This window comes from Macrotis lagotis, chromosome 6, assembly GCF_037893015.1.
Source record: "Macrotis lagotis isolate mMagLag1 chromosome 6, bilby.v1.9.chrom.fasta, whole genome shotgun sequence".
Classification (NCBI taxonomy): domain Eukaryota; kingdom Metazoa; phylum Chordata; class Mammalia; order Peramelemorphia; family Peramelidae; genus Macrotis; species Macrotis lagotis.
This window is the reverse complement of record NC_133663.1, coordinates 185,561,729-185,850,086: the sequence shown is the minus strand read 5'-3', so window position 1 is coordinate 185,850,086 and position 288,358 is coordinate 185,561,729. Positions and strand designations below refer to the sequence as shown.

The 288,358-nt window shown below is 36.5% G+C and overlaps 4 protein-coding genes and 1 pseudogene across 17 annotated transcripts in view; 4 read left to right on the top strand and 1 right to left on the bottom strand.

The window, feature by feature from the left end:
• Positions 1 to 17,016, top strand: part of DCUN1D2 (defective in cullin neddylation 1 domain containing 2) — a 25,151-nt gene extending 8,135 nt beyond the window's left edge. For 5 of the 9 annotated variants that reach the window (XM_074192096.1, XM_074192100.1, XM_074192104.1 and 2 more), the window contains exons 4-7: positions 1,130 to 1,260; positions 12,071 to 12,153; positions 13,588 to 13,684; positions 14,787 to 17,016. In XM_074192096.1, coding sequence (XP_074048197.1) covers positions 1,130 to 1,260; positions 12,071 to 12,153; positions 13,588 to 13,684; positions 14,787 to 14,866 — 391 coding nt within the window. In that variant the 3' untranslated portion in view covers positions 14,867 to 17,016. The other 4 variants (XR_012469556.1, XM_074192103.1, XM_074192102.1 and 1 more) reach the window with 4 other exon arrangements.
• Positions 17,017 to 21,430: 4,414 nt separating this feature from the next.
• Positions 21,431 to 103,011, top strand: ADPRHL1 (ADP-ribosylhydrolase like 1). Of its 4 annotated transcripts, none has more exons than XM_074192092.1 (8): positions 21,431 to 21,892; positions 40,955 to 41,119; positions 46,303 to 46,428; positions 55,148 to 55,288; positions 63,844 to 63,971; positions 65,633 to 65,765; positions 70,256 to 70,409; positions 92,446 to 103,007. In XM_074192092.1, the coding sequence occupies exons 1-8, from the start codon at positions 21,568 to 21,570 to the stop codon at positions 96,536 to 96,538; spliced, it is 5,265 nt and encodes a 1,754-aa protein (XP_074048193.1). In that variant the 5' UTR covers positions 21,431 to 21,567; the 3' UTR covers positions 96,539 to 103,007. The 4 variants fall into 4 exon arrangements, with proteins under 4 accessions (XP_074048193.1, XP_074048196.1, XP_074048194.1 ...); XM_074192093.1 differs by lacking the exon at positions 21,431 to 21,892 and adding an exon at positions 28,995 to 29,988 and having other exon boundaries at positions 92,446 to 103,011; XM_074192094.1 differs by lacking the exon at positions 21,431 to 21,892 and adding an exon at positions 28,995 to 30,038 and having other exon boundaries at positions 92,446 to 103,011.
• A 61,207-nt stretch (positions 103,012 to 164,218) lies between these two features.
• GRTP1 (growth hormone regulated TBC protein 1) lies at positions 164,219 to 244,522 on the top strand. 3 transcript variants are annotated; one of them, XM_074192089.1, is made up of 8 exons: positions 164,219 to 164,349; positions 167,252 to 167,403; positions 188,101 to 188,259; positions 192,212 to 192,336; positions 196,895 to 196,991; positions 230,987 to 231,159; positions 231,283 to 231,468; positions 244,103 to 244,522. In XM_074192089.1, exons 1-8 carry the CDS (start codon positions 164,330 to 164,332, stop codon positions 244,190 to 244,192), a joined length of 1,002 nt encoding a protein of 333 aa, XP_074048190.1. In that variant the 5' UTR covers positions 164,219 to 164,329; the 3' UTR covers positions 244,193 to 244,522. The 3 variants fall into 3 exon arrangements, with proteins under 3 accessions (XP_074048190.1, XP_074048192.1, XP_074048189.1); XM_074192091.1 differs by having other exon boundaries at positions 164,346 to 164,406; XM_074192088.1 differs by lacking the exon at positions 164,219 to 164,349 and adding an exon at positions 165,920 to 166,026.
• Positions 244,523 to 248,845: 4,323 nt separating this feature from the next.
• On the bottom strand, positions 248,846 to 285,708 carry LAMP1 (lysosomal associated membrane protein 1). The gene is made up of 9 exons (XM_074192087.1): positions 285,383 to 285,708; positions 276,484 to 276,602; positions 275,480 to 275,702; positions 275,226 to 275,381; positions 256,540 to 256,745; positions 255,246 to 255,368; positions 250,588 to 250,654; positions 250,318 to 250,488; positions 248,846 to 249,897 (listed from the first exon to the last, which is right to left on the bottom strand). Exons 1-9 carry the CDS (start codon positions 285,435 to 285,437, stop codon positions 249,758 to 249,760), a joined length of 1,260 nt encoding a protein of 419 aa, XP_074048188.1. The 5' UTR covers positions 285,438 to 285,708; the 3' UTR covers positions 248,846 to 249,757.
• On the top strand, positions 265,514 to 266,224 carry LOC141491298 (large ribosomal subunit protein eL6-like; annotated as a pseudogene).
• Positions 285,709 to 288,358: the final 2,650 nt, after the last annotated feature.

Here is a 288,358-nt window from a genome sequence, read left to right as displayed (position 1 = left end):
CTTTTGAAATAAGAGAATCCTCTTGAAATCTGACTGGTGAATGCTTCAGAAATATTGTTATACTGGGACACTTACCATACTTTTTCAAGTTTTTAAATCTCAAAAATATACAAATGAAAAATAAGAATGTCTAGAAACAGAACAAAAGAGACCTATTAGAAAACTATCCTATTATTAGTTTCTGATCTGTCCATTTTTTGGTTTATAATTATACACACACACACACACACACACACACACACACACATATATATATATATATATATGGTTTATATATACATTTATAATTTGGCTTATAATTATAATGATACTTTTTGGAAAGAATTTAGTTTGCTGTTGTGGAAAGCTCCCCCTGAGGCTACTGTTAGAAAAATAATTACTGAACCTTTTTCAGAAATGAAGTGTTTCATTTAAGATGATTTTTCAGATAATGGACTTTTAACCATTGAAGCATCCATACTTTTTGGTTGGAAATATTACTAAATTGTCTGACAAATCCTTTGGGAACCTCTTCTTGATAGTTTAGTTCAGTCATTAAGAATTTCAATTATTATGCTGTACTATCTGGCATTGATGCCCTTGAGTACCTAATGAATTGTGCAGGTATTATTTGTTTCCTTTCTTATATGCTGTTTCTGTTCTTTTATGGCCTAACAAAACAACTGATGAAAGTTTTTAGGATTGTTTATAATCCTGATTGAATTAGGCACTCAAGGAAAGCATAAGGTTCTGAATAAACTTGAGTGCATGCTTGTCACTAAGGAGTTGTTTAATGGAAAGTGCTTTTTCATTCATTTATGGATTTTGTAACAACAGTGCCATTTTTCAAAAACTTATTAAATAAAAGCTCTTTCTCATTTTAAAACTTTTCCAAGTAGTTGAGGTTGCTGATTAAAAAAAGTGAGATGTGATACTTACACTTATAAAACTTATACACTTACAAAACTCAAATTACATTGTATTTCACTATGATTTATGCTTAAAGGTCTTAAATATCTTATGGAGAAGATAAATTACATTGTATTAGTAATGTCATTGATTTTAACTTTTGGAGCCAAACTGAGTACTAATACTACAATGCTATTAATAAATATGTTTTATAAAACTTCTATTGACTTTTTTACAATAGGTGTGATACTACAGAAAAGTTAAAAGCTCTTTTACCAAGAATAGAACAAGAGCTAAAGGATGCAATAAAATTCAAAGATTTTTATCAGTTTACCTTTAACTTTGCTAAGAATCCTGGACAAAAAGGTTTAGGTGAGTATAATATATGCCAAGTATATAATGCTATGTCAGAGTTCCAGTGGTACTATAGTGGACTTGATCAATGTATCTTCAGCACTGATGATGGTAATGCTAAAACTTCACTGAGTTTTTATTTTTTTCTAAAATTTCTAATTGATAGACTAGGCTGGGATAGTATGAACTTTCACCAGTGTATCGATGATATCTTTTGACTTTTCATGTTTTCTGAGAGTTTTTGGAGAACTTTAAACAAATTTTATTGTGATATACATAAACTTAAGACATTTCAAAATCCTTGCATGGCAGTACCATAGTATATTAATATTTATTAGTCTTATGTTGATATTAACTATATCCAATGTATTAGGGAGGTCAGCTGGTAATGTTTAACATCTATCTAGTGATAAAAAATGATATTCCTCTTTTATAGTGTTAATTATATAACCAATACTTTTGACTGGTATTAAGATTAGCTCACCTTTATAACTTTAATATTGAAAATAGCAGCAATATATTAAAATTTTGTCCATTGTGAATGCAATGTATCAACCTAAATCTAAATCTGACTACATTTGATTACTTGCGTGTTATTATGAAATTGCCTTAGTAATCTAGATAGTTTTAATGATATAAATAGTATTATTTATTGAAGAATTGACATTTTTAAGATTTTACTTCTTTTCTAAGTAGAACTCCCCATTGATACACAATCTAAGCCAAAATTGCAGTGACTTTGCCTTACCTACAAACTTTAAAGCATTTTATGCTTTGCTAGAAAAGTGTTTTGAATTCATAAATATATCTAAACTTATAAGATGCTGATAAAACTTGAGGAAATAATATATATAGATTACCATGCAGACAGTCCTAGACTCCATCTCTCTTTCCTACAGCTTTCACATAAATACTATGTATGTTCCACTTTTGCATTGGAGTCATGTGAAACTATAAATAAGTAAGGGTAAAGAAGTGTGCCTGTTGCCTAATTACTACCTCAAAGATGATTTTCAGTTTTTTTTTCTTTTTTCCCCCCTCTTGTTTCTCACTCATATATTTTGGAATTGCTCTTTTGGTTTTTAATTGTTCGTGTTCTTGAACTGCAGTGAGTCTGTTGTCGGCGTTCCCGTTTCCTTTAGGCTGCTCTGCCACATCCCAAAGAGCTTTTTTTACCCTGCATGCCACTGCCTTGCAGATTTCGTGCCTGACAACCTCAGGAGCACAGCCAGGCCTCAGCAAGAGGGTCCTTTAAAGGAAACCACTTGAGTCGATCCACTTAAAACATGAAAAACTGGAAGTATCGTTGACTCCTGTGGGAGAACAATTGGGAAAGTATGGATATCTTTTTCCCTAACCAGGGAAAGCGGGTGAGCAAAGCTGAGAGTCATGTGAATTATGTTAAAGTACAGCAGCTACTTCTAAAAGCAAGGGGTCTTGCAGATTTCATATTTATTAAAATTTTAACAGCATAGTATTCTTCTTCATTAGAATTCTTGAAAGGCACCTGAGGTCACCTAAACAAATTCATGGAACTTATAAGGGAAGATGATTGTGACATTTTCTTTAAGAAGAAAATTATTACTATTTCACTTGACTTCAAGGATGACCTGATATTTTAACAAGAAACTACAGAAACAAAGAACAGCTCATGATCAATCAGTACTGGAAAGACTGCTGTTCTTTGGAAATAAGAAGCAAAAACTGGAGTCAAACTTCATTCCCCCTCTCTTCTTTTGTGTCTACCTCAGCTAAATCATAACTTAAATGAAGAAAGTACTTGAATGCTAGTCTTTCTGACCATGGATATATCTATAGGTGTCTCCGTAGCTTACTAACTAGATTTTATATATATACACACATATATATTTATGTACATAAGGAATGTCAGCATTTCACCCAAAGAGGAATAAAAAGATTTCAGTAAGTGCATATTTTGGAAAATGGTTAGAGGAAACAATAAAAGTGGCTGTAAAGAAGAAAGCTGCAAAAACTGATAACTAGACCCTTGTTGAAATGGGTTTTTGTAATGTCCATGCATGAGGAATAATTTGACTTAAAACAATTTTTCACTCCTGTGGAGACATTTCGAAACATTGAATAACACATCTAATATGTTGAATTGTTAGAAATTGGAATGTTGGGCAAAAGTCTAGAAAGGTAATTATCTGGAGGAAAGCAAGGAAAGCTTCATGAAGAATGTAGCATTTGAGTTTAGACTTCAGGGGATAGGCATGAATTAAGCTGGGTAAGAAATGAAAGAGGATATCATGTGATGGAATAAGCAGGACTTCTTTTAAACTAACTCATTTAAAAAACCGTACTTGGATTGTTGATACCAGCTATTGAAAATTTTAACATGGGTAGAGAAAGGATGGGACAACTAGCACGGACAAGTATCTGGAGATAGCTGTTTTGCTATCACTTACTCTTTTCCCCCTTACCAATTTATAACTTATTATTGCTACTGCCATCACTCGTTTTCACGCTGGTTCTCTTGTTGCTCACCTTGAGCTTTGCTTTTTTTTTTATTTTTTTTAACTTTTACTTTCTTCCCTGTTCAGTCTAAAAAGAACCCACGTTGGGAGGGAAGTTGAAAATAGAGGTTAAATTTAGAAGTGTATGGTGGTCTTAAGAGTTAATCTTGGTCCTTCATACCATGAAGAGAGAATTCTAGACTTTAGTCTTTTTTTAGACTTGTAATATTCATTGCTCCCTTTTCTTCCTGATGACCCTTTTCTGCCAAAAAATCATATTTTTAAGTTTCTGGATAGTAGATTTGCTTGGCAAGGCTGTTTTGGGAACTTAGTCTGTTGAAGTCTGCTTTCTAAAGCTTTATTTTTAGGTCTTAGGGAATAAGTGTTCCTGTCATTCTTTTCTATTATTCTTTTTATTTCTATTCTATTTTTTAATCATTCTATTATGTTTTTTAAATATCCTATATTTTATTTCTGTTCTATTATTGTTTCTCTATTGCCTCTTCTTCCACTCATCTTTCCACATGTTATGACCTTCCTGGATTACTCTACCTCACTAGACAAAAATCTTACCAAGATTTTCTGGCCATGGCCTTGGGGAATCAATGTTCCTGTCCTTTGACTTCCTTAAATAAGAGAGATTTTTCTCCAATGTGGCCCTCAAAGTTAACTACTTCTGGCCTCAATCAAACCTTTTATCTCCCACATCCTTCTCTGTAGATTTTTATGCTCTAGCTTGAAAACTCTGGTTCTCCTTTCCCTCTATCCTTTCCATTTGTCCTTCTCATCTTATATTTATCCTTTCTAACCTATCAGGATTGTAGCAGATGACTGTCCTCAGGAGAGAAGAGTGGAGTCTCTGTGAAATTAAACTCTTCTATTTCATGATTTTGACTTATATTGAACCCTGTGACTATAAGGATTGACTCCTGTCACTCTTTACCTGAGCCTAATTTCTTCCAAATTCCTCCTCAGTACAAAGTCTTGATTCTTACTTTACTACTGGATGACTTTTCCAATTCTTATTGACTGAACTGAAAGGACAGTCTCCTTTGGGTCAATATATACTCTACTGCAATCCAGCTTTCAGTTACTGGCTGTGATCCCTATCCTATCTTAAGTTACTGCTCATGTGTCATAGCCTTCCCTCACTTCTTCCTGTAAGACAATAGTTGAGTTCAGAATTATGATAAAATAATTTAAAAACTAAAATAATACAATAGCAACAGAATTGGGAAAAAGTTTAACAGGATAAGCCCTCATTTATATAGCTGAGAGAACAGCCTCAGAAAGGTTATAAATTGACAATATAACATGTGCATTAAATTGGACATTAGAACTCTGATTCTCAAAGTCCTACACCATTGTCCCTTACACTGCCCCACTGTCTCTCACTAGTTGTACTCCAGCCCTACAAAGATAATTTATTTCATTGAGGGTACTTCCTCAGCCAGTATATATCACAACTTTATGACTTCTTAGAATATTGTCTATTTCCTTCTCTGACTTCTGAAGGTCTTTCAAGACCTAAATCCATGATCCTTTGCTTTTATATATGGGGTAAAGATCTTCATCTGGTGGTCAACCTTTTGGTGAGGAATCTCTCAGATTTTAGCTAGGTTGTTGATGACAAATGCATAGTTTGTTATGAGATCTAACTTGACCTTTCTTGGGTAGAATTTTAACACATTTTGATCAGCCATATTCCAAAAATATGCCTTTGATGGAGGTTTAGGTTTCAGCCTTGCTTCCTACCTGCTAAGAAGCTGCTCTCAGAAAGTTTAGCTAAGGGAGCTGCAACCATCAATTATGGGACCTAAATTCTTAAATTCCTTCATCCAGTTGGGCTCCTCTTATCAATAGTAGGAAGCATAGGTTTAGAGCTGGAAAGGACTTTTAGTATCATAAACAGAATTGCATATCATTGAGTTCAAAATTTATATCTGTAGGAGAATTGCCATAATATATTTTATCAGAGCCTCTCTAAGGCCATAATTTGCATGCATATAACTGAAAAGCTCTAGTAAAACTATCAATTTCGTGGTCTTGTAAACTTTTAGAAATTTAAGATTAATGTGAAATATTAATTCAGTGTTTAATTTTACATTATGTTAAGTGTAAGTATATGCAAAACACTGTGCTTAGGAAAGGAGTGGGAAAAAATAGTCAATGCAATCTTTTTAAAAAATAAAGTTATTTTGGGGCGGCTAGGTGGTGCAGTAGATAAAGCACTGGCCCTGGAGTCAGGAGTGCCTGGGTTCAAATCCTGTCTCAGACACTTAATAATTACCTAGCTGTGTGGCCTTGGACAAGCCACTTAACCCCATTGCCTTGCAAAAACCTAATAAATAAATAAACAAATAAATAAATTTATTTTGCCAGTTCATTTTTGTAAAGGTTTCTCCCTCACACCCTTCCCTCCCTCACCCTAGGATAGCAAGTGATCTGATATAGGTTATACATGTATAATCATGTTGCACAGATTTTCATGTTAATCATAATATAAAAGAGGAATCAGAACAAAAGGGGGAAAAATCACATAAAGGATAAAACAAAAAAAATATTAAAAAGTGTAAGGAGAATGCTTTGATCTACATTCAGATTCCATAGCTCTTTTTCTGGATGTGGCATTTTCTATTGTATGGGGTTTTAGAATCTCTTTGATCACTGAGAAGAGCTAAGTCTATCATTGTTGATCATCTCACAATGTTGCTATTAAAGTGTATGATGTACTTCTGGTTCTCACTTCAGTCAAGCATCAATTCATGTAAATCTTTCCAGGTTTTTCTGAAATCTGTCTGCTCATCCTTTCTTATAGAACAATGATATTCTAGGCAATGCAATCTTGATGAGTACCTGAAAATATTAAGTTATTATTTTATGATTCTGGTATTGTCAGTAATCTTATTGTGTATACAAAGCACTGTTCTCATCATAATATAAAATCTTATCCCAAAGATAGACTCTACTTTAAAGCTTAGAATTTACTGATTACATAAATGAATCAGATTTGGATTGTGATATAAATTTTTTGTCTGTTTTGGTTTTGACGTGCTTTTGGAAAAAAGAAAATACAAGATCACTAAGTCTGCAACTTAAACTCAAACCTTTGAATGTCCTTAGGAAGCCTAAGTTTTAAAGGAAGGAAGAATGGGAGTAGGAAAATGGAAGAGAATGAAGAAGGCAAAATTAAAACTGCATATAGTGGAAAGTTGGTTGACATTTGTACTTGAACTAGGTGGAGAGAAGGGCAGTGGTATTGGGGAGGAGGTAAGGGAGGTTGGGAACCTTTTTATGCAGATGTGATCAATAATAACAGCACCAAGATTCAGAATTATGTGAATTAAAAGGCTATATTTTACCCTTGAACTTAATTATTCTTGTTGTTTTGTCAGACTTTTAGCAACAGTTCACTATGGTTTTGCTAGTTTGATTTTATGTGTTCCTTATTTAGCAAATTTCTGAATTTTATTTAAAGATAATTTTTTAGCATTTGATGCCTAGGATGTTGTGATATTAATAGTGTACCTTATTTTAGATTACAAAATTTTACATTCTTCATGAACATTCTTAAGAAATTTCTGTCTTAGGGGCAGCTAGGTAGTACAGTGGATAGAGCACCGGCCCTGGAGTCAGGAGTACCTGAGTTCAAATTCGGCCTCAGACACTTAATAATTACCTAGCTGTGTGGCCTTGGGCAAGCCACTTTAACCCCATTTGCCTTGCAAAAACCTTAAAAAATAAAAAAGAAATTTCTGTTTTAAAAATGATTTGTAAGTTGAAGTCTGTTGATAATTAAGTGAAATTGGGTTATTTTTTAATTAAAGGATATTGTGTTAAGTCTTCATTTTACAAGTGCCTTTTAAAACATTTTATAGAGCTAGTATACACAAAATTACATAAATTCAATGAAAAAACTAGTGTATTTAGTATCAAAGATTTCATTTAAAATATAATAAAATGATTTTTAAAAATCATTAGTTTAATGTAAATTCATGCAAAACACCATTTAATTGCAAAATGATCACAAAGTAAAGTTTGATTTTGAAATAGCTTTCTTTATGAAAAAGCTCATTTATGCACCTTAGAATTCTAACATAAATGTTTCCTGTCTTTTAAGTAATTTCTGTCAGTCATCTTTCATTGATTTAGTGCCTAACTTTATTTGAAATAGAAGAGTTCAACAAATTTGGTTTGTATTTTCTATTTTATTTCTTGACAATCTCAAATATTTGCAAAGTCCTGAACATTCTATTCTGTCCTGTGAGAGTCGTCAAATGGAAAAGTCATTTGGAGCCTTAATATTAAATGTTATTATTAAATTATACAATGAACTGATAAATGAGTACAAAACCTAGAATTCTATTGAAACTCTTCAAATGGGTATATAGATCCTCTACCTTTTCTTCTTTTTTTTTCCCCAAAAATTATTTTATTCCAATCTGATGAAAGTCAAACAAAAATCAGGAAATGAAATGAGCTCTACTGAGATTAGCCTACCATTGAAATCAATTTATTATTGATAAAACATCTGCCAGTTAAACTTTTGTTCTAGGTAAGAACATAGTTTAGACTATGAATGACCTTGAAATTCTTTTTTATCCTATATTTAAGCTATCATTTGATTGTTATGAATCTTTCTTTATATTACTACTTTCTAACATTCAAAATCCTATTTATAGCTTACTGCAAGACTTGAATTCATTCTGTCTTATTAGAAAGTATTTATGACTACTAATTAGATCATATCCAATCAGTTTGTCTTCACATTTATCATATGTAGATTTTATACAACCAACTTAAAAGTCATGATTTATGTGGAAAGGAGAAGGAAATTTTAAGGTCTACTTAAGCTTTGAAGGCATTGTTCAGAAAAAGAATTGACATTCTCTGGCAGTTAATAAAAGAATTAGATAACCTCAAATATATTTGAGGTATATTTGTTCAAATACATCCTCAAATATGTTTGATTTAATAAAAAAAAGCTATTAGTATGCCTAAGATACTTTCTTCATTAAAGAAAAACCTTGAACGTCTAGATGTGAACTAATTGCTAAAAAGAATTTCGTTTAATTCAGCAAATATTTATTAATTACTGTATGCCTGGCACTTAAGTAATTGATGATATTAAAAAAATCTTTATGAATTTTGTCCTTTGAAATAAGAGTGAAAAGGAAAATAAAAAACTAATAAAATCCAATATTCTTTTAAAATAATTGTTCTTTGGTATTTTTGAAGTTTTTTTTTAAATATCTAGGGTCATAGGCAGAACTGAACATAATTTAGAGATCAGAGTCCAGCTTTCTTATATTATAAATGAGGAAATTGAGATTCTCGGAAGTGACCTGAATTGCCTGCAGTCACACCTATCTCATCAAATTTGAATCTAGTTTCTTTTTTTCCTGAATTCTCCATTCTCTAGTTTGTCCATATAGAATGTTTTTTCCTTAAAATATTAGAAGAATGATTATTACTGTAGTGCCCAGAAATATTATTTAGAATACTGTCTTTTCAAAAATTAAGTAGAGGATTACTATCATGAATGTAAGAATATTATAATGGAAAAGTTCTTAACTTTGAGTCTGAACTTGTTTTATAGTTTTTGGGTAACTATATTTTGATATTATTGTTTTCCAATGTAATTCTATTTATTTTGTTTTATACATTTAAAAATTTTACTTTTAAGAAAGAAATCTCTGGATTTCACCAGACTGCCAAAGAGCCCATGACATTCATGAAAAAAGAATCTTTACTATCATTACTGATATTAAAAAAGACTTAATATCACTTTCTCAAAATGTGAGCAAAGTGTGTACAACCCTAGGGAAAAAAATGTTGTACTTTTATCACCTTCTTTATTTTCTTAAGTTTACCTTTGGTTCAATATTTTATATTCTTTTGTCTGTACATGATTGTATATGAACTGAATAAAATGATTTAAACAAGTTTACCTGTTTAATTTTTTAAGAACTTTAATGTGAAATCAATATATTTTGAGAAAACTGGTGGGGGGGAGGGACATTGGAATGTTGATCATACAACTGCTATTTTTTGCTGTGCTAAGATAATATTTCAAAGATGGGTACTTATCTTCTCTTTGCCTGAAATATAACATTGCTAACAAAGCTAATAAACAAGCAGAGTATTTTTAAAGGGACTTTTCCTATCTCATATTGGTTTAAGGCTCTCTGTAAAATTTTGATTGAACTGCTCCAAATTTCCATTTTATCCTATGAATCTCATGGTTTACTGAATAATATGATTTATTGCTCCTTCATTTTGCTTTAAGACAACTTTAACTTATTTATTGCCCCATGCAAGCTGCCTAGCCTACAAATATAATAATGGATTTTACATAAATCTACTTTTATATATTCTTGACTGTTATATAAATTAATACTGAAGATAAATTTGCTATTTACAAACCTCTGGTAATATAGACATTGGAAGCCAAGTTCCTTCTAAGGGTTTTTATACCAGTCAAGGGTTAAAAATGACCAGAAATTATCCAAATTAAGCATCATTTTTTCATGAAACTTTATTTTTTCTTTTTCCCCCCCAGGTAAACCTCCATTTCTCTCTATGTGTGCTTTATATCATTATGATCATTCCAGCTGGAAGAGTTGAATGTAGATTTCAATTAATGCTCTTCCCAAGTGATAAGCAATGTAGACTTAGGAGCAGGACAAGACTAAGCATCTACTTAGCATTGTACTACGGGTCCTATAGGTAAGGTTGAGAGAGCAGTTCTATCCTTCTCAGTTGGTTATAACTTTGATTTTAATTATTTCTTCCAGATGGAAACTCCAAGGCCTGGGAATGTAAGATCAAGGGATAATATAATGGACCCTTCTTCCTTTTAGTGATTAGACAGTTGAGATAATCAGAATTTCAAGGTTGTAGCAAATTATAAGTTTTTTAGTTCACAGCTCATTATAAGGACTGACCCTGGAAGTCTTCAATAATGTTAATTAAACTTCAAACTTATTCATTAATATTAATTAAGCTTCATACTAAGACTAAAAACCAAGATGAGAATCCTTTGAAAATTAATGCAGGTTGTTGCCTATTAGTGAGATATTCTATGCTATTTAAGTCTGTCTTTGGTCTGTATTTTGGATTATTGTTTAACTTATATACATTTATAGATCTATGACTAGGAAAATGCTCTTTAATAAAATTTTCATTTCTTGTGGTCAACTGATTTAGGATTTCCAGCTTGACAAAAATAAAAAGTTTCCTATAATCCTTTTCTACTTTTTCAGTTCCACTATGAGAAAAAGAGATTAGCTAGTTGAATATCAAATATTCTTCAGTGAGGTAAATCATTTCTGAATCTCATCATTTGGGAATAATCTAATCTCCCATGTAAAGATACATTTTTTTCTAAGATCTTGGTCCAATAGGCAATGTAGTAGGACAGCTTATAATTTTTGCTTACTGGAGAGTATCCAGGAGTTCAGAACTCTATTAATGAAGAGTCTGCTCGAAGTCTGACACCTGTGTAGTGAGCCCTTGGGAATGGGGGGGGGGGGGGCCATCAGGCTGCCTAATAAGGTGCAAACCAGAAGTGGAACAGGTCAAAGCTTCTATCTTAATCTACAATAGGATCAGGCCTCTTGAGTCACTGTTGCCCTTCTAGTCTTGAGTGAAATAGGAAAACCTAGTCTCAAATGGAAAAAAAAAAAATTCAATCTTAAAATTTATAAATTATGTAGTAATTATGTATTTCTATCTAGGGGGAAAATTTAGGGACTGTCTTGAATATTTCAATTTTGGGTTTTTTTTTTCTTTTAATAGCGAGGACTATTTCACATCCTAGCTCTTATTCTTTCCCTTTCTGATGTGAAATTGAAACTTCTTTCTACATTGTATTATTTATTATGACAATGTTTGTTACTCTGTATTGAACAGGAATTCTAGTATATCATAGTTGGTTTATCTAGAAAATAGCATGTAAATTTTTTTACTGAAATTATATTTACTTTAGAGAAAACTGACTTAGAAATTATGTACATACAAATGTTATCAAATGTCGATGTAAATCTGCCCAGCACAGAGAAAACTTTGCTATATGAAAATGAAACCTACAAACATTTTGTGTGATTGTATACATTTTGTAAAAAAAAAAAATTCATATCCTTTCAAAAATTTCTTGACATGAAAGTATTCATTTTATAGAAATTAATTATGACCAATTTTTAGTCACAAGCAAGGTTCATATATTTCTAGACCAGATAAATGAATATGAATGTTCATTAAAATTATTATATTTGCAAGGTAATTTAGTACTATACAACGAATTTTGAATTCAGAAGTTTGTATTGACTGATATTTTTTGACTTTTGCAGATTTAGAAATGGCTGTTGCTTACTGGAATTTAGTCTTATCTGGAAGGTTTAAATTCTTAGATCTTTGGAATAAGTTTTTATTGGTAAGTATGCCCTCCACTCCATTCATCACCACAATAGCTAATACCAAAGTTCAATCTCTAGATCATAAGGATGGTTCTTTCCTCTAAAAAAAAAATTGTCTAACCTTTTTGGAAGTTGCAAATAAGGTCATTGGGAACACTGGAATATTCCATTCTGCATCGGAGAATACATTGTCTAGGGAAATAAATATATACCTTAACCAGATATGGGGCATACCTGAGCTTGAACTGTTTATAAAAGAAGGAAGACATGGTACAGATTCATGGATCTTGATCTTGAAATTATTCTCTCTCTCTCTCTCTCTCTCTCTCTTTTTCTTTTTCTTTCCCCCCCTCCTCTCCATCCTTCCCCCTCCAACCCCCCCCCCCAAGCAAGAAAGCTCCTGTTAAAGTAAAACAAAAAGAAGAGACTTGAGAGTGAATTAGAAGGAAGGATTGTACAAGAAACATGCCTGTATATTGACAGTGTTTAATAAATCCTTAATTGAAATAAAACACATAACAATTTTACCACTGACTTCTGACACAAATTTTATTTTTTTAAAAAAGATAAATAATAAAATTGATTTGCTGTCTTAATATAGAAAAAGAAAAGCCAGAGTTATTTTTAGCCATTATAGTTAACAGTTGAAACTTAGGTAGCAGTTATAATTTGCCCATGGAATTTTTGTTTCTTGATCTCTTTTTTAAAAATCTGTCCTTACAAAATAAATGTAAAGATTAGTAATTGGAGATTCATTTGTAACTTAAGCTATTGAAATCCTTTTAATTTCTTATGTAAGAGTAAGCATAATGTGTTATCTGAATCATGCAATAATCTGTTCTTTATTTTACCCCCTAGAAAACCCAAGCCAGCCATATATCAACAAACAAGATATTTGTTCACCCCAAAGAAGCAACCTAAATTTACAAGCATAGTTCCCAGAGTAGAAATAACAGGTCCCTAGAGGGTTAATCTTTTTTAAAAAACCTAGAAAAATGATTGTAAACTTCTTCCTCTTGGTTTACTTTAAAAACTAAAGCATCTGTATGAATCATTTTACCTCACTGCCTTTCAGAAAATAAAATCTGCTATTATTGTTATGTAAAAACCCTTGAGAATACTATATAAAATGGCAAACCTAAATCAGCCATCCTTTTTTTTCAGGGCTTAGAATAGGTTTGGACGTAAACCTTTAGAGGATGAAGTAAAAAAATCATCCCCTTCTGATTTGGCAGGTTGTTAGTAGTATCCATACTTGAACAATAGATTCAATCCCTGCAAATTTTTCCTTTTTAATTAAATTTTTTTAACAAATATGTTCTATCAAGTTGTAAAAGTTATATTAAAACTTTTTCTGTGGGAAAGTGGTTATGACACAACCTATCATACTGTCTTTATATGGATAACAATGTAATTCATTTTAAATATAAACATTTGTTTTTATAAATTAGGAACATCACAAAAGATCAATCCCAAAGGATACTTGGAACCTCCTATTAGATTTTGGGAACATGATTGCAGATGATATGTCTAACTATGATGAAGAAGGTAAGGCAATTGAGATGTCATTATAAAATCAATTTTTTTCTTCAGATGTAGATTTGTTACCACCCTCACTCCCATCCTTAAATATGTCTAGATTTAATCTCTGAAATAGCAACAAAAATATTTTAACATAATTGTTCATCCTTGGAATGGTTTATTCTTTAAGATTTTTCTTGTACTCCATTTAACATGTTGTTTTCTGATTCACCTAATAAATAGAATTGTAAATGAAACAAAATTTGAATGCCTTACAGTGAACTAGGCACTATAGAAAAATACATAAAAGTATCTCTAGGATCTCTCAGAGTTTGCGGTCTTCTGAAGAATTAAAGATGTTCCGAAGAGCTGTCAGCCAGCATGTTTGAAGCACATGAAATTAGTTAAAAGATAGAAAGTGCTTTAGCAGTGCCAGAGGGGTTAGTGTTCTGGAAAGGCTCCATAGAGATACTGGACCTTGCTTGGTGTAGGGGGAGTGAGGAAAGTATTCCCACCATAAATGTACATGTGTGTGTGTGGAGGCAGAATGAGCTCAGGGTCTTGTGGCAGATCTCCAACCCAGATATAGTTTGGAGTCTGCAGTGTAATGGAAGAGGAAGTTGGGAAAGTAGGTTAGAGAGCTGGTATAGGTCTTGAATGCCAAACTAAGAATTTAGATTTAACTTGTAGGTAACAGTGAGGACAAATCTTTTTTTTTAACATCGATTTATTCTACAATATTCCATTTTATATTATGTGATACTAAATTATTTTCATTTTCATTTGTACCTCTCTCTGTGCCCAGGGTCTTTCAGAAAAATATAAGGGACAGGGGTTTGGTAGTGTGATTTTTATATATACATGGAACTACCAAGCCACCATCTCTGCAGTTTAGTTTTAAGGCTAAATGATTTCTTCAAAGTCATTAAGTTCAGTATGTGTCAGAGGCAGGACTTGAACCCGGTCTTGCTCCCTTCAAGATCACCTTTCTATGCTCACTACACTGCTTCTCTTAGTTATTTGATTGTGTGAATCATAAAATTCATTAATGCATGAGCTCTTAGATTCTTGACATTTGAACAGTAGGATTGTAAAACTTCTCAACTCTGGGTTTGTTTTTTTTTTTTAGGAGCATGGCCTGTTCTTATAGATGATTTTGTAGAATATGCACGACCAGTTGTCACCAAAGGAAAGCGCAGTACCTTTTAACCTTAAGTATAAAACTGGACTGAAAGTACAGTTTGAATGACATCAGGTAACGCAGACATTTTGGCCAATCACTGTCCATGGTTCCTGATTTCAGTAATTATGGTATGCCACTGACCCAACATCAATCATCCCTTCTACTCTTCAAGAAAATGATGCTGATTCATGGATGCTGTAAGAAGTTTCTCAGAAGATAGCCCAGGACGCTTTGGGATATATTGGGGATTGAGTATTGTATTGGTTCTGTCATTTGGTGAGAGATAATTGCATGATTTACACTTAGGAGAATTTAACTAGAGCCCATTTTAATTAAAACTGCACAGCATGTCATTCAGCTCAAGATCTAAGGTAAACAAACACCAGCAGTTACTTCCATAATTACAGATTATAGAGTACTTAATATATTTAAAAGCAGTATTTGTGGTATGAATTAAGTCCCTATATAAAATTTAAGTAGTAGGTTATATTTTTGTACAAGTCAACATTGTTAAAAGTATTTACCCTAATGATCATGATCTTGTAATGAACTCTTACTGACACTTTTATGCTTGGTGCCAGTACAGTAGATAATATTTTTTATATCAATTTGCCAGATCTATTTTTTGTTTTAATTTTTTTTAATGTTCACCTGAAAAATAATTTAATGGTTTTAATACCCCCAATTCAATTTGCATAGTAAGTTAAGGAAAATTGTCTTGTAGATGGCTTACAAATCAGCAGGCATCCTTTATTTTTTGAAAAGTATTTTTTATTTCTTGAACTTCCAAAAAAAGTACTTTTAGTCTGTTTTGTTCTTTACATTTTCTTTATATGAACATTTAAAATGGTATTTTTCCATTTGAAAGATACTTCTTTATTTGTTGTGAATTTTGAATTCCAAGATCAAGTAAGCTGATTTCTTGCAACCATCCATAATATGTATGATGTATTTCAACTGCAGTAATTTTTATAAATTGTATATATTTGAAAACTAAAATATTATAATAATCATCTGAAAAAATAGCCTGGGGGAGATCCCTCTGATTTGAGAGGACAGATTTATTTTTGCACTGTGTTATCCTTTCACTTTGTCTCAGCTACCATTGTAGTGTGGTACTAAGATGAATTGGGTATTTCCCCAAAGCATAAATAATGCCTGAGAGTTTCTCTTGGACTCCTGTTGATAAAGAGCCAGTGTGTAATTTTGTGGAATCCTGTGTGACAGTCCTACCTCAACTTTGAGAAGAGGATTCACATTTATACATGAGCTTCCCAGTTCTCATCTTGCTTTTCTAGTTATAGATGCTAGGGATTGAATTTTTTAAAAGATGGTCCTTTTTTAAAAGCATTTAATATGGTTTTCCTTTAGTTGGCTCACCTCTACTACATATAAAACACAGGTTGACTTATAAAAATTAGATCATTCCTGAAAAACTCTTTATCAATCTGAATTACAAAGCAAGGTACAGCTTCTTGTTGCTAAAGTGTGACCTGGAGCTGCTTTGGATTAGATTCTTCTAAGGAAGGCAGTTTGTTTCCATGGGGAAAGGACACTGAGCAGGACTCCCACACCCTAGATGGAAACTTGGTAACCCTTGGCAAATGACTTTACTTTTCTGACCTTTAGGCCTGAGGTCTGAGGAGGTGATCTGACTTTCAGCCCTGGCATTCTAGTCTCTTGGTTTGTTCTGCTCTGCAGTTCATGCAATTCGATACAATCACTCTTTTTGGCCTGAAACATTGCTGCCTTTTATTATTTTTTTTTTTTGCAAGGCAAATGGGGTTAAGTGGCTTGTCCAAGGCCACACAGCTAGGTAATTATTAAGTGTCTGAGACCAGATTTGAACCCAGGTACTCCTGACTTCATGGCTGGTGCTTTATCCAGTGTGCCACCTATCCACCCCCGATACAATCACTCTTAAGAGATTCTCTTCAATTGTAGCATTTTTGCCTAAAATAACTATCAGAATTTCAAAGATATTGAACAATGTTGAAAGAATTATACCCCTTATTTGCACTCTTCCACTGTATGAGTTTAAATCATGCATGCTGTTAAAGTGGTGACTTGGGGGAGGGGAAAGAGGGAAAAGCTTGTATTTATTTGTCTCATTTGTAACAGATTTCCTGTTCTGAGTCCTCAAGAAATATCTAAATAAATCATTGTGTGTATTTGTTTTTTGCAAGTTGTTTTGTTTTCAAACTATCAGGCAGAGAAGATTCATACTTTTTTTGTGGGATGGACTAGATAACCTCTCAGATATCTTCTGCTCTAGCATTTTTTTTTGCTCCTGGTTTAGTGTTTATATATTAATTCCTTATTTACCACTAGATGTCAGTATCTCTGTCATAACAGGAGTGAGGAGGCATTAAGAATACAATACATTTATAAGAACCAACAAATTTCCTTATACATTTTAATGTATCTAACTTAATGAGTCATGTAAAATACATTTTGAGGATTTGCTTTTAATATTAATACATTCATAGATACAGTATAAATATAAATAATTTGTATTAAAATAGTTGTTGATATTTGAGATTTATAGCCATCCTTAAATGCATTCAGTATTTTAATGCATTCCAAATTATCATTAATTTCAGGTACAAGTCTTCATTATCACTGGATTATTTGTTTCACAATTTTTTTTCCTACTACGTGAACTATTTTTAAAATATCAGGAAAATTATTTGGAAAGCATCTTTTTGATACGTTGGTTTTGCCAAACTTTTTTTAAATAAGGTATGACTCTCAGAGGGAGGAATAACAAGGGACAATGGGAAAGTGTTGGCAATATAAAAACAAAAGATACCAGTAAAATGTATTTTTTAAAGAAAAAACATTTAATTAGTAATAAAAATATTTGGCTGTAAGATTTTGTTTCGTGTTTGTTTCTGCCAACCAACAAACCACTCTTGCTTTAAATCCATTTCTCAGCTGATTTCAAGGTTTACCAACAGGGCAACAATCATGTACAATTTTGGGATATTTGCAATGGCGAATGTCATCTGTATCCTGAGAAAGAATTATGGAGTTTGAACAAAGACCAAAGACTATTAACCTTTAATTTTAAAAAAAAGTCTTATTATGCAATTCTGCTATATCTCATATTATATGTTTCTTCTTTAAGGATATGATTTCTCTGTCATCACATTCAGCTTAGATCAATGCATATTATGGGAATGATGTAAAGACTAGCAAACTGGGACAGCTAGGTTGTGTAGTGGATAGAGCACTGGATAGAGCACTGGCTGTGGAATCAGGAGTACCTGAGTTCAAATGCCACCTCAGACACTTAATAATTACCTAGCTGTGTGACCTTGGGCAAGCCACTTAACTCCATTTGCCTTGCAAAAATAAAAAAAGGCTAGCAAACTGCCTTCTGTGGGGGGTGGAGGGAGGGAAGCAAGATTGGGGGAAAAACTGTAAAACTCAAAACCTTTCTAAAATTAAAAAAAATGTTTAAGAGGACTTCCCATGGAAGCTACATATGTTTTTAAACCCAGATGAAAAGAATACAATTTTTCTATTTTGAATGAAATATCTCAAGAACAAGAATGAATTTGGGTCAGTATTTGAATAGGCCTAGTGTTCCTATTCAAAACCTAAAAAAAATTTTTTTATTATACCTTTGCTTATTATACAAAGGGGATAATGAACCATTTCCTTTATAAAATGGCTTTTGGCAAGTTTTAATTCTGGTCCCCAGAGTACCAGATAAATCCTCTATCTAGAATTCAAAGGAATAGAATTGCATATGATGAGTTTTCCCATCTTCCTCATCCCCAGATCTTACCTTCTTTTTTAAAGATTTTATTTTGAGTTTTACAATTTTCCCCCATTCTTTTTTTTTTTTTAGGTTTTTGCAAGACAATGGGGTTAAGTGGCTTGTCCAAGGCCACACAGCTAGGTAATTATTAAGTGTCTGAGGTCACATTTGAACTCAGGTACTCCTGACTCCAGGGTCGTTGCTCTATTCACTGCGCCTCCCCCTCAATTCTTGCTTCCCTCTCCCCACCCCCCCAGAGATACTACTTTTTAAGATTTGGTTTGGAATATTTTAATATTGATACTACTAAATTAGTCAGTTTTTGGAACTGTTTTTAGGAACATTAGAGGAGAGGGAAAGGGGGATGTATGTTTCTAAAAGCAAATATTAATATTTCCCTGTCCTTGAAATTAAAGTTAAGTAGAATCACGCTTCCTTTTCAGTGGAGGTCTTCCCGAAAGCTTGGATGGTCATTTGATGATCATGTCATACCTAGGGCAGTAGTATCAAACTCAAAAAATGCATCAAGGCTTGAAGTTTGGGAGGGGGATCAAAAAGAAATGAAAAACTAATCATATGTCCCACTTCTCTGAGCCCTGGGCTAGTAAGAGCCCTAAGAGAAGATAAAGACAGAAATTTGTAGTTGGAGGTCTTTTATTTAAAACAGTTGGAATTGTAATACTGAAGCAAACAAATGTATTATTTCCATTTGCAATTAGCTGTCTCTACATTTGTTTTATAATGATTCAAATTTTTAAAAATTTATTTTGAACATTCCTTGAAAAAAATTTGAATTTTAAATTCTCCTTCTTGCCCTTCTCCCACCTGTTGAAAAGGCAGACAATATATCAATTATACATGTAAGTCATGTGAAACATTTCCATATTAGCTAAATTGTAAAGAATAAAAAAAAGCAGGAAATATAAAGAAAATAAAACACATTTTCAATCTGTACTCAAAGCTCATCAGTTCCGTCTCTAGAGGTAGATAGCACTTTTCATCAAGGGTCCTTTGGAACTATTGTGGATTGGAGTAGCTAAGTCTTTTACAATTTCACAGTTCATTACAGTATGTTATGTTTTCTTGGTGCTGCTCACTTTACTTTCCATAAATCTATACAAATCTTCCTAGGTTTTTCTGAAAGCAAACTGCTCATTTTTCTTTTTTGCTTTTGCATGAACATCCCCTCAGTTTCTAATTCTTTGCCACTATAAAAACAACTGCTATAAATATTTTTGTACCTTTGGGTTTTTTTCCTTTTCTTTGATCTCTTTGGAAGTATGATATTGCTAGATCAAAGAGTATATGCAGTTTTACAGCCCTTTGGGCATAGTTGTAATTTTTACCTCCAAAATGGTTAGATCAGGGGCAGCCAGGTTGCGCAGTTGATAGAGCCTGGAGTCAGGAGTACCTGAGTTCAAATTAAGTGTCCTCAGACACTTAATTACCTAGCTGTGTGACCTTGGGCAAGTCACTTAACCCCATTGTCTTGCAAAAAACAAAACAAAATGGATCAGTTCACAACTTCACCAGTAGTGCAAGTGTCCCTATTTTCCCACATCCTCTCCATTACAATTTTTCTTTTTTGTCATGTTTGCCAGTTAATAGGTGTGAGGTGGAATGGCTCTTATTTTTTATAAATTTTGTTCAATTCCTGATGTATTTGAGAAATGAGACCTTTATCAGAAAAAGTTACTGTAAAAATCCACACACCCCCATTCCTTTGTTTCTAACTTTGGCTGCATTGGTTTTTGTGCAATATTTTTTTAATGTCATGAAATCTTAATTATCCATTTTACTTTGCACTATCTATTGTTGAACATAAACTCTTCCTTTATGCATATATCTGACAGGTAAACTTTTCCATGCTTCTTAAAATTTATGTTTAATTTATGCAACCCATTTTGACCTTATCTTGGCATACCTTGTGAGATGTTGGTCTATACCTAGTTTCTGCTAAACTGCTCTCCAGTGTTTTCAGCAATTTTTGTCAAATGCAATTTTTTTTTCCTCCAAAGCTTGAATCTTTGGATTTATCAAACACTAGATTACTATAGTCATTTACTGCTGTGTATTGTGTACTTAATCTCTTCCACCAATCAAATACTTTCTTAGGCAGTATCAGATCATTTTGTTGCTTATCACTTTGTAATATAGTTTGCAATCTGATGCTTCTAGGTTACCTTTCTTCACTTTTTTGATTCCCTTGATATTCTTGACCTTTTGTTCCTCCAGTTGAATTTTTTTTATTTTACTTCTAGCACTATAAAATAATTCTTTGGTAGTTTAATTGGCACTGAATAAGTGACAATCTAGTAGAATTGTCATTTTTATTATATTGGCTCAGCCAATGGGCAGCTAATATTTCTATAATTCAATTAAGTTTCTTAAAAGATCTGATAATAAATCCTGAAGTCTGGATTTAGGTAGGCGAAACAAATAAACCAACAAGCAAAAATGTTGCTGATCATTGTTTTGAGATGAATGCAGTCAATATTTTCAGACCAAAAAATCCTTTAGTACTGATGTTATTACTTTTGACTTAGATGCTCTAGCAAATGGCTATATATTCAATTACTGGTTTGAAAACTGGATTCATGAATGTTCAGTTTTCTCTTTGGAAACGGCCTTCTCTACAACAGCAGTTTCCAAAGAGGGAAACTACTCTAAATCTTTGTGGCTAAAGCAAATCAGAACTGTGAAAAAAGGCATTTTAAAAAAAAGACACTGGGATCTTTCTAGGTGTTAAATAACTGAGGATTCCTTAATAGAGTTCTTTAATATGGTTGAGATGGGATTGCTAGAAGAAATTTACATCATAAAGACCATTTAAAAGGAAAGTGAAAAGATGCTAGGATTTACAAACATTTTCTCATTGGCTGATGTGTAAGAGGTGGCACCTGCAAGGCCAGAAAAGGAGTGCCTTGCCATATAGAGTAAGCCCCTGACAGTGATACAATGACCAATATAAATGTCAGAAGAGCAGACAGAAACCAAAGGAAGCAACAAAGGCTTAGATTCAGCAGCTGTAAAAGCAAAAAAGAAAGTAGCCAGGACACAGACCTCAAGATGGACAAATTTAAGGCTGCTCTGCTCCTGGGAGGTGTGGGAGATGCTCTTGGTTACAGGAACATCAGCCGGGAAAACAGTGTTTTAGGCCCAAAGATCCAGGAGGAATTGAAAGAACTTGGAGGACTAGACAAACTAGTGCTTTCAGCCGAAAAATGGCCAGTGAGCGACAACACCTTCATGCATGTGGCAACAGCAGAGGCTCTCACCACAGGTAAAGTTGGAATTATCCAACCAAGGCTGGTAAGGAAAAAAAAAGGGGAGTGATATAGCCATTTTGATACTGAGTTTCTCAAAATAAGCCTTGAGAACAGAGTGCAGTTTAAAGCCTAAATTGCCTTTCATCTGGTGATGTTACCTGATGCCGCTGCTAAAAGTGGCAGTTTAATATACTCCAGTGCCCTGGACAAATTATATATATGGTATATCATATTTCTCATGCAGGGTCTCCTTGGATAGTGTGAGTCTTTTTTTTTTACTAGCCAGAAAGTTAGACTTGTGCATTGAGTTTTTTTAAAAAAACAATGTTTTTCCTGTCTTTTTTCCTTTTTATAACATTAACTAAACCAATAGACAGAAAATTGTCAAGGCTCCAACAAAGACTTTTTGTGTTATTTTTGCCTTCATTTTCCTCTGTAGAAAATTAACTTCTGGGTATGAATTTGTTTCAGAACATGAAAAAGAAATTCAAGAGTAGTTCTATTTAAAACAAGTTATTTAGGGGGTTATTTCTCATCCAAAGGATGTAGCACTACTCCCGTGGAATGGGATATAATTTGCTATATCAAAAATAAATACTAAAATGGTTATCAATCAACTTAGATAATTGCTTGTTACTCAAGAAAATGCCCTAAAATGTTAGGTGGATTTTTATTTATTGCATTCTTAGGCTGAATCTTAAGTTTCTTTTGACCATGAACATATGGTAGGCTGCACCAAAGATTCTTGAATCAGATTTTCTCAAATATACAGAGAAATATGTGTAAATATAAAGTACATTTCTCAAAAGGCATTTGTTTTAATAAAAATTTAAATAATTAAGATGGGAACATTAATAATTAAATTTAGAATATCATTAAAAATTTTGAACAAGTACTAAGTCAATGAAATCTCAATTAAGCAATTTACTTCATAGTTATAACTACTGCTGATATGCTAAATTTAGTCCTAATGATCATTGTATGGGAATGCTGATACATAGTTCTGAGCTTATTAAATGATGAAATGAACATGATTCCTGGTTCTTGAATATTCACCTATATTCCACTTGTGTGTAAGCCCTACATAATAAAACAGAATGACGGAACTATTAGTAGAACTTTTAAAATAAAGACCAAACAAATTCCCAGGGAATACCTGAGAAAATATTCCAAAACATGGGAAGAAATATTACTTTTAAGTCATGTATATTACTATAAACTTGTATTTCATTTGCACTGTTTATCATAGAGTTCTGTATGTATCAGCATCCTCATACATTTTTATCATTATTGATACTACTGTCACATTTTAAGTTTTCTTAGGGTATAGAAAGCATGACTAATTTTTCCTGGTGGTTGGAACAAACGTCTGGTTGCTTTTTATTAGTGATAACATTCCATCTGAAGTTGAATACACTAAACTCCTCTTTGCAACAATATACTTTCTTGAAAAAATTAAGTAGAAAATTGCAAAATTTCAGAAAATTTCTTAGTTCTTTAAAAATGAAGACTGTTTCCCAAATATGATACTGCTTTCTGATACGAAAAATTATATTTCCATTACTGTTCTTGTGATTATACCTTCCCCTTTAAGCCTCACATAGTATTTCATTTTATAGCTCTCTTGATTCACTGATCCTGAAGCTTTGAATATTTTAGATCTTTTTTCCCTATTCACTGTGGAAGTTTCTTGAGGAAACTTTGTTCTACTGTACTATATAGCTGACTCTCCCCCCAGAAACTAGCCCAGTTCTCTGACATAGAGTCATTTAATATTTGTTTCATTTTAAAATTTATTTTACTTTTTAACTTATGGAATAAAACAAATATTTCCATAATATAGTCTAAGCCCTGGATTACCTGGCTAGTAAGAGTCTAAGCTCTAAGTCTAAGATTTTAACTCAGGAAGATGAGTCTTTCTAATTTCAGGTTGGGTGCTATTCATTATACCACTCTAATATAGGATCTTCCAAATTCACATTCTAGTGGGGGATGGGGGGTTGTGCTTTCTATCCCTAGTGTTGATGAAGCTAACCCCAAAGTTCCAACAGAATTAGACTTGGACTTAAACTCTATGATTTTTCAACTATTGGTAAGGGTGCATTATAACTGATTTTACTGAGGAAATCACAGATTTTTTTTTCCTTGAAAACAGAAATACATATTCCTTGGATACACTGGACAAATCCAAACATTTACTCCTTCAATACTTTGATAGGTCTACACAATATGCTCTATTCTAGCCTTTTATTTTTCAATGGGAAATTCCAATGTCTTCTGGTTATTCCTCACTCTAGATTTCTCTGATGATATCCTTTGTACTGATGCAATTTCTTAGGACCTCGGTGGTAATATGTTATAACCTGCTCACTCCTACCAATCCACTTTCCTTTGGGTGACCTTCAATTTTAGTTTTTCCTTTTCTTTTTTGGTTACTTTTTAAATTTCAAATTTTCTCCGTACCCCTCACTACAGGAGATGATCTTCCATTTTAATTCTTTAGTTTCAGAAAATATATTCTCTTTCCCTCTTTGAAAAGGTTGGGAGTAATTTAGACTATGAGTATGGAAAACTGCTGTCAGATTCTATTAAGATGTAGGATGGTTTTAATGAATTGGTTTTTACTTTTATTTGTTGTTAAGTTTCTTATAAGGAGGGGATATATTTGGAAATAAAAGTGATTTAAAAACAAAGGAGGGGGCAGTTAGGTGAGCAGTGGATAGAGCACCCGCCCTAGTCAGGAGGACCTGAGTTCAAATCCAATCCCAGACACTTAATAATTACTTAGCTATGTGACCTTGGGCAAGTCACTTAACCCCATTGCCTTGCAAAAGATAAAAAAACAAAAGCAAAACAAAGGCGATTGACACATTCTATGATAACATTGGCTATCATTTATTAGAGAAAATTTTACTCAAAGCCAAATAAACCATTAACATATTTGCCTAGGGAATTTCTACTTTAAATAGAAAATTCTAGCACAATTCTTAGCTGTCTCACATCCAAGATTCTACCTTTCCTACATCCAAGCCCCTTAAAAACTTGTTCTTCACCCTCACTGTGACCTTCAGTCTTTTGATTACTCCTTATTTTCTTAACCTCTCAGTTATTCTAACCTTAGTCCCTTCCTTACTTAATTGACTCTTAATTACAATAGTATGTCTGACCCTTTCATCTACTCCTCCCTCCATTAAACTTCTACTACTTCCATGACTAAACAGATAACATCTGCCTTATCCAATCCTACAACTCAAACCTTGATGGAGAAAATTATGAAACCACACTGACTGGATCCCTTACAGATTAGATCCTGAACTGGGTCCTCAATACTGCACATTAAAGGAAAAATTACTTAAACATCAGGAGATTTAGGATTGGATCCCTCTGCCACTTACTAATTGATTTTAGACTAGTCTTTTGTCCCCTCCAAACCTCATTTTCCCCAAAAGTAGAGGAGAATAATAATAAGACCTCCATCAACTCCATTCAGGGATTCAGTGAATAAATACTTTGTAAATTTTAACCTCTGAGTATATACTGGTGCTTTACCCAGAGTTGCTGATTTGGGAAGGAAATCCTATCCAGGAGACCAAGGACCACTGCAGTATCCAGACATAATCATAGGTCATGTTTCTTATCAATCAGATGAAGAAGTAAAACAGTTCTCCAAAAGGCAATAAGGAAGCTGCCCTTGCACAACACTCCCCCTCAGAATAATAATGTGCAAGTAGCAATAAATATAATGTAAATAAATAAATAATAATAAATAAGATGAAATGTAAAGACAGCTAGATGGACAGAATACCAGCCCTGAATCAGGAGGACCCAAGTTCAAATGTGGTCTCAGACACTTGACTCTTATCTTTGACAAGTCACTTAACCCTGTTTGCCTTGCATCCAGGGCCATCTCCAGTCGTCCTGATTCATATCTGACTACTGGACCAAATGGTTCTGGAGGACAAAGTGAGGCTGGTGACTTAGCTCAGCATCCCCTCAAATCCAATTCATGTACTTATCAAGGCATCACCTCTCTGATGGCATGGTCTTCTTCAAGAAAGAAGGACACAACAACAATGTGCAAGTCATCATCATCTGGGTGTCAAAATAGAGTGCTGGGCCTGGAGTCAAGAAGAACAATCTTCCTGAGTTCAAATCTGGCCTCAGACACCCTGGACAAGTTACTTTACCCTGTTTGTCTCAGTTTCCTCAACTGTCAAATGAACTGAAGAAGGAAATGACAAACCACTCTATCTCTGCCAAGAAAGCCCCAAGGAGGGTCACAAAGAGTTGGACAGAACTGAACAGCAACAACAAAATTTAAAGTACCATATGAATGTGTATTATATATCTTTTATTTATTCCATCCTATTCTCCACAATGACTGTTCCACCACTTCTCAAGTCTGTAACTATTTCTATACTTACACTCTCAGGAGAGATGAGTTCACCCACTATTTTACTGAAAAGATTGAGGCTTGAATTCCATTAATTCTCCTCTTCCATTACTATAAACTATAGTGCTCTCAACTATTCTTTCCTCTTACAGCCTTCAAGGAAAGATCTTTGCTAAGATTAATTCCTCTACCCTTGATTCCAGCCCATCCTATTATCTCTATAACCTTGCTCTATCAATTATTCTTTTCTCTTAAACACCATTGAGCTTTCCCTCTCCATTGGCATCTTCTCCTTCATATGCAAACAGGGTCAGCTTCCTCCAAGTTTTAAAAATAAAAATCCATCACACAACACCACTACCCTGAAACTCTCATTCTTTTAATAATACTACCATTCTGTTATTCATCTAGTCTCAAAACCTTGTGGTCATCTTTGACTCCTTACTTTCACTCCATATAGTCAATTAGTTGACAACTGTCCATTCTAACTTGGCAGCCATCTCTCATCGATCCCTCTCATTTTTGTTTTCTTGATGATCACTTAAAGCTTTTATCTCTTCACACTTAGACTATTGTAGTCTAACTTCTAAATGGTAATTGTAGTCTAATTCTAAATGGGCTTGCCTCCTAGTCTGTGCCCTCAAATTTATTCTTTAAATCTTTGCTCTGATAATACTAAAAAAATTTTTTAGGTTTGTTTTTTATTTGCAGGACAAATGGGGTTAAGTGGCTTGCCCAAGGCCACACAGCTAGGTGATTATTAAGTGTCTGAGACCGGATTTGAACCCAGGTACTCCTGACTCCAGGGCCGGTGCTTTACCCACTGCACCACCTAGCCACTCCACAATACTAAAAATTTTAGTGACTCCCTCTTATTCTAGATAGTGGCATTTAATGCCAACCGCATTCTGGCTATAACCCACCTTTACAGACTAATTTTCACAGTTTCCCTTTAACCCACAGTATTCTTTGTCTTTCATTTTTTTTTCTTGCAATTGTTCATTTGCTTTAGTCATGTCCAGCTCTTTGTGTCCCCATTTGGAGTTCTCTTTTTTTCCTTTTTAGTTTTTGAAAGGCATTGGGGTTAAGTGACTTGTCCAGGGTCACACAGCTAGGTAATTATCAAGTGTCTGAGTCTGGATTTGAACTCAGGTTCTCCTGATTCCAGGGGCTGTGCTTTATCCACCGTGTCACTTAGCTACCCCTAGAGTTCTCTTGACAAAGGTACTGGGGCAGTTTGCCATTTCTTTCTCAAGTTCATTTGACCAAGGAAGGAACTGGCAAACAGGGTTAAGTAACTTGCATAGTCACTTAGCTAGTAAATGTTCAGGGCTGGATTTGAAGTCAGAAGATTTTCCCTGACTCCAGGCCCAACACCATCTACTACCCTCTCTTAGATCAATGCCTTTGTCCTTCCATACTTCATGGCTATTTCCATCTTTTGAAGTTACTTCCTGGCTCTCCTCAAGAGCCAACTCAGGTGAAACCTCCTCTTTTGAAACCTTCTTTTATACCCACTTCCCTCAGAAAATCATAATAGCTTCTTCCTCAGATTTCACCTTTTGCCCTTTTCTTTTTACTTATCAAAAGCTCCATTTTATCACCATTACTTATGAATATGTTGTTTCCACCTGGTAGATTATAAGCTTGAAAGTAAGATCTTTGTCATATGTATCTTTCTATTTCCAATGCCTTATAAGATTGTCTTCCATATAAAAAGTACTGAATCCATATTGAATTTGGTTTGTTAATAAAATATTTACATAAAACATTATTGAAGTGGGTTGTGCCCAGAAGCTATGAAGTTCTAGGATCTTAATGTAGAAAGGAGGCAGCCAACCCTTGAAAAGATCTGTCAAGCAACAGCAGAGTATGAAGCAGATATGGAGAGAAATGCAGAGAGATATGGAAGAAATATGGGTAGATTTTGCCCTTTGTTTATATTACTTCACCAGTCCTTTAGGTGCCAAAAATTCTTCCTTCCATAATATTTTCCTTCCTGATGTCCTTCAGCTCCTCTTTAAAGTTTCTGAGGGATTGGATTGGGGTTAGCAAGAGCTCCATGACAGGTCCTTGGATACGGCATTCCCTTATGTAACAAAGGCTGTAGAGACTGGAGAATGCTATTTTTAGGGTGTTTTTTTTTGCAAGGCAGTGAGGTTAAGTGGCTTGCCCAAGGCCACATAGCTAGGTAATTATTAAGTGTCTGAGGCTGGATTTGAACTCAGATACTCCTGACTCCAGGACTGGTGCTCTATCCACTGTGCTACCTAGCTGCCCCAAGAATGCTATTTTTAATCATTTTCCCAGTCCAGTCCCACTGCTGAGCATCCCTATGCTGAAAATTCTATTCCATTTTAATCTGTCTTTTAATGAGATCCCACTAATTATCTGTGAAGCACAAAACAGTGAATAAAACCATTTGACCAAGAACATCTGACTTCAAACCCCATCAGACACCCAGTTCCTGTGTAACTGACTTTTTAAAAAAATGTTTATTTAATTTTTAGTAAATAAATAAGCATTTCCATAGCACAGTATAATTAATAAAAAGATTGCACATAAAACTGCAAGTCTGCTATATACAACTTGCTATTCCTTTCAAATATATATATATATATATATATATATTAAACTTTTCATGTGAATATTTTTTTTCCTTTTTTTTTCTGCTACCACTCCCTAGAGAAGGCTACCATTAGACTTTTTGGAATTTCAATTAGTGATAACTGATAACTAAACCTCAGTTGATGTAAGAACCAAATGAAATAACATCTGTAAAGCTCTTTGCAAATTGTAAGGAACTATATACAGTCACCTATAATTATTCAAAAATGTTGTTTTATTGTTACTAGTTGCATGGCCACACTAACTATCTAGGTAAACTATTCTTAGTAACAATATATCTATCCATTGTGTTTTTGATTTGAATTTGATGGAAGTTCCCATAAGACTGACATGTATTTGTGATACCCAGCTTCAAGATAATCCCTTTGTCACAAAAGTGTGTTGTTTGTATAGGACACTTTGAGTTTATGTCCCCTAAAATGGAAATGACAGTAACTTTGGCCCCTCCAGTGGGAAGATCATGTGATGGGGGTATTATAGCAGGAGAGACTCTTGAAATTCTTGAAATAACTCTTGAAATGGGGGTTGGGGCTGAGGAGAAGCGCACTCTACAAACACAGGGGCTGCCAGGATTAGTTTAAGTGAGTGATGGCTGATTGCTCCCAAGCTTCTGCCAGGATATTTAGAGGAAGTAGATAATAGGAAGGGGGCTGTTGCATTTTAGATGAAACAAGTCTATCTATGGACCTTAAATTTATTAAATGTATTCTTAGAGGGCTAGCACAGAGGAGAATGCAAAAATAGAAGACTCTCTCCTTAAGAGATTATAATACAATTAGCCTACATACTTATAAGGGAATGGTTGGGTACAAGGCCCTAAGGTCATGCCATATATGGATTAGTACAAAAAACTGAGAAGTTTAACCTGGAGAAGGGAAGATTTGGAGAGGGTGAATTTATTCTGGTTCTGCCCAGAGGTCAGAATTGGAAGTTGGATAATAGTTATTGGAGTGGTAGGAGTAGGAGAAGGAAGAAAAAGAGGATGAAAAGAAATAGAAGAAAGAAGCAGAAGCAGAAGCAGAAGCAGAAGCAGCAGCAGCAGCAGAAGAAGAAGAAGAAGAAGAAGAAGAAGAAGAAGTAGTGATGGTGGTAGTTATAATAATAATAGTAGTGGCTGCAGTAAAGTTGTATTAGGAATGGTAATTAATTAGTAGTAGTTGTTGTTCTAATATTTATATAGCAATTTAAGATTTGCACTTTAGCTATTATCTCATTTAATCCTCACAACAACCCTATGATGTAGGTATTGTTGACCCTATTTTACATATGAGGAAATTGAGGCTGAAAGAGTTTAGTTGGTTTGCTCAGGGTCATACAACTTAAAAGTATCTGAGGCAGAATTTTAAGCTAAAATGACTTCAATAATTTATCCATGTTTTACATTGCATGGATGCAAATCTAGGCTTGATATAAAAGGAAAGCTTCCTAATAATTAGAACAGAAAGGAGATGACTGATTTCTTATCTATCATCAGTCATTTAGATAGCCCATATTTGGGCTGTCCTGTCCAACATATTTGGGGTTGGACAGGACCTTAGAGGTCATCAAGAATCACCTTCTCCTCACTGAAGGTCTTCAAACAACAACTTTCAAACCCTTTGGTATATTGAAGAGGAGTTTCTTTTTTCCTGGATCTGATTTATTTTTATATTAAAATTTATTCAATTATCAAGACTTTATTTTTCTCCTTCTCAATCTCCCTTCCACTGGGAAAAAAACAAAAACAAAAATGAAATCTTAGTAATAAATAAGAATTGTCAAGCAAAAGAAATTTTCACAGTGCTCAAGTTCCAAAAACATGCATCTCATTCTGATGATTAATCTATCATCTTTCTGAGGGAAGTAAGTAGCATTCTTACATCAGTACTCTGAAATCACAGTTGATTATTCCATTGTTCAGAGTTCTTAAATCTTTCAAAATAGTTTATTTTTATAGTTCTAATAATCTCAAATTGTTCTGTTTATTCTCTCTTCACTCTGCATCATTTCATACATTTCTTCCTAGATTTCTCTAAAAGTGTCTCTTCATTTCTTACATCATCTGTGTTTAATTCTTCATACTTTTCTTGGCAAAAATACTGGGGTGATATGCTTTTTGCTTTCTATCTACTGCACTACCTAATTGTCCATTACATCACCATAGTATTCTATTACATTCATATATCATATTTTGCTCAACCATTATCCATGATGGGCACCTCCTTGGTTTCTTTACCACTTCAAAAAGAGCTTCTATCAATCTATCAATCAATCTATCTGTCTGTCTATCTCTGTGTTTGCATATCAGACATTTCTTTGATCTCTTTAGGCTATAGGCTTGGTAGTCGTATTGCTGGATCAAAGGGCATTCACAGTTTGGTAACTTTGATGACATAGTTATAGAGGAGTTTGTTAGAGGTAAGTAATGAGGTGATATCAAACTCAAATAGAAATGAGAGGCTCCAAACCATACATAAGAATCACTGCAAGTTGCATACTGACTTAGTTGACAAGTGTAATGTTATCTGTTTTCTGGAAAACTAAGTGGCTCACTAGCTGAATTCAAATCCAGTCTCAGATACTTACTAGTTGTATGATACTGGGCAAGTTACTTAATCTCTGCTTGCCTCAGTTTTCTCATCTGTAAAATAAGTTGGAGAAGGACATAAGAAGGAGAAACCACTACAATCTCATCCCCAAGAAAACCTCCAAGAATAGTATTGATGTGCTATGGTCTAGAAGTTAAAAGGAGTTGGATATGACTGGACAGTAACATGTTATATTGCATTTTTATTTATTTTGTTAAATATTTTCCAATTATATTTTTAATCTCCAAACTCAGACATGTGCTTAGCCTACAGTATATTTAACTTCTCTGGAGTAGAGAATACTCACAGCTGAATAATGGAAGAGCAAGTTTGAATGCTGCTATAAATACTTAAGTTCTTGTTATGGCAAGTCACTTAGACTCTTTTCATTTTAGTATCTCTTGCTGTAAATCAGAACAGTAATAGCACTTACCTCACAAGGTTGATGAGAGTGGGGAAAAAACACACACACACAACTATCACATGTATACATGTGTACACATGCACAAATTGTACAAATGTGCATATGTATTTGTGTGTAGATATACATACTATATACCTGTATTGTATATATAAACACATACACTATATATATATATATATATATATGTTGTGTTTTCATATAAACACAAATATCTTAAAGTAATAGTCTTAAACATTATTATTGTTCAGGTATGTAATATGCAATGTATTAAATGATCTCTGAAGTCTCTTATGGGACTTATGAGACTTATGGACTCTTATGGGATACTCAGGATTAAACATGTATGATAAAAAAAATACAAAGATGAAATAAGGATAGTTTTGCTATAAAAGATAAAAGAATGTCCTTGAATTCATCTTCTCTACTGAAACTTCTTCTAAATAACTTTATAGGAGTTTTTATGTCAGCAGATCTCATTGGTACAGCTAAACAGGTTAACCATACTAGAGGAATGAAACAGTCTTCTTCCTGAATTATGGCACATGGACAACTAGGTGGTGTAGTGGATAGAGCCCCAGTCCTGGAGTCAGGAGGACTTCAATTCTGGTCTCAGACACTTAATAAATTACCTAGCTGTATGACCCTGAGCAAGTCACTTAACCCCATTGCCTTTTAAAAACCAACAGGAAAAAAAATTAAAAATGAATTATATTACAGTCCAGTTTGAAAGGAACTCATTAAAAAGCCAGTTTGTGTGCAAATAAAGCAGAGAATACAGCCCACAGGGAAAGAAAATAGCCTATCTGAATCTAGAGGTGCTTATTAAATTATGAGCAGAAGATCCCTGCTGAGATATGAAATAATTTGTCCCTGTTTGCTAGCCTGAGGGATTAATACTAGTCAGTGACAAAGGGGAATTGTTTGTTTTCTGAAAACTTAGGAAAGATTTTTATACTTTGATTACCAGGGGTGATACTTTGTTTATTGTGAGATTAGTAGAGAAATATCAAGTCTGATGCTTGCTTTGGCAAAGTTTCTTTTCAGCCATGTAGATGTCTAAGCAGAAGAAATAAAAAAGGTGAAAGGATTAAGATACAATATAAGTAAAGGGTTAGAGATAGGACTGGCTCCTGAAGCCTGTAACTTAGGCATTAGACATATAGAAAATGTCTAAAGTTGCTTCTTTAGATTATGATTTGCTAAAGAATTGTTTTCTCTTCAGTGCTGAGTTTTTCTTCAGCTAATCCAATTCTGAATAAAAATAAGTTTTAATGGGTATATCATTCTCAAGAATGAAATTAAGCCTGTGAGTTTAGAGGATGGAGAAGATAATAGAATCATAGAAATCCTGGGCATAGAATTCCAGATAACCTCTGAGTCATTCCAGGCTAGAGTCATCCAGTTTCTGTTTGAAGTTGCACTCTGATGAGGACCTGACTATATTCCATGGCACTCCATTCTACTTTTGGACAGTTCTTATCTTTGGGAAACTTTTTTTTTCATACACAGAACTTTCTATTCCTAGATTTGTCCTCTGGAGCCAAGCAGAGCAACTTAGGATCTTCTTTCATAGAGCAGCTTTTCAAATACTTGAAGATATTGGCCATGTCCCCCAACACAGCTTTCATTTTCCAAACTGAGCAGCCTGGAATGCTTATATTGGTTAAAGGCAACATGATGGATGAAGAGGTAGCCTTGGACCCAGGGCAACCTGGGGTCAAGTTGCATCTTTAAGATGCACTGACCATGTGACCTTGGTCCAGTCATTTAATGTCTCTCAAATTATTAGGCAATTCTCTAAGACTCTAAGTTGCAGAAAAGGTGTCATTGGTGGAGAGAGTGTCCTCATCAGGGAATCCCTTATGTAGCAATGAAACCACAGGTCCCTATCTCCTGTACTATGTTGGTTGCCCTCCTTTGCACAGTCTTCAATTTGTCAACATCTTTGATAAAATACTTGCAAGTAAATTCCTGATGTCATGGTCCTATTAGAGAACAAAGGACAAAGAATAGCCAAGAACTACAAACAATAATGTAAATATCATTTTACCAGTTATAAAATAAAGAACTAGACTGCTTTCATCTAGACACTTCTTTCAGTGTAGCCTAAGATCACATTTGTTATATAAACTTCTTTGGCTCACATGTTAACATTCTTATATTTATCCCTTTAAAATTTTATCTTCTTGGTTTGCCCCCTCATTTTAGTCTTCTGAGCTCTTCTTGGATCCCAAGTCATCCAATATAGTAACTACCCTCTCTCAGTTATGTGATATTGGCAAATTATATAAGCATAACACCTATTTCTTCAACCAAGTCTCTTATATTCCTGCTGGCTACTGCTGGCTACCCTTCTCCAGAGTCAGGAAATCAGGAGTAAACCCATCTAGTAAAATTCAAGCAAGCAGTTCTGGGAAGGATCTGACCACATGGATTTTATCACCATTGACTCAAATTTTTGTGGGCTCTTAAATGACACAGGCCATGATTACAGACCAATGAAGACATTTGTGAATAAATGGTCCCCATACCACAAGGTATGGGGGCTAGTGGAGAAATGCCCAAGAAAAAAGTCCCCTCTGGAACTCAGAATTGCACTCCTCTAACTGCCTCTCCCCTGTACAAAGCTTCATTCTCTTAAATCATTTTCTTTCTCACCTCCTTTCATAGAGTGGTTCAATCCAAGATACATCAGTCCACATTCCACATTGCCCTCATCAGCCATCCTTAATGTCAGCTATCCTTGGTAGCTTGGGGTAGGGGTTGGGGATATTCCATGCTATCTCTTCTCCACAAGAAAAAACACTATTCTGTCCTGACATGCTAACTTTCCTAGTGATACTGACAAAAATAGTTGATAAAAATATTTTCAAAGCATTGCCAAGGACAGAAACCAATTTTCTTTGAGTCTACTTATTCTTGCTACCATCCAACTCATCTCTATCTCATCTGCAAGGACAGAATAACAGTAATGATAATTCATATTTTCATCGCTTTATGACTTGCAAAACCTTAATTAATGAGGTAGTAGTTCCATTGTACTCTGTTCTAATTAGAGCACATGTAAAGCATTATGTTTGATTCTGGATACCACATGTTAAGAAGGATATCTATAAGCCACAGAGTTTGGAGAAAGGCAAACAGAATGATGAAGGATTTTGTGTTCTGATGTCAAAAGAAGTGAAGATGTTTATCCTTAAAAAAAGATATTTGGAACTGGGAATTTGGGGCCTATTTGGGGGATTGCTTTTTCACCATAAGTAGAAAGTTGAAATGAAGCAAAGTTGAGCCTTGATGCAAAGGAAAATTCCTTCCAATTAGAGTCTTCTAATTAGAGTCACACAAAAGAAAAATGAGTTGCTTTAGGAGGTAAGGGGTACCTTTTCACTAAAGTACTTCTGTTTAAGTCTGCAAGCCCTATTGTTAGGTCAAGTTAATAGAGAAAAGTTTTGTTCAAGAATGGTCTTGGGGGCAGTGGTGATGCAGTGGATAGAGCACCGGCCCTGGAATCAGGAGGACTTGGGCCCAAATCTGGTCTCAGACATTTAATAATTACCTGTGTGACCTTGGGCAAGTCACTTAACCCCATTGCCTTGCAAAAAATATCAACAACAACAAAAAGAATGGTCTTGAGTTGATGGCTGATGAGAACCTTTTACATCTCTGAAATTCTCTGATTCTATGACTTGCTTTCTTTCCAAAAACCCTTTAAGGTAGGAGTATGAATATATCAATCCCATTTTATAGATAAGGAAATTAAAAGTAAAAAAAATTAATAGGCCTATGACCATACAGCTAATTCACTAAGGTGGGATTTGAACTCATGTCTGCTGACTTCCAAGTTCAACATTCTTTGATTTTTGGACAATTAATCTCATTTAATCGCTATCTGCCTCAGTTTCCTCACCTGAAAAATGGAAATAATAACATCTATCTCCCAGAGTTGCTGTGAGAATCAAATGAGATAATGCTTGTAAACTATTTTGCAAACCTTAATGCCTATTATTATTATTATCTAACACTTGACAGTGGCTGACACATAGCAGTAGGTACTTAAGAATTACTTATTGAATTGATTTGAGTTATTGAATTCTTTCTACTCCTCCACATTGACTCTTGATATGGCTTTCCCCAATGCCTTGCTCAAATTTGGATATACTATTTATAATATTTGTAAAGTATCACTGACATAGAGAAAGTGCTACATACAACTTTATTCACTTTCCTTCTACTAGTCTATGTTCTAGTTACTAGTCTAGTAAGTTTAATAGGGGACAGCTAGGTGACTGCCCTGGAATCAGGTAGAACTGAGTTCAAATCTGGCCTGGGACATTTATTAGCTGTATGACCCTGGACAAGTCACTTAACCTCTGCTGTAATCCACTGGAGAAGGAAATAGGACACCAGACTAGTATCTTTCCCAAGAAAACCCCATGGACAATATTGGCATGCTATGGTTCATGGGATCATGGAGAGTCAGACATATTGAATAACAACTCATTTCACCTCCTACATTTGGTAGCAAAGGCCTTTGCAAATGAAGGATTATTTGATAATTTAACAATCACCCCAGAGGAGGGGAAAAGAGGAAACCCAGGTAAAGATTTACATGTTCAAATGGGATTTATTAAAGGATATTCTGAATAATCCACTGGAGCATCAGAATGAAGATTATAAACTAATAAATCTGCACATGATGATGTTTGTCCATCATTTTTGAAGAACATGACATCGGAGGGTAATACAATGGCATCTGTGTCTGGTGACCAGATATGAATCAGGACAATTAGAGATGGCCCTGAAAATGAAGCAGTCAGGGTTAAGTGATGACTTGCCCAAGGTCATACAGCAAGAGTAAGTGTCAAATGTCTGAGGTTAGATTTAAACTCAGGTCTTCCTGACTCAAGGGTTGGTACTGTACCTAGATGGGGCTTGGAGGGGATGGCAGCTGCAAAGTTGATTTCTTTCTCCTTTTATACACAAAAAATTTCATTTTTGATAAGTGTTGGAGATGCTCTCTTGTGAATGGTATTGTTTCATTCTTTGTATCCCTAGCAGCTGGGGATATATAGGTATTAAGAAATGCTTTTTTTTTTTATTGATTCCAGGTAATGGTTGCAAGGGAAATAAGATGCTACCTAGTACCTCTGCCTTGAGAATTATAATTGAGTGAGAGGAATAAGAGGCATAGGATGGGAATGTCCTCCCATCTACTTGAGGGCAACTTTTGGGGAATGCATGAAGGATCTCATTGTTCTTGGTGCTAATGGGATTCTTTTGTCCAATCGAACATTTAGCCATAAAAATTTAATAGAGAAGACAGAGGATGATCTTTACAGCTGGTTGCAAAAAAAGCAATTAAATATACATAAGTATATAGAATAATACATACCAATTAATATGGGCATGAACTTCTTAGGGAGTTCTGTCTCTATGTTGCCAGGAAGATGGCCTTGAGTTTCTCTCTCAGGTGGGGACTAAAGGTCTTTGATAGAAGCGCTTATAAATTTTTTTCCCCCTTGGAATTCTCTTTTTTTTTTTGCAAGGCAAATGGGGTTAAGTGGCTTGCCCAAGGCCACACAGATAGATAATTATTAAGTGTCTGAGGTCGGATTTGAACCCAGGTACTCCTGACTCCAGGGCTGGTGCTTTATCCACTGTGCCACCTAGCCACCCCAGGATTCTAGATATGAATGTCAACTCAGCTCCTCTAGAAAAGGAAAAATAAAGTCAACACACAAAGATCATAACACACAAAGTTTCAGTTATGAATATAGCTGAATATAAAGTTCATAAGCCTGTATATGTTCACTAGTAAATAAAATCAAGTCATTTTCATTCCTCAGGTAATGGCTGCCACATTCTTATATGCACATCATAAGAAAGGGCATAGAAACCACTCACCTGATGCCATAAAATAAATCATGGAAGTCAATTTAGGATTGTAGATTTAGAGTTAGAAGAGACATTACAGGCCTTCTTCCTCATCTTAACAATGGAGAAACTGAATCCCAAAAAAGTTAAATGACTTGACCAAGATCACACAGCTAGTACATGGCAGAGTCAAAATTTGAAACCAGGCCCTCTAACTCTGAATAGAGCACACTTTCCATTGTTCATGGCTCCACAATATCTCAGTAAGTCTCAGGTTACACTTTCTTTTCTATTATGTTTCTTTTTCATTTTAGTACATTAAGGAGGGTTCAAGCTTCTTAACTGGATTTGAGTTGTAAGTAGGATTTTTTTGGTCATATCTCTTTGGATGTGTGTGAGAGAAAGACCAAGCAAGTCCAAATGGGTCCCCCCTTGCCTTCCAAGAAAAAAATTTATACCCACATTTTATACTTGAAGGCTTAACAATGTGAAATTTACCCCATTCCTGTGTGTGTTAATCTCATTTAATTAACTGTGGTCTTTCCCCCCCTACATTAGAGATTTCAAAATGCAAAGTGAATTCATTGAAAATTAATTCAGGATAAAGTTTCACATAGACTAGATCAGGCTTCTCTCTCTCTCTCTCTCTCTCTCTCTCTCTCTCTCTCTCTCTCTCTCCTCCCCCTCTCCCTTTTTTCCAAGTCTCCTAGGACTCTCTGCAAAGATGTCTAATGAGGATGCTAGGCAAATACAAGTATACATATCTTGGTTACTTACCAATTAGCTTGCTTCTCTAAAAATGAATCATCCCCAGCAGCTGTTACTGAGTAAAAAGCTTGAGAGAGAACACCACCTACAGTAACAGCTGACAGGGCTAGTACTTTCCAATTTGGGAGTTAAAAAAAACATTAACCAGTGGATCCTTTTTAACTTCTAACATTCCCTCCATTTTAGAAATAGGTATGATCTATCATTTCCAAGTTCCATTTCATTTCCAGAAAAGAACTCTAAGATTTTCACTGAAAAGACATGTATATATGATTATATATGTATAAGCTATATCATATTTCTTATTATCACAGAGAAAGGAATAGGGAGGGAGTGAGAGAGGGAAAGAATCTAGAACTCAAAACTTAAAAAACAAACAATAAATGCTAAAAATTGTTTTTACATGTAATTGGGGGGAAATTTCCTTCTCCAGCTTATTTTACAGATGAAGAAACTGAGGCAAATAGAATTAAGTGGCCCACCCAGGGTCACAAAGACAATAAACATTGGAGGTAAGATTTGAACTCAGTTTTCCTGACTCAGAGTCTTACATTCTTCCTTTTACACCATCTATCTGCCTGGACGTTTTTAATAGCGAGGTGACTGGTTTATAAACAGAAGAGTGGCAAGCACAATTCGCCACTCTTAGCCCAGCTGTCTGAGATGTTACTTCTGTAATCAGGGCAGGGTTTTCTTGGCTTTGCTTGTGGTTGTCAGAGGAAGGCAATGCCTTAGCAAACTGCCTGGAACAATTGTACTCTTTGTCCTATTCTTCTTATGCCCTTGAGCTGGAAAAGAGCTTTGGAGATATTTGATGAATTCTTTGATGTGTTGCTTCCCTCTACAATATCTGGACAATGGGTCATTCAAATTATTAAGACCTCTTCAGAGGTTACATAAATTCAAGCTATTTAGAGGATTAGTCTGGGCAGTCAGATGGTGCAGTAGATAGAGTAATGGCTTGAAATCGGGAAGACTCCTCTTCTTGACTTCAGACACTTATTGTGTGATTCTAGGAAAGTCACTTAACCTTGTTTGCCTCAGTTTCCTCAATTGTAAAATGAACCGGGGAAGGAAATAATAGACTTCTCCAGTTTCTTTGCCAAGAAAATTCCAATTACAGTCAAGAAGAGTCAGACATGACTGAACTACAAACAGTATATTAAAGTTATAACTTATTGCATGGTCACCTAGAGAACTAGGTGTTTTCTCCTATACCTTGCCTCACAGTTATTCACTGGTCCATCAGGTGGCATAGTCACCACCCGGCCATCTCCCATAGGCCTTGTCAACATGGCACCTCTCTCTCTCTAATCCCTGAGGATACAAGGGTCAAATTCTCCCAGCTGGCACATTTCTAATTACTAAAGGGTTTTAGAAGGACCCCACTGTTTGCCAAAGTATTCCCTTTGTACCCAGAAAATAACTTGTAAAAATTTGACATTGCACTGAAAAGGGAAGAAAAGGGGTTTTTTTGCTTGTTGCTTGGCTGATGCTATTGAAAAATGAAAAGATAAGGAGGGTTTTTTTTAGGTTCTAAGGCATTAAACAATTTTCTCCTAAGCCAGTATTGGAACAACAAAAACAAAAAACAAACTAGCAACTACTCTAGTCAGACTCTGTGCTAAACATACTACAAATATGAACTTATTAGACTCTTACAACAACCCTGGGTAAATCTAATATACCTATGTTACAGATGAGGAAACTGAGGCAAGTAGAGATAAAGGAACTTGTCCAGGGTCCCAGAGGCAGTAAATAACTTATGCTGAATTTGAACTTGGGTCTTCTTGACTCTAGTCACACCATTATAATATGCCCAACATACAGATTCACAATGGAGATGTTCAAAAACTTTTTGATACACAGCAAAAGTCAAAAGAATTATCGATAGAAAACGGAAGCAATTAATTTTTTCAAATTTTCATTTTTTTCCTCAATCTAATTCAAAAAGTATTTCTTATGCATCTAATATGTACTAGGTACTGTGCTAAGCCCTGGAGATATAAAGACAAAGCTGAAGCAGTTCATTACCTTGAAGAAGCTTGCATTCTCCTGAAACACAGTAACAATAAGAAAAATGCCAGAATTTTTTTTTTTATAAAATCATTCAGTAAACATTTCGTAGTCCATTGTGAATAGTATTGGACTTGGAGTCAGGAAAACCTCTGTTTGAATCCTGCCTCAGATATTTACTATTTACCTTGGACAGGTAACTTCCCTGGGACAAAGTTTCTTCATGTGTAACAAGAAAGGATTGGATAAATGTCCTCAAACTTCTTTCCACCTCTGTCTATGGATCCATGGCTCCATACCTAATGTTCTGTGCCAATCACCCATACTTGCACCTATGCCTACATTCCCACCCATTCCTGCTCATTCTTTCTTGATACTTTATCTTTTTTCCCTCTTCTCTCCACAGATTACTGGTGCTTGGATGACCTGTACCGTGAGATGGTAAAGCATTATGTTGAAATTGTAGAGAAACTCCCCGGGCGGAGGCCGGATCCAGCCACTACTGAAGGTTGTTTACAGCTGAAGCCAGATAACTACCTACTTGCCTGGCACACTCCTTTTAATGAAAAGGGTGAGTAGGAACCATCCCTTCTCCCTTCAGGACTCCCTTGATGAGTAAAGTCTAGTTTTTCTTAATTTCAGGACTATAAACTCCAACCCATCTTTTCTATCGTCCCCTGCCCTATGAAACAGATCCAGGTTTGCCTGAAGGTGGTGAGAGACCTGCCAAACATTCTTTTCATAGGGCAATGTGTCCTTTTGTAAGTCAACCCTACCCACTTTGGCATCTATTTCAGGAAAGCCTTCTTGCTTGGCACTAGGTGACTCCAACAAGATTTTTGTCACTGGGTCCCCAGTTTATTTTAAGGAATGTTTTCCACTCTTTTCCACTGAGTTCCTATAGGTTCACTCTTTCATCTGGGTCATCATAAAGGCGGCTGCTTCATAAATCTCCCTCTGACCCTTACCATTTGTTGTAGAAGTTCATTCTAACATGGGGCCGACAGCAGATACCACTCATTGCTCAGGTGGTCAAGGATCCAAAGATCACAGTCCTGCTGCCCTCTGGGTTTTATATAAAAGGTTAAATAGCAGCAGTAATTCTTATGATGCCTGCAATTTTTCTTTTTAAAGTCAGCTGCAGTTGTCCTTCCCTTTCTCCATTTTTTCTACTACATCCCTAAAGGAATTCTCAACCTGGAGAACTTGAACTAGATTTTCCCAGGAGAAAAAAAAAGAAGAAAGAAAAGAAAACCCATATAGACTTAATGGAGATTATTTATGCCTCCTCCTGACCAGCTCTTCAATAGCAGCCTATGAGGGACACATATTAGCCAACATGGGATCCTGATGGGAGATAATAAAAAGACATAGTTAGACATTCTGAAGGGAACAGTTTGTGCCTGTGGATTGTGCCTGGAAGCTTGGGCTGGAGGCCTGGGCTGGACCACCAAACTCAATACTACCCCCATTCTAACTCCTCAAGAAACAAGGTGACCCAATAGAAGGAGCATTACATTAAAAGGCAGGGGATGGATTCTACTTCCAGCTGCCACTAATTAACTCTGGGACCATGAGCTAGTGATTTAATTTCTTTGAGCTCAGTTTCCTTATCTATAAAATAGTATAATTTATATATAGTATAAAATAGTATAATAATATATATATATATAATAATGTATGCATGCTCTATCTATCTCTGAGGGTTATTGTGAAGCTTTAATGAGATAATATGTTCAAAAAAGTTCTTTATAAATTATAGAAGAATAGTGAATAGAATGAAACCTAGAGTCTAGAAGGCCTAAGTTCAAATCTAGCTTCATTGATTTACTAGGTGTATGACCCTGGGCAAGCTAGTTAATACTGTTTGCTTCAGTTTCCTTATCTGTAAAAATAAACTAGAGAAGGAAATGGTAAATCATTATAGTATCTTTGTCTAGAAAAACCCCAAATTGGATGTCAAAGAATCAAACATGACTGAAAAAACAAACAAAATATAGATGAAAAATGAGTTCTCCAAGAGCCTGGATTATGTCTGCTCTTATCTTCCTATAAAGGAGGACATTGTCTATGAGGTAGCCATTTAGTAATACCCATTGAATTGATGTTAGTAGCTCTGATTTAGGTAAAATTTCTTAATTAACTCAGTTTCCCAGTTTCTAAAGTGACCAGAATTATGTTGGTCAAGTTTTATGTTACAAGAATATTATAACAACAGAAACAATAATAAATAATATTTAGATAGTACTAACTATGTGTTAGAGCAACTAAGTGGTGCAGTGGATAGAGCACTGACCTTAGAGTCAGGAGGACAGGAGTTCGAATATGACCTCAGACACTGTGTGTCCTTGGGTATGGCACTTAACCCTGATTGCCTTGCATCCAGAGTCATTTCCAGTTGGCCTGACTCATATCTGACTACTGGATTCAGATGGCTCTGGAGGAAAAAATGAGACTGGTGATTTAGCACAGCACCCCCTCAACTCAAATCCAATTCATATATATGTCATGGCATCACCTCCCTGATGTCATGATCTCTTTGAGAATGAAGGACAAACATCACCTCATTATGTACTAGCTACTCTGCTAAACATTTTTTAATAATTGTTTCATTTGGTATTTATAATAACCCTAGGAGATAGGTACTATTATTATCCTCATTTTACAGCTGAGAAAACGGAATCAAAATGAGATTACTGACTTGCTCAGGGTCACACATCTGGTAAATATCTGAGACTGAATTGAAATTCAGCTCTTCCTTACTTTGGACCAGGTATTTGTCCACTGTACCACTTAACTACCTCATTATCCATTTATAAGACAAGTTTCTATTTTAGGATCCTTTCTTGTCCCTCAGTACAAAAAATAACATTTTTTAAGTAATGCTACTTGGAAGATCTCACAGAAATTTTCACATATATAATAGTTATAATTGTAGATATCCTTGACAAGTTATAGTTTACCAAGTTGATTTCTCCCTATAATTATATTTGGATACTATTTTTTGAGTTTTGGATGAAAAAATGAATTCACAGTAGTTACAGTCTCTGTTTACCATGAACTGGACAGGTGTCCCTGAGCATATTAATATTGAAACATCACATCCCAATCTGTGAGGGAATAAAATCTATAGCTAAAAAGGAAATTCCAAGTTCTATATACATGCACCCTCAGAACATATCATAATTTCCACAATAAAGTATGACATGTGGATGTTCAAACCACATTTCCAGAATCCCTCTGACCCAAAAAGGAATCCTTTTAGAGATGCAGTTTGAAATGGCCAATAAGTAATTAGAGTAATGAAATTCAGAGGAGAAATTGGAGCTAGATTTTTGAATCATGGAATGATCAAAATGGAAATGATAGCTAAAGCCATGAGAACTGAGGAGAGAGAGAGAGAGAGAGAGAGAGAGAGAGAGAGAGAGAGAGAGAGAGAGAGAGAGAGAGAGAGAGAGAGACTGCATAGAGCTAGAGGGTGGGGAGAAACTCTCTCCTCTCTTTGTAACTCCCCCTTCCCTTGCCAAGTACAATTCTCTCTCAAGATACTTCATCATTAGATTTGAATATCATTCTACTGATTTATTACTGGACTACAAATTGGCTTGTTATGTTATACATTTTTTTCCAGAGGTGTATCTGATTTTTTTTCAAACAATCACAAGATATTTCCTCCTATGTGGGCCAACTCTCTTAAATCAATGATCAAAGCAAATTATTCTTCTCAAATAGGTTAATAATTTGTTCTCAGAATGTTTTTAAATGCATAAAATAAAATGCACATATTACAAATTATATTTAAATACAATTATGAAACATTTTAAAGTTCCTAGACACAGGAATGGGTCAGGGAGTTTGAGTAGGAGATTAGTGGGCCATAAAGCTAAAGAGGAAGGTAGAAGGCAAATTATGATAGACCTTAGATGTTAGGATAAGGAATTTGGATTTTATCGTATACATAAATAAGAACTATTTGTTTGTTTTTCTTTTCTTCATGAAGCTGTTTAATTCTGTATAATCTACATACCAGCTCTCTATTTCTTATTTACCCCATGTATTTTCTCAACTCTCAAATCTGAAATCCCTTAATTTAATTCATATTTTTAGTATTGTAGAAGTGCAGTGTCCACTGCCACCTTCAATTAATGACAGAAATCTCAGACTTCTTGATCACATCAACAAATCAAAAGTATAAACTAGATGAGAACACATTATTATTCCATTTGAGAAGAAAAAACAGGTCCTTTCCTCACAGGAAAAGGCTTCCTTTAGAATTTATGCAAAAAACACATATGAGTTGTGCATTAGGGGAATCTAGGAATTACATATGACAGAGATAAGGAGGAAATGTATTCTAGAGACAGAAAATGGAGCCTAAGAACCAGAACTTTCAGAAAATCCATGAAAAAAATATATATTATCTCATTTGCTCCTCAGTAAAACCTTAAGGTATTTTGTAAACCATATAATTATAGAACAATATGTTATTTTGTTGTCATTATTGTGTAGTTATAGTAGTCCCCTCTATATAGATAAGGGAACTGAATCTTCTAGAAATTAAATAATGTACTCTTAGCTTCAGAGTTGTTTGCAATGAGATTCCTAAATTCTTATGTTTTCCAAGTTCAGGATAAATATCTGAATTCTCATTCAGTTAACTTTAGCGGATATATGCTAAATCCTGGAATGTTCTGAGGCTCAAATGAAGTAATGGGTGAAAAACATTTTGCACACCCTAAAACTCTATATAGATGCCAGTTATCTTCTGCTTCCACCTCTTCATGTTTCTCCTCCAGTCACCAGTCCTTCAGTCTTGCGATGACTTCATTCCTTTTGCTCTTGCTGAGCTCAATTTATATTTATAGAACAGTACAGAATATGCTGGTGATGGTTGTTGCTCAGTTATATCCAATTCTTCATGACCCCATTTGGAGTTTTCTTGGCAAAATATTGATGTGGTTTGCCATTATCTTCTCCAGCTCATTACCCAAATGAGGAAACATGTAAATAGGTTGACTTGCCCAGGGTCATATAGCCAGATTTTAAGAAGAGAAGTCTTCTTGACTTCAGGTGTAACATTCTATCCACTGTGCCACCTAGATGACTTTAACCACTGGGCTCTGGGGGACAATGTATTTATTCACTCCTTTTTAAAGTTTAAGCTGCATTCTTAAATCTAGTCAATTAATAATACAACAAATCAAGCCCTAATTTGCAGCAATTGCTGATTTGTTTGGATTTTATTTTTGTGAGACAAAGGAATTAAATGACTTGCTCCAGGTCACACAGCTAGTAAGTATCAAGTCTAAAGCTAATTTTGACTCTTAACTCCAAGACCAATGCTTGATCCACTGTGCCCACCTAACTGTCTCCAATTGTTGATTTCTGATGTGTAATTGCTAACACTGAAAAATTAAAGTTAGAGTTTCCTACAAGCATACTCCTGGGCAAGACACTGTCCTAGGGACGATGGAGTCCTCAGGGAATTTAGAATTTAGCAGGGGGAAATAAGATCCAATTCAGCAAAGACATATAAATCAAAACAGATTATGAGAGCACAATGCATTGTAGACAATGAAAAAAGAAATGTCAGAGTTCAGAGAACAGAGGACAAGTTTCTTTTGGGAAAGGTCAGAAAGAACTAAGATAGACTTTTACCTGTGCTTTGAAATAAAAGTAGGATTTGAACCATCAGAACTGTAGAGGCAAAGACAACATGGATGCTTAAAACTTTTAAATGAAATTTTTATATAGGTTCAGGATTTGGAGCTGCCACCAAAGCCATGTGCATCGGTATGAGATATTGGAAACCTGAGAGGTTGGAGACACTCATTGAAGTGAGCATTGAGTGTGGGCGAATGACTCACAATCATCCAACAGGTAATGACTGCGTTACAATGAATTGCTAATCTGTTGGATGAGATGTTGCTAGGATTCTCTGATCCCAGGCTAACCAAGAACCCACTCTTTACTTCTTCCCCAGAATGAAATCAGAAATCCTGTGCCTCCACACATTACCTAATCTGGAGTCTAGATTATTCCACCTGGCAGAATGGCTTATCTTTATTGTCATTTTCTCTCCTGTTTGTCATTTTTCTCTCTCCTATTGGTACCTTTTAATTTACAGTTTGAATATACTCCCTGTAACAGAGTGTAAGAAGACACTTCATCCTCCCTCATCTCAAAGGATCAGAAAAAGTAACCAGAAGAAGTATCTTAGTTTGATCTAATTATAAACAAGAATGACACATTAACAAAACAATCTGCATTAATGGAGGGAATACCCGTGTTAATGAGACCTCAAATCTATTTAAATATCAATAATTTTAAGTACAGTATCCTCTTTTTGAAAAATCCATATAAATTTTTCATATGTATGTATACACATACATGTATAAATATAAACTCATATGCATAAAATATATGTGAATGTGTGGGCACTCAGAACAAGTATTATACAATACAGCAGATTGTCATTGGAGAAAAGACTGCAATAGCTGGAAACACAGTCATCTCAAGGATATGACAATTTACAGCTAAGACATCTCTTAGCTACCAGGAAATAACTAGGGAATTGATTTGCAGATGAGAGAAAGAGATAAATGTGATTTTTTTTTCTTTCTTTCTCAATTACATGTAAAGAAAGCTTCCATACTCATTTTTAAATAAGATTTTGAGTAGCACATTCTTCTCCCTCTTCCCTTCCCTCACCCCTCCCCTTGTCAGCAAGTAACCTGATATGGTAAACCATCTCATGATAAACACACTGACAGATAAACTCAGTAAATGCTTATTCATATAACCTGGCCCTTATATCAAAGCAAAGTATACTCTCTCAGGCCCCATGTTACTCTTTTCAGACTTCTTTTTCCTTCAAGACTGCCCTTGATATTCATATCTTATTGCTATCTTTTATTTCTAAAAAGTCTGAATTTCCCTCTGTATCTCCCCTCCCCAGTAAAGACAATCAATACATTTTTAAAAATATTCTGTCAATATATGCTCAATACTTGGTTTCCTCCTCCTCCTCCTCCTCCAACTCCTCCCCTCATGGAGAGTTATGTCTTCTTATAAATATCTTCTTTGGGTTTATTTGCCTTGACGCTAATTTTAATATCATCCACATAAAATAATGTTGTGAAGGGGTGTGACTAAAAATGCCAGCTCAACAGACTGAAATAGAAAGATTTGAAATGGCATTCAATAAAACTAGAGCAGACTTTTATTCATGGGGTGAACTATGAATTCCATAATATTAAATGTATCATTAATGTTCATGATAGCCTAAACAATAAACTGGCTTCTAAAATTCTCCAAATTAAAACATAAAAGTATATAATACAAACTCTTTTTTCATTTTTAGTATTTTATTCTAAGCACTACATCTTCAATTAAAAATCATTGGTGATTTTTGCCTTAATATCAATCATTTTCCATGTCTATCCACCATATTAAACCCTAAAAAAATTAAGCAAAAATATTCCATACAGAAACCTTATCTGAAAGTACTTACAGTATCTTATTCTAAAAACCCCACATTGCTCAGTTATGAAAGAAAAGGAATATTTTATTAAAATTTCTATAGGTCCTCACTGGTTTTTGCATTACTCAAAGTTCAGATTACTTTTAGTGACCTTTTCTTTTATATTTTGTACTCATTACATATATTATTCTCTTGGTTTAGGTTATTCACATATTTCTAAATTTTTCATATTCATCATTTTTAATCTCATGATACTATTCCATTGAACTTGTATATATTGTTTTTTTTCAGCATCAATTTTAATACTTCAATTGGTGGACACTCAAATTTTTCCTTTTCTGAAATTGAGCATCTTCTATGTGTTTCAATTGCTTAAAAATTAAATATTATTTTATATAAAATATAAATTATATTTCATGTGAAATCTAAATTATTATTTAATGTAAATTATTTTATCCTATATTTTATCTAGTATTTACATACCTTTTACAATCTAAAATTTATTATATAATATGATATGATCTTTTATATTATTTAATTAAAACTATTATAAAAAAGAAGGAAACTGGCAACATAAAAGTAGGATTCCTATAGCGCTTTGCTAATATATTATAAACTCTTCTTTTTCAAGAAGATTTGCATTTCAAAGTATTTTAACTGTAGCTACATATTTTTTTTTATGTTTTAGATTTTGCAAGGCAATGGGGTTAAGTGGCTTGCCCAAGGCCACATGACTAGATAATTATTAAGTGTCTGAGGTCGGATTTGAACTCAGGTACTCCTGACTCCAAGGCCAGTGCTCTATCCACTGCCCCACCTAGCTGCCCCTGTAGCTACATATCTTATATCAGCATTATGACTACATTCTAAAGTAATTTTATGGCTTGAAACTGGAGTAGTTGTGTATTTTTTCAAAACTTTGTTCTCTTTTTTTTAAACATGAACTTCAACAGCAAGCATCACTATTTTTATTGTGATGTGTTCTCAGAAGACTAGAACATTCCATGGGGGGAAGTAAAGTGACATTATGGGATTCAAAAGGACAATTAGGCACCATGAATTTACAGAGCCAATTAGAACATATTTGTTTCATCAACTCTAAACTCCATCTTTTGAAATGGTCCATAATCAATGCTTTTGAGACAGATAAAAATTCTGAGAAAGACTTTTAGCCAAGTATGTATTGGTTTTGGTAAGATGAAAAAAATTTATCTTCTACAGGAAGCCTTTACAAATCCCTCTTAATTCTATTGCTGTTCCTCTGTTGATTATTTCCTACATATCTTTATTTAGTTTATTTGTATGTAGTTCTTTGCATGTCATCTCCTCTCTAGATGATGAAGTCCTTGATTTTTTTTTTTTTTATATCCACAGGGCTTAGCACATAATAATGTTGTCCATTTGTTTCAGTTGTCTTTGTGACCCCATTTGGGGTTTTCTTGGCAATGATACTGGAATGGTTTACTATTTCCTCTTCAGTTGATTTTACAGGAAACTGTAACCCCATTTGCCTCAGTTTCCTTATCTGTAAGATGAGTGATATGACAAAATACTCCAGTGTCTTTGCCAAGAAAACCTCAAATGGCGTTACAAAGAATTGCATACAACTGAAAATGACTGAAGAGCAACAAAAAAGATCACAGTTCTGATCCCTACATGGGCATTTATTTCATAAATATTGCCAATTCCTAATACCCACCCATTCTCTTATAAATGTAGAAAGTGGGGAACAAGAGAACACAGATAAATTAAGACAGATTTGTTACCCCTTTGGACAAAACAATTCAAAATACTTGTCTTCCTGCTGAGAACCAACATCAGTAGGATCACCTACATGTATAGAATATTAGAATTTCATTGTGGGAAGTCTTATATTGTATTTTGTATTTAAGACTTGTATTTGAACATGAGTAGAAGTGCCCTCTTTCATATTGTTGCCATGTAATCATCCAGCCTCTGATAACCTCCAGTGATAGGGAACTCACTGTCTTCTAAAATAACTCATTCCATTTCTTGTTCCATTTCTGTAATTGTTGGAAAAAAGAAATTAGTAGAGAAGGAAATGGCAAACTACTTTAATATCTTTGCCAGGGAAACCCCAAATGGCATCACAAAAACTCAGACATGACTGAGCAACTGAACAACAACAATTATTAGAAAGTTTTTCCCCCCAATTAAAATCTATTCTTTGCTCCATTAGTCCCTTATAGGTGGACAGTTTTGTGGTACAATGGTTAGAGCACTTGACCTGGAATCAGAAAAAGACTTGGGTTCAAATCTGACCTCAGACACTTAAAAACTGTGTGATCCTGACAAGTCACTGAATTTGTCCTAGTGTCCTCATCTGCAAAATGGAGTTAATAATAGTACCTACCTTGCAGGATTATTGTGGGATCAAATGAGATGATAATCATCAAGGACTGTATAGTAAGCACTCCATAATTGTTACCTATTACTATTGTTATGTTTTTGTTATTGGGGCAAAATAAAACAAGTCAATCAATTTATCAATCAACAAAAGTTGATTAATCTTCAGTATGCTCCATGCTAGGAAACAAAAGTGAAACAGTCCTTGCCCTCAGAGAGCAAACAATCTAGCTAGATACTGTGTACAAAATAAGTACAAAATCATTCGAAAGCAATAACAGCTGGGGAGGGGGAGGGACAACATGAAAGACTTCATGTGGAAAGAGATGGCTAAGCAGAGCTAGGAAGGAAATTAGGAGTTTTAAGAAGTGCATGGGGTGCTGCTAGATGGCTCAATGGATAGAGCACCAGCCTTAGAGTCAGGAGTATCTGAGTTCAAATCCAGCTTCAGACACTTAATGATTGAGCAAGTCACTTAACCCCATTGCCTTGCCAAAAAAAAGAAGTACATGGAGAAAGCTATTACAAGCACATAGAGATGAAGTACCACAGAAGAAAGAACACTAAGAAGTCCAGTATGCTGAAAGGGAATTATATATAATTATATCTGTATATGATGATATATGAAAGGAATACTATATAATAAGGCTGGGAAGGTAGTTGAGGTCACAATGCCAAAAAGAGTTTATTTATATTTATTCTAAAAATATTCTGTTTCTTAAAAAAAGCAGCTAGATGACACAGTGGAGTCAGGAGAATGGGAGTTAGAATCTAGCCTCAGACACTTGACACTTACTAGCTGTGTGAGGTTAGGCAAGTCACTTAACCCTGATTGCCTTGCAACCAGGGCCATCTCCAGGTCATCCTGATTCATATCTGGTCACTGGACCCAGATGGCTCTGGAGGAGAAAGTGAGGCTGGTGACTTAGCACAGCACTTCTTCACTCAAATCCCATTCATGTGCTTGTCATGGCATATATTCCTGATGTAATGGTCTTCTTCGAGAACAAAGGACAATCATCATCATCATCATTTTGTTTCTTAGTCTCTGAGTTCTGAAATGTCCCTGAAATTTTATGCTCTGGCAAATAAATAAGATGAATCCACCTAAGTCTTTGTGACCCATTTTGAGGTTTTCTTGGTAAAGACATTAGAGTGATTTGCCATTTCCTTCCCCAGATCATTTTATGATGAGGAAACTGAAGCAAACAGAATTAAGTCACTTGCTTGGGGGTCATACAGCTAGTAAATGTCTAGTCTGGATTTGAACTCAGGTCTTCCTAACTCCAGACCTCGTGTTCTATCACTATGCCATCTAGTTGCCCTAAAATCCCTAAAATATTCTCTCTGATAGATTAAATGTTACTAGTTTTTTTTTTTAGGTTTTTGCAAGGCAAATGGGGTTAAGTGGCTTGCCCAAGGCCACACAGCTAGGTAATTATTAAGTGTCTGAGAACAGATTTGAACCCAGGTACTCCTGACTCCAGGGCCGGTGCTTTATCCACTGCGCCACCTAGCCACCCCGATACTAGTTTCTTTAACAGATATTCATGTGATGTTATTCTGAGTCATCTTAACATTTACTGATCACCTTCCTTTAGATGTTCTTTGGCTTGTCAAGATGGGGTTTGAGGTATTCAAGGAGGACTAGCATCTTTGATGTGAGAGTTTGCTGAACTCTTTTCAGGGATGTTCACCCACCTTTGGTGTTCATCTCAACTGTCACCTGTGACTCCAAGAAGCTATAATATAAACAGTAGTCACACCCTGGTAAAACTATCTCAGCAGATGTTTCTGCTAAAGCAAGCTGAGGGTCTTCAATCACATTGGCTAGGGAGATGTCTATCCCAAGAATGTGAAGACTTCCATTCTCAGAATGTGTGGATAAGAATAGTTTGCTCCAATAGCCATGAAAGTGACTGAAGCAGGCACTGTGGAATGCTTAGAGCCTGGTCAGACATGGAAATGCCAAGGTCATCCACTGCTTTGTGGGTCATTGTCTTGACTTTTGTCTTGCCACTGGACTTTGATGACTTTGGAAGAGAGAGTGTGATGACTTTGTGCAACTTTGTCTCACTGAAATCCAACTCACATGCTCGCTAAGACATCGCTCTGAGATAACATTGCTCCTCTTCCAAAATGAAGGATTAACAACAACTTATCAAGGTTCTTCCTAAGATGTGGTATCCAGAATTGAAGGAAGCCATAGGGTATTCTACTAGAGATTTCCTTCAAGGATTAGAAGGAGCTTATATCTCAATCAGAACTCTTTGGATCAAATCATTTGAGATTCTAGATTTCAGACTATATTTCCCTATCTCATCCACAAAGATACCAATAGAAACTTTTTTCAGTTGCCATTATGAAATCCTGATACCCTGTGCTGATAATATTTCTCTGATCTACTAATAAGCAGCCTAATAAAAAAGAAATAAAATTAGTCTAGCATACCACTTTCTTTCTAAACCCAGATAGGCTTGCAGAGATAACCACTTCTCTTTCAAAGTGCTCATGACATCCCTTCAATAATGTGCCATAAAAATTTGGAAGAGACAAAATAAAGTTAATCCATTTTAGTTTGAAGAATTCACTTTCCCTTCCCCCGCCCAAAAAATCAAAACAACACATCAAGAAAAACACTTTTAAAGAACATTTGCATGAATTCTGGTCTTCTTGCTATTTAGAGTCTGTGGATGATAAGATTTTTCTCTGTCCAAACTACTTGAATGCTGGGATTTTATTTTTATTTTTTCTTATTTATGCTTCATAAGTGTGCTTTGCTTAAGCACATATTCCCAGATTTATATGAATTTTAATCCCAACAGATTTAAGAAAAAAAGTTTATCCCACCAACTGTGATGTAACATTTAGCCAAAGAAAGTTAGAAGAAAAAAAAGTTTAGAGCACTGTTATCTAGGATAGAAAACCCTTTTAAACAAGAAAACATTTGGGAAGTTCCTGATTTGTGGCCAAGAACTAGTCCAAAAATATAACAGAACAAATCAAAGATGAAAAATTTAGTACATTGGTACATACAGGGTAAAATATTCAAAAAGATTTTAAATTATTTTTTTAAATTTATAAAAAATTAAAGCCTAATTTACCATCTCATATGTTGATGCCCATTAACTCAGAAACAGGCGGAAATATTTATAGCTATTGACTTTTCAGCATCATATTTATTTAATGGAATTTGAATAAAGGAATTATACATTGTGTATCTTATTAAACTAACCTGCAGAAAATATACAAGAAAAGGATTGGTTCTTGTCTTGCAGACTTATAAGCAACTAATGTATACAGAGCAATGTACTAGGCACCAGAGAAGAGACAGAGGTCAAATACTAATAATAACTAATAACTATAATAATAACTATGTCCAGGCATTGTGCTAAACACTTAGTTATTATTTCATTTGATTCTCAGAACAATTCTAGGAAAGAAGTTATTTTATAACTGAGGCAGAGAGGGATTAAGTGACTTGCCCAGAATCACACAGCTACTAAGTGTTTGAGACAGATTTGAACTCATGTCTTCCTGACTCCGGGGTCACTAATCTATCTACTGTGCAATCTAAGGCATGATGTCTGTCTTTACAGAGCTCATAACTTGGTAAGGGGTTATGCTAAATGCAAAGAACTAAAATATAGAGACTTGTAAGAGATGACAACCAAGTATAACACAAAGTCAAAGAGGGGAAGGATCCTTATGGGTGGGGTATGGGAAAAGGATCAAGGATAGTTCTATTACAGCAATGGAATTTGATATGAGCCCTGAGGGAAGGGCAGGGTTTCAAAGTATCATAGAATCTCAGTGTTTGAAGGGACTTTAAAGAGCATCAAATGTGATCTGTGTCTGGCCAAGAATCACCTCAACATTTAGAGCATTTCAAGGAAGAGATCAGCTGAAGCTTAGAGGGAAAGCATTTATGGGACAGCAAATAGGACAGTTGCCTGTAGTATGGTCATGTGGAGGGGAGTTCTGATAACAGTGCAATAGCAGAGTCTATTCTGAATTTATCTAAAGGTGCTGACACATAGAACATCCACTCACATGAAAAATCCTCTTGGCTCTTTGGAAATCTTCCATTTAGATGCTATTCTCGATTATTCTCTCTCCTCTCAGAATTTTTTACTTCAAGCACCACTTCTAAATGAAACCTTTTCTGATCCTCCCACTTGTATTGATGCCTTTCCTACCAAAACAATCTTGTCCTTTCTTTGTATATATATTTTGTTTATACTTTAGAGTATATATGTTATTTCCCCCAAGAGAACAGAAGCCCCTTGAGACCAGGGATTATTTCACTGTTGCTTTTATATTCCCAGCACCTATCACATCTTTTTTTTTTTTGATCAATTAGTCATATCCAACTCTTTGTGACCTTTTTAGGATTTTCTTGGTAAAGATACTAGAGTGATTTGCCATTTCCTTCTCATTTTATAGATGATGAAACTGAGGCAAACAGTGTAAAGGACTTTGTTCAGGGTTACACAGCTTGTAAGTATCTGAGACAGGATTTGTACTCAGGTCCTCCTGACACCAGAATCAACACTATATCCACTGCAACATCTAGATACTCTTATCATAATTAGGCATTTAATAAATGTTTGTTGGCTGACTTGATTAAATAAACTCAGAACTGTACAAAAGAGGATGCCAGTTAATAATTTCTTCCTGATTAGATGATAAAGTTGTCACCACCTTTTATTCTCTTTTTTCTTTTCTGCTATTTTTCCAAATATCTAGGTTTCCTGGGGTCCCTATGCACAGCTCTCTTTGTTTCTTATGCCATCCAAGGAAAACCGCTTGTGCAGTGGGGGAGAGATATGATGAGAGTGGTGCCAATGGCTGAAGAATTCTGTAAAAAGACTATTCGACATATGGCAGGTGAGAATGGTGTATTGTTGTTGGCAAGAAGGTAACAGCCTTAATTCATATTTTTCTAAGCTAGGCCAAACTTGGACCAATGTCCCAGTAGTTTATATTCCATATTGGATTGAAATGAGATACCTCTAAGTGATTTGGCTGTTAAAAGTAGATTTTACTTAGCAAAAAGCAGGGAAAGAATATTTAATGAGAATATGCATTGAGAATAACACAAATTGATTCACATCAACAAACTCATCGGCCTCTTTGTTGTCTAGCTTCAGCCAAGCATCAGAGAAAGCCTTAAACTACATTGTAAGTAGATGCTTAGGAAATAATGTCATTAACCAGAGTCATTAGTTCCCCTGATCCAATCAAATTTCAAGAATGATTTCAAAATATTTTATGGGTATGCTATATTTTCATATAGCTATAATATTGCCATGAGAGCTGTGGGTCAGTTCTTATTTAATAAATTGACTTGATTTCAAGATACTTAAGATGGAATATTAAGACTGATGTTTATTTTAAATTTTTTTCTGAGTGGTTAATTTTCCTCATATGACTCCAGTTCTATACTATCATGAAATAGGGGCATAGATAATTTACTGAGGTCCTTCTCAGGGATCATGTAATTCTTCCCCACCCCCCCCAGTAGTCATGCATAGATTTCATTCAAGTCCAATTTTAACATCTCATCATGTTATAGAGGTGATTCTGTGTTCTCTAATGCTATAGCAATAGTGGGTAAGATCTGGTCCTACAAACTGGAATGGCTTCAAGTACAGAGCCAGTGATGGAATGGACATCTGTATGGTATATCATAGTGCAAGGACTATGGTAGCTAAGAATGGAGGAGGGAATGAAAAAAGAGAGAAGGAAAGATGGAAGGAAAGAGACAGAAAAACAGAGAGAAAGGGAGAAGGAGAAGGAGAGATGGAGAAAAAGACTAAAAATAGAGGAAGAAGGGGAGGAGAGAGAAATAGAGAAAGAAGGAAAGAGAGGAAAAAAGTGATAGAAGAGAGGGAGAGAGAGAGAGAGAGAGAGAGAGAGAATTTGGAATTATAGATTCTTTTCTTAAATATCTATTTATGTATGTCAATGTTTGTAGAAAGAATGAACAATTAACAAATTTACTAATTGTTTTTGGTCCTGTACTTTCATTCTCAAAGTTAAGACAGAGGTTCTGTTAAAATTTTGGCCTTTGCTAAATAACACTATATTTTGGTTTCTTATCTTAGAACTAGTTTAAAGCAAAAAAAAAAAAAAACCCCTATAATTATTGCTATTGCTAAGGAAGCACCTCTTTGATCAATCAAAGCATCTCAACAAATATTCATTAAGTTCCTCCTCTTGCTCTCTAAAGTTTTTTTATGTTATTTTCCCATAATTCTCTGATCCAAATGACATTTTCTAAGAGGCTCTCAGATAGATTATTGACTGAATACAGAGAGAACAGATCTGACAGCTGAGCTCATTGGCATGATAAATTCTGTCACTTATGAATCAACTCTGCCTTATCCTTATTTTACTAAACCAGGATTCCCTTCTAAATGGCCTCTACTTTTTTTTTTTAGATTTTTCAAGGCAATGGGGTTAAGTGGCTTGCCTAAGGCCACACGGCTAGGTAATTATTAAGTGTCTGAGGCCAGATTTGAACCCAGGTACTCCTGACTCCAAGGCCGGTGCTCTATTCACTGCGCCACCTAGCTGCCCCTGGCCTCTACTTTTTAAAAAAAATCTAATCAGTTTTTCATTTCCGAGTTTTTGATATATACCACTTAATTCTGAAGAACCCATCTGTGACCTAACAATGGTTTATATTTTTTACTACTGTTTATCTCTTAAACTACCAGAAAGCACAGCTGCCAAGATACCTGACCTTATTTGTTAATAAGGATCTGGGACTGGTAGCTCCACCTCATAGTGGTTATTCATTCCACCCAACATCAAAGAGCATTCAGTTGAGAACACCTGTAGTTAATAACAGGTACTCATGTAGCTCTTTAAGGCTTATAAAAATTACTTTACATATGTTATTTCATTTGATCTTTGTACCAACTCTGTGAAGTAGATATTATTATCTTTATTTTATAGATGACACTGAGAGAGATTAAATGTCTTGTCAATGGTTACTTAGCTACAAAGTGTTTGAGACAATTCAAAATCAGGTCTTCCCATCTCTAAGGTTGAGATTTTATTCAGTATACCAACCTAGCTGCTCTGCTTCTCAGACTTACTACGTCTATCGCTTGGTAGTACCCCTTTTGTGGGTGACAGTTTTTTTTCTCATTGGACTTTGAATTAGTCTCCATTCACCAAGAAAACTCTTCTTACTTTGATACTGCATTTCATTTACTCAAACTAGCATAATATAATGGAGTTGATCACACTATCTAAATTTAATTGATTCAGTGCTCATGCTCATAGAAGCAAAAACAATTAAATATATCAAGACAATGACTTCTCTCAGACCCAGAAAGCCCTTAATTGATAATCTATTGGTATGTCCAAATGATTTTTTTTTGTTGTTGTTGTTGTTTTTTTGCAAGCCAATGGAATTAAACGACTTGCCCAAGGTCACACAGCTAGGTAATTTTTGTTTTTTAGATTTTTGCAAGGCAAATGGGGTTAAGTGGCTTGCCAAAGGCCACACAGCCAGGTAATTATTAAGTGTCTGAGGCTGGATTTGAAATCAGGTCCTCCTGACTCCAGGGCAGCTGCTCTATCCATGTCTCCACCAAGCTGTCCCATCAAGCCAATGATTTCTAAGAACATAGTAATCATTTCCACTAAGACCTTGAAAGCCTCTCAAAAGCTATTCTTTCAGTTGTGACAGCTCAAGACCTCTGGCACCAGTCCCTTCTCCTGCCACTTTTCCTTTCCTGCTATTCTGCTAAATGAGTGGCACCCAGGAGGAGGAGTATATGGGGCAAATGTATGGACTCTAGAGTTAGATGAACCTTATTTCAAATCTTTCCTCTGATACTACTTGTAATGATACTTTTCAGTTGCTTTTCAGTCTTGTCTGATTCTTTCTGACCCCATTTGGAATTTTCTTGACAAATATACTGGAGTGGTTTGCTATTTCTTTCTCCAGCTCATTTTACAGATGAGGAAACTGAGGCAAACAGGGTTAAGTGACTTGCCCAGGGACACATAACTTGCAAATGTCTGAGGCCAGATTTAAATTCAGGAAGATGCCATCCTGACTTTAAGCCTAGCACTCTATCCACTTTACCATCTTTTACTTGTATGACCTTGAGCAACAATAATAACAGCATTTACATAATGCTTTAAGATTTACAAAGTGTCTTTTGATATATGTTATACCAGGGCAGCTAGGTGGTACAGTGGATAGAGTACTGGCCCTGGGGTCAGTAGGACCCAGTTTAAATCGGGCCTCAGACACTTAATAATTATCTAGTGTGACCTTGGGCAAGTCACTTAACCCCATTGCTCTGCAAAAAAAACCCCAACAGCAACAACATAAACTGAGATATGTTATCTCAATTGATCCTCACAACAACTTTTGGCAATAGGTTCCACAATTTCCACATTTTACAGATGAAGGACCTGAGATTGTGACTTCAAAGTCTACATCTCCTATGAATTTTGGGGACAGTCTAGAACAAGTGGCTTAATATCTCTATTTCACTCTTTCCAACTAAAAAATGGGATCAGAAAGACTTGAGATATAATAAGGGATAATGGTAACAATGTTCTAAGAGAACTTATTGAACATTTGAAATGCTAAGAGCATTAGCAGATTGCAAAATCAATTTTGCTATGGGATTCTCTCTCTACACACACACACACACACACACACACACACACACACACACACACACACACACACACACAGCTACTTTTATTTTCTAAAGGAGATGGAATGTATTTATGGGCAGTACATGCTAGTAAATGTGCAATCTAAATCTCTTCTTGCTTGGTAGAGTGACCTTAGAATAGATACTTAAGCATTTCTGGAAATGTGTTTTAGTCTATTAACCAGACTAAATGAAACTTTCTATCTTTCTCAATTTGTAAGCATTCTATTAGTGGGATTCACAGCTAATCTGACATTTAATATCTTTTATATTGATGAAAACATGCTGCAAAATTTAAGCAAAGGTATGTTAATGCCTCCATTTTCAAAGTTCAATCAAGTAGTTCTGGAATAATGTTTTCTCTCTCCCTGCTTTCTCACTTTTTATTTTTTTAGTAGATGCTTATTGTTAATGATCACATCTTACAAATACAATACAAGCATATTAAAATATCCAAGCAGTTATGAATTTATGAAACCAGAATTTATATGTAGCTCTGGTATACAAATACTGCCCAGTTGAGTAGGGTCTAAGGCTCTCCAGTTCTCATAACTATAGATCTGAAAGAGACTTCACAAGGCATTTAGTTTAATCTCCTTATTTTATGTAAGAGAACCTGAGGCTTAGCAGGTAAATCAGTCTGGCCAAGGTCACACAGGAAGTATGAAATCAGAGGCAGGATTTCAATTTTTGTTCTCCCATTTTACAATTGATGCACTCCCCGGGATTTCAGAGTTGTCAGATTCTAGTTAGTGCCTATTTTATTGTAGCAGTAACCAGAAGCCTCTGTCAGCTCTGTCTCACCACAACTGGAACTGCCATTTTGGGTAAAACATGTGTTCTCACCCCACCTTCCCTGGAACACCAAGGTTGGGGTGGGAGTGGGGAGGAAAGAAAGAAGGATGTTTATTACTGTGCTACCTCACAATCTCCTTAAGCCTTCATCCCAATTCTTCACTCCCCAACCCCTCCCCACTCCAGATCTCCATTCCCATCCAGTTCCATATTCCATGACCACCTCACTCACTCCTTAATTGCTGCTCCTTACTTTCTTCAATTCCAAGTTAATTTTCAGTTTTTTTAACCTACTCTGAAATCTTTATTATCAATTCCTAAACCCCTATCCATTGTTAGCCCTCTCCTCCATCAAATAATAGCTCCTACTGACCTACAGGCAAATGTGGAAGTGATTAAGTAACACCTCAAGGGCAAGGATTGTTTTGTCTTTCTTTGCATTCTAGTGCTTGGACAGTGTCTAGCATATAGCAGGCAGTTAAAAAATGTTTAATGATTATTTCTGAAGTCTGGAACTCAGAATATACATTTCACAGAGAAAAAAGTCTATAGTACTATTAGTAAAATGTGTTTCCAGTTTATAATGGTTCAGTGTAGGTAATTCTCCACTGATGCGGTCACTTACCATTAGTAAAATATGTCTTTAAAACCTGTGGTCAAAATAATACTCAATTCAGTTCAGTCAATACATATTAAGCACACTCAGAGCCCTATGCCAGTTATCAGAATACAGGTTCAAAAATATTGACCCTCAAAGTGTTTACATTCTTTTGGGAGACTATCACTTGGACACTGATAAACAGAAGCAATTTGGAGAGGGAGAGAGCAATAACAACTCAAAGAGTAGATAGAGAAGGCTTCTAGCTAAAAGCTAGAAACAGAAACCAAATGAAGGTTGTTTCAATGATGATATTAATATTAAGAAAAATAATTTTTTAATATTTAAATTGAATAGTCCATTAAAGGTTACCATGATCACTTTGATGAGTTTCTGAAATTACTATTATCCCCATTTTACATGTGAGGAAACCGAGGTTCATAGAAGTGACTTGAGGGCAGGATTGTAATCCAGGTATCCTTGAATTCTATGACCAGATTTTCTTAATTCCACCTATTGATTCATCAAATACTAATCATTTCATGGACAATCTTATGAATATAAATCCCTCTGCAGTCAGCTAGACTGGTCCATGGACAACAGACCATGCCTTCCAGTTTGATAGACCCTGTCAGAGTTACAGAGTTAGAGTTCAAACTGTGCCAGAAGAGTAAGGTCATTATTGCTGTTGTTGTCATCATTGTTGTTGTTAGATTTTATTATTACCATTAATGATGGTGGTAATAATATTAAGAAGAAGAATGATAGTTATAATTACTTACAGAACATTTTAAACAACAGAGTTTTACATGTGTGATCTTTTTTAGGTCTCCCAATAACAGATGAACTGAATCTTGAATTAAGGATCTTATCCAAGGTCATATTCCCTGGTCAAGTAGCAGAGTTATGGGTGAAACCCCAGGTCTTGATTCAATTCCAATGGTTTTACTCTGGCTTTTTTTTCTCATTGCACCATGATGTCTGTTGGGAGCTGCCCTTAAAAAGCAGAATTATGACAACATTCCTATCAACAAACATCTATTAGGTGACCCAATGGATAAGCACTGACTTTGGAGTCAGGAGGACAGGAGTTCAAATCCAGCCTCATACATTTGACTCTTACTAGCTGTGCGACCTTGGCCAAGTCATTTAGCCCTGATTGCCTCACATTCAGGGCCATCTCCAGTCATCCTGATATAGGTCTGACCTAGATGGCTCTGGTGGAAAAAGTGAGACTGGTGGCTTAGCACAGCACCCCTCACTCAAATTGGATCCATGTGCTTGCCATGGTCCTGATGTTGTGATCCTCTTTGGGAATGAAAGACAAACATCTACTGAATACAGAGCGTTATGCATTAGATACCAGAAAGGCATCAGATAGAAATCTATTAAGTCCTTTGGTAGAGAAAAAGTTAGCCCTCTCCTCTACCAAATGACCTAATAAATTTCTTTCTAAAATTATTTCAGATTTTAGGGTCTGTTCTTATGAATAGCACTGGAATTTTGGCTTTTACAATCTCATAAATACAACCCATACACAAATAATTATAGTACAAAATGGAACATGAGTATGTGAGAGGCATAAACAAGGTTATATGAGGTCTAAAGAGAACAAGATCATTTTCAATTGGCAAGAATTGTAGAATGCTGCCTTTGAACTGAATCTTGAAAGATGGATAGAATTTCATGGGACAGAGAAGGGGGCAAGAGAGAGGATGAAGAAAGCATTCCAAGAATGAGGAGCAAAATGAGCAAAGACACACACACACACACACACACACACACACACACAGAGAGAGAGAAAAGAGAGTAGCAAATTAAGTAGGGGTTAGCATACTGTAATCCTCCCACAATATTACATTTCCCCAGCTAAGAATGATTTTTGTATTTTTAAATGGAACTTTATTGTGTTTTAAAAGGTAAATGCCATTCTTAGCTGGGGCTGTATAAAATTAGGAGGAGGTTAGACTTGGCCCTTGGGCAGTAGTTTGCTGACCCCTGGCAAAGTGTATTATAGATGGTCTTGTGTCCTGGAGCATAAATAAAGGGAAAATGACTTAAGGCCAGAAAGGTCTGGTAATACCAAATTGTAGTAGACCTTGAATGACAGATTAAGAAATTTAGAGAGTAGTCAGAAGGCAATAAGAAGCTATTAAAGGTTTTTAATACTGTAAGGAGATTTATTCTAGTGCAAAATTGAAGGTTAATCCAGCAGTAATATAAAATACCAAATTATAGGGGTCCCTTCCCTCTGTAGGAGGGAGAAGGCTAAAGTTGAAATTTGGGATAAGGAATTAGATAAGGAATGAGAGATTGAGACTGAAGAACTGAAACCAAGGAACTAGGAATGGGTTAAGTACATAACTTAATCAAAGTTTGGGTGGGAATGAGAAAGATGAATGGGGGAGATGGGAGAGATAGCTAATTGTTGGTGAAGGGATGGACTGAGGGCTGGGAGTGAGGAGAGTTGAGGGAATGAAGAGAGAAAGTGAGAAGACAGTATATAATTATGATCTATCTTAGATATTGAGAATAATTGAAAAAATGTACTTCTTCCTTTGCAGGGGTGGGAGACTTTGGGTATGAAATTTCACATTTCATATGATGTTAGTTGCAGTCTATATATATATATATTGGGTTTGTTAAATTTCTTTTTTTCTTTTAAATTTTTTGTTTGAAGCATGGGCTTGGCTTACTGAGGAAGAGAGGGAAGAGTATATATTTGAAAATGAATGTGATATTAAAACCAAAAAACCCCATTAATTTTTTAAAAATGAATAGGCAAAAAAAAAGGACTCAGCGTGAGTAGAGGCAATGAACTCTTCTCAGATGAGAAGTAGGTAAAAGGCACTCTAAGAGGTTGGAAGAAAACACAGCAAAAAGAGTTTTCACATCCCTCCTCACCCTCTTAATGTTGCTTAGCCAGAGTCTTAAAGCTAGAAGACAAGTAAGGAAGTTATAATAATTCAGTCAGGTAGTAAAGAACATCTGCACTAAGGTGTTCATGTAAAGTCTGGAGGGGAAGGGACTACAAGTCTGATAAGTGGTATTGCAGGCTGAATCAATGAGATTTGGCCAATGATTGCAGGAGAGGTATATAGCATTAATATTATATGATATGATATGTAATATATGATATTATATGATATAAGATAACCTAACATTATATCATATTATATATATATATATATACATATGTATATATACATATATATGTGTGTGTGTGTATATATATATATATATATGTACATACATACACACCAAAGATACCACCAAAAAGTTATTCTCGTGACCTCTTTATTCAGAATGATTGCTCTGTTAAGATTGAATATACTGTTGATTTTCTTTACATTTAGAATACCAGGAACACTGGTTTTACTTTGAAGCCAAGTGGCAGTTTTTTTTGGAGGAGAGAAAAATTGCTGAAGAGCAAGATAGTAAAGCCACTTTTCCTGATCATTATGATGCAGAGGAGAGAGACAAGGTAAACTTGATGATTTTCCTTCAGAAAAACTTAAGAATATTAACTGTCTGTATAGCATTCCATAAGGGATTCCTGAAGGTATACCTTCAGGGAATAGATTGCTAGCCTAGGTAAAAAGATTCAGGGATAAGAATACCTGCTAGTACTCTTATAAAAATGCTTTAGGAAATCAAATATTTTAAACACACAGCCTACTAAATGTTTCTGTTTGTGGTTTTCACATAATTTTATTCAATATGAATTATTTCCAAAACATAATTAGAATACTCCTGGATAAACAAATTGATTATACTATCCATGGTTACTCAAATACAAAACAGAATTCTCAGGGGTTCCTCTAAATTTCTTTCCTTCTTTCTTCCTTCTTTCTTCCTTCTTTCCTTCTTTCTTTCTTTCTTTCTTTCTTTCTTTCTTTCTTTCTTTCTTTCTTTCTTTCTTTCTTTCTTTCTTTCTTTCCTTCTTTCTTTCTTTCTTTCTTTCTTTCCTTCCTTCCTTCCTTGCTTCCTTTCATTCTTTCTTTTTCATTCTTTCATTCTTTTTAATCAAAACAATGACTATAGGCTTAGATTAGATATTAGATTAGATAGATCAATTAGATATCAGGAAAATGATAAATTGTCTGATGTGCATATTGTACCACCACACTGGTTAATCAGGAAGCTTGAATTTTAGTCCTAGCTTTTTTCAGTACCCTCATCTATTACCTTTTCTCTGCACTAGGGTTACTAAATTTACCCACAGTGCTATATTTAGCAAGTGTTGATAGAATTTGAAGTCTTTCAAATGTGTAGAGACAACAGAGCTTAGCACCTAGTTAGTAAGAATAATAAGGTAAAATAGGAAACTACTAGATGATGGGCTAATCACTTGCCCTAATCACCACTAACTACCTCTTAACTGAGGTCTTGTTTCCTAGTTACTTTTCTGAGGACACAATTATTGATTCTTGCCAAGTTGCAGAAATTCCCAAATATAGCTCTGCCCTTGAGGTTTCCATCTGTCTGTTGGAATGTTACTCCTGTATATCACATAAGAGATATCATGAAGATAAAAAGATGATATAGCTGAGTTGGAGAAGAATTAAGAATTCTTTGGAATAAAGGTATCAAATTAGGAGTGGCTATTAATGTGAAAGGCAGTATAGCACAGTGGTATAGAGGATAGAGAATTTGCATTAAATTCAGGATGACCTGGGTATAAATCCTGTCTCTGACATTTATTGGTTCTATGACCTTGGGAAAGTCATTTAACATTTCAATCTTCTGGGTATTGAAATCACAAAGAATGTTCTATCTTGCATTAATAGAAAGAATTTCTTTCCTAGGAATTCTTTATTGTCATGAAAATAATGATCTAATCTTCTCCCCTGTTAAAATCACAGTCAGGTTTAGGAGGTAAGATGACACTACTGTTTGGGCATTTCATGACTGCCACAATGAAATCAAATCAATTTTGTTATTATTAAAAAAATGATATTATTGTCAACTTTGTTTTTACCCAGTCTAGTTTTTCTCATCTATCCAAATGCAGATCATGACTTTTGAAGTACCCCCAAAATCAGTTTGGAGTTAAAACAACCACACAACAACCTAGAATAAAACTGCTAAACCTATTCAATGATTTTTTAAAGCTCAAATAACTGACGTTGGTCATTTCATCAGACTTACAGAAAATGGAGTTCAGAAGGTAGAGGTGGAAGAAGGGGCCATGATGCACCAATGATAGCATATGATGCTCTTCTGGGAGCAGGTGACAATTGGATAGAGCTCTGTAACCGGGCCATGTTTCATGGAGGTGAGTTTCTCCTTTATATTTGTGAGTTTTGGTGCCTTGTGGTTCTGAGCTTCAGGATGGCCTGTGCCTCTTGCCAAAATCTTTCTCCGGAAGGATTATACACACACACACACACACACACACACATCAAACACATACACACACACACTTCTTCATATATACATCTACACACATATACACACACATGTAAATGTATATAGTCAGCATACACATATATAGACATATGTATACATATACATGTATATAGAAAATATTTCTTTTTAAAATTAAAAAAATTTATTGATGTGACTTTTTCTCATCACACACTTTTATAGGTTACTCTCACCTCCTAAGAGGTCTCTTGTAGTAAAATAAAAGTTTATTTAAAACTAGCAATATGGTGAATGCATCTGAAAGTTCATATGAGATTTCACATCTATATCATCCATACTTCTCTTTTTCAAATAAAACATCCATTTTCTCTGCATCCCATCTCTCACTTTATTGAAAAAAAAAGAAAGAAAAGTAAAGTAAATTTCTTGTAACAAGTAGGCATAGTCAAGTAAAATAAATTTCCTGAATGGCTATACACCACACACACACACACACACACACACACACACACACACACACACATACACACATTCATGCATGCATATATGAGGGGCAAGGGGAGGGAGGGAAGGAGAGAGAGAGAGAGAGAGAGTTTGTGTCTTATTTTATAGACTTAATCTATCACCCTTGTTTAAAGGACAGCATATTTTATTGTTGGTTTTCTAGAATCATGATTGATCATTATTTTGCTCGTAATTCTTACATCTTTCAAAGTTGTTTGTTTCTTTGCTTTTTAAATGCTATAGTTAGTGTATAAATTAGCAGCTAGGTGGTATAGTAAATAGAGAACTAGGCCTAGAGTTGAGAAGATCTGAGTTCAAATTCAGCCTCAAACACTTATTAATCATAATAGCACTACTTCCTAAAGCTGTTGTGAGGATCAAATAAGAATATTTGTGAAAGTTCTTAGCACAATGCCATAAATGATTCCCTTCTTCCTAGTTCTGTTCGGTCCTCAAAATTGTCCATTTTTATGATGTTAATATTATAGTATCAAGTATACAAGATTATATATTATTATATCAACTGAATATATTATTTATTTTTGTTGTAGTCATTTCAGTTGTTTTCAATACTCTGTGACCTCATTTTGGGGTTCACTTGACAACTACTGGAGTAGGTTGCCATTTCCTTCTCCAGCTCATTTAACAGAGGAGAGACTGAGACTAACAGGATAGGGGACTTCCCAGAATCACACAGTTAGTAAGTGCCTGGGGTTAGATTTGAACTCAGGGAGATGAATTTGACTCAACCAAACCCAGTGCTCTAGCCACTATACAACATAGTTACCTAAGAATATTAAATACCCCCCCCCATTAAAACCTGATCCTCTTCATAACTTTGTTAACTTGCCCACATGGGTAAATATGAGAGCATTCAAGACTAATATTACCTCTGCTTAGAGAGGAACAGATGGTCTCTCCACATCTACAAAAGCCTCACAAAACATAGTTTGATAGCAGAAAACAACTACACAACTAAAATGCTCCCAAATAAGGGAATGTCAAAGTAAACCATGGTGTTTCAACATTCTAGGATACTAAGGAAATCTTTAAAAGAATTAGTATATGGTTGACATCTAAACATGGACATGAAATCATGCTAAAAGAAAAATTGAAAACATGCAAAAATATGAGCACATTGACTACAACTACATCAAATGTGTGTCTACCCAAAGCATCCCAAAAGTCTTAGTATGGTTTAAGCTACACATTTCCCAAAATAAGCAGACAGTTTGGAGCAAAGTTAATAATTATGTCCCACTCTTTATTCTTTCTTCTATGTTATTATTGGTTTCAAATACTCAGAGACACAAGTGGCAGGCATGTTTTCTTTTGCAACCCTATGCTGACCTCTTCTCCCCAATTCCAGTGAAAGAAAAATAATCAAATTGTATTGTGATGGAGCAGGTGGAAATTTTTCAATTTCTGATACTGGCCTAGAACTAAGGCAGCATTTATTCAGTTGAGTTGACTAGATCAATGTTATGGCTTCTGCAGTATCAACTATTATGTCATTAACTGATTTTTGTCTATACATTTGGTGGGCAAAGTTGGGAAAAGGTGATTTTATGACCTTTAAATTTCCTTCTATAATTCAAAGATACTCTGATTCTCTGAAGTTAGTTGAGTTTGTTTTTACTTAATGTTACAATCAACATAGGTGCAATCAATATTATGTCATGTTTCCTTTAGGGGAAGAGAGAAATTATGACAGGTCTCTCTCTTTTAACATTATGGTTTAGATATCCAAACTATTGCCAGATAACAAGGAAAAATTAGATAAAGAAATCTGTAGGACAAATGACAGGTTAAAAACAGAATTAAGTTATAGTATAGAGGATCTCTTGGACAGATAGGAAGCCCAGTGGATTGAATGCTGGGCTTAAGAGTCATCTTCTTGAGTTCAAGTCTGGCTTCAGACATTTGCTAGCTGTGTTTGCCTCAGTTCCTCATCTATCAAATGAACTGGAGAAGGAAACGATAAACAACTCCGGTATCTTTGCCAATAAAACTCCAAATGGGTCATGAAGAATTGGAGAGGACTAATCACGTAAACAACAACAACACAGAATGTCTGTCTGAGACTTAAATAAGAGTCCTAGCTGTAATGTGAAGTTACAAAATGCCTCAACATTAGAGTTTTTACAACTGTTTAATAGAGGCAGATTGTTAGGATTTTTTTTTGAAAGCAGGGATGAGAAAAGAGGATAGGAGAAAGGAAAAGAGAGAAGAAAGAGGAAAGGAGGAGTTTTATGAAGGTTGGAAGGGCTCAGTAGATCAAAATGACTGACATTTATATATATATCACTACAATAAGCAATGCGATTTGCATTTATTTCTCATCTAATATCACAACATTCCTGTGAATTATATACTAATATATAGTATATTTTAAAAATGAGGAAACTGAGGTTTAGTTAGGTTAAATGATTTGTTTAGGATCTCACAACTAGTGAGAAGAATTTAACACTTCTTCCTTCTGACTATAATTCTAGCACTCTCTCCATTATGACTAAAAATCAATGATCAGGCGGAGGGAGCTAAAGTGAGCAGAGTGAGGGCAGATGGATTAGATGTAGGAAGGAGGAAGGGGCAGGGGGGAAAATATGATCAGGACAAAAATAGTCGCAGAATTATCTCATAAGAAAATTGAAAGAGAGAAAGCTGAGGTGATGAAAGATTTTGAGATTAGGGGTATTTTTATAGGAATATAAAAGTTGGTTAATCTTAGTAGGTATGTCTTCCTAGTTATCCAGGAGAGTAATTTAGCTAGGGAACAGAAAGAGCCTACAGTGTTCAAATGCAAGACAATCAGAAGGAGGTGTTGACAGTAGCCAAAAGAAAGATGAAAAGGAAAAAGAGATATGGGAGTAAGAGGCTAAATTTGGCATGTTTCCAAATATGGCAAAAATAGCCAGACAGAATCTAAAGGAGTTTGGAAAGCCTGAAAGAATAGCTTATTCCCAAGAAGGAAACAAAATATAATCACTGGTTTAACTCAGCCTGATCCCACACCTCTAATATTACTCTTAGGGCAAAAGTGTTGAAGCACCATCACACACCTGCTGTAACAGGACCCACCCCACTTACAGTGATTCTTTAACAAGACACTCTAGAGCTAAGGGTCAAAATATAAATGAAACTTCCTTGGAAGAAAAAAAAAGTGTACTGCCTTAAAGATTCACTAAATTATCATAGATTTCTAGCAGTTTAAGGAATAGATATTGATAAAGTAAGAGCACTGGACATCTGAAAGCAAATAGGGTAGGGCTGGGAAAAGGATGGACAAACATTTTAGGATCCTGACTTGTGTTGTAATTCCATTTGGTAATCTATCAATATCAAAGGTTTCAAATTGAGAAGTCCTTCCCACTGATACCCACAGTGGCTAATTTGTTATTCAGATATTCTGACATGTTCTTCTCTCCATGACCCTATTGACCATACTCTTCATGGGTTGTTTGTTTGGTATTTTGGTGGGGGTTTTTTTTGGCAAGATACTGAAGTGGTTTGTTATAACCCTCTCCAATAGATTAAGGCAAACAGAGGTTAAGTGACTTGCCCAGGGTCACACAGTAAGTTTCTGAGGTTGAATTTGAACTCAGATTCTATCCACTGAGCCACCCAGCTACCCTCAAAATTTATATTTATTAATTTTACTTATCCCTATCTGTGTATACTTGCTCTTCCTTAAGGGCATTTTAATCTATGTAACTCTCTAATACAGTAACTGACATAATAGGCTTTTAATAAATATTTTTTGACTAATTGACAGATTTCTTTCCTTATCTATAAAAGAAAAATGGGGGAGGGGAAGGTAGGAAACAATAAGCTCTTATTTTCCTTTTAGTTTTTGAATTCTCTAAAACTAAACCCTCTCATTTCCTGTTGCAGGTGAGAGTGCAGCTACTGGTTCTATTGCTGGATGTTTATATGGCTTGCTCTATGGCCTGAACAATATTCCCAAAGGCTTGTACCAGGATCTGGAATACAAAGAGAAGCTTGAGAATTTGGGCGAAGCATTGTACCGCATATCCACAGAAGAAAAGTAAAGCAGTTTCTGCCACTTTCCCTTTCTGTAGAGACTCTTTCCAAGTCCTATGGGTAACCCCTTAGTTTTTCACTGTGCAGGCTAAATGAGCTTTAATAATATATGTGCGCAGTTTTCAGCTAGCAAAGAGATCCATGCATAATTGGTCACAGGCAAGCACCACCCCACAATGCAGTTTCAAGGATTTTTCAATATCCTAATTTCTGTGTGAAATACATTTTTGTCCTGTGAGAATATTCTTTTAAATTAGCTAATCCAAACCTGTTTTATTTTGGCGATTATATATAATTTGCCCAACTCAAACCTCCAAAGAAACCAATCATCTCCCGGACAACCGTGTATTTTATTTGTACTGCAAAACTAATGCGCTCTGCTCTGAACAAACCTAATGTCAATGGCTATCCTCAGAAATGTCTCCTATAAAAATTATAAATTTTGTCCATCACCACCATTGGACTCACTCACTTAGATTTGTATTTTATGAATTGCACACACGCAAATTGAATGCCCTCCAAAATTTTATGGATAAAACATCGATCCCTTCTTGGTGTGATCATGTTTTTGTATTATGCTGGAGATGTTTCTATGATGGGGAAAAAAAAGTCCATAATTTTGCAGACTCAAGATGTAGCAAATGACAATGTGTTTAACATTTCCTGTGTTTTTAATCACACTAGATCTTCTAGAACAAACTCTTTTTAAAGCAACTTCCTAAGCAAACTAGAAAATAAATTGCTCTTGTGTTGCTCATAAACATCATTCTCTTTTTCCTTGGTCTGGGCTTGTCACGTGTGATGAGGTCAGCATGAGAATCTGCAGTTTAGGTCTTCTGCAGCTTTTCCCCATTCAGGCTCACTGATCTGGAAGTGATGTCTTCCCTGTGACTGAGATTTCTCTTTCTGAGAGACCCAAAAAAGAAAGCAGTTGCTCCCATGCTAAAAATAACTACACTCTGGACAACTTAAAAGAAAAAAAAAAGCATCTGGTGTGAATAAAACAAGTAAAAGACAATTATGTGTTTAACACTACATATGCTTTGGCACCATTTCCCCTTTGCAGCTTGGCTGGATACTATTTGTTCCCTTTTATGTACTCTATATATCTGAAAGACCTTGCTCCATAGAATATGGTCCAAAAGACCTTCCAAAGAATGGAAACTGAAAGCTGTAAACTCTGTATAGAACTCAGATTGCTAGCATTTCTTTATAATTCCTACTTTCAGATGGCTTCCATATCACAAAGCAATGACACATATATACTAGATATCTTTGTGTATAAGATTGATTTCTTGGTAGAAGAAATCCCCTTTACTCATATTTTTTTGCATTTGGTTATTGCTTTGTGTCAGTAGTCACCTAAGAGAGGTGCTTGCTAATTATGATGGAGGGGGTTGAAATCTTCTTTGGAAATGGGATAATCAAAAGCATCCTGACATTTGAGTTCAAATAATCAATTGTCTTTTAAATCAGGCATTCTAAATTAATTTTGTGTTATGAATCTTTTGGCAACTTGGTGAAGCCGATGAATCTCCTTTTAGAATTGTTTTTAAATGCACAAATTATATAGGGTTACAAAATAAAACCAGTTCAAAATGCAGTTATAAAAATACTTTTAAGGCAATTTTACAGACCCCAGGTTACAAATCATTGCTTGAGATAATCCAAATTTGCTGCTTTTCTTTATCTTCCAAAATTTCTTCCTTCTTCATGTATAAATAACGAGAGCTTTTGAGGTGAATTTCATATGGGAAATCATAAATGGTTATGGAGAGTGGGAACAGGAATTTGTGGGTTATGCTACTTTTTTTTCTTTTTCGGGGGGAGAAAATAATGTTGGGAGTCATCAAATCATTGAAACAAAGGGATTTTGCATTTTATTTCTTTAAATATTTGGAGATAATGTTCCCAAAATACTGGCATGGCAATATAGTCAGAACTCAGGTGAAAAAGCTTTAATATTATGGCTAATGACAAAAGAAAAAAATAGAGTTAATGTATCATAATTATATTAAGTAAAAACAATCAAAAATAGGTTTTTTTTTACCAGGAGAATTATATATAAGTTGGGTTAAATAGGAATGTCTGAGAAGCAACATAGTATACTCAATAAAGATCTGGCCTCAGAGTCAAGAAGACTCAGAATGGAGGTTCTGACTCATATTAACTCTGTGACCCTAGAGAGGTCTCTCAGTCTCTAAATGTTCCAAACAGCTCTCTAAGACTAAAAGATCCAGATTGTTGCCTATCCTGGGAATTCCATACATTGAGGAAATCAAATGTCCTGACTATAAATTTCAGAGAGAGTGACAATTTGCACTGATAAAGGAAGTTCCTTACCCTATGAAATCACAAGTCTGGGTTTAAAAAAAATTAAAAAAGGAGAAACATTCTAGATTTATAAAATGTACTTTTACTCAGGATTTTGAAATGATATATTTGATCATATGGTGCTAAATAGTTTTTCTTTATAAAATTATGTGATGTAAAGATGCTTATCTTAAGCAAATGTTGAATTAAAATTATCATTAGCAATTTTTCAAATTTTAGGAAGCTGCTCCTGTTGAAGTCTTTTAATCTTGAATTTAATAGTTCTTGTAGACTAGAAAATTTCACTAATTCTAAATTGAAAGTAAAAGATGGGGGGCAGCTAGGTAGCGCAGTGGATAAAGCACTGGCCCTGGAGTCAGGAGTACCTGGGTTCAAATCCGGTCTCAAACACTTAATAATTACCTAGCTGTGTGGCCTTGGACAAGCCACTTAACCACATTTGCCTTGCAAAAACCTTAAAAAAAAAGATGCTTCCTCCATTTCTTTATCCTATTTGGGCAGAGTTGGGCAGCAGCTGAAGGACCTAGGTACTCAAATCTCAGCTCTTCTACTCACTAGTTTTGTGATGTTGGATAAACTACTTTGCTTCATTTTGACCTCCATGTCCTCTGTAAAATGATAGAGTCGGATGAAATCAGTGGTTCTTAATGTTTTGGGGTTCAGGATCCCTTTGTACTCCAAATTATTGAAGATCTCCTTCCCCAAAGAGCTTTTTCTTATGTGAATTATATCTACCAATATTTATCATATTTGAAATTAACACTGTTTAGTATGATTTTGACTTCACAGACCCTCTGAAAGGGGTCCTCAGGTCACACTTTGAGAACTACCACATGAGATGATCTCTAAGGGCCCTTCCAAATTCTGATCCTATGGAATACAGAACAATCAGCATAAACAGTGAAAGGGTATTTGAAAAAGGAAGACCAATCTCACTTTAATTTTCTAAAAGGATTGTAGTTATCCAAAGCATCATCAACATATTTATTAATATGTAGTATTTTAAAGTGCCTGATCTGTTATAGTCACTGTGCTAACAAGCATGTTACAAATACAATCTTAGGGCGGCTAGGTGGCATAGTGGATAGAGCACCAGCCCTGGAATCAGGAGTGCCTGGGTTCAAATCTGGTCTCAGACACTTAGTGATTGCCTAGCTGTGTGGCCCTGGGCAAGCCACTTAGCCCAGTTTGCCTTGCAAAAACCTAAAAAAAAAACCAGAAACAAAAAAAACCCAAATACAATCTTATTTGATCCTCACAACCATGGGAAGAAGGTGCTATTATCATCTTCATTTTACAGTTGAGGAAACTGAGGCAGAGAGGTTAAGTAGCTTGCCTAAAGTTACCCAGTTAGTAAGTCCAAGAGGTCGGATTTGAATTCAGGTCTTCATGACTCCTGGCTACCACTTCACTGTCTCAAGAAAATTTTTTTAAAATCAAAAAACTCTTATTTTTGTTTTAATATACTAATTTCTTTAGCTATTCTCTCCCCTCTCCTATGACAATTCCATCAATTGCATTGTCTCTCCACCAAGAATGTCAAAGTTATTAATGAACTCACAACTCCTGAATTCTTTCTGTTGCTGTGGTTTCTTATAATTGAGAAACGAGAGATTCATCGACAGGTCTAAGACTGAATGGTTTGCCATTGTAAAGACAAAGGAGAAACTTAAGGTACCTGGCCTCTCCTCCCACTTCCAATAACAAGAAATTTTGCATTGAGAGTTTAATTTTTTTACTGGAATAGGAAATAAGGCTGTGAATCCTGAAACAGACTAAGAAACAGCTAACTGAAATAACTGACAAGGTGGACATAGATAGGGGGAACTTTACAGTCCTATCGTGAGAGGATTAGGGTTCTAGTTTATGCTTCTGATTTTCCTGGACTAGTGCTTTCATGCTATCTTTGCTATGATCCATCTTTCTCCACATAAATATTACCTTGGAGGCAAAATTTCAAAGTCACTTCTATTTTATTTGTATAGTGTCATATTTTTACAGTATTATTTTCATATTATGATGTTCTTTGGAGATTTTGGATATCAGATTGCAAATTCATTAATTTCCCTATTTCTTGAGACATTTTAAATTTAAATCATATACTTTTAAAAATTTAATTCAAACTAGCAAATAGTTATTAAGTACCTTCTGTGTACAAAACATTATTTTAGTCATTAGTGAAGATGCAGTTTAGATCAGCCTTACTCCCTGCCTCTCATAGAGAGTTACAGTTTAGAAGAATGATAAGTTATGTGCAAATAATTATCATTCATACTAAAAATGCTAAATACAATAGAGGAATGTAAAGCAAAATGGTATGTGAGACTGGGGAGAGAAATGATCATTACAGCTGATGAAAGATAAGTCTTTGCTTTTGTTTTTTTGTTTTTTGCAAGGTAATGGAGTTAAATGACTTGCCCAAGGTCACACAGATAATTATTAAGTTTCTGAGGTCAAATTTGAACTCAGGTCCTCCTGACTCCAGGGTTGGTGCTCTATCCACTGAGCCATCTAGCTGCCCCTTTTTTTTGTTTTTGTTTTTGCTTTGTTTTGTTTTTTTTGGTAAGAGAAGTCTTTATTGAAAAAGTAACATTTGAAATAGTCTTTAAAAGATGGATAAGAATTTAACAGGTGAAAAGAATAACGAGAAATTCCAGGTTTTCATATTTGCAACCTTTCAATGAAGTATTTAAGGCTAAAATTATAATTCTTGCAATGCACAGCTAGGTTTATTGGATAGAGTTATGAGTCTTGGAGTCAGAAAACTGGAATTTAACCTAGGTAATGAGAGATACAAGTAGGCACAGGAAAGGAAAAAGTGCTTTTAAGTTTTTAAATAAAACAACAAAGATAGAGAGAATAGAACATTCCAAAATTAACTTTGAACCCAAATTTCTAATTTCAAGAAACTGTCAAAATTAAAACCTTTTATATATGTGCATCAAAGCTGGAAAAAAGCACAGTGCTATTTATACTATAGATTTTCAATAAATACTTGTTGAATAAATGAAAAAAATTATATGGTACAAGAATTGTAAATATTCTCTAATTTATAAACATTGATGTGCTTTTTGCAATCAAGAATGTAACAGAAAAATTAATGAATATAGGAAATATGACCTTAAAACTTAGAAAATATTTATTAATATATTCATAAAGGCCTAATAGCCAAACTCTTTCAACAGCTCTCAGGCTACCAAGTGAAGCAGGTGAGGCAAGGCAATAAATATTTAGTGAGTGTTTATTATGTGCCAACTCAATTGTCTCGTGAATTGAGGATACAAATAATAGAAATTAGAAAGACAGGAAGCTACATTCCAATGGGGAAAGTCAACACATGAAAGGGAAGAGGAAAAAAGAGGGACCTGGGTCCATCTCCAAAATGGAGAACCCATAAGGAATTTACTAATGAGAGAATGGGGGCTGACATGATAGAAGAATATTGCAGGTGAGAAAAGTTCCAGATTGAGAGAATTGCTGAATCATGATGAAAAAATTTAAGAGTCAGAAGCACAGCCATGCCCCATTGCTGTTGTTACTTCTCATGTCCATCCTTCCATTTAGCCTTGATGAAAAAAAGAGGCAGTCTATAAAGATTGCTGTGAGATCAAATGGGCCTAAAGGAGTACCTCATGGAGCAAAATCAAAATTATCCTTTAGGAATGTTATTTCACAACTAGCCAAAAGTATTGATTATTCATGATGGTGTAGAACACTGTGAGATTTCTGCCCAAATTATTCATCTGATTTACCTTCTTTTTTGTTGTTTTAGAAAGGTGACTAGAACACAAAGCTGCTGGTTGGGAGATAGAAACTATATTTTTCCTTCTGCTGATGTAAAAAGAGGTATTTATAGACTAGAAAGTACAGCAACCTAGAAAAACTTGATGTCAGCAGTGTATTTTTTTGGGGGGGAGTTACAAGGGAATGGGGTTAAGTGACCTGCCCAAGGTGGCCCAGCTAAGCAATTATTAAGTATCTGAGTCACATTTGAACTCAGGTCCTCCTGACTCCAGAGCTGGTGCTCTATCCATCACATCACCTAGCTGCCCCCTTATTATTTTTTAAATAATATTTTATTTTCCCCTCCAATTAAAAGTAAAAATATTTTTTTAATATTTGAGATTTTTAAATTTTGACTTCTAAAGTCTCTCCTTTTCTTCTCTTTCATGGCATCCCTTTTTGAGATGATAGCAAATAGTTATTAAGGATAATTAATTAGGAGATGGCTAGGTGGCACAGTGGATAGAGCACCTGCCCTGGAGTCAGGAATACCTGAGTTCAAATTTGACCTCAGACACTTAATAATTACCTAGCTGTGTGGCCTTGGGCAAGCCACTTAACCCCATGGCCTTGCAAAAACTAAAAAAAAAATTAATTAAAATCAAAAGCTACTAAATATCATCCTTTCTCCCTTGCTGTGAATTCCACCCCAGTTCATTTCAGCCTTGCTTTTAGTCACCCACTGATTTGATGTCTTGGTATTTTCCATCTCCCAAAACAAACACACACACACTCTCTCTCTCTCTCTCTCTCTCTCTCTCTCTCTCTCTCTCTCTCTCTCTCTCTCTCATTGCTCAATTGACTTTGACTTAAAAAGTAAACCTGATGATGTATTTTGTTACCTGAATGCAAAAATTTCTAGTTAATGACTCTGACTGCAAATTTTTTCATGCCTCAATTTCTCTATTAGTCAAGAAGGACACTTATAATGACCTCTTTCAGAGAGAGGTGGTGAAATGATTCACAAAGGGTAGGAAAACAGTTTCCAGGCATAGTCATGAAAACAAAATCTCTGCTACTCTATTAATATTCTAAAAATGCTGAATGAGATAGTGTTACTGCTTTTAAAGTCATCCGCCCAAAATAATCTAGCTACTCTTGAGATGACTTCTGCTCTTGTCTATAAAAGAAGAACACGTCTCTACCACTAATAAAGGACAAGAGCTTAGGAAGCCTCTGAACATATAATGTTCACTATAAAACACTAGACTTCTGAGGCTCATTTTTCAAAGTAAACACACAGAGCTTTAATCAGTTCATGTGTCATACTAGACTGTATGTTCTATCTGGAAACTACAGGCCATCCTTTTAATTACCCTGAACAACCATTTGTTCTTTTGCTGGTAAAGTGGTTTTTTTGTTTTTTTGTTTTAGGTTTTTGTAAGGCAGTGGGGTTAAGTGGCTTGCCCAAGGCCACACAGCCAGGTAATTATTGTCTGAGGTCGAATTTGAACTCAGGTACTCCTGACTCCAGGGTCAGTGCCCTATCCACTGCGCCACCTAGACGCCCCTGGTAAAGTGTTTTTAAGAGTACACGGTTACCGATTTGTCCTCAAAGCATCTAGGTGAAGTTACTGAACATAACACAAGTCCAATTAGACTGTTCATATCTGTTCATATTTCCCAATAGAATGATTTCTACCATTCCAACTCTTTTCCCTGAAGACTTTATATTCTGCAGAGTGAGGATCTTTTTTAATGGCATGGACCAGATTTGCAATCTGGTAAAGCACCTGGATCTCTTCTCAGAATAAAGTCTGTAAATGTATAAAATAAAATATGTAGGATTACAAAGGAAACTAATTATCTTGACATAGTTATCCAAAAAAACTTTTTCTTTAAGTTCATAAATTACAGGTTAAGAATCATTTGATAGGAGTAGTTAGCTGGCACACTAGTCCTAGAGTCAGGAGGACCTGAGTTCAAATTCAGTCTTAGACACTTAATATTTATTCAGCTGTGTGACCTTGGGCATGTTATTTAACCCCATTGCGTTGCAAACACCAAGGAAAAAACTCATTTGATATAAAGCCTAGGTCTAATTAATTGAACATCATCATCATCTTCATTTCTGAGCTGTATTTAGATCAAGAGAAGTAGCATTGAATCAAGGAGACCTAAGACACATATTTGTCTTGTGACCCTGAGCAAGTCACTTAACCTTTTACTGACAATTCTCTAAGACCATAAATTATAAAGAGGTTTCCACCTACATTGGTAGAGGGTTTTCCTCATTCAAGAAGTCCCTATAATCAATGAAATCACAGGTCCAATCCCTATCCCTAATTGACACTTAAATCTTTTTCTCAATTTTGAACCTAAGTATTTTTTTTTTAGTTTTTTTGCAAGGCACTAGGGTTAAGTGACTTGCCCAAGGTCGCACAGCTAGATAATTATTAAGTGTCTGAGGCTGGATTTGAACTCAGGTCCTCCTGACTCCGGAGCCATTGGTCTATCCACTGCGCCACCTAGCTGCCCCCATGCTAAGTATTTTTAAAAGAATTTTTGTTGTTATTTCAATCATTTCCAACATTTTATTACCCAATTTGGTAAAGATACTAGAGGGATTGTCTCATTTTCTTCTCTTTCTCATTTTACAACTGTAAAATGAGACAAGCAGGGATAGTGATTTGTCCAGGGTCACACAGTCAGTAAGTGTCTGATGCTGGATTTGAATAACTGTTTTCCAATTGAAAAGACTATAACTACCCCTCCTCCAAGGTATGCATAAATATGGTTAATAAGGACTACCTCTAGGTGGCAAGCAGTCTACATCTCCTCAATTTCATTTAAAATCTCTGCCAATGCAGCTCCCTGACAACGGTGCTCTGTTCACTAATGGGCTTTCAGCAATCCTCTGAGAGGTCACCACTTTCTGGAAAGTTTATATATTGGGCAATAGTCGCTCACTAAGGAGAATGTGTTCATTCTTAAGTCTCAGTCCCAGAGTTAATTTGGTTTTAAAATTCTCAGAAAGGGACCTTGAATTTGGCTGCATCCTTGGGTATAGATAGTCTCACAATAAATTAGAAGGCTCATGAAACAGCTGTGAAAGTTTGACTGTATGTTCAGTGGACCCCGCACTCCTTTTTTACTTCCTTTGATAAATCCTGATAAGTTCATTCAATCTTAAATATCTCTCTCTTTTGAGAATGGTGTGAAATGGAACATAATATAGACCCCAGAGGAAAAGAATATGAATTCAGAACTTTCCTCTGATGCTTACTTGGACAAGTCACTTGACTTCTAAAATGAAGTGATTGGACTAGAATAGCTCCTTCCAGGTCTAGACATGATCCTATAATATTTCAGAGACAGAGACTGACAGACAGACACACACACACAGAGTGATGCATAAAGAGGAGGAAAGGAGTAGGACAGAGAAAGAGAAAGAAATGTTTAAGTATTTTCCACTTGTCGAGGAATCATTCTGGTTTTTCCCCAACATAAAACTATATTGTATTTAGTCTTCCTCTCCTCATACTTAACAAGAGTGCCCTAGCAATAGTAGTAATAGCATACCGTTAATTATGCACCTACTACAATGTAACAGACATTGTGCCAGACACAAGGAGACAGAGATATGAAGACAACAATCACACATAATTACAAGATCACTGTGAAGATTAGAAAAAACATTCTTAGGTTTCCTCAGGATAAAAAAAAAATTCTTCTTTTGTTTCAAAATATCAGCATTTTATGTAGAATGAAAAGAGCCCTGGATTGAGTTCTAATCCTGCTCCTGACATCAACAAGTTGTTTGACCCCAGATAACTCATTTAATGATTCTCTGAACCTTAATTTCCTTAATATGTAAAATTATAAAACTATACTAGATTATTTCTAGCTGTCCTTCCAACTGTAAAATTTCATGAAAGAAGTGACAGTAGATAGTTTCAAACCAGAAATTGGAACTCTTAACCTCCTACTGATTTAAGGTAGTTATTTTGTTTTCTGCTTTCTAATTTTCCTCATATATAAAAAGGGAAGAAAATTCTATATATCAGGGGTTTTTTAAATAGTCTACATCTGTGATTTTACTAATGTAGGAATAAAAATAATAAAAAGCCTAATAAATAAGGAAGGATATGCCAGAGGCTTTCTAATGTTCTGAAACTCTCATAGGAAAGGTTTGATACATAGTTAATTACTGCTCACAAAGGGGAAAGACAAACAAGGAAACAAACATTTTAAATATAAATAGATCGTAATATTACTATATACTATAATAGTATAATATTATAATAGTTATTTTTAAAATATGGGATTGGGGGATCCTACCCTAAAAGTAGATGCTTTTAAAATGGAGCTTTGAGGTAGATTTGGTTGGGGTGGGGGTTTTTTGGTAATCAGGTTTCTTTCTTTAAAATGTTAGTAGAAACTTGCCAAGGAGTAACACTCCAATTGATCTGAGCCTGAGATATTTTAGCCCAAATCGAGTCCAGTAATCTTAGCTGAAGCCCAAGATGTGAATCTTGTCAATTAGACAGGTTCTGCCATATACAGAGATAGAGCAGAAGGTTGCCTCCAAGAAATAGTAAGGGTAAGATTCTCAGTTGAGAGATACCTTCTTTGTCTGTCTTAGTGGAGTTAATACCATCATTAGCCAGTCAATCATTTGGTCCTTGAAGGCTTTTTGATAGTCTCTCCTTCTTGTATCATTAAAATAACATTGGCAAAAAAAAAAAATCCTAAAGTTTTTAGGCATCAACTGAGAGCAAACATCTTCATGAAAAGAGTGGTTGGAGTGGGGAAAAGGCAGTGAAAGGGACTTTACCTTCCTATTAATTTTGTCTATAACCAGTTCCACAACTGGGACTTCCCATACACATACATAGTCTTTCCTCCTTCATACTTATCTGTTTGTGTTTTATCTCCTTGCATCCTGAGATAGTATTTTGGTGTCCCCAGGACAATTGGATAGGCTAATTCCTGGAAAATATTTGATTCCATCACATCTAGATTTTAGTGATGGAGAGTAAGTAGTGACTTCCTAAAAGATAATTCTCCTATTTCCTATTCCCCAACTCATTGGGCAGTGTCATTCTGCCCCATAGCCTTCTCATAGGAACTCAAGAATCTGAGGTGGGGACTTTTGGTGGGGAAGTTTGTATAAGAATCATTATATTTTGGATTCAATTACTTTTAAAAATTATTTTTAAAAAACAAATTTGAAAAATCTTATTTAGAAATTTAGAGTGAAATTATACCTCATGGATTAAAAAAGGAAACATCCCCAAAGGTTTATTATAGTTTATGATTCAGAACAAAATGAGAAACCTACATGTTTCTTATGGATAAGGAGACTGTTTTGTGGGTGAGGTCTCTGTTGGTGGAAAAGGAAGAGGAAAAGTACAATTTGCAGAACATATAAATTATTTATCAATTGCTGACAGTGGCAGACATATTTGTAGTCCCTACTACCTATGCTGTATTTTTTTTGTGTGTGTTTTCTGAGGCAATGGGGTTAAGTGACTTGCCCAAAGTCACATAGCTAGGTAATAATTAAGTGTCTGAGATCAGATTTGAATCCAGATCCTCCTGACTCCAGGACTGGTGCTCTATCCACTGCGCCACCTAGCTGTCCCTCTACTACCTGTGGGGATGGATTGATGGATCTCTTGTGTTCTAGATCTGAATTACAGTCGGTCTAGCCCATCTAGTCTACTCAGTAAGTCAAGCATCAATATGGTAAGTCCCTAGAAGTAGGGATGCCACCAGGCCATCTAAGGAGGAAAGAATTAGCTCAAGGTCAGAAAAAGAGCAGGTCAAAGCTTCTGTGACAATCCCCAGTTCAACAGTAGTATGGTGAATGGTGACTACACTTCTAGGCAAGATTGATGAGAGGCTTGGATGAAATCACCAGATTCAGTCTCCAAAAAATAAATTATTTACCAATTCATAGCATTTATTAAGATACTCATGGAAGTTGCATATTAACTTACCAATACTGGAAAAGATAGACATCAACATTTTAATGAATTATTTCAGAAAGTGTACATCAGCAGAAATCTATATAACTTCTCTTCAGTATAAATGACAAAAGAAAAAAAAGTGTATCTTTTCTTGCTTTATAATTTCTTCTCACCATGGCCTTTAGAAAGTGATAAAAATTTTAATAATGCAGATTAAATTGAAAGAACAACAACAAGCTGGTTGTTAAACATTTACCAGCACACCCAACTTCACTAACTTTTCTCTGGAGAAGAAACTTATAAATAGTTAAAAGCATAAAAGAGCTATAGAGACTGAGACTTTGATAGTCCACAAACTGTTTAAGTTTCTCCTACTGGACATTAATTAAATAACAAAAATTGCTCATATTTATGCAGCTCTATGTATTCTTTTTTTTTTTTAGGTTTTTGCAAGGCAAATGGGGTTAAGTGGCTTGCCCAAGGCCACACAGCTAGGTAATTATTAAGTGTCTGAGGTCGGATTTGAACCCAGGTACTCCTGACTCCAAGGCTGGGGCTTTCTCCACTACACCACCTAGCCACCCTGGCTCTATCTATTCTAAAGATAATTCTGTGAAAAAGGTAGCACATGTTTTTTCATTCCCATTTTATTGCTGAGAAAACTGAGTCTCTGAGAGGTCAAACCGGAACTGCAAGTCTAAATCAGGTCTTCAAGACAGATATCAAGAAGGATATATGTCAAATTCAATAAATAGTAAAGTGGCATCCCTCATCAATGCTAGAGATTTTATGGTTTTTCTTGGACATTGTTATAGTTTGACCAGAGAAAGGTCTGTGGTATTCATTTCTGTGATCTTATGTTTTCCATTGCCTTGACCTTACCTGCCAGTCAAACATATAGAAACAACTAAATTTGGAAAATTTAGTAGAGATGCTATTTATCTTGGTCATTCAAAAGAAATATATTCCATTCCTGTTCTCTGGAGAACAGACAGAACATATCTAGTGCAGGTGAATAGCAGCATTTCTTCCTGGTTCCTTAGAATTAGCATGAACAGACTCAAGTTAGGTTCTAAATTTCTACCCAGCCCTAAACCAGAATATTAGTGACCACAGAATGGGTTATAAAATATGGAGAAAGGGTTCAACAAGAAAGAAAAGCAAGAAAAATTTTTTTTAATTTAAAAAAAGAAATGGGGGTGGCTAGGTGGCACAGTGGATAGAGCACCGGTCCTAGAGTCAGGAGTACCTGAGTTCAAATCCGACCTCAGACACTTAATAATAACATCGCTTTGTGGCCTTGGGCAATCCACTTAATCTCATTTGCCTTGCAAAAAAAAAAAACCTAAAAAAAAGAAAGAGAAAGAAAAGCAGGGAATTCTTTAGATTTCTGACAATCAAGCCTTTAGGGAAAGATAATATGAACTAAAATGACACATGAAGAAGACTGAGCATCCAAGTATTAATCTATATTCCTTTTGACTTGGAAAATGGTGACTAGTTTTTTAAAAAAATGTTTTTCAATTACATGCATGTTTTTACAAAAACAATTTTGACATTCTTTTTTCAGATTTGAGTTCTAAATTCTTTCCCTCTCCTCCCCCATCCCTCCCCCAATGAGATGGCAAACAATTTGACAAAGGTTATGTATGTGGGTGTCTAGTTTTTTGGTAGCTTCATTGAACTGGTAAATGAATCCATTGAGCACCTTTGATGTTCTGAGCCCAGTATAGTATAATAGGCATAGGAAGGTGTAGAGGGTAAGGCAGAAGAGTAGAAGAGGGAACAAAAAAGAAAAGTTTGGAAAGTTGATTAGGATTGTTGTGCAGATCAAAATAAAAGAAAAACTTCCTCATTAAACACAGATGGTTTATTGGAACAGATGGAGAATTTCACTTCTTATATTGATACAGGGACTTTGTCCTACTTTTCTGCAAATACCTTTCTGCTGCTACTTGTTGGGTGAGATCACCTTGGCAAAACTTCAGCTCTCCTGAATGAACATCATAGCTCCAGTTTCATGTTCTTTTACTGTCCTGCGAATCTAGATTAAAAAGCATTTTGACTGACCTTCTCAGTGGGCAAAAAAGTTTTGTTAAAAGGAAAGGGTTAAAACAATATAATTCTAAAATTATTCCAAAATCATTTAAAGCCATGAGGTCCATGTACTATTGATATATCACCAAATTAAATTCAGCTAAAGTATTTATTTAGCACTTACTAGATAACATGGAGTTCAGGGTAAATGTTAATTTTTTTACTCACTTTCACCTTGTTGGAGTGATGAATACTAAATTCAATTCTTTATATTAAAGTTCTGCCTTGTTTCAATTATAACTTTCTTTTTTAAAATCTAAATATAATAGAAATACATTGTAACATTACCCAGTGTTATGTAAATTTGGAATTTTGTTTTTCAGTAACTTTCAGTTGTATCCAATCTTTGTGTTCCCATTTGGGATTTTGGGTTTTTTGCAAAGATATTGGAGTGTTTTTACCATTTCCTTCTATAGTTCATTTTACTGATGAGGAACTAAGGGTTAAGTGACTTGTCCAGGATAATACAACTTAGCAGTCATTTGAGGACAGATCTGAAATCAGTAAGATGAGTCTTCCTGACTCCAGGCCTGGCATTTTATTCACTGAGTATCTTAAATCTTACCTCATGAAACTATATGAAGGAAAAACCTGGATTCCTTCTAAGGTCCCTTCCAGCTTTATTATCCTATAATCCTATTATTTATAATCCCTAACCAGTATTATAAATATAATATACAACCTGAAATAAATTTTCAATATTAAACTTTAGTTGGAAACACTGAATATACTGCTATATTTTTAAAAATTTCTTTACAGTCAAATATGTACTTATTTCATCTCAGAAATTTCTTCTCTCCCAATTCCAAGCTTATGCTGCAAAATGAGAGGGCAATTATAATTTCATATCAATCTTATTTTTATATTTAAAGTGAATTTCAAGGTACAGCAAATTGACTATTGTGTCATAGTGCTTGCCCTTTCAAATCATTCTTGATGGTCATTCCAGAACCTTGCAACTTCCCATGTGGTCATCTGAGTATGTTCCAAAAGGGGGATGAAGAAGGACACTAATCATCCATTTGTTAAGACAACCAAAATACATCAATTTAGCTGACTGTTGGGCTGATTATTTCAGTCATCTTAATGACTCAACTTGAGAAGTCCTTACTTAAGATGCCTGAAATAAACTGGATCAGCAAATATGACTAGGCTCATAGTTCACAAAGAGAAAGGGCATATACCACTCAGCAGACAAAATTACAACTCGGGGGGATATTGAGTGTATTTTTCCTACACTGATACTCACATCTCAGGCCAAGGATATTCTCAGTTTTTCAGTCTGTAAAATGGAGAATACCTGCTATGTTATATTTTGCAAATGTAATCATTTTCCATAAAATGCACTGGATTGGAAGTTGGAAAGTATTGTCCTCTTTGTATCCATCGTCGGCTGGGTGATCTTGAGCAACTCTTTGAATTTCCAGTTTCCTCATTTAGGAAATGAGTAGTTTGAACCAGAACTAACTTCTAGCCCTAAACTTCTATGATATAAATTTTATGATTAGCCTGACATTCACTCATTTTATGATGGCTAATTCAGAATTCTATTCAACCAGCTTAACAGCTGGCCTTATTTATCATTTGGACATGTTCATAGGCAGATTGCAATTAAAATAGGATGAGCTGGAAAAGAAAAATATACTATAGGGAATTAAATTTTCTGAGGGAAATTTTTTTTTAAAGAAGGTTAGGCAGTTGGTGGTGATAATAACAATGTCACTATAATCTCTGGCGTGAAATGATTTACTGTCATATCATTCATGAAATTTTATAGTAATTTCAACACTTATTAAGCAGTTCTGAGAGTAGGTAGGGTAGTTAATTAGTCCTTAAAATCAAAATCGTCCCTAGAATAGGGAAAGTAGGGGACCCAAAAATGGGACCCAAACTTTCCTTCCTTTCCTTCAACTAATAGGATAGAAGGGTATGGATCAGCTAGCTGATGGTTTTAAAAATTACAAAGACAGGATATGCACATTGAATCAGACCATAAATCTTTCCTCCTTTTCCTTCCCCATCTTTATCACCAAGGCAAAGCTGGAAGAACTTTTTATATAGGGACTTTCATGATTAGATCTCAGGCTTTTATAATTTTCTTTCTCAAAGTCAACTTTGGATGTCCATTCTAACCTGACTTCTCTCATACAAAAATTGTAGGGGGTTAAAGGAAAGGAAGAAGTAGAATGTGATTTAATCCTTTTGATTTGAAGCAGGTGCTACAATGTGCTGGACCTGGAGTCAGAAAGATTTGAGGCCAAATTCTGACCTCAGAAACTTAATAATTATGTGACTCTGGTCAAGTCATTTAACCTTTGTTTTCCTTAGTTACCTCAACTGCAAAATAGGAATAAAAGTAGCATCTTCCTTCAGGCTTATGAAGAACAGAGTTCTTGGAACTTAGTTGGTGTTATTGTTCAGTTGTATTGAACTCTGTGATCTTATTTGGGATTTTCTTGTCAAAGATACAGAAATGGTTTGCCATTGAGGCAAAGTAAGGTTAAGTGACTTGCCCAGGGTCACACATCTATTAAGTATCTGAGATGGAATTTGAATTACTCTTCTTGACTTCAGGACCAGTGCTTTATCTACCTTTATCTACCTAGATGCCCTTAGTAGATGCTGTATAGATCCTTATTCCCTTCCCTTTCTCCTTCCCTCTCTTCCAGCTTCTTATCACCCTAGTAGAAAGCTATCTTATTCACAATTCTCCTTAAAATGGGGTTTATTTAAGTCAAAAAGGATCCTGTAGTACTCCATTCCAGCATTAGCATGCTACTTCACTTTGGGTTAGGGCTTCTAAAACAAAAGAAGTCTCTTATTAGACTTGTACTGCATTTACTTTTAAGCCCCCCTATTAAAAAAGAGACTGTTATACCATTCTTGGTTTAGCAATGATCTAGGAAGTGCAGGTTCCACAGCCTTGGAAAATATAGCCTATAACAAAGGGACCAATGTTGCACCAAAGGTAATTTTCCATAGAACATTATAGAATCTTTATTTAGAAGGGACATCAAAGGTCAAGTAGTCTCACCACTGTTTATCAATGAAGATCCTCTAAATTATTCCTATTTGAATACCTACAGTAACAGAGAACTCCTTTCTCAACCCAGTTCGGCCCTTTTCTGGAAAAACTCAAACCCATATAATGAACCAAAACCTTCCTTTCTGTAACTTCCATTCATTACTTTTACTTCAAGTTTCCTGAACCTAAGTAAAACAAATCTAATCACTCTCCTGCACAACAATCTTTTTAAAGGTTTGAAGACTGGGACTGTGTGCCATCCCCCAGACTTCTCTAAACTAGATTGTTGTTTTTCAGTCATTTTTCAGTCATGTCTGACTCTTTGTGACTCCATTTGAAATTTCTTGGCAAAGCTATTGGAATGACTTGCCATTTTCTTCTCCAACTGAATTTTACTGATGAGAAAACTGAGGCAAATAGGCTACTTGACAAACCCAGGACCACATGGCAATTAAATGTCTGAAACCAAATTCGAACTCAGAAAGATGACTTTTAGGGGCAGCTAAGTGACACAGTGGGTAGACTGCCAGCCCTGGAGTCAGGAGGACCTGAGTTCAAATCCAGCCTCAGACACTTAATAATTCCCTAGCTGTGTGATCTTGGGCAAATCACTTAAACCCTTCATTGCCTTGCAAAAACTAAAAAAAAAAAAAAGATGACTTTTCCTAACTCCAGAACCAGAACTTTATATGCTGCATTACTTGGTTGCCTCTTCTAAGCTAGATGTCTACAGTTAATATACCCTTTAAATTAAAAATCTGCTTTTTATCATAGGTCTTGTTAAAATGCCCATGTCAATTATCTGACCTGTCAGTATTGTTGCCAGTGTTGAATTCTTTGTAGATGATAAATCACACCAATGTAGTCTGATGTGGGAATGACTTCAAGCTCATTTTACAAGCTCTGAGGTCATTAAAGAGTAAGATGAAGGTTTCCCCAACATGTGACCCAGAGTCCATTCATTTCATTAGTATTGAGTACTGTAAAGTCATTTCCCCAATATACTGTGTGCTAGATAGGTGATCTCTCTTGATTTGAACCTCTGTCCTGCCTTCTTTGACTTTTAGACCCTAGCACACTCACTCCATTGTTATTCCATTTCTCTTTTAAGGCTTTTGCAGTGAGTTCACCATTTTATTTAGTAACTGATTCATACCAGTTTAAAGAGTTCTCTAAAGCTGCACCTGTTGGAGATTTTTAAAGCTCTGGATTCTATGGGGTTGAGTAAACTTCTCTTTGGGAGTAAACTCACTGCCAGGGGAATTTCATTGTATTCCTCAAGGCACCAAGAGAATGTTAATACACTAAAATGAATCAATGGATAAATTTTCAGTTTGCTGATTAAGCATTCATTCACTTCACTGGAGTAAAGGATGAAGCAAAATAAAATTTGCTCCCTCAAGGGGAGGCTCTATGATATAATGGTATATATTGAAATCTTGCTAGGTAGACCTACAAGTAGCTGTTATTTCCAATTTGATATCTAATCCCAGTTGGTATAGTGGATCTGGAGTCAGGAAGACTCATCTTCCTAAGTTCAAATCTATCCTCAAGACAATAATTAGCTGTGTCACCCGGGGGGGGGGGGGAGTCACTTAACTTTGTTCACTCAGTTTCCACACCTGTAAATGAATTGGAAAAGGAAATGGAAAACCACTCCAGTATCTTTGCCAAGAAAACCCCAAATGGGGTTATGGAGAGTCAGACAGGACTGAAAAACAGCAACAATATCTAATCCTATTCTTATTCTCTAAATTTTACTGGAAATTTCCAGGCTTCAAGTACTCCCCATTCACTGAAAGGATTCACTATCACTCACTTTTCCCCTTCCTAGACACAGACACAAACACATATGAACATGCACACATGCATGTGTGTGTGCACACACACAAACATATACACATATCCCTTACTCTTTTCCTCTCCCCTTACCCCCAAATACTCACAAAAATTATTCACATACCTACTTGACTGCCACATCTCCTCTTCTTCTGTACCAGGGAACTTGGAACTTCAAAATCATCAAAAGTAGCTCTTCCTCACAAAAAGTTTGGAGACTCCTACTTTAATATATGATTATATTGGTTAGTTTTTTTATATTATATACTTTAGATTTAGATCAACAACTCAATAACCCAAAAGAGATTATCATTTTTCTAACACCAGAAATATTACAGTCACGGTATTATAAAATGATGGAATTTAAGAGTTAGAATGGAACTTCAGCTGTCATTTTGACCAACCCATTAAAAAAGAAATCCCTATGATAATATATAGGATTGCTCATTCAATTAAGCCATTAATGTCCTTAGTTTTGTGTTTGAATAGCATTGCACAATTCCTTCTCATTTAATTTTATTTATATGTCCAAAGTTAGGGATTTTTGGTGCAAAACTTTCATGTAACTACCATTTTTCTTATATTTGTGTAGCACTTTTGATTTTTTTTAAAAAAAGCAATTTCACACTGATTTTTTATATAACCTTCACAATCATATTTTGTTTGGGCAGATGTTATTATCTTAATTTACTTGATAAAGAAATCAAGGCCCATAAAGGCTACAAGATTTGCTTAAAATCTCAAACTCTTGCTTCCTACTTCTGATTAACTGCCAAGTTAAAATCTCTCTCTTTATTCCTTCCTCTCTACTGCCACTATTTTTTACTCATATTCTATTCTTCTTTTTTTCTATTATCATAGGAATCATCTCCTATTCCTACTGCTCTAATAATAAGTCCTCAGTGCCACTGGCCTGTATTACTGATTTATCGTTTAATTAAGTCTTTTCACCTCCATTTAGATATTCTCTTTTTCAGTTTATCCCTGTCTCTTCTTCCAAATTTATCTTCTTAGTCACAGGGCAATCATCACACTCCTTTGCTCAAAATCCTTCCTAAGTTCCCTATTACCTATTCAAGGTTCTCCACCAAATGGTATCCACCTTTTTTTCCCAATCTTATCTTATACTATTCTGCTCTAAACTGTTTGTTGATGCTGGACAAGTTCAGGCTCTCCTACCTCTCTCTCTCTGGTCTGAACAATCAGGTGATTCCCTGCACCAGGCATGCCTCATCTTCCCACCCTCATCTCTGCCCAGTAAAATCCTTACTCATCCTTTCAAGATTAGTCCAAATATCATCTTCTCTATGAAATATTTCTTTATTCCTATGTTTGTTCTTCTCTTCGAAGGTCCTTTTTGTAATATAGTTATTTGTGTGTACTTCATGTTCCCTACTTATAGGAGGAAAGAGAGGAAAAGGGGAGGAAAAGCAAGGGCCAGGATAGGAAGGGAAGGTTGTATTTCTTATTTATTTCTTCAAAAATCCTTACTGCCAAACATAGTGTTATAGAGAGAGGGTACTTATTTGCTTGTGGGTTAAATTATAGTGATAAGTCTTGACTGTAATGCTAATAATAACATGTTTATAAATTTTTAATATGGATTAATATATAGATTAAGTATATATATACTTATAAATGTATATATTTATATACATATATCTTTGTATATATAAATAAGTATATATAGAATTTTTATATATGTTTTAGTATTTATATATAAATGTGTATTTTATGTAAACATTTATACATATATAGATGTGCAAATATACAAATGTTATCTAAAGTGCTTATGTATATTGTGTATAACATATGTGTGTGATGTATGAATATATAAAATAGCACTTTAAAGTTTACCACTTTCCTCAACAAATTTGTGAGGCAGAAAGTACAAATATTTTTTCTCATTTTATAGGTGAGGAAACTGAGACCCAGAAAAAGGAAGTGACTTGTCCAAGGTCATCAGCTAGTAGCCAAGTTGTGACTCCAGCACCAGTATTCTGACTTCAAAACCCTTGTTTCACTAGAGTTCACAATGCCCCTCATCTCCTGACTCTGAAATTCCATATTCATAGACAAGAGGTCCTATGTCACATTTAAAGGCAATAGGACTGGGCTCAAATTCTACCCAAATTCACTAGCTTTTTAATTATGAACAAGTCATTAAATTCTATGCATCTTGGTTTCTCCATCTGTAAAGTGAGAAAAACAGTGTCTAAATAGCTACAGCAGTTAAAAGTAGTCTTTTTTTTGTAAAGTTCAAAGTGAAAAACCTAAAAAAAGAAAAGAAAAAGAAAAGAGTGGGGTGGCTAGGTAGCACAGTGAATAGAGCGTTGGCCCAGGAGTCAGGAGTACCTGAGTTCAAATCCGACCTCAGACACTTAATAATTACCTAGCCGTGTGGCCTTGGGTAAGCCACTTAACCCCATCGCCTTGCAAAAAACCTAAAAAGAGGGGTGGCTAGGTGGTGCAGTGGATAGAGCACCAGCCCTGGAGTCAGGAGTACCTGAGTTCAAATCTGGCCTCAGATGCTTAATAATTACCTAGCCATGTGGCCATTACCTAGCTGTGTGGCCTTGGGCAAGCCACTTAACTCCATTGCCTTGCAAAAACTAAAAATAAAGAAAGAAAGAAAGAAAAAAGAAAAACCTAAAAAGAAAAAAAAAGTTCAAAGTGAGATGATGAGCTATGTAAAGCATCTTAAGGTACAAATTAATTGTCATCTATCTTTACTAAGTCACAATTTCCCAGGAACCATAGCATCCCATCTCCTGAAGCATTTCATTTTCTTTCTTTATTTTTTTTATTTATTTAAGGCAATGGGATTAAGTGACTTGCCCAAGCTAGGTAATTAATTGTTTCTGAGGTTGGATTTAAGCTTAGGTTCTCCTGACTCCAGGACTGATGCTCTATTCACTGTGCCACTTAGCTGACCAAAATATTTCATTTTAAAATGGGATTGGTAATAATACAATGTTTTCCTTTAAAATATAGTTTTAAAGATAAAACAGGCTCATCTAAAATTATTTTTGTTTTCTCTTTTGCAGCAACAAAAGTGTCAAAGCCTACATTGATAAGACACCAATCGATCCAATGGCACTGAAAAAGAAGATGAACAAAATGATCTCTGATCCTGGAGTGTTTGCTGTCCTTAACAGTTTACTGCTCTATATCACAGAACATTGTGAGGGGTCTCCCCAGGTGCCTCCTAAAAAGGCCAAATGGGCAGAAAGCAAAGAGAACAAGAGAAATAGTATCTCAGAGTCCCAAGACCCCAACAGCTGTAGGAGACCCACCAAGTTCCAGCTTCTACAATCCAAGTTCATGAACCCAAACCGTGAGCCCTACATCAAAAAGACAAGGGAGGTAGGGAGACTTATATTTAAGGATAGACAAGGGGCCAACAGAAGCTTTGTGAACACTACCATTAATAAGCTCCTAGAAAAAACTAAGGAGAAAACAGAAGAGAACAGAAAGCCATCCGTGGTTGAAAAATCCAGGTGGATTAACCCCACAGGGAAGAGCACAGTGAAAACCATTCTGAAGATGTTCCTGGCAGTAGAAGAGAAGGAAGCTAAAGAGAAAGAAGCAAGAGAGAACCTTTTGGTCCAGAAGCAGAGAGTATCCAATGGGGTTTTGCCAAAGATTGTCCGCAAAAAGAACCCAGTCTTTTCTAAACTCAAGGAGAAGTTTGAGCAAAGTGGGACACTTTGCTCAGAGGCAAATGTATTGCTTCTGCGTAAAGAGGACAGGAAGAAAAAGATTTTGCAAAAGAAAAAGATGCACAGGTCAGAAATCCAGGTGCTCCGCCTAGCCACAATGGCTAGCACCAATATAAAGACCCCACTGGCTCAACATTTGGCTTGCATAGCTGAACCCATGCCTGCTTTCAGCCTTGCCACTGTAATCAGCAGTCCTTTCAGTTGGATGTCACACAGCACTAAAATTAGTCGGTCTTATTCCCAGACTGCTCCCAGGAGAAAAACAAGTAAATCATCTGGCCCCCAGTTTATTAAACCTAATGAGACGAAAATACCAGAAAATATGCTGTTAGACAGAGAGAACAAAGAGCAAATAGAAAACATGCAAGATTTGATGCCCAAGGTTATGACTAATCAAGGGGACCTGGTTGAGTCGAAAAGAGCCAGCTATGGTGCTGGACCTGATTTTCTTTCTATAATAGATTCTTTTCCTACTTTATGTGAAAGCAAAGTAGCCTGCCCTCCCATTGTAGCTCCACATAGTCCATGCATGCAAGGGGTTACTGGATTATCAGGAACTGATAAAATTTTATCATCAAAGGGAGGGAATTCAGCATTGAATTTATGGGAAGCCAGCCCACATGTCAATTTAGCTGATCCTTGTGCCACAAGACAGGACAGATCATATAATAGCCTCCAGGGTGTGGGAGTGGGGGAAATTCCTGAAATTACCATGAGTATCTCCAGTTCAGAGGAGGAATCAGAACTAATAACCCCAGACTCAGAAAGAGAGCCCCTATTTGCAGCCCAAAAATGTTTTTCAGAACAGAAAGCATCGGAAAATATTCCATCATTGCACTCTCCTGCTGTTAAGGCTTCTCCTAGTATTCAATCCACAATTGACCCCCCACAAGTAACAATTCATCTGCCAGTTGTTTACAAAATGCCTCCCCTTCCTACTACACAACAAAATACTTCCAGTTTTGAAGGCAGTCATCCACTTGTGTTTGAAGGAAGGGAAAAGCTCAAGGACAAGCAAGAATTATCCCCTAATGAATACAAAAATGCTGAACAAGACACAGTTACATCCAGCAGTCTAGTTAGAAATCCAACTAAACTCTCTATTTCCTCCCAGCAAAATGACCCAAGCATACAAGAACTACAAGCAGAATCAATGGGTGCAGTATTGAATGATGTATTTAATTTCAACCATAACCCCCCAGCTACCATTCTGAACCAGAAACTTCAAGAAAATGACACTGGAGAAGAGAACAAGTTCGTTTTTAAAAAACCTCTGCCTCTGCGGAAAGATTTCACAAATCATGAAAGCCATCTTGGAAGAAAGAGTAGTATTTCTCTTAACCCTGAGAAACAACAATTACCTGAATTAGACAAGAAGCCTGAATTTAAAAAGAGCACCTCAGTAGAGAGAAATGATGAATGCCACCCTAGTATACCTCCAATGCCATCCAGTGACTTGATGAAGTCTGAAAACCATGCTCAGAAGGGCAGGGAAAGCTCCTGTAACCTAGAAGAATTTGAAGTGACTTCATTAAAGGACTCTGCTCAGGCCCTAAACATAACTAAAGGAAATGTTAATCATGCTGTTGGCAAGTACAAAGGGAACTCATCAACTGACATGCCCCAACCTAGCAACGATGTCACCACGGAGAAGGCTGTAGGGAATTATAAGAAACAGGCAGTGCTATCACTAGGTGACACACCAAACACAGAAAATAATATTACAGGAGAGTCGAATAGCTCAAGCAACTACAAGGAAAAAGAATCATCAACAAATTATTTTGTGGCACATGGAAATTATCTTGTAGAAGAGAATTGCTCTCATAAACCTGATAGGCACCAATTATTAGCAACAATGGAACCAGCAAAGCATGAAAATAGTATGTCAACAGAAAGGAGTGACATTGGGAAGGACCAAATTTCAACACCAAAGTCTCTTGTGACCCTTGAAAATGAAAAGCTTGATACATATCAACTATCTATTTCAAATGAAATGGCAGAGTGCAAAACCAATGCCTCACTGGAAAGAAATATTTTGAATAATGTTGAAAAGAACCATATCCCAATATTGAGTTTTTCCAAGACACAGGAAAATAATACAACAATGAAAGAAAATGTCCTGGATGATTCTGAAAAGAAACAAATTACAGCATCAGACTATACCATAGCACAGGAAAATAAGCCAAGAATAGGAAGGACTTTAAGAGATATTGAAGAGAACCAAATTCCAACATCTCATTATTCCTTGATTCAAGAAAATAGTGCAAGAGAGAATACTTGCCTCGATTTAGGAAAAGAGCAATTAACTTCTAAAGAACTGGTGAGGGAAAAAAGCAATACTGAATCAGTAAGACTTTCTATTGGCTCAGAGAAGAACTTTGATGTGGAGAATTGTCAAGGCTCTTTCTCAAAAGTGGGAGTGAAAGAAGCAAATGTTGGTCCTGAAAAAAAGAAAAATAATTTAGACAAACACCAATTACCTATGACCAATACAATTACAAAGTACAAACCTGAGATTCTAGAAAAAGATAACTCCAAGTTCAATCGTGAAGAAGTGACCCTGGAAAGTATGAGGAAGCATGAACATCCCACAATTCAAAAAAATAATAATCTGAAGGTTTCCCAGATGCCACCATCAGATGATGCTGGAATGAAGGAAAACAAATCCACAAGCAAAAAGGCTACCTTCAGCATTGATGAAAAGCATCAGATGCATTTGTCAGGTGATTTGGTAGGACCTGAAAACTTTTCTGGAAGAATGAAAGATGCCTGCAAAAGCTTAGAGAAGTTACATTTGCCAAATGAAGTGGCAGAGCATGAAGATAATTTCATTCAGAAAGGTGTTGCTCAGGAAGAAAAGAATCAGTCTCCAAAGAATTTAGAAAAGTCTTTAAGTAGCTCTCCTGTAGGACAAATGAAGTCTATCTCAAAATTACCACCCAAGAACAAGAAAACAAAAAATGATCTGGAGAAAACTGTGAGCAATACTACAGATAAAAAAGAGACTTTCAATAGCAGTGAGAAATCTCAAAGACCATCATCAAGTGATGTGAGAAAGAAAGAAAGCACTATCTCAAAACCAAAAAGTACCAAACAAATCACAAAAAGGGTCAGTGTACCTCCCCCTGAATCTTTAGAGAAATCAGACTCTGTTCCTACAGAAGGCAAAACACCATGCACTGATTCTGGGAAGTCTCAAATCCCATCATCCAATGACCCAGAGAAATATGAAAGCATTCCTGATGAAGAGAAGGAAATCTGGAGCAGAAGAGATAAACTGAAAGAACCCAAGGAACAAGCTAAGTTGGCATCATTTGCTAAATACAAGGCCCAAAGCTTCAGTGACCAAGCCTCCTTTGATTTATCATTTAAACCGATGATTGTTAGAGCAAATGATACATTTAAACTCCCTAAATAAGATAAATGAACACTTTATATATCAAAGAAACAGCTCATCACTACTGTTTCATCAGATACATTTCTTACCACCTCTAAACTATTACAAGATAGCATCCTGACTTCCACATATGGGATTGTTTGATTTAGTGAAGTATTTCTTTCCCATTCTGTTTTATGTGAAATGTATATTGAAATGGTTGAGGTTTGGAAGAACCCAGTAATCAAGGATGCTCTTTACACTGGAATGTTTTATCAAGGGAGGTTGTGAAAAAAAATCCTTTTCTGGAGAGCTTCAAGCACCTAGTAGGAATTAATAAATATTTTGCATTTAGAGACTATGCTCTCTAGAGGCAGGGAAATGTCCTGAAAGGTCATATTTCTATTCCTTCCAGTCATGAGAATATTCACAATCCAGAAAGAAATGGCATTTTCTTCCTTTCTTCATTCCTTCTTTCCTTCCTTTTTAAAAAATCATGTTCATTGCTAAGATGTTGAATTTTTATTTCTGTCTACTGTTGTAAAGCAGGGTGACCTCTTTTTTTAATTTGTATCAGTAGAAAGTCATCAGAGACCCTCCCTTGACTTTTGAATATGTTTAAGAGTGATCTTATGTAGTGCCTCCCCTTCCTTTGCAAAACAAATTGCAGACACAGATCTTTTCAGAATTACCTCAGTAGTTCCACCTTTAGTCTAAGGAGGTAGCTGGTTTTCTTCCTAGGTACCCAGAGAATATTGCCCAGATCTGTCGGACACAAAATAGTGGGGCAAAGTTATGTTCCAACCAAGAAGCTTTGAGACGAAATAGAAATCAATGATGGGAATGCACATGTTGTTTTCTCCAATATGTTCAGCTTTAGTCCTGCTCTTCTCCACCCCCACTCTGAACACATGTATAAAGAAAGGTAGAGAGCTTTAATTAGCTATAGTGACTGTCCAGGATCAGTTTGCACCAAATACTTTTGGCAAGCACAAGCTTGGATTTGTGCAAAGAAGGGTTCCTGTTAAAAGCTTCATTGCTATGTCTTTGTGTATATGAGTGTTTTCTTGGGTTCTTTCCATTTATCTCTTCTGCCTTAGATTTCCTTCTGTATCCTGTCAAGTAAAAGATATCACTAATACTAGAGATATGAACTGGAAAGTCTTATCTTGTAGGTGTTTCCTTTAAAAAACACCAAAGTATTTGGGACCGAGCTAGATGTTCAAATGTCACTCACACTTTCCAAGAGGACGTAAATTCTTTCAACGGTGAGAATGATCCCTCTGAGCATTAGTGATTTTCCCTGTCTCAGTGTTCATTGAATTGGACTGTGCCAAGACTTTGATGTTTCCTATCCTTTCCAAAGACACTGAGTTATAATGAAGTTATAAAGTTACATTTTTCTAAATATGTTGTTTTTGAGTGGCAGCGATTATCAGGGAGCATGCTCAGGCATATATTCTTGCAGAAACAAACTTTTGCTAATTAAAATTTTTAAGTCCAGTTAGTAAAGACTTGATTCATTAATAATTATCAGTCATTACTATCCACAGCAGGATTTTGTAGGTCTGATCTATTCAGTAATGGTCAAGTTACTGAAGCAGCTAATTAAAAAAAAATCCCTTAATCTTTTAAATGGTACTAAGCTTTAGAAAGATACAGAGGAAATCAGGGAGTATAAAGTTCTTGCAAATGAGCTTCTCTAAGACTGTGGGTTTGGGTTTCAGATTTCATTCCATTTGTAAGTTCTCCTCTTTTCCAACTATGTAATTAATTTTTAAGTTCTGGAAATTTTATAAATTCTTTAAATGAAATAACTTCGAATGATGGAAAACTTTAAGAAAAACCAACAAAGAACATTCAACTAGGAGTTAGAATAACTGGTTCTATCATTTATTGTCCATGAGATCAATGCCAAGTCATTAACCTCTTTGAGCCTCATTTTCCTTGTCTATAAAAACTGGAATAATAAATTTTTGATTTATTATATGACTGGGATTATTATGAGGATCAAATAATAATAAATAATTTAATGTATGCAAAAATATTATGGAAAGTGAATTAGCACCATGTTGGTTTTAGTCATTATTTCTGTTTTTAATTATAAATGTCTCTTGAATATGCACTTCTCTGACTTGGATATAAGCAAGTTTACAATTCCTCCTTTGGAAGGGTTTTAAACATCTTGAGAAGGTGCTCTGAAAAATTGTGGAGTTAGAAGATTCATCAAATTTTCTCCCCTTTTATCTCCCTATTTATAATTTCTAATGTCAGCAAGTATGCAACATACATACTTATTACATTCAGTTGTCTGAATTACGAATAAATGATGGAATGTACTGCTCCACAGAGGAAGTAAGAGAGGATGGAAATACTGCTGAAGAAGTCCATTAAATTATTTCTTTCATAGTTTCAGTCTGGTTTTGGGGGAATTCAAAGGCTTGTGAAGTGAATGATTTTACAGAATCATGGAATTTGAGGGTTCTCAGAACCCTTGATAGTCATCTTTTCCAACTCATACTCAAAAAAGAATACCCACTATGACATAGGGGGCACATGGTTATTTAGCCTCTGCTTGAAGACCTCCAAGTTCAGGATTCTACCAACTCTTGAGTCAGCTCATTCACTTCTGGACAGCTCTATTATTAGGAAGACATTAAGTCTCAGTTTGCCATCTCTTTGCAACTTCTACCCATTGATTACTGATTTTTGTGATTTTTGAAAAAAATAAATCTTTGTGTAGTAGCTTGACATAATAAGTACTCAAAAATCATGGTTGTTGCTGATGATGATAATGATAAATATAATCAAAAAGTAGTTGTTTTAAAGTTTCCTAGAAGTAATATAACTGCTCTCCATTCATGGAGATGCTTATGGAGAAATGTATCAGGTTCCAGGTACTTTCTTTGGTATATGGGGCAACCAGAGATAGAGAAAAAGAAAATATGAGAAAGCTAAAGCCACTGAGTATTTTTTTGTAAATTAAGAAAACAAAGGTGTGGTTTTAATTGCTGTATTTTTAGGAAGGAAAAAAAAAGAAACATGTATTCATCATACACCTACTTTATACTCATTTTATATAACAACCCTAGGAAGTAACCGCTATTATTATTCCCATTTTATAATTGAGGAAATGGAGGCAAATAGAGCTTAAATGACTTGTTTAGGGTCACATAGCTAGGAAGTATATGTGTGACTTTGAATTTTACACACAGGAAGTATGTGACCCTAGAGCCCAGAGTTCTATCTATTGTTAACACCTGACTGCCTAAAATGCCTATTAGATAAAGACAAAAGAATGATTCTAGTCATCTAATTTAAAGTAATGGAATAAGAACCATTTTTCTTCTCCAAATTATCCCATTAGAGAAGTTAGACAGAGTCATTCTCTGTTAAACTAGCCAGCAACTGCATACCAGTCTTACCCACATCTGCCAGCAGCCCCACCCACCTGGCTCAAAAAGCCTGTTTCCTCTAATATTGCTAAAGGTGCCGCAATATTTGGTTCCCTCTAAGTTTTAGATCCACTCTTGTTTAGGAAAATAAAATTTATTCAATCAGTGGTTTTATGAGGCTTTTCAAAAAGCATGGGTTCAAATTTCTAAAGATCAATTGATAGTTCTAAGTGTATAGTTAAGCTAAAAATATAACAGTCATCTCTACTAAAGAAAGAACTGTTAAAACTCATAAAACAAACTCAAATCTGTGTCTAATTATTTTGAGATAATATGTAAAAAGAGAGGATATTCTTTTTAAAAATTATAATGTTATAGGAGATGTTTAAAGAATTTTGAATCATGTAATCTGTATATTTGTAAGTTAATTTATTTATTTAATTACACATAGCACTTTTTTTATAATTCCTTCTTTTTATACAGTTTATAGTCTTGCCTAGGAACCAAAAAATATCTTATAGAAAATATGTACACATATTCTCAGAGCAAACAGTCTCCCTGAAAAAAAAAGAATATAACTCTGAAAAGGTGTTTTTAAAGTTATTTTATAGGACAGTGTTTATTGTCTGAAATGTCAAAGATTCAGCATAGTTTTTGATTCCCTCCTAAATTATAATCTAGGGAGTACTGTTGAGCTAACAACATTATTTATTAATAGTTCTTATTTGTATCATTTGCTTGATTTTTAATAATTATAAAATGAACCATCAAAAATACTAAATGAATTTGCTTGAATTCTCTCCTTGTTAACTTCATTTGGAGGAAAATAAACAAAAATAAATGAAATGTGTTGTGTGCCACATTGCTTACTTGGCATATATTTAAAAGATTCCTTAAAGAAGCTTCATCATGTTGCATAGTTTTTGTCTACGTGGGCTTATGGGCAAAGAAAAACTTCCCAGAGCACTGAAGATGAGTATCGACAATAGAAGGAATATGCCATCTTGTGGCAAGTTTGAGATGGTCAGTTTTACATCATGGCAACTAATGACCAACAGTGTATGGACAATTGTTGGAGAGATTTCTCTGTATTATCATTAAAATATCTGAAAAGACCATCCTCACTGGAATATTAGGAGACATTGCCCCATTTGGGGATCCCAAGATGCCAATTAAAAGTCATCCTCTAGTTACAAGATGGTGAGAAAGATGTCAAATAGCAATGAGAATCTGGTATGACTAATTCAAACCATGACACTCCCACTCATGTCCCAATTCATCACTGTCATTATAATTGAGAGGGAGAAGATATGATTTACTCCCTCTATAAAAAGTTAATTCCAGTTTTCTTACACTGTCTACACATTATGACCTAATTCATGTTTATATCAAACTCCTTCTCCAAGACAAAGAGATTTTTCTAAGAAAAAGAAGCTGTCTTTTCCTCATTGACACAGACCTATGTGTTTAAAGTATGTTTAAATAAGAGTTTGTCCAAAGCCAACACCTAAATTAAGAACAAAATAAAATCCATGGATTTCTGCGTAGGTCCAACTAACAGGCTCCAAAAGGTCCAAGGCTCCCAAAATATTTCTTGTACCTATGCAGAATAAAATATCCATCCATCAATAGTGTCACTAATAAGAATAGCAAGAGCCTTGTCTCCAAGGATGTAGGGTAAATGAGTGTATCTTTAGATTTTTCCCATTAGCAAAGATTATTTCAGTTTGTTTAGTCATCAGGTCCTAAGGAAATAATATGTAGTCCTAGAGAGGTGATGGAAAGAGAAAATAAAGGGAAGAATTCATTGAAATGTCTAGAATGAGGGAATTTTGTGACAAGATGACAGAGAAAAAAATATGTATGCAGAAAACCAAATCAACAAAATGCCAAATGAACCAGGTAACATCGCAACCAAATCTAAGAAATAAAAAGAATGATCAGAATTTACTATAGGTTACCATAACTGAGGACACAACAGAAATAGAGTAGTAATACTCTAAAAAATATGAAATGCTCACATTAACAGAAGATCAAATAGAGTTCTTAAATAATCCAACATCAGTAAAACAAAAATAGAACAGTACTGGAACATTAAAAGGGAAAAAAATGCCTATTCCCGATGTATTCACAGGAGAATTCTATCAAACTATACTGGTTTAATTAGTACCAATTAGTATTTAAAGGATAATTAGTGCTAAAACCACAAAAATTATTTGCAAAAATTGAGAAAGAAAGCATCCTATCAAATTCCTTTTATGAGATAAATATAGTCCTAATACCTAAAACAGGGAGTAATAAAACACAGAAGACTATAGACCAATATCATCAATGAATATATAGTCAACTTTTAAAAAATAAAATCCTATCAAATAGTCTACAATAATTCATTCAAGAAATTGTTCATTATGATCAAGTTGGATTTATTCCAAGGATAGGAATGCTAACAGTATAACTAACCATATTAAAAAAAAATTCAAAGCAACAAAATTATCTCAGAAAAATAAACCTTTGACACCATACCACATTCATTTATGATAAAATTCCTAAAAAGCATAGGTAGCAAGGGACCTTCTTTAATATCATAGGAGGTATCTATCTAAAATCAAAATCAAGCATTATTACACCAGAAGTTTTCCCATTATACACAAGAGTAAAGCAAAAATGTCTAGCAATGGCAGTAAAATAAGAAAAAGTAATTAAAGTCATAAATACAGGTAGAGGAGACTAAATTATCCCTATTTGCTAAGGACATGATAATTTAGTTTTTAAAATTCTAAGGAATAAACAAAGATGTTGAGACAATAGCTCTAGCAAAGTCGAAGATTACAGATTAAATCTCAAAAAATCAATAGAATTTCTGCATAACAAAAAAAAATTAAGAGACAATGATATGGAAGGGATTCTTCTTCCAAACAACTATAAAATACATAAAACATTTGTAAATCAATTACCAAAGCAAACAAAATATTTGTATTAATTCACATATGAAGTGCTTCTTAAAGAAATAAAGAATAACTTAAATGTCTGAAGGAATATTCAGTGCTCATGACAGACCATGCCAACATAACAAAAATGACAGTACTACTGAAAATGATTTTTACTCTTAATGGTATAATTATCAAATAATCGAAAGAAAATTTAAAGAACTCAATAACATAATAAGCAATTCATTTAGAAAAATATAATATCTAATATATTATTAATTATTTTGTTAATATATTATTAATATATTAATATAAATATATTGAGGGAAATTATGAATTAGGGATGAAGGAGAAATAGTTCTTCCAGAATTCAACTATTTTATAAAACAGCAGTAATTAAAACCCTCTCACAATAGTTAAAAATAAATAAATAGAACAATGGAATATATTAGACAAAGGAATTCAGTAAGGAAAGAAACCCATCATTTGATGAAAACTATTGGAAAAACTAGAAAAGCAGTCTGACAGAAATTAGGCTTAGGCTTATTATATATTCCACAATACATTCTAAATGGATATGTGGCTTCAATATTGAAGATACACCTTAAAATTGAAAGAGAAAAAAACTTAGTCATTTAAACTGTTCACATATTTTCTTAGCTATGGGTAGGAGATGTATACTTGAATGAACATATATAAAATGGATTATTTTGGTTAGATGAAACTGAAAATTTCTGTACAAATGAAATAATTTTTGTACAATTACAATTCTGTAAAATTCTGTACAAAAGAAATAAATTCACGAAGCATGAGGAAAAAAATTGTACCAAAATTTTCTGCTGAGTGTTGTATCTAAAATATATAAATATATATCTAAATATAGCAATATCTATCTATATCTATCTATCTATCTATCTATCTATCTATCTATCTACAGCCATTCCTTAAAAGGTGGTCAGAGGATATGAACAAAAATTGCAAAAAATTAGCAATCATATGAAAGAATGCTCCAAATTACTAATAAATAAGAGAAATGATCATTATATAATAAATAATAATAATAATGCAAATTAAAACAACCCTGAGACATAATTTCATACACCGAAATTTGAAAATGATGACAAAAGATGGGAATGATCAGTGTTGGAGAAGTGGAAAGATAGACACATTAGTAAACTTTTGGTGAAACTATGAATTGGAATAGTACTAAACAAAGTCAAAAAGTCCCGAGTTCAATTTCTGTCTCAAATATTATTTGTGTGACACTGGGCAAGTCACTAACAATTATCCTCCTCAATTTCTCTCTTTGTGAAAGAGTAATAATAATAATAATAATAATAATAATAATAATAATAGTACCTACCTCCCAGGATTATTACAAGGAAAAAATAAGATAATATATGTAAAGTACTTTAAAGTGTTTTATTAGTATTAGCTTTACTACAACAATAACTACTAGTACTACTACTGCTGCTGCTACTACTGCTACTACTTATAACTATGCTGCTACTTGCTACTACTACAACTACTTACTATTACTACTGCTACTACTACTCTTACACAACAGTGAAGATCCATATAGTGACTAATGAAGCAAGACTCTGCAAGGAATACTATCCAAGCTCAGTTCTTGACAATGTGCCAAAGGCATACATTTCAATGGATGATCCTGAACAAGTCCTTAAAACATAACCTTATATCAGAGACTCTTTTAGAATGAATTACAAATTGAGGAATTTTATCACTTCCTCTGATTCATAGTTCCCACTTGGGAAATCTGGGAAAACAGATATGTACTATGTTCAATTATTTCCTTGGGTCTCAGTTTCCTCATTAGTAAAGTGAAAAGATTAGTCTAGATAACTTGTCTATGGACCCTTCTATGTCTCAGTCCTTTGAATACACTTGGGAATGAATATCAATCCAGTATTCAACAATATTCCTTGTATATATTAAAATGTATTAATAAATGTTAGCTAGTAATATCCCCATTTACTCAGACTTACTTTTCATTTACAAGCACAAAGTTGAAAATATAATAAGAATATTTTTTTTAATTTAAGGAGGAAAACAAAACATCTGATCCCTGTATGAGTAGTCATTAGTTCAAAGAGCTATCTAAATCTCTAAATTGACAAGAGTGCCTTAGACACACTCTAATGATTGATCCTTCACCCAATAAGTCCTGTATTCATTCAGTTTTCTGTGCTGATGTAAGATGAAGAGGGCTTTTTTTTTCCCTTCTCTAACTTCATTCCATTCTTCATGGTTCTTCTCAACAATTTAATATGGTCACTTATTTCATATAGTTTCTCAATCAAGTCTAAGATTAATCATTAGAGTCCTTCATTTTTTCATTGTCATCTCTCTTGTGCAAGAAAAGCTGTACCTGAGTTGTCTGTTTCCCCCTTGCTACTGCTTATGTTACTGAAGCTGCAAGTTATAGAAAATTGTATACAATCTCTTATACTTTTCTTATTCATTTCTTATACTTTTATTAAATATTCATTTCTTATACTTTTATTAAATGTGCTCTACACAGCAATAGGAATTGCCCTTATAAAGATTATATAGTGATAAGAGAGTAGTCTTTTTGCATCAGTAGTAGTTAATATTCCCTTAAATATCTTTTTTAGAAATTTTATTATCTACAATTAAAAATTTTTTTATTTAAGCAATAGGGTCAACTGACTTGCCCAAGGTCACATAGTTTGGTAATCATTGAGTGTCTGAGGTGAGATTTGAACTCAGGTACTCCTGACTCCAGGGCCAGTGTTCTATCCACTGTGCCCCTAGCTGCCCCTATCTACAATTTTTTAAAAAGATCATTGGTATCTGAAGAGATTATAAGAAAGGGTAAAAACATCACTTGCACAAAAATATTCATAGTGGCCCTGTTTGTGGTGGCAAGGAATTGGAAATTAAGTGAATGTTCTTTAATTGGAGAATGGCTTAACAAACTGTGGTCTATGTATGTCATGGAACACCATTGTTCTATTAGAAACCAGGAGGGATGGGAATTCAGGAAAGCCTGGAAGGATTTGCATGAACTGATGCTGAGAGAGATGAGCAGAACCAGAAAAACATTGTACACCCTAACAGCAACATGGGATGGACTTGCTCATTCCATCAGTGCAACAACCAGGGACAATTTGGGGCTATCTGCAATGGAGAATACCATCTGTATCCAGAGAAAGAATTGTGGACTTTGAACAAAGACCAAAGACTATTACCTTCAAATTAGAAAAAAAACCTGTTATCTTATTATATAATTTTGCTACCTCTCATACTTTATTTTTCTTCCTTAAGGATATGATTTTTCTCTCTCAACACATTCAACTTAGATCAATGTATACCATGGGAACAATGTAAAGACTAACAGACTGCCTTCTGTGGGGGGTGGAGGGAGGGAAGCAAGAATGGGGGAGAAATTATAAAACTCAAAATAAATAAAATCTTTCTTTAAAAAAGATCATTGGCATGCTAGCATGTTTTCTTGGCTTAAGCTCTCTCAATTCACACTTATTTTGGGGGACTGGATCTACAGCGGGTAGCTGATTTATATTTCCCTCAGTTCTAGTAATAACCTATGAGAAGTGGTGGAAGAGTCTCATATTATTGTTTATAAACCCCCATGTGGTGTATTCTCCATTATCTTCAGCATTTATTTTTGAGTTTTTTCATTTGCAAGGCAATGGGTTTAAGTGACTTGCCCAAGATCACACAGGTCCTCCTGACTCCAGGGTCAGTACTCTATCCACTGTACCACCTAGCTGTTCCCTGTGATCTCCATTATTAATCAATAAATAAAACAGTATTAGCTTTTAGAAAAAGGTGTCTACTGAAAAACTATCACCACAAAAAAAATAGTTGTTAAAAAACAATTTGGCCAACCTAGGGGACCCTCTCCTCTTTCACACACAAGATCCCTGAGGAGAATGGGATCAACTTCAAGTACAGTAGTAGTAGCAAATAGAAAGAGAGAACATGTGTAAAAAAAGGGTACCTTCCAAATCCTGGCACTGAAAATCAGTCTCTCCATTCATGAGATTTCCTGTTGGGTTTAAGTCCTGGGTTCAGGATACCAGTACCTTTCTAGAAACCATAGTCAGCATTTCTCTATGTCATGCCACCATTATTGAGGAACTGATTTCTATCTCTGTCTTTAAGTACTTCTTCTGTTGTCAGTCATTATAGTTCCATGATAGTTTGCTACCAATTTTAAATGTTTCTTAGACTTCCAGTTACCTAGAAACTCCCTCCTCAGAATATTCCTTCATCTAAGATCAGGATTCAAAAGAAACAGAGGCATGGGCTCTGACTAGAGAAGGGAGGAGGGAATTGCAAGCTTCCTTCCCCAAATCAACAAATCCACACAATCTTCCTCATTCAAAAGCCTTCCAGAAAGAGAAAGATCATCCATTCAAACTTTTAATATGCACACTCAAGTCTTTCCTGAGACATCAGGTTTTTTCCTACTTTTTGAAGCTGATTAGAAGTTTTTTCAATATCATACAGTATTAAGTCCAGAGATGTGCTGATAAATGTCTCTAGGGGAAACATGCAATATATTTTTGTTTAATCAGTATTAACATTTGTTTTCTTAAGTCTAGGCAATCAACAAAACAAGAAATCAAGTCTTGATTGTAAGGCATTTGCCAATTTCCTAGACATAAATGATCACACTGAAAAATTTAACAGTTGGCTATCTTGAGCCCATAAACTAATTCCAGCACACCCACTGGCATTAACTTTGAGTCACCATGGACAAAATCTAGGACTGAGAAAAGTTAGGGAATATCAGCACCTGCTTCAGAGATGGACTCTCATTAAGCAGTTCTTCATTACAGTATTTTTTGTGGGGGTGAAAGACTTGAGATATTTCTAAAATTGATCCTCCAATGCTCTCAAAATTCCATCACCTCCTTCAAGGGTTTCATTCATTCCTTCAATAAAAATATATTAAAAGCCTATTTAGAGCATAATATTGCACTCGTCTTTGAGTATATAAACAGAACATGGGTTTCTAATGTGTGTCTATTTGTCATTCCTAACTTTAACTTTTTAAATGTATTTTTCTTTCCTCATAGCACAATTGGATTATGAAATGCAAGTATTAAAATATGATGAATTCATTGTCTTAAATGATAAAAATAGTTCATTAATGAAATGCTTACAAATCTGTTCCATTTTCTGTGTCTATTGTCCCTTAAGTGTCATCATTGGTTCTATAATTTAAAAAAGTCTAAATGATACAAAGGACGAATTATTGCACTATCAAGGGAGTCATATTTCATGTTGGGAGAGCTATGTTGCAAGTCACTCCCTCTCTGGGTTTTGTTTGTGAATGTAGGAGTTATGCTAGGGGGATCTCTCAGATTCTATTCAGCTTTAACTCTATGATCCATTTCCTTAGCTTTTTTTTTCTTCTCCACCTCCTTAGCCTCTCCCAATTACCAGATTCCTTTTATTACTCATCTTTTGCCTCTACACGCATTCACTCTGGGCTTCATTCTCCTAAATTAGTATTAGGGTTGGGCAGGGAGAGGAAAAGGAAAACCCCAGCAAGACTATATATAAATAGATGTAAGGAAAATAAAGATAGTCACAAATGATGAGACTGGAGTAATGAAACGATTTCCACCAGACAGAAAATCTTAAGCATTCTAAATATTATATTTAGAATCTTAGTGAGGGAGAAGGGAGAATATGATGGGAGATGTAGGTAATGTAAAAACAAAAGGCATTAAATTTTTTTTGAATTTTAAACAAAAGCAAACAGAATAAGTGTAGATAACCTTGCACTAAAATCTTGTGGTATTCTTTGAAATAGTCAATGATCTACCTCTTATTAGAAATTTGGAAATGGAGAAATAGTATCAAATTAAAAGAAGTTTATAAAGTTATGTGACTGACTTAAAAAAAAGACTATCAGAACTAAATTTCTGAATGATGGTTGTTAATTTCAATGGAGTCAGCTTAAAAGGATGTACCAACAATGCCACTATAATAAGTTCTTCCCTCACTCCTTTCTTTTAAAGGGTGCACAGATAATCTCCGCCTTTTTCTGGTTATGGATGACTCATTGTTGAGTGCCCCAGACTGGCTACTACACTAGAAGATAACTAATGTCATGGGGTGCCTCATAGAGTGGAAGAAAATCAGGGTTCTGACTAGTGGTTCTCTTGGCTTCTGTAACAAGATGTCAGCCAGGGGTTTAATTTTTTTTAAGCAGCCTTTCTCTAGCTTGGTATAATGGTGATGTAAGCCAGTACTTACCATATGGAGCTGGTACTCAACTAGTGAGTCTTATATCAAGACCCCTGATTGACTTTGTCTCTCTCTTCCTTTAGATGTCTTTGGTCCTTAAAAATGGATTTGGTCATTCTGATTCGTTAGTAAATAAGATGACCATGCTCTGCATATATTAAAAACAACCAAATGTGGGTTCTCACCCCCCCACAAAAGCATATTGAACATAAAATGAAGAAATTGATTCCCTTTTGGGATTTAAAAGTTCCAGAAATACTTTGAACAATGTCAGAATAATTGGAATAAGTGGACAGGTCTGTGCAAGTCCTATCCAAAAGAGACTATGTTGAAAAAGTCAACTTTTACTTGAATAAACAAGTATTGTTTCCTTCTCAAAGTAATCTGGTCTTCATAGTTAATTAATGGTACCAGGAACAACTCCTTGATTCCAAACATAAAAAACAAGTCTTTGAGGGTTCTAGGCTTGAAGCACTTTTAGGAGGTAGATTCTTTTGATTGTTACAAAGAACACCAAGGAATGAAGAATGGTTTTTACATTCATTTTTCTAACAGTGACTTAAGAAATACTGTTTGTCCTTCATTCTAAAAGAATACCATGATATCAGGGAGGTGATGACATGGTAAGCAAGTGAACTGGATTTGAGTGAAGGGGTGCTGGGTTAAGTCACCAGCCTCAGGTCCTACTCGGATCCAGTGGCAAGATATGAATCAAGACTATTGGAGATGGCACTGGATATAAGATAATCAGGTTAAGTGACTTATCTAAGGTAAAACAGCTAGTAAGAGTAAGGGCAGAATTCTGGTCCTCCTGACTCCAGAGTCTATCCACTGGACCACTTAGCTGCCCATTGCCTAGGAAATGTTATATTTATGAATGACAGATAAACATATGTGCATATATTTATATATAGTCTAACAATAAATAGATTAATTATGCTATAAAAGAAAAAATGATGAATATGAAGAATTCAAAGAAATAAGCAGGACTTACATGAACTGATGCAGAGTAAAGTAAGCACAATCAACAAGACAGTATACACAATAACTACTAATTGTAAGTTAAAAGAACAGAAAATGAAACTGAATATTGGGTGATTGGGTGATAATAATCAAGGTTGTCCCATAGAAGAAATGAGAAAATACACTTCCCTTTCCTCTTTACAAAAATGAGAGCCTGCACATGAATATAACAGATACTATCAGATGAAATTAATGTATTAAGTGGTTTTGCTGTACTTCTTTTCGCTTTCTTTCTAAATATTTGCACAGGTATAATTTGCTGAGGATATGAGATGGGGAGATAGAGTCAGAAATGAAAGTTATATACAAACCGAAGCAATTAATAAAAATTAATAAAAATTAGTTCTTTAAAAATCATAACTGATCACTATGTTGAACATAGTGATCAGTTATGATTTTTAAAGAACTAAGAATTAAACGTGCCTCCTACCTTTCCAAAGAGAAATGGTGACCTATAGGTTCATAATAAGATATATATTTTCAGAAAAAGGTAAGGAGATAATTTTTCTTCCTTGACTATAATCATTTCTTATTTTCAGGTATTCTAAGAGGAAAGAGGCATTTGGAAATTATAAAAAGGAAACATAATAAAAAATTAGCTTCAATAATACACATTCAAAAGAACAACAAACCACAGGTAGGAGCTATAGATAGAAAATCCTGACAGCATTATGATGGATACAAAATAAATTTATTTTTGTTGTTCATTTATTGTATTCAATTCTTCATGTACTCATTCATAGACCATAATACACCAGATTCTTCTATCCTCCACTGTCTCTTGAAGTCTGTCCAAATTCATGTGCATTGTTTCTCTCCCCAACCAGATCATAGTAGAGAGTTCTGACCAAAGGTGATCCACTGTACAAGGAAATGGCAAATTACTCCAGTATCTTAGCCAAGAAAACCCCAGATAGTACTAAAAAATTTAACACCTACTAATCATCTAGTAAACCATTATTATTATTAACATGAAAATGTTATCATCTTTGTGTTTCTGGATTATGATAATAGAAACCACTCAATGTAACAAGTCAAAAATGAAGTAAAAAGTTAAGAGAAGATTGACTTCTGGCCAAGATGGCAGAGGGAAGACAGGCACAGTTCTAAAGTCTCCTGATCTTTCCCCATCTATCATATGAAACCTCTTAACAGAAATCTGACCCACAAAATCCAGAAAGAAAAGCCAGGAGAAAGAACATCTACTTCAGGATTTGTCTCCTACAGCAGCATTGGACGAATTTGGGCAGGTGAGTCTGGGCTCAGAGGGAGGATCTGCTCCACATCAGCCAGATTAGCAGCAGCTGAATTGGAACCGGGAGTCTGAGGGCCCCAGAGCTGGACCTGCTGGATCAGCAATGGGGCTAAACAGCAAGGGTTTGAGTCAACTAGGGAGCAGAGGCACTGGTGTTGGTGCTGTCCCTCTGGAGCTTGCCGACAGGGCTGGGGGGAGAGTTCCAGTGCAGGAAAGCTGCAGACAACATCACTGGGCTCCTCTGGTCTGAGGAACTCTTGATTCCACACCTCCATTGTGGCTGAGGCCTCTTCCCAGAACAAACAATTGCAGACTACTTCTGCCTCAGGCACAGGTGTGTGAGCAGAAGAAACAGCCCAGCTGATAGAGAAATGACCTCAGGCCAGGGTAAAGAGCACCACTGATTGAAGGCAAAAGAATTCAATAGCTCTAACTCCTCCCTTCAAGCAAAGGGAGAAGGCCTCAATCAAGGTCACAGACACTCCAGAGAAAGCAACCAGCACCTCCTACTGGCCAGATAGAGAAATTGCATTCAGTGAGTAAAGCCTTTAGCGATCCCAAGCCCCTTTGAACCAGCCCCACCCCAACTCAAGGTCTTAGCAAAATGAAGAAGGGTCAGCAGAAAGGTGGATCCATAGAAAAATTCTTGGAAGGGAAAAACCCAAACTCAGAAAGACCTAGAACCTCTGAGGAGAATACAATCTGGTCTTCAGCACAGAAAGACTTCCTTGAAGAAATAAGGAAGGAGCTTAAAAATCAAATGGAAAATTTGGGAGAGACATTTAATACCTTGCAACAAGAAAATAAATCCTTAGAAAATACAATTAGACAAATACAAAAGGAGAATAAATCTCTCACATCATCAATTGGGCAAATACAAAATGAGAATAATTCTCTCAGATCCTCAATTGGGCAAATGCAAAAAGAAAACAATTCTCTCAGAACCTCAATTGATCAAATGGAAACCTCTTTCAAAAGTAGAATTGACCAATTGGAAAAGGAGTTGCAAAAGGTTAATGAAGAAAACTCCTCCCTAAAAAAAAGAATGGAGTCTGCAGAAAGTAATGACTCCATGAGACAGCAAGAGCCAGTTAAACAAAATCAAAAAATAGAAAAAATAGAAGAAAATGTAAAATACCTCATCAACAAAACCACTGACCTCAAGAATAGACCAAGGAGAGGCAACCTGAGAATTATAGGACTTCCTGAAAACATTGAAGAGAAAAAAAAGCCTGGACTTAATATTACAGGATCTAGTGATGGAAAACTGCCCTGATATCATGGAACCAGAGGGCAAAGTAGCTGTTGAAAGAATACATTGATCTCCTCCAGAAAAAGATCCTAAAATGAAAACACCAAGGAATGTTTTGGCCAAATTCCAGAACTATCAGATAAAAGAGAAAATCCTGCAAGCAGCCAGAAAGAACCAATTTAAATATCAAGGAGCCACAGTAAGGATCTCACAGGACCTGGCTGCATCAACATTAAGGGCCTGGAACAAGATATTTCAAAGAGCAAGGGAGCTTGGAATGCAGCCAAGAATCTACTATCCTGCAAAGCTGAGCCTTCTCTTCCAAGGAAAAAGATGGACATTTAATGAAATGAAAGAATTCCAAAAATTCCTGATGAAAAGACCAGACCTAAATAGAAAATTTGAACATCAAACAGGAGGTTCAAGAGACACATGTAAAGGTGAAAAAAAAAGAAAAGAAAAGAAAGGGGAGGTAAAAGGGAAAAAAACTGCTATCCAGTAAGTTGAAACTGTCTATATCCCAGCATGGGGGAAAAGATTCTCATAAATCTTGAGAATTGTTACTCTAACAGAGTATACCTAGCCAGAAATGATGGACATTCATGATCTATCCATGAGACTGCTATCTAATGGGATATAACTGGCTTTAACCCCACTTGGGAGAAAGACTCTAATAACTCTCAAGAATTTTAACTCTATTAGATAGAATATACTTAACTAGAAGTGACAGACACTCAGAATTTTCTATGACTCAGATAGAATGATCTAAAAAACACTACCTCCTTAAAAAGGAGGACAGGAAAGAGACAGGAGGAGGGAGGGGATTGAATGGGGGTAAATGTCATTACACTAAGAGGTACAAAATACCTATGGTAATAGAGGGGAAGAAGGGAGCAGATGAGAAACACCTGAATCTTCTTTTCATCAGACTTGGCTTAAAATCAACCTATACATACTCAGTTAACTTATAAAACATCTAACCTTTCAAGTATTAAAAGGGGAAAAGGGGAGGGGGGATGGAGAGAGGGAAGGGGAGTGGGGAAAAAGGGGAAATAACAAAAAGAAGGGAAGGGAAAAGGGAAAAAGGGAAAGGGGAAAGAAAGGGGAGGGGTGATATAGGAGGGCAAACACTGAAGGGGGTGGTATTCAGAAACAAAATACTGGGGAATATGGATTAAAGTGGGGGAAAGGGAGAAAGATACAAACAGAGGGAAGATAGCACGGAGGGCAATAAAGAATTAGTAATCATAACTTTGAATGTGAATGGGATGAACTTTCCCTTAAAACATAAGCAAATAGCAGAGTGGATTAAAAACCAGAATCCAACAATATGCTGCTTACAAGAAACTCATTTGAAGCAAAGAGATACATATAGAGTAAAGGTAAAAGGTTGGAGCAAAATATATTTTGCTTCAGCTGAAGTAAAAACAGCAAGGGTAGCAATCCTTACCTCAGACAAAGCAGCAGCAAAAATAGATAGCATTAAAAGAGATAAGGAAGGAAACTTTATCCTCCTAAAAGGTACCATAGAAAATAAGTCATTTCAATATTAAATATATATGCATCCAGTGGGACAGCACCCAAATTCTTAGAGGAGAAGTTGAAAGAACTACAGGAAGACATAGACAGCAAAACTCTACTAGTGGGAGACCTCAACCTCCCCGCTCTCAGATCTAGATAAATCGAATCATAAAATAAAGAAGAAAGAAGTTAAGGAGGTAAATAGATTGTTAGAAACATTAGATATGGTAGACTTATGGAGGAAACTGAATGGGGATAGAAAGGAATATACCTTTTTATCACAACTACTATTCAATATTGTATTAGAAATGTTAGCTTCAGCAATTAGAGAAGAAAAAGAAATTGAAGGAATTAGAATTGGGAAGGAAGAGACAAAACTCTCACTCTTCGTAGATGACATGATGATCTACCTAGAGAATCCCAAGAAATCATCCAAAAAATCTACTGGAAACAATTAGCAGTTTTAGCAAAGTTGCAGGTTATAAAATAAACCCTCAGGGCAGCTAGGTGGTGTAGTGGATAAAGCACCCGCCTTGGAGTCAGGAGTACCTGGGTTCAAATCCTGTCTCAGACACTTAATAATTACCTAGCTGTGTGGCCTTGGGCAAGCCACTTAACCCCATTTGCCTTGCAAAAACCTAAAAAGAAAAATAAACCCTCATATATCCTCAACTTTTCTATATATGTCTAGCAAGATACAGCAGGAAGAGCTAGAAAGAGAAATCCCATTCAAAGTAACCTCAGACAATATAAAATACTTGGGAGTCTATTTGCCAAGACAGACTCATAATCTTTTTGAAAACAATTATAAAACACTTCTCACACAAATTAAATCAGATTTAAATAACTGGGCAAATATCAACTGCTCATGGATAGGTAGAGCTAATATAATAAAAATGACAATTTTACCAAAATTAAATTATCTGTTTAGTGCCCTACCAATCAAAATTCCAAAAAGTTACTTTAATGAGTTAGAAAAAATTGTAAGTAAATTCATATGGAGAAATAAAAAGTCAAGAATTTCCAGGAGCTTAATGAAAAAAAGTGCAAAAGAAGATGGCTTAGCCCTACCTGATCAAAAATTATATTATAAAGCATCATCAAAACTGTCTGGTATTGACTAAGAAATAGAATGGTGGACCAGTGGAATAGACTAGGTGTAAAAGCAGGAGATGATTATAGTAATCTGTTGTTTGATAAACCCCAAGAGTCCAGCCATTGGGATAAAAACTCCCTCTTTGATAAAAACTGCTGGGATAATTGGAAGTTAGTATGGAAGAAACTTAGATTAGACCACCACCTAACAACCTTTACCAAGATAAGATCCAAATGGTTACAGGACTTAGACATAAAAAACAATACTATAAGCAAATTAGAAGATCAAGGGCTAGTTCACCTGTCAGATCTATGGAAAGGGGAGCAGTTTATGAGTAAGGAAGAGTTGCAGAACATCACCAAAAACCAATTAGATGATTTCGATTACATTAAATTAAAAAGCTTTTGCACAGATAAAAGCAATGTAACCAAGATCAAAAGAAATGTAATAAATTGGGAAACAATCTTTACAACTAATGATTCTGACAAAGGACTCATTTCTAAAATATACAGAGAACTGAGTCATATTTTTAAAACAAAAAGCCATTCCCCAATTGACAAATGGTCAAAGGATATGCAAAGGCAATTTACAGATGAGGAGATCAAAGTAATATATAGCCATATGAAAAAATGCTCTAAATCATTAATTATTAGAGAAATGCAAATTAAAGCTTCTCTGAGGTACCACCTCACACCTCTCAGATTGGCCAGTATGACCAGGAAGGATAATGATCATTGTTGGAAGGGATGTGGGAAATCTGGGACACTATTACATTGTTGGTGGAGCTGTGAACTCATCCAACCCTTCTGGAGAGCTATTTGGAACTATGCCCAAAGGGCAACAAAAATGTGCATACCCTTTGACCCAGCAATACCACTACTGGGTCTATACCCTGAAGAGATGAGGGAAAAGGGTAAAAACATTACTTGTACAAAAATATTTATAGCAGCCCTGTTTGTGGTGGCAAGGAATTGGAAATCCAGTAAATGTCCTTCAATTGGGGAATGGCTTAGCAAACTGTGGTATATGTATGTCATGGAACACTATTGTTCTATTAGAAACCGGGAGGGACGGGATTTCAGGGAAACCTGGAGGGATGTGCATGAACTGATGCTGAGTGAGATGAGCAGAACCAGAAAAACACTGTACACCCTAACAGCAACATGGGAGTGATGTTCAACCTTGAAGGACTTGCTCATTCCATCAGTGCAACAATCAGGAACAATTTTGGGCTGTCTGCAAAGGAGAGTGCCATCTGTATCCAGATAAGGAGCTGTGGAGTTTGAAAAAGTGCAAGGACTATTCCCTTTAATTTAGAAAAAAAAATAGATATCTTATTGTCCAATCTTGTTACCTCTTAGACTTCTTTTCTCTTTAAGGATAAGATTTCTTTCTCATCACACCCAATTTGGATACAACATGGAAACAAAGTAAAGACTGACAGAGTGCTTTCTGTGGAGGGGGTGAGGGGAGGTAAGCAAGATTGGGGGAAAATTGTAAAACTCAAATAATATCTTTAATAAAAATAAATTTAAAACCTTAAAAAATAAAATAAAATATACAGAGAACTAAGTCATATTTTTAAAACAAAAATCAATTCACCAAAGGAGAGTGCCATCTGTATCCAGATAAGGAGCTGTGGAGTTTGAACAAAGTGCAAGGACTATTCCCTTTAATTGAGAAAAAAACAGATATTTTATTGTCTGATCTTGTTACCTCTTGGACTTCTTGTCTCTTCTTTAAGGATATAATTTTTCTCTCATCACACTCAATTTGGATCAAGGTACAACATGGAAACAAAGTAAAGACTGACAGAGTGCTTTCCGTGGGGCGGGGGAGGGAAGTAAGATGGGGGGAAAATTGTAAAACTCAAATATTGTCTTTAATAAAAATAAATTTAAAAAAATTAAGAGAAGGAGATGCATGATGGAGCAGTGAGAAGTGAGAGACTCTGTTAATAAATAGTTCCTAGATCCTGAAAGGGATTTAATTTTGGTTTAAGATTCTGGAAGAATCTGAGGTTGGCTGAGTTTTCTTTTGTGAATGGTTCCCTCTCTTCAGATGCTCTAATTTAAGGGATTCCAGTCAAAACAGAATCAAGAGATGCTCCACCAGTTTTCCCACTCCACCATATTGGAGGGGGAGGGTGGCTATTTGACAGTTTTCAGCCTGCTCAATGATTGATATGATCATTACCACATTCCCAAAACAGTTGCAATTAATAGACAGGTCATGCCAGTCTCCTCTTTGCCCAGTCCCTCTAGAAATAGCCTGATACAAGTTAACACAACAAAAACCATCTTGTATGTTGTCTTTCAAACATTCCTGGTCTAGATCAGTGAGAGGAAGCTACATCTTCTCTTTTGTGTGAGTCTAGAAGGGTCTGTTATTTTAGAAACTGAAGGAGTTACCAGAGGCTGTGCATTACAGGGTCATATATTTGGACCCTTGAAGAGGTCAGCATCTTCAACTCTCTCATTTTGCAGATGAGCAAACTGAGGCCTGGAGAAGTAACTTTCTTTGTGTTGTTATTGTTCAATCATTTCAATCATGTCTGACTCTTCATGACTCAAATTGGGGTCTTCTTGGCAGAGATATTGGAGTGGTGTGTCATTTCCTTCTTCAATTCATTTTACAGATGAGGGAAACTGAGGCAAACAGGGTGAAGTGATTGCCCAGGTTCACATAGCTAGTAAATGTCTGTGACAAAGATGAGTTTACTATCTAGTTGCTAATGACTTAGCCAAATAGATTATTGTTGTTTGTCCTTAGTTCTCAAAGAGAACCGTGACAGAAGGGAGGTGATGATGGAGGGCTGTATGAAATTACCAGCCTCACTTTCTCCTCTGGAGTCATCTGGGTCCAGCAGATCAAGACTACTGGAGTTGGGTGCGATGACTTAGCCAAGGTCATATATCAAGGATGTAAAAGCAGTCTTCTTGACTCCAAATCTAGCATTTTGACTGAAGTGTCAGATGCAGGATATGAACCCAGACCTGCCTCACTCCAAAATCTGAATTCTCTGTATTGTGCCACTTTACCTTTCTTTTCTTTTATTCAAGGAGATTGACCAGAGTTTATACTCTCAACTATGGCCATAGCAATGAGAATGCAGAGAAATATTCCTGGAACCCATAGAGGGCTCTCTTCGGTTTCTATTAACCCAACAAATTTTTATTAATTGCTTTTATTTTATTATTATTTTTTTTAGCTTTTGCAAGGCAATAGAGTTAAGTGGCTTGCTCAAGGCCACACAGCTAGGTAAGTATTAAGTGTCTGAGGCCGGATTTGAGCTCAGGTATTCCTGACTCCAGGGCTGATGCTTTATCCACTGAACCACCTAGCTACCCTAATTGCTTTTATTTTAAAGAAAAGGTCATAATAATAATACTAATAATTAATAATAATAATAGTAATAATAAACTCCTGTTAAATATTCCCTGGTCCTGACTTTAGTTAAAATCAGATGATACATAATAATATTTTAAATCAAAAAGTATGAATTATCATGGAATTTTCTTCAGTTTTAACTATTCTACCTATTAAAAAGGTTCTTATATAAAAGTTTAGAAGTGTCAAGTAGTCCATCTTCTTAAAGTTGCTTCAAAAGCCTTTCACTAAACATATTATCTCTATGACTAATGTGGAAATTTGTTTTGCATGACCACATATTTGTAATAGCTTTTGTTTTTCTTGCTTTCTCATCGGGTGGGGGAAGAAGAAAATTTCAAATTAAAAAAGTCTGTTTTAAAAGAAAAAAATTATAAAAAGGAGAAAACATAATCAACACTATTTTCACACATATACACACACATATATGGTCTCTATCATTCACAAATTTAACATGTTCTTTGCTGTTGTTGAAAGAATGGAAGCTTAGCTGTGGATAAACCACTTCATTGGCTCAGTTTCTTTTTTTCTCTGTGAAATGAGTAAGCTAATCTAGATTTCATTTGAACTGAATTCAGTTCAATTCAATTCAATTCAACAAACATGCTACACTAAGCTGGTTTGGGGGAAATACAAAATTTCAATAAGCTATAATTCATTATCTCATGAAGCTTAGAAACAAATATAAGACACAAATACAATTGTAACATGGAATTATAAATAAGTGCATTAGAGGCATGTTAAAGAGGAGCTATGTAAAGTCCAAAGGGAGAAAGACCATTGGCAATCGGGGAAGGCTTCACAATTGGCATTTAATAAATGCTTAAATAACTAATTGATGAAGAAAATGCCATGTGAGTTTAAAGGAGAACTCCTGGGAAGAAGTCAGATAAATTTGAAGCAGTTCATCAGGACTATTTATTTATTTGTTTGTTTGTTTGTTTATTCATTCATTCATTCATTTGTTTGTTTATTTTAGGGTTTTTTTTTTTTTGCAAGGCAATGGGGTTAAGTGGCTTGCCCAAGGCCACACAGCTAGGTAATTATTAAGTGTCTGAGGCTGGATTTGAATTCAGGTCCTCCTGACTCCTCTACTGAACCAATAGTGCTCTTTGACTAATTCCCACACACCATTCTTTTACCTCTAAAATTTCATGTTTCTGAAATTTTTTTAAAGTAATGAGGATAGGTTTTGGAAAAAATGAGACTTAACAAAAGATTTTCTTTATTTGCAGTGAACAAAATAAAATAGTGTGGGTTTTTGTCACTTTCCTGATTTTGACTTATAACTGAATTCCACACAGAATCTACCATTAAACTTCTCAGAATGAGTTTTCCTTTATAACTCACAGGATAATTATAAAGAACTATTGCCGGGGAAAAAGGGCTGGGGTACTATATCCTCTTACTAAGCCCAGGCATAAAGTGACCTCAGTCACTCCAGGGGGAGCTTAGCCTTTAAGGAGCATAGTCTTTGGCTCTTTCCCTCCCAGTTCTGGAACTTGAGGGAAATATTACTTAAAGTTTAGTTTTGCTTATATTGGATGTCTCTACAAAGGAGGGAAATGACAGGTACTCAATGTACAATATGAATCAGATATGAAATAATTATTTATTACCTCCACACGGAAGAAATGATAAATACAGAGTTACTCACAAGCATGGATAAACAAAGACTTAAAATAAACAGCAGTGGTTTCATAACTACTGTTATACTCTCCAGGAGGTGGATACTTAAACATCAAGACAAGACACTGTTTCTGGTACTACCAAATAAGTTTTTTCCATTTGTAGTATTCTTTCTGTCCCATGACTTCTTGAAAGCCAGACCAGGGGTTAATCTCCTTTCCCTATTGGTAGCATATTCTCTGATGTATAGAATCCCCTTGCTGCCAAACAGCTCCAACCAAGCAATCTGGTATCTCTCTCATTGTCTCAAATTCATAAGACTGCCTCCAAAACTGGAACATCTTTTTTTTGCGGGGAAAGAGAGACCTGTTTGCTCATGTATTTCAGAAAATGAAACACAAAATGTAAAAACGAAGTCAGTGTAAGTCCCAGGCTTACCTCATTGACATGGACTGATAGACACCATGCTTCTAGAGTGGAGGATAGAGGGTTACCCTTCTTTATCTGGTCACAGAAAATTTAATGAGAAAATAACTACTTGCTACATAGGCATCCAAAGAAGTAAGTAGCCTTACAGCTATTTCTATTCTAAAGTGATGAATCTCCACTCACACCCTTCTTAGGGGTAACAAAGTAGTTAAAGGATTTTTTAATTATCTTGAAGCATCCAAATTTTTAAGAAATTAGCCTTGATTTCTCTCTCTTTTGTTTTTTTGGAAGGGAGGTATGCTTACTTTTACAACATGACTATTTTGGTAATGCTTTTCAAGACCACATTTTTAACTTATATAAAGTAACTTGCTTTCTCAATGAAGGGAAGTGAGGGGAAAAGGAAGAGAATTTTGAACTCAAGATTTTGGAAATGAATGATGAATGTTATAATTTGTTTCATGTAACTCGCAAAAAATAAAATAAAATAAATTTATTTTTAAAAATTAACCTTGGGGACAGCTTAGGTGGCAAAGTGGATAGAGCACCAGTCCTGGAGTCAGGACGACCTAAATTCAAATCTGGCCTCAGACACTTAATAATTACCTAGCTGTATGACCTTGGGCAAGTCACTTAACCCCATTTCCTTACAAAAACCAAGAAAAAAAATTCACCTTGGAATACAACTTCTCTACAACAGAATCAGAATTATAAATCTGGAAGGTCCTTTAGAAACGTCTAATCTGAAAATCACTTTTGCATCTTACAAATTTCTCTATTTCCCTATTTCTGTATTTATGGCATGGTGCTAGACCCTATAAAAAACAAAAGAAAGAAGACATTGCTTGTGGGGGCTGTAGAAGTTAGGCTTTGAATTGCCAGGAGAGAAAGGAGTAATGAAACCAATCAGTTAGAGAATTTTTTTTAGACAAGCAAATGTTTGCTGCTATTAGCAGCTTTAATTCCTGGTGTGCCCCTGCACAGAGCCTGGCTGCCTCTGCCCATGCCTGGGATGCCTGCAGGGCTGTTTTTGATAACTGCCAGAGAGCCTCTAAAAATAACCCTGGTACACTCACAAGCTCCCAAGTTCTCCTCTAATTATTTATTGCCTAAGATACAAATTCTGCCATTCTAAAGGCCAGTGACTGTTCAGGAGCTGTTTATTTTGCTGGATCTGGTTTCTTTAGGTCATTCTGGATAAGCAGAAACAAACAAAACTCCCATTTATCTATTGTTGATGTTCTTCCACTGGTGGCAATCTGCAATTCTGGAGTCAAGTCACAGTCTTTGGAAGGCATCTCGAAACAAACAACTCCCTAGAGTAAAAAGCCAGGTTTATTTACCGAGTGGCCAGCCAGCCTAAAGGCACATGTCTTGCCATCCTAGTGACAAATCACAACATCTGTGCCATGACAGGTGCATTGTGGCTATTTTTTGGACATAGGAATGTTGTTAGACTTTTGCAACTTATCCATTCCAAAGAAGGCACAGAAGATACTTTTTAAAAAGAAAATTATGTCTAAATTTAAAAAAATAAAACAAAAAAATGGAAAAGATAGCTGTGGTAATAGAACTAGCTTGTTGTACATAAGGGACTATCACCAGGTACTAGAGGGTTGGTAAAATAAAATCAGATCACTCTTAATGCTAAAAATACTCACCGACTCATACTTGAATGTGACCTGTATTTATTCTGCTCATGTGGCTAAATACTAGGTCACATATTACTGTGAATTTCTCTTGGTCAGGACATTTTTTTCAAAGTAGTGGAAAGCCCCCTTCCCTCACTATTCCTGTAAAACCTGAAGAGAATGATTGTGAGAGCAATGACAGCAGTGCAAGTGACCACCATATTGTCATTAATTGTGCTATTCCCAGAGTCTAACATGATTTATTCCACATAAGTTTTATGAAAGAAAACAAACACAGATAAGGATACTGAAAATAAATGACATGTGAATAGAAACCAGGATGTCAAAATTTGACTTGGCAACAAGTCTTGTGAAAGAATGGAGATCACTTAATATGATCTTTTGCTTTGTAGAGGTCAAACAGGAGTTGCTGACCTTGGCTGGTTCTCTCTCCTCAATATTATCCACAATCTATCCTTATTTTAGTATCCTAGATTCATAACTCTGGGGATTTCCCAGCTTCATCATTTTTCCTCACCCCACAAGTCCAATCAGTTTCTACTTCTTGCTATTTCTGCTTCCATCTGATCCCTTCTTTCTAATAACATGGCCACCATTTTAACTCAGGGCCTTATCAATTTTTTCCTAGTCTTTTGGTCTGTCTCAAGTCATTCCCCCACTTCAGTCTGTCCTCTGCATAGATGATGGAATAATATTCCCAAAGCACATAATTATCCTTATCATTTACCTACTCAACAAACTCCAGTGGCTTCCTGCCACCTCTTGATTATATTAGCAAACCATTCCAGTATCTTTGTCAAGAAAATCCCAAATAGGGTCATGAAGAGTTGGACATGACTATACTCTAATAATACTATAGTTATTTTTAAAAGTCTTCCCCATGGTCACCCCACTAAGTAAACATCAGATTTTTAACCAATTATTCCTAACACTAGGTTTGGCACTAGCTAGAGATGCTCATCCAATCATACCTTGAACTTTGGATATCCCTATGCTAAACTGTTTTTCATGATGCATACCAGGCAAAAACATGAGACAGCAAAAGCAATGCAAAATAACATTGTACAATATTGATACCATATATAGATCATTTCAGGATGAGAAGATAAAAGTAAATAATAGTTGGGGGGGGTTGAGTAGGGAGAAAAAGGAAATGATAAATTCAGCTCAAACAAAAACCAGAGAAGCAACCTAACACTGAATCCCTGGAAGGATAGCAAAGACAGACAAAAAAAAATCAGCCTTTATAGAGTAGTTAATGAGTATGATTTAAATGAAGAGACATAATTGTTATTTATTGTAAGTAATTCAATTTTCTACAAATTTAATTTGCACTCAAAACAATGTTAATTTCTTAATTTGCAGCACATCTAGGTAAGTTAATTGCCACAAGAAATAGAGTTCAGAAAAGCCCTCAGAGTTCATTGTCCAACTCTGTCTCTTTCTTTCATCTACTCTTTTCTGCTCATTGCAATATTCATAAAAACATATTTTCAATCATGATGAAAAATAACAAACAGTAGCATAACCTGTGTAGGGCAGAAAGGAGTAATATTCCATAGAAAAGCAGAAGATAGAACTGGAACTTGAATCAAGAAGACCTGAATTCAAATCTACCCTCACACAATTACTAGCTGTGTGAATTTGGGCATCACTTAACTTCCATCTTTCTCAGTTTCTTCAAAAGTAAAATGGTGATAATTACAGAACTTATCTTTCTAGGGCTATTGTGAGGATAAAATAGATAATTTATATAAAGTGCACAGTTCCTGGCTCATAGTTGGAGCTATAAAAATGCTAGTTATTATTGTTGTTATGATTATTATATCAAAAACTTCATTTTAGGTACAATGAAAATATTAAATAATATATATTTTCAAATTAAATCTCTTTCCAGACCTCTTTTTCTCCTTAGGAAAATGAGTACCACAAGAGCTAAAGCTTTTCTTGGGAAAATGTATCAAAGGTACTAATCACATTTAACTTTTGTCTAGGTAAGATCTTTGCCTCCCCATTTCCCTGAAGTGAATGGAATTATGACTCAGTTAAGGGAGGTGTCTCCCCAGTAGTATTCAAGGTTAATCTGTTGATCAAAGGAAGGAAACCAAGAAACCAAGATTAGACTAGGTTGAGCCAAGATCAGACTCACTCATTCCTGCCCACCTATCCTTCACAATTCAGGTGAATTTACCACTAAGACAAGTAAGCTTGTGTGCATGCTTATTCATCCCTAAGAAAAGTAACCTAATAAAAATTACTTTGCAATGCAAAGTAGAAATTTGTTTTTTATGCCAATTTCTTTTTGTGTTTACCATAAAAAATGTTTTCCTTCAAATTTTGACTTCAGATTTGTTTCTGTGCTATTTCAGAGCCTAAAATCACAGAACAAAAAGGATTTCCTAAAGCATCACAGGGAGGTGAGGAGCCAGAGAATGATATCCCATTTAGAACCCTGAATGAAAGCCTCCTCTCTCTAGTTACTTATTTTTGTAAGTGCTTTTCTCATTAATACAAAATTCATTTATAGGGTCCTCTGAGGATTTATTCTATTTTCCTATGTGATCATATGGAGGGAATACAATGGAGGGAAGGGGGGGTATAGGGGTATATTTCTTTTTTTTTTTAGTTTTTTTTTTTGCAAGGCAAACGGGGTTAAGTGGCTTGCCCAAAGCCACACAGCTAGGTAATTATTAAGTGTCTGAGACCAGATTTGAACCCAGGTACTCCTAACTCCAAGGCCGGTGCTCTATCCACTGTTCCACCTAGCCGCCCCGGGGAGGGGGGGTATATTTCAACAAAGAACAAAAACTGAGAGTGGATTATCATAGACATTTAAATGTCGGGTCTATTGTGCTAGATACTCAGTTTATCAATCAGTAGCAGAAATATAATCTATAAACCAATGACATAAAATAAACAATGACATACCTATTCATATTTATAGGAACATCCTGATCACCATAAGATCATAGATTTAGAACCAGAAGAGAGCTAGGCAGCACAGAAGATAGAATACTGGACCAAGATACAGGAAGATCTGAGTTCAAATACTGACTGCCACAGACACTTAGCATCTGTATGACACTAAGCAAGTCATTTCACCTGTCTGTCTCAGTTTCCTCATCTGTAAAATAGAAATAATAATAGCATCCGCTTTCCAGAGTTGCTTTGAGGTTAAAATGAGACAATATTTGTAAATCACTTTAGAAATCTTAAGGCATTATTTAACTGATAGCTATTATTGGGATATCATCTAGTTCAACCTCATCCTTCTACCTAAGAGTAGAGGAGTTCAATGATTTGCCAAAGGATTCATAGGTATTAAGTGACAAAACCATGATTTGAGTCCAAGTCTTTTTACTACAAATACAGTAGCATGAAAAGAGGAAGGGGGTTTCAATAAATAGAAAAGTCATAGATTCTATCAACTCTAAATTAGGAGTTGGCTGCATGACATACTTCCAGTTTTATTGAATGTCAAGTCTATTCCCAATCTACTCCCAATCCTGTCACTTACAAATTTACAAAAATCCAAAAAAGTTTTTCTAAGTCTTGCCAGAAAATCTTTGCAAAGAATTTGATAGCTAGATTACAAAGCTTTTGCAAAATTTTTCATGTGTATTTGACTGCATAAGCTAGTTCATTTTGCTTGCAATCTTTAAGATTTACAAAACCCTATGAGGCAAGCAATGGGAACTGAGGTTCAAAATGGTTAACACATTTTATAAAGGTAGTAAGGATTGAAGTCAGGTTACAAATTCAGATTTTTTTTATTCCAAGGTCAGTCATTTACATCAATCTATTGGTTAATATTGGTAATCTACTGTAAAAAAAAAATTTCTAAAAAAAAGATGAGTATGTAATACAAATTTAGATGCCTGCTATCACTTAGACATTATTGAGAGGGGGCAGAAGGAAAGATTTCTGTGCCCAAGATATTATTTTTTCTTCCTGTGTTCTCTCATACCATTTTGGCCACATCTCTTGTCCAGTTTTACATTTTACTTTGAATTATATTTATTTGTCCAAATGTCTTATTCCTCCCCATTAAAGTATAAACTCTTCAAGGTCACATTCCATACTTTCTTTGTCATCTATGTATTCTCCTTTAGTGCCTACATGTTGTGCTATATTGACTACTCTTAAATGTTTTTTACTTGAATTTGCCAAATAAAGTTATATTTGGAAAGAAGCATCATCTTATCTTATGAAGCAATTTTACAATTACAATCCTTATGATAGTTGCTCTTGACACAAAGGTTCCATGGAGACTAATTTTCTTTAATTCTGGCTCATTGTCTCCAGAAGATACTCTAGGAACTGACATCACTCCCAGAAAGGTAGTCATGAGTTCCCTTTACAAGCACAGTCTCACAAGAGTCAAAATATAAAGAGATTTATTTAGTGATTAAAGGAACCAAAAAGAAAAAAAAATAGAACCCACAGAAAATAGCACTATCCACTAATAAGCAACTCATTCCCCCAAAGACCTACACAGCCTTAGTCATTTCCAGTTGAAACTGTCCAAGGTAGGAACCCAACAGGGAACACTGGGGCCTCCTGTCACATCCTGCATCTCTCCTCAGCTCCCAGGAGATGGCAGTCGTTTACCATTCACCATGGCAACATCAATTTGCCTGCCTTCTCAGCTGCTTCTCCCTTTTTAGTTCTCCCAGTCTCCAGCAGATGGCAACATGCATTAATTAATTAATTAAATGATTGGTTGATTAATTAATTAATTCAGTCTTTTTTTTCCCCCCTGTCTTGTAGTTTCTCTCACTGCAGCTCTGATCATTCAGCAGATAGTGGTCAATCTATGGCTTTCTGCCAGTTAGTATTATAATCCAAATTATATCCAATTATACTCCAAAAATTAGCTTCAGTTGCTTCTATTTTTAACATCTTTGACTATATTTCCTAACCTCACACAAGTAGATTCTGTCAGGTTAGACAAAACCTGTTAGGGCAAAAATGAAAATCCCTACCCTCAAGGAGCTTACATTCTATCAGCACAACTAAGACATGCTCATAGAAGAAAATAAAAATAAATAAAGGTAATGGGAAATGGAATGCTAAGAATATAAGAGGAGTAACAAATAAGCCTGCTTGTCTAGAAGGTAGAATTCATGAAAGAGAGTGTTCATAAGCCTGAAAAGGAAGTGGAGGTGGGGGGAAGGAAGAATCATTCTATAAAGGGCTTTAAAATATTCAACAAGGAAATTTCCTTTTTTTTTTGCTTATAGGCAGTGGTAAATGTTGTACAATGTCTAACAACAAGCTTTCCAGAAAAAAAATGAATACAGCACATGCTTTTTTTCATTTAATTTTAATTTTATTTTTCTCAATAACATGTAAACAAAATTTATTTAAAGTTCATTTTTTTAAAAATTGAGTTCCACATTCTCTCCCTTCCTCCTTTCCCTTTGTTCTCTTCAGAAGACAAACAATTTGATATAGATTATACATGCCCAGTCAGGCAAAACATTTCCTTATCACTCATTTTGCAAAAAAGAAAAATACCCCAAAACTTCCAAGAATAATAAAGAATGTAAAAAAAAATATGCTTCAATCTGCATTCAGATTCCATTAGTTCTTTCTCTGGAGGTAGATAGCATTTTTTCATAAGTTCTTTAGAATTGTTTTGGATCATTGCATTATTGAGAATAGCTACGTCATTCACAATAGTGCATTATACAATATTGTTACTACTGTGCACAATGTTCTCTTAGTTCTTCTCATTTTACTTTGCATTAGTTCATAGAAGTCTTTCCAGATTTTTCTGAGGATATCCTGTTCATCATTTCTTACAGCACAATAGTACTTTATCACAATCATATATTACAACTTCTTCAGCCATTCCTGAATTAATGAGCATTCCTTCAATTTCCATTTCTTTGCACCACAAAAAGTGCTGCTATAAATATTTTATACATAAAATATTTTGTGCTTTTCCTTTCCCTTTAATTTCTTTAGGATACAGTCATAGTGGTGGTAATGCTGGGTCAAAGAATAGGCATAGTTCCAAATCGTTCTCTAAAATGGTTGGATTAGGGGTGGCTAGGTGGCCCAGTGGATAAAGCACCTGCCCTGGAGTTGTACCTGGGTTCAAAACCAGTCTCAGACACTTAATAATTACCTAGCTTTGTGGCCTTGGGCAAGCCACTTAACCCCATTTGCCTTGCAAAAAAAAAAAAAAAAAAAACAAACCTAGAATGGTTGGATTAGTTCATAATTCCACTAATAGGGCATTAGTATCACAGGATATACTGAATTTTTAACATTTTTCTCCATTACTTTCTTAAGTTTGGATGATTAATAGTACAGTAATCAAGCCCTGATTTATTTTGTTGCTGTTGTTTGTTCATGTCCATCTCTTTACGACCCCATTTGGTGTTTTCCTGTCAAATGTACTTAGAATGGTTTTCAATTTCCTTCTCAAACTCATTTTACAGATAAGGAAACAGATAAATAAGGTTAAATGACTTGGCTTGGGTCATTCATCAGTAAGTGTCTGAGGTTAGATTTGAACTCGCTACCTAGCTACCCTGATTTATATCATTTTTCAATTTCTGAGCTATAAATGCTCACATTGAAAATTGTGACAAAATCCTTCCTATCATACCATACCACCTCAATTAAAGCATGCTTAATATAATTATCACATTGTCTAGTCCACAGCTCTCCATCTTCTTCACTAGTATGAATTATTTTTTAGATTATACATGCAGTCATATTAAATTTTTCATTTAATAAATTTCAAAGTCATTTCAATAATTTCAATATTAGTCATGCTATGAAAGAAGCAGAACAAAGGAGGAAATCATGAGAAAGAAAAAAACTAAAAAAAAATTTTTAAAAAGTGAAAAATAGTATGCTTTGATCTGAATTCAGACTCCATAGTTTTCTCTGGATGTGGATGGCATATTCCATCATAAGTCTTTTAGAATTTTTTAGAACACTGTATTGCTGAGAGATGTTAACTCTGTCATAATTATCATACAATGTTGCTATCATTAAGTACAATGTTCTTCTGGTTCTGCTGTCTTCACCCAGCATCACATGACTTTCCAGGCTACTCTGATATCTGCCTTCTCATTATTTCTTATGGAACAATAGTATACCATTACATTCATATACCAAAACTTGTTCAGCCAGTTCCCAATTGATGGACATCCCATCAATTTCTAATTCTTTGACATCACCAAAAGAGTTGCTATAAATATTTTGTATATGTGAATCTTTCCTCCTCTTTATAGGATTTCTTTGGGATATAGACCTAGTGGTGGTATTGCTGGATCAAAGGGTATGCACAGTTTTATAATTCTTTGGGCTTAATTCAAAATTGCTCTCCAGAATGGGTATATTAATTCACAACTCTACCAACAGTTTTCCACCATCCTCTCCAATATTGATCAGTTTTCTTTTTTGTCATTTTAGCCAATGTGATAGGTGTCAGGTGGTCCTCAGAGTTGTTTCAATTGGCATTTCATTTGTTTATCAAAAGTGCTTCTATGATCTTCTTAAACTACATTCATAGCATTCTTTTATAGATAAATAAATATTTCATTTATTTTTCCAACTACATATAATGCTAGTTTTTGCCAGTATTTTTCTTTTGCAAGGTTCTGGGTTTTACAATTTTTCTCCCTTCCTCTCTTCCTTCCTCCCTCTTCCTGACAGAAAACATCCTGATATTGGCTCTACGTGTGTAAAAATGCTAAACAGATCAAAATTCAACATGTTCTGATAGAAGAATCAGATCCAAAAGGAAGGGGAAAAAATTAGAGATAACAAAATGATATGGTACATAAGACTTTTAAACTTTTAAAAATTGAAGACAATAAAATTTGGTCTTCATTTAAACACAGTTCCTTCTCTGAATATGGATGCTATTTTCCATCACAAGTTCCTTAAAATTGTCTTTGATTTTGGCACTACTGAAATGAATATGTTCATCTTGATTGATCATCACCACGTGTTATGGTTAGTGTGTATGATGTTCTTCTGGTTCTGTTCATTTCACTCAGCATTAATTCATGTAAGTCTTTCCAGGCTATTATGAAATTCTGTCCCTCATGATTTCTTATAGACCAAGAGTGTTCCAACACGTGCATATAGCACAATTTGTTCAACCATTCCCCACTTGATGGGCATTCCTTCAATTTCCAATTCTTTGTCACTGCTATAAATATTTTGTACATGTGGGACTTTTACCCTTTTACAAGATCTCATCAGTTGGATCAAAGGTTACCCCCAATTCTATTGCCCTTTGGGCATAATTCCAAATTGCTGGAATTTGGAAGGGCTGGATCAGTTCACAACTTCCACCAACAATACATTAGTGTCCCAGTTTTTCCATATCTCCTCCAACATTGAGCACTCTCCTTTCTAGTCATATTGACCAATCTTAGACATCCATAGAATTCTAGTTTCATATTGTCTCCCCTGTTAGATTATCCTTGGGGGCAGGACTGTCTTTTGCCTCCTTTTGTAACCCTGCATTAAGCACAGTGGTACATAGTAGGCACTTAAAAATGCATATTGCATTTAATTGAATTCTCCTCATTGACTAGTTTAATAATCTTGTCAAAATAATAATAGCTAAGATTTATGTAACTTTTTAAGGTTTGCAAAATACTTTTTACATATTATATTATTTGATTTTATGCTTACAACAAATCTGTGAGGTATATGCTATTACTATTCCCTTTTTACAGAGGAGAAAACAGAAATCAAGTGATTTACCCAGAGTCATATCAAGCAGTTAGTATCTGAGGTAGAATTCAAATTCATGTACTCCTGAATTAGTATTCTTGAATCATTATTCACAATGGCACAATTTCTTACTAGATTTTGTTTTTGTGAGAAATGGGGTTATTTGTTCAAAGTCATACAGCTAGTATCAAGTGTCTTAGCTGCATTTGAACTCAGGTCCTCCTGACTCTAGGGCAGGTGCTTTTCCACTGCATCATCTAGCTGTCTTCTAGACTGTCTTAATGAAGTTATGTTGGCATTTTGTAATTGCATTCACTTCCCTCTCTGGATATTTCCCAAATACTTCCTTTTTTTTTTTTTTATTTTTACGAGGCAATGGAATTGAATGACTTGCTTAAGACATACAGCTAATTTGGAACTATGCCCAAAGTGCAACAAAAATGTGCATACCCTTTGACCCAGCAATACCACTACTGGGTCTATACCCTGAAGACATGATGAAAAAGGGTAAAAACATCACTTGTACAAAAATATTTATAACAGACCTGTTTGTGGTGGCAAAGAATTGGAAATCAAGTAAATGTCCTTCAATTGGGGAATGGCTTAGCAAACTGTGGTATATGTATGTCATGGAACACTAGTGTTCTATTAGAAATCAGGAGGGATGGGAATTCAGGGAAGCCTGGAGGGATTTGCATGAACTGATGCTGAGTGAGATGAGCAGAACCAGATAAACACTGTATACCCTAACAGCAACATGGGGGTGATGTTCAACCTTGAAGGACTCTCTCATTCCATCAGTGCAACAATCAGGAATAATTTTGGGCTGTCTGCAAAGGAGAGTGCCATTTGTGTCCAGATAAGGAGCTGTGGAGTTTGAAAAAGTGCAAGGACTATTCCCTTTAATTTAGAAAAAAGCAGATATCTTATTGTCTGATCTTGTTACCTCTTAGACTTCTCTTCTCTTCTTTAAGGATATGATTTCTCTCTCATTGCACCCAATTTGGATCAAGGTACAACATGGAAACAAAGTAAAGACTGACAGAGTGCTTCCTGTGGGTGGGGGGAAGCAAGATTGGGGGGAAATTGTAAAACTCAAATAATATCTTTAATAAAAATAAATTTAAAAAAAGACACACAGCTAAATAAGTATTAAGTGTCTGAGGAGGAATTTGAACCCAGGTCCCCCGACTCCAGAATTGGTGCTCAACCATTTCTTTAATGATTTCTTTCAGAGTTTTCCTAGGAATCGAAGTTAAGCTCATTGACTTTTAGTTTACACATTCTGTTGTCTTCCCTTTTTTGGAAAGTGCCCTTCTCCAATCTTGTGCTACCTCAACCAATCACTGAGTTCATCTCAGCCAGGTGACTTGAATTTATTAAGGACAACTAGGCGCACCGATATTATGTCCTTACTTACCTTGGTCATTTTATTTTTGTTCTCTTATTTCTTTTTTTTTTTAGATTTTTTTTCCAAGGCAAATGAGGTTAAGTGGCTTGCCCAAGGCCACACGGCTAGGTAATTATTAAGTGTCTGAGGCTGGATTTGAACTCAGGTACTCCTGATTTCAAGGCCAGTGCTCTGCCCACTGCGCCACCTAGCACACCCTGTTCTGTTATATTTCTAAGGCCTTTCTTCCTGGCAAGGAAAACAGAAATAAAGTAAAATTTAAGCAGTTCTGTCTTCTCACTGTGGATAGGTATCAGTGACCCACATATCCCAAGTAAAAGTCAGAGCCCTTTTTTCATCCTTTGTTGTCCTTTGAAAACCTGAGATAATCTAGCTCACACGTGACTCTACCTGAATACCATTAACATACCTTAATGCAAAGGTAGTTCGCATATCTGCTTTATCTCATATTTTTATTCCTAATAATCAAAATTTAGAATGCATGACCTAAATAAAATTTTATTGTATTTGATTTTAGGGAACTTTGTCCCCAGTACTCTTGCTTCCTTCTTCACATAAAAAGAAAATTGTTTGCTCTGCTTTTAAGATCTTTATTTAAACAATCAAATAATGGTTGAATATAATGGCAACATAAACAACATGTCCAGTAAGGCACTTCCCTTTTATTGCTTCTATTACAATCACATTCAAATGAAGATTATATATAACCTTACAAGCTATTCTGTAGAGGTTATACTATAAAAATGGTCCATTGGGATCATTCAGGGATCAGAAGATTTGAAAATGATTCAAAGGTAGATATTGAATGGAAACTAACATTTAAAAAAATAAAAATTTAGCATTAAAGAAAATAAACATTCAACCAGATGAAGCCTCTGGTTAACAGAAAGAAGTTAAATGAATTTACATTCCCAAGAAATTATTTGCATATGAAGGAAGCACAAAGACTTGTAACAGGTGATCTGGGGGACCAGATGGTCTATGAAAAAAAAGATCCTCCTGGGGATCAGGTAGACTACTTCAGGTTTCTTGAGGATGGGAATCTGTTCCAGAGATCAATGTAGAAAGGCTTCTGCTTTTTACATAGAGATGTTGTGCTTGGAGAGATGTGTCAAGGACAAGTGACAACTGAACCAACTCTTTATTTCTATCTCTTCATGAACGTATATACATAGACACACATATATTATATATGCATATATTACATCTATGCATATAATGTCCTTCTGGGGAAAAGGGTGAAGATCTGCTGGAATTTCTATGGCTAGCTATTGCATTACCTTATTCACATTACTACTCTGTTCCATTGATAATCCATTAGAATGGAAACTCTCTGAGAGTAGGAATGATTCTATTCTTTGCATTGGGAACTCCTGACACCAGAAATGTGGATAGCAGGTAGAGGCATTTTAAAAGCATTTGCTGATTGTTTGAATGGTAAGAGAGAAACAGTAATCATTTTAAGTGTCTTTACTAATGGATTGATAATAACTAAAGACCCTGGGAGAAAAAGACATTTTTAACTATTCCTAAAATATGCCTTATCTACTTTCCCATTTATTTTGCTACTTTATTTTCTATACCTCACTCTAAACTCTAAAGCATTTAATTCTTTTTATTTAGTTTTATTTTTTAATTAGAAGCAAAGATAAGTTTTCAAATTCATCCATTTGCAAGTTTATGAGTTGCACATTTTTCTACCACCTTCCCCTCCCTCTCCCTTTTCCATGGAAGGAAATAATCTGATAAAAGTTATACATGAACAATTGTGTTTAACATATTTCCAAATTAGTCATGTTGTGAGAGAGGAATTAAAACTAAGGGGGGAAATAAATGAGAAAGAAAGAAAAACATAAAAGAAATTTTTAAAGGTGAGCATAGTATTGTTTGCTCTGCATTCAGACTCCATAGTGGTTTTTTGGTTGTTGTTTTGGGTTGCTTTTTTTTCCCCGAATGTGGATGTCATTTTCCAAAACAGGTTTCTCAGGATTGTCTTTGATCTCTGAACTGTGGAGAGGAGTTGCAATCATCATAATTGATCCATCTCACAATATTGCTGTTAACGTATATAATGTTCTCCTGGTTCAGTTCACTTCACTCAGCATCAATTCATGCAAGTGTTTCCAGGCTTTTCTAAAGTCTGACCACTCATGATTTCTTAAAGTATGACAGTACTCTATCACATATATACCACAATTTGTTCAGCCATTCCTCAATTGATGGACATCCTCTCAATTTCCAATTCTTTGACACTACAAAACAGAGCTGCTATAAATATCTTTTACATGTGGGTCTTTTCCCCTTTTTTATGATCTCTTTGGAATATAGATCTAGTAGTGGTATTGCTGGATCAAAGGGTATGCATAGTTTTATTGCCCTTTGGTCATAGTTCCAAATTGCTCTCCAGAATCAGTTCACAACTACAACAATGTTTTAGACTACTCTTTAATTCTAAGCCACACTCTAGTTTAGTGCATAAAAATATTTTATGATAGAAACAAAATAGGGTATGTTTGATCAGTTTTATTTGAAGAAAAGGTTATCATTATTCTCATATACTCATACTCATTGACTATCTCTTAATTGGGTTCCCATAGATAGTGACTTTAAAGACCCAAACATGAATAAATTTGTCTCCCCAATTTTCTCAATCTCACAAATGTTCTTCTTTCAACTGAATAATTGCTTTACATAATCTTATCCCAAATCTTCTCCTCAATTTCCCAGGACTGAGTACCTCAAGATGAGGGGGCCGGATTTTTGAGATCCTTTCTCTCTCTACTCTTTTTAATCTAATTTTAATTAAAAACAATTTTATTTACTTAAGACAATGGGATTAAGTGACAAGGTCACACAGCTAGGATGTCTGAGACTGGATTTGAACTCAGGTCCTCTTGACTCTAGGGTCAGTGCTCCATCCAATGTGTCACCTAGATGCCCCTTTTGATCCAATTATAAGTCAACCTGTTCCCTATCCATAACAGAGTCCCTCAGAGTTTGAGACTATATAAATAAAACCTGAGTGTCTATTAATGCCTTGGAATTCTACCCACATTACCCAAGTAAACAACTGTGAGAAATAAACTTTGAACAACCTATCTGCTAACCAGTGTGGTTTTATTTCTGCCATGGCACCACCGATTATATTCTTAGTTCTGTCTATCATGCTCTGGGAAATACAAAAGATGACTGCAAAAGTCCATGTCCTCAGGAATTTTATTTAACCAAGTGAGGGAAAAGATACACATGGGAAAGTTAAACAATAAGAGACAGTACTATATGAGATTGAGAGTCAGTATAACAGTGGATAGAAAGTTGACCTCAGGGAAAAATGACATTTGCAAGCTAACTGAGGCAACCCTATGAACTTAGAATACTCATTATTTCTCCCAGACCTGGATCCCTTTGGAGGTTGCAGCAAAGAAGCCAATTAGATGCCAGTTTTACTTTTCCTTTTTTTCCCTGAGTTTTCCCCACCAACACCCCCACCCACAAAACACTTATTTAACAACTTACTCATTTTATATTGCATTTTTTACTTCAGTATCTCATCCTTATTTAAGTCAAACTCTTCTTGGAGCAATAAATGAAGCATATGTACTTGGAAATCATTTCATGCATGATCAACTAGACCCCATGAAAGTCTATGTGGTCAATTTGGTGCCACCCATGCAAAACATGGCAGGCTTATTACATTACTCTGTTAGATATGCACCATCTCACTTGAAGTACTAATGCCGTAGTTTAGAATTCATCTAAAACTTTGGATCTGAAGGAGTACTTCCCTTGATTCTAGAATTTGCTTTATATTTTGACCCAGACCAGCCCTTCCTTGTTTGCTTACCATCGAGACATGGAGTTAAAAATTCACTTGGGCTTGCTTACATTCTTTAGGGCTGTGCCCATAGTGGAAGTGATCACAGCTGTTTTTAGTTAGGTGACTTGAAGGGCTGTCCTGGGACAGAGAGATTTGAATTTTTCTAGATTTAATTAAAAAAAACCCTACTAATAATTAGACCTTCATGAAATGGAATGGTTTTCCTTACTACACTGCATCAGGATCATCAACTAATCAGTAAAATACCACTGAACTAAACATTGAAAAAATCTTTTCTATAACATCTATTTCTGTATTGAATTATGGAAAACCCTCCTAATAATTAGACCTATTATGAAGTGGAATGGGCTTCTTTATTAGGTTGCATCAGGATACTCAGTTAATCAGCAAAATACCACTGAATTATAGTTTAAAAAATCTTTTCTATAACATCTCTGGGTAGAGATTTTTTTCACTCTGTGATTCTGTGATATCTTACTAATTGGGTACATTGATGACAAAGAAACAATCATTTGTGATAGCCTTGAACATATCATTAAATTGATATAAGGGATTGAGTTTCTAGGTGAGGAAACTCCCCATACCAATTGAGGTTGGCTCCTTAACATATTCCTAGTTGCATAGAGCACTAAAAACTCAAATGGCTTTGCCAAGGTGGCACAGTCAGTATATTCCAGAATCAAAATTTGAAATTCCTGCCATTGAGGCCCCTATATATTTTATGCCAACTTGCTTCAGCTAACTGCAAATATGACTGAATATAATCTAGTGCTATCCTTATTTGCTCAAAAGCTGCATATACCTTTTCTTTTTCCCCCTGCATATTCAGTTAAATGCCAAGGAAAAAACTGAAATAGAACTAAGGAAAATTTTCAGTTAATGTGAAGGTCTAAGTTGGAGGAGCAGATGAGGAAGTAAGTCTTAATTGCATATATATATAAAATCTATCTATCTCTATCATCTATCTATCTTATATCTTATATCTTATATTTTATATCTCATATCTATCTATCTATATCAAATTGCTTATTGTCTTAGAGAGGGTGGAGGTTAGGAAGGGAGGAAGAAAATTAGGAATTCAAAATTTTCAAATGAATGTTAAAATTTGTCTTTATGTGTAATTAGAAAAAAAAATTCTATTTGTAGAGACAAAAAAAAAAGAAAGAAGGTAAGCTCTGGATGAGGATTTTCAAACAGCAGGGAGGCACTTTGCCTTTCTCTACCTATGTAGATAGATGTTCACTCTCCCTTGGGACCCTAGCCTTTAATCCTTCTAGGGCATGGGTGTCCAGACTTTTAGCTCTCCCAGGTCACATCACCCAACAAAAACTTGTTGAGGGTTGCCTAAAGAGTTTAATATTTACTTATGGCAATGTAACCCATATTACCAATGAATATAATAATAAAATGTAATATTTGTAATAAAGCATAATAAAATATAATAAAGTATAATATTAAAGCATTTACTTTTTTTTTTAGGCTTTTGCAAGGCAAATGGGGTTAAGTGATTTGCCCAAGGCCCCACACCTCGGTAATTATTAAGTGTCTGAGACCGGATTTGAACCCAGGTACTCCTGACTCCAGGATGGGTGCTTTATCCGCTGCACCACCTAACTGCCCCAAAGCATTTACTTTTTATACAAAAAAAATAAGAACTTGCCAATTTTAATGTGACCATTGAGCCTGCTTTTTCAATACCACTTCAGCTAGGGGCGGCTAGGTGGTGCAGCGGATAAAGCACCGGACCTGGAGTCAGGAGTACCTGGGTTCAAATTCTGTCTCAGACACTTAATAATTACCTAGCTGTGGGGCCTTGGGCAAGCCACTTAACCCCATTTGCCTTGCAAAAAAAAAAAAACTAAAAAAAAATACCACTTCAGCTATATCTGGTTTGATAGAGTTTGTAATGATGCGAAGAATATTTTCAAAATGCTCATCTGCAATCTTTGTTCTAGTTTTACTTTTTATTTGCTTCATAAAGGAAAGAAGTTTCTCACAAATATACCTACTCCCCAAAAGAGACAACATGAATAAGATATGTTTGTGAAATTCCAGGTATTTCACAAATGAAGGGGCAGCTAGGTGGCACAGTGGATACAGCACTGGCCCTGGAGTCAGGAGGACCTGAGTTCAAATGTGGTCTCAGACGTCCTAGCTGTATGACCTTGGGCAAGTCACTTAATCCCATTGCCTTGTGGAAAAAGAAATAAAAGAAGAGGGGTGGTAGAAAAATGTGTAATTTATAAATATGCATGTGAATGAATGTTGAAAATTTTTTATAATATGTAATTGGAAAAATAAAATAAAATATCAATTGAAATACCAGATATTTTTCTTTAGGCAGGTATAAATTATAAAAGTCTAATAAAGACACTTGAAAAAATTTTTCTTAAGGTTGCATATCTGGGGGTGGCTAGGTAGCCAAGTGGATAGAGCACTGGCCCTGGAGTCAGGAGTACCTGAGTTCAAATCCAGCCTCAGACACTTAATAATTACCTAGCTGTATGGCCTTGGGCAAGCCACTTAACCCCATTGCCTTGCAAAAACCTAAAAAAAGTTGCATATCTGATTGCAATTATATATATATATATATATATATATATATATATATATATATATATTCTATTTGCATGATTGCAGAAAACATTGTTGTCAACTGAAAAGAGAGTAGCAAAAATACTGAAATGTTGTTGGTGTTCTCTAAAATCTTGAAATCTATCCTCAAAGTCCTGTGACAAAATAGCAATAGCAATTAATGTTACATACAATAAAAGTTGTCTGTTGCAATTTTTCTCTCCATATTATACATGAGGAAATTGAGGTCTGAAACACTAAAACTGATTGCCTATTGTCACACAGCTGGTAAGTATCTGAGAAGTGTAAACTAGGGTCTCCTGACTCCAAGCTCTCATCCTCTACTCTGCACTTCAGTGCTATAGAAGATATGAGTTTGAATCCAACCTCAGAACTTACTAGCTGTGTGACCTTGGCCAAGTCACTTACCTCCTGATTGCCTTGCATCCAGGGTCATATTCCGTTGTCCTGAACCATAGCTGGTCATTGGAACCAGGTGGCTCTGGAGGAGAAAGTAAGACTGATGACTTAGCGCAGAACCTCCTCACCCAGACCCAGTTTATGGGCTTGTCATGGCATCACCTCCCTGAGGTTATGATCTCCCTCCAGGATGAAGGACAAATATCTTCATCATCATCTTCAACTGCCTTAGTAACTTGGGAAATGTAGACTAAATAAAAAAGGTGAATTCATACTTAAATGAATAAAGGATTCTTCCTGCCTCTAACATCATTTCTAAGCCAATTGACAATGGCCAGATGGGTCAAGTTTTATTCTATGTTGGACCTCCTCTTGTAATTAAATAAATTCTGGAGACCTGAGGTTCAAAGCTGGATAATCCAGGATTTTGCTTCTTTCTAGGAATAAATGTGGGTGACAGGTTACATGGAGGTTACATTTTTCTTTGTTTCTTCAAACATATTTTTTCCTATTTACTTGGAGTCAGGAAGACCTGGATTTACATCTGACCTAAGATACTTATATACTATGAGACAAGTAAATTAACATTTCTGAGCCTCCATTTCCTTATCTATGAATTGAGGAATAATAATATTTATATAAAAAGTCTAGGAAGTGTGGCTAATTTGTTTGTTTAACCAATTACATGGTTCTTTTCATACCTCATAAAGAGAACACAAGGGTGTAGATGCAACTTGTTCACATAAATTTTCATTTATTTCCATATTCTGTCACAGTTTTCTCAATTGCAAAATGTGGGTAATAATATCACCTACCTCCCAGGGTTCTTGTGAAGATTAAATGAGATAATATTTGTAAAGTGCTTTGCAAGCTTTTTAAAGCATTATGGAATACCAGCTATTATTATTATTATTAACTCTTGGATCTGATTCAGAAAACCCTGAGGGTTTTGCCTCAGATAAAATGTCAAGGAAAGTAGGATAAAGAGATATATAAAACCTTGCCAGAGTAATGACTCAGTGTACCTCAAGAGAAAGGACTGCAAACATTCCAGTAGACCCAAATACAAAGGCATCTATCTTATGCAACTCTCCTCTATTCTCTGTTCCAATTCTAGCCATTTACAGATGTCTCCTTGTAGCAACCTTTTCCTGTCTGTTCTGAATCCTCTTATGTTGTGATGCTCAGAGTAGAACATCAAGAAAACTTACTCACAAGCCACCCTGAATTCTATGTCTCAATATTCTATAACAACAATTCCTAGGTGTATATGTTTTTGTGTATCTATAAGTTATAGGAGGAAGGTGTGCAAACTTTGGACTTGGTGCTCCTTCTTCTTTAGAGATCTATGTAAAGAGGTCTTTTCTGATACTTTATGTTTTCTTTTCTATATGTAACAAGGTTTGTTCTTTTCTGTAGTAGGCCCTACTACACATTTATGCTGAGAGCATTTTAATATATATGTTTATCTAATGGTTGCTAGGGGATGACTTCAACACAGTAATGAAAATTTAATTGCAAGTCTTAATGGAACCTCTGAGAAAAGTGATACTGATTGTCAAACAAGACTGGAGGAAAGAAAGTCAGCAACTAGCAAACCAGTCTTTTTCATCAGGGGCAGGGCAGTGTTATTTATAGGGGAAAAGATGTTTGTGTATACAGTATGTTTTCTTTGATTCTGGAGTTCTTTTTCTGTCATAGTCATCAATAGCTGCCAGTTCTGGGCAAGATGAATGGTTTTGGGAGAAAGCTGATAATATTCTTTAAGTATTGAGAATTAGGAGGCAAATAGATATACAACTTGAATCCAAAGAGGTCCACTCATATGACTCTTCTGAAAGTTGGAAACCTGAACCAGAAGAATAATGATGCTGCTTAAATAACCTAGAGCTGAGAAACCCCAGTTTGCTTTTTCCTTTTATTTATTAGGGATTGTCTCACATTTTTATTCATATCCACAGCCCTTAGTACAGGGTTTGGTACACAAGAAGAGCTTAATAAATGCTATTCATTCATTCATTCATTTGTTCCCAATGGCTACCCACTACCACCACTAATAGAACCCTTCCTGGAATAGATAAACACAATCTATTGTCAAATTCTGAAAATCTTTGTTTCATTCTTCACCTTGTCAACTACATCCTTGTTGAAAAGCAGGGTGGTGCCCGGGTGCTCCGGGCTCCAGGGCCGGTGCCCACTGCACCACCTAGCTGTCATCATCATTATTATTATTATTATTATTATTATTATTAGTGTTGTTTTGTTTTGTTTTGTTTTTGCAGGGAAATGGGATTGGGGTGGCTTGCCCAGGGTCACACAGCTGGGTGATTGTTGGTGTCTGGGACTTGAAATCTCATCCCAGTTCCATGTCAAAAAATGTAATTCCATGACTCTTCCATTATCTCAGTAATTTATTTATCCAGTAAGTAATGCCAAAAACATTTGTTTATTTGTTATTCAGTTCCTCTATGTCCTTTACATCTGTTTGTTTCAGTATAATGCTTGTCTTCCTCTAGGGTCAATCCTTTTAGCTCTTCTGGGCTACATTACTCAACAAGAGCTGCATAGAGAACTTAATATTTATTTATGAGTACAATGTAACCCATATTACAAATGAGTATAAAAATAACTTGTAATAATGCTACATGAATGGGCTTTGAGGGCCACATGTGGCCCTCAGGTTGTGGGTTGGACCCAACTGTAAGTTACTGTATGGCATGGATTCCATCTATGGTAGGTACTTTATTGGGGGGGGGGCAGCTAGTTGGTGAAGTGTTTGGGCATCCTAGAGACTCTGAAATCATCTTTTTGCTTTTTTAAAGCTACATAATCACAATATTTAGGGCAGTTAGATAGATGGAAAAATAGATAGTAGATAGAGCACTGGGCCTGTAGTCAGAAAAATTCATCTTTCCAAATTCAAATCTGGCCTCAGACTCTAATTGTGTGATCCTGAGCAAGTCACTTAATCCTGTTTAGTTCCATTTCCTCATCCATAAAATGATCTGCAGAAGGAAATGGAAAACCACTCTAGTATTTTTGCCAAGAAATCACCCAATGAGGTCAGGAAGAGTTAAATACAAATGAAACAACATAACAACAAAAATCTTATTATGTGCAGCACTTCTCTTGTGGAGGAGATGAAGAGAGTTATGGATGTTGTTAATGATACATTCAATGTGAAAGGAGGATGCCAGTGGAGGAATTTGTATCTGGTTCTGTGCTATCAAATATTTTTATTAATTTTTACTAAAGGCAAAGACTCTATGCTCATCAAGTTTGAAAATTACACAAAAATAGGAGGATAGCTAACACAAGGAAAGACAGAAACAGAATCCAAAAGGATCTTGAGACTTCTGATTGTGACTGTTGTGTAGGTGATCATATAGAAACTAAATTACAGCAATGGTTTTTAAAAATGCACTATTATATAATAAAGATGCATGAAAACACCATATGAGCACCTTGGAAAGAGTTAGGAAAGTAGGCTACACATCAACCTCACTTTTATCTCAACTGAACTAAAGTTTGAACATAGTAAGGTGGTGCCATGGATAGAATGCCAGTCCTGAAGTCAGGAAAACTCATCTTCCCAAGTTCAAATCTGGCTTCAGATACTTACTAGCTGTGTGACCTGGAGCAAGTTACTTAACCCTGTTTATCTCAGTTGCTCATCTATAAAATGAGCTGGAGAAGGAAATGCCAAAAAAAATCCAAATGATATCATAAAGAACCACACATGGCCGAAATGACACAGAGAGTTTGGTATAAAATACTTGATTAGCTTTTACAAAGGAATGTTTATTTCAAAGGTATAGCAAGAATAAACACATAAAATCCCTCCCTAATACCCAGAGTGGGACATTATTCTTCATTTTACTTTCTCAGTCTTTAAGGAATTAGGTTCTTAGTCTAATTCAGTTCCCATATGGTATGGTCTTACCAAGTTCTAGGTCCAGCCTGGTTTTTATTCTGGTACCCTAGATTCTCAGGGATTTCCTGCTAAGCTGTTAGTACCATGCAGCCTAGAATTCGTCTGACTTAAACCTAAAATGGACAAGTAAAACAGATCAAAACCAAGCCTGGAGCCACTTGGAACTGAAAGGAAGAGGGTTTGGAAGGTAGCCCTTGATCAACACCCAAGTCAATGCATTGTAGTAGCTAAATTTAGAGAGAATAGGAACTGCATTCCACCAGGTGGAGGGAGGAAGAGAGGGAAGGAAGAAGGGAAGAGAAGAGAAAAGGAGAGAGAGAGAGAGAGAGAGAGAGAGAGAGAGAGAGAGAGAGAGATTGATTTCCATTGTGAGAGTTTTAAGACAACTTATTCTAGCTATGAAGCTAAGGAAAAGAGATCATGAGGTAGAACAGAGAATATTTTTCTCTCAGAAGCAGAATCCCACCATCTCCCACATGGGTGCTTTCATCTTAGATATTTGGGACATGTTCAGTAAAGCCCTTTTACATAAATATTAAAATTTGTTATTGTTGTTCATTAGTATGATTTATTGCTTGAATCATTTCAGTCATGTCAGATACTTTGTGATCCCATTTGGGTTTTTCTTGGCAAAGATCCTGGAGTAGTTTGCCATTTCCTTCTCCAGCTCATTTTACAATTGAGGAAACTGAAGCAAACAGGGTTGAATGACTTGCCCACACAGCTAATGAGTATCTGAGACCAGATTGAACTCAGAAAGAGAAGTCTTCCTGACTTTGGGCCCTAGTCTACCAACTGTGCCACTTAGTTGTCCAAATTAGTATGATTATGTAGCTTTAAAAAGAAAAAAACAAAATTCATTTCAGAATCTCTAGGATCTTGATGAAGGGAAGAATCATAGGATTTAGAACTGGAAGAGACATGAAGAGGCAATACAATATACTGGTCAGAGCCTTGGATCTGGAGTTCGAAGACTGGATCAGGCCCTGCCCCTGACATTCCTCCCCAGGTCTCAGTTTCCTCATCAGCAGAATGCAGGACTTGGGCTAGATAGTCTCCAAGGTACCTTCCAGCTAAGCATATGATCTTCTGAATTCTTGAATCCTAAAGACAATGAAAATGAGGCCCAGGCAAGTGAGATTTTGCCCAAGGTTGTCCAGATAATAAGTAACAAGTCAATCTTGCTTTCATTCTCCCAGTCCCCAGGTTCATATTTCCATTGAATGAATTGAAATATAAGGAAATTATTGGCTTCACCAATAGGCCAAAGGAATGATGCCAAACTATTGTCTATCCCTAGGGTCTTTTATCATTTATAAGATGATAAGGAAGGAAGATCTTTTTCGTAGGGCAAACCAGTTATCCTAAATCCATATTGAGACTGATAGTCAGGGGCGGCTAGGTGACGCAGTGGATAAAGCACCGGCCGGGGAGTCAGGAGTACCTGGGTTCAAATCCGGTCTCAGACACTTAATAATTACCTAGCTGTGTGGCCTTGGGAAAGCCACTTAACCCCATTTGCCTTGCAAAAAACCTAAAAAAAAAAAAAACGGGACTGATAGTCTCAGTCTTCTTTGAATTAAGCAAATATAAATAAGCTATTAACACAGAGAGCTAACTTCCTTTATTGACAAGTAGCTAATTAACTGGATTCCATCATCCAATAACATCAATGCTGATTCCACAATGACTGCCTTCTGCCTTAGTTTAGTGACAAAAAATTTGTTTTATTCCTTATGATAAAATAGTTCTTGATTATCCATAGAAACAGGTAAACATTTGAATCAATCATGATTTGGGAGTGGTGAGGAGATAGGTAACTTTTCAGTTCCTGACTATCAGACTAAAATTTGAGGGATTATCTATCATGGCTTCAATAATTTAGTAGTTATCAATCAGGAAACTAGGTAGCACAGCGGATAGAGCACTGGCCCTGGAATCAGGAGGACCTGAGTTCAAATCCAACCTCAGACACTTAATAATTGCCTAGCTGTGTGACCTTGGGCAAGTCACTTAACCCCATTGCCATGAATAAATAAATAAACAGTAGCTATCAATCAATTTATCAGCAAGCATTATTAAGCTCCTATAAATTGGTAGGTGCTGTGCTATTTGTAGGAAATAAAAATACATAAATGAAGCAATTCTTACTCTCCAGGAAGTTTGCATCCTATTTAGAGAAACAGGATGCACACTTGCACATACACATATAATATGTATGTATATGTGTGTATGCATGTATATATGTGTGAGTGTGCATGTATGTGTGTGTGTGTGTGTGTGTATATATATATATATATATATTTATTTATTTATTTATATATAAAACCTCTCTCTTTGCCAAGAAAACCTTAAATGGGGGTACAAAGAATCAGATACCTGAATATGACTCAACAACAAGATAATGAATTCAATCTTTGACATATTGAGTTTGAGATGGCTCTGGGAAATTCAATTTGAAATAACCAATAAATACTAGGTGACAGAGTATTGAAGGCTAAAGGAAAGACTGGGTGGACTAGAAACACAGATCTATGAGTTATCAATCTAGAGATGACAAGTCCACTTAATGGGAACTGATTGAGATCACCAAGAGAAAGAATGAGAAAAGAAGAGGACCCAGGACAGAACCTTAGGGGAACATCTACCATTGGGAGGTATGATCTGTATGATAAGCCAGTAAAAGAGACTGAGAAGGATTAATCAATCAGGTCATAGAACCAATAGAGAGGAGTACTATGAAGACACAGAGAGAGAAAAGAGTATCTAGGCGTAAAGAAAGATCCAGAATATTAAATGAGGCAGAGAGGTTAAGGAGGGATAAGGACTGAGAAAAAAATTGTTTTTAAATCACTACTAATTAGAAAAATTTAAATTAAGGCAATTCTGATATTCTATCTCATACCCATTAGAGAAGTCCAAAGAGGAAAATGATAAATATTAGTGAGCTATGGGAAAACAGGTACAATTGGGCACTGTTGGTGGCCCTGTGAAGGGGTACAACCATCTGAAAAGCAATTTCGAATTACATACAAAAATTTTCTAAATAATATGTACCCTATGAACTAGACAGACGTCTACTAGGTAAATGACCAAAAGAGACCAAAGAAAGAGGAAAAAATCCTTTATATAAACAATATTTATAGTAGCTTTTTGTGGTGGCAAAAAAAACCTGGAAACTAAGGGGGCATCCAACATTTGAAAAATAACTGAATCATAGTATATAAATATGATGAGGAATTACTGTACTGTAAGAAATGAGGAAATTGATCTGAATAAAAAAATACATGAAAAGATCAACAAGTTGCACCAGATGAAATTGTGACCAAGTCAAAAAAGAAATCATATTGAGATATTCTTTTCTAGGTCAGATGGACAATAAAGACAGAGAGATCTGTACCTGATCAAGTCTGACCAGGAGCACAGATACAGAGCATTCCAGCTCAGGGCAAGGAGAGATCCCAGATCTGTCACAGAAAGACTTAAACTTAGGTACAGTGAAGAAACAGGTGCCAGCTACCTTCTCCATTTGTTCCCTACCCAGTTCCAAGTCACTGATACATGGTAAACTGAAAAGGAGATCTGAGACTAAGGTAAGAAGCAGTTTTAAACCAGAAAATATACACTTAACAAAGCAGTAACTAACGTGACTCAAATCCCAAGAGCAGAACTGAGTCTCAGAATTACCTAGATAGAATTCTAAGGCCAGCAGGTCTGCCATTCTTAACCAATAGATCTTTCGCTGGCTAAATCCAAAAGCACTCTTGTTGTTCAGTCATTTTCAGTTGTGTCCAATTCTTCAGCACCCAAACAGGGTTAAATCATTTATTCAAGATCACACAGCTAATAAATCTGAGACCGGATTTGAACTCAGTAAGATGAGTATTCCTGACTCTAGGTCCAGAACTCTATACATTATGCCACCTTAGCTGTTCTACGCAGCAGCTAAAGTGTAAACAAAGCAAACCCACAATTTTGTTGTTCAGAACGGGGCTCAGAAATTTGCAGAATTCAGACTAAGAGTCAGGGATAAGACTTTGACTTGGAATAGATCACTTTAGGAGCACAAAAAGCTTGTAGATTCCAACCTGAGCTATCCTTGAGAACCTAGAATAACATAATACTCAATACCCCAAGAAAGCAGTAGCAGGACAAGACCAGACATTCCCAGAATTCAGAACCCAACCCTAATATGTCCAAAGAAAGGGAGTAGGCTGGAGGAATGAGCAAACAGAAAAGGAATCCCATCATTAAAAATTTTTATGGTGACAGGGATGCTAAAAATATCTATAAGCAAAGTTTTAAATAAAAAAAACATAGCTTGGGCATAGATTCAAGTAGAATTCCTAGAAGAGAGCAAGCATTTTTTTCAAGAGTTTAAATATATATTTCCAAATGAAATGAGAGTCAAAGAAGAGAAAAAAGAATTTAAAAAGTAATTAATAGCTTGAAACAAAAGGTACAAAATCTTGCCCAAGCAAAAAACTCCCTTCAAATTAGAATGGACCTCTGAAATGGCAGCCCCAAGCATGCAAGGAAGCAGTTTTTCATCACAAATGATCATCTCTTCCCACCTTCCAGAAGAAGCAAACAACCAAGAGGTCAAAGAGGAAGACCCATTAGTGTGCATTAGTGTGGGAAGACCCATGCAAAGTCCAAATGGTGGCTCTTTCAGGGGCTCTGACTTGTCCTCTCAGGATAGACCAGGCAGGAAAAGAACTAGAGAGTCTCAGGGGACCATGGTTTCAAACTACTAAAGCAGATAGAAACTCACTTCATGATGTCACAAGATCCTTATCATTTTACTTAAAATTCCCTTAGCATTGTGAGAAATCAAAGGATCTTGATTATAACAGGAACATATAGCCAATAGCACTTGCTTAGTTGTCTAACAGATTTTAGTTCATTATAGGCCAAAATGGCTTAACTTTCATAGTAATCTACTATAAAGACCTGGGACATGTGGGAGAAGTTCCCTTATTTATTTGAATGTCATTTCCCTGGCAAGGCTATATAGATGGCCAAATTTATTGAGTCAAATTTAACCTCTGCCAGGTAAGACATTGCAAATGTCATATTGGCAAAGACAAGTCAAGAGAAACCCACCTTGGAGCTTAATGATAGTTGTTCTTTCAACCTTCCCTATTGGATCATCACCTGCAGTTTGCAAGTCAAAAAGCCTCATAGGATTGCTGGCATCTCTGATCATTGACTCAAATAGCATTCCTTGGCAACCCATACCTGAGGCCAGACTCAGATGGAAGACAGATTTACAGTCTCATAAAGTTTATAATGTCTTTAAATAATAAATTCTAATAATCAAAAGTTCAGGTGAATTCACCTTATAAAGTTCAAATATTGGCTATAATCTCACCGTGTAACAATAGGAGATTATCACAGGAAAATTACAACTCATTTTATCACTGTTGTACTGCTTCAAAATGTTTTATAGCAAACACACAAAAAAAGATTTGGGATGTATCAATGAAATAATTCCAAACTGCATATAGAAATAGATTTTATAAAACATTTTCTAAAGTAAAACATGATCAGTTATTAACTATGTTCAAATAGACATTGCCTTCAGATTTCTGTTAAACAATGATATCATCTTAGGTGACATTTCTACAAGTGTTCTCTTTCAGATAGAATAACATAAGAAAATCAAATTTTTAAAGAGAAGTTACACATGAATTATTCTTCACCAAAGATAATAAATACAATATTTCCAAATGAACAATGTTCCAATGAACAAAGTAAATGCTACAAAAAGATTTCTTAATCTTAATTCTGTAACTAAATGGATTTCACATTCTTGTTTCATAAGCTTATATACTTTTGTCTAAATATATTCATACCATTCTCAAGAAGAAAAAAAAATAAGATTCTTCAGGAATTAATCTAATACATGTGATATAACTATTACTTATAATAATTTCTTAATGTTAACTATATAGGTAATTGATGTAGCATTGCAATGACAAACCTCCAATTTTTGTTTATAAGAATAGAAATTTTATGAGAGTTATAAGCTCTCCCTTTTAATTCCCTCTTAATTATATGTAAAAATCCAATTCTTTAGATGATAGGGATAGCAGAGCTGATATAACTGAATAGTCTTCAAGCTGATTCTATTCACTTACTGCTTGCAGATTTTATCTCCTGATTTAAACTGATAAACTGATTTCTAGAGGGTAAACTTTTTGTAGATTTCAGACTGAAATCAAATCATTTATACTTTTATAATATTCTAACATAAGGCCAGACCCTGAAAACTTGTGATACCCTAATTCAGATGTTAAACTAGAGCTAATTATTATTTTAAATTAGTCCTTTAACAATTCAATTCTCAAATCCAAAAGAATGAAAGGAGGATTCACATTTTAAAACTTCCCCTGATGACAAGGATAAGCTTCCATTATTCCTAGAAGTTATCAGAGAGCCTTAACTTTATAACTCCAATTATTTAACAGTTCAAGAATTTAATATATTTTTCACATTAACTCTCAAAATCAAGTTACCAAAAAAAAAAATCCTTTCATACCCTATCTTCATATTTAGACTAAAACAAACTGCTCATCATACCTTCTTCAGCATCCTTAGAACCATCTGAAATAGGTACAAGGTCACCCATCCAGGGATAAGAAAGGCTTGGACAAATAATGTCTATCCAATAAACTTCCTTCACTCTCTTTGATTTTTCTTTCAGGCTATTTTCTCTTTCCTAAATCTTTCAACCCATTACTCAAACTATTCTACTTTCTTTTACTTTTCAACCTACACACTATTTTCAAAGGCATTTTTGATCTGTAATACTAAATACAAAGTTACAAAGTAGATTTTATACTTATTCCTCTTTAAATCTGAGCACATGATGATGTAGGAGTTATCAGAAAAGTGACCACCATTAGTACAGTGTATCCCACAGTGAGAATGGGTAGGGAGTGAGAAATTACTTCTCTTAGTAGGAATTGAAATCGAGTGGCAACACTGAAAACATTGACTCCCAACCACTAGACCATGAGATCTCTCCAGACTCCCATGGAGAGAATGGAGGGTGAAATCCCTGAAGAGGAAATATGATTTTAAGATCTTGTATTAGAGAATATTGTGGGTCATTAAATCTGACCTTCTCTGTACCTTAACCATTAAATTAAACTACAAAACTTTCATAAGCACACCTTCAGAGAGGTTTTTTAAATCATTACCAAATTCTTAATAGCTTACAGAAGGTACTTTCTTAAGATAAGCTTCTCTTTTAGGAGCTGGGCATTTAAGATTCAGATAAGTCTTCTTTGGCTGTAAGTTAAAAACAAAAAACAAAAAACAAAAAAACCCAGTCAAACCAGTATAAACAACTCTCCTGAGAAAGAAGGAAAGGAAGAACTTAAAAGTAAAAATTAAGAGAGCAGGTCTTTCTCTTCCCAGGTTACTTATTTACAGATAAATAACCCATCGGTGCCTCTGCCACATGTTTGGGGAAGCCTAATTCTCCCATTCTCTAGTTGAAAAGAAAATGGAAATATGGAAACAAGAAGCACCCTTCTTCCTTACAGAGAAGGAAAGGTAGAGGAGGAATGAGATTGATCAACCAAAACACACAGAGAGGTAATAGATAGAAGAAATCTAACAGCTGAAAAAAAATCTTATGCTGGTTTAGATTTAGTAATTATATAATTACCTGCAGGTTTGAGAATTTCTCATGGCCATCTAGATAGCATTAAAACCAGGCAAAAGGAACTTAAGCAGTCTTGAGACCCAGTTGTTTCAATATTTGGACTTTTCCATTCCGGACCATGACTGTCAGGGGTGGATTGATTACTAGAATACTTGCCCAAAATAGCAGAAGTGTCCCTGTCTGTCTGTGATTCTCTATAGGGTCTTATAGAGGGAGGGTCCCCTAACTTGGTGGGAGGAAAGAGGAAAGATGCCTTGCCCATAGTAAAAATGATCCCTGACCTCTCATTTTGCTGCTGCATCTGAAATGGGAGAGGAGAAAAATGTTTACTAGAATAAGAATTGAGAAAACTGTCCTTTCATATAAGATGCATCCTCCTTAGTGAGACCAATCACTGTTTTGGTTGCCTAGTAACCAAAGGGACTACTTAGAGCTCTAGAGTTTACCTAGATCTCCAGAGGGCCTGCATTCTAGATTGCCCTAGGCTTCTGGAGACTCCGTCAGGGGAGTCAGGGGCTTATTTTGGCAAGGAGAAATTCCAGTCTTTAGACAGTTCCTCATATGGGCCACCAAAAATATTGGGGTTTGTATCTCCAAAATATTAGGGTTTGGCATTGGATGTCTAAGAAAAAATTCATAAGACATGGGCTCTCTCTCCCAGGCAAATTGGCTTTTATTGGGCACTGTGATGGCACAGTGGACTGAAAGTTGGGAGATGATCTAGCAAAGAGGAATCTGACATATTCTTATTTATAAAGGGTGAGAAGGAGAAAGAGTGAAAAAATGATCTCAGATAATTAATTAAGTCTGTTTGAAGTGGATTTAGATGCCAGAAGTTGACACTATCAAGGGACAGTTAGAAAGGACAGAACTTATAATTAAGTTATACCATGCTTATTAAGAAGGGCTTTTGGAATATCAAAAAAGACCCCCCCCGATAAAAAGTGATTAAGTCTCTAGTAGACCCTGATCTTCACATAAAAGGTTAAAGGGCAAGGATAATCCTAAACAGAGGAAGCAGATAACAGGAAACCAGAAGATAAAAAAGCCTTGGACAAAAGCAGAGATCAGTCCCGGGGAGGAAGGAATTAAATCATAGCTAGAATTCCCGGTTCTAGGATACATAGAACAGGTTTGAATGTTGGAGAGGGGGCGCATTATCAGGACCCCATCATATTCAACTATGGGAAAATGATATATGTGTCTCTGCTAAACCCTATCATCAGGTATCATAGAAGGAATCTAACAAGACAAGGTCTAGAAATGATTCTATTATATCTTGATGATCTTCAGAGAATAATGAGAGAGAGAGAGAGAGAGAGAGAGAGAGAGAGAGAGAGAGAAGAATGAACTGGGGGAAATTATCTAACCTAAGTACTTAAAGTACTTGTTTTAAAGAAAAATTAGGTAAAATTATTTTTGTTTTCTGCAAGGCAATGGGGTTAAGTGAATTGCCCAAGGTATTAAGTATTAAGTGTCTGAGGCTGGATTTGAATTCAGGTCCTCCTGACTCCAGGGTTGGTGCTCTATCTACTGTGCCACCTAACTACTCCATAGTGGGGAAAATAATCTAGCAGGGAAAATAATCTAATCTAATTACTTAAAGTACTAAGTAAAAAGAGTAAATAGTGTGGATAAAGCACTAGCCCTGGAGTCAGGAGTACCTAGGTTCAAATCCAGTCTCAGACACTTAATAATTACCTAGTTGTGTGGCCTTGGGCAAGCCACTTAACCCCGTTTGCCTTACCAAAAAAAAAACCTAAAAAAAAGAGTAAATAGTGGCAGGTGCAGTCAACACTTCAGCCTCACTTTCACCTGAACTGGTTAATGGAGGGAAAAATAGACACACACACACTACAGAAAGGAATTTCACTCAACAGGGGAAATAGAGAAAAAGGAGAACTGGGGTAAGGAGTCTATAAGGAGCATAGATTAAGGAAGCTAACTGAGGATACAAAAAATATTTCTAAATCTTTTTGAAGTAGCAAAGAATAGGAATTTGAGGGAGGTGCCATCAAAATAGGGAATGAATAAAAAAGTTATAGACTATTACTGTGCTATAAAAAATAATAAAGGAGATGGTATAAGGGAAACCTAGGAAGATTTGTATGAACAGATGAGAAAGTGAACAGAACTAGGAGAACAATTTAAACAACAACAATATTACAAAGACAACTTGGGAAAATTAAGAACTCTTACTAATGTAATGACTAAGCACAATTCCAAAGAATGCAATTTGCTATCCACCTCATCATAGAGAGGTGAAGGACTCAGAATACAGAATGAGACAAATTTTACTTTGGAAAAGACCAATGCAGAAATTTGTTTTACTTGACTATAGCTATTTATAGGAGCAGCTGATGGCACCATAGATAGAATGCTGGGCTTAAAATTGGGAAGACTCCTTTTCATGAGTTCAAATCTAGCCCCACACACTTCCTAGCTGTATGACTATGCAAGTCACTTAACCCTCATTGCTTTAGTTTCCTCATCTGTAAAATAAGCAGGAGAAGGAAATGTCAAACCAATCCGGTATCTTTGACATGTGAGCCCAAAATGGGGTCACAAAGAATCAGAAACAACTGAAGAATATCAATATATTTGTAACAAGTGTGTTTTTCTTTTGTTCTCTATGTGGAAAGGAAGAGAATGAGATAGCAGATTTTTATTATTTAAAAAAAATTGAAAGATAACATTATTGTAAGAACAAATAATGCTGAAAGACTTAGAAATGCTAATGACAGTCACAATTCCAGAGGACCAATGATGAGACAAATTACCTCCTGAAAGAAATGTGAAGGACTCTGAATGCAGAATAAGACATATTTTTTTGAACTGACTGGTTTTGTTTTGCTAGACTATATGTGTACATGAACAAAAATTTTCTATTTTTTCTTTTTTAGTTGGTGGGGGGGTGGGAAAGAGAAGGATGATTTTGCTGGCTGAAAAAAACTTAATTTTATAAATTATTATTGCTAACTTTAGAGAGAAGTTTCAGTTGTACAATGATGATGGAAGTCAAATTCTAAAGGGTTGAGAAATGAATGAATGAAAGAAAAGGAATATAAATGTGTTTCCTAAGAAATGGAAAGAGAATGCTAACTTGAAGAGATATTAGAATCTAGAGAAGGCTTTTTAGGGATGGGGAGTTTTGTTGTATTTGAAGATTGTAGGAGATGTGGAGAGAGAGAGAGAGAGAGAGAGAGAGTTTAAAGATCTTAGTTATTGTCTAAATACAAAGACTCTTCTCTTGTCAAAAAAAAAGATCTTCTCTCTCCCTAAAAAAGATGGTCATTATAACCTCCAAAATTATAATACTAGTAATCCTTTTCTGCTCCTCATCCAGTATTCACCTTTCTTTACCCCCTCTCACTCTTTAATACCAGGGTAAAGGGTTGCCATCATCTGAGCCAAGCCTCTTTCTATCCAATATCCACCTTGCCTCAACCTTTCTGAGTGAATGATTATCAAATCAACCCTGGGTTGAGATCTGGGAGATGGTTACCATAGTTCCTAGGAAGGGTGTGACCTTTTACTATCTTATAGCTAGCTAACTCCTCCATTCAAAATTCCTGTGATTCAGAGTTCCATAAGAAAACTCTCTTCCTTTCCTACCATCCCTTCTTTCTGATGCCCATCCAAGTCAACCCTAGCTCTCCTGTACCCCTATCCCACTCTAACCTCCCACTGGGTCCTTTGGAACAACCATTTCTTTTTATTAGATATCTTCTTGTCCTATGCCTTCCATTTTCTCAAAATCAAAAACCTGTTTTCCTCTAGGCAACATTCATCTAGATCCACTCTCTTGAGTATGGTACTGAATTTATTATTTTTATGCTATCCAAAACAAGAGCCCATTAAGACAAACAGACATGTTTCATGATCCTCCTGCTCACTTATAGACCTTCCTCCTGCCATCATCATGCAGCAACCTTCCTTTCTTTGAGATACATATATAGAACTTATCCAGACCATAGGATCATAGGTCCATAAATTTAGAACTGAAAGGGAACCTAGAAGTCATTTAATCTTACATATGAGGAGACAGGTTCAGATGCCTTTCCAAAGTAATATGAATGGTTATCAAATAGTATCTAATATCTAATAGTAATCTAGAGGTTACTAGAGCATTTTTCTCTTTTCTCAAAAAAGATACCTAACTCTTCCTTTCCACCATATCTCTTAAGCCCTTATTTTTCTCATGTGAAATATAAAAAGGTTGTAAAGATGACTTCTAACATTCCTTTTAACCCTTTTAACATCATCTAGGGATATTAAATTCATTGTATCCAAAATAGAATTCATTGTCTTTTCCCAAAACCAGGAGTCTATTGCTAAATGTTTAACAACTGACTTTCTGGAACAAAAAAAAAAAGCATTACTTTTTTTAAGGCAATCAGGGTTAAGTGACTTGCCCAGGGTCACACAGATAGTAGGTGTCTAAGGTTGGATTTGAACTTAGGTTCTCTGGACTCTGGGACTGGGTCTATTATCGACTGCACCACCAAGCTATCCCTCACAAGCAGCACTTTTAAGTTTAATTTGCATTATGAACATTTTCTCCATTAGTTTCTTATATCTAAACAATCAACTAAATTTAAGAAAATAATGAAGAAAATATTCATAACATAAATTAAACAAAAATCAACCCAGACGTTATAGCATTTGCACATTTCCAAGGTGTAAATGCCAAAATTTAACAGATTTTATAAGACAGTTAGATTTGAATCCAACTCACCCCTGCCCTAAACCCTTTGCTCCTAACTTTCTGACTACAGCATCACCATCATTCTAGTCACCTAGGTTTGTAACCTCAACATCATCTTTGATTTCTTGAATTCTCCCTTCCCCCCGCTCTAATATACAAGTTGCCAAGCTTTGTGGACTTCATCTACATCATTCATATTCATTGAATCTTTGCCCTTCCCATGTAATTTAAGAATTCCCTTTCTCAAGAAATCTGAGTGACTCCGTATTGACTCAAAGATAAAATACAAACTGCTATTTTAGACATTTAGAAATCTTCATAATTTGACTCCAAACTCTTTCCAAGCTGATTATACTTTATTTTTCCCAACTGTACTTCAATCAAACTTGTCTACTTACTCTACTATACCCAATCCTACATACTAACTCCATAGACTATATACTAGATACACAATAATATATATTATCCTATCCCATTTCTCACCTCACTACCTTAGCAAAGGTTGTACCCCATTCCTGGAATGTTCTTCTCCTGACATTTAACCCTCCAAACGTTTAACTACAAACAAGCTTTGCTCAATGTCATCTCCTATGAGAGGTTTTCCTTGATGACCCTTAATGATCAGAAATTAAGACTCTTCCCTGTAAATACATCTTATTAATTTGAGACATATTTTGCATTTACTTAACTGGGAACAGGTTGTATCCCCTCAATAGAATGTAAATTTATTGAGCCTTCCTCAACCCCTCTTAATTCTCATGACTTCCCTCTGTTAATTATTTCTCATTTACCCTATAAGAGTAGCTTGGAGGCATAGTGGATAGAGTGTTGGACCTAGACTCAGAAAGACTCATCTTCCTGAGTTCAAATCTGGCCTCAAATACTTTCTAGCTATTTGACCCTGGGCAAATCACTTCACCCTAACTAGCACAGTTTTCTTATCTGCAAAATGACCTGGAGAAAGAAATGACAAACCATGCCAGAATTTTTGTCAAAACTCCAAATAGGGTCATTAAGAGCCAGACATGACTAAACAACAAAAGTTATCCCATATATGGCTCTCTGTCTCTCTGTCTCTCTCTCTGTCTCTCTCTGTCTCTCTGTCTCTCTGTCTCTCTGTCTCTCTGTCTCTGTCTCTCTCTCTCTCTCTCTCTCTCTCTCTCTCTCTATATATATATATATATATATATATATATATTTGTTTGTGTTTTGGTCTCCTTGAGGGCAGGAATTATCTTTGTCTTTTTTTTTGTATCCTCATCACTTAGTAAAGAGCTTGACACATAATGAACTTTTAATGTTTATTGATGACTCTTTTGCTCTACCTTGATATCTCAAATGTCTGACATAAGACATAATAGATCCTTGATAAATATTTGTGGAAACAACAAAACTTGTTAAATATAATTATCAATGTTAATCTTATGTGCTAAATCCCCAAATAATCTAACTTGTTTTTTATTTAAAAGATATATTTTATTGATTGATACTTTTAGTCCTTACATTATTTTTCAACATACCATTCCTTCAGTCTGAACTCTTTCTTATAAAAGATAAAAACAATTCAAGCAAATATATCTCATAGATGGCTATATCCAAGTTGTTTTTATTTTATTTTCCTTTGTTTTAAATAGGGATTTACTGTGAAAATGGGTTTGTTCAGTGTTTGATGTGTCAAATATGTCAGGAAGTATTTATTGTATCCAAACAAAATGCATCAATTTTTTTGAAGGAGTGTGGGAGTAAGGAAATCAAAGTAACAAATGTAGATTTCTTTTTTTTCCCTAGAAGTTTGACTAAGTAAGAGAGGAAAGATAAAAGAAACCTTTTGAGTACATAGTAGGGTCAAGTGAAGTTGAAGTTGGTTTTTTTTTAAGGATGGGACAACCTGGACATGTTTATAAGCAACAAGGCAAGTTGGTATTTTAAAAGAGATAGAAAGCAATAAAGAAAAAAGTTGATCAAAAGGTTAGGCTCAGATCTATAAATCACCACTCATCATTTATTAAGCATCTGTGTTATGTCAGACATTTAGGGATACAAAGACAAAAGTGAAAGTCTCTGTCCTTGGCTCTAGTACATTGTACTAGATAGAAGTGTCTATATATACATACATTCATGAGTATATATATATATATATGAATGAGTGTATACATATATACAAGAATATGTGTGCATATGTATAATGTGTCTATACATATATAAATGTATGTGTATGTGAGTGTGTATATGTGCATATATCCATGGAGAGAGAGAGAGAGAGAGAGAGAGAGAGCCTGGACAAGTCACTTAACCCAAGCAAACTACTCCAGTATATTTGCCAAGAAAACTCCAAATGGGGTCAAGAAGAGTCAGACAGAACTAAAAACAATTGAACAACAATAATAATAACATACATGTCGCACAGATATTTAGATTCATATATATATATAAGTGTAGCTAAAATACAAAATAGCTAAGTTATCTTAGAGTAAAGCATTAGCAGCTAGAGAAATAAAGGAAAGATTCATGTAGAAGGTGACCCATTAGCTAAGCCTTTGATCAATCCATCAATTACTTATTAAACATTTATTATGTTACACATCCATCCTAGGTGCTAAGAATACAATACAGAGAATAAAACAATTTCTTCTCTTAAGAAGCTTACATTCTATCTTGGAAAATAAGAAATATATATATATATATAGTAATTATATATGTATATACATAATTATAAGTAAGTATAAAGAGAATTATTGAAAACAAATATGATAGTTAAATATTAGATAATGCGGAAGAAGTTTCTAATAATTGATATCAGGAAAGGCTTCCTCTGAAAGGCAATGTTTTGCCAGCATTTTGAAGAAAGGAATTTCAAGAAGTCAAAATGAGGGGTTTTTACATTTGAGGCATGAGATGTAGCCATACAAAGACACTGAGAGTATGATGTAAGAGAAGTAGCAAGAAGGTGAAATTGTGGCTGGACCGTGGAATGATCAATGGGAAGTAACATATAATAAGTCTGGAAAGGTAGGTGTAGGCCAGATTGTGAAGGTTTTAAAGGCTTAATAAAGGGATGACTTCAATCCAAGCCCAAATCCCTAATCCCTAAATATAGAATTCTAGATGTTCTGGGATTTCTGTGGGGACTCAGTTTTCCTGACCTAGGAAATTTCATTTGCTTTTTCTTTAGAATTACTTTCTGTGACTAGATTCAGATTGAAAGCAGATGTCTTATAGGATAGGAAAAAAAGTAAAGTACTCCAGCTTCCTGGCACTCAGAGATGATTGATTGGCATCAAACATCATTTGGTTTCTTACCTAAAAGTGAGGAGATGATGTCCAGAAGACCTCAAGTCCTTTCTTTAAACCTTTGGGGAAAGTGACTCAAAGTCTGCAAAGCTTGGTGGGAGCCAGGTTTCCTTTGGAAACAAGAAGTTCATTTTTTTTCTTTTTTTCCCTATGGATTCAGAAATATCATTCTGACTACCAAGTGAGGCACTTGTTAAGTTTTGAGCAAGCAGTAATCTTTGATAAATGTTATGAAATATTCTTTGTTGAATCTGCATCATTATGTGTTTGGGAACAACTGAGATTTTTACCTTTGCATCTGAGACAATATATCAAGTTGTGTAATATTAAGTTGTCTTTTTCCTATCTGATACTGGGAAAACAAGTGAAAAACAATATTTATGCTTCCAGAGGACCCCAAGAGGTCAGATAATGTGTTCAAAGTACCTCTGCTGATTTGTTGAGAAAATGTAAAAAGGACTGGCCACATTCATGAGAGTACATCATCATGATTGGCTGGGCAAATTCTCCATGTAGGAGGGGTTGGGCATCGGAACATTCATAGATATTTGGTCACTAGTTGCAATCAATCAATCATGTAGTGAATAGGAGGTCCTTTAATTGACTGGGCAGACATTCAAGGGCCTGAGACAACCTCAACATTCTCTTTGGCCTCACTCTGGTAACTTGACTCTTCATTGATTACATCAAAAGGGAAACAATGCTTAAGCAGAGAGATTTGCAAGGGCCTTCTTTGTGGGTTGCTGTTCTTTTCCATTACAGGATTGGAGCCTCTGATCATGTGAGTTTTCAAAATGTCAGAAAGGCAAGTGTCTTGGGCTTCTAGGCATCCAAGCATCCCTGTATCCCAGAGTCCCATTTTCCCAGTCAGCACAGTATCTTATGTCCAGAAGGGTAGGTAAAGACCTTGGAATTCACCCCAGCGGTAGCTGAGATGAGAATTCATCTGGTAGTCACTATGCTTGTGGATATCATGTAAAATCTTTGCTAAGAATATCTTGTAGGGGGCGTCTAGTTGGCACAGTGGACAGAGCACTGGCCCTGGAGTCAGGAGTACCTGAGTTCAAATCTTGCCTCAGACACTTAATAATTACCTAACTGTGTGGCCTTGGGCAAGCCACTTATCCCTATTGCCTTGAAAAAAACTAAAAATCAAAAAAAATTATATCTTATACTCCCTAGAGACTTGGGAGAGAATGTTGCCTCCTTAGTGTTGAGGGGGAAATATTTTTGCTTTTGTTCTTATATCTTTGAAGTAAGCTAATTGATACTAAGTGACTCTAAATGGGATACTACTCATTGGCACTTATGAATGGGGCTTGAATCCCTCAGGATCCAAGAGATGTGGAAGGTCTTAATCATAGAGAGTAAGATCAGTATAAAATGGATACACTGTTTGTGGATTTTTTGGTAGTTCAATTTTTTCCTTCATGAATTTGGATATTATGCCACTAAGTGTATGTATAATTAGCATATTTTATAGCTAAGATACCTTTAAACATAATATAGATTTCCTGTTTAAAAAACAAACCTCACATAGGAATTTATATTTTATTCTAGAGGTTATGGGAGTCAGAGAAATTTATTTAGTAGGAGAGTAGCAGAGTCAGATTTGAAATTTAAGAAAATCATTTGCAGAACCAGAAGAACTTTGTATACATTAACAGTAACATTGTGTGCTGATCAACTGTGATGGTCTTGCTCATCTCAACAGTACAATAATCAGACAATTCTAAAGAATTTATGATGGAGAATACCATCTATACTCAGAGAGGGACTATGGAGTCTGAATGTAGAACAAAGCTTACTGTTTTCAATTTTTAAAATTTGTTTTATGTTTTTTCCCTCGATGGCTTTTCCTTCCCTTTTTGATTCTTCTTTCACAACATGATTAAAATGGATATATGTTTAGCATAGTGATAAATGTATAAGATATATTAGATTGCCTTCTGTCAGGGGGAGGAGAGAGGGGAGAGGGAGAAAAAAGTGAAACTTGAAACCTTAAAAAAAAGGTTGTTGAAAACTATCTTTACATGTAATTGGAAAAATAAATAAAATATTTAAAAGAAAAAAGAAGATCACCTAAGAAACAGGGTGAAGAATAGATTAGAAATAACAACTATATATGTCCTGGCCAGAACTTCTGAGGGTCTTCTCCATACAGATTTATTCTTGTGAGAAGGCAAAGTAAGCCCTCCTTTTTTTCCAATTATATGTAGAGATAATTTTCAACATTTCAACATTCAACATTCATTTTTGTAAAGTTTTCTTCCTCCCACACTAGGATAGCAAAAATTCTGATAAAGGTTGCACATGTACAATTGTGTTAAACATATTTCCATATTGGTCACACTATAAAAGAAGAATCAAAACAAAAAGGGATAAATCACATGAAAGAAAAAGCAAAAAACAAAATTAAGAAGGTGAAAAAAAATACACTTTTGTCTTCAGATGCCATAGTTCTTTCTCTGGATATGAATGAACATTTACATTGAAGGTCTTCTAGAATTGTCTTTGATTACTGTATTGCAGAGAAGAGCTAAATTCATCATGGTTGAGCATCAAAGTGGGCCATTCTTTGCCTCAAATCTCACCTCACTTTTAATTATTGATGGGCCTTGCTCTCAGACAAACTGAAACCTGGGAAAGACCTTATCCTAAAAAGGTCATGGTCTCCCACTGCATTCTAGGTCATCCCCAGTCCCTTGATAGTCATCTTGCCACTGGACTCTGTAGACTCTGGAAGATAGGGTTGCACAGTGCCACTTAAATCCAATTCACTTGCAAGCCAAAATATCATCTTCCTGCTGTCATTGGTCATCTTTAAGAAAGAAGGATGAAAAACAACAATCTGTGATTGAAATGGGCAGTGAACTGAAACAAGATTATTACAATATTCCAGGTTTGAGATGATAAGGCCTCTGCTAGGATAGCGACTGTATGAATGGAAGAGGATAGGATCAAGTAAAAGAACTATCCTTGGGAGAAGGGCCATCTCTTTATTAGAAACTAGAGCAAAAGAGGAAACATGAAAAATGATGTGGAGATTCATTGTGCCTAATATAGTATTCTGTACAGAGTATATAATATATAAGTGTTTCTTAAATTGAACTTGTTCACATAATACATATTTAGCTGTGACCTTGGGCAAGTCACTTAACTCCATTGCCTTGCAAAAACAAAACAAACAAATAAATAAGCAACAAATGAATGATTGAATGAATGAATGAATTGAACTTGTTCCTCTTGCAGCACAAAAGAGTGGCATGAATACTGAGTTCAAAGTCAGAAGATCTGGGTTCAAATCAGAGTCTTGCTAGTTGTGTGATGTTTGTAGTCACTGAAGTACTCTTTAAAATACATCTATAAAATGAATGGGATAAAGCTAGGTAATCCCTAAAGTCCCTTACCACAGATATTATTACTCACATTTACAAGAGGAAACTGAGATCTAGAAATGATTAAATGGCTTGTCAGAGATCACATGCTAAAACTAGAGTCAGGTCTTCAGGCTTTGAGTTCCTTGTTCTTACCACTATTCCACCTTGGGAAGAATTGTGTGATGATTTCTGATAAAAGTATTACACATTGAACAGATCCATATCACTAGTTTGTTATTTTTTTTAAAAAAGCAATCCTTTAACCAGTTTCAATATCAAAATGCTTATACTTATGTGTTTACTGTGCATTAATGTTCTTAATGTTCAGAGGTTAGAATGCTTCTTAGGAAACTCAAATGTTTGAATAGAGTCTCCAGGACTCTCTCTCTACCTCTAAACCTACTCTGAAGTTACACAGTTTGGGTTTTAGGAGGACCTTTAGACAAAGAAACTTGCACAATGAAAGGTTACTAAGGTTGCTCAACTGAGCCTAAAGTCTTCAAGCTTTTTATGGCTACACACCCAGCAAGCTAGGAGTAAATTGCATTAGTGACACCCAGGAACAGTTGCTATGGTAAAATAGGTACTAACCTGTTTAGTATTCTTCAAGGTTAGTTAGAATTTAGAAGAGGGAAAAAAGATTTCTATAGAATTCTTCAGTTTACAAACTGGTAGTCTTCCAAATGTTTGCTTGGAACTCAGTGTATTTTCCTAAAAACAAATTCTCCATGGTAATTGGGTTCCTAGGCCAGTCTACCCATAATGTGTTAAACAATAATTCACATTTTATAGTACTTTATTAGTTAACAAATATTTATTAAGTGCCTACTGTGTGCCAGTCGCTGTCCTTAAGCTTAGTTGGGAGTACAAAGAAAAGCAAAAAAACCTATCCCGGCTCTCAAGAAAGGTTAATATGGGAGACAATCTGCAAGTAGTTATGTACCAGCAAGAAATATACAAGGTAAATTGGTGGTACATTTTCTATCATTTTATTGTATGCAAAGCACTTTCCTTTCAAATATACATCAAGGAACTTATATTCTATTGTTGGAAACAACGTGTAGGCTTCCAAATATTTACAAGTATTATTATTTTCATTTTTACATGTAAGAAAATCAAATTTCAGAAATTAAATGAACTGTCCAAATCTACACAGTATGGATTCATACTCAATTTGTTACTAACTTTAGATCCAAATCTTAAACTGCCTAAGTAATATTTGTGGTTTAACGTTGATTTTTTTGTGGGGGGGGGGAGGCATTTTAAGGGATTTATCCACTCATGAAATCTGAATGTCTATTTCCCTGGGAGATCTGGGCCACCAGTCATTTAGTTCTACTTACCCCTTTGCATTAGCGAAGATACCAATTTAGGTCAATTTATCACAAAGGAGTGGAAAACACACTTCAAAAAGGGGTGAAGTTGCAAACTTCTTTTGTAAATCCAGACTAAACTAGAGCAACAAATTACAGCAATAAATGGCTTGTCTTTTTTTTAAGACCCAAAGGGATCTTTGCTTTGAAAAAAAAAAGCAGAAGACAATTTTATCTGTGGATCCCTGCAAAAAAGTACAGCGAGTACCTAGGTTTCTGACTCATATTCCCATGACTATGAAATTATGATGTCTGGAAAGATGACAGTAAAGTTGCAACGAAGTAACACGGAGGAGGGGAAAAGATCGATACATCTTCCCGGCTATCTCCGTTTCCAGTGGGGAGCTCTATCTCTTTAGGTCGTCCTGGATTTAACCCACAAGGTGGCTTTCCTTTGCAACCATACTAGGCAGGGATCAAGAATTTCTTTCTTTTGAGAAACCCCATTTGCTCATCTTGCTTGGCTATTTTACAGGCTGTTTCTCTGGCACCGATTCTAATTTTCCGAAGGCTGGCTCACTGGAAAGTCAGGATTTGATTAAGGGTGTGGAGGCAAGAGGAGTAGGAGGAAGATTATGGCTTTGCCTCCTTTAGAGCAGTTTCTCAGAGCCTTTCAGGCAATTAGAGAGAAACCCCCGGGGTGTTTTCGTGGCAGCCTCGAGGAAGAAGGAAATGAGACATTCCACTGCTAGGTGGGTCCCCCGGCCCAGGGAGGGATGCAGGTTGCACCAGTTTTGGAGGTGTTGAAGGTAGGCTGCAGGGCTTGTGTACCCCGTAGAAGGGAAAAAAGAAAAATGACACCCGAGCCTTGTCACTTCTGAAAAGCACAAGCCTAAAGAAACCATCTTTATCTTTATTGCTAAAAACCCTGCACTCCGGGATGCTAAAGAATGGGGTGGGGGAGGAGAAGTATTTTCTGTCCCTAAAAAAAGCTGCCTGGGCGCTCCTCCAGCGCGGGGAGTTGAATTCCACCGGTGGCCGGGAATTTGCGGGATTCCACGAGAGCGCCCGACCCTCGCCTCCAGCAACCCTGCGGCGCTCCCCCCGCCCGCGGGGATGCCGGGCTGCGGGTCCTGTAGTGGCCGGGCTGGCTCTCTGGGCGCTCGTCCCTCCCTGGCGATTAAACTAGGCTAGGGTAGGTCCAATTTTTACAAGGGGTGATTTGGGTGACATCCCCCCCCCCATCCTCCTTCCCCAGGCTCTCTGTCCCTCTCCTTCACCCTCCTCTCCTTTTCTTCTTTTCTTCTCTCTCTCTCTTCCCTCCTCTCTCTCTCTCTCTCCTTCTCTCTTTCTCTCTCTCCTCTCTTTTTCCTCTCCCTCTCTCTGTCTCTCTTTTTCTTTCTCTGTCTCTCTCTCTCTTTCCTCTCTTTGTCTCTGTGTCTCACTCCCCCCTTTCTCTCTCTCTCTCTCTCTCTCTCTCTCTCTCTCTCTCTCTCTCTCTCTCTCTCTCTCTCTCTCTGTGTCTCACTCCCCCCCCCCCCCCTTTGTCTGTCTCTGTCTGTCTGTCTCTCTTTCCTTCTCTCTCTCGCGGGCTCCATCCCGGCGGCTGCCCGGTCAGCGGAGGCCCGCAGCTCCCCTGGGCACCCCTTGCCCAGCGCCCACACGTGTTCTCGGGCCAGCGCTCTTCCCCGGGCAGGCAGGCCCCCCCCCCCCCCCCCCCAGTCCCCTTCCACTCCAGCTGAGGAGCGGATCGGGGGGTGGAGACAGGCCCCGCCCTCGCTGAATGACTGACAGCCCGGGTCGAGGCAAAGGGAGGTCGCGGAGGCGGCGGCGGGGAAGAGAGCCGGGTGCGGGGAGGGGGCGCGCGTCGGGAGCGCGCGGCCCGGGCCGGCCGCAAGTTTCCCCGGGGGCGTTCTGAGCGGCGGGCCGGGCCGGGCCCGCCTCCCGGGCGCCGCCAGGTGCAGCCTCGGGGCTCCCCCGCGCCCCGCGCTCCGCCGCCTCCAGGCCCCCGGGCGCGCCGGACAGCCGCAGGGGCAGAGCCCGGCCGCCGCCCCGGGCCCCGAGCCCCCTCCCCCCGGTGACGGCGGGGCGCGAGAGGAGGCAAGTGTCTCCCGGGCCGTGAACTTCGGTCCCCGCGCGCTCTGCTTCCTCCTCGGCCGGCTCCCTGGGAACTCCGCCCGCACTTCGCGCCCCGGCCGAGTCGGCCCAGCCCCAGGAGCGCCGCGCACCGAGCCGGCCCCGGCCCCGGCCCCGGCCCCGGCCCCGGCCCCGGCCCCGGCCCCGGCCCCGGCCCCGGCCCCGGCCCCGGCCCCGGCCCCGAGGACGCCGCCGCCGCCGCGGCCCGCCGGGATGGAGCCGCCGCCGCCGTCCGGGGGAACGGTCCGCGGGGAGGACGAGGCGGCGCGGGCGGCCAAGCAGCGGATCCCCAGGTACCTGCTCGGCCCGGGCGATCGCGGACCCCTCCGGGCAGCCGGGGGCCTGCGAGTCCCGATGCCCCCTCGGCCGAGAGCTCAGAAGCCCCCCGCCCAGCCGCGGGCCCACAGACCCGCGGGTTGAGTGAGGGGCCCGGGCCGCCCGCACCTGCCGCGGGTCCGGGGCGGGGGGGGGGGGGCTCGTGTGGGGAGCAGGAAAGAGCAGAGGAGCGCGGCGGCCGGACACGGAGCAGCTAGGGGCCCCGCGAAGCCCGACATTGCACAAATGAGAAACTGAGGCTCAGTGACCCGCGGGCGCCCAGCGGGGACGGGAGTCGGGTCCGGACGGGCTGGTGGAGGAGCGCTGGCCCTCCTCATCCTCACAGCCCCGGGAAGCGGCGGCAGCCTTAGCCCGGCTCCCGAGGACGGCCGGCCCCGGGCGCGGGGTCTGGCCCCGGGGCTGCGCGCCAACGGGCTCCCGGCGCTGCTCTACCAAAACACTCCTTTTCCTCAGTCAGAACTAGTGAAAGATTAAGTTTTGGCAGATCATAAAATAGCCTTGTGGCGTTGTTGCCCTTGCTAGGGCAGATCTCCTAAACACATCAAAATGGGGGATTGGGGCAGCGCGGTGGATAGAGCACCGGCCTCAGACACTTAATTACCTAGCTGTGTGGCCTTGGGCAAGCCACTTAACCCCATTGCCTTGCAAAAAAACAAAACAAAAAAAAAAACCCAGAGGATTAACTTCAGTTAACTATAAAAGAAACTTCATACTTTTGTGTCTGGGTTTTAAACTTGAGTTAATGATAAACTCTTTCCTATTAAAAAGTAGTTGTTTTTATTAAAAGGGGGTTTTTTTTGTGTACATCCAAGGTATCTGAACAAGTTGGCATTTTATCATTTTATCTCATCACCTTGAGATATATATATATATATATATATATATATATATATGTATAACACACACACACACACACACACACACACACACACATATATCCATTCCTTGTATTTGGTTACAGCTCCCTGCTTTGATAATGCTATTTTGAGCTAAGCTTAATGAAAAGTATCCTATTTAAAATGATAATTTATAATTATAATTCAATTCCACAAACGCAATCTAGGCAAGTTCTGAATCAAAGATGAGAAGCTTTTATGGGGATGGAAGGGAATGAAACAATACTTTGAGAAGGAAATGCAAACTATTTACAGTGATTATAATTGTTTCCTCTCCTCACATCAGAATCGATCCATATGGATTTGAAAGGCCAGAAGACTTTGATTATGCTTCATATGAAGACTTTTTTTCCACCTATCTGAGGATACTCACTAATAGAGCAATCAAGTGGTCAAAACTTTTGAAAGGAAAAAATAATGTCCAGAAAAGTATGAAAGGTGAGTTTTGAGTTGATCTTACAACATAAATTCATTCATATTCTCAAGTGCTATTTTTAAAAAATGGACATACTTCATTGTCTAGCAATTTCAGTGAAGTTGATAAGTGCTGAGCATTTTGGCTTAGATGTTTTTAAGTCTATGCAGTTGAACTTAGACACTACAAGGCAACAATTCAACCTGAACAATTTATTCAAGTTGTTTGTCCTTCATTCTTGAAGACTTTAATATCAGGGAGGTGATGCCTGACATAAATTGGACTTGAGTGAGGGGATATGGGACAGTCATCAGGCTCACTTTCTCCTCCAGAGCTATCTGGGTCCAAAACCTTCTCCAGTCTTCCTGAATTATACAAGTAGAAAGAGTTGGAGGAGGGGGGGAAACACCTGAGTTATTTCCTGAGGAAATTCAATGGCACTCTGACAAGTTAAGTACGATTTCTGTGGGATAAACAAAGGAGGTCTGTATAAAGTTGTTTTTTCTAAATTTTTGAAGTTTCAAAGGGTTTAAACTAGATTGAGGCTTTTGAATTGTTTCTGGGATTAATGAATTGCTTCTACTCTCACTTTCTCCACTGAAGTAGTCATCCTTGTTGCTAGGAAGACAATCTGCAAAGGGTTTTGTGCTTTTTTTGCAGCATTCTTTTCAACCACAGAATGGTAAAGAATGGAAGGGGGAAAGAGGACCAAGGATTTAGAACCAATCAATCAAGAAACATTTATTAAGTTCCTACTATATGCTAGTGATTCAGTCATATGACTTGATATGGGGTTTTCTAGGTAAAGATATTGGAGCAAACAGAGATCAAGTAACTTGCCTAGAGTCTCCTAGCTTGTGAGTGTCTGAGGCCAGCTTTGAACTCAGATCTTTCTGACTTCAGGGCCATTGCTTTATCCACTGAGCCACTTAACTAGGCAACAACAATGATGTGCCAGACACTGTTAAGTGCTGGAACTGGAAGGCCCCTCTCCTATAGTAGAAGGGTCCCTAGAGAATTAGGCTCAGATTCCACCTCTGACATCATGTGAATTGTATCAATAAGCCTCATTTTTCTCATCTGTCCAATAGGCATCCTAAGAACCAAAGTATCTTTTCCCTCATAAGGATTAAATGAAATTTCCATATCTCAAAACAATATTTATCAATGTTAGTTATTACTATCCTATAGAAACACATACAACAAAATCAAATTGAAGTGTCTTTGATTTACTGTCTTTAAATAGTAAGATTTTTATGTGATACTTTAAAGTTTGCAAATTTATTTTCATACATTATCTCTTTTGTGCCTTACAGCAACCCTCCAAGGTTTACTGCAGGGATTATCTCTCTCTCTCTCTCTCTCTCTCTCTCTCTCTCTATATATATATATATATGTGGAATTAAATGACTTTCCCAAGGTCAAGGTACTAGGAAGCATCAGAGATAGAAATTGAACCCCGAAATTGAACCCTGACGCTTCTCTCCCTAAGACCAGCAATCTAGGTTCACATTGTCTCTAGGCTGCCTTTATCAATTCAAAGTGATCCAACTAAAAAGTGACAGATGCTAGATGCCTAGGTCTCTGATTCTTAAGGCAGTATCCTTTCCCCTGTTGCATCTCATTGTTTTGTGTTTTAACATTCTTGTCTGTTATACCCATTAATTTTTTTCTCTTTTTTATATACTTGGAATACTGCAATTGACCTTGTTTTTTGGAGTTTTCTATTTCTCCTATGACAGCTGTAGAAGGTTGATAGCATAAGCAGATGAATGGAGATTAAATATCAAGCACAAAATTGTTGTGCTTGGACTAATTATGGATGCAGAAACCCCATGGCTTTTCCACCTTTGGTTTTCTAGGTTAATTTTAGAATAGTCAGCATTGTATCCTCCTAAGGTAAAAGTCAGTACATGACTGAATAATACATGTTTATTCAAGAAATTAGTATTCAAATAGATAATTTTAAAGAACTATGACTTTTATCCTCACCTCTCACTCTGATACAAATTTTAAAGAACACTGAATTTTAATGTGTACACATTTGAAATTGTCATATATTAACACAGATCACCTTGTTCTACTTTTTTAATACTTTCCTTCTTTATTTTCTTTTCCCCTCTGAGGATTCACTTGAAAAAATCTCTTGCAATTTTCCTGTCATTTTCATCATTTCCCCCACCATCTCCCCCATCATCTTTTATTTGTATTAAAGGGGTTATTTTTATTAATGGGGTTAAGTGACTTGCCAAAGGTCACACAGCTAAGTAATTATTCAGTGTCTGAGGCTGGATTTGAATTCAGGTCCTCCTGACTTGAAGGCCAGTGCACTATCCACTGGGCCACCTAGCTTCCCCAATCATCATGTCTTTAAGGATAGATTTAATTTCTCCCCCCAGCTCTTGCTGTCTCCATCCACAATATTACACATTAATATGACCTCTAGGTTCTAGCATAAGCAGAAAACATAATAGTCACCTGTTGTTACAATTGAATATTTCTTGTTTTTCTTATACTTCAGCTTACTATCTGATGGGGGAATATTTTTTAATTTTTTTTCAAACAGAGATGCACTCTCTCTCTCTCTCTCTCTCTCTCTCTCTCTCTCTCTCTCTCTCTCTCTCTCTCTCTTTCTTTCTCTCTCTCTCCCCAAAATAGGAAAGAAAAAAAGTCTAAAAACAAACCAAAGCTTCTTGTTACAAACATATTAAAGCAAAACAAATTCTCACATTGACCGTTTCAGAGAAAAAATATGTTTCATCTTATAATCCATTTCCTTTCAGAAAATGAGTGACCTGTTTGATCAGGAGACCTTTGGAATCAGAGTTGCTCATTGTGTTGATCAGAATTCAGAGTCTTTGAAAGTTGTCTTTACAATATTGTTAATGTTATATAAATTATTCTCCTGAATCTAAGCCTTCTTTCACTCTTTATCAATTCTTATAGGTCTTCTCAGGAGGTTGGGGGGAGTATTTTAAGGGAAAGCAGTCATTTATATCTAATGACCAGGAAAGAAGTAATAACTAAATAAAGCAACACCTTCAAATCCAGTAAATTTATTGGACCTCTTTATCCTTTGGTTGACTTTTATCCTCACCTCTCACTCTGAACTAAATTTCATTAGTGGAAGGTTAAGGTACAATAAAGGAAAAAAAAATGATGAAGGCTGAATAACCTTCTTGCTTCTCTTAAGTTCTTCACAATAGGACTAATTTTTTTTTGGGGGGGGGTTAGGAATCTGGTGAATTTCCAGAATGCTAGATATGCCAATATGCAAATATATTTGCAAAAGCATTCTTAAAAGAATGAAATTAAGATATCCTAGAGATTTTTTTTCCATTTGCTACTGCTCAGTCCTTGATGTTGATAATTGAAATTTAATTGAAAAAAAATAAAAAAAAAGAAACTTAATTGTATTGGGCATCTGACATCATTCCTTCAGCCATTTGAGTTGGGTCTGCCACATTATTCCAAGTCATAATTTTTGATCTGCTAAAAAACTAATGCAGCATTTGGGGAAGAAAAAGAATCTGGATGAGAAATTAACTAATTTTGTAGAAATAGATCTACATTATAAAATTTAAAAAGATACTTGCTACAAACAAATTCCAGAAATGATCTTAATTTTTTTTTTGTGTAGTATGTTATGGTAAAAGGAAACAGGTTGTATAATTAGGTAGGTTGCATCAAGAAGTTCAAATGTTCATGATATTAATTATAATATCAATATCTTTTGGTACTGAAGAGATAAGGGATTTATAGGGTCACACAGCCTGTATTCAGCATGTATTTTTTAGAAGTGGGACTTGAATCCAAGTATTTCTGACTCCAAGGTCAATCTTCTATCCACTGCTTTATGCTCCTCTCATGCATACACATGTTGTTGAGTTGTTTCAGTTATATCCAACTCTCATTGACCCTATTTTGGGAGGTTTTCTTGGCATTTCACAGAAGAAGAAATTGAAGTAAACAGGGCTAAGTGACTTGTCCAGGGTCCCACAGCTGGCCAGTGTCTGAGGCAAGATGTGAAGATGAGTCTTTCCATTTTATACCTGGTGCAATGTCTGCCTTGCCACCTAGATGCCCATATACCTGTGTACAGATGTTTATATTTATTTAATCATGTAAGCATATTTCCATTGTATATGCATATATGTATAAAGGAAAGACTGTATATATTTAAATGTAATCATGTTAACTTTCTACTTTATCCTCTATCAGTCTGGTGACTCATGTGAAGTGTGTCTACAAGACACACACACATATATATATGTGTGTGTGTATATGGAGAGAGAGAGAGGGAGAGAGAGAGAGAGAGAGAGAGAGAGAGAGAGAAAGAGACGATAGCTAGATGTCACAGTGGATAGAACACTGGACCAAGAGTAGGTGTTTAGTTCAAATCCAATTTCAGATGTTGTCTAGCTGTGTGACCCTGGACAAGTCACTTAACCCTGTTTGCCCCAGTTTTCTCATCTGTAAAATGAGCTGGAGGAGGAAATGACAAATCACTCCAATATAAAGATATTGGGAAACCCCAAGAGGTTATCACAAGGGTCAAACACAATTGAAATGGCTGAACAAAACATAAATAACAAAACTGGGTATACCAGGCAAAAGACAGAATGAGTGATAGAAATTCATTAAAGTTTTCTTATTTGCTGCTACTTTGTAAACAAGGCATGTTAGTTTGTTACTGAGACTCATAAATCCGTTCCTGACCTCATGATAGTTGTAGTTTTTAGCACAATGCCTAAAACTATATCTAATTAGTAATAAGTATTTAATAAATGCTTGTTCCTCTTTTCCCCTTTGTGATCTCATTTCAATAAATAATTATTAAGCATATATTATGTGTTAGGAGCTGTTTTTTATGCCAAAGATACAAAGACAAAAATAAAATAGCTCTTGCCTTCAAGGAGCTTACATTTTACTGGAGGATGTAACATGTACACAGATAAAGAAATATAAAGCAATTTCAGGAGGAGAAAGTATTAACAATTACCTAATTTCTATTTCCTATCTTAACGTCTCTACAGTGGAGAAAATTAGACATTCTCATAGCTACTCCAAAGATTATTATGGAAAATTAATATTAACATTAAAAAGTAGAAAATAAAACAAAAAATTCTTTGGACTGTATTAATAGTATCCATAAAGTTTTGATGGGTTATTTTTTTTATTTCAAAAAATCCACTGATTATAAGTAGTTTCACTGATTACAAATGATAACAGTACTTTATAAAATTGTTCAAGGAAAATAAAATAGTTACATTATTTTAGTTAGATCAGGTAACTTAAAAGTAAGACAATATACTCAAAATAACAATACTGTACACTGAGGATTGGACATAATTTAAATGTCAGTTACACAATGTCCCTTTTATTCTGAAGTCACTTAATGAAAAACAGAGTGACTCAAATTTCTTCAACCTCTCTCCCTTCTGTGTTTATATCTTTATTAGAAATTGTACTCGTTTCACTTTTTTTCCCACATAATTTTTTAACTCATGGAAAACACTTTCTATAGAATTAATTAGATTTAGTTTTTAGTGTTTTTCCCAAATGTATGAGTGAATACTCCCTAATATTAACCATGAGACAAACATTTGAGACAGGATAAAGAATGTGCCAAAACAAATGGAAATTTAGCAGAATAAATTTTGACTGAAAGTAAGAATTGTTTTCCCTTCTCAGATTTTACACTGATTTCTAGACATTTGCCATTAACCTTTTCCTATAAAGGTTTCTTCTAGAGAAAGCTAAGGTTTCTTTTATACCCAAATTTTTAACAATCCAGCTGCCACCTAAAATGACTTATTAAAAATGCTTAATCCATATGCTGAAATTGATATGAAATAATTCTTTTGATTATGCCATATAGAAAACAGTTTTTGTGCTAAACTTTTTCCTTTTTAAATCTCTCTTCCATCATTAGTTTTTCTTTTATATGAGGACCTCTCTTACTTGAAAATTAATCCAATAGTATAGTTATTTGGCATATGTGCTTTTTTTTTTGTTTTGCTTTTGTAAGGCAGAGGGGTTAAGTGACTTGCCCAAGGTCACATAGCTAGATTATTAAGTGACTGAGGCCAAATTTGAACTCAGATCCTCCTCACTCCAGGGCTGGTACCCTATTTATTGCACCACCTAGTTGCCCTGGCATATGTGCTTTAATTTTTTTTTTTTAGGTTTTTGCAAGGCAGATGGGGTTAAGTGGCTTGCCCAAGGCCACACAGCTAGGTAATTATTAAGTGTCTGAGACCAGATTTGAACCCAGGTACTCCTGACTCCAGGACTGGTGCTTTATCCACTGCGTCACCTAGCCGTCCTGCATATGTGCTTTTAAGGAGAGTTTGAAGCAATGATCAAAACAGACATTCAAGGAACCAAAAGATTTAATAATATTCCTATAGAAATCTTTTAAATAATATTTTTACAAAGAAAAGACATATACAAATTTGCTTGGTAGAAAGAACATTAGATTCAGAATCTGATATGGGTTAAAAATTGCATTCTTACCTTTGCAAATCAAGGTTTTACTACTTCTCTGGGCCTTCACCTGTAAAATTAGAGTTGAATGACTTGGTTCCTAAAGTTCTTTGCACTCTAAATCCTTTTAAGTCTTTAGCTGAGGTTCTCTAACAAAGAAGACTGCTCTAGAGCAATCAAATCAAAGTTAATTGTCTGTGCTAAAGGCACTATACTAAGCCTTGGAATCAGAGAATGTTAGACCTAGCAGAGACTTGGGAAACTTATCTTGTCTAATGTGACTTGGGCATTTACTGAAGGCCTGTTCTGTGGAAAATAGTACTGAAGATGCTGGAGGGTAGGAATATAAAGGGAAATAAAATCATGGTCCTTGATCCTGTAGAAGTAAAAGTGCCTTCAGGTTGCAATGGAGACAAAACATAGGAAAAGAATTTGAATTCAAATCCCATTTCTGCTTCTTACTTCCTGTGGGATCTTATTTGCTAATCTCTAAAATGTGTAAATTTGGACTAGGTGATCTCTAGGGTCCTTTGTGAACTGTGCTCATATCTGGCATCCCAGCAGTCTTAATGCAGTTTACCAAAACAATACTTTATTGTGACTTTTAGGTTACTCTGCATATAAGAACCATTGCAAAGCAACTTATCAATTGTGTATCTATAAATTGAATATTTTAAGTGATAAAGCCACCCAGAGTGAGAGAATAATTTATTGGGATTAATCAACCAACATTAATTGAACTTCACTTGGGGGAAAGACAGGGAATAATTATATTATGTGCCAGGCTAATTGCCTAAAACCTGGTTATGCAAAGTAAAGAACAATTCTTCCCTCAAGAACTTTTTGCATTCGCTAAAGGGAGACATGTATAACTATATAAAAAATAAATACAAACAAATGTGTTCTGATAATTGTTTAACAACCAGCTCTCATGGGGGAAAATTTAGGCAGGACATACTTTTTAGTTTAATCTGAATTATTAACATTTTCTTTATCACTCTCTTGAGTCTGGACAATTCAAAGAAAATTAAGCTCTTATTTGCAGTGTGTTTTGATTTCCAAGGTGTAAATACTCAATGTTGAAAAATTAGCAATTCTCAAGATAGACTGACTTTTGCTCACTCTGGCATACCCTTGAATATGAAATAATTTAGGGAGGGAGGAATAAATAGGAGAAGCCTCATGGAGAGCTGAACCTAGGATTCTAAAGGGAGGACTGGAGAGAGGAATGATTTCCATGCATATAGAACAGATTATGCAAAGGCATAGAAATGAGATGAAATGCTCAATTTGAGAAATAGTAAGGAGATCATTTTGACTAATCCACATAGGGTATTTGAATGGAAGTAATGTATGATAAAGCTAGAAAGATAGGTTGGAATCAAGTTGCAGAAGGCTTTAGAAGTTGAAAGAAGGGTTTATATTAGCTCAATTTGTAGCACAGCAGATTGGAGTCAGGAAAATCTGAATTCAAATCAAGGTTCAGATATTTTGTAGCTGTCTGACCCTGGATGAGTCACTAACCACTGTTTGCCTCAGTTTCCTCATCTGTAGAATGAGCTGAAGAAGGAAATGGCAAACCACTCCAGAATCTTGGCCAAGAGAACCCTGAGTGGAATCACAATGAGACAGACACAACTGAAAACAACTGAACAATAACAACAATGGCAATAATAGCCCTTCCCTCCCAGGATTATTGTGAGGATCAAATGAGATAATATTTGTAAAAACATTTAGCATAGTATCTAATGGGTAGCAAGTACTCTATACTACTTATATGCCTCCGAATGGAGGATAAATTGGAGAGGAAAGAAGATGAATTTTGAGGGTATTGCAATGGTCCCCATGTGAGGTAATGAGGGCCTGAATCTGTAGAGGAGACATGTAGAGATACTGGACAAGATTCGGCACCTGAGTAGTTCTATGGGATTGAAGAGAGCTCAAGAAGACTCCAAGTGGTGATCCTGAGACCTGGAATTATTGAGGTGCCCTTCATAGAAAGGAGGAAATTCTGAAGATAAATGTCTTTGGGAATGAGAGTTGAGTTGTCCTTGAACATGTTGAATTTGAAGTGCCTGATGAACATCCAGTTTGAAATGCTGATTTGGTAGCTCTTGATGCAGGATGAGCTTTGACAAGAGTGTATCTAGATATGATCTGGAAGGCATATGTATAGAGATGTTACTTGCATCCTCAAGAGATGGTGGGCTCACAGAGAGAAAGACAAGGAGGTCTAAGACAGCCTTAGGGTACACTTACAGCAGGGGGCCTGAATAGGGATTATGAGCCAACAAAGACCATTGAGAAAAGAACCAGTGACAGCATTGTCATGAAAAACAGAGAGAGGAGAGAGTGCACAAGTATTGCATGTGGTCCAGGTGTCAAATGCTATAGGAGAGACGAAAAAAATGAGGACTAAGATTTGATATTTAAGAGATCAGGAGATACTTTTATAGAATAGCTTCAGCTGAGAGATGAAGTCAGAAACCAGGTTACATGAGATTAAAGAGTAAGATAAGAGGTTGTGGGAATTTGTGAAATGAAGTAGAGATATAGGATAATAGTTTGAGGAATCATTTTTGTAGGCATCAAGAAATGAACCAGTACATAGAAAGAGAGTGAATATTAGAGAAGTGATTGAGATACAAGTAGAAAGATTGACCATATAAGAGAATGGAGTAAAGGAAGAGAGAAGTAGGTTTGATATTAAGGGATTTTAGATATAGAGTTGCGGGGGGGGGTGTTCTGTAAGGGTTCATGGCAAATTGTCTCTCTTTTCTCAGTAAAGTATAAGGCCAGGATCTCTGGTGAGAGGCTGGAGATAGGTGGTGTCTAGGAGGCAAGAAATGAAAAAAGTTTTGAAACAGCTGCAGTTATGAATAATTAAGGGAGGAGGAAAAAATTGTCTCAGCAGCAGTGAGGGTCCAGTAGAGAGTAATATATTTGTAGAAGACCAGTCAGAGTGATTTCATTCAGGAGCACATGAAAAGAGGAACAGTGGATGTGACTAATGGAAGAAGTTCAGGATTAGGGCTTAACAAGGCAGGAGTGGCAATAGGATAGAGGAATTCAAGAAGATCATAAAATAAAAGTTTTTAACTATAATGTCAAGATTGGCAAGGGAGAAAAGTGAAACAGTAGAAATGAAAGCAGGAAAGTACACAGTGATGGTAGGATAAGTTATATGTGGCCCAAAGAAAGAAAGAATTTTAATATTATTCTTGTGGAATAGGGTAGAATAAGGCCATGAGAAGATTGAGGAACTGGAAGGCTAATTTACAAAAATATCAATGAGTATGCTGAAATATGTAAGGATTGGAAGTGACTTAGGAAGACTGAACTCAAGCAAAGAGGAAAAGATCAGTCAACTGATTTCAGAACTTGTTTTGGAAGATATTGAGAAATATTTAGCCCTCAAAGTTGGGGAGGTTAACTGAGTGGTGGCCACGGGAGACTCTAGAAGTGACAGTTTTACTTTTGGTCTAATGTGTAGTGCTTTTATTTGAAACCATTCCAGAAACCTTTCCATATAAAGTATAGTCCAGGGTGAGCCAGAGATATTTCAAGGACACTGTTCAAGAACACCAAACATTTCTCTAGGCCGTCTTGTTTTGAGAGAAAAATTCCCACAAGAGCTTGGGAAATCAAGTATTGAGTCCCATTTTAGAACAATCTCCCTATCTCTGTATGAGTGAAATGTCCTGTAGTACCCCTCATACTATAAGGTTTTGATTTACCATCCAAAAAACAAAAATCAAGCTGAAACAAAAGCCTCTAACCCTTTGCTTTTTTTTTTTCTTTTGTATTTTGATAAACACTGAACAAAAATCTTCAATTCATGCCATTTCATGCTTATTGCTCTTCTTGCTTCAAATCTCTCAATTCCATTCTAGCTTCTTAGTCAGCTATCAAAAGTAGCTTTCCTAAAGCGCAGATCTGACATCATACCTCCCCTATCCTTCATTCAGTAAATTCTAGGGAATTTCTATTGACTTCAGTATCAACTATAAGATCCTCTCCTTGGCTTTTAAAAAAACATTTTTTGACCTGACCTTATGCTATTTTTCAGTGTTTTATCTTTATTCTCTTCCATTTAATTCTGTGACTACAGTCCCTTTGCTGTTTCTTGCAAGAAGTTAAAGGATACTGTCCCAAGTGCCAGATACTTTCATACAACTGTTTTCAGACTTAATTCTCAGCATTTGAAAGTTTTTGGTGCTGCCACGGTAGTGTTCCACTGCAGACTTTTCCTCTGACTGATCTAAAAATAAAATGTCTCATTTGGCTAGGTGGTGAAGTAGATAGAGCTCTGGTCCTAGAGTCAGGAGTACCTGAGTTCAAATCTGGTCTCAGACATTTAATTACCTAGCTGTGTGGCCTTGGGCAAGCTACTTAATACCATTGCCTTGCAAAAAAAACTAAAAAAAAAAAGCCTCACTCTGACATTTTGTTCATTCTACTACTTTGGAAATCAATTTGAGGTGTTATTTTGAAGTTATTTGGAGGAGAGCTTGACTGTAGTGCTTCTTCTATTCTTCCATCTTAGCTCTGCCCTGGAATATTTTTATATGCTTAAAATGAAATACCTTTGATTAAAAGAAAACCAATTATATTGATAAGAACTATAAATTTTTTTTAAAAGTTCATGAATCCTAATGTAAAAAAAAAACAATTCTCAGTTTGAGGAGTCATAGGATTGGTAAAAGAGTTATAGGGAATTCATTTGTGTCACTGCTTTTCTAGAAATAGTAATGGTATTGATTTCAATGAATAGTGGGAATATTTGCTCAGCCAGGCCCTCTGTTAGGCTCTAGAATAAAGATATTTGATTAACTATAACCTGAATAAATGGCAAGCAAACTGGTTCAGGTAGAGGAAACAGGCAAGCACTAGAGAATAGGTTGAATGCTCGCAGGGTTACCAGATGATAGAGAACCTTGGATATTATTGTGAAGAGTTTGTTCTTAATGTGATAGACAATAAAAGTGGAACCCCTGCCAATTCTTGATAATAATAATTTATACATTTATATAGCACCTTCCAGGCACTGACCTAAAAATTTTAGTTATCTCATTTGATCCTCACAGTAAACCTGGGAGATAAGTGTCATTATTATCTCCATTTTACAGATGAGGAAACTGGGGCAAACAGGTTTAGTAATTTATTCAGAATCCTACAACTGTTGTAAGTGTCTGAGGCTGGATTTGAACTCAGGTCTTCCTGACTCCAGGTCCAGCACTCTTATTTGCTGTACCACCAGCTTGAATAGATTCTTCTTCATCTCATCGAAGCCTGTGATTTCATTAATGAGGGGACCTCTTAGTCCAGACCTCTGATTTCTTTATTGTTTTATAATTAGGGACATTGAAAGATTAAATGACATGCCTAGATCACACAGCTGGTCTGTAACAGAGGAATGACTTGAATGCAGATCTTCCTGACTACAAAATTATCCCTATATATACTTCCCTTTTTCTGTCTTTGAACAGAGGACTATTTGATGAGAGTGATATCTAGGAAGATCATTTTGAAAACTGTGTATATAATGAGTTGGAATAGGAAAGAATTAGAATCTTAAAGACTAAATAGGAGGCTAGTGTAAGAGGGGTAGGTATGAAACTGAGAGATGCTGTAGGGATTTAATGTCCTAAAAGAGATAGGAAAAAGGAGTCATGACTTGTGGAGGACCAGAGAAATAGAATACATTTGTAGCAATGGATAAAAAATTACTAGTTTGGAGGAGAAAATTAATTTAGTTCTTCAATTGTTAATTTCCAGTGACTTGCCATTGGACACAGGCAAGTTAAGGGTATAGTCTGGAAGAATCTGGCCAAGGAGGATAGAGAAGGGAGAAGAGAGAACAAAGGAGAAAGAAAAGAGGAGAAACATGAGAGCACATTATTTTGGAATCACAAGGAAAAGTTTCAAGATAGCAAAAGTCATGAAGAATTAGTAATTTTAAAAAGTCATATTTGGCTACAAGGAAGAATTGGTGATTTTTTGAGGGAAATATTTTGAGGAAACTAAAGCCATATTGTAGGGGTTGGGTTTTATTGTTGTTGAGTCATTTCATTTATTTTCAACTCCCCATGACCCAAATTGGGTCATGGGGTATTTATTTGTTTGCCAATTTCTTTTGAAGTTTATTTTATGGAAGAGGAAACTGGAGGCAAGCAAATGATTTGCCCAGGGTCGCACAGCTAGTAAGTATCCGAGATCAAATTTGAACTCAGGTCCTCCTGATTCCAAGGATGGTATTCTCTACACCACCATCTAGCTTGGGGGTTGGGAGGAATGTTAGGTAAAGGAGATATAGCAGAAGTAAGGCATAAGATTTAAGAAGCTTATTCCTGATGGGAGATTAAAAATAATGAGATGAGATTTGGACATGGTCAGGTGAGTATTTTTCTATTAGTTGTTATTTTAAATAAAGGCCAGGAGAAATATTGGAATGGTCAGAAGACTGGTATGGAGGAATTGGAGCCTTCATAGTATCGGCAGCAGAGGACTACAGAGGAGCTAGTTTTTAAGCTATGAAGAGAGATGCCTCTTCAAAGGTCGTGATAATGCAGGAAAGGCTATATGCTGAGGCATAGAGATGTTGAAGTGTTTGGGTTTTTTTTTAACCTTAATAATATATTTTTCATTTACCAATCCTGTGATTTTATTAGTGTAGAGAACTTGTGGTAGAAAAACTTCCTCTACCAATTAAGCCTCCTTGGCCACATGGAATTTGATGGAGTCACCTGGGACACTAATGGATTAAGTAGTTTGTCCTAGGCTACTCTGTCAGTTTGTGTCAAAGTGGGACTAGAATCCAGACCTTCCTGACTCAGAGGTCAGCTTGCCACTTCTCCACTACACATACTATACATAGACTCACTTTAAAAAAATATATCTCTCTTGTTTTCATTTTGCCTTATTTTTCTGAATATATCCTTTTATAACAAAGATTAAAAAGGAGGAAAAAATCAGTTTAGCAAAACCAAACAATATAATATTTGACAGGATATGTAATATTCTATATTTATAGTTTTCTTCTACCTTTGTAAAGAAGAGAAATTGCATTTTCTTGAAGATGCTGAAATGTTGATAGGAATCCTTAATTGTTTTGAGGTAAATGAGGTAATATATGCAGTGGTAGCTTTTACCAATCATTTTTGCAAGGTTTTGAATTTTATATTTTTCCCTCCCCCTTTCCCCTGACAGAAAGCAATCTAACATAGGCTATACATGTATAACCAAACTAAACATAGATTCATATTGATCATGATGTGAAATAAGAATCAAATTCAAATGGAACAAAAAAATTAGAGAGAAAAAAATGACATAATACATGACAACTAAAATTGAAGATAGTAAGCTTAGTCTTCAGTTAAACCCCACAGTTCCTTCTCTAGAAATGGAGGATATTTTCTATCACAAGTCCTGCTGAGATGAATCAGTCCATCATGCTTGATCATCACCCCATGTTGATAGGGTGTACAATGTTCTTCTGATTCTGCTCATTTCATTCAGCATCAGTTCATGTAAGTCTTTCTAGGCTTTTCTGAAGTCTTGTCCCTGTGATTTCTTTTTTTTTAATTAAATTAAATTTTTAAATTTATTTTTATCTAAATATTTTATTTGTCTTCCAATTACATACATGGTAGTTTCTACCAACCAATTTTTTTTCCAAGGTTTTGAGTTTTACAGTTTTTCTCCCTCCTTCCCTTCCTTCCCTCCTCCCCCTTACAGAAGACAATCTGATAGAAGGCTTTACATTTGTATCCATGATAAGCATAGAGCAAAATTGAATGTGCTGTCGGAGAAAAAATCAGATCCAAAAGGAAGAAAGAAAACATTAGAGAAAGTCAAATTACATAATACATGAGACAATTTTTAAAAATTGAAGACAGCACCCACCCTGGAGTCAGGAGTACCTGGGTTCAAATCTGGTCTCAGACACTTAATAATTACCTAGCTGTGTACCCTTGGGCAAGCCACTTAACCCCATTTGCCTTGCAAAAACCTAAAAAAATGGAAGATAATAAACTTTGATCTTCATTTAAACTCCATAGTTCCTTCTCTGGATACAGATGGTATACTCCATCACAGTTTCCCCTAAAATTGTCCCTGATTATTGCACTGATGGAGTGAGCAAGTTCATCAAGGTTGATCATTACCCATGTTGTTGTTAAGGTGTATAATGTTCTTCTGGTTCTGCTCTCTTCACTCAGAATCAATTGATCCAAGTCTTTCCAGGCTTTTCTGAAGTCCCTTTTCTCATGATTTCTTATAGAACAATAGTGTTCCATCACATACATATGCCACAATTTGTTCAGCCATTCCTCAACTGATGGACATCCCCTCGATTTCCAGTTCTTTGCCCCTACAAACAGGGCTATTATGAATAGTTTTGTATATGTGGAGTTTTTCCTTTTTCCTTCTCCCTTCAGGATACCCAGGGGTAATTATGGTACTATGCTGGATCAAAGGATATGTGCAGTTTTATTTCCCTTTGGCCATAATTCCAAAATGTTCTCCAGTAAGGTTATAGCAGTTCATATAAAACTCCACAAACAATGCACCAGTGTCCATTTTTCCCACCTTCTCCAATGGCATTTAAGGCATTGCTTTAAGGCATTGCAAAGCCTTTTATGTATGTTCCATCCTCAAAGCAACCCTATGATACAGGTTCTGTTACTATGCTCACTTTAGAAGGAATTCTTCATTTTACAGATGAGTGAACTGAGGTCCAAAGAATTGAAATTACTTCTGCCTGGTCACACTTCTAGTAATTGGCAGAAGCTGGGTTTTCTTTCGTGTGTGTTCAGGTTATCTGATACCAAGTCCAGCTCTCTTCTCTGCTACATCATGCAAGGTTTCTAGCACTCTGTGGGGAGCTAATAAAATAATCCATCCCTGAAAGACTAATAATCTTGTCTAGTGGTGCCTCAGGGGAAGCTGAAAAGTGAAGCAGGCAAAGCTGGTCATGAGGCTGGTCATTTCATTTGCAGGATGGTGTCCAGTGGGGTCATGTAGCTGGAAACAAACAAAAAAAGGAACTGGTGATCTGAGGAAATGATGGGCTAAAGGAGCATTTGAAATTGGAGATGGATGAGGGAGTGGAATAAAGGTCTCTGCCTCTGAGTCTGATGTTGAAAGATGGGGTGTCATCGGCTTGGTTAAGGAGTGTAGGTTTAGGGGGTGTGAGTAGGAGAATGAGCAGAGGTTATAGGTGAAGAATGATAGTCAGAGCTGGGGGTGTGGACCCCATGAGAGGATCTTGAGCGGAGAATAGAAGACAAAGGAGCAAGAAATAACTTTCCAGAACTGTTTTTGGGAGAGGGGGCAGACATTATTCAGGTAGCAATCACATAGAAAATCTAAGCCTTCCCTTCCTGAAGAGAATGGTGCAAGTTGCTTGAGGAGTTGGTCATCTCCCTCTGGCAGGCCCTCCTGCAGAAGGACAGTTGGACCACCAGCCCCCAGAGGTGGGAGCAGCAGCTGAGCTTCTGGGTCTGTGTGTCTCCCTCAGCCCTCAGCGCAGGCCAGCTGCCATGTGGGTAGAAGTGGTTGTTACTGATCTACACAGAGGTATAGATGGCAGAGGCCATGAATGGATGTCCACAAGGTTCCAGGGAGGAAGAACCACCTGCTAATTACTATGCTGATATCATAATGCTCATAGGGAAGTAGCTTATATTAATTCACCTCTCTTAAGAGAATTCTTTTATGGACTATAATCACACTCAGCATATGGTACAAGTTTATTTCACATAGTTTGAGGCCCTCCAGGAAAGTCTTCTCTACTGCTTTGAGAGGCTTGAATATACTTGTATTCCTGGGAACACTCTACACCATGACAAAATCAATGTAAATGAGGGGAGAGGAGAGGGAAAAGAAGAAAAATGTATACAGCTCCTACTTGTGCCAACCACTGTTGTTAAGACTTTACCAATATTGTCTCATTGGATCCTTGCAAACCCAGCCAGATAGATGTAGTTACTATCCCCCTTGTAAACCAAGGCAAACAGATTAGGGGACTAATCCAGGGTTACATAGCTACTAAGTATCTAAGGCTGAATTTGAACTCAGCTTTTCCTGCCTCTCAATTTAGTTCTCTATCCACTGAGCCACCTAGCTATCTCGAAATGGAGGAAACAACAGCAAAACAATTGAAATTGGATACTTGGTTTTGACAGCCAAGCTTGGCCTCAAAGAAGAGATGATAAGAAGGCACTGAATCTCTCTCTCTCTCTCTCTCTCTCTCTCTCTCTCTCTCTCTCTCTCTGCAAGGGTGGGAGGCTATGTGTGTGAAATATTGCCTATAATGTCAGATATTTTTGAAATCTTGCTTGGATTTTTGTGGCAGTCTTTTCACCCTCTCTTTTTTTATTCTTTGTCATGAGGGAATGCTTTTTTTGGGAGGGGGAGAGAGGAGAGATACATTGGAAAATGTAAGTGATGTGAAAGCAAAAGCTATAAATGAATAGATCTCATATATTATGGGATATTTTATATGTTATATAATACACAAAATGTGTATATAATTTATACATATAGAAACAAATAATAATGGAATACTTATATGTGTTTTATGCAGAAAATGGAGACTCAAAAATCATTATGTAGTACACAAAATTATATTTAAAATTAGTGTAATATGTAATATAATATGCACATATAACCCAACATTTTGTAAATATATTTAGTAAATATAATTAGGATGTTATCTTTACACATAAATATATCATAGTCATATGTAATTGAATATTTATAATATAATTACTAAACATATAGTAAATATAGATTGAGAAAATATATTATGTATGTTTGTATGTATCACATATATTTTATTTTGTGTATTCCATAATGATTTCTGAGTGTTAGTGCTTACTTTCTGCATATGGTCCTGGCCTTTGAAAGATATACTTTCTCATCATTACATCCTTCCCCTCTGGCCAAAATACAGGAAAAAGTTTGGTCATTTGACTGCATACCCAAGAATCATAGGATTTAGAACTGGAAAGGACCTTAGAAGTCATTTATCTATTCATAGCCCTTCATTCACTCTAAGGAAGGAAAGGAGCCTCAGAGATGAGAAGTGATTTTCTCTGTTAAGAAGGGAGGCTTTAGACCATGTCCTCTGCATCTTCATCCACTCTTGGTTTTACTATGAGTTAAAAGGCTCTTTGGGTCAGTTAGGTGACTTTGTTTCAGATACTCAGAGCTGGGGAAATCAGGAAAGGTTTCATCCAGGTGAAACCTGGACTTAACCCTAAAAGAAACTGAAGGAGAGAATCTAACACTTTAGATCATTGGTCATAATAGTATGTTCTTTATTTTCTCCTCTTCCCTATACAATTCTCAACCAGGCCATCTCTTCCTACATTACTTTTCAGGACCTAGCCCAAGAACAACCCTATTTAAGAAGTCGCTGTTGAACAAACTGCTGCATGATGATTATTCCCCATGTCTTCCATTTCTCAGAACTCACACATAGTTTGTATGTCCCCACAATGTTGTAAATAGTTTTTGCTTTTTAGGGTTTCTTGTCTCCTTGAGTTGCCTGAAAACTGCCAGAGGAAAGTCCCTGTTTTCTACTTTTTATACCTTCTAGAGCCCCCAAAACAATGCTGCGATTATAGGAGCCTTAAAACATGTTAGTGGGGGCAGCTAGGTGGCACAGTTGGATAGAGCACTGACCCTGGAGTCAAGAGGATTTGAGTTCAATCCAGCCTAAGACACATAATAATTGCCTAGCTCTGTGACCTTGGGAAAGTCACTTAACCCCGCAGACACACACACACACACACACACACACACACACACACACTTACACAGTTAAATACGGGAAGTCAAAAGGAAATACAAGTGCTCACAGTATCGATGTCTAGAAACTAAGACATTAGTTAAAAATAAATAAAAGGAAGGAATACTAAAGTCCCCTTCTAAGGGATAAAGAGACAAAAATTCATTACAAAGCACTAAATAAACTGAGACCAGTCTACCCTTTAATCAGAGTTCTTTGCAGTCACAAAAGTCTCTTGACCATATATGATATCAAAACTTTGATTTTTTTAAATTTTGATTTATTTATATATTTTCACATTACTGCAATAGTCTTGTTGTAAAAGTAAACATAATCCCCCTCCCTGCTCCCCTCAAAGATAGAGAAACCTCAAGAAAAATAAAGAGAAAAAAAAGTGTTCTTCAGTCTGTATGGAGATCACTATCAACTCGTGTCTCTGGGATGGATCATATTCTTTATCATAAATCCTCAGAGAAGTTGATTCAATAATTTTTTCCCACAGTTGCTATTGCTAGCTGTATTTCCCTCCATCCTATTCCCTCCCACTTCCATTTATTCTAGTCTCTCTTTTACCCTGTCCCTCCTCAAAAGTGTATTGTATCTCTCCCACAGTTTTCCATCTCATCTATCACCCCTCTCTTCTCCCCTGTCCACCTTTCTCCCATCCCTTCCTCTCCTTTTTACTCTATGGTAAGATAGATTTCTATACTCTATTGAATGTGTATGTTATTTCTTCACTGAGCCACTTCAGTGAGAATGAAGGTTCACTCATTCCCCCTCACCTCCCCCCTTCCACTCCATTGCAAAAGCTTTTCCTTGCCTCATTTACATGAAATATCTTAGTCCATTCAACCTCTCCTTTCCTTTCTTCCAATCCATTCCTTATTCACTTATTGACTCCATCTTTATGATATATTACACCTTCATATTCAATTCCCTCCCGTACCTTGTCTAAATATGCTCCTTCTAATTGCTCTAAGAAATGAGGTTCGTATGAGTTATCAGTATCATCTTCCCATGCAGTAATATATGCAGTTCAACATCATTAAGTCCCTCATAATTAGTCCTTCCCATCATTCCTTTCTATACCTCAACTTGGAGATCAGTCTTTCTGCTCAGCTCTGATGGTTTCAAAAGGAAAGTTTGAAAGTCTCCTATTTCATTGAATGTCCATCTTTTACTCTGAAAGAGAATGTTCAGTTTTGCTGGATAGTTAATTCTCTGTTGTAATCCAAACTCTTTTCTCTTCTGGAATTTCATATTTCAAGCCCTACAAGCTCTTAATGTAGATGCTGTCAAATCCTGTATAATCCCGACTGTAGCACCATGGTAATTGAATTGTTTCTTTATGGATGCTTGTAATATTTTCTCTTTGACTTAAGAATTCTGGAATTTGGCTATTATATTCCGGAGTTTTTATTTTGAGATTTCTTTCAAGAGGTGATCGGTGGATTCCCTCAATTTCTATTTTACCCTCTGCTTCTGGAGTATTAGGGCAATTTTCTTGGAGAAATTCTTTAAAATTGAAGTCTAGGCTTTTTTTTCCTGGTCATGACTTTCAGGTAGTACAACAGTTAAAAACTGTGATTCTTTAGTTCTTAGGGCTCCAAACCCTCTTGAATGCCTGAACGACTAAAATGTAGTATTTAAACTATTATAAAAATAAATAAAAATAAAATAGAACATAGATAACATTAATATGTGGTCAGTAGCCAGTAAAGCTCTTTAGCTATGGTTTAGTGGCTCTATTTCTATCCAATTTCTGGCATTCCTCTTTTAGGCTACTCTATTCCTAATAGCAAATTCTAGGCAAATCAACCTGAATTAAAGAAGATTTTTATGACTTTTTAAAGTTAGTTTACAATCTTTAAGAGGTATCTTGTTGTTTTATCTGACTCTTTGTGACTACATTAGAGGTTTTCATGGCAAAGATATTGGAATGGTTTGCCATTTCCTTCTCCAGTTCATTTTTACAGATGAGAAAATTGAGGCAAAGTAAGTATCAGAGGCCAGATTTGAACTCAGGAAGCTGTGTCTTCCTGGCTCCAGACCAAGAACTCTATCCCCTACATCATCTGGTAACCCTGTGAGCACAGTTTGTTTTCTTCATATGTTTTCTGGCATATGTAGTTTATTGATTAATGGCTGATAACCTAAATAATTTGGCCCTGATGTAGAATGTAGAATGTAGATGTTTAAAAGTAGGTTTGGCCCTGATATAGAATGTAGATGTTTGAAAGTAGGTTTTTGGAATATGTACAATTTTTGGTGGAGGTATAGTATATTTTTGTTGTTTTCTTTAAGCTTGTGTGGCAAGAACTGTAAGCATTCATTATCATTTGATCCAAGATCCCTTTTTCTTTGAATTTCTAATTGTTCTAAGGTTTTGTCTTTTTTCTTCTAATATTGACTTTATTATATTTTCTTCTTTCAGTAAAGCGTTATGTAAGGAAAGGGGTTCCCAATGAACACCGTGCTTTTGTCTGGATGGCTACAAGTGGAGCCCAGGCACAGATGGACCAGAACCCAGGATATTATCGAAAACTACTGGAAGGAGAAAGAAATGACAAGTTAGTGGATGCAATCAAAACAGGTAACATCTTCATCATTCCTATTCCTTACCAATAGCAGTGAGTGTTAAATGTTGCCTATTAGAGTATTGTAGGGTTCAACAAGACCTGCTCCCACAGCTTGACTCTTATTTAATTAGACTTAGTACTAACAAAATTATAATATAATAACATTCTTATACATACAATATATTAGTTAATATATTATAATATACAATAAAAATAAACTTATATATAATAAAAAATATAATAGTGAAGATCAACAAATTAATTAGAAAATTAAGCTCATTTAAAAAAAGTGGTTTTGTTGGTTCTTGAGGGAGAAATGAATATGAGACAATGCAGTTGAAAGCTAGTATCAGAATCAGAAGACCTGTGGCTCTAGGCAGGGTATTTAAGTTTTCAGGACCTAGGTTATCTTAGATTCAAAATAGAAGAACAGGTAAAGATCGGTTTTGGAAGGGGAAACCCTTCCCTAAGAGAACACCAATAAAATCACTTCTTGCTTTAAAAGGGGAGTGGGAGAAAGTGAGAATGAGAGATGTGATAGTTAGAAGGCATTTGAGTCCAAAAGCCTTGGATTCAAATTCTTCTTTTGACCCTTGGGTCATTTGTGTAACCTTGGGCAAGTTTTATAACTCCTCATTATCCCTAGGCAACCTTTTAAGATTATAAGTAGCACCTTCGCAAAAGGGGTTTCCTATCCAGAGTTCCCCTCCACTAAGGAAATCAGTGTTCCAGAACAACAACAAAAAAGCAGGGTTGAACATTTAGGGAAGAGAGTTGCTAGGAATATACACATATTGATATTTGGTTTCAATTTTTAGAACCCACTTTTTGGTATCTATAATAAGTTTACAAGGAGACTGATTTTGTTAGGCTCTTATTTGCTTCCATGTTGTTCATCTGTTTTCCCTGGGTCCATTTCATCTTTATATTATCTTAGAATCAGTCACTATTAAAATATTAATGGAAGATAATTCTTTGCAGTTGTTTTTCTCATTTCATATGGAAGAATAAGTATTTTTTTTTAGGTTTTTGCAAGGCAAATGGGGTTAAGTGGCTTGCCCAAGACCACACAGCTAGGTAATTATTAAGTGTTTGAGACCGGATTTGAACCCAGGTACTCCTGACTCCAGGGCCGGTGCTTTATCCACTGAGCCACCTAGCCGCCCCTTGAATAAGTATTTTTTGAGTCTGCAACATAATTCAAGTAATGGAATATGCGTTATAAAGACTAAACTAAAATCATCAATGGTGATATTTTAGAAATATCTGACTAATTACTCTTCCCCCCCCCCCAAAAAAAAAAAGAAAGTCCTTAGTCTTTATTAACTGGAACAATAACTAGCTGAAAGTTCATTCTTTGTATTAGAAGAAAGTTTTGAACCTAATGATTTGTTTAGTTGTATTTTATTTATAAGGCTTTTCTAAATACTCCTACTATCCATAGACTTCTCATTTTATACCTTTCCATATGGTAAATGATAATCATTTATCAACGGGTGAAAAGAGAAGAAAAAGAGTAGAATGTACCTTGCCGGTTGGGAGAACTTAAAAAAAAAAATCACATCTTGTTCAGTGCCTATGTACTTTTGAAATATCTCTACCTCTTAGATTTTAGATCTTACCCTTTTGAAAGAAATAAAAATTGGAGATCAAATGAACTTTTAATAATCTAAGTTCAGAAGAACCTGCAATTATTCAAAAGCTGCAATTCCTTGGAGACTTTGGTCCAGTGTGTCCTCCCTTGCAAGTAACTCCTGGTCCTGTGATATTGTTGTGACTTCTTTCTCTAGCACCTGGAGCTCAAAGTTCAAATAGCCTCCAGCTGAGGGTCAGAGAACTGGGAGCTGACCAGGCATTCTGGTAGATGGTTGTAAACCTGTCCCCACGTTTCAGAATTCTTGGTTAGCTGAGGTCAGTACAGAACAAATGTACAGCCAAAGGTCTCATAGCATAAGTGGTAACTGACTCCCAGATAATTAAAGCCTGGTTGTTAATCACTCAGCATAGCCAAAATACTTATTCTGAATTTGAAACAATAAAACCAGGTTTGGGGTAGAATGGTCAGATTAGGAAAACAGAATGGGAAGCTGCTGTTGTTTTAAATCTATCTGGTCCTTTATCTCTTAGGCCACATTGCCAAAAGTGTTTAATTTTTAAAAATGAATTAAAACTCAGAGCAAGTTATAGACAGTCCATGGTAACTCATGCCATACAGACATTTTCTATTTAATTTTCTCTCTATTTATATGACAATCATAGGATCATATTAGAACTGGAAGAAACCTCTGAAATAATCTGGTTCAACCTCCTCATTTTACAGATGATTCTGTGATCCAGCAAGCTGAAGTGGCCTTCAAATTCCATAGCTTTTTCATTGTGCCACACTGACCTTTTAAATAAGGGTTTATTAGAACATGTGGATGACATGTAAATTCCTTAAATAAGTGAAGTTTACTCTCATTTGACACTAGTGATAACTTTCTTTGTGATACCACAAGCTATTTGATGGCTCCAAGTAAAGAGGTGTAGTCTGGCAAGCTCTGGTTTTAAATTAGAGGGTTAGTTTCACTGACATTCCCTTCATGGTCTTTGGCAAGTCATTTAACTTCCACATGCTTCAGTTTTATTATCCATAAAATTAAGGGGTTAGAAATGTACACCACCTAGTTCTTCATGGAGCTGGGATCTCCACAGGTGTTATACATTGTACATGTTTTTCAATGACCTGATCAATTGTGCTGATCATCTTTTCCTTTTCAAAAAATACTACTTGGGGGCAGCTAGGTGGCATAGTGGATAAAGCACTGGCCCTGGAGTCAGGACTACCTGGGTTCAAATCCGGTCTCAGACACTTAATTACCTAGCTGTGTGGCCTTGGGCAAGCCACTTAACCCCATTTGCCTTGCCAAAAAAACCCCAAAAATACTACTTGGGGGGCAGCTAGGTAGCAAAATAGATAGATCACTGACCCTGGTGGACCTCAGTTCAAATCCTGCCTCAGACACTTAATTGCCTATGTGAACTTGGGCAAATCATTTAACCCCATCACCTTAAATAAATAAAAATAAAAAAATACTATGACTATCTGGGAGATGGAGGGAAGAGAGAATAGGAGGATAACCATTATGATGTCAAAAACAGAACAATCAATAAAATAAAAGAATTTTAAAAAAATTCTCAGAGATTTCATCTAGCTCAAGAGTTATGATCCAAAGGTCTGACTTTCATGTAAAATCATCAGTGTCCATTATTATTACCAGAAATCATAGAGTAGCAAATATTGATCTAAATGAGTTTCCACCACCAGATTTAGAGAGGGGAAAACATAAAATTAATATTGACCCTATATTCTTCCTATTTATATATAAAATTAATATTTGGGGTGTCTAGGTGGTGTAGTAGATAAAAGCACTGGCCCTGGAGTCAGGAGTACCTGGGTTCAAATCCAGTCTCAGACACTTAATAATTACCTCTCTGTGGCCTTGGGCAAGCTGTTTAACCCCATTTGCCTTGCAAAAACCTAAAAAAAAGGTTAAAATTAATATTTAAGAATCAATTTTAAAATGTTACTGCTTATTTTAATGGTATCAGACAGTCCCAAAGCAATAGTTAGTTCTAAAAAACTATTAAAATATCAAAACATTATAGTTGTTAATTTAGAGAGAATCAGAGGGTAGATAATGGGGCAATGAAAGACTTTGCTGAGAGATCTTGGAATGTGAGAGATACTGGAAGAATAGAAGAAGCAGGAGAGCATCCAAAGGATGGAATGGGGCAAAGAGGCTCTTATGGCCAAAATGAGGCTTCAGTGAAGAACATACAATAGTCAGGTTGATACTTTTCACTTGATTTGTTTTTTTTAAAATATTTTTGTTATTATCCCTTGTTTTCTTACTTTGATTTGCAAATATTCTCTACCCTCCCACCCAAAGTATCTCTTCTTATTTTTCTCATATATATCCATAGACATGAACAGGACATTTCCAGACAATGTAAAATTCAGACAGACTTCTGATCCCTGCTTACAACAAACACTATACAATGTATTGGTAGCATATGGACATCACAATCAAGGTGTAGGATATTGCCAGGTAGGTACAGTCTAAGCTATTTTAAACCAATTGTTTACATGAACTAAAAGTGAAAGTCATAAATATATTGAATATTAAGAGCTATGTTCCTTTTCGACGTAGAAATTCATTATTTCTGACATAGAGGTGATGTAGATCTGCAGTTGAAATTCTGCCTCTGACATTTAATTATGTAACTAAGCAAGCCATTTAAACTTTTTAAACCTCAGTTTCTTCCTGTGTAAAAGGGGAATAATAATAACATCTACTCCATAAGATTATTATGAGACTCAAATGAGTTACTTTGTAAAACACCACTAGAGGTTGGGTAACTGTTACTACTTCTAGAGATCTAGGGACAACCCTGTGTGTGGCTGTCTTGAACCAGTTCCCTAGCCCCAACTGATGCACTTTGCCTCAATTACCCAATAGACTTCAGTTATTTAGCAGAATCGTTTTTTACTCAATTGACATAGCCAGGGCAATGATTGGAAAACATTTGTCTCTATGCAAAGGGCATGCTAACTCACATGTACAACCAGAATCCAAGGGGGGGAAAAGAGTATACACAAACTTAAGGTACAGTGGTAATGGGGCACAAATGGAGGATGCCCATGTGGCCAGAGGTCCTTCTGGAGGGCACCACCATTCATTTTGTTGTTAGCTGGGCTAGCAGGTTGAAGACCTAGCAGCTTTCATGGAACAAGGTCACTACTGGACCTGTAACTCAGTTACTTTTCTAGAGCTTCTGTGTGTTGGCTAGAAGGGACAAGTTGCCTCTGACCACCTAGGGGATGTGTTGGCTCCTTAATAATAAATGTAGTTATTATTACCTGTGCTCTTAGAATCAACATCTCTGCCACACTGGTCAGTCAGTTGAGCCCCAGTGCTCTGTTTTTTGATGGGTAAATTATAGTCAATTGGAGTGTCACCAATCTTTTTTAACATTATTCCTTTCTCAAAAGTCCCTTTGCTCCATGAGCTTTTTAGGGTAGCTTGGGCTCTGGTGGCTCAGAGTGAATGTATATAGCAATTGTTTCTGTTTTGATCTGAAACCCTGAGGGTCTTCCCTTTGAAGATTTTTTTTTTTGACTGGGTAAAAGAGGCCATTCTTTGCCTAATTTCTTTCCCAGTTTCAATTACTTAATCAGCATTACCTCAGTCAAACTGCTACCCAGAAAAGGCTTTAGCTTAAAAAGGTCAAGGTCCGTCACTGGTATTTGGATCTAAATCTTGCCACTGGACCCAAATGGCTCCTGAGGAGAAAGTGAGACTGGTGACTTTGGACAACCCTCTCTCATTTATATCCAATTTATTTACCTATTTTGGCATCACTTTTCTAACATCTTGATCCTCTTTCAGGAGGAAGGAAAAACAATAACACATAGGGTAATTAATTACATGTTGCCTTAGGGTAATTAGTTTCAATTCAGTCATTTTTACCTTCCATACTTCTTTGGGAATTTTATGAAGAGTAGGGACTAGAAACAAAGGTATAAATGTTTTGTGTGACCTAGAGGCATATTCATTATCTCCCTGACTTCTTCATATTGTCAAGAAAAACATATTAATACTGTACTCTGAGTTTTAGGCACAAATCTTCCAGAAACAAAATTTTTTGAACATTATTCTAAATACTAGCATTTTTATCCTTGAGATATCCAGGGGCAGCTAGGTGGTGCAGAGGATAGAGCCCTGGCCTGGAATCAGGAGGACCTGAATTCAAATCCAGCCTCAGACACTTAATCACCTACTTTTGTGCAAGTCACTTAAACCCATTGTTTTGCAAAAGACTTTTTAAAAAGAGAGATATCCAAACTGGCATAGCACTCCTCTCTGCCATGTTTTCAGCTATCCCTTTCTTAAAGAAAATTTGAAAGTTAAATTTATAGAAATTTTGAACAAGGGAAAGATCATCATATATGAAAATACATATTCCAAAATAATAGTCACTATTTGACAACTTGTTTGACCACTCCTGATCTTCTGGATAATCAAAGACACTTCCCTGAGATCAGTATATCAATCCTTTCTTAATGGAAAATTCTTGGAGGTAGGAAGGCAATGTTCTAAACAAACTAAGAGTTAAATTTGATTATCATTTTTATTCTATTTCCTGACATTAAATTAGCTCTTGTTCTTAAGCTGGTACACATTTCCAAAAGAAGAAAAGCCTAAAAAGAATTTTTAGATCTGAGAAATCTAATTTTCCTTTGAGCTAAATGAGGTTTTTAATGTGCTTCCCTAATCCAACTTTTCACTTGAAGTCTTCTCACTTTGACCTTTAGTTTCTCTGACTTTTCACCTCTGCAGACCTTTATGTTTTTGCTGGTCTCATTGAGGCTCCACCCATCCCTTGCATGTCTGTAAATTGTTTTACAAACTTTAAAATACTGTTAGCCATTTTTAACAATGTTTATTGTGAAGTGACTGTTTTTTGTAATTGAATTAAAGTACTTGAATGACAGCTCAACATCTCTATGATTATGGAAACCATTTTCAGGATAATTCCACAGCACTTAGCACAAGCAAATATGACATGTAATAATATTATTTCATTCTTCTCATTTCCTTGATATAACCTTCATACACAATGATCTTAAATTTCTAGAATGTTTCTTTGTCTTGCTATTAATTCTTTTATGCTCTGATATTTTTCAAACTGTTACTTATATAGGTAGATAAAATGCTTTCTTTGCTCATCTGTAAAATGAGGATAATAAATAGCACCTATCTCCTAGGGTTGTTTATATGAAGTATTTGTAAAGTACTTTGTAAAACTGTTAAGTAGGTAAATAAAATGCCTGACTTTTGTAATTGAAAGAGAGTATTGGGATCTAAGATCATTTTCTGTAAGCTCACTAAAACTCTAGTTGAGGGTAGAACATCAGGTATGATGTCCTGGTTCCACATGGTTTTGATATTATTACCAATAATAGCCAACATTTGTAAAGCACTTTTTTAAGGTTTCATCATGTTTTTAGTTTTCAGTATAAATTTACATGAATTACTGGGAAAAAAACAAGGTTCTTCTCAGATTTACTTGTCAAGTAAATCAATCTAGAAAACACCTACTTATATGCAATAAAGCTATTTAAGTCAGACATCACGTATTTATGTGTTTATGTGTTTTCTATTGTCTGCATTTTTCTCTGTGATAATATTTTTTCAGCATTCCATTCTCCAAGAGGATTTTTGAAAGCTACATTTATAGAAACTTTGAACAAGGGAAAGATCATTATATGTGAAATATATAGTATGCTAGAAGCTGAGGATCCAGAGAGTCCTCAGGTGTGGGCCCTGCTAGCCTCTCAGGCTTCTGTTCCCCAGGTCTTGCTCCATGGCTACTGAAAGGTTCGCCTCCTGGAAGGGGTTCAGAGTCTCTTGTGACCCCTCAGAAAGTGCCTGGCAGGTTCTGGTCACCATGGTTGCAAGCATCAAGCTCACTGCCGTCATGGGAACTGGAAAGCAGCTTTTGAAATTTTCAGTCCTTCCTGCATGGGCCCAGCACAGAGAAAGCCAGACTGGCTCAAAGGGTTTTAGTAAAGGCCAGCAACAGATGGTTCAAAGGGCTTGCCTGCTCCACCTAAGATTCAGACTTTCCTAGTTATTTGCTGAATACAGAGTCGGTCCAACAGAGCGGGGTTGATCGTAACTGTGTGACATCCATCAGAACCCAGTTTTTTCTTGTGTCTGGACACTGTCTGATGAACCCAAGGTCATTTTGTCACCTGTCATCACAGATTAATTCTGGGGGAGAGGGAAGAAGGAGAGAAGAATGAAATAGGAGATGCTTTTCAGAAAGCCAGTCTCAATGAACAGTAATAGATCCTGGTTATCACTGCCTCTAAATAATTCACGGCATTATATTTTTACACTTTCTTTTGTATTCGTGTAAATGTCGAATGTAATGAAGCCAGGACTGTTGTTCTGTGAGACCTGATTTGACTGAAACCTTCTTTTGTGACCAAGGCTTATTTATTTTTTCTTCAACAAACCCTTGTTATATTTATAATATTTTGATCTCCGAAAAGTCAGGAAAAATTTTAAGCTATTAAAGACTTTTGGGATATCCTGTATATTTAGATCAAGGATTGGGAAAAACTTCTTTTAGGTTATGTGATTATGTCATCAGATTATGAAAACCCTTTTAACCATCAATATTCTTTTTTTTTTTTTTTTTTTTTTTTTTTTTGCAAGGCAATGGGGTTAAGTGGCTTGCCCAAGGCCACAAGGCTAGGTAATTATCAAGTGTCTGAGGCTGGATTTGAACCATCAGTATTCAAAGAAAGTATTGGAATAGTTTTATTATGTATCTTTTCTTTTCCCTCTTTTCTTTTCCCAATCATTTCCAAAGAGACTCTATCCTTGATTATAATTCAAAACAAAACAAAAGAATGCTAATGACCTCCAGAGCTCTATATTATTATTATTATTATCATTATCATTATTATTTATATATCAGGAGTATTATATTTATTGGATCAAACAAGATAAATGGGAACTGGTCTTTAATGTGGACTTTCAGAAGATTTTAAGGCCCATTATAAATTCCTCTTCATTGTTCTTTCTATTGTAGGGCATGAATTTCCTGGCGGGTTATCTGCTTCTCATTACAAAGAATGAAGAGCAGTCCTTTTGGTTACTGGATGCTCTTGTGGGAAGAATATTGCCTGGTATGTTGAAAATTCCTTTCATAATATTGGATTTTCCTCCAGTCATCAGTTAATTTTTTTTGTTGATGTCAGAACTGATGAGTCAGCATTTAACTAAAACAGAGTTCAGTCATTTGGGAGTCTTATTGCAGTTCAGGTGAAAATAGGAAAAATATTGAATCAGATTGTTTTCAGATAGAACAGATGAGCTTTTTTAGTACTTGATGCAGTTTATTCCTTCTTCATTTTAGATCCCAGTGTTGGACTAAGACCATGTACTTGAAACATCTGTTATTCAGTCTGTGCCCATTATAATAAAACTTCAAAGGACATATGGAATCTCTTGTTAAACTATATTCTATCCTAGCCTTTAGAAAGGATGAGAGAGGCTTACTTGTTAATGTGTTCTTAGACACTGCCAATTTAAAGAATATTTTTTAAATCCCCCCCTCCCATCTTTTGGGTCCTGTGGGGAATAGAAAGAAGCAAAAACTATTACTAGAGCTGTCTTGAAAAGAAGTGTAGGTTCTAGAGTCATTGGGACCCAAATTCAAATCCAGCCCCAGACACTAACTTTGTGATCCTGGGCATGTCACTTCACTCCAATTGCCTCCAAAAGAAAGCATAAAGCTTAGACTATTATTATTATTATTTAGTTTTTGCAAGGCAATGGGGTTAAGTGGCTTGCCCAAGGCCACACAGCTAGGTAATCATTAAGTGTCTGAGGTCAGATTCGAACTCAGGTTCTCCTGACTCCAGGGCCGGTGCTCTATCCACTGCGCCACCTAGCCACCCCATACTTAGACTGTTTTAAAGAAGGGTTTGCTGATTGAGAAACATCATGGTGTGATGTATTGAAGCATGATCTAGAAGTTAGGAAAATCTAGGTTCAGGTTTTACCCGTAACACTTTCTGACAATGGGTAGATCTCTCAGGGCATAGATGGAGGTAGTTTTCCTACTTTAATATTCTCTATACTGATGAAACCATAAGCCTACCCCTCAAAAATTGAATTGAATCCTGTGTCATTTCAGGGACCAGGATAAAACAAGAGGGGTGCCAAGACTTAGAGTAATTATAACACACTATAAATCCCACTTTCCTCTTTCCCCCCCTCAAATACAATTTGCTTGGAAATAAGCTCTTTTATGTTTTTTTAAAACAATATGGAGTTACCTAAATGGAGTAGGAGACAGAAAAATTTATATTCTAATATTAGCCAAACATCTGACTATACAAATTAAGCCAACCTTATCCATTAGTTTCTAAGGGGAAGGGGGAGAATTTTTTACTTTTAGATTTTTGGCCTTATAAATCTTAAAATTCTGAGTTCTGGTGAAGAAAACCCAGCTACTTTATAGATACTTAAGTTCTTTTAATCTTGGGAATCTTCCCTAGCTTTCCCCATTGTCCTAATGGTTATGAATCATCACACCATGCTACTTGCACCTGGATCATCAATCTCATTTTTCTCCACTTGAACCCTGGACTCAGTCTTTGGATTGGTGGACTTTGATAGATGAATTTTTGTCTCTTGCTAAAACCAGGGCTTCCTGTCACTTCTAAGACACCTCCATAATATGGTGTCCCTCATTCCCCCTCCCAGCATCCCATCCTTTCCATTTCCCTTTTACATATTTTCTTCCCCCATTAGAATGTAATCTTCTTGATGTAAGGCACTTTCTTGTTTGCTTGTATTTGTTTTATTAGCAGAACAGTTCCCAGCATATAGCAATTAATTAATAAATGTTAAATCATAGTGAGGGGACACCTAAGCATCAAGACCTTTAGCACAATTGTTATGAGTACATTTTTATTAAACTCTTTATCTTCCTATTACTACTTTTTCAAACCTTGCCCAGTTTGATTCAGCACTGGCTTATTGCTCAAATGCAAGCTGATTTATAGAAATTTGTTTTTAGCAGTAACTTATTTGTAAATTGATTTTTAATTTCTTTTTTAAATCTAATTAATGGTTTTTCTGTTTTTAAAAAAACATATCCAAGTATTATTTATTAATTTGTTGGTTCTTTGCTTTCAGTTTTGTTGATCATTATTTTGATTTTCAGATTTCCATTTTGGTATTTATTTAAAGTTTTTAATATTTTGGTTTTCCAGTCTTTTTAGTTATTTGTGAAATTCATTGATATATCCTTTTTCTCTTTTGTTGATAAAAGTGTTTAGAGATAAAAATTTTCCATTAAACTCTACTTTAGCTACATCACCCAAATTTTGGTATATTGCCTCAGTATTGTCATTATATTTAATGAAATTGTTTGTTATCTCTATTAAGTCTTCTTTTACATATGAATTCTTTGGAGTTTAGTCATTTAGACTGAAATTCATTTTAATGCTTTCTTCAATTCCTCATTATTAAATATAATATATATACATTTGGTCAGAAAATGGTGTTGTATAATATGTCTGCTTTTCTGTATTTGTTTCTGAAGTTTTTGTGCCCTAATACAAAGAAGTAGCTAGCCACTTCTTCCTATTGTCATACAATAGTCTCTAGAGTTCTATCATAGCTAAACATTCTAAAATTTTATTCAGGTATTATAATTTTTAGGTTGGATTTTATCTACCTCTGAAAGGGAATCATTGAGGTCCCCTATTATTGTAGTCTTACTATCTATGTTTCCTTATAATTCATTTAGATTTTCCTTTGGATTTTTGTTATTTGGCACATATATGTTAAGTATTTATATTAATCATTTTCTATGCTACTTTTCAGAATAATGTAGTTCCTCTGGTTATCTCTTTTAACTAAGACTATTTTTTGCAATTATCTTCGCTAAGATCATGTTTAGTACCCTTGTTTTTTTAGTTCAACTGAGGCATAATAGATTTTATTCCAGCCCCTTATTTTAGTTCTGTATGAATCTTTATGTTTCAAGTATGTTTCTAATAAGCAATATATTTTGGTATCTTTTCTCAATTATTTTACTATCCTCTTCCATTTTATGTGTGAACTTATCTCACATTCATAGTTATGTTCACTAATTGTGTTCTTGCCATCTAATTTTCTTATTTTTTTTCTCCCTTTTGTTCCCTAAACTCTCTTTGCAAAGAATGTGGTAAGAGAGAAATATTTTCATCACTAGTGATCTATAATTCAAATAATCTTCTGCTCCCCTACCACTTTTTTCTTCCCCTATACAGACCCCAATAAAAAACTTCTCTTCATGATCTACTTTCTGAGGTTAGAATTTGTTTTCTTATAACTAATCCATCTGTAAATGTCTCTACTTTCTCATTCTTGCCATCTCCCTTCCTCCTATTTCTTCCTTGAGTTTAATATACCATACTTTCTCTGTTTATTTATGTGTGTTTGTGTTTTCCCTTTTTGACTAGTTCAAGTGACAACCACTCCATCCCTTTCTTATTATTTATATAGTTTTCTACTCACAGTCCAATTTTGTAAGATAAGTTATCCAAGTTTTCCTTCACCTTTCTTTCTAGAATATTCTGTTTTCTCTCTTTCAATCTTTCATGTTCATTAAAACATAATAAAACCATTCCCAGGTCCATTGTCTTGTTTAACCCACTTTGTGAATCATGATTTTATTGGGATTTCATGCTGACAAATCATTTCACCTTTTAGAACATAAATACTTAATGTTTGTGTAGTCCCTTCCCTCCTGATTGCTTCCTTATATTTATCTTGTGTTTCTCTTGCCTCGTGCATTTGTGTTTCAGTGTTTCTATTCAGTTCTGGGCTTTTCATAAAGAATGAAGTTTTCTGTTTCATTAGAGATCTTTTATTTAGGGGCAGCTAGGTGGCGCAGTTGGGGCAGCTAGGTGGCGCAGTTGGGGCAGCTAGGTGGCGCAGTTGGGGCAGCTAGGTGGCTTGGATAGAATCCTGGAGTCAGGAGTACCCGAGTTCAAATCTGGCCTCAGACACTTAATAATTACCTAGCTGTGTGGCCTTGGGCAAGCCACTTAACCGTATTTGCCTTGCAAAAACCTAAAAAAAAAAAAGACCTTTTATCTCACCTTGTATTTTAGTTTTGCTGAGTAAATTATTTTTGATTACAAGTTTATATCTTTTTCTTTTTGTAATACCATATTCCAAGCTCTCTTCTCTTTTTATAGTAGTAGTTGCTTTCTTTCTGGCTACTTGAAGTATTTTCTTAAACTTGGAAACTATGAGTTTTGATTCTGACATTCCTGAGAATTTTCATTTTGGGACTTCATTCAGGAGTGACCAATAGATCCTTTTTATTTTTACTTTGCCTCCTAGTTATAAAAGATCTGGGTTGTTTTCTTTTATTATTTCTTGAATATGATATCCGGGTTCTTTGGGGGGGGATGGTGGGAAATCATTGCTTTCAGGTAGTTCAATGACACCTAAATTATCTCTCTTTGATTTTTCTTTCAGGTCAGTGTTTTTCTATCATGTACTATGATATATTACAAATTAAATTTAACAAAAAGGTAAACTGAGGCATATTTTTCTGAGAAAGATTATATTTTTACTAATAAAACAAAGCAAATCACAAAAAAAGATTATATTTTTATTATCAGGACCAGTACCTGAGCATTAGAAGGATTAATGACTACCTCAGTTTCCACCCAAAGACCCTGAGCAAAATAACAGCTCCCTTTTTGTAGGTTGTTGGAAAATAATGAACAAAGAACAGAATAGGGTAGGTAACTTCATGGAGTTGAAAGCAACATGATAGTTTACATAGTTGAGGAACAGGAAACAACATGTTCCTGTGACTAAGAAGTATGTGAGTCTACCTACATGATAGTGACCCAAACTTCTTTGGACATCAAACCAGACAAAGCTCGAAGGATTAAGGTTAGCTAAATTCCTTGAGGCAAGAAAGAATAAAACAGTGATTAACTGGAGAACTAGATTTCTAGACTTAACCTATTATAATCCAGCTGAATTCTGAACTTAGTTCAGAAATTTAGTGTGAAGACAGTAACAGGACAAAATCAATTAAATGTACCTAGGATCAACAAAAAAAATTTTAATCTCAGTACTTTCCATTTCCTTCTTTTTCTTTAGTATTTTGTCTTTGTTTAAATATTTCTTTTTGTATTGTAGACTTGTTAACTTCTGTTGGTATTTATTATAGTTTTGATGCATTCTCTTCTTTGGTAAAGTTTTGTACATCTTGTTCTAAGTTGTTAATTCTTTTGCAAAACTCTCAGTTCCTTTCTAATTCTTTCCTCTAGCACTGTTGTTTCAATTGTTACATTTTAAGACTTTTTAAAAAATTTCTTCCTTCCCTCCAGGAATCCTGCTTGATTTGGTAACCAAGTTGTGTTTTTGCTGGTAGGTCTTTTGAAGTTATTTTCTTCATCCAAGTTTTGTCTTGAGCATCTATCACATAATAGCTTTTTATCATGAGTCTTTATGTTGTTTGTTTTTCCAGTTTTATTTCCTGAATTAGGGTTTTGCCTTGAAACCAGGTTCTGTAAAATTCTGGAGGGAAGTTTTTTTTTTAATTTTATTTACTTAAGGCAATGGGGTTAAGTGACTTGCCCAAAGTCACACAGCTAGGTAATTATTAAGTGTCTTGGGTTGGATTTGAACTCAGGTCCTCCTGACTCCAGGGCCAAAGCTCTATACACTTCCCCACCTAGTTGTCCTTGTCCAACCTTTTTAAGTCCTGTTTTATAGTTTCTGGGTTTGGATGCTGCTGTGTTTCTCAAAGATCACAGGGGCCCACTCAGGCCAGGGACCTGCAAACTTTAACACACCCCAAGCAAGCTGATCTTGAATAAAATCTGATCATTTTGCAAATCCCAGTTTAGGTTTGGATGACCCAACTGTAGGCTTGCCCCTGGTTGAAGCAAGTCCCAGCTTCCATCAGCTCACTGCAAGAATCTTCAGGTTTGGGGGCAACAGAAGTGCTTGTTCCTTTTGAGTCCAAGCTGCCTACTCAGATTGCAGAGCTGCAGTCCTCAAAGTGGGCCACATCTGAACCCACAGCTCCTTTCCAGGGTTATTGCCATTTAGTGGCTGTTGGGTCCTCCACCCCAGGAGAGGTCTGGATAGGCAGCTTCTCTGCCTTAGGACGCAGCTGCAAGTCAGCCCCACATGGAACCCCACTGCTTCCTAAGTCTGTACTGTCTCTAACCCCATTCTGAGGTCACCAAGGCATAACTTTTGACTGACTCCTATTCATGCCCGGTCTGTGACCACTCCACTCCTTGAGCAGGAATGCAACCTCAGGTTGGACTGGGCCTAGGTCCAAGACTTCTAAATCTTAGCTATCCAGTTCTGAGGGCAGACAAAACTCTTAGCTAGCTCCTGTTTCCGCTCCTTCAGCTGGGCTGGGCTACTCCAATTATTATGCCATCCCAGTGAGTCCCTTCATGACCCCTTCCTGACCACATATTAGGAAGCAATATTAGCAGATGTTTAACTTAATTAATCTTCCTCTTCCTTTGGACCTCCAGGACTCTACTTACAACTTCTCTGATGCCAATATTTCTTTGAACTCTCTAAGTGACTTTCACAATTAATCTCTGTGGTTAAGCCAAGGCTCAGTTTCCTCAAATTTCCCTAAAAAGAATTCAGAGAAAAGTGCAGACTCTGCCACATTTTAAGGTCAGAGGTGATTTGTTTACGTTATTAGAACACTAGCAGAGTAGGAATTTGAGGCAGGAATCTCACAGCAATGAGCAGTGCCCCAGGACTAATTCTAGAATGTAGGCAATCTGTATGATTATCTATCCCATTCAGACCTGGAGCAGTCATTTGTTAAGGTAATATATAAGTGGCCTGAAAATCTGGTTAAACCTGATTCTTCCTTCATTATGCAGGTAGCATCTAGGGACAGTTTCACCCAGACCTGGGAGGTACATTTTTCTTTATGAGAACACAATTGGGGGGGGGGGGGACACATTCCACAGGGACAGATATTATCTCTGACATTACTGGATGGCCATGCTTTCAGTTTTACACCCACTGCTTATCCCCTACCTCCCATCCCACACACGTCTATTTATGGGGATGGTTAAACATAAAATTGGTACAAGGGAAGAAGAGGAGAGACAAGCTGGTTTTGCTATCATAAATGGTTGAGTTTTTTAATATGTGCTATATTGTGGTATTCAGCCAGCAATGTGGGTCCTGGAACAGAAACCAGCTCCTTCCCTTTCCCAAGCAAGGGGTAGAGAAGGCAGCGGGGGAGGAGAATGCAAGAGATGTTGGAAAAGAATCTTTTCTTCTATATGGAGAGAGCTTATTATCTGTCACTAAGGGGAGATATAAACTAATTACTTTGGAAGGATATATATACATCTTAGATTAAAAGCAAATTGCTTAAAATTAGATATTTTATATTCTCTTCAGGGTCTGACTTATACTGTGCATTTGGGGGTAAAAACACTGGCTTTTCAGCTCTTTATATGGACACAATTTCATTTTTTCTGGGAGTTAATTCTCTGCAGATACAATATCATCTGATTATCAGGAGACTTGTTTTTTATAAAGTGAACTTTTTAAAGTAATTATAATCTTATATTAATTGCAATTACACTAACAATATGACTTATTCATCATCATTCATGCTGATTAATTTACTTAATACAGGAAACCTCAAGATGTTTCACCTTTTCAAATTCACTCAGCCTCAGAATTTACTGAGTATGAGTATGAATTCATTAATATGATTGATGGTGAATAAATCAGCACCTTAAGAGGAGGGAGAAATCTTTTAACAGATTAAGCCCATCAATTTTTTTTTCTTTTTTTTGTGCATCACAAAATATTTTTATTCATCTATTTCTATTCCATTAATTCAGGGCTATATGAGAGTAATTTCACAGAGTCCTAGAATTTTATAGATGGAAGTCATATAGGTCAGTGAGAAAAAGAATCTCCCCTACAACTTAGCAGACAAGTGGCCATCCAACCTTAGCAAGAAAATTTCCAATGGAAGTTCATATTCTTTCTTTTTTTTTTTAAGAAAGTGAATTTAATTTTTTTTATTTATAGCAGTGGGGTTAAGTGACTTGCCCAAGGTCACACAATTAGGCAATTTTTAAGTGTCTGAGACCAGATTTGAACTAAGGTCCTCCTGACCCCAGGGCTGGTGCTTTATCCACTGTGCCACCCAGCTGTTCCCTGTTATTTTTCAAAGCAGCTCAATCCACTTTTAGATATTGTTAGGAAAGTTATCCTACTGTCAAGTCTAAATTTGTTTCTTTGCAGCTTCTACTCGTTAAGTGAGGCAGATGATTTTGCTTAGCTCTGCCTCACTTAAGTCCAGTTCACTTGCAAGTCAAGACACCACCCTCCTGTTGTCATTGGTCCTTTTTGAGAAGGAAAGATGAAAATCCATCTGGTCTCTATAAGCTAGTCTAGAACCATGCTCTTCTCCAGATTAAATAACCTAGTTCTTTCAATAGATTCTCCTATAACTGAACTCAAGGTCCTTCAGTAACTTGTTTTCTCTAACCACCTTCTAATTTATCAATATGCATCAATAATTGTTGTTATTGTCCACATACACACATGTTAACCATTAACTACTCTTCTGGTGTGTTTGTGTGTGTGTCTGTGTGTGTGTGTGTGTCTGTGTGTGTGTGTGTCTGTGTCTGTGTGTGTGTGTGTCTGTGTCTGTGTGTGTCTGTGTCTGTGTCTGTGTGTCAGGGATGAATAACCTTCTTACTCCTCCACATAGTAAATTCATACTTCAAAAATACAGATAGGATCATTACCTTCCCCTGCTCAGGAAACCTCAGGGGCTCCATATTGCCTGAAATAAACTATAAACTCATCTCTTTGCAGTCTAGTTCTGACCTATCTTCCTAGACCAATTGCATATTACTCCATATCACATCTTCTACATTTCAGTCAACTTAGCATCCTTGCTGCTCCCTACATACAACCTACCTATTCCTCCTCTCTCCCTTTGCTCAGACTGTTCCCCATGTATCCTTCCTTCCTTCCTTCTTGGAATCTCTTAATTGCCTTCAAAACACATCTTAGGTGCCACTTCCTATATGTCACCTGTCTTGATACCTCAATTGCTAGTTCTGTATCTCTTCACCCCTGAAATTATATTTTCTTTGTATGTTGTATACTTGTTCATTCGTTTTTCTGGGGTTTTCTTCACAATGATACTAGAATGGTTTACCATTTCCTTCTCTAGCTCATTTTACAGATGAGGAAACGGAAGCAAGCAGGGTTAAGTGACTTGCCCAGGATAATACACAGCTAGTAATTTTGATTTTGTAAATGAAACTCTGCTATACTGGATTTTACAAGTAGTTAACTTTTAATTGTCCCTGGACATTTTATTCACAATAGATTTTATTATCAAATTCTTTGCATAATTAAAGTACAGTTCTTAATTATACAGAGTTATTTTGAGGATCCAGTGAGAGAAGTTAAGTGCTTTGTAGACAAATTTTAAAGCACTATATGAATTCTAGACATTATTAGTATCATCAATATCAATATCAAAATATAATATTTTATAAATATGAAAATATGTTTTGTATGATTTTGCATGCATAATTGATATCATTTTTCTTGCTTTCTCTCTTTTTTTTGCAAGGCAATGGGGTTAAGTGACTTGCCCAAGGCCACACAGCTAGATAATTAATAAGTGTCTGAGGCCAGATTTGAACTCAGGTACTCCTGACTCCAGGACTCTATCCACTGGGCCACCTAGCCACCTCTCTTGCTTTCTCAATGGGTAGAAGTGTTGAAAAGAATTTGGAACTAAGGATTTAAAAATAAATAATTTGAAAAATAAAAAATAAGGTTGTTATATAGATAGAAATTTTGTAGAAAGAAACAAAAAATTTGAATTTTATTGTCACTTTAAAAACTTCATCTCATTACAAGTAGTCTCTAGCTACTGAATGAGATGCATTGTAAAATTGCATTTGTAACTTGATTAGCATATGGAATGTCAGATACATTTTCCCAAAGAGAAAAAAATAGCAGTAATAATAATTAGCATATGACCCTTTAAGGTTTACAGAGAACTTTACATGTAATTATTTCATCTGATCTTCACAAGAAGTCTATCAGGAACTTGGATATATGGGTACCCAAGGAAGACTGGCATTTCCATTAGGGATGCTTCCCAAGTCCTTCTGAGGATACATTTGGTGTCTACCTGACTCTCAACTATCACCTGTGGCTCCAAAAAGTTGTAGCATGTAGTCACACCCAGTAAACCACTTTGGTTGAAGGGTTAAACAACATTGAGTCTAAGTGCCAGGCCTCAAACCCTTTGTGAGTTAGGGGGATGTCTACCTCAAGAGAATAATTCAGGCTGAATTATACAGCAAGAGAATAATACCTGGATGAAACAGGTTCTTTGGAGTATGTAGAGCTTGGTCAAACATTGAAGATGCCAAGGGCATCCATTGTGTCCCAGGCCATCACCAGTTGTCCTGACTTTTGTCCTGCCACTAGACTAAAATGACTCTGGAAGAGAGTGAGACTGATGACTTTGTGCAACTTTGTCACTGATCCTCTGTGAAAAGAAAAGGCAAACAACAATCAGATACTTAACAATTGTGTCTAATTTATGAATGATGTAAATGACTCAGAAAGGGTAGCATGTGGTTCAGAAAAATTTGAACTTACACCTTCTCAAAGTCAAGTTACCAGACTGTCCTTCAGAATCTTATTTGACACTCAGGATAACTTTAAATAATATTGTACATACATGTGTAGTCAATACAGGACATTCTGCCATGGTGGGAAAGGAGAGTATTAGCACTTGTTGAGGTGCAGCACGGCCTCAACAGTAACTGATCTTCCTATGGGAAGGAAAGGAAGTCTATTATTAGAATGTTTAGCATCTTACTTTTACTTTCTTATATCTCTTTTTTGTTTCTATCACAGGGGTTTGCACTAGGTGCTCAACAAATTCTTATCATATAAATATTATGGATTATCTTCTCTCTTCGGTTAAGTATTCAAGGAATCCTTGTAAATCAGCACAGATAGAAGAATTGACTATATTATATAACTGCTCAAATTTTATATTCTTTTTTAATCAGGCCTAAGACAGAATAGTAACAAGTTTATCAACTGAATCATTTTGTTCAAGGAATTACTTTCCTTCATGCCAAAAGACAGTTCCTTTTTTTTTTTTGCCTTCTCCTTCTAATATTTGAAATTACCTTACATATTTTTTTCAATTTTCCAATTTCTTTATCCCTCCCCGCTCTTTGAAAAGGAATGTGGGGGTGGCTAGGTGACGCAGTGGATAGAGCACCGGCCCTGAATTCAGGAGTACCTGAGTTCAAAGCCGGCCTCAGACACTTAATAACCTAGCCATGTGGCCTTGGGTAAGCCACTTAATCCCATTGCCTTGCAAGAAACCTTAAAAAAAATATGATTTGATATAGGTTATGCATTATGGTATGCATGTAATACATGTTGTGAAGAAAAACACAGACAAAAAAAATTCCAAGAAAATTTAAGCTAAAAAATATATGCTTTGATCTCCATTCAGAATCTTTCAATTCTTTCTCTGGAAGTAGATAGCATTTTTCTGATTTTTGAAATCTAATTAAAAGATAATTTCAGCCCCGTTGTCATCCTGGTAGCTTTTTGTAATCTCTGTTGTCATGCTAGTGGCTTTTGGTGGAATTGCCACTGTCAGATTCCTAAGATATATACTATTTTTAATACATGTTTATTTTTAATTTTATTCTATATTAATAGTTTTTCTTTTTACATCAATTTTATTTCAGTCCCCCATCCGAGTATGCCCTTGTAACAGAGATTCTAAAGAGATAGAGGAGGGTGGGAGAAAGTAGTTCAGCAAAGCCAGCTAGTACACAGTCAAACATTTCAGGCAGTATATAAAATATTCCAGAGTTATAATCCCACATTTCTTAATTCAGGGCCAAAATTGGTCATTTTAAATATGCAGTGATCAGTTTTTTCAAAGTTCTTTTTATTTATATCATTGTAATTATTATTTTTAAAACTTTATTTATTTAAGGCAATGGAGTTAAGTGGCTTGCCCAAGGCCACACGGCTAGGTAACTATTAAGTGTCTGAGGTCAGATTTGAACTCAGGTCCTCCTGACTCCAGGGCTGGTGTTCTATCCACTTCGCCACCTAGCTGCCCCTATTATTATAATTATTGTAATATTTTCATCTGCTTAAGTCACTCTAAGAGGCATACTTGTTTAGCTTGGTGAAAAGTTTAAAAGGTACAGTTTTAGCAATAGATACACAGCAGCATAAAGCAACCCATTATAACTTTTGTAAAGGAGAAATAGGAAGGATGTTGTTGGAACAGAACAGTATTTAAAAGTAACTTAATATGGGGCAGCTAGGTGGCATAGTGGATAAAGCATCAGCCCTGGAGTCAGGAGGACCTGGGTTCAAATATGGTCTCAGACACTTAATAGTTACCTAGCTGTGTGGCCTTGGGCAAGCCACCTAACCCCATTTGCCTTGCAAAAACCTAAAAAAAAAAAAAAAAAAAAAGGAACTTAATACATTACTATAGTATTCTCAGTTACAGCCTTATAGCTTTGTCAGCTTCATTATTCACTGGTTTACTATCTGACATACATGAGCAGTTACCTGGGTTAAATCTGTCATATTTGTGCTGGCATGTTATACACATGGATAAAATGTGCCACTTTATTACAGACAAGATACAACATAAATACCCATGGGGAGAAATGACCTCTAACAGGTTCTTATAAATTCATAACTACAACAGATATGCAATAGATCTTTTGGGGAATTTTTTTTATATGTATTTCCTTGTAACCTGATTGCCATTAATCTAAATACCTTAATAGTGTATGCTATATGTAGACTGAGCTTCCTTTAAGAAGGTACATAGTAGTTTCTGTTTTGATTAACTCTGAATTTGGACACTTTATTAGGAGTCCTATGAAAAAAAAGTTTGTTTTAATCTATAGGTGGGAGTAAATACACTCTAAAAATTCATCTGATTGTTAATCTGTAACAATTTAAAATTACATATTGAAGTTTTTTAAACTTTTTAAAATGGTTCTTCAATGACAGCTATTTTCCAATAGTGCAACTCAGACATTAAAAAGGATTTTTTTTCCAGTTTTATTGAACTCAAAAATAGATAAACACATATCTATATACACACATGTATGTTTACATATATGTATATGTATTTTCATATTTGTGTGTTCATATATGTGTGCCCATCAACTTTCTCCTCAGATGATTCAGATTTCCCGTGGCATTCACATTTTCTTTTTTTAAGTTTTTGCAAGGCAAATGGGGTTAGGTGGCTTGCCCAAGGCCACACGGCTAGGTAACTATTAAGTGTCTGAGGCCGGATTTGAACCCAGGTACTCCTGACTCCAGGGTCAGTGCTCTATCCACTGTGCCACCTAGCCACCCCCAGGTATTCACATCTCTTAACAGTATGGTGAAAAGCAGGGGTTGGAGAATAAAAACAGAACCAACTATCTGACTTCTACTTTGTCCATTGCTCTGTTTTATTCCTGTTGCCAAGACTGTCCAAGACAATAAGGTATGACATAGCCTTATGCTTTAAATGTTAAACTGATTACATCCATGTATTTGTATTTTTGTTTTTGACATTGTCAAGGTGCTATGGGAAATTAAAATACCACAAAATTAGAAAAAAATAAAGCATATTTAAAAACAGTAAAAAAGAGACATACTTGTTACTCTTTTCTATTTATTGATATATTATTTCCTCTAAGCATAGCATACTTTGCCAGATTTTTTATCAATATGATAGGCAGAATATAATTTTAAGAATAAATATCAATGCTAAAGGACTCATGACAAAAAATGTTATCCATCTCTAGAAACAGAACTGATGAAAACTAAATGCAGATCAAGGCATATTATTTTTCACTTCATTTTTGTTTGGTTTTGGTTTGTTTTCTTTCACAACATGACTAATATGGAAATAGGTACTTGTATAACCTATATAACATTGTTTGCCATTTTAGCAGGGAAGGGGCAGGGACAGAGAGAATTCAGAACTCAAAATTATTTTTAAAAGAATGTTTAAAATTATTTTTACATGGAATCAGAAAAAATTAATATTATTTTTAAAGAAAGATAAACTTCTTCATTCTCTAACCCTTCATTCTTTGCCTTTTCAAATTTATAACTTATTATTCCTCTTTACATAGTCTAAGAGTGAAACTGCCTTTATATGTAGCCTGCCCCACATGTCCTGAATGTACTCCCCCATCACCTTCCCCTTTAGAATTCCTAACTTCATACAAGGCTAAATTCAGGGACTCTTACTGTAAGATAGGCTGATAGAACTCAATTAATCAGTAGGCACATATTAAGTACCTATTTGTGTGTCATACATTGTTGTGGGCACCAGTATAAAGTTTAAGATATTAAGACAATGGGTGCAGCTAGGTGGTGCAGTGGGATAGGGCACTGGCCCTGGAGTCAGGAGTACCTGAGTTCAGATCCTGCCTCAGACACTTAATAATTATCTAGCCGTGTGGCCTTGGGCAAGCCACTTAACCCTATTTGCCTTGCAAAAAAAAACTTTAAAAAAAGATATTAAGACAAAAATGAATTAACTTAGAGAATCATATGATAGCAGAGGAAACAGCACATAGGTATATAAGTAAATACAAAATATGTACAAGGTATCACGGTGTTGAAAACTACTTGTTAGTGTTTTCTCCCTCAAATTACCTTTTGCTTTTTTTGTGTGATGTATCCCTCCTGTAGAATGTAAGGATGAAGGCAGAGATATTTTTTCTTAATTTTTGTTTACTGAGTATCAAACACTGTGTAGGCATCTACTAAGGTTTTTTTTATCCTGCATTGAATTGAATAAGACAATTGAAGTTTTTTTTTTAATAAATCTGGTCTTAAGAGTCATTGTGATAGAAATTGTACCTGAATGACAATTTTGAATATTTACTTTGTTAATATATCAACTTTAATGTTATTTGTTGACAGAGAAATGGAAGCAACAGGAAATTATGAGAACAGCAGCAGGTTGACAGAAAGAGAAGATAGAATTTCCACTATCTAGCCAAATCCTCCTGATCTTTCAAAGTTCATTTCAAGTCACATTTCTTTCTTTGAACCCTTCTACCTTTCCCACTCTTTCAGTTTCTGTTGTTTAGTCATTTTTCACTTGTGTCCTATTCTTCATGAACCCATTTGGGGTTTTTGCGGCAAAGATACTAGAGCTCCTTCTCCAGTTCATTTTTACAGAAAAGGAAACTGTGAAGCAAGCAGGGTTACATGGTTGACCTAATATCACACAGTTGGAAAGTGTCAGAGGTTAAGACTTGAACTTATGAAGATGAATCTTTCTAATTCCAAATGCAGTGCTCCATGCATTGTGCCACTTGGTGGTCCTCTTTCAATTCCTTCATAACCTAGCTGTCCAGTCCAGATTACAGATTGCCATGCATTTTAATTGTTTATCTGTTTAACTATAAATTCCTAAAGGTGAAGCAGCATATTCGTATATTGAATACAGCATCTAGGTATTCTACAAAAGCTTGGATAGTTTCTTTTATAACTATAAATAATGTTGATATAATATGTGCTTACCATGTAAATATTTATAGGAAGAACATTGAGCATTTCTTTACTTTATAGTGAATTGTTACTAAATACGTGATTAAATATCTCTCTCTTTCTAGATAATCCATAACTTGAATCTTGTACTCAGGAAGCATTACTGAGTTTTTAAGTACAAAACTGGCACTATATCTTCCATTTAGATGAATGTACTTCATAAATTACCTTTTCTACATTAGCATTTTTAAGGAGCAGTGTGGTCTACATAAAGACCCATCAGTTAATAGCTACCAAGCTTTCACTGGATAATGTGGACTAAGAATAGTGATATTCACTTTTGATTTAGGGACATGTCTCAGGATGTCCCCAGTTGATTTCAGGAGATAATGTGAAATTCTTAAATCAAAATTAATTGTAAAGAAAATTCATTGTAATTATTTTTAAATATAAATATAAAAATCCAAATATGGACTCTGCTTAGATTAATTGTGTCCTGAAGTTTTGCCTTCTTCCAAGGCTACCCATGATTCATAGATCATATACATCACTCATCATTGACATTAGAGTTAAAAAGATATGCATTTATAGTAGTGGGAATTGTTGGAAGAGTGCCATGCAGGACCGTGTATTCTCATTGTATTCTATTTAGAAAATCATATGTAACTAATTTAACAAATTTGTATTAATATCTTAAATAGTAACATATATTACAGGCAACTAAGTGGCCCAATGGATAGAGTATTAGACTCAGAGAAGGAAAATCTGTTAAAATCTTGCTTCTTAATAAAATAAAAAATAAAACTCTTGCTTCTAGAGTTTACTCTAAATAAATTATCTCTCCAAAAGAAAAAGAAAATCTTACGCAAGATTTTCATTAAGAATACCCTTGGGGGGTGGTTAGGTGGCAGTGGATAGAACACTGGCCCTGGAGTCAGGAGTACCTGAGTTCAAATCCAGCCTCAGACACTTAATAATTACCTAGCTGTCTGGTCTTGGAAAAGCCACTTAACCACATTGCCTTGCAAAAACTAAAAGAACAAAAACAAAAACAAAATCTTAGAAATCAGATAGTCTGATCTCTTCACCTTACTGTAGAAAAATAAGGCAAAAAAGTTGTTGCTCAAAGACCCATAAATAGAAATCAACAAGAAATCATTAAGCATTTATTAAGTTCTTACTACAGACCAAGCATTGTAAATATAGACAAAAGCAAAAAGAAAGACAATTTTTGTTCCCAAGAATCTTAGTTTCCAATGGGTCTTTATTTAGGCCAAAATGCTAATATAGAAAGGATAATTTATGAATAAATAAAAGGGAGCTAAAAATTGAGGTCAGGGGAAGGAGATGAAGGTATCCAAGGGGATAGTAATAAAAATCCTATGGAGAGTCAGAAGTTCAAACTGAAAAGAAATGAAAACTTGACCAGTCTGGGCAGCCTTCTTAAAATTGAGGTCCTAGGAGGAACCAGTCAATCAGAGGGAGAAGTGGTCTAGGAATAGAGTAAGCTTCCAGGCTGGCAGGATAGACAAAGTCAGAGTTACAACCTAGAAAAGAATGAAGCAATAGTGATTAACTAATCGAGGTGACACCAAAACCAGACCTCTTTTATTAATATTCTCTGTGATCTTTTTTTATTCTTTTGGATTTTTATATCTTTGTTTTTGTTGAATTGTTTCATTTGTTTCTGATTTCATTACCCCCTTGGGGGTTTTCTTGAAAGAGATACTGGAATGGTTTGCCATTTCCTTCTCCAGCTCATTTTACAGATGAAGAAACTGAGGGTCACATAGCTAGTGTCTGAGACCAGATTTGAATTCAGGAAAATGTGTCTTCCTGATTCCAAGTCAGTCCTCTATCCACTGTCCTATTTAGATGCTTCAGATCTTTAAGATATCTTAAATAACATAAGCATATTTAAGATTCAGTCACCGCTAGTGAACTTCTAAGTGTGTTTAGTCTAGGAAAAGCACTCCTTCTAAGTTTCATCTTAAATAGGATTTCCCTTTCTTTAGGTTTCAAACCTGGGTGACTTAGAGAATAGTAGTACCGTCGACTAAAAGAGGGAAAGTTGGAAGAAAGATTTTGGTTTGGATATTGATGTATTTGAGGTGAGGTGAGGTGTACAAATACCTCATAGTTATCTGTATTATCTGAATTCAAGTTAAGGTAAAAGATGCAAGTTGGAGATAATGAATTTGGGATTTACCTCCTTGAGTATGTGCTGTGCATAGAACTCTGGGAGTGAAGTCAGGAAGACCTAAGTTCAAATCCAGCCTCAAGACATGTAATAAGTGTGATTCTGGGCAAATCACTTCAGTTCTCTCTCTGCCCTCAGTTTCCTTAACAGCAAAATGTGAATAATAATAGCACCTCCCAGGATTGTTGTAAGGATTGAATGAGATATAATTGTGAAGCATTAAGCTTAAGCATAGTAACTGGTACATAGTAAGCACTATATAAATATTAGTTATCATCACCATCACCACCACCATCACCACCATCACCATCATCACCATCGTCAACTTCAACACCACCATCATCTTCAACATCGCCATCACCATTATCACCACCACCACCACCATCATCTTCTTCTTCTTCTTCTTCTTCTTCTTCTTCTTCTTCTTCTTCTTCTTCTTCTTCTTCTTCTTCAGCAGCAGCAGCAGCAGCATCTCCCTTTCTTTCTCTTTTTCATCTTACCAAAGATCAGGGAAAGAATAAGGCCATTATATTTTTGAGTTTTCCTAATTCAAGTTATTTTGTGTCATTTAGAATGAATTCTAGAGATAGTCAATTTTCAACTCTAGTAGTAAATTCAAGTAAATGTGTGAAACATTTCAAATGATGTCTAGTTTTGAAAATCACTTATAAACTCCTTGACTTTCCATAAATTCAAGCTTGATTGCTATATTTGCTAAACCTTGATGGTTCCCTATTTCTTTGGTATTTAAAGCCCAACATGACCTTTCCAACTTCCCTTTCCAGTTTTATTATGCATCACTCCCCTTCAAACACTTTATGGACCAGCCAAATTCACATTTAATATTCTTTCTCATACCTAGCATGTACAATATATTCCCTTTTCACTCCAAGTATATGGAACTTTTTTCCCCCCTCTTCAGATCTCAGTCCAAAAAACACATTGTCTGTCAAGCCTTCGCCTTATGGCTCCTGCCATGCTCTTCCTTCCCAAATTACATTGAAATTATTTTATCTGTATTCTTTATATTCTTATACAAACATATCATCATCTTCATTAGAATGTAAGCTCCCTAATGGCAGAAATTGATTCGTTATTGATCTTATATTCCTAGCTCCTAACATAGTCTCTGGCACTTATTGGAAAGTATCTAAGTATCTGAATAAATGAGATTTTATGGCTATGGGCATTCCTTGTGTCTATAAAGATTACAGCTCTTATCTGCCTTGGGTGATTCTTGTCTGTCTTTCCATGAAACATATCTGATATGTTAGAGGACTTTTTCCATCTTGTAATGTTTAAGTGGTACCATTACAGCATAACTGTTGTTGTGTTATAACTTTGTTTCTGGTCATGTGTGTCCTAGTAGGGTTCATATATTTTTAAATATCACAGGATCAACAGATTTAGGAAAGATAATTTAAAAATTATTGGAATACCTGAAAGTCATGACCAGGAAAAGAGCCTTGACATCATTTTCAAAGAATTATTACAGGAAAATTGCCCTGATATCCTAGAAGCAGAGGCAAAATAGAAATGGAGAGAATCCACTGATCTCCCCAAGAAAGAGATCCCCCCCCAAAAAAACAACCCCCAGGAATATTATAGCCAAGTTCCAGACCTCCCAAGTCAAAGAGAAAATATTACAAGCAGCCAGAAGGACACAACTCAAATATCGTGGAGTCAGGATCACACAGGATCACACAGGACTTAGAAGCAACTACATTAAAAGCCCATAGCGCTTGAAATATAATATTCCGGAAGGCAAAAGAGTTTAGAATGCAACCAAGAGTCTACCCAGCAAAACTGAATGTCCTCTTCCAGGGAAAAAGATGGACTTTCAATGAACCAGGGGAATTTCAAATGTTCCTGTTGGAATGGCCAGAGCTGAACAGAAGGTTTGATCTTCAAATACAGGACTCAGGCAAAGCATAGATATTGGAGGAGAAGGGGAAAATATGAGGGACTTAATGATGATGAACTGCATGTATTCCTGCATAGAAAAATGACACTGATAATACTCATATGAACCTTCTCATTTAATAGAGTAGGTAGAAGGAGCTTTTATAGATGAAGCACAGGAGAAAACTGAATTTGAAGATATATTGTGGTATAAAAATGGAGTCAATAGATAAAAGGGAAATGTAATGGGAGAAAAAAAAGGAGAGGAGGAATAGACTATGATATTTCATATAAGTTTTTTCTTTATTACAATGAGCTATTGCAATGATATGGAAGGGGGAAAGGCAAGGGGGAATGAGGGAATCTTTGCCCTCATCAGAGGTGGCTAGGAGAGGAAACAGCATATATACTCAATGGGGTATAGGCATCTGGAGTAATAAGGAGAGAAGGGGGACAGGGGGAAGGAGGGGTATGTGAGTGATGGAGGAGAGGATGGACTATGGGGGAAGAGTGGTCAGATATAACACATTTTCTTTTTTTACTTCTTGCAAGGGGCTGGGATTGGATGGCTTGTCCGGGACCATAGGGCTGGGTGGATGCTGGGTAAGGGGTGGTATGTGGGTTCAGGGCCTTTTGGCCCCAGGACCAGGGATCTGTCTGCTGCACCATTCAACTACCCTACAGCAGAGACAGAGTGAAAGGAGAGAGAAAATATAATTCATGGTAGTAGAGACATATGAATGGAGGGAGTTGCGATCAGCAATGGCAACAGTGGAAAAATATGAAGTACCTTTTGTGATGGACTTATCATAAAGAATGTGATCCACCCACGACAGAGCTGGTGGTGTTGGAACACAGACTGAAGCACATTTTTTATTATTATTATTTTCTGGGGGGTGTTGCAGGGCAAATGGGACTGGGTGGCCTGCCTGGTGCCACACAGCTGGGTGATTGTTGGGTGTTTGAGGCCAGATTTGGACCTGGGTGCTCCTGGCTCAAGGGCTAGTGATCTGTATGCCACCCAGCCACCCCTACTATTATTATTATTATTACTATTTTATTTTATTTTGGGTCTTTTTTTTGTTGTTTTTGCAGGGCAATGGGGTTGCGGTGGCTTGCATGGTGTCACACAGCTGGGTGATTGTTGGGTGTCTGGAGTTGGATCTGGGCTCAGGTGCTCCTGGCTCCAGGGCCAGTGCTCCATCCACTGTGCTACCTGGCCATACCTATTATTATTATTATTATTATTAAATTTAATTTTTCTCTCCCCTTTACTTTATCGCTTATGTGGGTCTATATTTTCTTGGAGGGAGGGGTATTATGTTTACTCTTAAACAAGAATATTTTAGTAATGTGTAAAAAAAATTATTTGTACAAAATAAGAATAAATTAATTAATTAAAAAAAAAATGAACACCAAGAAACCCCAGGTGCTCCTATAGCCAGCACCACACCATCCATATGGGGAACCATTGATTTTAGCAAATAGAAATGTTTTGAATACTGTGGACAAGTTCACTCACTTTCGCAGTGTCCCTTCCAAGGAGGTACACCTTGACAATGAAGTTAGCACTCACCAGAACTAGCACAGTGTTTGGGAGGCTCTAAAAGAAAGTGTGGGAGAGAAGAGGTTTTAGACTGACTACCAGACTAAAAGTCTACAGAGCTGTTGTGTTGCCCTCATTGCTATATGCCTGTGACACCTGGACACTCTACCAGCTCCATATCAGGGAACTGAATTGTGTCCATTTAAATTGTCTTAGGAAGATCCTGAAGATCACCTGGCAGGAGAAGATCCCAGACCCTGAGGTCCTTCGTTGAACTAAACTGCCCAGTGTTCCCACATTACTACAGAGAGGGCAACTGAGATGGGCTGGACATATTGCCAGACATACGCTTGCCAAAGCCTATTTTATGGAGCACTCACCTAGGGCAAGCTCTCACAAGGGGGTCAGAAGAAGCAATACTGAGACACCCTGAAGTTCTCATTGAAGGACTTTAGAATTGACTGTACAGCCCAGGACTGCCCAGCATGGTGCCATCATTGGTGATGCTATTGCACTCCGTAAGTTTAGAGGACCCACCCCAGGTATTCATGAGGACTATTTGTGCCCAACTTGTGGTAGAGCATTCTGAGCTCGTATTGTTCTGATCAACCACAGTCAGACACCGTCATTTGTCTCAAACATAGTGATGTCCTTTTGGTCTTCCTCGATAATGAAGGATAAGGATTTACAGAGTCCTTGCCAGGGAGCAAGATACTTTGCTGAAGTTCATTGACCCAGTCTACAAGATGAAGAGAATGTGAGTGGAAGAAAAGGGAGCAGAATCTGGATAAAATTCTGAGAAGTTCAAACAGCCCAATGCTAGAACGGGCAGCATTGGCAGATACTGAGCTCTCTGTCCCTGGCACCCAGTTAGAGGCTGGATGACCCATTGATATGTCTATTGGAAGGGATTCCTTTATAAGTACAAGAAGGAAAGCGGGTCTATGATTCTATTGACTACTCCCCATGTTTCTTGGAACTATTGTTGTTCCTCTTAATGGAACACTGAAGCCCAGACCCCACCTGTGGCTACTTGGTCTGCCTAGGCCTCTAGAAGGAAAAGCTGACCAGACCATGGCCTCATGTCCACGTTCAGTTTGGAAGATGAGGTAAACTTCCTACCTCAACACTCAAAGGAATTCCTACTTCAACACACACCAGATAAGTGGTCATCCAGCCTCTGTTTGCAAAGCTCTAAAGAAGAGGAGCCTACTATTCCCTAGTTTAGCCCACTCCACTGTTGGGCTCCTCAAATTGTCAGGGCATTTTGAAGAAGTATGGCTATTGCTTTCACTAAAAAAGACCATAATCCCTCAGACCTAAGAGAGCAGTTATGGTCATGATGATATTTTTTAAAGACCTTGACTTCAGGGAGGAGATGTCATGACAAGCAAGTGAGGGGGCAATGTGTTAAGTCACCAGCCTCGCTTTCTTCTCCAGAGCCATCTGGGTCCAGTGGCCAGATATGAATCAGAATGACTGGAGATGATCTTGGATGTGAGACAATCAGGGTTAAGTGACCTGCCCATGGTCACACAACTGTTAAAGGTCAAGTATCCTAAGCCAGGTATGAACTCAGGTCTTCCCCTGTTCAGGGTTGGAACTCTATCCACTACATCACCTAGCTGCCCTTCAATGGGAATGGATGAATGGATAGATGGATGGATGATCAGTGGATGGATGGATGGATATATGAATAAATGAATAAAGAAACAAAAATAAAAAATAAATATCACAGGATCTATGCTGTGTTCATAAAATAAAATTAGTACACTCTTATTTGAAAGAACTATATATATATATGTGTGTATATATATATATATATATATATATATATATATATATACATATATATGTATATAAAACACAAAGGAAATCAAAGTTTGTTTGCCCTAATGTTGAACAGAACTCAGTCGTTGTTGCAGTGGAGTTGTTGTTATTAGTATATATCTCTTTCCTTTTCACTTAAGAACAGTGCCCAATTGCACCATGGAAGTGGGTGGTAACCAAAAGGAAGGTTTTAAAGTTTTGCCAACTTTTATAGACAAACAGTATAGAGAAAGACGATTAAACAGTTTTATTTATAGAATAGATTTCTATTGGACTATAGTATGATGAGGAAGGGTGGAGGGCAGAGTAGGATGAAATGTATCTCAATGATTCCATCTCATCCTGGTGGGTTCCAGAAACCACCCAGGCTGGAAAGGAACCATAGGACTGGAACATGTGTATCACCTAGCCTCAGCAACCCCTATATGGTATTTCTAGGAATGTCATTAGTATGGGTCTTGTTGGCCATGTCTCTTAAGACCACAGCCTGAACCTATTCTCCAGAACTAATCACTTTTGAAAGAATGAATGGATCAGAAGACATCTGGGATCTGTCATGTAACAAATGGTCATTGAACAAGAGGAACAGAATCTTCATATCCTCTCCCTTCCTGAAATGGAAAGAGATGTTAATGCTATCTATAATCTCTTTCACCCATAACTCCCTGGTCAATGAAATGAGCCATTGGTAACTTTTTTCCTTTCTTTTTTTCTTTCTCTCTTTCTTCCCTTTACATGCTTTATCTTTTTTTTTTTAGGTTTTTTCAAGGCAAATGGGGTTAAGTGGCTTGCCCAAGGCCACACAACTAGGATTATTAAGTGTCTGAGGTCGGATTTTAACTCAGGTACTCCTGAGTCCAGGGCTAGTGCTCTATCTACTGCACCACCTAGCCACCCCATTCTTTGTTTATCTTTAGCATTCTTTTTCATTTAATTTTTCATTCTGAATTCTCTTCCATCCTACCTTTCCTATACATTAAGACAAGAAGTGTATCAGTTATACACGTGAAAGCATGCTTCAGTCTTCAATGACACTCTAGCAGTTCTTTTTCTCTCTAGAGGTGGATAACATTTTTCATTATAAGTCCTTCAAAAATTCTCTTAGATCATTGTATTGATAAGTTTAATTCATTCACACTTGATTATCATATGCAATAATACTGTTTTTGTATACAGTGTTATGCTGCTTCAACTCATTTCACTTTACCTCAGTTCATATAAGTCTTCCCAGATTTTTTTTTTTGGAAATCATCCTTCTTATCATTTCTTATAAAACAATAGTATTCTATCACAATCATATATCACAATTTAACTATTTCTAAATTGATGGGCATCTCCTCAATTTCCAACTCTTCACCACCACAAAAAGGGTTGCTATATTTTTTGTTTAAATAGGTCCTTTTCCATTTCTTTTAATATTTTTGAGATAGAAACCCAAAAGTGGTATTGCATTTTTATAGCCCTTTGGGTTTAGTTCCAAATTGCTCTCCAGAGTGATTAGGTTAGTTCACAGTTCCACAGTGCATTGGTGTCCCAATTTTCCTCCATCCCCTCCAACATGTATCATTTTCCTTTTCTGTCATATTACCAAATCTGATAGGTATGAAGTGATACCTCAAAGTTGTTTTAACTTGCATTTCTCTAATCAATAGTGATTTAGAGAATTTTTTTCATATGACTATAAATAACTCTGATAGAGTAGCTAGCTGGGTGGTGCAGTGGATAAAATACTGGACCAGGAGTTAGGAAGACTCATATTCTTGAATACAGATCTGGCCAGAGACAGTTACTAGCTTTATGTATCTGGGCAAGTCTCTTAGTCCTGCTTCCCTTGTTTACTACTGTGTATTTATAAAATGACCCGGAGAAGGAAAAATGACAAACCACTCCAGTATCCTTGCCAAGACAATCCCAAATGGAAGAGTCAGACAGGACTGAAAAATAACTGAATTGATCTATAGCTTTAATTTTTTTTATTCTGAAAACTACTATTCATATCCTTTGTCAATTTTATCAATTAGGAATGATTTGTATTCTTATTTGGTTCAGGTCTCTATATATATGAAAAATGAGATTTTTATCAGATACTTGCTGTAAATCCCCCCCCATTTCCTGTTTTTCATTTATTCTTTGCTGCATTTGTTTTATTTGTATAAAGTCTTTATAATCTAATGTAATCAAAATTATACACTTATCAACTCTTATTTGGTCATAAATTCTTCCCTTATCCATGAATCTGATAGTTAAAATTTTCCATGCTCCTCTCATTTGCTTGTTACTTATCATCCTTTATGTCTAAATCATGTACCATTTTAACCTTTGAAACCTTTGTCTTGGTATATGATGTTAGATACTGATCAATATCTAGTTTCTGCCAAATGTTTTCTAGTTTTCTAGTTTTCCCAGTTTTCAGATAGTTCTTATTCCAGAAGCTTAGATCTTTGGGTTTCTAAAACACTAGCCTACTGTGGTCATTTACTGCTGTACACAGTAGCACCCCTGCCATGAAGGCTCTACCTCCTCACCTCCACCTCTTTTCTCTTCACACAACCTGCAACCTGTTCTTGTTCCTGAGGAATGCCAGCCAAGGGGCCTCTTGACCTCCTAACTCTATCTTATACCTTCTCTTAGGCCAGCTCCTTGTTCCCCATAAGGGAATATCAAAGAATTTATGTTTCTAGAGTGAGGGAATAAGATGAAGAAATGACTGTCTTACTAAATAATTCCCTAAAATGTTAACTTTCATGAGAATGATAGGGAGCATTACTAGAAATTAGTAGCTCACTAATCTACCATTCCATTTCTTAACTTGTACCAGATTGTTTTGATGTTACTGATTTTTAATGCAGTTTGGGATGTAATCCTGGTTGAGGCACTTTCATTTTTTCATTGTTTCCTTTGATATCCTTGAGCTTTTGTTTTCTAGTTGAATTTTGATATTTTTCTAATTCTATAAAATAATTTTATGGTAGTATAATTAGTATGGCACTGAATAAGTAAATTAATTTAGGTAGAATTGTCGTTTTTATTATGCTGGCTAGGGTTATAGCTTTCTTTTTCTGTTTTTGCTCTTCCTGGTTTAGGTATTAGCATCACATTTGTGTATAAAAGGAAATTTATGGGAGACCTTTACTTATTTTTCCAAATTGTTTATATAGGATTGGAATTAATTGTTCTTCAAATCTTGGTAGAATTCACTTGTCTGGCTCTGGGTCTTTTTTTTTCCTTAGGGAGCCTATTGATGGTAGGTTCAATTTCTTTTTCTATACTAGAATTATTTAAGGTATTTAATACAATTTCCTCTTCTATTAACCAGCAATTTATATTTTTTGAAAAATTTGTCCATTTCACATGATTGTTAGATTTATTAATATATAACTGGGCAAAATGGATTCTAATAATTACTTTAATTTCATCTTCATTGGTCATATATTCATCCTTCTCATTTTTGATACAAGAAATGTGGTTTTCATCTTTCTTCTTTTGACCAAATTTTATACAAAATTTTTATAACAGATTGACCAATGACCTATCTATTTGGTTGTTCTTCATAAAGTTTTTTCATAAAGTTTCTAGTTTTCAATTTTATTCATCTTTTCTTTGTTTTTTTAGTAATTCCAGTTTGGTATTTATTAGAGGGTTTTTAATTTGTTCCTTTTCTAGTTTTTTTTAAATTGTATGCCCAGTTTATTATTCTGTTGTTTCTTTTTTTATTTTGGGTTGTTGTTTTTTTTTTTTTTTTTTTTTTTTTGCAAGGCAAATGGGGTTAAGTGGCTTGGTAATTATTAAGTGTCTGAGGCCGGATTTGAACCCAAGGTACTCCGGACTCCAGGGCTGGTGCTCTATCCACTGCGCCACCTAGCTGCCCCTCTTTTTCTTTTTATTGATATGTGTTTAGAGAAATAAATTTTCCCCTAGGTGATGCTTTAGTTGCATCTCAGATTTTGGTATATTGTCTCATTCTCTCTCTCTCTCTCTCTCTCTCTCTCTCTCTCTCTCTCTCTCTCTCTCTTCTTTTTAGGTTTTTGCAAGGCAAATAGGGTTAAGTGGCTTGCCCAAGGCCACACAGCTAGGTAATTATTAAGTGTCAGAGGCTGGATTTGAACTCAAGTACTCCTGACTCCAGGGTCAGTGCTCTACCCACTGCTACCTAGCTGCCCACCTCATTGTCTCTTTAATGATGTTTCAATGATTTTTTCTTTGACCCACTTTTAGTCTTATGTTTCCTTGGTCCCTAAACTGCCATCAAATACAATTAAACTTTCACCTTTTCCATTTGGTACCTTGGTTATTCAAAAGTAGCACCTGTTTTCTAGGAGTTTATATGTCAGAAGTGATGTTTTATCATAGAAGGCATCATTAATAAGACACTGAGCATTGTTTTGAATGTCAGTGTTTAATGTCTTCCCTGTAAGAGAAAGGGAATATCAAAGAATTTATGTTTCTAGAGTGAGGGAATAAGAGGAAGAAATGACTGTCTTACTAAATAATTCCCCAAGGTGTTAACTTTCATGAGAATGATAGGGAGCATTACTAGTAATTTGATGAAACAAATTTTATTAAGTAGCTACTTTGTTCAAATCTTTCTTTTATGTTTTTGTTGTTATTGTTATGTGTTATTTAGTTCCTTCATGGTAGAGTGACTGTGCATTAGTGCTCAGCTACAGTTTTTTTTTCCTCTAGAATTGAAATTTCATTAGTGTACAGAAATTCTAGTGTTTCTACCCAAGTAAATTAGCAGGCATCTAACTCATGTGTAATGTATAGTCTTTGAGTCACCTGGGGAACTTGAGATGAAGTTATTTATGCAAGATTATACAGTCAGTAAGTGTTGGAGGCTGAATGTGTATCTGGGGCTTATTAAACCAAACCTTCGATCCATTATTCCATGTTGTCTTTCATGGGTAGTATACATATGTGTATACACTATGTGTATGTGAATACATATTATATTATATTATACACATTAGTTATATCAGGCTTTAAATCCAGACCCCTTGATGCCAATCCCAGCCTTCTGCCTGCCATGCCAGGGGGCTACCTTTCTTTAAAATCTCTTTTAACATAACTGCTTAAGAATCAGTATTGGGGGTTCTACATAGGGAGCCAAGGATAAGACTCAGTATAGACCCATGGGGTTTAAAGGAACACTCCATAAATGAGAGGTAAAGATTTGAGGACTCAGGAGCCTTAGTTGAAGGGGGGTCCATCCAGATTGCTGGGACCCTTGGGGGAGGGTGGGGGTATCTCACAGGCAGGCAGTTAGTTCTGAATCAGCATGGTGTGGGCATGTGAAGAGGAGAATGTGGAGGAGGTTCTGGATTTAATTGAATTAACAAACCTTGGTGACCTGAGCCTTGTGATTAAGCACATTACAGTTTCTGATAAAGTGACTTTATTTTTGGAATCTCTTCTTAAGCTCTCTGTAACTGAGAATAAGGTCATGGCAGGATTAGTCTTTAGCCTTTTCTTCTTAGCAAATCTGGTTATTGTTCTGGGATGCTGGAAACCAGCTTCATTTTAGGGTGTTGTTGTTGTTAGGATCATTGTTTGTAGAATTCAAGTCTGTACTAATGACTCCAGTGAAAAGGAGAATAAGAAATGCAACTAAAAGATTGTTCCCATCCCCATCCCCAACTGCAAATTGGGATGTTATATAATGAAAATGGAGCAGAAAAAGGTAGGGTAGCCTCTTAGCACTTTTTCCCCATCATGTTTCATAAGGGTAAGGAAGTTTGGAACATTCTTCAGTATCTCCTAGTAAATATATAAATATAGCAAACCAGCATTAGCTGCTGCATCCTTTTTAAAAAAAAATGCTAAAGGCAGAGAAAACAAAAGATGGTTTGGTGAGGCCAAAAAAAGTAGGGAAAGTTTGACCTGTAATGACAGATACAAGAAAAGGGTCAGAAGGTCCCCTGGGTAGACCTTTTCTGTAGAAAATCCAGTGTGAGAATCTGCTGTCTATATCCAGGGGTCAGACAGAATTAAGATTGAATATGGTTCTGATTACTGAGTTTTGTACATTATATGACCCTGGTCTGGTTTCACCAGATCAGCTGACAGCCACGTCCACCCTGGGAGCCAAAGGTGATAAGACTCAGGACAGATGCCTGTGTTTAATGGGAACTTCTTGAGCACCCCCTAAATGAGAGGAAAAGACTTCCCAGCAATCAGGAGCTGTTGTTGAAGGAGAGTCCTTATCCAGAGAGAGAGATGACTGTGGAGAATGAGCTCACCTTCATTTTCTTGTTCCAGCTCTTTCCAATGACTTTCAATTTCTAGTTTCCATGTTTATCTCTTACAATCACACTAGTTTCCCTGTCCTAGCTTTCCAACCTTCTTCTTTCTCTGTCAACCGGTGACAGACGCTGCTTCCTTGCTCTTGAACAAGACTCTCAAGGACAGACATTTACCTGGTGGCAGTTTCCCCTGCCAGGAAGGCTCTACTTCCTCACCTCCACCTCTTTTCTCTTCACACATCCTGTAACCTGTTCCTGTTCCTGAGGAATGCCAGCCAAGGGGTCTCTTGACCTCCTAACTCTATCTCATACCTTCTCTTAGGCCAGCTCCTTGTTCAGTCAAGTCAAGAGACACTATGCAAACAAGTATGAACAAGCCAGTTCTATGCAGGATAAATGGTGGATAATCTCAGAAGTAAGGCACTAAAATGAAGGAAAAACTTCTGCAAAAGGAGCAGGGAAGGTAGAAGGTGGAGATGAGAAGTGTACCAGGCAGGGAAGAATGCCTAAGGTGGGAGATGGAGAGGGCTCTGGGCAAGAAACAGAAGGAGAATGGGGAGACTTGGGCACGTTTGTAGACAATGAGGTTAGGGAGAGATTGAAGGGTGGGGCAGCCAGGTAACACTGTGAGGTTTGGAAGAGAGTTGGATATGGTTTGACTTCCTCAGTTCAAATTTGGCCTCAGACACTTCTCAGCTGTTTAACCCTGGATAAGTCACTTAAACTCTGTGTGCCTCAGTTTCCTCATCTGTAAAATTAGCTGGAGAAAGAAATGTCAAACAATTCCAGTATCTTTTCTAGAAAAACCCTCAAATGAGGTCATAGAGAGTCAAAACAACTAAAAATGACCAAACAACAGCCACAAGGGCATGTATAATTGATATAGGTGGGGGAAGAGAGAAAGGGAAAGAATTCAGATCACAAAATTAAAAAAAAAAGAACATTGGGGCAGCTAGGTGGTGCAGTGGATAGAGCACCAGCCCTGGAGGCAGGAGGACCTGAGTTCAAATCCAGCCTCAGACACTTAATAATTATCTAGCTATTTGACCTTGGGCAAGTCATTTAACTCCATTGCCTTGCAAAACAAAAAAAAAGTGAAAAGAACGTTAAAGATAAATCAGTGATGATCTTTGTAAAAAAGAAAAGTAGTAAAGGAGTAGAGGGGACTGTGTGTGTGTATGGTCTCTGTGTTCTACTTAACATTCTTTAAATTACAGAAGATGGTTTAAATATGAACTGTTATTATTTTTAGTTTATTTTTCAACTACATGCAAAGCTAGTTTTCAGCAATCATTTTTTTATGTTTCACATTTTTCTTACTTCCTCCCTTCCCTATCCCTTGCTCCTGACAAGGAGTAATCTAGTGTAGATTATACATGTATTATTAAACATATTTCCATACTAATCATGTTGTGAAAGAAGGATCTGGACAAAAAGGGGGAAAAGTTATGAGAAGGAAAAAACCCATACAGCATAAACAAATTTTGAAAATTAAAAAAGTAAGCTTTGTCTACAGTCAAACTCCATAGTTCCCTCTGTGGGTGTGAATGGTATTTTCCATCACAAGTCATTAATTGTCTTTGATTACTATACTTCTGAGGTGAGCAAATCTATTGTAATTGATGCACTGTTTTTTATTAATCTAACCTTTCACACAGTGTAAAGAAATCAGTTCTGTTACTCTAACAGCAATTTTCTATCTTCTCTTGTAGAGACCCAAGTTATGGTAAGTTCAAAGTCCTTAAAGTATATAGGTAGTTCCAGTTTAGAAATGTCTCACTATAATTTCTGTCTCACTATAATTTCTACTCATTGCCCCTAGTCCTGTACTCTGGAACTGCACAAAACCAGCCTAATTCATCTTCTAGATAGCAAATCTTTAGATATTTGAAGACAGCTATCTTGTTCCACCCAAGCCTTTCTTTCTCCAAGCCAAACATTTCTAATGCCTTTATTTCTTTTTTTAATGTATTGTTTAATGGATCAGTGTGAACCTGAGGAGAGGTTTCTAATGTTGTGTCATATCTAGTCTCAGATTCTTAACAGGTGTGTGACCTTGGGCAAATCACTTAGTGTATTTCCCCATGTATAATATGCACCCTTTTCTGAAAAATCTGGGTCTAAAAACAGGGAGCTTCTTACACAGTAGTTGTAGATTTTCTTACTTGCATTTCCTGGGGGGGGGTTTGCACTTATTGTCTTTGCACTCATTATTTTGCATTTGTTACCCATATATTAGGTTACATTTTGCTACATTCTGCCCAGAAATGGCTCAGTAAAAATTTTCATCCAGTGCTGAATTCAAATTCAAAGTGATTAAGTTTGCAAAAGTGAATGCAAATTGTGCCTTTCTGAACATCAATTTGGTCCTCCTCCAAACTTAGAAAACAATCTGAGACTGGCTATGGGAAGAAGAAACCCAACTGAAAACACCCTGGCAGAAGAAGACCATGAGAGGCAAGTCAGAAAAATAGTCTGATTTAGAGAAGGAATTGAAGAGATGGATTGAAGAACAAAGGGCCCATTGGAATTTCTGTGTCCAACAAAGATGGTTCAACATGAGGCCAGAACTGCTGCTGAAAAAGAAGTGACTGATTTCAAAGGAGGAACCATTGGTGCTTCAGGTTCATGAAATGGAATGGACTAACCATGTGTCCACGCACCAGACTTGTCCAGGGAGTGCTTGTGATCAACCACACACCAGAGCACAGGCAGGAGAGCAGTCAGAGCCTCTCCTAAGATAATGATTCATCATCAAACACAGATGAAGACAACCTAATAGATGGGAGTTTTGACAGTGATGAGGAGTTGTAGGAATTTTATGATGAATAAAACTTGAGTTCAGTAACTTTATGTAATACATTTTTCAAGTCCCTTAACCCCATTACCTTAAATAAACACAACACTTTTTTTCAAATTTTGAACCCCAAAATTAAGGTGTGTTTTATACATGGGGAAATAAGGTAATAGCTGGTTGCCTCAGTTTCCTCAGCTGTAAAAATGGAGGCGATAGCCTGCCTTAAAGGGTTGTTATGAAGTAAAAATTGTTAGCATCCTACCTGGAACACTGTAGGTTCTATTTGAATGCTTATATTCTTCCTATTTCCCTGCCCCCCAGTAGAATTTTGGGTACCTTCTATATGCTAACAACTAACTCTCTGGAATCTTTTAGTTGAATTTTTATTACTATCCTTTTCTCCATCACCTTCTTAAGTCTTTCTTTCTCATCTTTGGAAAATAGAGTGCTATCTCTTCAGAAGATCTAAATTCATCCTCTTTGGGGAGGGTCAAACAAATCTGCTTCTCTAGTATGGGAGCCTTTCTTTACTTCTGCTCAATGCTTGTTTTGATTCCCATCACCTCTTCAAAGTCTTTTTTTTTTCATATTTACTTTCTGGTAATTCTCTCATCCTGTCTAGAAGATGTCCATCTTCTCTATTTAATCAAAAGATAGAGAAGTATTCTGCAAAACCTTTTATTTTCTCTTCCTATTAGGGCGATCCACATTCCAGGGCAGCACATGCAATCACTGACCACCTTAGGCAAACACATACACACACAAAGCCCAAACCTTTGGACCATCCTTTAGCATCCCTTCTTCCTGGTTTTCAGGTAGAGCTGCAGTGTTTTGGGGGTTTCCTCCTGGAAATCCCCTCTGAAAACTGCCACAGTAAATTGCCTGTTGGGGGCAGCTAGGTGGCGCAGTGGATAAAGCCCCGGCTCTGGAGTCAGGAGTACCTGGGTTCAAATCTGATCTCAGACACTTAAAAATTACCTAGCTGTGTGGCCTTGGGCAAGCCTCAACCCCATTGCCTTGCAAAAAAAAACAAAAAAAAAACCAACCTTAAAAAAAACCCTGTAAATTGCCTGTTGGCTCTAGAGACAGCAGACTCCTAAAGATTTACAACTGAAATTGAATTGCCCATTGATCAGAAAATTCAGGTATGATCCCAGCCTTGCTCTGATGAAGAAAGACAGCAGCTGCAGTTTGTAGGTGTCAGATACCCTGGACCTGGGATGAGTGGATGGAGACTGAGCAGACTTGATTGGAAGCACCAGTGCTCCCCACAGTGGTCATTTTGAGAAGTGATTGTTGAAATCTTTATTTGACTTCATTTATAGTGACTATTTATAGTGTTAAGTTTGGGTAGAGAGTATTTCTTTCATTAATTTTGTCATCTTTTTTTTTTATAAAAGTGTGTCCCATGATGGTAGTTTTGTTTTAAAAAGTTGAACGAACAAATGAGATGTGTTAAGGCTAGTAGGGAAAAGTGAGCTCTATTGTGAGCCCAAAGAGTACTAGATTTGGAGGCTGGGTTTTACTCTTAGCTCCACCAGAGTCCATAGATTTAAAATGCTCTGGGAAGGATAGCGAGGTGGCAGTGTGGATAGAGCACCAGGTCTGAAGTTAGGAGGACCTGAGTTATCAATTATTAGCTGTTTGACTTTGGGCAAGTCACAACCCCCCATTCCTTCATCCAAAAAAACCTTCCAACTCTCTGGGCTCATCTTTTTCATCTGTGAAGGGAGAAAATTGTACAAATACCTTTCAACTCTGAAATGCTATGACTTTTGTAATTAAGTTGATATGTGTTTATTTTGGAGGGGTGATAAATGACTTGCCCAAGGTTAGTAGGAATCAAGCACTTGAGATTGGATTTAAATTCTGGTCCTCCTCCTGAGTCCAGAGCCAGTGTTTTATCACCACACTACCTAACTGCCCCTGATACTTGGTTCTTGAAGAATATGATATTTAGTGATATGTTATATATTATTTTTTCCCATCTCTTGTTCTCTCTAACAAAGATTATTATAGTCCTGCAATGATGGGTCTGAAAACAGATCAAGAAGTTCTTGGTGAGCTCGTGAAGATGAAAATTCCATCTGTGGCAAACTTAATGGAGCAACATAATGTCATGTGGACCCTAGTAGTCTCCCGTTGGTTTATTTGTTTATTTATTGATATCCTCCCAGTAGAGGTAAGGACTTACACACATGTAACTAGGACATCCCCCTAAGTTTTTTGTAAATCCTCAAATATACATTTAACTCTTGTTGAATACAATTAAGTAGTCTGTTTTTCCAATTTTGTTTTTCTACAGACAGTACTTCGAATTTGGGATTGTTTATTCTATGAAGGTTCAAAAGTTATCTTTCGTGTGGCCTTAACATTAATTAAGCAAAACCAAGCCTCTATTTTGGAAGCCACTAATTTCCCAGACATATGTGAAAAATTTAAGCAGGTCACAAAGGGGCCATTTGTCACCGAATGTCATACATTCATGCAGGTAAACTTTTTTTGTTTGTTTGTTTGTTTGTTTGTTTGATGCTTAATCTAAAAGGAGGAGAAATTGGTAATAGAAGTCCTTTGCAAATAATGTGCTAGACCAGAACTACAGCTCACAGGCCTAATTCAACCCATCTGCCTGTTTTTGTTTGACCTATATATTTTTTAAAATATGCTGACTCCTATGCTGCTAAAAATAATGTTTTTCATCAATGCTTTTTATTTATTCAGGGACCACCAACTATCTACCTGATAAGCCATGTAGATTTTTGTTTCCTCTCCTCATTCTGTTGCTTAGCTGATTTACTGCTCATCAGCATATCTTCTAGGGATTTAGGTAAAATTGATGAAGTAAATGAAGATTTAGGTGTTATTACATTATAGAGATAAACAACCACTCTGATTAATCTAATAACCAAACCACAGGTTTGGAGGACTTATAATGAAATAGGGTACCCACTGCCTCAAAGAGAGAGAATGGGCTTGGGGTACAGAATTTGATAGAATCAATATACATGTGTATAAAAATGTTTATTTTAGGTATTTGGGGAGTAGTAATTACTTGAATATGCATATCTATTATTTTAAATTTCAGAATTAATTGTTTTTCCCCTTCTTTTAAATACATGAGAGAAGAGGAGAGAGAATTCTCTTCAGCAGTAGGGTTTTTTTGCTTTGCTGTTTTCAGAGCTAGTTCTGGAGATTGGAAGTTTTTGATGACCACAAGGTAGTGTGGTCGCTGCTACCCCATTCTACACTCTAATTATGACTTGTCTTTTGGGATTGCTCCTGATCCTTGATGACCAAAAGTAATATTGGTCTTCAGGGCGTTCACTTCCTCTTAACTGAAAGTGCTCCTCCTTTCTTCCTTGTACTGTGATCTTGGGCAATGGAATTGCCAAATACCATCTGCACAAGGGTCCCTCTTTCTGACCATTTGTCAGGTCCCCTTTCAGTGTCTGGTCTGAGGGCTCCCAAAGCTGCTGCTGCTGCTTCTGTGACCACCACATGGTCAGTCTGGCCTTCACCCCATATCACAGATCTCTCCTTCCCACCCTACTAAATTGTGTTGGGCTAGAAGAATGTCTAGAAGAATGCCCCTCTCAATTCCAACCCCAGAATTTAGTTTGGGGCATTAAAGTTGTGTAGAGGGAAATGTTGAGAGATCTCAATGGAATGCTTTCACTAATCTGCCATCTTGACTTCTTCCCTAGAAGAAGGAGAATCCACCCTCTAGGGAGGATTCGTACAGTTTCTTCATACCTACCTCATTGGTAGGTATGAGGTAGGTATGAGCTCCACCATTTTATGGGGGATGGAGGTAGTGGAAGGGGTAGGGATGCTTCAGAGATAAAGCTAAAATGAAGACTTTTATCATGTTATATCTTTTAAAAGTCTTGAGGAGAACAGATGAAAAGATAGTTAAAATTATTGACTGGATTTCACTGGATTAAATTTTATCCTGTTTCTTATAGAAAATTGAGAGTTCACAGTATAACTAAGTGTAACATTCTAGATCCAGTAACAATCAGTTAAGAGTAGGGAAGGGGGATGGGAGAAATGGAGAAGCTGGGACTGTGACTGGAAACTCTGCCTAGGAGCCTGGCGTCATGGAAATCTTCCTGGCCTGATTCTTTGGAGTAATTCAACCCTATTCAGGATACCTTTGTCCAAGGGAAGATTGGGTTCCTTGTTGAAGAAAATAAAAAAAAATCTTAATGACTTTTTAAAGAGAGATATTTTATGAGATAAATACTGTGATATTCAAGGATTCAGATTTCATGAGTATTGGTACTCCATATAAATTCAAACTGCAACATCCTTCCTGTCTTGGGAGGCTATATATATATATATATATATATATATATATATCCCAATGCTAATGAGATGAACAAGTAGAATACAGATAGTATTTAGAAGATTGGAGGGGGCAGCTAGGTGGCTCAGTGGATAAAGCACCAGCCCTGAAGTCAGGATTACCTGGATTCAAATCCAGTCTCAGACACTTAATAATTACCTAGCTGTGTGGTCTTGGGCAAGCCACTTAACCCCGTTTGCCTTGCAAAAAAACCTAAAAAAAAAAAAGATTGGAGACAGAAGTGGTTGTTAAGTAAGATGCAAACCTTAACACACTGTTAGCTGCAGGGTCTATTGAAGGATTATTTAGATTTAGTACAGGTTCCAAATTCTTCAGGGGGCTTACATAAGTGTTTTCAGGTTAATTTTGACTTCCAGATGGCTGATCAAAAAATTTTGTGACTTCATAAAGGAGAAAGTTAAGATAACAAATACACCACTTTGTACTGGGGGACAGAAACTGTGAAGACCCTTTGGAAGTTTCAGTTCCTGTTGCTTCTTCCTCAACAGAGTGACAATGCAGTACTGTGAATGAAAGCTAATGCCACCAGTCTTTTTAGTTGCTTTAGGACTTGGCTTTCATCCTGCCAAGCCTGTTTCCTTGGCAGCAAAAACTTAACAGAAGTAAGGGACTCTGGATTTCTCTAGTAGTCCATACACTCAGTATCACCAATGACTTCAATGTTATTAAAACTGTCCCCTAGATTTGTCTTTAATTCTGTTCTTTAATTCAGTATTAAGAATTTTTTTTTTCAGAAATACATGTGTATTTAAGAAAAGAGTCTAGCAAAAAAGATGGAATTAATTAATGTTGGAAGGGGAATGGAAAGGTGGGCTCTCTAATATGCCAGTTGGTAAAACAGTAAATTAGTTCAAACATTCTGAAAAGTAATATGGAATTATTCTAAGAAAGTGACAAAAATGTTCCTACCCTTTGATCAAAAGATCCTGCTGCTAATTATATTATATTATATTATGTTATGTTATATTATATTATATTATATTACCCAAGCAGGTTAATGGTAAACAAAAATGTTTATTTTAGCTCTTTGGGTAGTAGCAAACAACTAGAAATAAATTAGATTCCCATCAATGGAGATAATATAATTTGTGGCATATACTGTGGTAGTGAAACATTGCTGTACTCTAAGAAATAATGAATATGAAGAATACAAAGAAACAAAAAAACTTTATATGAATTGTAGCAAAGTAAAATAAACAAAAGAATGTGGAAATTCTTTCACTAAATGAATAAAATAAGGGTACATAATTTTGTTATTATAAATATTGCCTCCAATAAGGCAGCACACTGTCCCACAAAATTTGGTAGATAACTTGAATTTAGGTAAATTAGTTTTTAAATACCAGACATAATCAGACCATCTGTTGACCCACACTCAAAGTTTTTCCATCTTGGTTAGGACCTGCTAGATGATCTGATGGCATAGCTTTTGGGAACCAGAGTCATCTGCATGCCACAAGGAGAAAGTAGGGGAGGAAATTTGTGCCAGACATATAAGACAAACATAAAAGTTAAAGAAAGTTTTCCAGCAGATACTGGTTAAATTTTAAAACAAACTTAGTGTAGATATGATAAGGACACAGCTTTTCATGCTGAGGACACAGTGATCCTTGTAAAACAGGCAAAGTGAGACAGATTCACCATAAGTGAATGGGTACTATAAGGACCCAGAATGGAAGGAAGGAGTTCCCTCAGCTGCCTCAAGAAACTTTGAAAAGTAGGCTGTGAAACCAAGGGACTAAAAAATGAAGCCTGGTGGGTAAAGCACTGGCCCTGGAGTCAGGAGTACCTGGGTTCAAATACAGTCTCAGACACTTAATAATTACCTAGCTGTATGGCCTTGGGCAAGCCACTTAACCCCATTTGCCTTGCAAAATCCTAAAAAAATGAAGCCTGAAAGAGATTCCATACTTTGAAATTCATTCCATAGACCAAATAATGAAGAACTGACTGCTTAAAGAGAAAAGAAAAGAATAAATACTGTCTGCTAGTAGAGAATTGAATTTGAAAGTAGTGGAACTGAGTAATAGTAATGGCAGTAAGACCTAGGTGACCTACCAGCAATCACTGGGAGAGAGCTGCTGGCAAAAGACCCACATGGTAATTTGGACAGGAACTGACAAAGGTCTATGGAAAAGAGCACAGCTATGGAGAAGCAAAGTCCTGTCTTTTGGATTAGCATCCCCTTCCAAGGATATGACTATAAGTCATGGAAATGGATAGGTAATGGTCAATAGGAGGATGAATTCAATTGACTAAGGGCTTGGGTAAAAGTCTTTTCTATGTATTTCATTGTTTAACTAGAAGTATTCTATGTTTGGAAGCTTTGTTAACCTGAGTGTTTGTAAGGAGAGTTGGGAGGCTCCCCTTGGTGAATTGCCAAATAATGAAGTTTCTAGGTTTCGCTGTTGTCAGAGCAATAAGTCAGAGAAATAAGGAGTTCCAAAGTCTTATCTGGGCCTTCTGACTTTAGTGTTACTTAGACTTACAATTTATATGGAGATAACTCTATACATACCTGCAATATTCTTCTATCCATATACAAAAATTATCAGAAAGGTCTCTATATTACCTTTTATCATTCCTGTAAGAATGGTTAAGATTTCTAGAGCACAGAAGGAGCTGAGGCTAATAAGGAATGTTGTGCTCCCAAAAAAGATGTTTTGTTGTTTTTTAAACTACTGGGGAAAAGAGAAGAATTAAAGAAGGGCTGAGATTGCTCCTCAGAGAGGATAAGTGACCATTAAAATGTTAGTCATGTCAGACTAAGAATTTAGGGGCTGCCTACTGTGCTAGGGATGCAAATAAGAGCAAGACATGGCCTCTGCTGTCAAGCTCACCATCTCGTGTGGGAAAAATAACATCCAGACAAGGACACCCAAGAAGAGATGTATAGGTCAGGAAGCAGAGCCCAGACTGCAAAGGAGCAGGAGGAGTCCAGGTGAGCTCCCCACCATAGAACTCCTCCAAAGAGATCTGGAAAATACGCTGGGCTGATCCTGCCTGGGATATCCAGGGTTTTTCCAGCAGATGCAGACAGAGTGGGAGCATGAGGCAGGCCAGGAGAGACTCCCCCTGGAGCAGAATGAGGCCTGGACCTCTCACAGCATACCCAAGAGGAACAAAGGGCAAACCTGCATATCTGGTGGTCTTCTCCCTTGCTCTCAGAGCTCCAAATGCTCCTGCCATTACCATTCCCTATGGGGAGACCCGGGGAGTATCTCTAGAAAAGAGAACGTTCAGCGCCAAGTAGCAGCTGTTTGCCTCAGACCCTAGGTGCAGAGCAGGGTCTCGGGTCTAGCCACTATCCTCCCCCCGCAAAAGAAGAAGAAGCAAGGCAGGAGTCCCAAACCAAAGGGAAATGGGTGATCCTGTGGCTAGGAGCTGCAACTACGGCAGTCTGCCCCTGCTCAGAATTCAAGGTCTGGATACTCTGTCCTTAACTAGAGCACTAAAAGCTTGTGGATCTCCAGCCGCTCTAGTCACAGAAATTATAGAATAACACAAGACTAAATACACTAAGAAAGCGGCAGATCTTCCCTCTAGAAGTGTGCCAGAGCCCAAGCCCCAATATCAAGCCCACAGTCAGAAATTTGACTGGCAGAATGAAAAAAAATAAATAAAGAATTCCACCATAAACAGCACTTGTGGCGATTACAGGGTACTCAAAACATAAACCAGAAGAAAATAACTCCAAAACATCTGCAAACAAAGCCTCGGAGAAAAACCTAACTTTGAGCCCAAACTCAACTCAAATTCCTGGAAGAGATGAAACAAGAGTTTTTAAAAAGGGGTTAAAATTTTTATAAATATTTGAAGAAAGAATAGAAAAGAAAAGAGAGCCATAGAAGAAAGATTTGGAAAGGGAATGAATAGCTTGGCAAAAGATATTCAAAGAAAATTCCTGAAAATTAGAATTGACCAAATAGAAGCTAATGATTTCATGAGGCAAAAAGAAAGACGAAAACAAAGTCAAAAAACCAAAAAAATAAATGAAATATTAAGATATCTTATAGCAAAAAGTACTGATCTGGAAAACCGAGAACAGAGAAACAATTAAGAATAGTAGAATTAAATAAAATAAAAATAGTAGAACTACTTGAAAACCATGATCAAAAATTGAGCCTAAACCTCATATTTCACTGAATTTTAAAAAGAAAACTGCAGAGAGCAAGAGGGAAAAGTAGAAACAAAGAATCCACAGTCACCTGAAATCCCCAAATGAAAACTCCCAAGAACATCATAGACAACATCTAAAGTTTCTAAATTAAAGAAAAATTACCGCAAGCAGCCAGGAAAAAAGAATCCAAGAGCTGTGGACCCACACAGCAGGAAGATTCATGATTTAGGAGCCACTACTATAAAGAAACAGAGAACTTGGAATTCAGTATGTGAGAAGACAAAAGCTATATGCTTATAGACAAGAATAACTGAGCCAGCAAATACCTGGGTATAATGCTGAAGGGGAAAACATGGATCTTTAATGAAATAGAAAATGTACAAACATTCCTGATGAAAGGACAAAGCCACACAGAAACTTTGAATTTCAAACACAGGAATTAAGAGAATCATAAAAAGGTAAACATGAATTGAATAAAGGATTAAACAAGGACAAACTGCTTTCATTTGAATATGGAGAAATGATACACATGTACCTGCTAAACCCAGTCAATGGAGTCAGAGAAGGAGCCTGAACAGACAAGGCCTAGGGGCAGTTTGGTTTTTGTCTTGATGATCTTAAGAAATGAATGGCAAGGGGTGGCAAGGTGGTGCAGTGGATAGAGCACCAGCCATGGAGTCAGGAGTACCTGAGTTCAAATCAGGCCTCAGTAATTACCTAGCTGTGTGGCCTTGGGCATTGCCTTGCAAAAACTTAAAAAAAAATGGCAATAATAAAAATAAAAAAAAAGAAATGAATGACAGTGATCAAAGTCAATTCTAAAAGACTGATGTTGGAAAGTGCCATCCACATCCAGAAAAAAACTATGGAGTCTGAATGCAGAGCAAAGCATTTTATGTTCACTTTTTAGAACGTTTTTGTTTTTTTTCCTCATGGTTTCCCCCCTCCATTAGTTCTAATTCTTCTTTCACAATATGACTACTATGGAAACATGTTAACATTATTGTTCATGTACAACCTATATCAGATTGTTCAACGTCATAGGGCGGGGGGGGGGGGAGGAAGGGAGGGTGGTAGAAAAATTTGGAACTCAAAAGTTTGCAAAAGTGAGTTGAAAACCATCTTTGTTTATAATTGAAAAAACATTAAAAAAAGAAAAGAATAGGGAAAGGGATAGAAAAAACACAGGATGTGAAAAAGAAAGGGAAAGAAGTTAAGGAAAATTATCTCACATCATCAGGATGCTTTAGTAGATATCTATACAATGCAGCTGACACTCTCAATTGAACTAGTGAAAGGAAGGAAAAATACACACAGTTGGATATAGAAATATATTTCATTCAATAGGGGAAATAGGGAAATGGGAGAGGGAAGGGGAATTAGAGAAAGGGTAGACTAAGGGAGGGACTAGTCCAAGATGAAAATCTAAGGATGTACAAAAATATTTATAGCTCTTTTTGAAGTAGCAAGGAATAGGAATCTGAAGGACTTCCCATTAATTAAGGAATGAGTTAAAAAGTTATAATATATAAATTTGATGGAATACTATTGTGCTATAAGACAAGATAGAGGAGATGGCTTCAGAAAAATCTGGGAATACTTGTCCTTGTAAGTATTGGAACAGAATGAAATAAACAGAACCAGGTCAATTTACCCAATGACAACAATTTTATAAAAGCAAACAACTTGGTAATAACTTGAAAATCTTACCAGCATAATGACCAACTATGATTCTAGAGGACTGAAGTGAAGTATGTTTCTACTTTCTGATAGAGATGAAAAATTGCAGATATAATGCAACAAATATTTTTTGACCATGGCTAGTGTGAAAATTTTTGATTGACTGTAAGGGGTGGGAAGAATGTAGATTTTTGCTGATTGAAACAAATAAAATAATTTTTAAAATATACATACAGGATAGATTGAAAATAGTTCCAGAGAAAAGACACTAAGATTAAAAAGGACTAGAAAAGACTTCTTACTGAAGTTTATACTTTAGCTATAAAGGAAGGAAACCAGGAAGGTGGAAGAGAATCTAGGTATGATGGATATTTGGTAAAAATACTTGGAGTTGGAAGAAGGAATGTCACATTAATATCACTGGCCTATTATGTGGAGATAGAGGGACATTAGAGTGATGGCAGTGTCAGAAAAAAAGGGGATACATCAAATTCAACTTAGATCAATGTATACCATGGAAACAATATAAAGACTAACAGACTGACTTCTGAGGGGCTAGGGGGAGGGAAGCGAGATTAGGGGAAAAATTATAAAATTCAAAATTAATTAAAAAAAGAAAATAAGGGGGGAAATGGAAGAGATATTACAAAGGTAGAATTGACGTGTCATTAAACTTATTGGGTATGGGGAATGAAAGACGGAAAAGTCAAGGATAATTCCTAGGATATGAGCCTGGGTAACTGGGGAGCTTGGAAGAGATAGTGATATTTTTAACAGTAATATGGATATTAGGAAGAGGGAAGGCGTTTGGGTGAAAGATAGGTTCCATTTTGGATGTATTCTTTCAAGATATCTCTGAGACATCTGGTTCAAGCTGTCTAATAAACAGTTGGAGATGCAAGAGGTCAGTAGAGAGATTACAGGAGGAGTCATCTGCCAAGTGATTAATGGTTTCCATGGGAATTGATGAGGTCATCAAAAAAGAGTAGTATATTGAAGTTACAGAGGAAGGCTCAGGACACAGCCTTTAAAGGACTTCCATGGTTAGTGAGAGTGACCTGGATGAAGATCCAGCAAAGGAGAATGATAAGGAAAATCCAACAGATAAAAAGAACCAGGAGAGAGCAGTCACAGAAACCTAGAAGGAAGACAGTGCCAAGAAAAAGATATTCAACATCAAAAGAGAGTCAAGAAAGATGAGAATTTTTAAAATGTCATTGGTTTTGATGTTAGGATGTCATTGGTAACTTTGGAGAGAGCAATTTCAGTGAATAGAGGGAAGGAAGTGTTGTTCAATCCTTATTTTATTTCTGTTTTCTCAGCCAATGATAATGATCTTTAAACTGCAAAGTTAATAGTAAGTTGATACTCATGATAAATGAGCACCTAGATGCCCTTGATAAGTTCAAGTCACTTGACCCATTTGGATTATAATGAGAGGCAGACCAGGGATGCAAGAAAAAGGTGATAGTACCCACTATAGTTGGTACTCAAGGGACTACAATTACTTGAAATCATATTTTAAGATGGAGTCAAAAAGAATCAAGAATAGTTCATCCAAAAAGATGAAGGACTTAGAGTTCGTTTTATTCAAGGGTCATTTGGAGAAATGTGATATTTTGCCTGAAGAAGTGAGGATGCAGTGGGGGAGGAGACAATGCATAACAGCTACCTTCAAGTATTTGAAGGACTGTCACATAGAAAAGGTTTTACGCTTCCCTAGCTTGTCCTCATGGGACAGAGTTAAGAGAAGTAAGTAAAAGTTGCAAAGAGGCAAATTTAGGTTTTATTTTTTTTAAGTTTCCTAGCAATTAAAAATCATCCAGAGATGGAATAAAGTGGGAAGAAGTGAGTACCCCCCTTCATTGGAAGTCTTCAAGCTTGAAGTGGATGACTGCTTATCAGATATATTGCAAGCAGGATCCTTTTAGGGGATATGGATTGGATTAGGTAGGGACTAAGGTCCCTTCCAACTCTGAGATTCTGTAATTCAGTAACTCTACTGCTTAGCAGAATGCTTGGCACAGTCAGCATGTAATATTTATCCCTCTACCACCCATCATCTTCTCACCATCACCATCATTATCCCTCCCCCCCCTTTCTCTCAGCATCATCCTTCCACATTGATAACGTTTTCCTTTTAAGTTGTTCATGCAACAACTGTTTTGCATTAACCCCGGGGGTTTTGTTTTGCTCTTGCCACGTGAAGTTTGTAGTGTGAAAAATCAGACCTTTGTCCTGAGGAGCAGGTGGGAAAAAAAGTCCCCTCTTTGTTTTCATAGATGAGGTTTGATTCTGTCAGGGAATATGTAGAATAACATTCCATTTGTTCAGCTCTTGTCTTTGAACTTCATCATTGCCTTAACCCAGTTTAAACTTTCTTTGCCCTTAAAAGAGAAATGTCATCTATCCACTTTTCATTTTATTTTGGGATTTCTTTCAGGAAATGACCAGTGGATCATTTCTATTTTCCTTTAGGAGGCAGAGAGGTTGTACAATGGATAGAGGACTAGGTTTGGGGGGTCAAGAAGACCTGATTTTGAATCCTGTCTTAGATATTTACTAACCATGTGATTTTGGACAAATCAGTGAATTTCTACTAACCATGTGATTTTGGACAAATCAGTGAATTTCTAAGTTTTATTTCTCTCATCTGTAAAATGAAAATAGTAATAATATATACTTTACAAATTTGTTGTGAGAGCCAGAAGCACTCTAACTTTTAAAGTACCATATAAATATAATAAATATATTAAAATAGATACATAAAACATGTATATATTTCATCTAAGTAACCTACAAATACAAATAGAGATATTTAAAGTTTATATATATAAATGGTAATGATTATTTTAATTTTTTAAAATACGGAATCTCAGTTTTTGGTTTTTTGGTCATGATTTTCAAGGATCCTAGTAACACTTATTTTATTAAACAGTTCTTTGTTGTTGTTTTATTTTGGGTTTTGGTTTTTGCAAGGCAGGGGGGTTATTTGCCTAAGGTCACACAACTAGGTAATTATTGTCAAGGCCAAATCTGAACTCAGGTTCTCTTGACTCCAAGGCTGGTGCTTTATCCTCTGTGTCACCTAGCTGCCCCTAAACAGTTTTTTTGACCTGTTTTCCTCGTCAATTATTTTTGAAGGTAGATCATTTACATTTTTTTTATTTTTCTAATCTTTTGGAATTTTGTATTCTCATAAAATTACTGTTTCTCTTTGAGTCATTCTAGTTTTCAGAGAATCCTGTTCTTGGGAAAAGATTATCAAATGCTATTCTTTCTTCTCTAGTTGAAATTTCATTTAACATTATAGTATGTATCCCTAACCTCATTTTTACCAGATATGATAGTAATCTCTGTGGTCAGGATGTTTTTTTCTTGCTTTTCTTGAATTTATTTGGAGTTGATCCCTTGGGCTTCTCTCAATACATAGTATTTCTTTATTGTTGAGTCTTCTGTTTGCCTGTATCTTCTGCTTTGTTTGTGATCAGGGCATTATGCTTAAGTCATACTCTGCTCCCTAGCTTTCTTTTCAACCATTCTGTCTTCTCTCTGGCCACCAATTTCTTTTCCCTATAACACAACTCCAGACTCAGCCTCTGTGTCCCCCAGCCCTGATAGCTGAATGTTGACCTTACCTTGCTAACCACGATGGTATGGCCTCCGTGCTATTTCCTGTCTATCTCCCCCTCCGTGCCACTTTTTACATATCCCTTCCTTCTCCCTTCCATTAAAATGTCCTTGCTCTCTTTTCTTGGATGATGTGAACAAATTCATCTTGATGGTAAGTCTAGTTGTAGTAATTATGACTGGTATCTGCTTTCTATCAAAATTCTTGGGTTTTTAGTTCAGTCTCCAATTTGCTTAACTTGGATTTTGGTTTGGACCCTTCTCCATCTCTTTGCATCATTCTGAACCCAGAATTAGCTCTGACTCTTGCTGTGATCCTGAAAGGTCCCAATTAGATGTTGCCAATTGCCCTGGATGCAAGCCTCCTGCCAGACCCTGGGTACTCCTCAGTTGCCACCCTGGTTTTTCCTTTGTCAATACAGAGGGTTAAGGCCTCCTGGGCCTGACCCTGGTCTCTGCTGCTATTTTGGATCTGGTCTTTTGGTAGGTTTCTAGGCAGGATGATGAAAGTCAGAGCTATTTCTCTTGTTCTCTTTATTATTATTCCTTCTGATGCATTTTCCAAGCTTTATCTGGGGGGCGGGGGTATTTGTGGCAGATCTGTGTTCCTCTAGGTCCTAACTTACTGCTACCTTCACACAATTTCATATCAAGTCAATTAGTAGTATAATTAATAATCAATGATAATTTGTAACTAAAGTATTTTGAATAAAGAGGGTGCTTCTTGTAATATTTAAAATGTATATGCTATTGATACTACTACTAATTCTTTAAAAGATCCAAAGAATACATTCTTTTAATAAACATTTATTAAATATCTACTATGTACTATATATACCCAGTGATTAATTTTGTTTGTTTTTTAAATGGAATAGTCTCTGTCCTGCACAAGTTGATTTTATATTTGGGAGAAGGAATTCTACATATTGAGCAGGGAATAATGTAGACAAAAGAGAAATACAGAAAAAAATGCTCTAGGAAAACGGGAAAAAAAACCAATACTTTTTTTTTGTCTTAAATAAGTCATAAGTACATGGTCTCATATACAGATTTTCATTTCCTTTAGAAGCTGTTAAAGTCTGTTTATAGGAACCACTTAGTAAATTGTAATTGTCACTTCCAACTTTGTGAATAGGTTTAAGGATAGGGATGTTAATGAATCTGTGATCTTGGAGTACTCTCTCATCAGTGCAACTAATATGTCAACCCACCCAAGGCTCCTCATCTTCTTTGAGTCTACAGTTTCCATAAGTCCTCCCTCCACCCAGTAATACTGGTAGGTCAAGAACCTGTAAAACATTTCCTAACTAATTTTCTCTGTTCCAGAAAATATTTACTGATCCTGGAAGTTTGTCCACAGCCACTATCACCAAACTTCGAAAGAGTTGTAGAGAAAAGCTACTTGCTCAGGGATAAACGAACTCCACATTCCTCCTGTTCTTGCACTGGCTAAAAGAACTGTATCTTCCACAATGGGCATGACCAAGTTTTCAGTGCTTTTCTCATATATATGTGGGTAAAAATACTCACATTTTATCACTAAATTTTGATAATGATTTTTTAAAAAGGTTCAAAATCATGTCAATCTGTTTTCCTCTTAAAATGTGAGCTACACATTGATTTCTGAAGAGAAATATTTTTATGTGGGGCATTAAGAATAATATAAAATTAAAATATCTGTACATGTTATATAAGTATTTGTACCTAAATAAAGTATGTCAACCCTATGTGGTTTTTTTTCTTTGTAACTAAACATAACCATCAGCTTTCAAAAGTTTTGGATCCATGTGAAGTCCCATAAGCAGAGACACATCAATGAACTAGGCTATTCTGCTTCATAGTGTGAAATTCAAATGTTCTTTTATAACCTACAGATAATTTCATTTGTCTGTCTTTTGCTTCTGACTTTAGTTTTTCTGTGATTTTCACTTGCCTTTGTAATTAGCAATGCCAATTCTGATCATAGCCTATATTCAGTCTCAAAACTGTCCAGAAAATTAGTCTTGCTCAATGCTCCCTGTCATCCTTATTGATGGTGGGTAGACAGCTATGGTGTTGGCACTGGAGGAACAACCCATGAACTGTAGGTGTGGGGGAACAGCTTGGTTAGTAGCTCAGACCTCCTACTTAACTCTAGCTCTCAAAAAATAAAAATAAGCTTTATAGTAGAGTGGAGGCCCCCCAAGCCCTCTGGCTTCTCCCAAGGGAACCAAGGATACTACTTCTGAGACGCATTACTGGCCACCATCTCCAAGACCAGCTGCCTCATTTATACCAATGCAAAGGGAAGAAATAGCACATCTGAAGTAAGGACTTGCTGAGTTCTTTGCAGGGTTGTTCATCCATCTTTGCTGGTGTCCACCTGGCACTCAACTCTCAGTAGCCATTCCCTAGGTAAAACTCTTGGCAGATAGCCTTAACCAATTGAAGGCAACTGAAGGGCTACAAACCCAGTGTTGTGTTAGGGAGATGTTTATCCCAGGTAGGTGCAGAATCTGCTAGTGGATTGGGTGGATGTTCCAAGGGCCATGATGGTGGTTAAGGCAGGCACTGTGGAAGACTTAGAGCTTGGTCAGATAGCAGATGCCAAAACTGTCCACTGAATCCTGGGTTATGACCAATCATCCTAACTTGTTTTGCCAGTGGACTTCAATAACTTAGAAGAGATAATGAGGCAGATGACCATGTGCAACTCTTGCCTCACTTCAATCCAACTAATTTCAGGAGTCAAGATGTCACCCCATGAGGTCATTTGTCCTTTTCAAAAAAGGACAAGTTAAAATTATATACTGTTATCAACTTTGATATCCCTTCCCCTTGTTTTGCCATTCACACCCACCAATCCTCAAACATGCATTGGCCTTCTTGGAACCTAAGTTGCTAAATGTTACTTAAGAAGAGGCACCCAAAGGGGGCTCCGGTAAAAATTTATGTGACCTCACCTTATATGGGCCCTTTCCTTTGCATGTTTTTCCCTCCATAACTGATTGTTGTAGCTATGCAAAGAAGTCATTTCAAACTTCTCTCAAGTCCTCTGTTTCTCAACAGATTATAGAACACCTCCTACTTTAAATATGAACTGCTCATTCTCCTTTTTCCTCACCTCATACTCTTATCAGGTTACTCCTTAAAATTCAAAATAACTCATGTGCCACATTCTACACCCTTGGCTTTAAGGAAGAGGTGGCCAAAGCTAACCCCTCTTGTATCTGATTCTATCCCATTTCCTTCAGGATCTTACCACACTGACCATTTCCTTCCTCTTTTCTTCAATCTCTGTCTGTTATTTGGTTTCGTTCCCAGTAGAATTTTAAGTTCTTTGAGACTAGGGACTGATTTTTTTCATATCTCCAGCATTATGTTTATTATCTAATAAATGCTTGTGGAATGGTCTACAAACACAAATGCATATTTTAAAAAAAGCTTTCAATTGACCCACATATACCCTTAAGCTGTCATATCTCCTTTCACTGCTAAATTCATTACTCCTCTTGGTCTATTTCTCCACCAGTTTATCCATTATAATTTGACTTTTGATCCTATCACTTTTCTTTTCAACTTTGAGCTGTCAGCTGCTAAGTCTCATGATCTTTTCCCAGTCCTTAACCTTTTGGACTTCTAAAGTCTTCAATACATTGACTGTCTTCCACTGGTTTCTGTGACAATGGCCCCTCCACAGTGTGTGGCACATTTTGTGGCTCTTGTTCAGTCATTTCTGGTTGTGCCTAAAGTACACCTTTAGTGTTGCTTGGTTGACTCACTCCTACCTTTTCCTTCTCAGACTCTTTTCCTGGGTCATCATTTATCTCCTGTTCCTCCATGCCAATGATATAAGATGCCCCATAAGTGTCTCAAGTCCATAATGGAACTCATTTTTAATTTTTTCACCTCATTCCTCCCTCATCTCTACTTTTTCTGTTGATAGTACCACTATCTTCTGGGTCTAAACTAAAAGCTATTTTAAATTCTCCCATTTTGTTTTCCCATATCCAATCAGTTCCTGATTTCTTCTTGTTTATATCTTTATAGCATCTCTGAATAAATCATATTAATTCAATTTAATAAACAGTATGTTATCTACAATATTCAAAGCTAAGGCTGGGAAATCAAAGATTAAAAAAAAAGCTTTCAAAGAACTTGCATTCTACAAGGAGTTTATAGCTAAGTAGGAAACTTCAACTAGGATATGGCACCTTGGGCAAGTCACTTAATCCCAATGCCTTAAAAAAATAAGTGTCAAATCTGTGGAATTCTGAAGGATAGACTGAACCAGATTATGCAGCACTTTAAATGCCAGAGTAGTGGGTATTGTCACTTTTCAGTCATATCCAACTCTTTATGATGCCTTTAGGGATTCTCTTGGCAAAGATAATGGAGTGGTTTGTCATTTCCTTGGCCAGCTTATTTTACAGGTGAGGAGACTGAGGTTGAGTTAAATGAATTACCCAGGGTCACACAGCTAGTTTCTGGGATGAAATTTAAACTGAGGAAGATAAGTTTGCATTTTATCCTAAATACAACTGGGAACTATTCCTTGATATAGGGGAGTGCCATGATGAAAACTTTAGAAAATTATTTTGAAAACAGGATGGAGAAAAGACTAGAAACAGATAAATGGTTTTAGGCTTCAAGGGTTTAAGCAAGAATTCACCAAGAACTTTTAAGAATTTAGAGTAAAAAAAAATGTACTGTGGTTAGCAGATGTTTAAGGGAGAGAAAGTGATTAGCAGCAACAGCTACCACAAGGGAATAAATAGTAAGGAGATATTTGAGGTATGAGTTTATTTGAGGGATAAGCAGTAAAGAAAGGTATAGGGCCATAAGTTTATCTGGGGGACCACACTTCTCATGAAGGGGCTGGCTCCCCAAAGTTGGAAAAATTCAACTGAGAGGAACTTCAGAGGGGCAGCAAGATGAGAGGAATATATAGATGAAGGGGGTAGCTGAAAGATTTAATCCCTTCAGACTATAAGCACTACCTCAAGGCCGGACAGAGTTCAGGATTGTGCCTGGGAAGGGATTCACTGAACACATGCCAGTGAGGTGCAAGGTACCTTACCAAAAGTTCACAGATCTCATCACAGCCAGGACAATGGGCTAGAGATTAGTGTAAGATACATGTTTAATGCAGAGGAACACATTTGTAAAATTTGGGTTCAAGGCAAAAAGCTTCTGGGGGTAGGTGTCTCAACATTCTGCTTATCTTTTTTTTTTTTTTTTTTTTAGTTTTTGCAAGGCAATGGGGTTAAGTGGCTTGCCCAAGGCCACACAGCTAGGTAATTACTCAGTGTCTGAGGCCAGACTTGAACCCAGGTACTCCTGACTCCAGGGCCAGTGCTCCATCCACTGTGCCACCTAGCCCCCCCGTTCTCACACTTTTACTATTATATCTCTCCAAACTTAATTACCACTGACTTTTGACTGTTTTGCAAAACTGAATCCTCAAATAATTAAGATTTATCATCCTGGGGCAGAACAATGGAATATTCAATGACTAACTGAAAGAGGTAGAAGAATTTCAAACTAGAGTGTTTTCAATTAAGTTCTGTCTAAGGGAAGGCTTCTTCTCTGCACGCCCCCCCTTTTAAAAAAATATCCTTAGCAGTCCATTGCAGGCACTTAACTATCTGGCTGAATTTGAAGAAAACCTAGTATATAACTCTGCATTTGCACAAACTGTGGTCCAGGTATTCTTGGAGGTATGCAAGGTAAAAACTTTTTCAGTGTAACACTAAGTCACATTAATTTCTTATATGGTAAACTGCATCTATAAACAAAAGTTCTTTAGTAGGGGAGGAGGTCCTAAAACCAAAAAAGAATCCCTGACACAGAGCAAGGACCAAGATGCCTTAAAACTATCTCCTATTTTCTGAGGTACACACACACACACACACACACACACACACTCCCTAGAGCTTGCAATCTTACCCATAATCCACTTAAATTTCAAAGGAACTCTCCCAAACATTGGGACAATTAATTAGCTTTAACTAAGAACTACACAATGTAGGGTAAACACATGATCCCACTTATACACCTAAATGTCAGGTGAAAAGAGAACAAGGTCCAGACAAAGAAAAAGAATTTTTTATTAGCATTGTTACAGGCAATGCATACATATGAACTGATCCTTAAAGTGTACAACCCCAACCAAGCTTTAAGCAGATAAATCAGCAGAGTGAAATCTATATTGTACACATGTGCAGAAATAGGATCACCCTGGAACTTCAAACAGAAGAGTGAAATTCACTTTACAAAAAATGTAAATAAAAATAACACCCATTTTATTTTTAAAAAAGTACCATCTCTTTAAGTGGCAGAGCATTAAAAATACCAAAGAAATAGTTTGTCCAATTGAATTCCTATAAGGTCTGAATATTGCATTGTTCACCCTCTGCACATGCCAGGCATTTTCTGGTTTTTAAAGCTTAATTTAAAGAATTTCAGAGCCCTGCCTTCTGTAGTACTTTAAAATGTTTAGTTTTTGATTTCTCAGTTGTTATTTGAATTTCTTAAGTGTATCAGCATAACAATTTGCTAACTTACATCACAGGGCAGTTATAAGTAGTAAGACTGAAGTTTTTCCCTTTATGAAGCTTAAATCTGAAGGAAAGAATGAAATAAATGAACACCAGTCTTAAAAAGTTAAATGATAATGAAGTCAATGCCAATTTAGAAAAGCACTCTTAACCTTAGCTTACATGTCTACTTTGGTAAATATTAATCTTTAACCAGTTAGCAAAATACTTAACCAAGTTAGCAAAATTAACACCATCATTTCAGAAGATACTCTTTTGTGCATAGTAAATGTTGCAAGATGGACTTCACATTTGATAAAGCAGACTTTGGGGGGAAGGAAGAGGACAGCAGTTTGCAAGAAAGTGTGCCTCCCTTTCAATACCAATTTAAGCTCAGGGAAATGAACCATAGGCTTCTTGCAACTACTGTTGATCTATAGTGGTGGATAAATAAGTGCAATCATTAAATTGTCTGATATCCAGCATGACTTCTCTTTCTTCCAATAAGATAAGCAATCAAGACAATGAGGACTAGTCCAGCAAGGGCTCCACCAACAGCAATGGGAATCAGCATATTGTTTTCATCCAGAAGACATTCCTCCACTAAAATGAAAAGAAGGCATATCAAATGGTTAAATTACAATTTTTTCCCCCTCTAAAATGAAGTCTTTCTTTTAAAAGAGATTTCATAGCCTCTTACATCTGCTGGCTTACATAAATATTAGGGGAAAAAACTTATATAGGATAGCAGGCTACAAACTAGCAAAATACAAAGCAGCCCAAATCCATTCCTTCTAACGCTAAAGAGCCATATTTCTGAAAATGTTTACATTGTTCTAAATATTTAACTTAAGAGCTGCTCAAAATCATAACTCTAAATTATGCTATGAAAGTTATCATAAAGAGATTCTCCTCCCCAATAGATTTTAGATTTGGAGAAGACACCATTACAGAAAAAATTTAAAATAGGAATCTATGATTTTACTAATCCATAGGATCCCTTCCTGGTAAAATTTTATTTACCTGATCCAAATTTGTCACCTTCAACCTTGAAAGCCTGGACCCGAACTCTGAATATGTTGACTGAAAATGAGTCTGTGACTTTAACATTTTCTTCAGCATTACACTTGTAAGAATTCCCTACAGTGGCTTGTAGCTCCTTCAACGAATCATTGGCAGCTTCAAAACTGGGTTCTGTATAACATAGGTTTTTTTTTAAATCAATTATAATCTGCAGAATACTAAGAAAAATATGTTATTCATGATCAAATGAAAATAAGGATAAACTCTTACGTTTAGCATCAGGTAAACTTGTGTTTAAGTGGATCCCTTGAAGGAAAAATTTGCTGGTAGTTGCATTCTTTGGGAGGAAAAAAAGGCATTAATTATACACTTTTGATAATAAGAAGTTAGATTAACTATGACCCTAGCTTTGGAACCAAGGAGAAGAATTTGGAACCAAAAGAAATCCATACTTTAGAGACATCACAGCAGTAAAAAGAGAGATAAATGCCTTCATTAAGTTTTTCACAGAGGGGAGGAAAGGTGGTGCAGTGGATAGAGCATTGGCCAGAGCACTGGGCCTGGAGTCAGGAGGACCTGAATTCAAATCTGACCTCAGACTTAATAATTACCTAGCTGTGTGACCTTGGGCAAGCCACTTAACCCCACTGCCTTGCTAAAAAAAAAAACCAAACACCTAAAAGAAAGTTTTACATAGAATCAGAATTAAGTAATAGCATATTTTTCTTAAGCAACATGGTCTAATGATATCTTTCTGAAGTGTTTGTTCAAATAAAAAAAATAAAAATAGGTAATAAAAAAGACCCATTACACCTCAATTTTTTTCTATTTTTATAAAGACTTGTAATTTTATTTGCATTAGTGATGACTAGCCTCCCTCCCCAAGAAATACTTTCTCTGTAAATTGTAATTTTAAATTTGCCTAGGAGAGTGACTGGCTTAAGGTTACAAAGCTTGTATGTGTGAAAAGTGGGATTTCAACCTAGTCTTTCTTTTTTTCTGAGGTCCTATAATTAATGCCTATTCCTAACCTTTCTCATTTCAAATATTATCAACTCAATTCAACAAGGATTTTAAAGTAACTTCAATATACTGAGCACAATTCATACCAGGTGCTCACTAGGAAGAAAAAAAGAAGAAAATCCTTTGTCCTCATGGAGTTCACATTCTACTGGGGGAGGAGGAAGAACTCACATACAACATATACAAAGTAAGGGAAAGGGGTTTATTTGGGGGGACATCAGAAATGGCCTGATGTAAGAACAAGGAATACCCAAGCTAAGGGGGGGGGGGGGGGGCAGGACTAAGGAAGGACATCATTCCAGGCAGAAGGGACAAAGTATACAAAGGCACAGAAATGTGTTCAGAGATCAGCACGTGGGTCAGTTTAGCTGAAACACAGAGAACACAAACAGAAATAATGCAAAATCAAACTTGGAAAAAACTGGAAGCAGGTTGTGTAGAACTTGGGCCTTTCAAAAGGTCAAAAAGAGGGTTATTCTAGAGTCAAAAGGGAACAAGTAGTTTCTTATGAGTGGAGTGTGGACAATGAGATTGCAGAGAAAAACAGAGGTACAAATGAAAAGGGAAGAAGTGATGAGGATCTGAAATAGAATAGTGGTCGTGTGATTAAAGAAATGGGGATGACAGGTCCTGTTGTGCTGAGCCAGATGTGGTTTCAGATGACAACTGTGAGTGAGGAAAGAGCAAGCACATGCCTCGTGGACATAAAAGGAGGTCCCACCAAGACTCAGACTTCTGCCTGACCAGTTCCATGCTTGGACTGGGTCCAGTCCAGATTCAAGGTGGAGGCCTGTCTGGTTCAAGCAGGAGAAGGAAGATTTTGGGGCAGTAGAATCAAGAGCAAAACATAAAAAGGTGTCCAGTGTGTTCATCTCATTGAATCTGGAGGAGATGTGAGAATGTGTGCATGTGTGTTTCAGAAAATATTTATCATGTAGAATTATCACCTTCACTAATAATATCAACAGCGTGTTCTATCTACAAATGAATTCTCTTAAAGCTTAAGACATAGTTGTGTACTACTGTTTAAGAAACACAGTGGAGGAAGAGAGTAGGAGACCAGACATAAATGTGGTCCTTTAGGGAGGCCCTGAGAAGAATGCCTCAGAACTCTAGAATATAGCACAAAAAAGCCAGAAGTATTATAGGTAAAATCAAAAATTTCTTTTCAGGTTCTATGGTTTCCTTCCAATTCCTAGTGAATGTATACCTCACAGATCCTTATCTATTTCCTATCTCTGAGATTATCTCCTGTTTTTAGTAACCATATTCTGAAAAGTAGTATTTTTTTCATCATTTGCCTGTTTTCTACATGGTATAATGGCTACACAGAAGGAAGTGTTTTGCCCTTTGCCCCCATTATTTATATTTTAATTTTGTTTTACTCATGTAGAAAACATGTAAATGAAAATAACACATCTTCTTAGTCTGTGGTTATCAGAACCAGGAAATAATTTCTCTTAATTTTCACATGAGTCATAGAAATTATCATGAGTCCTCAAAAGTTATTTTATATTTACCATACACATGTGGCTTTTTTACATGTATTGTACATACAGACACATTCAAACCTATAATATAAAGGAGGATCACAGAACTTCAACTAGAAGGTAAAGGCAACTTTAACCAGACTTCTCAAATTGGCAGTATAATGTTTCTTTCATTTAACAAAAGACTCCCTTGGCTTCTGCAATGGTTATTGAGTGATCTTCCTAAAATAGCTAGCAACATGTTAGCTCTTTAATCAATAATCTCCAATTCTTCCCTATAATCACAAGAATCTAAGAAAATAGAACAAAGAAAGATGATTTAAGAATTATTGCACTACCCAAAAGGAATGATCAAAAAAATAATCTAGACATGATATTTAAAGAAATTATAAAGAAAACTGTTTTTATATCTTAGAAACAGTGGGTAAAACAGAAATTGAAATAATCCACTAATCATCTCCTGAAAGCTATCTCAAAATGAAAACACCTAGGCCAAATGCCAAAGCTCCCAGGTCAAAAAGAAAATACTCTAAGCATTCAGGAAAAAAAATCATTTAAATGCCATGGAATCACAGTTAAGATCACACAAAATTTTTAGCAACTACCATGTTAAAAGGAATGCAGGGCTAGGAATACAATATTCCATAAGACGAAAGAACTAGAAGTACAAGAATAACTTAGGCAACAGACCCGAGGTATAATCCTTCAAGGGGAAAATAAGACTTTTAATGAAATAAGAGGACTTTAAAGCATTCCTGATGAAAAGACCAGAGATGAACAGAAAATTGGACACACGAAAGACCCAATTATAAAAAGGTAAACATGAAGGAAAAAAATCACAAGGTAATATGATTAAACTGCATTCTCAAAGGAAGGTAACACATTATTTTCAAGCATTTTATCAAGTATGGCAGTGAGAAGGAGTCTATAAAGATAGAAGACATAAATGCACAACATGTGAGATGATATCAAAAAACAATCAAAAAACAGCTAGGTGGCCCAGTGGATAAACCACCAGACCTAGAGTCAGGAGAACCTGAGTTCAAATCCGACCTCAGACACTTAATAATTGACTAGCTGTGTGTGACCTTGGGCAAGTCACTCTTCACCCCACTTCCTTAATAAATTAAAAAAAATTTTTTAAACGGAGAGAAACAGCGGTCTACTGGGAGAAGGGTACAGCTGGAAAATTTATCTCAAATAAAAGGGGAGCTAAAGACAGCTTTTTAGAGTGTGTGTGTGTGTGGGAATTGTGGGTAAAGGCAATGTTTGATGCTCACCCTCATATGAGTTCACGATTCAAAATGGGAAAAATAATATGCAACACTCAATTTGGTATAGAAATCTCTCTCTCTTTTTTTTTTGAAAGGTTTTTGCAAGGCAAATGGGGTTAAGTGGCTTGCCCAAGGCCACACAGCTAGGTAATTATTAAGTGTCTGAGACCGGATTTGAACCTAGGTACTATTGACTCCAAGGCCGGTGCTTTATCCACTGTGCCACCTAGCTGCCCCTAGAAATCTCTTTTATCCAACAAGAAGTAAGATACAAGGTAGAAGGAAAAAGGGGAAGACGGAGGGAAGATTTCTACCCAAGAGGACCATTCTCCTAGGGAAAAAAAATAGTATGATTTTTGCAGAATATCTTGTTTTAGTTATCACCATTTACTAGAACCTTTTCTATGTTTTTTGATCAATTTACAGCTATCTTTCTCTTATCTTTGAAATCATTGCCTTTCCTTTGTTCCTCTGATAAAAACTATTATCAGAAACTATGTAAACCTTGGGGCAAAAATATATCCAACATCATTGGTCATTTTTAGAAACTCTGAGAATATATATTAAAATAGATTAATATATCAAAAAGAACAATAAAAAAGATGAGGATGACACACAGGCCAGCTGTTAGTTCTCAAACTCTTTGGTTCTCAGGACACCTTTGCATACTCTCTTAAATTACTGTTAGAAATGAAAACATCTTTTGTGTATCATAAAGAATTTTAACCATGCAGACCCCCAAGAGACCCTGGACCAAGAAAAAGTATAACTAGAGTATGCAGGCCTCAGGGATCCTTGCATAGTTTAGTCCCCTATCTATAGAAGTTTGACACTGCTGCCTTATAGCAACAAATCCACTGAATTTCAAGGGTCAAGATCCTCACATAATTCCAACATGACTGTACTGAAAGAATGATTTGCTCCTCCTAAAATGTACCTTTTGAAGCAGAGACCAAATCTGTCAGCTCTCCTCTTTTCCTGAGTTATTTGAGGACCTTTTTACACTTCATATGCAGTCACCAATCAAAGTTATACTTGCTTTTTGATGTAAAAACACATTAAGATTGAAATGAACTGAAACATGTATAGTATCCCCTTCAAAATTTCCCTCCTTCCACCCCTCCCAAGTAAAAATTATTACCATTGCAAAACGGAAAACCAGAGTAGAATTTTCAGTGTTCAGCTCCAAGATTGCTACTTGAGGAGTACAGCTCCCATTTACAGCTGTCTTATTTGGGTTGATATTAAATATTCTTCTAACGCTCTATGGGGGGAAAAAAGTTAACTATTATTCCATAGATCATTTATAAAAAAGTTTCACTAGAGTTATTCTCAAACTGTTTCCAAATAAACTATTTTTTCTTCTTGCTGTTCTCTATGACAAATGCAGTTAATGCTATAGAAATTATTTTTAAAATTAACAAGTTTCCAAGCAAATCCAAAACACCAGCTAGTGCTAGAAAAAGAATTACATTTAGGTTTTCTCAAGTTTTGGCTAGGCTTTTAAAAGATTGTTCAAATTTTCCTTTATGCTGGCTGGGCCATGACAATAATAATTTAATAAACATCAACCATATGTATATTAAAATATGTATAATTAATACAGTAATATAATATTTACATGCTATAATATCTAATAGCAGAAACCTTAACTATTTCCTCTCCCATTCTTTGTTCCTGATATAGACTATGTGGAGTCAATTCCTTTCTTCCTCATTTTTTACCATTCCTCCTATATTGTGATAATTTTTCATTCATTCCTTAAATAAAAATAAAAACAATTCTATGCTATGATCTCTTTCTCTGGGTTTTCTCCAATATTTATCCTCTGTTACTGTTGGTTATTCCAAAAATGCTGCTTTCTACTAAAAAAGAATGAACTCAGAAGTCTAACAAATGAAATGTCATAGCCCACATCTTCCAAACCTTGCTAAGTTTACACTATCATAACCCAGAATAAAAAAGTTAGACACACACATAATTTACTTGACTAGGGAAACAAAAAGATGAGTCATTTCAATGAGTCCTATAAATAAAATCTGAGGAAAACTCAATTCTCACGTAAAATATTCACTTAATATAGTACTGATATTGTACCAAGACAAAGCCTGTGGCCAGAAAATACCTCTCTCTCCCTTCTTTGACAGATAGAAAGGCAGAATTGGGGAGGAGACTATTAGTGTATAACATTGCACATATTGTTATATATGTTGATTGGTTTGGTTGAAATGATTTTGTTCCCCTTCTTTTAAATCTTTAAAAGGGATTACTTCTTTTATGTATATTTGGAAATGAAGGTAATATTAAAAAGATCAATAAATGTGAAGATTTTGAAAGACAAAAGTTTTTATTAGAATTGAAACTTGGGAATTTCTAGAACCAATTTTATATTAAAAAAAAAATCACATTAAAGATGTCATATGAAAAAACCATACCGTGTTATCTTTTTTCTCATAGGTGATGTTCAGTTGTAAGCCCATGTTGGCAAGCAGACAGGTTCCATTTATGCCACTCACATTATACTTAGAAACAGATGGTATCTCTGGTGTAGGAGGACTGGTTGGTGTGGGTTTAGGGGCAGTTGTTGGGTGTATCGTAGGCACTGGTGCTGGGGAAGGTATGTCTTGATTACAACGAGTTTCTGGAGGAAAGAAGAAAAAGTCTGAAGGTGCTGAAGGAAGAAATGGAAAATACGTTTCTTATAACCATTAGTTTCCATAAAATCTAGTGTCTTTAAATAGGGCTATACTTTGATCTATTGGATTCACAGGACTGGGGAAAAAAAAAGAGATCAAGGAAAGAAACTTATCTAAAAACCATGAGCCCTAGAATAGTAAATTCCATAGCCTTCCTTGGTAACCACTGTTCAATCTTAAATGCCACCTATCTGAGAGTTTTTCATACAAGTTTCTTAAAGTCATATTCTCAATTTATTTTAGTAGAACTGCACTCTCCCTGTGTATAAAAATTCTTGTCAAAACCTGGAGAAAATCTGTTTTTCTGCTTAACCAACATGCCATTAAGAAATGGTAATATTTATCCCAAATGTTCACAAAGTTAAATTAAGACAGTAACTTGAACCAAAAATCCCAATGAAAAGTAAAACCCTAACTAAAGAAGGACCAGAATGGTAAATGCTTGACTTTTGTGGAACAGAATATTATTACTATTCTAAACTAACAAAAATAAAATACATTCAACTTATAAGACACTATTAACTTCACAATGATGTTCTTTTAATTGCAAATAGCATCTATTTTCCAAATATCTTTTTCAGTTTATCCTCCCAACATTTTTTCTCAATTAGGAAGTGAGAAGTCTATTCTAGCCCAATCTAAGTTGGAGGAAATCAGTCAGTAGTTTTCTCTTTCTCTGATTCAACCTCACACCTAGCAAATTGGTAAAGATGATTAAAAATGGAAAGTCAATATTGAAAAGGTTATGGTTAGACATAAACTACTAAACTGTGTATGCCCTTCCCTCAGTCATATCATTACAAGGTCCAATTTGCATTTCTTTCCATCTTGATCTTTGTTGAAACTAATCAGTGATCTGATAGTAGACAACAAGATCCAAGAAAGAAAAGGATCCATATATACAAAATTATAGTAGCTCATTTTGTACTGGCAAAGAATTGGAAACTGGGTCGGTGAGTGGGCATTAATTGGGAAATGACTGAAAAAAATTATGATTGGTGTATGTGTGTGATAGGACAATTGTACTACTGTAAGAAATGATAGATGGTTTCAGAGGGAATATGGCAATATTTTGCATCAACTGATGCAAAAATTAGCAAAATTAGAAAAAATTATACAGCAACAGCAACAGCGTAAAGACAAATAATTTTCAAAGACTTAGGAACTGAACCATAATTGACCAATTACAATTCCAGAAGACTTGAGGAAAAAAACATGCTTTCACCTTCTGCAACTAAGATTTTTGAAAACAAATAAAATATATCCATATATATGGCAGTATGAAGAAAATAAAAGCCTAAGTATAAAAAAAGAAGTCTAGTCAGCACTATAGCTTACCAAGGAGGAAGGAAAATAAGTATTTATGATGTTCCTACTATAGGCACTATTTGAAACAGTTTACAAATATGATCTCATTTCATATATCCAACTACTCAGAGGGAAATGTTATTATTAATCCCATTCTATAGTTGAGGAAACCGAGGTAGACAGAGGGTAAGTGTTTTGCCTGGAATCACTCAGCTAGAAAGTGCCTGACTTTGGTTTTGAACTTATTTGGCTTAATTTGGGGCCAACATTCTTCACTGGGCCTATAGCTACTCATACCAGAGCAAACTTGTCTTACAAATGAATTGAATTAAGTGGTAAAAAAATTAATTCATTCATTCATTTTACCTGCCCCATTGTTTTCTCAGCTTTTCCTATTTTTAATGAAATCTTAAGCCTCAAAAAAAAAAAAAAAACCCCCTAGGGGCATAGTGGATAAAGCACTGGCCCTGGAGTCAGGAGCACCTGGGTTCAAATCTGGTCTCAGACACTTAATAATTACCTAGCTGTGTGGCCTTGGGCAAGGCACCTAACCCTGTTGCCTTGCAAAAAAACCAACCAAACAAACAAAAGAAACCTAAAAAAAAAAACACCTTAAGAAAACTGGTGGAGTGGTAGCATACAATCATCATGTTAAACTAAGTATTAAACACACTAAAGACAAGCTGCATTTGGAATTTGTATGTGTAAGGTGGTATATGTATTGATACTGTTAGAACTCAATAACAAAATTGAAGATTTGTGCCTGTTAAAGCACTGCAAGAGCAGAGCCCCCAACTTTTCCTGGAACCAAAAATGCACCTTATTCCTGTGTGTTTTCCTTTCCAAAGGAATATTAAATGGAAAAGGGGGAAGAGAGTGCAAAGAAAGATTTGGAATGCTATTCTCTATAACTATTTTAATTATTCTGGATGTGAGATTTCTGTCCAATGATCAGTGAACTTAGCATACAATATTGGAAGAGCTAAACAATTTCAATATTAATAATTTTGTGACAAATTTGGAGAGTACTCAGAGGCCTCAGGTCAATGTGCCAGGAATATTTTCTTCTAGAAGACAGAAGGTATTAGACATGGTGTATACAAAGGAACATTCACAAAAATGAAACTTTTTTTCCTGAGAGGAAACAATTGGTTGGTTATTGATGTAGGAGTCATATTGCATTTACCTTGCTGTAAACCATCAGATCATTGACCTGTTTCAACAAAAATCAAAATTAATATCATATTAAAAGTGGGAAAACATGCTTATTGTTTAAAGAATGTTTTCAGTTATTATCAAAGGATGTAGGAGAGATATTAAGCAATTTTAATAATTGCAGTCTGACCTGTGCAATGTGAAAAGTGGAAAATGGAAAAAAGGCAATGATAAAATTATGACTAGGCTCAGTCCTGCTTCCTTTATTAACTTTAAATATTGATCACCACCAAAGAGGCTAAAAGTGATCAAAAGTAATCTAAGCAAACTGACATTTGTTCTTCCTAAAGAGACATGTGGCAACAACTAATGTAAAATTCAAACTCCTCTGTGAGATACTACAGAAGAGCGGTGAAAGATGATAGGTAATACTTCTGTATAAAATGGTAAGGTGAAGGGGAAAAATACACTGCTAAGAACATTCATAGATAAAACTGGCAGGATAATAAATGTTAAGGGAATACAGTTTTAACCATTTCTATGACTATATTCATTGTCAATTAGAAAGGAACCACTATATTCAGACTCTTTATACCTGAGTACCCCAAAAAGTATAAGAAATGTTAACAAAGATGAAGCACAATGAGATACAAAAGTACCCTGGAGCTGAAGTTTAAAAAGACAGTTTCACTTCACACCTGTCTGGGACTCAGTTTCTTTATCAGTCAGTAAGAGTCCCTGCTCTCAAGAAACTCTCATTCTAATGGGGGGAGAGACACATCCAACACATATACAGTGAAAATTGGAATAGTCTCAGAGTTAAGGGGCATGAAGGGGGACCTCAGGGTAAATATCCTAAAAAAGATCTCGTTTGAGCTGGATCTGAAGGGACCCAGGAAGCAGAGGTGAGGAAGGAGGAATTTCGGGTCTATGGATGACAAGTGCAAATGCCTGGAGAGTTAAGAGATTGTTAGAGTCTGTGTATGGAATCATAAAGACCTTCAAGGCAGGACAAGGCCAGGGTGTGAACAAGGGTGAGGGGGGGTGTGTGTCCCAAGAAGGAGACCATATTTAGAGTTCAACACAAAAAAGTGTTATTTGGTGGATGACTGGAGAAAAGAAAGACCAGGCAGACAAGTCTACTTTGCATGATGAAGGTACAGAGTATTACTGATCCCATCCAACCTAAATCAAGGATGCCATCTGACCTTGCTCTCCCTGCTAATATAGCCTCAAGCCAACAGGGGAATCTGTAGATTCAAAATTAGAAGATAGAGAAGGAAGGGTTTGGGAGATTGACTCTTATTTGAAATACTTTACTCCTTCAACTAAACCATGTGGTAAAACAAAGATTAACTTTTAAAAAGTGAAAATATTTCTCTAAGACCAAGCAAGTTATTAGTATTAGTGTTGCTTTAGTGTTTAGACTAATTTTTCCTTCCAGCAACCATTGTAATCCATCAGATGACAGAATTTAGTTATCTAGATTTCAGCTTTTGTCATCCACAAACTGTTCAATTGAAATTCAGAATGAAAAAAGGTTGGAAAGGAGACAGGTTAATTTTGCAGCATGAAACTTTGGGGGAGTTAGGAAAAGGATAGGAGAAGCCCAGAAATGAAAGCTATGAGGGAAGGGCTTTAAGAAGTCAAAGAATACAGGTTGGAATTTTAATTTTGTCACTTACTAGCTATTTCATCTTGTCTACATCACTTCCTTTCTAGGCCCTAGTTTCTTCATATGTAAACTGGAAGGGAGCTAGAACAGATAATAGTTGGCTTCCCCTTTCATGAACCATTAAGACTGAGGTTTTGACTGGCCAATATGACCAGAAAGGACAATCATCATTGTTGGAAGGGTTGTGGGAAATCTGGGTCACTAATATATTGTTGGTGGAGCTGTGAACTAATCCAACCTTTCTGGAGAGCAGTCTGGAACCATACCCAAAGGGCAACAAAAATGTGTATAACCTTTGATCCAGCAATACCACTACTGGAGTCTCTACCCTGAAGAGATGATGAAAAACTGTAAAAACATCACTTGTACAAAAATATTCATAGCAGCCCTGTTTGTGGTAGCAAACAATTGGAAATCAAGTAAATGTCCTTCAATTGGGGAACGACTTAAACTGTGGTATATGTATGTCATGGAACACTAGTGTTCTATTAGAAACCAGGAGGGATGGGAATTCAGGGAAGCCTGGAGGGCTTCAATGATCAACCTTGATGGACTCGCTCATTCCATCAGTGCAACAATCAGGGACAATTTGGGGCTGTCTGCAATGGAGAGTGCCATCTGTATGCAGAGAAAGAATTGGAGTTTGAACAAAGACCAAGGACTATTACCTTTAATTAATTAAATTTTATTTTATTTTTATTTATTTTATTTTATTTTTTTAAGTTTTTGCTAGGCAATAGGGTTAAGTGGCTTGCCCAAGGCCACACAGCTAGATAATTATTAAGTGTCTGAGGCCGGATTTGAACTAAGGTACTCTTGACTCCAGGGCTGGTGCTCTATCCACGGTGCCACCTAGCCTAGCCACCCTTTATTACCTTTAATTTATAAAAACCCTGATATCTTATTGTCTGATCTTGCTATCTCTTACTACTTTGTTTCTTCCTTAAGGATATGATTTCTCTCTGATCACATTCAATTTGGATCAATGTATACCATGGAAACAATGTAAAGACTGGCAAACTGCCTTCTGTGGGGAGGGGGGGAGGGAAGTAAGATTAGGGGGAAAATTGTAAAACTCAAAATAAATAATATCTTAAAAAAAAAGACTGAGGTTCTGAAAAGGAACAAAGTTTTATCTATTTCCAAACTTCTGTGCACAATTTTCATTCCCCCCCAAAAGAAGTCTTATTTATGTCTCATGATCCTTTATTTCCAGCACCCAAAAATTGAGATCAGAATCATGTTAAGGATAAGAATGCTTTTTTGTAAGCTAGTCAGTCTATCAAAAAGGATAATGAATCTATTCCTTACCAAAATTTCCAGAACCCTTTTCTTAGCAGCTCTTCTCAGGGTACGTTGTAGTTTATTAATAACCACTGAAAAATGCATTCACAGAACTGACCACAATATTCCAGGTGTGGGTCTGACCTGTACAGTTACATTGAAATGCCTACCTCATTTATTATGAGCATTATTTATTTATGAATGTAACATAACAAGGGTTTTCTTGGCAATCACGGACTCATATTAACTAAAAATCCTAGGACTTTCCCCCATGACTATTCTTTTACAGCTAGCTATCTTTTAAGGCAAGAACAAGACTTTCTATTTATGCCTATTATATTTCAATTTGTTGGTTTCAGTTTGTCATTTATTTCTAGTCCACTAAGATTTTTGTAAATCTTGATTAATAACTTATAGTTTATACTGTTCCTGCCTCATAGAAATCTTATGAAGCAGGTAATTAATTCATCAGATTGACATAATTTAGTTCTCTTGACTTTAACTTTTGCAATCCAAAAAAAATTAGAAAACTATGGCTTTTGTCACTTTATCCATACCAACAAATATTAAACAAAACTAAAACTAGGTGTCACAATATTACTGCAAAATACCAGAGACCTAGCTTTCCAGGTTGACTCTGCTCCATTAATCCACATTCTTTGAGTTGTAAAATAGTTATGAATACCTATACCCCATCTATAAATTAGTATTTTGGGGTCTGTGGCATTCCTATGATGAGGCAACCTTATCAAAAAGGCAAAATTAGTTTACCAAAACTGTTGTCTATGGGGAAATAATAAAAAAAGCTAACACAGAAATGAAATTTTTCTTCTCTAATAGATGAGGGCTGACTTATTTTTATATTTTCTAAGAAACCAAATGTTAAGCTACTAAAGGGCTATTACAGAGCTAGATGAAATAATAAAATGCATATGGAGAAGTAAAAGATGAAGAATAGCAAGGGAAATGCTGAGAAAAGATAGAAACGAAGGGTACTGAAATAGTTTTTCCTCCACAGAATACAAGTTACGTTATAAAGTAATAATTACCAGAACCATTTAATATAGAGGTTAAAAAAATGAAAAAAAAAGTCAATAAAACAGACTAAACACAGAAGAATGAAAATTAATTAAATTTATATATATATAACCTAGGAAAGAACTCTTTATTAAAAAGAACTTCTGGGAAAACTAGAAAATAAACTGGCAGAAAGTAGGTTGAGACTAATATCCAAAGATTGGAAGCAAAAGAAGGTAAATATTAATAAAAACAAATGGCACAATTTTGTATGAATAGTGTCAGAAAAAAATGTGTTGGAAAGGTATATGGAAAGATAGGTACATTAGTGGATTATTGACAGAATTATAGAAAGTGGTTCATTCAAATTGTATATTCCCTTTAACCCATAGCACTTCATGCAAATTCTCCAAAGAGAAAAATTCTCTATATACAAAACTGGAAAAGGGGATTCCCATCAAATGGTACTGCCCATTGTGGCAAATGAATCCAATGGGATATACTGCACCATAAAACCTGTGAAGTAATGGAGAACAAAGTACACAGAAACAGGAAAACAAATATGACATAGCAATAATGACTACTAGGAAGCTAATATTTCATATAAATAGGGTTATAAGAGAAAATTTCACTGTACTCAGTGAAGAATTAAATCCCCTCACATAAACAGAGGCACTGCCAGCTATAACCAAGTCACTGTGAAAACTGAAAGTAGAACTAGAGAAAGGCAAAGGTCTCAATTCGAGAAAAAATAAAGAGCACAAAACTGTCAAATTCTGTAAGTTTTATACTAATTTTTAATAAAATTCTAGAATTAATTTTTAAAGGAGTGGTTCAGGTGGAGTCAAGATGGTGACATGAGAACAACCTTTTCTAGGAGCTCTCTCCAAAAAATTTCAAAAACCTCTAAAATTTTGAGAGGCAAGATCCAGAGAGACAATTCTCTAGCCCAAGGTAACCTGGAAGACCATAGGAAGGCTCTGCTTCACAGGACTGGAGGGGGCAGCAAGGTAGTTAGGATCACCTAGGATCACCATGCCGGAGCAAAGGAGTTCCAGCCCACAGGGTGCCTGAATCCCTGGGAGCGCTGGCTCCTGGCAGCAGAAACTGTTTCCTGACCTACCAATGCAGGGAACCCCAAGCACAACTTGGAAGATCAGCGGGGGAAAACTGCCAGAGCAAGCATGAAGTTCAGGCTAGCATGGCACTCCTCAGGACAGCACACATCCCAGAAAAAGGAAGCAGGCACACAGAGCCACCCAGCAGGGAGCTGCTAGGCAGCTGCTTCCAGAGCACTCAGTCCACAGAAGGTGGAGGGAGACTGTTCAGGTCTCTCTCTCCTTTGCTCCTGGGACAAGACTCTGGCGCTTTGCCCATATTCACTCCCTGGTAGCAGTCTGGGGCCCCCAATTGCCATAGAGCAGGGACCTTCCTCACAGCTCCAGGGCAGAGGGGAGGTCTTCTGGTCATCCACAGACCAAAACACAGGCCAGGAGAGCAGTTAGAGCCTCTCATAAAAGCTCGAAGGAACTGAGGTCCTTGTGGGAGGTGTCCTAATAATGCTCAAAAGATTGAGAAGCACCCCAAAACCAGGGCACAGGCTGGGGAAATGAATAAACAGAAAAAAAAGGAACCTCACCATAGACAATTACTTTGGTCCCATGGAAAATTAAAACACACACACTAAGATGAGAAAGTCCAAGCATCCAAGAAAAATAGGAGTTGGGCTCAAACTATAGCAGAACTCAAAAAATATTTTGAAAATCAAGTAAGAAAGGTAGAGGAAAAATTAGTTAGAGAAATGAGGGCAATGCAAGAAAAACATGAAAACAAGTCAGGAGCATAGTCAAGGAGATCCAAAAAATGCTGAAGAAGACAATATGTTAAAAACCAGTTTAGGTCAAATGGAAAGAACAGTCCAAAAAGTTAATAAGAAAAATAACTCAAAGAGTAGAATTGGCCATATGAAAAAGGAGATAAGAAAGCTCTCTGAAGAAAACTCTTTCAAATGTAGAATGGAGCTAAAGGAAGCTGATAACTTTGTGAGAAATCAAGACACAATAAAACATTATCAAAGGAATGAAAAACGCTCTTTCCCCTTCTCTCAAGATGGTGGACAACCCCCCCCCCCCCCCAAAGCCTCCAAAGGAAAAGAAGGTCAGAAAGGGAAAAAAGTAAAGGAAGGCCAAAAAGGAAGATGGGACTGAAAAGGTGGTGAAAAAACCTCGAAAGCATTGCAGTCGAAACCCAGTCTTGGCCCAAGGGATCGGCAGATACTCCAGGTCTGCAATGTATTCCCGCAGAGCCATGTACAAGCAGAAATATGCTACACCAAAAACCCAGATTGAAAGGAAAAAGAAAGACAGGGTGCCTGCTACTATCTCAAAGCCAGTTGGTGGTGATAAAAATGGAGGAAACCGAGTGGTAAAGATTCACAAAATGCCCAGGTATTACCCTACTGAAGATGTGCCGAGAAAACTCCTAAGTCATGGCAAAAAACCCTTCAGCCAGCATGTGAGGAAACTTCTCTCTAGCATCACCCCAGGCACAGTTCTGATTATGCTCACTGGCTGCCACAGGGGCAAGTGTGTGGTTTTCCTGAAGCAGCTGGCTAGTGGTTTGCTACTGGTGACTGGACCTCTGACCATCAATCGGGTTCCTCTACAAAGGACCCATCAGAAATTTGTCATTGCCACCTCTACTAGGGTTAACCTTTCTGGTGTAAAAATTCCAAATCATCTTACTGATGCTTACTTTAAGAAGAAGAGGCTCCGTAAACCCAGACACCAAGAAGGAGAGATTTTTGACACAGAGAAAGAGAAATATGAGATTACAGAGCAGTGCAAGGCTGATTAGACAGCAGTGGACTCTCAGCTCCTGCCCAAAATCAAGAAAATTCCTCAACTCCATGGTTACCTGCATTCTGTATATTCTCTCTCTCTCTCTCTCTCCAATGGAGTTTATCCTCACAAATTGGTGTTTTAAATGCCTTTCAGAGAACTCTTATTAAAATATTTGGAATAGCGAAAAAAAAAAAAGAATGAAAAACTACAAGAAAGTGTGAAATATCTCATTGAAAAAAACAACTGGGGGCGGCTAGGTGGCGTAGTGGATAGTGCACCGGCCCTGGAGTCAGGAGTACCTGGGTTCAAATCTGGTCTTGGACACTTAATAGTTGCCTAGCTGTGTGGCCTTGGGCAAACCACTTAACCCCGTTTGCCTTGCAAAAACCTAAAAAAAAAAAAAACTGATCTGGAAAACAGATCCAAGAGAGACAATTTTTTAATTATTGGGCTACCTGAAAGTCATGATCAAGCAAAGAGCCTTGACTTCATTTTTAAAGAATTTCTAAAGGATAACTGCCCTGATATCCTAGAAGCAGAAGACAAAATAGAAACTGAGAGAATCCACCAATCTTTTCCTGAAAGAGATCCAAAAAAAAATAACCTCCAGGAACATTATAGTTAAGTTCCAGAACTCCCAAGTCAAAGAGAAAATATTACAAGCAGCCAGAAGAAGGAAACAATTCAAATATTGTGGAGCTGCAGTCTGGATTACACAGGACTTAGCAGCATCCACATTAAGGGCTCATAGGACTTAGAATATAATGTTTCAGAAGGCAAAAGAGCTTGGAATGCAACCAAGAATCAACTACCCAGCAAAACTGAATATCCTCTTCCAGGAGAAAAGATGGACTTTCAATGAAACAAGGGAATTTCAAATGTTCTTGTTGAAATGGTCAGAGCTGAACAGAAAGTTTCATCTTCAAATACAGGACTCAAGTGAAGCATGGAGACAGTGCACAAGAAGAGAAAATTATGAGGGATTTAATGATGAACTGTGTGTATTCCTGAATGGGAAGATGATATTGATAATACTCATATGAACCTTCTTATTTATTATAGTTAAAAGGAGGATATATAGACAAGGCACAGGAAGGAGCTAAATTTGAAGGTACAATATATTGTAAAAAAAATGGAATCAAAGGGTGAAAAGGAAATGAACTGAGAGAAAGGGAAAGGACAGGTAGAATAGGCTAAGAGAATTCATGTAAGAGTCAAGAAATAGCTTTCGCAATGGTATGGAAGGGGAGAGGGAAGGTGAGGGGGAATGAGGGAACCTTCAGTCATCAGAAATGGCTCAGAGAGGAGTGGTTAATAAAAAATCTCAAAAAAGAAACAAGTGACCACAAAGAGCTAGCACAGTAGGTTTTCAGGAACAGGTAGTGTCTAAAATTTTATCTCTTTCAGTAGGGATTACTAAATTGGTAGATGGGGGAATTTTGTACATCTATTTCACCTAGATTTGAAGAAAGCATTTAGCACCTACTGCATACCAGGCACTGGTTCCAAATTCTAGAAATACAAAAATAAAACTTGCCCTCAACAGAGACAGCCAGGTATGGTGGGAAAATGTTGCCTTCTAGAATAAAAGGACTTAGGTTTCTATCTCGATTTCGGTTCATCCTTGGATTGACTTTTTCAAGAAAGTTTCCCCTATCTGTAAAATAGGGAGATTAGACTGGATGACCTTTAAGGTCCTCTGAAACTCTCATTCTATGATCCTAAGATTACATTCTGCAGTGTAAAAAGGATATGTACAATATCAACACAGGTAAGTAAATACAAAATATAGACTGAGTTTGTCAAATAGTAGATTGCTGTAGTCATTTATTGCGGTTTCTTTTGAATCAATCCTAATCTACTGATTCATTACTCTTATTTCTTGATCAGTACCAAGCAGTTTTGATGACTGCAGATTTACAGTACAGTTTTAGATCTGGCAGTTAGGTAACCTTCCATGTTTTTTTTTAAATTAGTTCCCTTGCTATTCTTGACCTTTTGTTGTTCTAGATGAATTTTGTTAATATTTTTTTCTATCTTGGTAAAGTAGTTTTGGTAGTTTGATTGGCATGGCACTAAATAAGTAATTTAATTTGGGTAGAATTGTCATTTTTATTATATTAGCTCAACCTAACCATGAGCAATTAACATTTTTCCAATTATTTTATTTGAGAACTGTGTTGGCACAGTTTCTGGGTTTGTTTTGGGAGGTAGGTTCCCAAGTATTTAATGTTATCTATAGTTACTTAAGGAGTTTTTTAGATGATTTTTGTCGGATTCTCTAAGTATACCATTCTATCATCTGCAAAGAGTGAAAGCTTTGCTTCCTCATTGCCAATTCTGATTCCTTCAATTTCTTTTTCTATTCTTATTGCTATAGCTAGCACTTCTAATACTATATTGAATAGCATTGGTGATAATGAGCATACTTGCTTCATCCCTGATTTTATTAGAAGTGCTTCAAATTTAATCCCATTAAATATATTTGTTGATGGTTTTATGATTATTATTTTTTTTTTTAGATTTTTGCAAGGCAGATGGGGTTAAGTGGCTTGCCCAAGGCCTCACAGCTAGGTAATTATTAAGCGTCTGAGACCGGATTTGAACCCAGGTACTCCTGACTCCAGGGCCGGTGCTTTATCTATTGCACCACCTAGCCGCCCCTTTTATGATTATTTTAAAGAAAACTCCATTTATTCCTATACTTTCTAGTGGTTTTTAACAGAATGGATGTTGTAATTTAATAAAGGCTTTTTCAGCATCTATTGAGATAATCAGAGGATTTCTGTTAGATTTGCTATTGATATGTTCAATTATGTTGAGTGTTTTCCTAATATAGAACCAACCCTGAACACCTGGTATAAATCCTACCTAATCATAGTGTGGTAGCCTGGTAATAATTTTGCTGTACTCTCATTGCTAAAATTTTATTTAAGATTTTTGAATTAAAATTCATTAGGTGGCAGCTAGGTGGCGCAGTGGATAGAGCACCGGCCCTGGAGTCAGGTATATCTGAGTTCAAATCCGGCCTCACTTAATAATTACCTAGCTGTGTGGCCTTGGGTAAGCCACTTAACCCCATCTGCCTTGCAAAAACCTAAAAAAAAGAATCATTAGGGAGAGTGGTCTATAATTTTGTCTGCTTTGGTTCTTTCTAGTTTAGGTACCAGCACTATGTCTGTGTCATAAAAGGAGTATGGCAGAACTTCTATTTTTTTAAAAATAGTTTATGTAGAATAGGAATTAATTATTCCTAAATGTTTGGTAGAATTCATTTGTAAATCCATCTGGACCTGAAGACTTTCTTTTTTTTTTCTTTTTTCTTTTTAGTTTTTTTTGCAAGGCAATGGGGTTAAGTGTCTTGCCAAAGCCACACAGCTAGGTAATTATTAAGTGTCTGAGGCCAGATTTGAACTCAGGTACTCCTGACTCCAGGGCTGGTGCTCAATCCACTGCGCCACCTAGCCATCCCTGTAGACTTTTTCTTAGGGAGTTTTTCTGATGGTTTCTTCAATCATCAGCTTCTGATAGCAAAAGCTATAAACCCACATCTCACATCCTATAGCAAAATAAGATCAAAATGGGTACAGGATTTAGACTTAAAGGGTGACACCATAGATAAATTAGTAGATCAAGAAATATTCTATCAGATCTATGGAAAGGAGATAAATCTATGACCAAACATGAATTACAGTACATTATAAACTGCAAAATGAACGATTTTGACTACATTAAATTAAAGTTTTTGCACTAATAAAATCAATGCTCCCAAAATTAGAAGGAAAGTAGAAAGCTGGGAAACAATCTTTCCAACTAGTCCTAAAGGTCTAGTTACTAAAACATATAGAAAATTGCATCAAATTTACAAGGTTACCAGTCATTCCTTGATTGATAAATGGTCAAAAGGATATGAAGAGATAGTTTTCAAATGAAGAAATTAAAACTATCATCTATTTATATATATATATATATGAAATCATATGAAAAAATGCTCCAAATCATCATCATTGATTAGAGAAATGCAAATTAAAACAACAATAAGATATCACCTCATAAACTATCAGATTGGCCAAGATGAGAAAACAGGAAAATAATCAATACTGGAAAGACTGTAGGAAGATTTTGGACATTGATGCATTGCTGGTGGAGTTGTAAACAGATCCAATCATTCTGGAGAGCAATATGGAACTGTGCCCAAAGAGCAATAAAACTGTTCATACCCTTTGACCCAGCAACTTCAATTCTAGGTCTATATCCAGATTAAATTATGAAAAATGGGAAAAATCCCACATATTCCAATATGGTCTTAGCAGCTCTTTTTGTAGTGGCAAAAAATTGGAAACTGAGGGGATGCCTATCTATTGGGGAATGGCTAAACAATTTTGATGCTTGAATAGTATGGAATATTATTGCTCTACAAAAAACCATAAATGGTCAGACTCTTAGAGAAGCATGGAATGACTTACAGGATCTGATGCTGAGCGAAGGGAGCAGTACCAAGAGAACAATGTACACATTAACAATAACATTATGTGGGGCGGCTAGGTGGCCCTGGAGTCAGAAGTACCTGGGTTCAAATCCAGTATCAGACACTTAATAATTACCTAGCTGTGTGGCCTTGGGCAAGCCACTTAACCCCATTTGCCTTGCAAAAAAAGCCAAACCAGTAACATTATGAGATGATCAACCTTAATGCAAGCATCTCCTCTCAGCAGTTCAAAGAGCTAGGATAACAGTATTAGACTGGCTATGGACAATATTATCCCCATCCAGAGGAAGAAAAACAAAACAAAAAAACCCAACTGTTCAGAATCTGAGGAACACTTTATAAAAATTATCTCTTATGCATCTCTTTCCCTTAATTCTAATTCCTCATACCAAAAATAACTAATCTGTAAACATGTTTATCAAAAATATGCATATACACTGCTAACCTGACTTTGCTGCTGAGGGGAAGGGAGGGTGGAAGGAAATTTTGTAACTTAAAGATATGCATGTGCATATGGATTTTTTTCCCATCCATAAATTTTTTTTAAAATACAGACTGATCAAATATCTCATACTATTTACATAGTAAAAATGGAGAGAGAGAGATATGGGCTAGATATTATAAGTAGATGTATTCTGAACTGGCTGGATAGTTAAGACTAAAAAGATTGAATTAACTTCAGACTTACTGTGATATAGTATTCAAAAAAATTTAATGTGATACTAGGATAACAAAAAAATAGATGGGTAATAGACCTATTTACTATACTATGGTTCAGGCAGACCTATCAGGAGTCTAGGATTCAATTATGTGTCCTACTTTTAGAAAGAATACAGAAAAGCTAGTTAAGGACAATTTCAAAGAATTGTTTAAGATTTCATGCCACATCAGAATCATCTGAAGGAACTAGAGAGATTTAGTCTGGAAACACAGATGGGAAAGAGAGTGAGAGAGATGGTAAAAACTACTGTCTTCAAAATACTTGAAAGGCTATCAATATGGAAGATGGATTAGATTTGATCTGCTTTGCCCCTATGAGTGATGTGTAGGCTTGACAGGATAAACACTTACTTTTGACCTCAAAATAGAAAGGAAAAGAATGGGTCATCCTGTCCACCTGCCCTCCACCCAGCAAGGTCTTCAAATAAACTTACAGGTGTGCCAAAGATTTTTTTCAGGCATGGATTAGACTAGATCACCATTAAGGGACCTTCCAACTCTATACTTTTGTGGCCTTATAGATCATTTAGTTCCTCACAATTATTTAACTCTACCATTTTAAACATGGAAACATTTTCTTGTATCTTTTCCAACAAAATTCCTAACACAATTTCATCACACCCCCCCCCAACTTAAAATAGCTCCCTTAGTAAGGGGTGGGGTTCAACCTTTAAATTCTGCATTGAAGTAGCCAATAAAAACACTGCATACAGAAATCAATACCCATTCAGGAATAAAATGCAAACCACACCACCCACAAAAGCACAACAATATATGCAAAGCCCTCCGAGACCAGCTGCACTCAGTCTGCTTGGTAGTCAAGATAGTTCCTGCCCTTATTCTTTAAAATGAAATTACAAAGTCAAAAATTTTTTCTGAGGCGGCTAGGTATGCAATGGATAGAGCACCAGCCTTGGAGTCAGGAGTACATTAGTTTAAATCCAGCCTCAGACACTAGCTGTGTGTCCTTGGGCAAGTCACTTAACCCCATTTGCCTTGCAAAAAAAAAACCTAAAAAAATTTTAAAAAAATTTTCTGTTCCTACACATTTCTAGGTTCATGCTTTAAAGAAACCCACCTTGCAGAGTGCCATCTATATCCAGATAAAGAGCCGTGAAGTTTGAACAAAGTTCAAGGACTATTGCCTTTAATTTAGAAAAAAACATATCTTATTGTCTGATCTTGTTATCTCTTATACTTTTTGTCTCTTCCTTAAGGATGTGACTTCTCTCTCATCACACTCAATTTGGATCAATGTACAACATGGAAACAAAGTAAAGACTGACAGATTGCTTTCTGGGGGGGGGGGAGTAAGATTGAGGGGGAAATTGTAAAACTCAAATAATATCTTTAATAAAAAAAACAATAAAGAAACCCTCCGGGGGGGGGGGGGGCAGCTAAATAGCGCAGGGATAGACTACTGGAGTCAGGATGGCTCGAGTTCAAATTTGGCCTAAGAAACTTGATGCTTGCTAGATGTGACCCTGGGCAAATCAGTTAATCCCAGTGCCTTACACACACACACACAAAGAATTCCTTGGAGGACCCTCCTCCTCCAAAAGTACAATTCAACTTCAACTCCAATTGCAGAGATCACTTTTTTTTCGTTTTAGGTTTTTGCAAGGCAAATGGGGTTAAGTGGCTTGCCCAAGGCCACACAGCTAGGTAATTATTAAGTGTCTGAGACCATATTTGAACCCAGGTATTCCTGACTCCTGGGCCAATGCTCTATTCACTGTGCCACTTAGCCGCCCCATCACTTATTTTCTTAAGGCTAATTTGCAATCAATACCACAGCTGAATTCTCTTAGATGGGTAAATTAGTTATGCCTATTGGATTTTATTCCCTCAGTCTTCTATGAAGGGCAGACACTGCCTAGCTTTGGGTTAGGCACTCAGTCCAAATTATAACTGGTTCCTATTTTATACATGAAGAAAATTGTCACACTGAGATGGTGTGTGTCATGCCTAAAATTATACAACTAACTAGTGACTGAAAGGGAACTCGGATGAAATAAAAAAAGGCAATGGACTAGAAAGAGAATAGGTAGATGAAACTTTTTTAAGATCAAACTCTTAATTCTACTTGTACCATTAAGCTAAGTGACCATGGACAAACCAAAAATCTTTCTAAAGTCTTTTCTTGTAAGAACCTCTTCAAATCTAAAATTCTATAGCAAGTTTCCAAATTATTTTCTAGACCTACTCATGAAGATGAGGGATTTTTTCTCCATAAATAAGATGAAGGGCGGCTAGGTGGCGCAGTGGATAGAGCACCAGCTCTGGAGTCAGGAGTACCTGGGTTCAAATCTGGCCTCAGACACTTATTACCTAGCTGTGAGGCCTTGGGCAAACCACTTAACCCCATTGCCTTACAAAAAAAAAAAAAGTTCATAAATAAGACAAGATAATGGTATTTAGACTGCTTGCTTTTGTAAGGTAATGGGAGTCAAGATGGAGGAGCATTAGTGAAGAAGCCCAGGAAAGGTCTACTTCTCCAACCTCCTCCAAACATACCCATAAAATGTATTAGATTTAATTGTGATTGGGAAATCTCAAATAAAAAAAAAAATTTCAGTGAGCCAGGTGAAGGGATCTAGCAGGAAGGCTGTATACAGGTAAGAAGAGGTTCCAGATCCAAAATAGAGGGGAATAAACTTAAGCAGGATACAGGGAGAGTTCCAACTGGCAATTCTGCTGCTCAATATTCTAGTGCAGGGACACAGATCCAGGCCAGTCTGAGGAATAATTTCAAGCCCTAGGCTGGGTTCTGAGTTAAGGTTAGTTCAGAAGCAAGCAACAATTATGTGGTTTTAACTCCAGAAGCAAAGTGAGGTCTTAGTTCCAGATTCCACTTGTTTGAAGCTTGAAGTGGCATAACCAGGGCAAGAATCTTAAACCAAAGGGAAACCTGCAATTCTCTCACTCTGAACCAGCAGAATGTTCCAACTAGCTGATAGTTACTGAATCTAGCAGTTTTAAAACTCCAAACGGGGCAAGCTCACACAACTAATCCCAGGTCAGTAATTTGCAAAACTCAGGAGTAGGAGGGCAATGATCAGACTTTGTCCTGGATTAGGCCACTTTGGGAGAACTGAAAGCTTGCAGATTCCGAACCTAAGAAATCCCCAAGATCCCAATATACAGCTCAATATCTCAAGAGAGCAGCAACAGGACCAGCCTTCCCTCCAGAAATTCAGAATCCAATCCTAATATATTAAAAATTATTACAGTGACAGGGAAGCTGAAGATAAACTCGAAAGAAAGCAATCTACAAGCAAAATCTCAAAGAAAACACAGCTTGGGCTACAATTCAACCCAAGTTTCTGAAAGAAATGAAACGAGTTAAAAAGTATTAAAAAGGATTTAAATAGGATGGCTAGGTGGCGCAGTGGATAGAGCACTGGCCCTGGAATCAGGAGTACCTGAGTTCAAATCTGGCCTCAGACACTCAATAAATTACCTAGTTGTGTGCCCCTGGGCAAGCCACTTAACCCCATTGCCTTGCAAAAAAACTAAAAAAAGAAAAAAGATTTAAATTAAAAAAGTCAAATGAGAGGACTAACAAGAAAAACTAGGAATTAAGATCCATGAAAGAAATGGAAAGAAAACTAAAAGGCTGGAACAAAAGGTACAAAACTGAGAAACAAACTTGGAATGGCCCAAACAGAAGCTAATGAGATGACACAAGCTCCCAGCACTTTACTCCTTTAAACTAGGACTCACCAATCCTAATCAAAAAGGCCAACATAGCTAAAAAGAAAGGGATGGTATGGTGGATGGCTCTCCTTAAACAGTGCAGTTTGCCAACTTTATTAGCGGCTGCCAAAATGAATGCTTATCCACAATTTTACCCAGACATAAAGCAATGTGAACATAGTAATGTTCAGTCACTGAAAACAAGGCAAATGATTGAATAATTAAAAGCACTTACCTTCCTTGCTGAAGTTATTATTTGAAATGTATGCCTGAATGGTGACGTCACTGAGGGTAACTGTTACATTATTCATGGTTATTTGGCTGCTGCTGACACATCTGTATTTTTTATCTATATCTGCTTGAATATTAGTTTTGGATTCCACACTCAATTCTGTATAATGACAAAAAAATTTACAAATATAGCAGAATTTCATAACAGCTCCCTCCCAAAATTTTCTCCATAAACTAGTAAAATACATTTTTCCTTACCTTTGGGACTTGCACTTGCATTAGGGAAAAAAGTTCCATCAGATAAGTTATAAGTAAAACTTAATAGTTGAACTTGGTAATTCTTTGTAGTCCTTGTGAAATTCAGAGTCAAAGAATGTCCTTCTCCAAAACCAATAACTAGGACAGGATTAGAAGAATTCTCTTTACCACAACTGCTGCTATTCAATAACACTGCATTTTGTGGAAGTTCAAAAGTTGTATTCTACAACACAATTACATTGAAACTTTGTTAGAATAAAGTTTATTAAGTGAATTCAAAGGTACAGAATTCTGTACAGATCAGCACTGGTCCCCTAACAGTTGTTTAAGGTAAGCAGCTGCCTTTGAAAGGTTGTGATTTGACTATAAATAATCAGTATTGACCCAGAGGTTGGGAGATGACCCCAGGATTCACTGATTTCTAAGGCTTGCTCTTTATTGACCCCAAGTCAAAAACAGTTCAAATGAAACACAGTAGCAAAAATGATAAAAAAAATGGGTTAGGCTAGTATAGATTTTAAACTGCACACCTTGTTATGTTAAAAGGAATGGCAATCCACTTTATATAAGTGAAAAAAAATCACAAAGTTACCTGCCAATAACATTGTTTCTGCTTTTAATTACTTATTGAGAAAAGTGTCTAAGATTTAAAATGTAGTAGATAAACTGCCAATTTGTTTTTATAATCTATTTTTCTCACTGAAATACACTAGACAGAAAGTATAGAGCAAAAGAGCAGATATTCATGCAAAGGCAATAACTACTTCAGATCCCAATTAACTTTTCCCCAGGGCAGGGAAGCAAATACTTCTTAAAACTTGTCTTCTGAGTATACTTTAGTCAAAGAAACCCTTAGCCTCTTTACTTTTCCAGCAATAGATTTCAGAGTAAGAATGACAATAGTATCAACATAGGAGCTGGTGAAAGTAAAACATAGTACTGTTGAAAGCTAAAAAAAATAAGACTAAATATAATGTTTGTTAAAATCTTGAACCATTACTCACCACAAAACCACTTTTAGTGCTATAGTTCATAAAAAAGACAGCTGAGAAGTTAGCCATTATGCATGCAGCTTCAGTGTCATTTCTCACCACAAATATTGAAGATGCAACATGTATGAGTCCTGTCAATAAGAGGGGGAAAAAATCAAGAATTTATATGAAAATTATCTTTTGGAAAACAGGCTATTTTAAACTGAGGTGTTTTTTTCCCCAAAAAAATCATGTATCACAGAATTTGAGAGAAAGAAACATATGCAGTCATTCCCTAGTCCAACCTCATACATGAATATCCTCTAACTCAAAAGAATCTTAAACCTCTGCTTTTGGGGGGGCAGGTGGAAAGAAGAATCTAGCACTGAGAGGTGCAAGCCATTCCACTTTTGGACAACTCTAATTTTTCAATTTTTCCTGATGTTAAGCCTAAATTTACCTCTTTTCAACTTATACTGAAACAGGTTTAAACTTTCCCTCACTTGATAACCCTTCAAAAATCACTACACACAGCAGATCACGTCCCTCCTGTGTTTTCTCAAATACAGATCCAGATTCCTTCAACTGATCTTCTTATCACATCCTCAGGACTCTTACCATCCTTTTTAAACCGTGGTATTCAGAACTGAACACAAAACTCCAGAAGAGGTCTGACAAGGACAGAGGACAATGAGATTATCACCTCTCTATTCTTGGAAGTTATAGCCCCCCTTTTTTTCTGTTGGGTTTTTTTTTACAAGGCACACCGGGTAGGTTAAAGTGGCTTGCCCAAGGCCACACAGCTAGGTAATAATATATTAAGTGTCTGAGGCCGGATTTGAACTCAGGTACTCCTGACTCCAGGGTCAGTGCTCTGTCCACTGAGCCTCCTAGTTGTCCCAAGTTATGGCCCTCTTAATGTAGCCCAAGACTGTATTAACTTATTCTGCTTGCTATATCACAGTGCTAGCTCATACTGAATTCATAAAAACCTTCAGATCCTTTTGAGAACACTGCCAACCCATGTCTCTCCCATTTTTTTAATTTGTGGGCTTGAATTTTTATCACTGCCTATGTAATAAGACCTATATAGCCTGTCAGGATCCTGTCACTTTTCAGGAAGTATGCAAGCTATCCTGCTACCTTTTCTATCTTCAGAAACTTTGGTGAGCATAATATCACTGCCTTTATCCCAATCATTAAAAAACTGTCAAAATGCACTCTTTCCAAATCTAGATCCTGGAATACTCTGCCGGACACCTTCTTGCCATAAAGACATCAAACAATTAACCACTATTAGGTTTCAACCTATATGTGAACATGTCTGCATATCTTCTCCATAAGAATAGTGTGAAATATTTTTATCAAAAGTTTTAATAAAATCAATAACCATATTGTATAATGATCAGCTGTGAAGGACTAAGATATTCCTCTGTGTGAGCCAACATAAATGCTATCCACTTTGAGAGAGAGTATTTTCACTTTCTTTTCTTTTTTTTCTGGGTCTACATGACTAATAAAGAATATGACTTTGCAATATGACTAAGAAATATGCTTTGAATGACTTCACATACAAAATCTATATCTATATCTACATCAAAGTGCTAGCTTTCTCAAAGGGGAGAAGAGGAAGAAAGCAGGAAGAAAATTTGGAACTCCTATTTTTAAAAAACATTCTTTAAGGAGCAGCTAAGTAATACAGTAGACAGAGTGTCACATCTGGAGTCAGATTCAAATCCCAGAGTTCAAGTCTGGTCAAGTCTGGTCTCAATCACTCACTAGCTAAGTCATTTCCCACTCACTCCATTTGTCTCAGTTTCCTCATGTCAAATGAGTTGGGAGAAGGAAAATGGCAAACCATTCTATTATCTTTTCCAAGAAAACTTCAAATGGAGTCATGAAGAATCATGGCACAATTGAAGTAACTGAACAACAAAAATCCACATATAAACTACATCCACAATATTCATCACATCTATGTTTAGTTATTCTGTCAAAAAAAAAATAGAAAATGAGGCCATGTTCACTTTTTTTTTGTATTCATTGCTTCCCTTTCTGGTATTCACCATCTACCTTTTTAATGATTTTCCAAGGAATTTAAATTAAGTTCATTGATCTATAGTTTACAAACTCTGTATTCTTTCCTTTTTTTTGAAAACAGAAATAAAACTTGATTTTATCCAATCTCATGATGGCTCTTATTTTTCCACAAAATTATTCAAATATTACTGAGTGTTATTACACAATCATATCTGCCAATTCTTTCAAAATTCAGCAATGTAGTTTATCTATAGGCAATGCTCAGAGAATTCTCAAAAGTAATAATTCATCAAGAATAGCTAAGTCATGTTACTATGGCCATACCTTTTTATTGTCATTTCCAGGTTAAAGTTTATTCATTTTTGAAGAACAGAAACAAGAAACGCCTTTGCTTTCTTTCTGTTGACATCCCATCAACCTCAAGCAAAGGTCCTAGCCCCCCTTCTTTGCTCATCTTCCCCCATCCCCCCATATAATTTAAAAAGCCTCAGTTCATTTTGAGGTTTGAATTTTCTTACACTACTTTTTACAGGTCTATATACATTTCTTTGTTCAGTTTCTGGTTAACCTGACTTCCTTTCATTCACTGTACCTTTTTCCCCCCTTTAAGTTGCCAGCTGAGTCTTGCTGTGTTTCCAAATCAGTCTCTTAAAAAAAAAACCCCATTTTTCTTCCTCATTGGAATTTTTTCCTTTTGGTCTTCAGAAATTTATTTTTGAACATCTCTCATCTTTTTTTTTTTAGGTTTTTGCAAGGCAAATGAGGTTAAGTGGCTTGCCCAAGGCCACACAGCTAGGTAATTATTAAGAGTCTGAGACCGGATTTGAACCCAGGTACTCCTGACTCCAAGGCTGGCGCTTTATCCACTATGCTACCTAGCCACCCCTAATCTCTCATCTTTCTAGTCTTCTGACCTCATCATTGTCTCAATCTGCCTCCTCTAGCCATTCTCAATCCTCATCCTTATTGACTTCTCTGCATCTGACACTGAAAACTTTAACTATACACACACACACACACACACACACACACACACACACACACACACACACAGAGCCTCTCCTTTCTATGAATTTTCATGACACTTCTAGCTGCCTAACCATTCCTTTTGTCTCTTGCTGGACTATCATCCAAATCAGGCCCCTCTCCTAAACCCTCTTCCATCTAAATTTTCTCAGCTATTTCAGTGGCTGTCCCACATACCTGCAACATACTCCCTCACTCTAACATTTTCAAATTCCCTAATTTCCCTTTAAGAGTCAGCTCAAAAGGAACCATTTACATGACATTCCTGAACATCTTCCTATCAGTAACTAACTTCCCTTCAAAATTACTTTATAACTATTTTGAACACACACACACACACACACACACACACACACACACACACACACACATAAGCCTCCTGGCTGTGGTAAACCGGATGTGGTAGCCAAGTCAAACACCACATCCCCCTTCAGACCATCCTGATGGGTGTATGTACAGGATGAGACTACTCCCACCTCCCAGTCTTAGGAAAAGGACTGTCCTAGAAATCACAGGTTATGGTCCCACAAGTATTACCCAAGGAAGTTACTGTGAAGAAGGGGTGCACTTTCCTTAATACCACAAGCAGCAGCCACAGCTAAGGGCCCACCAAAAGGCAGCCCCACTCCTTGTGGCCTCTATCTGCAGAGGTGCTTCATTAAGTTCCGCAAAACCCAAAAGTTCTCATCAAAGTCCTTGACACTGCCAAATGGTTCAACACCAGAAATGATAATCTCATGATTGGAAATGACATAAAATATATTGCCATCTCTATTTTCCAACTGACTTGCAGTTGAAACTAAGTCATTTCCCCATTATATTGTGAATTCCTTGAGAACAGAAACTGTTTCTGCTTTTCTCTTTGTATTCTAATTGCTAAGTAGGTGCTTAATAAATTCATTCCCTTCATTCATTCATTGACTCATGTTGCCATCCTCAGAGGGACTTTAACAGTAACTTTTTCCACTCTTGATTTTGTACAACCAGCAACTAACAGAGTATCACGCTTATAATACTTAAAAACTACAATGGCCTGTGGTTCAAAGTCCAAATGATTGAGCATTCTCCAGATTAGACACCCAATTTTTAATCAGCCAAAGCCATCTTTAAACAGTCTTTCAGTCTTTAAAAGGTGTAGAGTAGGAACTTTAATATAGTACTACATTCCATGCTTCCCTGCCTTGTGAAAGTAATACTGAACTTCTTTGTCTCATACAATATAGATGTTATATAATAATAGTACTGCTGTAATAGTAATGCTTAAATAGTGATCAAGGATGTACAGGGGTTGTTACTAAGTACATTAAATGATCCCAGAATATTAAGCATTAAGCTTCCTTGCACCCTTGATTTTTCTAGAACCATAGCTCTAATAAGCTATGAACTAGGAAACAAGATTATAGCTAAAGTCCCTCTAAGCACTACAAATTTGGAGGCAGCTGATGGAATGAACTCAAATTCAGCCTAAAATGTGACTCTGGACAAATCACTTAACCTGTTTACCTCAGTTTCTGAGTTGTAAAATAGGGATAATAACACTTCCTTCCCAGGGTTGTGGAGAGGATCAAATGAAATATTTGCAAAAAAAGCACTGAGCCTAAAGAACTATATGAATGTTTAGTTCCTTCCTCTCTATCACCAATCTTACCAGAATTATACCTAATTAACAGTAGGATCAGAGTTTCAATGATTTGACAGGTTGGGATTAGATTGACTCATCATGTCCCTTGCAGCTTTCAATTCCCAATCTCTGGGAAAACAAAATATTACTAGAATGCAGTTTCAATTTAAAAATAAAGCAGAAAGGAATCAAATCAATTAAGAATACCTACTGTACTCTGTACAGAGGATATCAAGATAAATCATGTCTTGCCCTCAAGAAGCTTCCATATTATTCAGGTGGGTCTTGAATTTTTTTGTAGAATACATGTTCTATTAAAACTTGATACTTCTATATAAATTCTGGACCATACTATATCAATTTTCCTTCCAGTAGCTTCAAATACTAAATTTTATTTCCAAGACAAAAAAAAACCCCAATGAATTACCTGTATAGTCTGTTTTTCATCAATTAATATAATCTGACTTGAAATACCATATTAGTTCATTCTGGAACAACTCCAAAATGAAAGGATTTCCTAGCCTATTATCTATGATTGCAAAAGTTCCAATTTAGAATTATACTCACTAGGATAGGTTCTTTCTATAATTTGATCAGAACTAAGAACTTCTTGATTAGACAAACTGCATAAGGGGGCAGCTAGGTGGTGCATCGGACTCACTGGTCCTGGAGTCAGGACCTGAGCTCAAATTTGACCTCAGACACTTTTTGGGCAAGCCTCAACTCCTCCATTGACTTGCAAAAAAAATGTATAAAAACCAATAAAGAACAATGGGAGCAGAAGATTTGGATTTGGTCAAAGTTCTAACTTGTGGTATGACCTTAGAAAATTACTGAACCTTTAAAAAGCTACTTCCTCTTATGTAAAATGAGAGGTGGGGATTAGATTGGCTCTATCATCTCCTTTCTGGCTTTCAATTCTCAATCTGAGATAGCAAAATATTATTAGAATGCTTATGCATACACATTTAATTATATTTTTTATTTAAAATAAAGCAAAAAAAATAACTCAGTATGGAAGAGAGGTTATCACATCTAATTATTAACCATGTTCATATAATCTTGCTGTCCAGAAATCTCACAATTGCAATATAATACATTTCAACATATTTCAGGAAAGTTTCTAAGGCAGATTTAAAGATACTTAAGGTATCAAAATTTTTAAAAATGCTTAAATTATACTCTTCTATAAAAATCAAAGATTATTTTACTCTTTTGAACTAATTCATAATTTTGGTGTAGGTAGTTATTTCTTTCCAACAGCCTTTGATATCTCTTTGAGAATCCTCCTCAGAACATTTATCCAATTTTCCCTAAGTCTTTTTTTTTTAGGTTTTTGCAAGGCAAAGGGGTTTAAGTGGCTTGCCCAAGGCCACACAGCTAGGTAATTATTAAGTGTCTAAGATCCAATTTGAACCCAGGTACTGCTGACTCCAGGGCTTTATCCACTTACCCACTGCCCCACCTAGCCGCCCCTGCCCTAAGTCTTTTTAAAAATTTATTGATAATTTTTCAAGGGTTGCTGGAACTTCCCCCACAAGAAATAACCTATCTCTCAACTACTCAGTCTTTATCCTGTTAAATATGTCTCTATAATAAACTAAGATATTGTTCAGAAACTAAAAAGTCAAGAAAACTTCTCTTTCCCAGTCTATGCATTAATAGGAAGAGAAATTAGGCAATAAGTTAACCTAATACTTTAAATTCTAAAATGCTGACTTGACTGAAAATTGCCTATTTCATTTTAGTATGGCTTTTTCAAATAAGTAAGATATCCAAAATTACACAATTGCTTGTTTTGTGAATGTATTGAAGGAGAAAAAATTCAGAGAAACCAATTTATATAATCTGCTGTTGATGGTGGATGTTCTCTTAACCTTCACAAAATTTTCCTGAGTATATACATTATAAAAACAAACTTCACACCTTCACAATTCTGAAGATCATATGTACTTTAGCTCTAAATTCTAGGATTGATTGTACTTTTGGCAGAAAAAAATTTATTTATTCCGGTCTTTTGATTCAAATAAAAATGTACCCTGACAACAAGTCCCATTTAATTTCCTTTGGGGGGGGGGAATTCAGCCAATCATTTATAAGAAAATTTGAGTTGGCTAAAGTTTCCAATTCAAAGTTAATGCATACATAGTAAGTTTATCCAAGTAACTAGTATGATACAAAGAACCCAATGGATGTATAATTATGTATTAATGGGAAAATGGGAAAAAAATAATGAACATTATAAACCTGTGGTAAATTATGACTTTTCTTTCATTTAAGGAAGGGTCAATTGTTAAGGTTCTTAGTCCAGTGAAAAAGTGGTCTTGTATTAGAAACACTAACAGTAGTCAGTTGGAGGAATATAATGTTTTTCCTTTAATATAGTCTATAAGACCTTTGCTTTTTTGCTAGACTTCATTTCATTTAAGTCAAATTTCATTTCAATAAATTAATTCTTAACACAAGGTGTGAAAGTAAGACAGTCTTTCCACATAAAAAAACAATTTTGTAATTTTGGATATTTTTCTTATTTCAATGTGAGGTTTTAAGAAAGTCACCCAAAAATGAAACAGGCAACTTCAGCCAGATCTGCATTTTAATAAATAATTAGTGTCTAATTTCTCTTCCTGTTGATTCACAGATTGAGGAAGAGATTAGTTTTCCTGCCTTTTACTCTCTAAGCAATTTCTAAATTTATCATAAAGGATGAACTTAACAGGAAAAGGAATGAGTGGTTGAGAGATGGATTATTTTTGAGTGAAAAGTAAGAATTTAAACCATATAATCAATTAGAGCACCTTAGGGTGTGTAATTGAAAATATATATATATGCTATCCTTCATTTCTTGGTGAAATAAGACACTGACAATTTGTTGATTTCTAATCTTGCCACCGGTTTCCAAAAGGTTTCAAGAGACTGCCTGGGTTCTAGGTATACTCTAAGCTTCTAAATTCAACAAAGGAAACAAGCTGTTATTGTATGAGCAAAGAATGTCTTTTTCTCCCAAATTCAAGTAGGTTAATTGTGAAAACAAATTGGAAAAATGAGTTATAATGCTTGTTAGAATTTCTAATAAAATATTGTGGGTATCGTATTTGAGCAAGGCAAAATAGCTGACTCGTTCAAACAATGCCACTTGCAACTAATTACACAGGATGGCAAGGTTCACCGGTCACATGCAATGGTTTCAAATTTACTACTGGAACAAGGTCATCTCTACAGATGATTCAGAATTCTTTTACTCCACAGAGAGTAGTAGCATTAACGTGTGCTTGGAGGTGACTCGATTTAAGGGATATTTCACGAGTGTGAATATCTTTAAGCATTTACACGCATTTCACTTTCTGAAAAACCAAAGACATTCTAATCACTGAAAACTTACAAGTAATGGAAAGGGGAATACAAGGAACCACCCCGGAGATCCGTTAGTAAGTTAACAACAGGTGGGGGGGGAGCGAGAGAATAGATCTACTGTTTAGTTAAAAGCGTGTTTTAAGAGTTTGACAGATAGGGATGGAATATGATCATGGGTGCTGAGCTCCTTTTCCAAGAAGTCCTTGGCCTCTCGCCGAGATCCCCAGGGGCCGGCTACATCTGAGAGGGGAGGCCGCCCCCCCGCGTATGTGTAGTGTCGGAGCCCGAGGAGAAGGCAGGCAGGCAGGGAAGGGTCCGGTCCGCGTCCGAGAGCTGGAGGGCCCGGCTCGGGGGTGAGCGCCTCGCCCGAGGGCAGGGGCGCCGCCCCGCTCCGACCCCGGGCCCGTGGCGGATCCTCCCCCGTTCCCAGCCCCCGGCGGCTTGGGATCCGGCCGACTCCCGGGACCCGCAGGACGGGCGGGGGCGGTGTTGCGAAACCCGAGGCCTGGGAGGCCCGGCCCGGCCCGGCTCCAGTCCCCAGCGGCGGGGTGGCGGCCCTCAGGCCCGGCCCAGCTCCAGTCCCCGGCGGCGGGGTGGCGGCCCTCAGGCCCGGCCCAGCTCCAGCCCCCGCCGGCGGGGTGGCGGCCCTCAGGCCCGGCCCGGCTCCAGTCCCCGCCGGCGGGGTGGCGGCCCTCACGGCGGGCCTCAGGCCCAGGTCCCGCCTCGGTTTAAACCCTCCACGCGGAAGGCCGGCGGGAGCGGCGGGCCGAGGCCTCGGGGCCCGCTGCCCATCGCCGCCCGGCCCCGGCCCGGCCCTCCTCCCCCGCCGGCAGCCCGGCCTGCGCCCGTCCTCCTACCAGGCCGGGCCCCTCCCCGCCGCCTCCATCTTACCGAGAAGCAGCAAGAGCAGCCGCTGGGCCGTCCGGGCGCCGCCGGGAGCAGCCATGGGTGCGGGGGGCGGCTCGGCGGGCTGGGGGCGCGCCGCGGGGGGCCGGGGGCGCGAGGCGCGCTGGGGGAGCCGGGCGGGCGGCGGTTGGCAGTGACGACGGCGGCGGCGGGGGGCGAGGGGCACCCCGACCTGCTGGCCGCCGATGGGGAGGGGGGCTAAGGGCGCGGAGGGGCGGACGACGTCTCGGCCCGCAGAGAAGCCCCCGGCGCTCCGGCTACCGCAGCTCAAGGAGACCCCGGCGGACGGCTTCGGGGATCATGTGACCGCCGCAGCGAGACCGCCCCCTCCCCCACGCCGTCACGTGAGACCTGCGGAGAGGGTGGGGGTGGGGGCGAGGGGAGCTCTCGCGAGAGGATGCGCTCCCCGGCCCCGGGCTCCCGCCCGCTCTGGCCCCGGCCCGGCCCGGCCCGGCCCTCCTTCCCCCCCCGGCGTGGGGCTGGGGAGGGCGGCCTCAGCTCCCGGCGTGGGGCGCCCGGCCGGCCTGGCAGTGGGAGTGGGCCAGCGGGCCGGCCGCCTGGCTCCCCAAGGCCTGGCCCGGGCGCCCGAGCCCAAGCCCGGCGTCCACGCGGGGCGGGACGGGGAGAGGGGAAAGTGAGCGCAGGGAAAAGGGCCGGAGGGAAGGCGGAGAAAGGGACAGTGCGCCCGGGGCGCGGGAGGAAGCCCGACGGGGAAGTGGAAACTCTGATGGGGCCGCTTTGCTTTCTCCCTTGCGCGGCACGGGCGGTGGCGCCCCCGGCTGGCATCCCCCGGCTGGCAGCGCCCCCGGCTGGCATCCCCCGGCTGGCAGCGAGAGGGCACGGCTCTGACCTGCGGGAAAGGCGCCTTGACCCCGGGCGGGGGGGGTGGGGAGCGTGGGCCCGGCTCTGGGGTCCTGGTACACCGGCATTACCGCAAAACAGGGGAGGGGGCGCCGGGACAGCCAGGAGGACCCGGGGGCAGAGGGGCAAAGGGAGGCGGCCGGGAGCCTGGCAGCGCGCTGGCGCCAGAAGAGCCCCCCGGACTGGAGTGCCATCGAGGGGGAGCGACCCCCAGCCCAGAGGAACCCCAGAGCCCTCGGGGGGGAGGCATCTGGGGGGCCCGGTCACCGGACCCCACTGTGCGAGGGGGAGCTTCAAGGGCAAAAGAGGGGGCCGACACTAGGGGTAGCACGCGGGCAGATGGCAGGCCCAAGGGAGGAGCTGGGGGCAAGCAGGAGTTTCCCTTTGAGCCTCGAGGGTGCCGAGTGCCCGGAGCCCTGGGAAGGAGCCAGGGTCGGGCCGCTGCCCCAGGAAAGCCACTCAAGGGGCCGAGGGGGATCCGACAAGGAGGGCCAGTTAGGAGGCTGTTTTTATAAGCCTTATGGTAGGTGAAAAAACTGCTGAATGAGGGTAGAGATTCTTCAAATGGGAAAAAAGGACAGGTTCAAGAGAAGTCATAAGAGAGTATCTTGCAGGGCAGGAAGCGTTCCATTTTTGACTTTGGATCCCTACAACTTAGAACAGTGCCAGGTGGATCACAGGTATTTAATGTATGTCCAAACTGAACTCCCCCTCTGCAATATTTTAGAGGGCTCACCATCCTCCTGGTCCTTCCGGCTCAAAACCTAGGAGTAAGTCACCCTCATCTCTCTGGCTCTCAGCCCCCTCGGTACCACCTCTCCAACAGGCCTCCTTTCTTCTGAGATTGCCACCCCTCTAACGTAGGCTCTGTATATCACCCCACACCAGCATCCTTGCCATAACCTGCTAGTGGATTTCCTGCCTCAAGTCTCCTCATTTTAATGCATCATTCAACTGCTAAAATGGTTTTCCTAAAGTATAGATCTGATCATGTCACATACTCCCCCCTCCCCCATAAACTCCAGGGGCTCCCTGTCCCTATTCTTGTTGTTCACTCACACCCAACTTTGACCCTATGGACCATAAAAATCCATGGGGTTTTCCTAGGCAAAGATACTGGAGTGGTTGTCTTTTTCCTTCTCCAAAGAGTTAAAAGCAAACAAATTAAGTGATTTGCCCAGTTCACTTGCATAGCTAATAGGTGAATGAGATGTTATATGAGTTGTCTTCTCCAGGCCCAACTCACCATCCCTATCACTCCCAGATTCAAATACAAAACCCTTTACTTGATATTTAAATATCTTTATTACCTAGCCCCCAACTACCTTTCCATTCTTTTTATACCTTACTCTCAGCCACTTACTGGCCCTGAATTCCAAGGATTTGTGATCTTCTCTACAGTTAACTACTCATTGCCTACTGTGTTTGGGTTTGGATTGGGAAAGAGATGTAGGGAGAGAGAACGTAGTAAAGATTAAATCATATTCCCTAATGTATGGAGTTATGTTTTGAAAGCCAGGAAAGAACTGGATTCAAGTCCCACCTTTGAGTGTGTGACCCTTAGCAAGTCACTGGATCCCTCAGGGTCTCAAGCAACTAAACTATAAATTATCCAAAGAAGTTATTCAGTCCAAAAATCAATTCCCCTAATGAAGGATAGGACTAAAGTCAAATACATAAGTATGTCCTATAGCACTAGCACGGAAGCAAGTACAGTTTGAGGTGAAAATAAGTGAAAAGCATTTACTAAACAATACTTTAGGGGCGGCTAGATGGCATAGTGGATAAAGCACCAGCCTTAGAGTCAGGAGTACCTGGGTTCAAATCTGGTCTCAGACACTTAATAATTACCTAGCTGTGTGGCCTTGGGCAAGCCACTTAACCCCATTTGCCTTGCAAAAACCTAAAAAAACCAAAACAATACCAAGTGCTAGGGGAAATATTGGACAGAGATGTTTTATAGTTATTAAGTTGTACCCTCTGTACTGACCATATATCTCTTCTTCTCCCCCCTCATCCCATTGTCCAAGCTATGAGATAAGGTCCTTGAACTTTTAGTAAAATATCTTGCTCCTCTCTGGCATGGACTCCGTAAATCCC

Excerpts from the sequence above, each read along its gene's own strand:
- ADPRHL1 (XM_074192092.1), top strand. The coding sequence starts at position 21,568 with ATGACCAATATAAATGTCAGAAGAGCAGACAGAAACCAAAGGAAGCAA. Across the intron at positions 21,893-40,954 it reads AGCAGAGGCTCTCACCACAG|ATTACTGGTGCTTGGATGAC; the intron begins GTAAAGTTGGAA and ends TTCTCTCCACAG. Across the intron at positions 65,766-70,255 it reads CCGGGCCATGTTTCATGGAG|GTGAGAGTGCAGCTACTGGT; the intron begins GTGAGTTTCTCC and ends TTCCTGTTGCAG.
- GRTP1 (XM_074192088.1), top strand. The coding sequence starts at position 165,947 with ATGGAGCCGCCGCCGCCGTCCGGGGGAACGGTCCGCGGGGAGGACGAG. Across the intron at positions 166,027-167,251 it reads GCCAAGCAGCGGATCCCCAG|AATCGATCCATATGGATTTG; the intron begins GTACCTGCTCGG and ends TCCTCACATCAG. Across the intron at positions 192,337-196,894 it reads AAGGTGTAGGATATTGCCAG|GGCATGAATTTCCTGGCGGG; the intron begins GTAGGTACAGTC and ends TTTCTATTGTAG.
- LAMP1 (XM_074192087.1), bottom strand. The coding sequence starts at position 285,437 with ATGGCTGCTCCCGGCGGCGCCCGGACGGCCCAGCGGCTGCTCTTGCTG. Across the intron at positions 255,369-256,539 it reads ATGAGAAAAAAGATAACACG|AGCGTTAGAAGAATATTTAA; the intron begins GTATGGTTTTTT and ends TTCCCCCCATAG. Across the intron at positions 250,655-255,245 it reads TGGTTTTCCGTTTTGCAATG|AATGCAACTACCAGCAAATT; the intron begins GTAATAATTTTT and ends TTCCTCCCAAAG.